Genomic DNA, 288,358 nt, shown 5'->3' on the forward strand with positions numbered 1-288,358 from the left:
ATGATGTTTCATGATGTTTCATGATGTTTCATTATATTTTATGATGTTTCATGATGTTTCATGATGTTTTATGATGTTTCATGATGTTTCATAATGTTTCATTATATTTTATGATGTTTCATGATGTTTCATAATGTTTCATTATATTTTATGATGTTTCATGATGTTTCATAATGTTTCATTATATTTTATGATGTTTCATGATGTTTCATAATGTTTCATTATATTTTATGATGTTTCATGATGTTTTTGATGTTTTATGATGTTTTATGTTTCATGATGTTTTATCATGATGTTTTTTGATGTTTCATGATGTTTTATGATGTTTCATGATGTTTTTGATGTTTTATGATGTTTCATGATGTTTCATGATGTTTCATTATATTTTATGATGTTTCATGATGTTTTTTGATGTTTCATGATGTTTTATGATGTTTCATGATGTTTTTGATGTTTTATGTTTCATGATGTTTTATCATGATGTTTCATGATGTTTTATGTTGTTTTTTGATGTTTCATGATGTTTCATTATATTTTATGATGTTTCTTGATGTTTTTTGATGTTTCATGATATTTCATGATGTTTCATGATGTTTCATGATGTTTTATGATGTTTTATGATGTTTCATGATGTTTCATGATATTTCATGATGTTTTTTGATGTTTCATGATGTTTCATGATGTTTTTTGATGTTTTATGATGTTTCATGATGTTTCATGATGTTTCATGATGTTTTATGATGTTTCATGATGTTTCATGATGTTTTATGATGTTTCATGATGTTTCATGATGTTTTTTGATGTTTTATGATGTTTCATGATGTTTCAGGATGTTTTATGATGTTTTTATGTTTTCATAATGTAAAGCACTTTGAACCGCCATGTTGCTGAAATGATTGCTGTGTGAACGTTGCCTGAGCCTTTCGTCTGCTGGTGTGAAACTGTTGTTCCACAGGTAGAAAACAGCCTCACTCTTTCCTCCTGTCACACGTCCACAAACTAAACACCCATCATGCTCAGCAACACGGCACATACAAGCTTATTACAGCTTCATCATGAATACGAGATGACATTTCAATTTAGCTTTTCCCCATTGTGATGTTGTGGCGCTTGCATACTAAATCAGCTTTTTCATTCATTTCCCATTTCTGTCTCTCTCTCTTTTCATCTCTCAGAATGAAGAAATGCAAATCAGGAAGGAGGGGGAGGCACTATTTCCAAATGTGAACGCTCTAATGTCATACAGGAAAAGGTCTGTGCAGCAGATTATCTGTCACTCATCTTTCTGCAGCTGGTTTCTCTGGACCACCAACAAATCCAGTTTTTTGAAATTGATCCACATAATTAGGAACCTCTAATGAAACCTGGGAAGTTAAAGTTTGAAAGAGTAAACTTTCTTTTTGAATTCTGCACATTTGTGTTGGCTACATGAACTGGTGGTGTGAGGAATGTATTCATGACCTGCTGGAAATCAGCGCCGGCACGGCTCCAGCACCCTCACCAATCAGCGCCTGTTCTTCCCAGTAAAATACCAATCCAGTCAGCTCAGAATGAGAAAGAAACAATCACAGGATGCATTTTTGAATAAAATGGCTACTGGATGACTCTAATGGATCTTCTGAATGAGAAATCAAGATGTCCGTCTGTTTTTTACACCTAAAAGAGCAGAGAAACTTCCCCTTTGTCTTTTTGAGGTGAGGCACGAGTCAGTGAACCAGTCACAGATAAACGCAAATACTTTCCATTTCTGTAATTTGAATGTATTTTCATTAGACAATAAAGGATTAAATTAAACAATCAGAGGCATTGTTGGCAGGAAAACATGGCCCAGCTTTTTGCCTTTATACTGATGAAAACACAGGACAAAACATGTTCAGCCAACAGATCAGATTGATTTCATCTGGACGTTTTATCAAAGCTGCTTTTCATGTCTATTTGTCTTCATCTGCATCTTGCCAAAAAAGCAAAGCAGCAACAGAGAGAAGTGACTGAAATGATGTGAGCTGCAGATTTACCAGCCTGTTAAACACTGAGTGTCAGTGATTAAAACTTTTGATATAAAGAAAACAGTCAAAGCTCAAAGTATTGCTGCAGAGATGTGGGAGAGAAGCTAACATGAGCTCAGGGTGGGAGGGAACAATACGGGATATTTACAGGAAAATACTAATACAAGAGCGCGGCGGGAGGGGAGGTAAAGTACGGTAGTGTACCGGAAAAAACGGGAGACTTGACAGGCATGCTGTTCTGAAGCAGAGGCAAAAGAGACAAAATCTGGGACTTAGCATTAAAAAGAGATACACTGGGATTTACTGAGAAATGAAGCGGTTAATTAAAATAAAAATCTGGAGGCATGTAGAAAAGTTTTCCTGCTGACTGGTTTTGTTTGAACTTCAAAGATTAACATTTAACCAAAAACAATAAAGTGACTGACGGGGTTTCAAACAGTTAACATGCTAACTAAATATCCATCCATTTTCTTGCACACTTTTTCCCTCAGTGGGTCAGGAGGTGCTGCTGCCTCTCCAGCTAACGTTTCGGGCGAGAGGCGGGGTCACCTGGACAGGTCGCCAGTCTGTCGCAGGGCAACACAGAGACACACAACCATGCACACACACACTCACACCTAGGGGCAATTTGGAGAGACCAATTAACCTGACAGTCATGTTTTTGGACTGTGGGAGGAAACCGGAGTACCTGGAGAAAACCCACCATGCACAGGGAGAACATGGAGACTCCATGCAGAAAGACCGGGAATCGAACCCAGAGCCTTCTTGCTGCAAGGCAACAGCTCTACCAACTGCGCCACTGTGCAGCCCGCTAACTAAATATGTAACTTCAAAATTAAATATTTAGTTTGAAGCTAACTGTTAGCCAGCTCATTATTTATCTCCAAGCTAAATATTTAGATAGCTCAGAGCTAAATATTTAGCTTACATGCAAATTCACTTGCCAATGAGCGGAAGTGGTCTATCAAAATAAAAGCTGGTTCTTGAGACTTTCTTTACATGCTGTTGCTGGTGAGACTGAACCCTTCAGTGCTGTGGGTCACTGGTAAATGCCTGGATTGTCCCTAAAACTGCTCATGCTGAAGTGTGTTCAAGAAAAGAATGAAAGAAAAGATGATAAGATTATAAAGAGGTTCTAAAAGGCTCCAGCTTTGATTTCTGTGTCTATTGGCAAGTAAACTAGCACCTTATTGAGCTCAGAACTAAATATTTATTTTAGTTTTACTTGTTTTGTGGCCTGACTTTAAACATGGCGTTCCTGGTGGACAAACTTTCAGTGTTGCATTAAATCAATTCTGCAAGCAGCAGTGGGTCAATATTCCTCCACAAAAGCGGCTAAGACTTTATCGCAGCACTCTAAATACAATGTATCAGGGGTTTTTTTAATCTTAGACGGTTCTGTTATTTTAAATATTTAAACCAAAGAAAATGTCCATAGAGTTTTAAGGATATAAACTGTGTCCAACATTTGATCAAGTACAGGACAGGAAACACGCTGGTCTTCACATCACAGCAGTCGGTTCTATCAGCACCAAGCTGTGTCTGAATCGTTTAGCCAAACACTCCCTCCCTCATTAAGCAACACAATTACTGGACCAGTCGCCTGTTAAGGCGGTCACTCAGCCAAACAGTCGCCTTACATTGTCAGCCAGGCAGACAGTCAGTCAATTACACAGTGAAGCGCCTCAGAGTGGGAGTTTATGTGTCAGGATGTTCGCTGCAGACACTCTGCTTCATTTAGCAAGCCAACTCCACAGACTAATATTCACATATCCTCATATTTTAAAGGTCATTTCCATCAGACTCAGAGCGATGCATTCCACATGTACACACCCAATGTGCTGCATGGAAATGCAGTTAGAAGTTCTGGTTCTGAAGCTGCTCCAGGTATTGAGGGCAACCAGGATTCCCACTTAGGCAAGAAATGACAGGAAATGACTTTTAACAGGCGTGAATCAGTTCCTCGTTATGTTGGTAGGATGAAAACCAGCAGGAGCCCGAATCCTGAGGAGAAACGATTAAAGACGAGTTAAATATGGCGCTAAATTAGGGTCTTATTAAAAGTAGCTCTCCGTCTCGCCAGCATCATTTGACTGAATGGGAGCGATGATGTTTCTGTCACAGCTGCAGATGGAACAACAACAAAACATGAACATCCAGCTAGACAGGAGCAACGCTGCAGTCAGAGGAGAATCAAACAGAAACCTGTTTTAATGTTCACCCAACTGAAACACGGTGGTGGCAGCATCATGATCTGGGGATGGGAAGCATGCTATTACATTCAAAAAGAGACGAGGAGGAAATTATTGTAACTTTCAGCCATTGTTTACGTCCAGATTTACTGTCTGACTTCTTCTGGTGCAGAATTATGATTCATATCTGATGTCAAAGATGTAAAAGTCAAATTAAATGCAACATGACCGTTCACAGAGCAGACACTTTAAAAACTAAACATTAGTTCCACACGTGGAAGTGGCACAAACTGGATTTTTTTGGGGAGAAAAAGCTGCAGGTGGGGCATTCAGCCTGACATAAAAATGTTGGATATGGGTCACACAGAGGCAAATAAAATCTGACTGTCAAAACTCTGACATCATTGTAAAGGGTGGAAAACACTTTTTTATTTTTGTTCGATGAACTAAATATGTGTAAACTAAATGCAATTTTGCACCCATGCACAAAAATACACCCATGTACAATAGCTGCTATGGCAACCAATTGTGCAAACATGGAACAAACACGCTGGGAATGAATGAATAATGAAAACACACCAAACACATGCAGCAGAAAGGATGCTACAAACAGAAAATGCTCCATCGATCACCAGATTGTCATGTCATGATTTAATGTTTAGTCCAGAAGAAAGTTGTGAGCTTTTTGCAGCTTTTTATGTTTGTTTTTTTCTCTTGATTGCAGAATTTATTTAAATTTTTTTGTGGCTGCAATATTTATTTATTTTTTCATTTGCAGCATTTTTGATTGCATTTTGTTTTCTTTGTGTTTGTGCACTGAAAAAACAAAATCTTATCTATGTTTAATCTAGTTTCTAGAAAAAATACTTTAGTACACTTGAAATGAGAAAAAACTGACTTATTAGTACATTTTTAACAAGACATAGAAATTCCTTAATATAGTTTTTAAAATGTATTAGTTCCACTGGCAGATTTTTTTTTTTTTTTTTACTGTTTCAAAACGTGGGAAATTGTTTTATTAGAGAAAAATTCATAATAGCAACACAAAAGTATTGGTCAAACTCTTAAGCACAAAAAGCAATAATGTGGACTTTTAATAAAGATGCTGCAACATATCCAGAGGTTTTGTGACTAGGTGACACAGTCCTGAGTGTAAAAAGTCACTTTTTATGCTGTTTTGCAGCAAACTGCAGCCTCTAAGCTGACATTCAAGCCGACTGTCCACAGTCACGAACAGCAAACTGAAAAGAGCAACGTGAATCAGAAAGGTGGGCCAGTAATTGTTTGACCTTTATGTTGGCAGCCTGGTCGAAATGGTGGGCAAAGACAAGCTTACCGTGACAGAGGAAAGTTAAGCCGGATGGATGCTGAGAGCAGGTCCAGTGCAGCTGCCCAGCGGCTCCTCTGTGTTTCTGGTTTTCTTGCTGTTTGCTCGGCTCAAAGTGTCAGAGGAGAATAAGAGCTTTGTTTGCTCTTCTGACTGTTTATTTCAGCTTTCTGAGGCCAGTTGGATTGTTTGACGCGTCTCAGGCAGGATGTCTAATTTAGGCTCTGTATTTTATATCTCATAGTTTCTTCTGTTACGTTTAGTTTTCAGCTACACAGAAAACTAGAGATTGTAAATTAAGTATAAATTAAATGAATCTTTATTTAAAGGTTAACTGTTGTACTAAATAAACTCTGATGTTCCCTTACTGTTGTGTTCTGTGTTTTCTATGTAGTTATTTTTCAGGTTTTCTGTGTTTAGTCCTGTTCCTGTCCTGTCTTCCCAGGTGTGTCTCGTTCCCTGATTAATAACAATAAGTAAACTTTTGAAATGTAAATATTTGAAATGTTGCACTTAAGTTGGAGAAATTAATTTAGTTAATTTGTTCAGTTGACTTTACTTAGTATTATTCTCATTGCAGTCAATTAATGTAAACCTAAGTAACACAGGTCAGTGATATTTATTTATTCTTATCTTTAGGGTGTTAAATGATTTTTCCTGATTCTGGATCAACTGTGAGAGAATCCTGATATAAAGATAAATAAATGTAGGATAAATAAAGAAAACTGATTGGTCCTTTGAGTTTAATCCTGTTAATCAAAAAATATCTGCACAGACGTATCCGTCTCTTTTCAAGTGGGGAAGCCGCACACAACCTACAGGTAACACATGTGTATATATATATATATATATATATATATATATATATATATATATATATATATATATATATATATATATATATATATATATATATATATAGCTGACTGTATAGCTCAATAGGTAAGTCAAGCTGACTGTATAGCTCAATAGGTAAGTCACCAGTCTTCCACCCGGGAGACCCGGGTTCGAGGCCAGGCTGGGGGCTGGGGCAAACGGTTACAATGGTGACATTGAGCTGTCAGTGTGGGTCCTTAGGCAAGACCCTCGGAGCTATATAGCCTACCTCATACCATGAGAGACACAAATAAGCACGACATGCCGGCTCAGACGTCGCCCGGTCAAACAAGGTCTGCGTCAGGTGCTGGGGGACCAGAGCACCCTGATGAAAAGTGGGCTACTGGAACAAGACGGAAATGGGCGAGAGGTGAAAACATGGATCTGTTGGAATGCTACTACTCAAGTAATCCTAGTCAGAGGGGCTACATGCAAAGACTGTGGGAGGAATGGTTAGCTCGACATCCCCAGTCAACACTAACTGCCAAACAACTAGTAGCTCAGTGTTCCAACATCCGCAAACGGCAACTGCTGTCACAACTGGAGATTGACGAGGTACGACACAAGTGCTACGGGAAGGAGACAGGATGCAAGGTCAGAAGGGAGTCAACTACAACTCCCCGCCCAGAGACTGGGTATGTAGCCCCAGTAATGAACGAACCATCTGAGCTGAACGAGGCAGCAACTGACCTGAGAGAGAGAATCATGGCCCGAATGAACACCAGACGACCCCGACGCCAATTACAACGGCTGAGTGACGTACCATCAGAAAGTCTCATTGAAGATGTGAATGCAGCATTGAGAACGATCCCTACCAACACCATAACAGAAACCAATGAGCTGATATACAACTCAGCATCAGTGATCCTTGAGATGCTTGGTTATAAGAGCAACCATGAGACCCAATACCCACCATGGAAAAGACGGTTAGAGGCTAAGATCAAGATAACAAGGAGGGAAGTGAGTCAACTGTCAGAGCTCCAAAGGGGTGCAATGAAAAGATCAGTACCCAAGAAGTACAGCCAGATGCCCATACCTGAAGCACTCGAAACTGCCAAACAAAGGCTCCAAGCCTTGGCCAGCCGCCTAAAGAGATACACGAGAGAGAATGAAGCCAGGAGGATTAACCGGCTCTTCACCACCCAACCAGCTAAAGTGTACTCTCAATGGCAGGGTAATAACAACAGAGCAGACCCACCCAGGCTGGAGACTGAACAATACTGGAAAGGCATATGGGAAAGGGAGGCGTCCCACAACAGCAATGCACAGTGGCTAACCTCTCTACGAGAGGACCACAGCAACCTCCCCGGTAACCATCACTGTGGCAGATGTCCAAGACAGAGTCTCGGGTATGAAAACTGGACAGCACCAGGACCTGACATGATCCATGCCTACTGGCTTAAGAAACTCACTGCCCTCCATGAGCGACTGGCAGCCCAACTGAACCAGCTGCTACAAAATGGGACTCACCCTGAATGGTTAACTGAAGGGCGCACAATCCTGATACAGAAGGAACCCTCGAAGGGTTCAGTCCCATCCAACTATCGGCCAATAACCTGTCTCTCTACAACATGGAAGCTCATGTCAGGCATCATAGCGGCTAAGATAAGCGGGCACATGGATAAATACATGAGCAAGGCACAGAAGGGCATAGGCATAAATAGCAGAGGAGCCAAACACCAACTCCTTGTAGACCACACAGTTGCCCGAGACTGCAAAACCCGACACACCAACCTGTGTACCGCTTGGATTGATTACAAGAAAGCCTATGACTCAATGCCACACACTTGGATCATTGAATGCTTAGAGATGTACAAAGAGATGTGGAAAACCACCCTTGAAGCCAACTGCAAACCACTTGCACAAGTGTCCATCAAATGTGGCATATACCAAGGAGATGCTCTGTCCCCACTGCTGTTCTGCATAGGCCTGAACCCTCTCAGCCAAATCATCAACAAGACTGGCTACGGATACCGACTCAAGAATGGGGCCACGATCAGTCACCTCCTCTACATGGATGACATCAAGCTGTACGCCAAGAGCGAGCGAGACATCGACTCACTGATCCACACCACCAGGATCTACAGCACTGACATTGGGATGTCATTCGGACTAGAGAAGTGTGGTCGGATGGTTACAAAGAGAGGGAAGGTCACCCACACAAAAGGGGTCTCACTCCCAGAAGGAACAATAGCAGACATAGAGCACAGCTACAAGTACCTGGGAATACCACAAGCAAATGGCAACCTCGATGAGGTCACAAGGAAAGGAGCCACAGCCAAATACCTCCAACGAATAAGGCAAGTCCTGAGAAGCCAGCTCAATGGCAAGAACAAGATCCGTGCAATAAACAGCTATGCCTTACCAGTAATCAGATACCCTGCCGGAATAATTAGCTGGCCAATGGAAGAGATGAAGGCCACGGATGTTAAGACTAGGAAGCTACTAACCATGCATGGAGGGTTCCACCCCAAATCCAGCACCCTGAGACTGTACACGAGCCGTAAGGAAGGAGGCAGAGGACTAGTGAGTGTGAGAGCCACTGTCCAGGATGAAACATCCAAGATCCATAAATACATCAAGGACAAAGCGTCAACAGACGATGTGCTCAGCGAATGTCTCAGGCAATGGGGAACAGAAGACAAGGTGCTGGAAGTACCATCATGGGAGGACAAGCCCCTACATGGGATGTACCACCGACAAATAACTGAAGTGGCTGATGTCAGGAAAACCTACCAATGGCTGGAGAAAGCTGGACTCAAGGACAGCACAGAGGCTCTCATCCTGGCCGCCCAGGAACAGGCCCTAAACACCAGAGCAATAGAGGCTCAGATCTACCACACCAGAGAAGACCCAAGGTGTAGGTTGTGCAAGGAGGCCCCTGAGACAGTCCAGCACATAATAGCAGGGTGCAAGATGCTGGCAGGGAAAGCGTACATGGAACGACATAACCAAGTGGCGGGCATAGTGTACAGGAACATCTGTGCAGAATATGGACTGGAAGCCCCGAGATCAAAGTGGGGAACACCCCCAAAAGTGGTGGAGAATGACCGAGCTAAGATCCTGTGGGACTTCCAGATCCAGACAGACAAGATGGTAATGGCGAACCAACCGGACATTGTGGTGGTGGATAAAGAACAGAGGAAAGCCGTTGTGGTGGATGTAGCAATACCAAGTGACTACAACATCAGGAAAAAGGAACATGAGAAATTGGAGAAGTACCAGGGCCTCAGGGAGGAACTGGAAAAGACCTGGAAGGTGAAGACCACAGTGGTGCCTGTGGTCATCGGGGCCCTCGGGGCAGTCACCCCCAAACTGGAGCAGTGGCTCAAACAGATCCCAGGAACAACATCAGACATCTCAGTCCAGAAATGTGCAGTTCTAGGCACAGCCAAGATACTGCGCAGAACCCTCAAGCTCCCAGGCCTCTGGTAGAGGACCCGAGCTCAGAGGATGAAACAGACCACCCGCGGAGGGTGAGAAGGGAATTTTTTTTTTATATATATATATATATATATATATATATATATATATATATATATATATATATATATATATATATATATATATATATATATATATATACACTTTAACATTTAAGTGAACACTGAAGTGTTCCCTTTATTTTTTTGAGCAGTATATATAAAATGTATACACATATTCGCCCCTTCCTTTCTCAAAAGGGTATTAAGCTTACAAATCACAAACAGTTGTGTTACAAAGGAGAATCACATTCTATTGACTTTCTGACAAAATATCTAGACTAAAAACAATAATTAGTTCAAAGGAAAATAACTGCATTTGTAGCAACGTTGGGGCAGAAACAACCGGAGGTTAAATATTTAATTTCCCTCAGGGTTTAATAAATAACTTATTTTATTTAAATTGAACTTAATTTGAAACAATATTCTTATTTAGCTTTTAGGTTTTTATCTGAACTGGTTGTTAAATTTGGTCTTGAATAATTTTGTTTTGAGGGAAGCTGTAAAAATCAGCTGTTTGCTGCTACGTCTACATATTTTCACCTTTTTTACAGACATCTCATCTGTTTCTTTCTTTAGAGCTAATTAATTAAGTCACTCATCTGTTGTGTCTGATGTAGATATTGTTTTTTAATCAAGAAAAAATGCATACCTGTAATCACTGTAGCTAACTGTGTTGATTCTTCATTAGTTTACCGTAACAACCGAACAGGAAGCAGATTAGCAGTTCACAACTTAATTCCAAGCTAATGCATTTTGTTCAGGGACTCTGATTACAAGGAGTCCAGAGACCAGAGACCTGCAGGTAGGTGATGGCTGGATAATCAGACTCCATTGTTCCCTCACAAACACACGCATGCAGCGGTTTGAGCTGCTGAGTGTAATCAGGCCCAGTCAGAGCAACATGGCCACTCAGCTGATTTCCTTCTGAAGTTTCTTTTTCATTTTTTATCTCCATTTCGTTCATGTACATCAGACAGACCAGAGGAGTGAGAGCGACGGACCGTAACTCTTTGTAATCATGGTGATGTGGGCACCATTAGGGGGCGCTGTTTGTAGAGCTACACATTAAAAAACTAAGAGTAATAATTTGGGGTTTTTTAGTCTGTGATCATAAATAAAGGGGATTTATTTTACAAAGTCCAGTTTTCACAATGTTATTCATTCATTTTTAAATGTCACAGTTTCAAACTAGATATTTAGTTAATCAACTCCATTGTTACTAAATATTTACTATTGATTATTATTGTTATTATTATGGATGGAGGACTAGTTCTCAAGCAAATAGCAAAATAACTGGTTAGGGAGAATTTATACAGCTGACAGTATCTTGTTAGCGCTCTAACTGTTATTCTCCAAGCTAAATATTTGCCCATGGGCAGAAGTGACCTATCAAAGTACAAGCTGTAGACTGAATATTTCAAAGCTGATGCATTACTGTTGCTGTAAAACGGCTCATCTTTGTTTTAAACTGAAATGAGGTTCAAGAAAAAAGGGAAAATCGATAAAAAGGTGAAGTGATTCAAAAGCTAGAGTTTATAAAGACGTTCTGAAGACGTTTATTCACCCCCAGTTACTGTGAAGTGAATTTGCATCTTATTTAGTTTGTTTGCTAACTAAATATCTAGTTTGAAGCTAAATATCTTTTGCCTACCTAAACATTTAGCTTGCTAAATAATGTCAAACTAAATATTTTGCCTGGAGCTAAAAATGTAACTTGCTATTTAAAAATGTTGTTTGAAATTGTGACATTTACAAATGAATGGATAACATGGTGAAAATATGACCGTCATTTTACAAACGCCTTCTGAACAAAAACAGATTCTTGTGCTGTTTTCTCCAAGCATCCTGATAAGAAGCTGAGCTGTGTGAGTGCAGAAAGCCACAAACCTGCAGATTTTGGGAATGAAACAGATTGAAAGAAAAAAAACTTTCATATTCTCTTTCTTATCGGTGAGACTATGTCATGTACTGGATGCTCATAACCTTGACTATCAGCATTCAAGACAAAACGGCTGTGGTTGCTGTGGCAACTGCTCCTGCCTCATTATGTGGCGGCTGTGGCGAGGCGATGGGCCGCTCCGACTCTAACTCTGAGCAGAGCCGCCTGACGGGGAAAAGGTTTTAAGCCACAGTCTGGCTTTTATTGCTGCACTTTTATTATTTGATTAAATAAACTGAAATCAAGAAAGAGCAAAAAAGTTTCACAGTTTTCATGCTACATTAAAAGAACTCGTTATTGTGTTTTAAACTGTATATTTTATAAGGTCACGCGTTTAAAATTAAATGGCTCCCTGACTGCATGGACTGGAAAAGCATCATGCAGTATTTAAGACCTGACATTAAATTTCTGCTTTTTTACTTGTGATTTTATTGAAAGGAGGTGTTTTAATGTGGATTATTAACCATCAAGTATGAATGATAGCGCGTGCTGCACAGCTAATGAAGGAGCCGGTTTCAGCCTGGCTGTAGCCCATCAGTGAGTTTAGTTCAGGCAAACACACAAAGAGACATGAAATCAATTCACAGCTCAACTGATCACAAATATCAGTCTCTTCCTCTCATCTTCCCTCTGAATATAAAGACAGAGTATATTTCTGAAACCCTTTAAACACTAAAATCCACCACAAAATCCCCCCAAAGTGAAAGATCACATGGTCAGAGGGATTTCTTTCAATTTAATTTAATTTTACTTCATATATTAACTTTAAAAATCCATTATACTTCTCACCGACAAGCAGGTTGGAAATAAAATCCACCAGCAGCTTCTTGCTGAGATTTGCTGCTCACAAAACAGCTTAACAAATAAAAACAGCTTAACCTTAAATAATACAAATAAAAACAGTTTGTGACCTAAACGGGAGTTAAGAATGATATTTCATTAATTATGTAAAACTACAGCAGCTTTCTGCACAAGCAAGCTTTAAAGTTAAACATATTCATAAACTACCATCAGACTCTGACATGTTTGCCTACAGACTTTAATTTCTCTGCCAGGCATGATGACCTATGACCTCATTATGCTCATGCTGATGTTCCCACTCATTCTGTGCCAGGCTTTATTTTTAAAACTCTTTAAAATATTAACATACTATGGTTCAAAACAAGGTGCTGTGTGAATGTAGTCTAAAGTCCTGTTTGTTTCAAGATCAGACTGAAATGCTGCAGAACTCATATTTTTCTTGCACCCGCACAACAAAAACATCCTTTGAAATATAAATTTTCTGCCTGAAATAGGATTTTATGAGGCACCTCATATTTACGGTTTGAAGGTGCGTCGTTTTTGTTGTGGTTCCTGAAAGTTTCCGAGTATGTGACATAATATGCAGATGAACTTTAGCTGTGTGTTTCTATATTCCCTACAGTCTTTACAGTCAACAGAGGTTTTCCCTAATCAATCTAATGAGAGATGCTCTCATTGGAAACACCCCCATCTGACTGGAACCTGCAATAATTGTCCCCTCCACAGGAGACGGAGAGGTGGCGAGAATACAAATTGTCTCTGGCAGACATGAGTGAGGGAGCGAGAAATGATTGCTGCTGCTGCTGCTGCTAAAAGAGAGGAAATTACCATCTTAAGCAGAACTGATTGGTGTCCTGCTAAATGGAAGGCTTCACTTCAGTAATCAAATCACATCAACACTTTAAATTCAGAGCCACTGAAACGGCATCACCAGGGGCAAAGTCTGCTCAGACCTTGCTGGATGGAAATAACTCGGCGCCAACAAACCTGAAAAAATTAAGGCTTCTGAGAGCTTTCCTGAAATGAGATGGTGCCGTTTTCTCTAAGGGCCATTGACTGTTAAAGCCCGAGAAGATTTCCTTGGAGATAAATTATATCTTCCAGCTAAGTGTGGTGTGCACTTTGTGTCTTCTCACCAGTTAGTAGAGTTAGACTGAAGTCTGACTGTGAGTAAAACTATTTCTATCTGCAGGAACCCTTTCTTCTCTAGATGTCCAAGTGAAGGAATTTCCACCAAAATGAACCAATTTATTCAAACAAAGTGACTGAAACAGGAAAATATGGCATCCAGCGAAGACATGCTAATACTGATAAGATGTTTTCTTGTTTAGTTAAAAATCAGCTGATGATCATTTGCACAAGCTGGAAGCAAATGATGGAAGCCTGAATATCTCAAACAGTCACACATGGGATCCAGCCTGGAGTGGAGGATGAGTCGGACCTTTAGTCCTTAGCGGCATGTTTTCTATTTGACTGCAATCGATAGAGGTCACTTATTAGCTTCTGCTAATTATTTATGTGTTTAGTGGTTTAGCGTGAGCAAAGCTAAGATTCTTGTTTAATGAATCAGTGGATAGACAACATAACTGTTTGGTTCACTATAACTACTGCCTATTTTAGTGCAAACATGTATTCTCCATTACAGCCCTGGCAGCCATTTTGAAAAAGGTACACCAGAAAAGAAGATCCAGAAAATATAAAAATATGGATGCAAAACTTTATTTTCCATGACAACTATGGTGGCCAGCTTGAAAAATCTAATTTTATGAATAAATATAATTTCTCTGGGCTCAACTGTGCATGATTTTACACCAAAAGTATTAATCTGTGATAAATATTGATAAATCAGAAACTCTGACGACCATTGTGACTTTCTTGAACTTTTCATTGGCTAGAGTTTCTTTCCTTTCAGAAATCTCCCAGCTGGGAACATCTGTGGCAGGTTCTGCTATCCGCATGTTGACGATTATTGCTGAAATATTCAGTTTTCTGCTGCACTAACAGCCTGAATGGCTGCAGCCAGTAGGATGGTTGGCCTGGATCTGTCCTTTTCTCTGCCAACCTGTTAACCGTGTCGGCTGGCCACAGAGCGCCCAGCAGGCGGAGCGATACGTGGCTGAGCAAATACTGATAGGATGTTCTGCAATGTCATGACATCCACTGCTGGGCCTGCATTCAGGATCCAGCAGGCCGGACCACAGCAGCAGCACCTCAGCACGAAGCAGGAGTGATTTTCCACTTGTGAATGGAATAAAGATTTTAATTGTCTTGTTTGTCAGGAAGCTCACTTACTGTGGAGCTTCAGGCGTTCTTCAGCGTGTGTGGAAATGTCAGCGTGCCCTGAGCCGCAGCAAAGCGGCGCTGCAGCCAACGGCTTCCTCTCTCTCCACCCGCTCTCCTGGGAAGCAGGTGACAAATGGCTTCATGGATGAAGGTGAATCCAAAAGCAATGATGCTGCTCTGAATTTCTGATGCAACTCAAGTCATCACCATGCAGGACCTGTGAGGCCCACATGAACACTGTGTGTGTGTGGAGCAGCAGCGCCCAGGGGAACAAGCCAAGCCGGAGAGTTGGTTCTCACACTGGAGGTCACCTGCATGTCACCTGGATGAATTCTGGAAGAAGATGGCTCCTAATACTGATGACATGCTGCAAGAAGGAGGGATGCTCCCTACATGCTGATGCACTTCTGCTGAATTAATACCCAACAATTATGATCCTTTCCACCTGCTTGTCAGGGATTATCTGGCCAGAGTCCTCAGAGGAGGACAGTGTGTTTGTGTCTTCGGTTGTGAGGTTTTCCCATTCCCCTGATGTCTCTGTTTCTGCCTCATTGCCTCCAAAACTGCTATTGATTTATGGCTGTACATACAAACGGAAAAGACACTTGAACTACATTCCTGTCTGAGTGGGTCTCTGCCAGTGTGTGTTATATTGCCCCTCATGTCTGGTTTGTGCTGTAGTCCACTCACAGCTATCGATTTTCTCCTCCTATTCTTTGCAAAGAAGCTCACAGAAAATATACATTTAAAACTGTGAGAAAGCAGAAAGAAAGAGAATTGGTAGCAAGAGATGCTTACTTAGTCCTGAGTCTGTTGTTTCAAAAACTGGTTTTTTGAGTCTCCAGTGTACTCCAGTTACCTATAAATTAATAAATTAATCGACAATTGTTTCAATAATTGATTAATCACGATTAGCAGCTCAGAGCAGAAATCACTGTTTTCCACAAATAAGGAAAATGCACAAAAAGACAGCAGAGATCTGGATTGGTCCTGTAGCTGGAAGTAAAGTTTAAAAGTGAAAATTTAACAATAAAGTAGCAACATACAGCATCTCCAGACTCCTGAGGAACGATAAGGTCAATAACCCTTGACTAACTGCAAAATACCTCCAAGTTTCTGGCATGGCGCAGAGTCAGCGTCAGAATTAAGACTACTGCACACAAAGCAGTGGGCTGATAGCAAACCAAAGAGGTGATTCTGTTCTAATGAACAAATCAAACCTGCAAATTAATGTAAAATTATGCAAACACTAAAAAAATAAAACCTTGCATGGCAGTGGCTGAGTCATGCTCTGGGGTGGTGCCGCGAGTTCTGGGCTGAAATGCTGCCATGCTGCCTGGTGGTCATTAAATGTGTTGATTTGTTTATTGTGGAGAAAGCATCAATTAACTCACTGATTAGCAGTCTGGGTTGAAATGTTAAATTATTCTTTGCTTCTGCCATGTTCTGAACAAGGATTTCTGTAAAAAGGAAGAACTCAGATCTTCCAGCTGTGAAGTTAATAAGCTGCTTCCAGTGGGATTTTCAGCTCTATTTCACCTGCCTGCTCCTCCTCCGGTTCAGCCTCAGCGGCTCTCACTCTTTGGCTGTTTCTTTATGACCGCAGTCAGAGTTCATTAAAAGTTTAGATAATGGCTAATTGAAAGTCACAGGGTGCCATCAGGTGTATATCAAAGCCACAGTATCCATGTTTGATGCTCTGGCATGTGCAGAAGGACGACCATGAACACCAAGAAGCAAAAACTGACAGATCAGATTTCCTTCTAACACACCTCTTTCTGACAGCTATTTAGTATTGCATATCCTCAAACTGCTTCTTTTTGCAATTCTACATTCAAACACTAAAAATATAAAATTATGTTTTATGCTAGCAGCATTTGCTTGATTTGGTACCATGAAGAGTCAGAGCTACTGAGCCATACGGACTGTAGAGAGAAAATCACAACACATGGAACTGAGCTCCAGTTGAACATAATGCTATTTATCTTGCAAAAACAATTGCTCATTAAGATTAAGAACTTTTCTTCCTAGAAAAACAGCAAATGAATTTTGTATATTTTTGTGTTTATTAAACTTCCAGTGAATTTTATTGATTAAAACCAAATTTGCCATGGAATAAGTTCATTTAACTTCACCCTGATTAACTCCATGTTGAACCCCCCTGTGTCTCTTTTTCCTTGTCAGATCCTTGTTGTATGTCATCGTCGTTCCTTTCGTGTACAGTTCCCAGCTGCTACCAGTGTCTGAGCTCCTTGCCTCTGCTCACCTGTGCTGCCTGGATTTGTGTTTATCGTCATTAAAATCCTCAATTTCCTTACCACCTGGGTCCACCACATCTAATCCTCACCAGCCCAAAAACCCACTACATGACCCAAATGAGTTTTTAATGAAAGAATTTGGAAATAAATGTAGGTACAGTCAAACGAGACGCACAAGTTTTACGAGAATGCTTTCTTGTTTTAACAGAAATCTTATTAGATTTCTATCTTGTTAAAACCAAAATATCTTCTCATTTGAATAGAAAAGATTGTAAAACAGAAACATTTCTGGAAGTTTAAGTGTTGCTTAGAATACAAAGGGTGAGAAAGGAGAATCAGAGAATCTTTTTGTTCTTTTTTAAGAAGTCATAATCTGTCAGAGGAGCGTCTGTGTATGTTTTGCTGTAACATAAAAGTTTTGTGATATAATGACATATCAAGCTCATCTCATTAGAACTAGAAGATTTCTCATTTTAAGTTTTATAAAAATCTCGTACTATGAGTTCTAAATCTCATACTGGGAACATTTTGCATGAAGAGATTAAAATAATAATGTCTCATTATAATGTCAAACATTATAATGAGTTTTACATCTTATAATATGAAACTTTCATGCTATTTCAAAATGTTGCTCCTGAATTCATTTCCTACCTCTGGCAGCTAAACACCTAATATTCCTCAAACATATTGGCTCTTTTTTTAGTGTGGTTGTCTCAGGTAGTTCATGGTCCTGCATGAATCTTCATCCATTATTTTACTTGAAGTGTATTTTTTATGCTCATCTGCTGCGTGTTGCACAAGGTAGCTGCAGGTTTTGCAACCTTGAAGTGTTGCCATGGATACAGGCCTCTATGTTGCTGTGCACTTCTCACCACGCCACTTAGCAGTTCTACACCGTGTAGCTCTGTAGCACTGATAATGTGTGTGAAGAGTGTGTGAGTCCGGCTCACATCAGTCAGCAGACGCCGGTGGCTGCAAGTTGCAGCAGCGTTGCTTTTATTCTGCAGGAGGAGATAAAGGTCCGATACTTCAGTGGTTCCCTCTGGGAGCAGGAGCATCGGCCCTCTGCTCGGAAAAGACCCGTCATGAAACTATAATTACTCTTTAAAACTGAACATTTTTAAGAACAGTGGCAGTTCCTGTCAACATAGTTTGACTAGTGCAGCTCTGAAGGCAACTTTGCAAAGCAGAGAATTGCGCTGGCAGCTCCCTGTGGCGTTTAATGTTACCAAGTCACAAATAAACAGCAATAATATGGCTTATTTAACTTGTCATAAAAATAAAACAACGAAGGTTTAGCAAGTTTTTGGTTTAAGAAAAAAAAATAACTCTTTGAAATATTCTTTCTCTTGCTATATTAGATTTTACAAAATAGAAAAAAAAATTCAACTGTAGCAAAACTAAAGCAAAAAAGGAATGCTTTGATTTAACTTCAGTGAGTGAGAAAAGGTGGATGTGTTTTACCTTTGTTGTATGAAAACTTCTGGTTTTCAGCTGTACATTTTAATATCCTTGATTGTGCAACTGTATAATGCAAACAGAAAACTCATCATTCATAAACTAAAAGGATCAGAAAAGAAAAATTACCAGAAGCAAACAAAGCAAGACATTACTTATATTCATTTCATTTGATTGAATTTACAATGATTTATGGTCTTTTGTCTGCCTGGAAGTGAGAAAGTAGTTCTGATCTGAAAAATGCTTTTAAGAGTGAAGCTACGCAGTTTAGACGATGTGACTGGGTGATAATCCACATCTAACTAAATCCATCCATCCATCCATCCATCCATCCATCCATCCATCCATCCATCCATCCATCCATCCATCCATCCATCCATCCATCCATCCATCCATCCATCCATCCATCCATCCATCCATCCATCCATCCATCCATCCATCCATCCATCCATCCATCCATCCATCCATCCTCCTATGCCCTTGTCCCTCCTGGGGTCAGGAGGGTTGCTGGTGCCTCTCCAGCTAACGCTCTGGGCGAGAGGCGGGGTACATCTAACTAAAATGAAGCATAAAATATCAATGAGGTTAAGCTCACAGTTAGCCATTAAACCGTTGTGTGTGTTTGACCCATGAGGACAGACAGGAGACCTCATTCAGCTCCTGGTTTGACAGTAGATGTCAGTGCAGGGCCTCCATTATCTTAATATTTGCCCTAAATATTTTTAGGGGACGATGGATCCAGATGGCAGAAAGGTCAGTCCAGCTTCTGGACCTTCTTTCCGACGTTCTGTTGTGATTATTATCATAAGGATCTGCTTTTATCTTCCATTGAACAGACAAACTGAGAGAGCCATGAATCGTATTTGATCAAATTTCAGATGTTTGTGGATTCTGCAGAAGTACGGTCCAGAAGCCAGTTCTTCACTCATTCATTCTGAAAAGACCCATTTAGGTTATGCTGAGCTGCAGTTATGCTGGACAAACTGACCACTTTCATTCATTTCTTCTCTTGCTGTTCTCCAATTTGTATCATTAACTTAATGCTAACTTTATGTTTTCTCTGCATAGAAACTCAACCTGGTCTGTTGTTCTGATTGGCTGTAATTCCCTCCTGGAAGAAGGAGTCAGCTGACATGATGCTGCCATCACTGAATCCTTCTGTTGGCCTTTTACTTTTCATTTACATAGAAAGTTCTCCTGGTTCAGTTCTTATGGTTCTGGTTCTGGTTCTGGTTCTGGTTCCGGTGCTGGTTCTGGTTTCTTCCTGTTAAACGGGAGGGTTTCCTCTCTACTGTCGCCCCCTGCTGGTTAACTCAATGCTCTGATTAATGTCCTGATAAACTCATTTTATTTTTGTCTCAGTTTCGAGGAGTTTGTTTCAGATTTTGTGAATTATTGAGTCCCAAGTTGTGTTAAACCATCTAATCTTACTTTCCTTTCCTTGAGGACAGATCTCAGTTCTTGTTTTATTTTGGTAAGTTGTCTTCCTTCATCCATAATCATGTTTTGGTTTTAATTTTGTTTGCCTTCCGCCGTTAGATTGGATCCGGCTTCCTCACACACCAGGATCATTTTCTGCAGTGTTAGGACCAACTTGCTTCAATTTCCAGGACAATTTGCAGCTTCTGATCATCAGAGCTTTTCTTCCTGAATCCTGAATGAATCAAAGTACCTGGAGCATCATGGAATCTCCAGTGAGCTCCAGGATTCACTCGAGTGAAATCAAAGGTTTTTATGCTAAGTGATTCTGCTTTAGGGCAAAAGGATCAAATGTCTTTATCAGAAGATGGAGAAAAGCTTTTGTCTTTTCTTGATCCTAAACCCAAATGCTGCTTCTGCTCTCCATGTTTTCCTGGATCTCCACGTTGATGAGCCCAAAGGTGCTTGACAGGACGCTGCCAGGAGGAATCAGGATCACACATGCAGACATCTCAGACTGGCTCCTTTCCATGTTAAAAGCTCTAATCTCTTGAGACGAGGAACAGTTTGTTCATATCGGAGAGGCTTTTGAAAACATAATTTTCATAATATTTACCAACAAAGGGAGGCCATTTGTGTAAGTATCGTTTCCTGGTCCTTCTCTTTTTTGCATTTCCTCTGTCCTGTTCTCCTTAAATTGAGTGACATGAAACGGATTATTTTTTTTGCTAATTATTTTTTTTCTTAGCTTGCTATAAGAAATAACCATGTTAGATAGCAAACATGGTGATTTCAGAGAATCCTACATCTTCACGATTTCCTGCAGGCCAATAAAATTTGTACTTTGTCTTGATACTGTAGTTTGTTTCTATCAAGTCTCTCACATCTGTTTCCACACAAACACAACATGAAGGCTGGTAGACCAGCCCTCCCAGCACAGGAATAAATCAGTCACAGTTTCCTTCACATCCGCCTGCCTGGCTCTCCTGCAGCTGGAGGCTCTGAAAGTGATTCTTTGAAACACTTCCAGTGTTTGGTTTGATTCTCACGCTCATTGTTCTTTAAGAATGGGAATTATTTCACTGTGCTGACATTTTTGGCTTTCAGCATAATCCTTTTCTCTTTCCTTACAAATTTAATTTAGCACAAAAAGCTGTAAACAAATTCCAGCAATTGACACAGTTTCTTCTTTCATGTTTTTATGCTAAAATTTAGGAATACTGGAAGTAAAAAGCAGCAAATAAATAAAGCTTAAAATGCAAGAAAGAACAGATAAGACCTGTTAATTTTTTGGTTTTCATAAGTTAACATGAAATATGTAAAACAAGCAGTAAACAGTTTTCAGAGCCAGTTTCCCTGCAAAATGACAGATAAACCTGAAGTAAAGCTCAGTCAGTCTAAACTTTCCAGGATAAGTCTAAAAAGGTACGTCGAAATAGTTATGAAAATATTTATCAAAATATGTTTTATAACATTAAAAAGGTGTTGAAGTTGTAGAAGCTTCTTTTTATATCAGCCGCTTGCTTATTAATGTTATTATTTTACTATTTTCATGATGTAATCTAGTATTTTAGGTCAATAAAGTGATGCAGCATCAAATCTCTTTTAGTACTATTAGCTTCTACATTTGCTGAGTTGCTTATAAGCTACTTTCACACAGCAGGCGGATGCGACCCAAATCACTTTTCTTTACATGTTTATGACCCAAATATCCGACTTTTTCACGGCAGTCTGAATGGCCTGATCGTGATCATTTTGCCGTGACATCAACAATCTTCTTCTGTGCTTCGGGGTCGTAAACCATTCACACATAGATCTGATTGCAGTCACATAATTCGACAAACTGAACAACTACGCAAAAAAAATAAATAAAAAGTCTGAATTGAGCATAAAGACCTGCTGTGTAAATGTCGTCTGGATGCCATGGAAATGATTGGATATGATTGGTTAATATTTCAGGAGTTAACTTGGACTTGATAAATATGACTTCTGAAGCACCTTTAGGTTTTTGCCTTTTCGTGGTTCAGAACAAATCACCTGATTCTCAACATGTTGCCTATGACCCACCATTAATTAGTTCACAACATTATTTCTACACTGCTGGACATTTGACTGGCCCATTTTTCTCTGTATTCATGGTGATGTGCCTTCTTTCTAGAGTTCTGCCTTTTCTTCAAGGCAGCACATTTCTTCTTTAAGTTTGCAAACTTTCTTAGCGATTAGAGGTGCAGAATTTCACAACGTCTCTTGCTGCTTATTACCCTGGATGATTGCCTGCCAGCCGTCTTTTAGCTGGATAACAATGTTGGTTCTACCAAACACACAGCATGCTCTGCTCTCCTCCTTCTCTGTCCAGTTGTAATTTGTTAGTTCTTTTGACTATGTATGTATATGTAAACCTGCAGTCTTTGTTGTTGAATAACAATGCAAAGGCAGAAATGTCCCAGTGTTTCTGACATGCTCAGTGTCATCAGCAGCTCTCCTAATGAGGTGTTTATGCTCTGTTCATAGTTCCTCCTGACACGGTTGGGCCTTTGTAGTCACATAAAGTGAGCTCCTAGCCCACGTTAGCCTGCTACCACTTGAAAGGGCCACGATGCACAACATGTCAAATTCTCACCATGTTGTTCTCCTTTGGGAGGCCCTTATTAATAATCAAACCTACAGCAAAGACATTTTTCATATGGAGAAAATATTCCAGAGAGGAAGGACGAAAGCATTTGTGCTTGGGAGAGACTGAATGGTACAGAAAACATCTCACTTTATATAAATATTAGTGTTTGTATTTTGTAGAAAACAAAATGGTAATTCAGCTCACATTTCTGACAGAACCATGATTTACTAACCTACTGGACTGTTTTGTGCTTCTTTGTATGGTGGGGCTTATAGTGCAGCTCATTACTGTAATAAATACTCTCTCAGGTGTGGATTCAAGCATTAAAAATGTTTATATTCACCCGTCAGATTGAACATGTACAATCATATGTGTGTTTAGGGGTTTACCACCTTCTATTTTTAATGTATCTGCAGGTTACAAATCGATCATGTCACCATTTCCATGTTGAGGTTATTAAAACTCCTCCTCACATCTGTGATGCTACTGTGTGTTTTTATTATGTAGACAACAGAGCTGAACCACTGTAATTAGGTTTATATGTTCAGTGAAGTCAGTAAATCATGGCCTGATTAACCTCAACTAGTAGCATGACCCATGAGAATGAGTTATGGTTTGTATTACTATGAAGCTTTGCACTGTTAGTCGTGTCAACAGTCTATTTAAAACCAGCGGCAGCAGGAGTGCTCAGATAACCAGGTTATCCCAGAGTTAAAAATGTCAGGGCATTGGATAGTTAGTTTCTGTTGCATCGCTCTGTCTTTACACTTTGTTCCTGTTTTATTCTGCTCTGACTCCCTGCGTTCCCAGTGTTTGTTTAATTATCCATCCATCCATCCATCCATCCATCCATCCATCCATCCATCCATCCATCCATCCATCCATCCATCCATCCATCCATCCATCCATCCATCCATCCATCCATCCATCCATCCATCCATCCATCCATCCATCCATCTTCTTCCGCTTATCCGGGGTCGGGTCGCGGGGGCAGCAGCCTCAGGAGGCCCAGACTTCCCTCCCCAGCCACTTCTTCCAGCTCCTCCAGGAACCCCAAGGCGTTCCCAGGCCAGTGGAGACATTGTCCCTCCAGCGTGTCCTGGGTCTCCCCCTCCTCCCGGTGGGACATGAACTCCTAACCAGGGAGGCGTCCAGGAGGCATCCTGACCAGATGCTCGAGCCTCAACTGGCTCCTCTCGACGTGGAGGAGCAGCGGCTCTACTCTGAGTCCCTCCCGGATGACCAAGCTTCTCTCTCTAAGGGAGAGCCCAGCCACCCTGCGGAGGAAACCCATTTCGGCCGCTTGTATCCGTGATCTCGTTCTTTCGGTCATGACCCAAAGCTCATGACCATAGATGAGGGTGGGAACGTAGATCGACCGGTAAATCGAGAGCTTCGCTTTTTGGCTCAGCTCTCTCTTCACCACGATGGACCGGTACAGCGCCCGCTTCACGGCAGACACTGCCCCAATCCGCCTGTCGATCTCCCACTCCCTTCTTCTCTCATTCGTGAACAAGATCCCCAGATACTTAAACTCCTCCACTTGAGGCAGGACGACCCCCCTGACCCGGAGAAGGCACTCTACCCTTTTCCGGCTCAAGACCATGGCCTCGGATTTGGAGGCACTGAGCCTCATCCCGGCCGCTTCACACTCGGCTGCGAACCGCTCCAGTGAGAGCTGCAGATCACGATCTGATGAAGCCAACAGGACCACATCATCCGCAAAAAGCAGAGATGCAATCCTAAGGCCACCAAAACGGATCAACACCTCGGCTGGTCAGAGATTCTGTCCATGAAGGTAATGAACAGAATCGGTGACAAAGGGCAGCCTTGGCGGAGTCCAACTCTCACCGGAAACGAGCCCGACTTACTGCCGGCAATGCGGACCAGACTCTGACACCGGTCACACAGGGACCTGACAGCCCGTATCAAAGGGCCCGGTACCCCATACTCCCGGAGTACCCCCCACAGGGTCCCCCGAGGGACACGCCTTCTCCAAGTCCACAAAACACATGTAGACTGGTTGGGCGAACTCCCAGAACCCTCCAGGACCTGCTGAGGGTGTAGAGCTGGTCCAGTGTTCCACGATTAGCTAAGCCATTACCATTAGCCATTACCCTATGAGTTGATTGACTGATATAAAGGGTTATACACCACTCATTTATAACCCTATATAAATTAATGGTTATAAAGGGGTAACATAGAGATAACCTCTACAAACATTTATCTTTTTCACTAAATTGTCATCCATTTGACATCTCTTTCTCATCTGCATTTGGGTCCAACTCCACCTCAACACAATCATGATAAACAGTTTTACCTGCTGATCATCTGTACCTGAACTAGGGCTGAAATGATTAATTAGATGTTATACATTTGTTTTTAAGGCTCCAAATTTATTTCTACATCTGAGCTGAACTCCCTATATTAGCTGTTGCTAACTCCTCAGTAAGAAACGTCTCTATTGGCTGTCTTAAAAGTGCCTGAATTACAACATCAGCTAGTTTGCATAATTCTCTATCTACACTTGACCCTGTTATTGAAGTGAGTAAACAAATGAATATATTTAGAGTTACAAATTAAATGTTTAAAAGTGAATGACAAAAGTGATGGGTACCAGTTTTTTTACCCACATGCAAGAACACACGCAGGAGAGCAAATAAATCAGTGAAAGGTGGTTTATTGAAACAAACAAGAATAGTAAGTGAGGGGATTGTGTTCCGGGGAGATGGGAAGATCAGGTCCTCTGACTGCCAACGAGAGAGAGAGAGGTTAGTGATGCATTCGAGGTCAGTGGGAAATACAAGAACAGTAGCGGAGCTTACTTGGAGCTGATGTCTGGCTCAACGGCTGAATGGGTGAAACAGAGTAGTCTTCTCTTGAACGGTGAAGGTAGTGTGGGGTCCAGAGGAGAGTGGTGTGGATCGGGCTGATGGGGGCGGAGCTGGAGGGCGGACAGGTAAGTTCGGACTGCGGAGGAGGAGGTGGGAGGCCGACAGGGTTCAGAAGTAACTGGGATCTCAGAACCCGGGCAACCGACAGGTAATACCTGTGGCGTCTCGAGGAGGATCACAAACGGACCAGGAGGTTTGAGCTTCCAGGATTTGGGCAACCAATAGGTACAAACTATGGCATCACAAAGAGAACTCACGGAGGAATCCAGACGCTTTCAGCATTTCCTAGCACCCTCAGGGGATCACTGGAGAAACCTGGTGAAGAGGAAGCAACGGGGATAATTACTCAGACAGAAAATCTCAACGGAGAACAACACAACAAGGATTAATCTCGGGTTGAGTCTGCAAGGGGCTCTGGTTACCATATAAGGCTAACATTCAGGCACTGAAGAGTCGGCCATCCACTTCTTATGTAGTTCCACAGCCAATTGTAGATTTCACACAGGTGTGTCCATGGGGTTGCCACCGCACTTCTCCAGGGGCCGGCCCACAGGCGGCATCTGGTGGTAGAGGAGGGAAAAAACAAAACAAACAGAAAAACCCTGGTTCCTGACACCTTTATTACCATGAACAGCCGGCTACTCGCAATTCAGAATTTGTAATTTAACCTATTTGTTGATTTTTCTGTTGAATGTAACACAAAATTATTTACGCCTATTTACAGATTGTTTTTTAAAGCAATATATGTTTTTTTAAAATGCAGTTTAGGCAGCTGAAATACTTAGATGAAATGCTACTTAACACACTATTACCGCTATTATTAGTATTTGAAAGTATCTGTAGCCTGCTAGAAAAAGACAGTTATCTTTTTGTTATTTTATTTTTAAAAAATTGTCAGCTTTGTCACTTTAACTGCTAAAAGATTATTGTATTTACTATTGGCACTTAAAGCCAATTGAGTAAATAAAATGTCAGGAGCGATCTCCTATTGGGTTCAACTACTGTCAATCAAAGTTGTTTCACACTTATACCCGGCTATTGGCTGCATTAGGAAATGCAGATTTGTGATTGGGTGAGCTGAGTAAGTTCCGCCCTCAAAGTTGCGCACGCTACAGAAGACATAGCTGAGTGATTAAATCGATGTGTTAAAGTTATAAAAATTTGTTTAATTTATGAATTTTTCTTCACATCACTAATCTGAAGACATTATATGAAGCAGATGTCGCAGACATGATGATCGGATTGTCGAAAAAGCGGAGTTTTGATTACTCTTTCGGGTGAGTTGTCAATATTGAGTTAAGGCGGCTATTTGCTGGCTAGCAGCAAGCTAAAGTTGAGTTGTAAAAATCAGAAGTACATTTTTAAACTTGTATGTGGCTTTTTACTGAAAGTAAACTGGAAATGTATTTGCTGTTTTAATCATTAATGTGAAGCTATGCCGCTGTTTGAGTTTAGTATCTAATGTTTCTTTCTTTTTTGAATAACCAATGTGGCGATGTTGCTGGAAGGCAATAATGGGGGGAAAAGAAAATGTTACAAAATTGCTAAATGTAAATGTGCTTATGTAACCCAGCTGTATTTATTTGTTTGTTCTGTTATTTGCTTTTCTGTATTGTTTTTACTTTATGGATAGTGTCCCTTTAAAAGCAAAGTACGACATCACTTTACGGCAGCCTTACGACTGCAGTTACTATGGAAACTCCCGGGCTTTGGAGTTTCAGAGCTGCTGCTGAGTAGAGACAGTGTCTGCCTATCTTCTGCATAGCCTTGACTTCTTTATACCTGATATATGATGTTTTCCTGCTAGGTGAGCATTACTGGAGATTTGTAATGTCGTATGTGTTCTAATTTTATGTACCAAGTCGTCCTAATTCCCCAAACTCCTGTTTTACCGTGGGTATTGTAAGTTAAAATGACTGTCAAGTTTGTCATGTTAAATGAAATATTTCATTTCCAACTATGTCCATATTATTTTATGGAATATTATTCCTGATAAAGAATCTTAATTGCTGTTTTAAAATGGAGCTCACTGCTCTTTGTTACTAGGGAAACTCCCGGGCTTTGGAGTTTCAGAGCTGCTGCGGAGCAGAGACATGCTAGTCTCTGCCGCCCTTCTGCATAGCGCTTGACTTCTTTATGCCTGATATGTGATGTTTTCCTGCTAGTGCATTCTTGTGGCCGATATTGGGGAAAGGAACACTGGGAAGGTGCTCCTGTGCCTGAGGAGGAAGAGAGAGAGGCTGCGGAGTTTCCGTGTCTGTGGACGTCGGCTGCCATCGTCATTATGGGACGCCATCCCAGCCAGGACAACCTCTTTCATCGATTCGTTTTGTACGCATCAGACACACACACAAATATAGAGCTCTAAATGAACTTTTTTTTTTTTCCTGGCCAGCTTCTTTTAATTTTATTTTTTTACCAAGGACCCTGAAAGGATTCTTTATGATCTGAATGTTATTTTTCTCTTTGTGGGTTTTCCAGGAAAACTGTCTGAGGAAGTGTTGAGACGAAGTTGGATGTGTTTCAGTCCAGTAACTTGTAATAAACATAACTGGTTGATAGTAAACTGCTATCTGAATCCGAGTAAATTATGTTCTTTGGTTACACTTACCTCGGAATTTAAAATTATTTTTTATTTTTACAAAACCATTTTACAGCCATAATTGGTGGTTAAAAAGTTTAATATTTAATAATAATAATAATATTCATTTTATAAATAAATGTATGAATATTGCACAGTGAGGAAATTTGCTATCCTGTTTTAATAGTGTTTTGTGGTTTTTATGATATATTTTTCAGCAGCTAAGAGTGATATCTGTTCCTTTTACTTGTTGCTAGATTGCTGTATTTTGTGTTGGGCAGGTTTTTGAGAGTCCTGGAAATGAGTTGGAAGTTTTCTGTGGCGAGCCGGACCAGCGCACATCACACATCACATCCTTTTCTGATTGTGGTGTATCAGAACATCGTATGGAGGATTCATCGATGTGGTAGGACTGACTTTCAGAGCAAACTTTATACAGCCAATCCAGGAGCGTAATTCAGTTTCCTTGGTGCTGATTGGCTGTAGCCTCAACATTGGAAATAGAGAAGACTGGATGTTTTCCTCTGAGATAGCTCTAACATGGTTTCAATTGTGTATTGATGCATATTATTATGTATATTTAGTGTTTCAACTACTAAAATAGGCAAATAAAAATGTTTGTAGAGGGTATCTCTATGTTACCCCTTTATAAACACTAATTTATATAGGGTTATAAATGAGTGGTGTATCAATCAATCAACTCATTGATTGATTGGTTAATCAATATTAATCAATTAATATTGATTAATCAATCAATATTGATTAATCTTACCTAAGCTGTAGTACGTAAATTGTAGGTTTTTTTAAGTTTATTTGTTAAAACTGCCACTATGTTGTGGCAGTTTGAGTCAGGTAGCTGCTCCTACCAGTGCTACTACTATTTGCAGAAATGCTCTGCTTCTGGTCAAAACAGTGCATTTCTTCTGCATTCGGCTATCAATCACCCTTGTGTACGTTCTGATCAATGTGCTAAAGGTGGAGAAGCAACTTACCACTACAGTAAAATTGTCTATACGCTATTATCGGTGACCATGCTGACATTTACGTGTCACAGTAAACTTTGCACAGTAAGTTCAGCCCTTTCGACTTGAACCTGTTGAGCCTGTTGTAATGGGAGACAGTGCAGGAATGGAAATGAAGACCAAACGCATTTCCGCTGCTCCTGCTTCGAAGCAGGAGCAGCGGAGAGCTCCAGGAAAGAACTGGAGCTCTTTCCTGGAGCAGGAAAGAGCTCCAGTTTCGAAATCAAGCTAAGGTAAGCATCTAGATGAAAACATTTTCTCAAATATTTTACAATGTTTTTATATGCTTACTGATGCTTCATTTTACTTGAAGCATTCTTTCAATATCTACATTTTTTATTGGATTCATATTAGCTCCTGCTGCTGATTTTAGCTCTTAATTATTTTAGGTCCCGTTATTGATGTTAGCTCTCGCTATTGATGTTGGCGTTCTCTACTGATGATAGCATCCGCTATTGATGTTAGCTTTTGCTTTTGATGTTAGCTTCAGATATTGATGTTAGCTCCCGCTGTTATTACTTGCTTCTGATATTGATGTTAGTTCCCGCTATAGGTTTTCACTCCACTATTGGTTTTATGCACTGCTATTGATTTCAGCTTCTGCTAAAATATGTTAGCTGTAGCTATTGAGTTTAGCTCTTGCTAAAGATGCTAGCTCTCGCTATTGTTGTTAATTCCCACTATTGATTTCAGCTACGTCTAATGGTTATAGCTCCTGCTAATTATATCCTCCGTCAATGATGTTATCCTCCGCTAATGATGTTAGCTGCATCTAATCATGTCATCCTCCGCTAATCATGTTATCCTCCGCTAATGATGTTATCCTTCACTATTGATGTTAGCTTCCGCTAATGATAGCCTCTGCTATTGATGTTAGCCTCCGCTAATGATGTTAGCTCTCGCTATTGATGTTGGCGTCCTCTACTGATGATACCATACGCTATTGATGTTAGCTTCTGCTTTTGATGTTAGCTTCAGATATTGATGTTAGCTCCCGCTGTTATTACTTGCTTCTGATATTGATGTTAGTTCCCGCTATAGGTTTTCACTCCACTATTGGTTTTATGCGCTGCTATTGATTTCAGCTTCTGCTAAAATATGTTAGCTGTAGCTATTGAGTTTAGCTCTTGCTAAAGATGCTAGCTCTCGCTATTGTTGTTAATTCCCACTATTGATTTCAGCTACGTCTAATGGTTATAGCTCCTGCTAATGATATCCTCCGCTAATGATGTTATCCTCCGCTAATGATGTTAGCTGCATCTAATCATGTCATCCTCCGCTAATCATGTTATCCTCCGCTAATGATGTTATCCTTCACTATTGATGTTAGCCTCCGCTAATGATAGCCTCTGCTATTGATGTTAGCCTCCGCTAATGATGTTAGCTCTCGCTATTGATGTTGGCGTCCTCTACTGATGATAGCATACGCTATTGATGTTAGCTTCTGCTTTTGATGTTAGCTTTGGCTATTGATGTTAGCTCCCGCTGTTGGTACTTGCTGCTGATATTGATGTTAGTTCCCGCTATAGGATTTTACTCCACTATTGGTTTTATCTGCTGCTATTGATTTCGGCTTCTGCTTAAGATGTTAGCTGTAGCTATTGAGTTTAGCTCTCGCTAATGATGCTAGCTCTTGCTATTGTTGTTAATTCCCACTATTGATTTCAGCTCCGTCTATTGATTTCAGCTCCGTCTAATGCAGTGGTTCTTAACCTTTTTTGAGGTACCGAACCCACCAGTTTCATATGCCCATTCACTGAACCCTTCTGTAGTGATAAATAAAATCAGATTTTTTTCCCCCCAAATTCAAGACTAGACTCTAGTTGGGTCACACCAAGATCACTAAGCCTTCTTAAAAGGTAGAGTCTCTGAGAACAGTTCCTCAAAATATAATCAGTGTTTTCGGCAAAGTTGAGCTGACTGTCCAGGAACGACCCAAGGTATTTAAAATTTGCCAAAGTTTCAACAGGTTGGCCATCAAGAGAAACTGGAACCACTTTAAGGTCTTGTTTAGATCATTTAATTAGCTCTACATTCTTAAGAGAATGAAAAATTAATAATGCATAATAAAATCTTTGCGGTATTCTGATTTAGTAATGTAATTATATTAGTTGTTACCACCCCCACGCCACTAGATGCAGTAGCAACCCCGAAAAGATGTGACTAAAGAGCAGATTTAGAAGTACACCAAAAGCAACAGAATTGAGTAAAAACGGTGAGCTTTGCTGAAGTAATTAAAGACACAAGTTGAAATCCCTGCTGAGAGTGGAACTCCTTCAATCAGTGCTCCTCCGCAGCACTGATTGGCTAAGCAATGTAACATGATCCTTTGCAGCAAGTGATGGCAGAGCGGGGCACTACATCACGACTTTACACAAGTGTGTCTTTACCTCCACGGCAGAGGCTCCGCCAAACCCCTGCGACTGACTCATCGAACCCCTGGGGTTCAATCAAACCCAGGTTAAGAACCACTGGTCTAATGATTATAGCTCCCGCTAATGATGTTATGCTCCGCTAATGATGTTAGATGCCGCTAATGATATCTTCTGTTAATAATGTTAGCCTCTGCTAATGTTGTCCTCTGCTATTGATGTTATCCTCCGCTATTGATGTTAGCCTCCGCTAATGATGTTAGCTCTCGCTATTGATGTTGGCATCCTCTACTGATGATATTGATGTTAGCTTCTGCTTTTGATGTGAGCTTTGGCTATTGATGTTATCCTCTGCTAATGTTGTTAGCCTCCGCTAATGATGTTTGCTCCAGCTATTGATGTTTCCTCCTGCTATCGATGTTAGATCATGCTAATGATGTTACTTCCTGCTAATTGTGTCAGCTCTAGCTAATGCAGTAGATCACAAGCTGATCACATTAACTTGTTTGCATATCAACACGTGTGTAATGGGGCATGAAAACGTAAAACGTTGAGGCAGTTTGTCTTAGTATAGTGGTTTTCTTGCTGCCCTCATCAGCCTCCAACACCTTAACTACTTGTGTTTTGTTTAGACTCCAGTCCACTATGACCTACCTGTCCCAGCATGCATTGTGGGTAAGAAGAATGGTGATCCCGGTAAGTGAAAATGTTATAAATGTGAAGTAGCTCCCAGTCTCAAAAAGGTTGGTGACCCCTGTTTTATGGCAATAGAAGTTTGATGGCCCTATTAAGAAACCCCATTTTTAAACGCTGCGTTTTGTTCCACCAGCACTATTTGTAAAACTACTCCAAGACAAACATGTTGAGTCATAATTATTTAAGTTGAATCTGTTTAATAATTTTATCCATTTAATTGATTAGTTTTATAATTAAGTCGATACTTTTTTCTTTTATTTTTTTATTTTGTATTGCCATTATACACGAATGTGTATAATGGCAACACATTGGCGTTCAACTAGTCATACATCTCTTTAAAAATGTAAAATGAGGAAAACCCATCCGAACAAACTGAGATTACTGCATAACATCATCCTGATGGACAAAATTTGGTGGCTTTTTAATTTAAAGGCATCAGCAATATACTGCTTAAGGATTAAAAATGAATTAGCAATAGCATTTGATTGTCAAAATTAATGTTGAAGTCCTGCAAAACATCCAGTATACTGATAAACTTTTTATTTATGCCTAAAAGCTATTCAACAGCACTGCAGTATGTTTCTATCATGTCCATTTCAGCCCTGAGTTCTTTTGATTCTTCTGATGGACCATTTAACATCCACCTACACTGTCTTTTAAAGAACTGTAAACAAAAGATGGGCTTTCATTGATGAATGCAATAATAAGACAAGATGAGGACGCAAGAGACAAAGTGTACTCCAGCAATCAAACACCACCATTCCTGCAAAAACCAGCACCCACCTACATTTACCAATGACAATCCTTCTGTTTGAATTAATGTATGTGGCACATGAGGTTGAATTATTTTGAACCATTTAATAATGAGTAAACTTAGTTCTGGTGGAGATCTGGTGACTTGAGTTCATTTGAGTTAAAGAGCTCATCGTCCTGATTAAGAAATTGGGACGCAAATACTCAGGCCAGCCCATCTTGTACCAACACCAGGCCACATTCAAAGTAATTGAAGTCCCCTTTCTTCCTCATTCTGATCCCCAGTCTAAAATTTTATCATGTCTAGAGGTCTAAAATCAACAGAATGCTGCTTTGTCATTGCCTGATTAACAGATGTATCTGATAATAACCAATTTTAAACAAATTTACAGATTTTCATTCAATAAACACACAAAAAATAATCTGTGCAGCAGCTTCTCTACAATTTTGATGTTTATCATCAATACGTTGTTTGTTGTTGCCCTTGAGCATTTTATTGATCATGTCTGCATTTTATCACTGAAATCAACTTGTTATAACATGAAGATAAAGACCCTTCAGGCATTTTGTTTCTGTGGAAACACAACATTTGAAATAAATTTCATTATTCCATGGGAAAGAATATATATTTCACTCAGTGAATAAAAAGTTCACCACTGAGTCCCATGAGGAGCTTGGTCCACATTCAGAGAGCTGTCCGAGGTGCAAATGCAGCTAAGACTTCCCAGTCACCAGCTTGTCAAAGATTTCAACAATTAAGATTTGCTTTTTGTGGTTTTAAAGTGAGCTTGGGTGAAATACACTATCAGGTGTTTCTGCACCTCAAATACCTGCCCAATAGCAGGCGAGGTTCATAGCGGCGAGGTTCATAGCTCTCGCCGTATGCATAATGTGAGGGATTTAAATTTGCTATTCGGCCATTCCCAGCAGCCAGCGTTGACAGAATTCATCAGGTCATTTTATGTCACCTGGAACAGGTTTAAACTATATGAATCCAGGGTTTCCCCCAGAAAACTTGCTAAGCCCGGTGGTCAGGTCGCCGAGGCGGTCCACTGGCGATTCACCGTGTTTTTGTATTAACAGATGTTAAGTAGACAATAAAAGTAAAAATATCACTGGGTAATTATGTTATGGGGAAAAATCTTCAATGAACTGCTATATAAACCCACAACTACCCTTAAAAACTAATAAAAAAGTACAATTAAAATAAATATCAACTATGTCCACTTCTGTTGAATCCAAATTAAGTCAGCGGCTCCATCAGACCCCCCAAAGGTTCAAATGCTAATATTTTAACATTGACAACAGATATATAAATTTAGCATTTGTTTATTGAGATTATCATTGCTGCTAAATTTGACATTATGTTTTCACCATACATTAAAATACTTTAAATTATTTAACATTTATATGTAAGATTTTAAGGAGCTGGCAAATTTACTTTGTAGAAGTTCAAAGAACAATATTCAGTCAGATTGGTTTGTTACCACAACTACAATCTGATGTTGTGAGTTTAATCATTGAGTTTCAGCTCTGTTTGTTCACAAATACAAATTAGTAAGCAGCAGTTATAATTTATTGCTTTTTAGGTTTGCCATTTAAACTACTCCCTCTGCCCTAGATTTCGCTAAATCTAACACAGAAGCTGTTAGAGGTGCTGATGTTTTAAGCAACAAAAGGGGCCCCTAAGTCATATTCTGCTCCAGGCCTCAAACACCCTTGGACCGACCCTGCATGATGTGGTAATCCGCTGCACTGCGCAGAGATGCGCAACAAATGGGAGATTTAATTCAATGCTGCTAATGTGGCTATAGTAGCTCTTTCATTTTGTGCCTGTTGAGTTTTTAACAAGGGAACACAGAAACTATTTTAGTTGGTTGAGTTTCTGGATGAGTTTTTAAAATGTCCGGTGGCCGTGTGCATTAACTCTGTCTGACTAAGTGGGCAAAACATTTGATACTGTTTGGTGCTTAGTGTAACCGGAAAAATAATACTAGTAATAATAATAAAGTAATATAAAATCAGCGTGAGCGCAATGACTGATTAGCACTGAGTTTTTAACCACTAACGCACCGGTTTTGAAATCAGTGATTTCTGTTGGCAAATGTTTGAGTGTGCCTAGGCCTGATGCACTCAACAGGCCTAGGCTGTTTGAGTGTATTGGTGCTATGCAGGTCACTCGGTGCTAGCGTGGCTAACACGAATACAGTTTAGTAAAAAGCCTTTTCAGGTAAAATAAAATCTTTAATGTATGTCAGATATGGTGCACATTGCATAATGATCTGTTCAGCTAACGTAAGACTGTAACAGACAGGCTTCAAGGTGTAGAAGTTGTATTTGTACTGCCATTATACTGTACTTGGCTAAAAGGTTTTCAAAATGGATGTGTTTATTATTGACTTTATTTTTTTCATTCACTAAACACAAAGAAAGCAAAGCAATAATACTTACACCAGCAGACACTCCTTTGTTCTTATTGATCCTATGACGGTTGAGCTGCAAATGTGGTCGTGCACAAGCTTTGATCCAAGCAAGGCATTCCGTTTCAGATTTTGGAAATCTGTGAATTTTAGTTCCACAAATACGATCAGGATACCTGACATCGCCTTTGCAGATACCCCACAGACAGTGGACAACCATTCTTTTAAGAGTCCTGACGCAAAAACTTTCTGCCGGTCTGCTAGTCCACAATGTACATTAGCATGTGTTTACTACTGTAGCTTGTGCTTGTGAGACAGTCACACACGTGGTAGCTACACTGTGACATGAAATGGGCATTAGCCAATGAAACGCGGCCCCTGTGGTAACGTCCATTAACACATGGACAGATGGCACACATTTTTGGACAACTAGGAGACATTTCATTCTATAATTAAGGTATGCCAATCCTCTCATATAAACTGAATGTTTTTAGTATCCAAACATTACATTCATGGTCTGGTGTTATTGGAGGTGGAGCAGAAGTCTCTCAGATAGGTCCAGTACTCCTTCAAATGATGAAAATATTTGAAGATGTATACATTTTGCTTTATTAAAAATCTTAATGAATTGCTCAGAAGATTTTATATTTTCTTTTATATAACAGCACAATAATACAAATACATTCATCCTCTTGAACATGGCATCATCTCAGGCCTCATTCACTGTCTGAATAATTCAGGTTTACCATAGAAAAAGGTTTTCATGCAGGTAATTAAAATTTGTGCTTCACATCCCCTCGACCTGACAGATTCAGGTTGAGGGGCTTGACTCTCAGCTCTTGAATCTCTGACAATTCATTTTCCTTCCAGGACAGCATCTCCCCAACTTCAGACATTGCTGTAATGAACAAAATGTGCCTCCAGAAGCAAAATAGTTGCTGGAACAAAGAGGGTTACAAAGGCGGGAGCATGAAAACACCCACATGAAGAACTGTGCAACACAGACTGGGAATAATGCCGCATTAGCTCTCCACGGAAAGCTTCTTTGAAAGCAATGTCAGTGTTTTTACGTAAATTATACATCAACATTTTCAGCCAGTTTGTAACTACAACAGCACTGCATGAGCTCCACACCAACTTTGTACTTAAAAAAATAGATCCAACGCTTCTGACTTTTAGATACATGTAAAAGCAGACTTGTTTAAAAACAGTTCAGAAACTTAAACACATCAGCAATCAAATTTACCAAATGTTTTTCTTGGAAACATGGTCAAAAATCATATCTTTAGAAGTAATTATTTTTTGTTTGACTATCCTTGCATATCCTACCCTTAGGTTTTTCCAACCAGCAATATGTGAAATTAGTCAAATATTCTTATCTTTATCATAAGGTAGGAGAGTAGAAATGTTGCTTTTGGGCAGCATCAATATTAATAAACTAAGATTAATTACATTTCCACTTGTGGCTCCTGCAGCTTAGCAGCACGATATGAAAGGTTGATAGGGCAACACGGACACAGTTTTTGACAATTCTTGGCAGTGCCCTACTATTTCCCATTCTGACAAAAAACTTGCTGATAGCCCTCAATCTCCATGTGCACATCAAAACTAGGTGCCAATAGCTGTCGAAAATCCCACTTTTCATGCAGTGACGGTATCCCAAACTTTGCTTTTAGCAAAGCAAAAAAGTACATTTGCAATGGAAAGATCAACCGTGAATTTAGTTTTAAGGCACGTGTCAAGCTCAAGGCCGGGGGGCTAAATCTGGCCTGAAATAGCTTTTTATGTGGCCGTTTAGATTCTAAAGGGATGCATAAATAGAACCGTCAAGGTAACGGTGTGCTTAGTCACACTCTTGAATCTCTGACAATTCATTTTCTGCTGTGAAAAAAATGGCTGCTGTGATTTGATTTGCATTATTTTATCAATCAAATCACAGCAGGTTTTATCTGCCGAATTACATCAGTCCCTCCACTTTTTGCAAATTATTGTGGAAATTTACAGTCAACAAATCCCTGCATTTTTTTTGTGCTAACGCATAATTGTGAGTTTATTGCAAAATTTTCACAAAAATGGATCCTAGGTACTTTTTATTTCCACTTGCAGGTGAATAGAAGTTTCTTACTTCTATGAGTGTTGAGTAATAAGTTGCAATTCCCATCATACATAAGTGCAAATATTTCTTAATTAGTACCACCAACACTTTGATTTTTATTGTAAGACATCCCAAATTGCAAATAATATTGAATAAACTATCCAATAGTATTTCATTTTAAGAATTTATATTTTAACAGTTCGTGTTAACCTGTTCTGAGATCTGTAATTAGTCAACTCTGGCTCACAGTAGTTAAAGCACATGGTGACAAACATACATACATAAAACAAGCATCCATCCATTTTCTGTCATCCAGGATGAGCAGTCATTAGACAAAAGAAAGGGTATCCGCTAAACATGTGACCAATACACATAACATTATTTAAACATTTTTTGTCATTTAGAGATAAAGTGGAAAATTATGTAACATTTTTTTTTACTTTTCAGAGCTGCTGGTTATGACTTCATTATCAATTTTATGTAGGTAGGAAATGGTACAAAGCTGCAAAGCCTGGCTAAATTAACAACCAGCCATGGTCCTTGGGATTCCTGGAGCTGTGAAAGCTGTTGGCTTAGTGGAGGAAAATAACTTTGACATTCATGCCCCCCTTTTAAAGCCCAGAGTAAGCTTGAATGCTCAAAACCTCAAGGTGGTATCAGTGTACTCTTTTCATTCTGTGTTTTCTGCATAGTTTCCCCATTCTTGAGAAAGTCTAATCAGAAGTTGGGGTTTATTCCATCATAGAAAAGTTATTCTCACATAAGCTTGTTGAATTCCCATCAGGCTCCATAAGCTCATGCTGTACAATATTATTATTATATACAATATTATTATTATCTGATAACAAATCTACAATGTAGAGCAGACTATGCTGCAAGCAAGTTTTCACTGGTTTCAGAAACCAATTATTTAGCTGACTTTGTGGTGCAGTGATCTGCACTGTCACTTCACTAGAAGGTTGTTAGTTTTTCACCTGGAGCGTCTCTTGTATGTGTGATTGACTATAGTCAGGCTTATCCTGACAGTTATGCAGGTCAGATTATTTTACCAAAACTTTGATTTCAACTCATAAAATGCTGCTGACTACAAACTAAGAAGTGGATGTTTTTTGACAGTTTAATTTAAGCATAGTGAAGTTATGCTGCTTTATCAAAATGGTATACAAAAATATCTATCTGTTTTGTCTTCTAAGTGTATGGAAAGCCAAGTATCTTATTGATGGCTTGAACTTGGATGTGGGGTAAAGACAAAACTAGTTCAGGTAAAAGTCAAAGTGAGCCTGGCTGGGATTTATTTGAGGAACAGGGAGGGAAAAAGGACAGGCTGGTAGAAGGTAGATTACTTCCAAAGTTGAGGGGGAGATTTGAAAAGGATTTCAGATATGAAATGAGTAAGACATGCTAACCTTTACACTGTTGAGTGCAATGAGCTGTTGGTCTGCAGATAGTTAAACCAAAGAACAAAGCACAGTTGCTTCTGATCCATCTGCTCTGATCTATGACCTACCCGCCCACCTCCTCAGTCTGTGGTGTCTCTTTAGAGACGCAGTTCTGATTGATTTCTACCTGCTGATGCTTTCTGGCAGCAAAACAGAAAACCTTCAAAAGATTATTCCCTGACACCTTAGAAAACTGAACTTAGTTTGAGTGAGAAAGTAGAGAGAGAAAAATTCTAATTTCTTTTTGTTTGAAGGCTTTTGCTCACACATATTCTGTAGTGAATAATAACAGTCAGTCATTAAATGTTGTGATTGAGAAGACAACTTAATCAAATTTGCATTTCAGTTATATTATTAGTCTCATCTATAATCAACTCATAAGGAATTGTTTTAATTATAGTCTTCATTGCATATTTCTCAGAAAGGACTCAATATATTTTATTACAAAATATGTTTATTCTCCAAATCACTTAACAATTTGATTGAAAATTGAATTAGATACTGATCTCATTTGTAATCTCACTACTATAATAAAAGTGTTAATAGAAAAACTGCACATAGACACAAAATCAATATACTTAAAGGCAAAAACCCAAGAACAGACAATATTCAGAGAAGTGTCAGCAGATTAAACATCTGTATCACATCACTGTCAAACTCTGCGTGGTGTTTCACTGTGGGGTGCCATTTGTAGTTGCAAGTTACCAGCAAAAACTATACAAACTATATTTAGTTTACAAACTAAATATCTTTTTGCAAACTAAATAATTAGTAAGGTAACTATGTAATTTAAGGCTAAATATCTAGCTTGCTATTTTGTGTGAAGTGAAATATTTAGTTTAAAAACATATTTTGTTTGAAACTAAATATTTATGTGTCACTCTCTGTGACCCCTATGTAAAAGCAAAATGAAGGATGCAGTGAGAGAGTGGCAAAGTCACTTTGACTCCGCTTATCACTCTGCCTTGCAAAGCACACTAATACAGTGTTCCCCAAACTGGTTTAGCAGTGTTTTTCAACCATTTTTGAGTCAAGGTAAACTAATTTTAATTGAAAAAATCCAGAGGCACACCACCAACTAAAAATGGAAATAAAGATACTCTGTAGCCGCCTATATATAGTCATTCTTATCAAAGTCTCTTGAATAGGAATCAAATAAACACAAAATTTATTATCACATTTTACATTTCTTATTTCAAACTGCACCCAACATATCCACTTCAAAAATACAACTGAACAGTGCCACAACACTGTAGTGTTAAATTTAAAGAAGTTGTAGAAAACGTCAAAGTGTTTTACAAACTAATCCACAAGCATCTTATAGCCGGAATACAGAAAATTATTCTTATTCTGAAAGAAGCAATAATATTTGGGAAACATTTCACTTCATATTCACTGTTAGAATATGAAGAGTCGCATTTACAAAATATCAATATCTGTATATTTTACCCACCTTGTGTGAAACCTGTGCATGTTTGGATGAAAACAGATCTGATTTCCTGGCAGAAATTGAAGAAAGACATAGCCGTTCCTCAACATCTCAGTCTCTCTCTGGTTTTAGTTTTTATTGTAACCAGGCTTGAGAAGCTCACTTCACACAGATATGTTGTGGGAAATGGACTCATGTTCTTTCCAACTACTGCTGAGCTTCTGTCTTTTCCATCACTGCTAGGTTCAATGCTCTCACCGCTACCTGTAACATTCATGCATCACTAATTCTCTTGTTTTAATGTAAAATGCTCTGCACCTACTGCCATCTAGTGGTAAGAACATTATATGATTACGCCGCTAGTCACTGCTACAGCAGATACTCGAAGATGGCATTATTTGCAGACAATTCATTTTCAAAAAATCTTTTAAAACCAATTACCGTATTTTTCGGACTATAGAGCGCACCGTACTAGCACCCTCAATTAAAAAAATAAAATAAAAACTGGAAGCTGTTCTCGGTTTTCCATTAGGACCCAGCAGAATGCCTCGTATTAATAAATCTGCTGGATGCAGCCCTCCGTCTCCAAAGCCGAACCATGGTTTCGTTCAAACCGAGCTTAAGTGCAGCGGCTCTATTTCCTTCCTGTAGTGCCAGATCGACAGCCCTCAATTTAAAAGCTGCATGATATGAGTTTGAAAACATTTCTCCGTCGTGCCTGCTACTAGCATGTGCTTGTTCTAAATGAAAATTAGCCGTTCTTTGATTTACAATTTTGACTTCAATGATTCACTTCCTGTTAGAGAAATCACTGAATATCTGAAATGAAAATCTAAAAATATTTCCACCCCTAATTGAAGAGGTCAGATGGTTCAGAAACTGTAAATATTACCTAGTCATGTAAAACATTAGTTTGACCCAAAATTATACAGAACCGGAGGAAATTAGTTCTAACCATAAAAAACTGAAACTTGAAGTTATGGAAGATTCCAACAAAGAACAACACAAGTTAGGAACTTATGCCCTGAAGCAGAGGTGAAAATGACATGAGAACCAGATGAGCTAATCAAAGACGTGGAACAACTATGGTAGAATGAAATGGAAACTGTGGAGTCCGGACTCATTCACACAGAAACATAGGATCACCACACTGACCAACCCCTGGACTCTATTGACTCCCCTCTGACTCCAAACTAATTCTCTTCAACCATTCAGATCATTTAAGCATTAGTTTTTAATACACGTGGGCCAGAAAATTACTGCAAACCATAACAGTGATCAACACTAATCATATGTATGTGTACATCATCTCTGTAGAGGCAGTATGAACTTTAATAGTCTGAGTTTTAGACTATGTGAAGTTTCCTCTAACATCATTTTCACAGCCGCTGAGGTACCATGCTCTTTCTGAGATGACACCTTCCCTCTCAGAGTTGGTCATCCTTATAATTGTTTAGACCTCTGCTCATTCACCTTGGATAAGGTGGCGAAGCTAGTGTAATGAGACTGAAGAAGAATAAATGAGAATTGAAGAATGGTTCTGTCCAATACTTGTATTAAACTTTCACCTATCTTGAGGGAAGGATTGAAGGAATTAAAAAATATATAATAATTACAGTTTAACGTGATTCAAACCAACACCTAAATATTAAATCAACATTTACAGAATAATTGTCCTGCCAGATATTTATATTTTATCAGGAACAATAACCTAAATATGAAATCAATATTTACAGAATAATTGTCCTGCCAGATATTTATATTTTATCAGGAACAATAACCTAAATATTAAATCAACATTTACAGAATAATTGTCCTGCCAGATATTTGTTATATTTTATCAGGAACAATAACTCCATCGATGTAGTTAATGTTTAGCTGTATTTACAAATTAATATGAGCAATAATATAATAATTACAGTTTAACATGATTCATACCAACACCTAAATATTAAATCAACATTTACAGAATAATTGTCCTGCCAGATATTTATTACATTTTATCAGGAGCAATAACTCCATCAATGTAGTTAATGTTCAGCTGTATTTACAAATTAATATGAGCAGCATTTCCTTATGTCTATATCAGTTCTGGGTACAGAACAACCTTTCGCTCTCAGTGAGGGATATTGATTGGTTGACACCACAGAAAGCAGTGTGAAAATAACCCAGCCAGGCAGCAGGAATGGATCCACTACTGAGCAAGAACGAGATGTAAACTTGATCATTAACCTCTGAGCTGCATTGCTCTAGTCTGAATTGTGAGGATGCATCAGCTATTCTGTGTAATAAACATATGGAAGTAGACTAAATTGTTTCTTCCTAGAGTATTTCTAATGTAATGGAAGTTACAAATTACAGTGCGCCACCAATTATTCACATGCTCTTCTATGGAACTGAAGATTATTCATGATTTTTTTTTATCGATCAAATCTGAAACATTCAAAAGATAATATAGCTGCGGAAGCTGAAATACCTAGGTACAATGCTACTTAACACACTATTGGCAAAGCAGTCAATCCAGGAGTGCCACTTATTTTCCTTACCACTGATTGACTGACTCCCAAAAGGGAGAAAATGCCTGGTTTTAGCAAGTTTTATGTCTCTTTAAGACATTAAAGTTTTGTGACATGAGATTCTTCTCCCAAATTCATTTTCAAGCTTTTGTAGGTAAATGCTTCCATATAAAGCTACAGTAATGGTGACTGAGTTCTAATATTCCTAAAGTTTTTACAAGACATCTTGGTGCAAATAAATGCAGTTATTTCATAAACCCTATCTGAATAACAAATGTATAAACAATGGCAGTTTAGATTTGCCATCTATAGGACTTAACTGTTAAAACATGTCTTTTCTAGACCACATTAGTGAGGTTACAGTTCTCCATAAAAAGGCAAATGATCCCACACTTTGGACATAAATGTTGTTTCTACTGAGGAGCTGCAGGAGTTACCTCATGCAAGCAGGACTGTAAGTTATTGTGGTGAATCAACCGTGGAGATGTTTCAGAACAACATAAACAATTTGCCCTTCTCTCCCAGAGCCAAAATGAAATCTGCTGAACGGGTCGATATTTTTTACCAAGATAAAAACCTTAAACAGCTACTTTTCCCCAAATGAGGTGCTCCCTGCTCCACCGCCTTCCTCCTTCCCCTGGAGGTACATCTTTTAGACATAATAGGTGGCCATATTTCTCCAAGGTCTTTTAGGGCAGCTCATGTGAGCTCTGCAGCTCTGAGACTGTTTCTATTTCTATCTGACTCATTGCCTATGGACCATCATGAACACTCAGATTTGTCCCTCTCTCTTCCTCCCCTTCTGCCCCATCTTCTTGCCCTTCTTTCTGGTTGCTGTGGGCTTGTTACCTGCAGAAAACCCCCCCAACTTCCCTCCCTACGGTGACAGTAGTAACAATGGCCAGTTCCACATTGCATTTTGAATTTTGATTACCACCAGTGGTGGAGAAAGTACTCAAAACATTTACTTAGGTAAAAGTACAAGTACACAGACAAAAATGTACTCAAGTAAAACTACCACATTAACATTTGTACTTAAGTAAAAGTAAAAAAGTACTTGTCATGATCCATGTTTCTGTGTGTTTATTTTTTAGTTTTTTCTGTGTGGTTCCTGATCCCTGTGAGTCCTGTCTCTGCGTCTTCCCCGTTGATTGTCCCAGGTGTGTCTCGTTCCCTTGATTACCCTGTGTGTATTTAGTCCCACCTGTTGTCTGTGTTCCTGTCGGGTCCTTGTCTAAGTTGGTGAATTGTTTTTTGCATGCCATCTTGCTGTCTGTGCTCTCCAGTAGAACTGTGAAGTCCTGGTTTGCACTTGCTCTCATCTTTGTCCGTTGTCAGTTGCTACCGGCATTTAGCCGCGTGCTAGTTTTCCTACCGTGCTGCCTGTCCTGGACAGTTTGGAGCAATATTATCATTAAAATCCATCATCATTCCTGGGTCTCAGCATCTCTCCTCGCCATCAACCACCACCCATCCTGACAGTACTAACTTTTAAAAATACTTGAGTATAATAACTAAAAGTACTTGCTGAATGCATTACCTAATCGCTAATATCATTAAATGTACCGATTGTATTTAATTTTAATACATTAGAAATGTGCCATTTTAATGAACAATGCCACAGATAAAGCATGTTTTTATTGTTTATACTCTGTAACATAGTTTATACTTGGATATGTTTTTCTATGCATCATAATTTCAGGGATGGAAACATCGGGTCTGTCCTAACATAGCATGAACTTCACTTTTTTGCCACTAGTGGCATTTATTTTTTTAAAGAAATCCAACAGAAAGGGGATGGAAAGAAGGCGGGTGGGATAGAACAGGCAACCAAGGAGCCAGTTGCAGTGTTGTAGTCAAGACCACTTACCCAAGACCAGCACCCCGCGCTACATGACACAAAACAATTAAGTTTTACCTATTAAAATTGCTTCTCAAATTGATCTGAAAGATCCACATTCCCATAAAAAAACTAGTGAAATAAATTTAATCAGTAAAGATCCATCCAGAAGATTCGGATCATTCCTGAATGTCATGTCAATGCAGACTTTGGTCACAGTGTTGTCCCATATATGCAACACCTCCACTCAATAACTCAGCGCTTGAGTGACAACTTTTTTTCATAGCAGATGAAATGTGTCTCTGTACAGTTAGCTTTGCTAGGATCACGTCCACAGAGCTTACTTTTTTTAAGCTTTCCTTCCAAGTGACGCTAAAACTTGGACGAAGTCCCCACCATCTGTGAAAGCGAAGCGCTGCTAATTTTACATGTTGCCATATCTTATGATTTATGCAGGCTATTATATTTCTGACGATTAGACGGATCTCCCGCTCAGAGGAAACCAATGCGCGTGTCTGGAGCTCCGCGTGAGGGGGGAAGGTGAGCGGATGTTTCTACACTCCCTCGTGGGGGGCCGCAGATTTATGTTTTCGCATCAACCTGATTAATGTGTAGTTGCGCCCCTGCCCATGGCACTTCAACAATATTATTTTACCTTTTATCTGGAAAAAGTGTCTGTTTATTATTGCCATCCAGTCTCTATTAATTATTGCTCAAAAGGTCTTGCCATACCAGTTTCTTCCTCTGTATTTACTTTTGTTCCTTAGTTTATTCTTGCATTTTGCTCTTCATTCATTTCCATTTAGTTTCCCTAATTGGGGGCCGGAGCGCAAAACTAGCCATTCTGCAGCATTTTGGGCCCACTTTGAAAAATCGTAACGGGCGAACCGAACCTCATGGGCTGGCGGGACCTGGGGCAAACGAAAGAGCTAGACCTGGAGTACTCCGTTCCAAAAAGACCCGATTTTTAGCGAGCGCAGCGCGGCTGCCCGAAAATCGCAAAGTCGCTCAAAAACACTGAAATTTTTCCGAATGCTGCCCTATGGGGACCTTTACGGCATGTTCCGACAATCGACACCAGGTGGCGCAGGACGTTTGGATGCATCGCTCTGCTCACAGGTGATGACTGCTCCCTCAAGGCCGGGACGCTTCCCGGTGGCGAATGCTGCCGAAATCCACGGGGACGCTGCCCGGTGTTGCCCGTCACTGACATTAGGCAGCACCGCCTCCTGCCTCCAGGTGTCTAGGTTCCCCCGCCTCTCCCCCCCTCATAAGCGCTACCACTCTTTATCTCTGTTAGCAAAGATGTCCTGTAGCCGCACTCCTACCTGGGAGGCCTGGGTTTGCGGCCCGCTTGTGCAGAGAACCCTTTATGTACAAGATCTTGGAAAGGCACTTTATCCTTTTTTTGCCTCCATAGCTTAGAAGCCAAATGTACTAGGAGCCGAGTCGACCCTCATGGTTCTGGTAGTTTGGTATTTTAGCTGCCCGCTTTCCGCCCCAGAGACCCGGGTTCACTTCCCGCTGGCTGCAGAAAGCCTTTTCTATCTTTTTGGCTGACAAAAGACATAAGAAGGCACTTGGACGTTTCCTTATGGCAGGGGACTTTGTGGAAATGGCACAAGTCTCGTTCCGCCGAATGGCAGAACCGTTCCAGCAAATGGCTGAAACCCAAGCCCAGGGTATGGGCACCCGGACCCGGGTAGAAGCTCAGATATTTGGCAGAGCCCCTGGAAGTCTCCCTATGTTTCGTGCCCCTGGTAAGGCAGCCATTAAACTAATAAACTACAGGGTCCAAGTCACCTGTAACTGTTCGGGGATTCCAGCGTTGAGCGTCGCAAGACTTGAGCCACCGCTGCTCGAGCCGCTTTTGATATTTTAATAAAAACACCTTACTTTTCAGGTGGTGGCCATCCCGCAGCAGCGAGTTCTGTTGCAGGATGGTGGCCATACCGCAGCAGAACTCGCTGCTGCTGCGGGATGGCCGCCATTTGGAAACCTCCTCCTTGACAAAAGCACTATTAGCCCCTCATGGCTCAAGTAGTCCAGTGGTTAAAGGTTCCGCACTTGCAGTGAATGGCTGCCACGTGATTGTCGGGGTTCAAATCCCAGGGCGGCGTTGGTGAAGAGCTCGCAATTAAAACCACTAAATTACAGGAGGCACTTGTAGTTTAAGACACCGCGATCCTGCAGTGACATCCCTTTCGTCCTAGAAATACCAGGCTGACGTCAGGCTGAAAAAAACCTACAAGTTATCAAAAACCTCAGAATAGATTATTCAATGCACAAACTACAAGACTAATCAAGCCACGTTCTACATTTTTAAATTTATAAAAAAAGATCTTGCTTTGAACCTGTCATTTCCCAACAGCGAGTCCTGCTGCAGAATGGCTGCCATCCTGCAGCAGCGAGTGAGGTTTTGAAATGGCTGTCATTTTCACTAAGAGAATAATAAATAACAATTTACAAAAGAGACCATAATTAGATATATATAAAGTATATAAATATATATAAAGTGCTCATAAATTTAACAATAAACTATAAAACACACTGCAAAAATCTAAACTATTTACAAACATAAATGCTACTTGATGAAATATAAAACACACTGCAAAAATCTAGAAACTTTACAAACAATTAAATTTAACAACTATAAAAAAACAATCCAATTAAAACGGGGGAGGGTGGGACTCAGTCTTTCTTACGGCTGACGTTGCGGGAGAGCAACGTCAGCGGCATGGGGCTGGTCCTCCTCCTTGGGGTGGTCGATGGGGGAAAGCCAGACCTTATTGATTGAAGATGCCACGTCACAGGAGGAGACCCAACGTTTGACGGGCCGGGTTGTTCGGCCGTGGAGGGGCCGGGTCGTTAATCTGTGGAGAGGCCGGGTCGTTCCTCCTCCTCCCGGGCCTCGGCGGTGGGCTCTCGTTCCGGTGGGGGTGCAGCTGGCCGGTTACCTCTTGCACGTCTGACAAGTGCTGCCGCTCTCCATCTCCGACAGAGACGATGGGGATGGCTCAGTTGAGTGGGAGCTGTAGAAACACTATGACCTCCATGGTGTCTGACGCGCAGGAGGACTCTGTGGGGTAGCTCCCAAGGGAACGGATGGTTCCCTCTGAGGAGTAAAACATCTGATGTGTCATGTTCTGAAAGGTGATAAGGTTTCAAACATGAGGAGATTGGAGGAAGCAGTAATCGTGCACTGTTTAGGAGAAGCTGTGAAAGCTGCAGAACGGCATGCTAGGAGGGCCTGCCATTTCACAGCTGCTGCTGCTCCTGCACCATGACTTCAACACAGGTAAGTCATACTGGTAAGTCGAGGAGAGTTGAAAACCCACCCTTGTTGTCTTTAACGGAGACTTCAGCTCCTGCTCCTCCTGCTGCTCCACCGCTTTTTGAATTAAGAAAAAGAACATTGAGTAGGGTGTGCGACATTGAAGGAGCCAAATGGCAGCTCCCTCTTCTGCTGCCGGATGGCTTCAAGGAGGCAGGTAAGTTGAGGACACGTGAAAACCCACCTTTTGGCGTCAGGAGGATTTTGCCCACCTTTTCCCGGGGTCTGTAAAGGCGTCAAATGTTCTGCGGCGAACTCTCTGCAAGACTGGTGCACCGCATAACATTTTTTGGCGGTCGAGATGTTATGGCACATGATGCCACTTATTATCCTGCGCTGGTCGGGCGGGAAGTGATCCCTCGCCTTCGGAAATAAAGGGTATTTCCTTGTTACATACCATTATTAAATGCAAAACGTTAAATGATCACTTACGTAGGTGGCAATGGAGGTGCGGATGTCGGTGACGGGGCGCCGGGCAAGGCCAAGTCGGACCATGCCAAAGTTGGACCACGTCTTCTGGATGGGCAACAGGAGCTTTTTGAACCTCCTGTTGCCCTCTGTAAAGATGACGAGATCCCTCGAGGGCTTAAGCACGGCGCAGACGGCAAGCCACTGCTCGAGCTACCCGAACTCCTCCGGGGTGAGGTACACCTTGTGTTCCTTCTTCTTTTGGGAGGGAGATAGAGAGAGAAGGGGGGTTGGGTTCCTTCCTGCCATTCCACAGCAGGACTCGCTGCGGGATGGTGGCCATCCCGCAGCAGCGAGTGATGATCCCAGATGGCAGCAGGAACTCTGCATCCTTCGAGTTACTTTGATGAGGAAGCCCTCGTCTTGCTCCTCATCCATCGAACTCCTGGCCTTGGCGACCTCATGAACAGTCATGTTCTGGAGGACGCCGGTCCTGTGTCAGTGGACACAGGAGATGTAGAGGGAGAGAAGCGCGTAGAACGTCTTCATCAGATCCCCAGAGGAGTCCTTCTACAGCTGGTCTGAAAAGAGGAGGATAAAAAAATTTAAGGAAACCTATTTAAAGGCCTGGACACAGGAACAGGCGGTGGGAGGCCAGACACTCCCGCAGCCTGCTGCTGCTGCTGAAAACAAGATAAAAAACAAATAAATTGACTCATTAAATATGCATTTTTAGGTGCTGCCATTTGCGAGCAGCCAGCCCTGCTGCAGGATGTCCACCATCCCGCAGCAGGGCTGGCTGCTGTGGGATGGTGAACATCTGGCTGCTCGACTTCCAGGAGGCAGGGAGTCTGCCATTTGCATGCTGCCGGTCTCACAGCAGGTCTGGCTGCGGGACTTCCGGGAGGTGGGGAGTCTTCCATTTGCTAGCAGTCGGTTCTGCTGCAGGATGGTGGACGTCCCACAGCAGAACCGACTGCTCACAAATGGCAGACTCCCCGCCTGCCATAAGTCCTGCTGCGAAATGGAAGCAGGAGAGAAGTCAGTCCTGCCGGAAAGGAAAACACAGGTAGGTCTAAGGTAGGTAGGTCATTGATGCAGTTCTTGCAGGTTGCCGGTGGCGAGTTGCAGGACACACCCTCCCTTGCGTCCTCCTTGGACATCGGGCTGGATGTCCAAGGAGGACACCATGGGAGGGTTTGGGTGGGTCTTGCGGAGGTCTTGGAGCAGCTGCACAGTGTATTTAAATTTGACCTTCACAATTTTAGCGAGCTCACCCGCTGCCATATCGGGATGGCACGTCTCGGACAGATGGGTGTCCAGCCGAGAACGTGCATACCCACATCCGTGGATGGGGCAGGTGAGCCCACGGACGTTGACCGTCCTCAAACCATATTTGTAGAGGATCTTTCTCTCTTCTGGATTTTTTATAAAATGTCTGGCGATCAGGTGCTTCCCCAAGTACCTAAATGTGTAGAAGCAGAGGGGGCACTCTGCTAGCGGTGCCATTTTCTTTCTCTGTATCTGGATGAAAAATGAATCTGCGGGATGGCCTCTGGTATGGCAGCACCCCATGATTCCGTATGTCCAGAGGAGGGTTTGGTTCTATTTGATTCCAGCTTTGGTTGTCAATCGCGTGGCTCCTTTAGCTTGGTGGCTCATTCAGGCTCCTTCATTGACGAGTCAGGAACAGCTAAGAGCGTCACCTCACACTAAGAGTGCACATCTTAGTGTCTCTCCTGTAGCTTTGTGGCTTTTTAGCCTCCATCTTAACAAGTCCAGGGACTCCCTGTTATGTGCTTCGGGCACATTATGATTTTTTTTGTCTATTTCTTTTACTTGTTTTCTTATAGACATTAGTTGAATTATCTTTTTTTAAATCTATTTTGGAGTTTGGATAATTCTTTTTTGCTTATTTAATTACGTTAATTTGTGGGGTTGTTGGTTCGCCTATACATAGGCTGGCTTTTGGCATGTTGAGGAGTCCCGCCATCTTCCCGCCTGAGCTCCGCCTTTTCACTTGCTTCTGCTCGCTCCGCCACCACCAGCGCAGTGCGCGCACGTCCTGTCACTGTGGGCCGCAGCTTACTTTCCAGCCTGCCATGCGGTATTTCTGTTAGCCTGTTTGCTTTTGTTGTGATTTTTGCCTGGTGGGACCGGTTGTCTTGTTTACGATCTTTCTTTTGCATTAATTCTTTTTTGATTTAGTCCGGTACTAGTAGGGGCTTTGACGGCCCTGTATAGGGTTGGCTCCCTGCTGTACTGTTTTGTTCTTTTTGATCAGCTTTGGGGTTTTGTTTTTCTTTACTTTTGGGACACGGAATCTGAGGGCCTTTAATGCTATTTTCTTCACAGAAAATCAGAAGAAGCTGACCTAAGAAAATCAAGTGAAGAGAATTTATGAATAAAATATTTTGTTAAACCCTCATGTTTTTGTCTTGTGTCCTCAAATATGTTGTGCCCTTGGTGGATGTAACATATTTATGGGGGTTTGTTTAAACAAGGTTTACCTTTTGAAACTTGTGTCCTGAGGTTTCAGATTTTTGGCGATTATGCTGGTTTTTTGTGTGCATTTTTGCGCAGCTGGCGTGCGTTGCGCTGGTTAATTAGGACATGCAGGTCTAGTTTTCTTGTAGGTTTGTGCATGAGATTCAGTGTGGCTTGATTCCACGGTGTAAACATGGAGTTTGACCTGGATGAGTTTGTTGAAAAGCCCACATTGGATGCCTTGTGTAAATGCACAAAGGATCAGTTGCTGTTAATAGCCGAGCATTTCAAGGTTACCATAGATAAACGAGTTAAAAGATCAACACTTGAAGCTGAGTTGTTAGCAGCACTGGTTCAGATAGGAATTTTTCCTGCTACAATCTTGCCAAAAAGTCCTGTTGGATCGCCATCGAAAGCTTCTTTGTCAGATGCTTGGGTTCGTTTAAAGGATCTTGAAGTTGAATTAGGACAGCTTGCTTTGAGAGAGAAGGAGCTGCATCTTGAACAATGAAGACTGTAGATAAAGAGCAAACTGCGTTTGAAAGAACTCGAGCTTGGTGCCGAGTCTTCGCAAAAGTGTCGTTTTTTTTGGTACGTACAGCTCCTGTATTCTGGTGATTTTCTTGGTTTCCATGAATCAGGAAGCAGGAGGAGGCGATGCTGCTGCTTCTACTGATGCTCGATGTCAATGTCTAAATTACTTGCTATCAGGTGCTAACAGCGCCATCGGCCAAGGTAACCCACATGGCTCGAGCAGTCTTGTCGTTTAAGGTGCCAGGTTCGCAGAGGATTGCAGCCACGTGGTCGAAGGTGCCCCGCTTGCAGTGGATTGCTGCAACATGTTTGGGTTCAAATACCGGGGCGGCGTCGGTGAATCACTCCCCATCCTCTGCTGAATAACAGCGTCCAATGTGGTCGTGTACCGCGAAAAGCAGCGTTGGTACTTCTGCTCTTCGCATGTGCCGCAAAAAGCACCTCAGATACCTCAGCTTCAGCTGGTGCTCCGTGTGCAATGCACCCAATAACTGTTCGGGGATTCCGGTGGATTGCAGCCACGTGATTGGGTTCAAATACCAGGGTGGAATTGACTAACCACTCAAACTACTCTAATCCACAGGGGTCCAGTTTGTAGTTGTCTACCACACTGAGAAGCTCCAGCTCCGCTTCAGCTGGTGCCGGATGCAAGTCGCCCATAACTGTTCGGGGATTCCGGCGTCGAGCGTCATAAGACCAATTGAGCAACCGCTGATGGAGCCACTTTTGACATTTTAAGATGACACATAAGGTGTGTCTTATGGAGCTTCCCTGCCCCGGGTTCCGTTACCGGGACCCCGCCTAACCTGTGCTCCGAACCGCACGGCTCCGGGGACCGATAACCCAACCCTGCCCCAATAACCCTAGGTCAAGTCCTTTTCCGCCAAATTGTTGGGGCGCTCCAGCTTATGGCAGGAACCCACGCCCGGATCGGGGAACCAGAACCCCGGTTGGGGCTCGGACATTCAGCGGAGCCCCAGGATGTCTCCTTATGTCTCGTGCCCCTGGTAAGGCAGCCATTTGGAATTTGAATGCCATTTGATTCCGGATGTCTGGATCTGGATGGTCCTCAATATCTACATTACTTGCTAGGAGGTCATAAGCCCTGAGAGCAAAGATAACCCACATGGCTTCAGCGGTGGAGCAGTTTAAGGTGCCCCACTTGCAATAGATGGCTGCCACGTGATTGTAGGGGTTCGAATCCCAGGGCGGCGTTGGCGAAGAGCTCGCAATGAAAGCCGCTAAACTACAGGGATCCATGTGTACAACAAAAGGACAACTGGCACCTCTGCTTCAGCAGGTGGTCATGCAGTCCACCCATGACTGGTCAGATTGCCTTGCTGTATTTCACAAGACTAATCAAGCCACTGCTTCAGCCAATTCTTTTTTCCACATTGTATAAAAGAGCTAGCGAGGCTAGCTAGCCCACTGCAGGACTGTGCTGGAAAATGGACCCGGGTTGGAGAGAGATTGCATATCATCGCAAGACGAGTCCCCGTTCCACCAATTGGCTGGACCTTTCCTGCAAATGGCTGGACCCTCCCCGGGATTTGGACACCCTCAGCCCTGCAACAAGCTGTCAAAAATACCCCTGCCTGGTTCTCTGGGACTGGTCCCCGGACCTCCACTGGACTGGCCCCGGTCCTAGAGAACCGGGGGGAGTTATGGAGCTTCTTTGCCTGGGGTTGGGGCAACAGAAACTGGGTAGAAGCTCAGACATTTGGCGGAGCCTTGGACATCTCCTTATGTCAGGGGACTTTGTGGAAATGGCACAAATCCCGTTCTGCCAAATGGCTGAACCATTTCAGCAAATGGCTGGATCCCAAGCCCAGGGTAGGGGCACCCGGACCCAGGTAGAAGCTCAGATATTTGGTGGAGCCCCTGGACATCTTATTTGCTATGAGGTCATAAGCACTATGAGCAAAGGACTCAAGTAGTTTTGTGGTCAATCTACTGTGGTGCCCCCCCCCAGCGACTGGGGTACAATTCTCACAAGCTGCTTAAGCCTTTTCTATCTTTTTGGCTGACAACAGACATAAGAAGGCACTTGGGACATAGGGAAGTTTCTAGGTGTCTGGATATCCTTTTCAATTTGGCCTTTGCTGTTCAGGAAAACGGCAAAAAGGCTTTATGTCCGGGGACTTTGTGGATACGGCATGAGTCCGTTTCGCCAAATGGCTGGACCGTTCCAGCAAATGGCTGGACCGTCCCCAGGATTTGGACATCCTCAGCCCCACAACAAGTTGTCAAAAATACCCCTGCCTGGTTCTCTGGAACCAGGACCGGTCCGTGGACCTCCACTGGACCGGCCCTGGTCCTGGAGAACCAGGAGAGGGGAGAGTTATGCAGCTTTTTTGCCTGGGGAAGGGGCACCCAGACCCAGGCAGAAGCTCAGAAATTTGGCGGAGCCCCTGGACATCTTACGGCAGGGGACTTTGTGGAAATGGCACAAGTCCTGTTCTGTAAAATGGCCGGACTGTTCCAGCAAATGGCTGAAACCCAAGCCCGGGGTACGGGCACCCGGACTCGGGAAGAGCCTCAGACTTTTGGCGGAGCCCTTGGAAGTCTCCTTATGGCAGGGGACTTTGTGGAAATGCCACAAGTCCCGTTCCGCCAAATGGCTGAACGGTCGGGCGGCTGGACCCACGCTGGCACCCCTTCTGACCCGCGGGAGCCCACCTGTGACTTCTGGTGCTTGACCTTTCCTCGAGAAAGACATGCGACTTCCAGCAGCATCCCCTTCGGCTCCGTTAGGTCTTGACTATAGCTCCTTAACCAAAGGGTTCCATATGGCAAACGCACTCCCCCTTGCTTCCCGTGAACCGGCCCAAACGCCACCCGACCTGCGCTCCCACACGTTTTTTCAGGCTGGATCACACTCGCAGACATACGGCAGTACCGACCCATCACGCCTTATGGCGACCCGGTTCTTATGGCGACCCGGTTCTCCGCTTCAAGCGGAGAACCTCAACACTATCCCCGCAACCCTAGATCATGAAAAATATCACCTCGTCTAGATTACAGCTTGGTCCTCCGGAGCCAGGGGGATCTCGCGGAGGTCCCGTACCCGGAATTGTGGCAACAGAACCTGGGCCGAAGCTCAGACATTTGGCGGAGCCCCTGGAAGTCTCCTTATGTCTCCTGCCCCTGGAAAGGCAGCCATTTGGAAGCAGCACCCCATGATTGCGGATGTCCAGACCTGGATGATCCTTGATGTCTACATTACTTGCTAGGAGGGCTCGCAGACATCCGGGAGCACCCCTGTAGGGACCCTTATGGCTGGCCTATACCTCCCCCACCGACCCAAACACCACCCACACCTGACCTGCGCTCCAACAGGTTTTTTCAGGCTGGATCACACTCGCAGACATACGGCAGCACCGATCCATCACGCCTTGTGGCCAGACTCACAACCCCAGTCACGGGTCGAGCCCCCAACTCGTCGTTCAAATCACCAAAGCTCACTGTGTGGCATAAGTGCTTCCTTGTGGCTCTGTGAAAAGTATCAATGGGAAAAAGGCAGACTGACAAACATTTTAAAACAACAGAAACAATTTCTGTATTCTGATTATTGAAATTTAAAATGCTGTGTTCTATCACCCCTATTTCATACCGAACCACTTGCAGCACCGGTGTTAACGCTATAAAATGAACGCTCTATCGTGGTATCACCCATAAAGGGATTTATTTATTTAAATGGGTTGTATTTTCAGAGGGATATAAAGTGTGGGTATCGTCATTTTAGTAATTGCATGTCTATAAGAGCAATTTTCTGTTGTCCTTCCATGGAAACGGGCAGATTTCAAACAGAAATAAAACACTTTTTAATATAAGTTGCTGCTTTACATGATCACAGAACTGCCAAAGCATATGTACAAAAATACCAGACAAACTAAATCACAGCTGCGTTATCAGCCAGTGTAATGCTGAACTGATGTGGAGCGGAGCTGCGTCAAGAAGCTACAAACACTGAATAGAAGAGCTGCCATCGATACAGTTGCAGCCAAGCATGACTTAATGTTACACAATACAGTTTTACCAAGTTGTTCAAAGTTTAAACTGGTATTGTTGTGGATTTAAGGTGTAAAGTTTACCTTCGACCAAATGCCCCCCAAAGGAATCCCAGTGCCCCATGCCGTCCTCTGAACGCCCCCGGGGGGCGGTACCACCCACGTTGAGAACCGCTACATTACTGCTTGGATTTTACAGCGCCACCGTAAGTCCTTGAACTTCACATTTTAACGGAAAAAAAGAGCAATGCAACTTGGATGTAACGAGTAACGCGACAGTTTGTAGAAATGTAGTGAAGTAGAAAGTACAGATACTTACTGTAAAATGTGGTGGAGTAAAAGTAGAAAGTATCCATTATTAAATCTACTTAAGCAAAGTACAGATACACAAAAATTGTACTTAAAGTACAGTAATGAAGTACAAGTACTTCGTTACTTCCCACCCCTGATTACCAGTACCAAATGGTTTGGCTTTGTGATCAGGTATTTACCACACCAAAACTAACTGAAAATATGTGCACCCTTTAAATGAAAGCTTTAGGTGTAAGTTAAATACTTTTTTCTTTCTCTACTGGTACTTCCATGAATATTTTATTACCCATACAAAGAACTGCAGATTTCTAAAGCATTCTGTTAGAATTACACAATCATTTCATGTCTGGAAGGCATTATGTATTAACAATGCGCTTTCTGCAGAGTGGTGTATAGAATGTTCTTGTCTTTAAAATAACCAAAATAGATACAAGAAATTAAAAAAAAATTAATCAGTAACATGACCATAAACAGTCCGCAATTGTGGACGTTCACGCAAAAATCAACAAATCTTTTTTTTTTTTTTAGCTAATTCTTAATTGTGAGATTACTAGTTTTCCCCAAAACTGGTGGAAAACATTGGATTTAAGTGATACTGATCTCACATTTCACAAAAATGTTGAGACTATTATTATTAAAATATGTTTTTGATAGGGCTTTATGTCAGACTTATGCTTGTGAATGATCTAATGTAGTAAGATTGTCTATAGTGACGGTGGATGCATGCTTTTCTCTGGTTTGCAGCAGTTACATTCACACAGCAGGGGAATGTGAGTCAAGTCCGACTTTTTTCATGGCAGCCTGAACAGCCCATTTCCAATGTTTTCACCACCACAAAATCGAGATGTTTGCCTCTTCCATATTTGGAGATAAATCATATCCCATTGTTTAAAAATCGTCTGCAATCTGAATAGTTGTTGCATTTTTAAATGACTTTTACATCATTGATGTGAGATGTGACACAAAAAGCCAGACATAGTAAATCCAAACTTAAATACCTGAAAGTTATAATTATGAAATTATGAAAGACATTCATATTTTGTGACTAGTGTGAATGAATAACATCCATTACTTGTGTAAACTGTGTTGCTGTCTGACATGTACATTCTACTTCTGCACATGTGGATTTGTGCTTAAAAACTATTCACACAGAAGTCTGGTTGTGTTAGCAGTTAATTAGTAGTATGAACAATAAAAAAACTAATTGGAATTAAGCATCCAGACTTGCTGTAACTGAAGACTGATTTCAAGCATGTATCTCTTTTAAATGCTAACCTAACTAAAATAACTGAACTGATGCTATATTATTGTTGAGGTTGCTTGCATTGGATGAAAATTCTCAAATGAAAATTTAAATAAAAGCATTTGTTTACTAAGGGAACATTAGAGCTCTGTATAAGTCGATCCATGACTGAATTCATATCCAGTCATTACCACATGAGCCAGGACTTCTGTCTACCATTGATTTGTTGAGCAAACTGAAATATTAACCTCCCATCTGTTGACAGAGCTCTTCACTTGCTGAAGTCTTTATCTTCTATAATTACTCTTCTTGGAAAATTTAGGCTGAATTATGTCCCAAACTGAAACCCTTAGCAAATGTATGTGCATAAAACATACACCAGGACCAAAGTAATATTTTGTGCTGAAAGATGGAGGAAGATTTGCATAAAGAGTTCCGGGAAATCCCATGTGAATCCCTGCAGGACTTAAAATGCTGTAAAACCGTTTGGTTTCATATGTTTCTCGTCATGAGTCTTGGACGTTTTGTTTCTTAAGCTCTGAAATTGGCAAGTGGTTAGACTGGCATCACAAAGTGAGTGGGGGAAAGCTGGTGCTTTCATACTGCAGGAAAGGCTGCAACAAACCTTCCCTGGAGAACATAAAGCTAATTTTGGACTTGTTGGATTGACATATGCAGACAAAATGTACAAGTGGGTTCATTTTGAGGGAACAGATTCCCCTTATATCTCAAAATCAGCCTACAGAGACTGAAATGAAAGAAATTCAGAAAATTTGTTTGCATAGTTTAATAGAACTATCATAAGAACTGTTTTATGAATCCAAGGGGTCAAGACTATAAAATGCTACAAATTTCCCACAGTAGATGATACCCGTCTCGTTTGCTTTTAGATTCTCGAAATTGATTTTAAATCTAATTTCAATATCTCTCAGGCACCACCCTGCCTTGCTTTAATAAAAAAATTTCACATTTTTTCCTTCTTTTTATTTCCATGCTGTCTATTTTTGTCTTTGTCTTTCTTTTTCTGTCTCCTATCTTTGTTTTTATTCTTTTTAGGTCTCTATAAATATTGTTATTCAAAGTCTCTTAAATTCAGTAAGTTTATTAAATAAGGTCTTTTATTAATGTATTTGAGTTAAATATTTCTATAGAACATTAGTGTATATATTAGGTATATAAATACCGAATACTATAACATCTATGAGGCCTTTGCTAATTTACAATGCTTAACAGTTTAAAAGACAGTAAAACAACACAGGATAAAACATTACACATAATCTTGAAATATTCCCCCAATTATAGCCATTTAATTCAGGATAAATCAGATTTTTCCACCAAGCTTCCTTGCACCATGAGACTTGGACAAAATCTAATGTACAGCTATGGGGAAGGGCACAGCAGAGTTGCTGGCTAGACAAGGACAGGGGTGACAATGAAGGGCTGCTTTAAGGAAGGCTGGTCCTAAGAAGGAAGGCTGTCGCAAATTATATTTAGACCTCAATCCCCTCAGGGGGGCTTTTGCACACTGACCAGGTGCAGAAAATGGGAAGCCTCCTGTCCTTCAAGCACCAACCTGAACTCATTCTCTTCTCTTCAGAAACAAAGGGATCATTTTTTTGTGGTTAATGTGCTCTTCTATTTCCAGATGGTTGACAGGAAAACGTAAAGGAACAGTAAGTGAAAATGCACACAGTTCATGTTTAGTGTGCAGTGATTCTTTACCTAGACTTCTGCTTGGTGAACTCGTCACAGGCTTGACATTAGGACATTGTCCTTAGAGCTTCACAAGATAACCAAGTTATTAATGCAACATTTAAAACATGCCTATTTGTGAGATTTGGCAGTGACTAATGCAAGCAGAGACAATTCTTCACGTTCTTGGCTTTACTCCCCACCTTCCCCTTGGAGAATTAGATTACTTGGAGGAATCTTTCGAAACTTCATTCATTTTGAACAATCAAAGCAGAACTGATGGACATTTTCGTGGAAGTAAATCTGTGATGCTCATTTAACAATGACTCTTGGACTATAGCTATCTATGAGGTGTCGTTTTTTAAAGTTAGACAAAAATGAACAGCAATAATTTATGTTATTTTGTCTGTCATAGGAGAAATATAGGTGTCTATTCTTCAGTCACATTTTCTTTATTATTTGTTTGGTTATAATTTTACAGTTTCAAACTAAATAGGCATTTAGCAAGCGAAACAATTCGTCAGCTAAATATTTAGTTTGACACTAAATATTTGCTTGCTAACTAAATATTTAGTTGGTAATTGTGGCATTTATAAATGATTAACTTGGTGAAAATATGACTTTGAAAAATGAACTTCCAGTTTTTTTAATCTTATAACAGCCTGTACTGTTATCACTACATGTTAAATAATCTACATTAACATACACAGAGTAATAAAAGTCAAACTCAATTCTCATGAGCCAGGAAGCTGAGCGTCTTGCTCCTTTATTATGTCTTCTTACAATTTTCTACAATGGTGTGGAAGCTCAATGAAAGGTTGAATGAAACAGAAAAATAAAATATGCATCAGCTTTAAAAACTTCTAGTGTCAGAATAGAATTAACCTTAGCTGTAGTTAAGAAACAGTCATGTTAGCAACCATTACTATGTAAACAAAAACTATCGGGACATGGCTTTACTGGAAGAAACACATTTGGAAAACAATCTCAAACTAACAAAACATAACACCAAACAACACAGATTGAACTTAAAGTCATTGTTTTCGGAGGTGCAAGAAAAGATTGACGACACAGGAGGTGAAGTTTATACATTAACAGGCAGGCTTTCTCTCTGCAAACAAGTATTCCTAACTTCAACTGCAAATAAAATACAAATAAATCAATACTATAGAACAGTGGTGTCAAACTCATTTTAAATTTTTGGCCGAATCAAAAATCTGAATGTTCTTAAAGGGCCGGTTGAGCCAGAATCTATTGATAAAACCAGTAAAACTGGTTAAATATCAATAAATAGCTGTTCCTCCAGGATTTGTGATTATTTTACTGTTTATTTTTGCAATCAAAATGACATTTTGTGGTGAATATTAAGAAATATTTGTAAAAAATTTTTTTTTTACAATATTCACGCTAATGTATGATGTCAAATGTAACTCTATCACTCGCTGCATCAGTTACGGATCCAATGTTTTTGACCAATTTTGAGAAAATTAGCAGTAAAATCAGGAAAGGATGTCGAAATTTGTTGATATTGTGTGATTTGTGCAGATTTGTGAAAAACTGGAAGGACTTACTGGTGTAATTTGGAGCCCAGAGGGCCACATAAAAAGCTACGGCGGGCCATATTTGGCCCCCGGGCCTTGAGTTTGACACCTGTGCTATAGAAGTTTTTAGACTAAATTAAGACATTTCCAACTTCCAGCCTTGGGCAGAACTCCGCCTAAATAATCCTATTTAATGCTGTTAATTTTTGACTGTGTAATTTTACAAATGGCACCCTATAGATATCTACTGCACATAAGTAGGTGTTAAACGATACCATACTTCAGGTATGGTATTGGGTAACACATAAAGGTAGTCAAAATTAGAACAACTTGAACAACTTGCTAGACTTTAACCATAGCTTTAGTAAACAGTTCCTCACCTGTGCTGGTCTTCAAGGTTCAATATTCAAGATTACTTTGTTAAATTTTGTCCAAATAGCACAAAAATGATTTAAAAAATACAAAAACTGAATAAATGCAAATACTAGAAATTACCATGTCTGCAATATACAAGAAGCAGAGCAGTACAATCAGCCAGGATATTGGATGCCCACAGTTGTGTTTTTATGGATGTGGGGATAAATTACCTAAAGGTCGTTCAGAGCTCTAATTACAGGACAATGATCCAAGCAGATCTCCAACTGAATGAAGAACTGTGGTGATCCAGTGGACCACTCGGAGAGTACAATAAAGAAGTGGGAGTAAAGATTATTCCACACAGAGAATGCATGCTGGCAGTCATGGCTGCTGAATGTGGTTCTTTAACATACAACTAAATAAGGAAACCTCCAGGAAGGCCTCCCAGGTGAAGGAAGAATGTTATGTCTGTACTTGACTTGCCGTTTTAGGAAGCAATGTTAGATTTGCACACACTGATGGTTTAAAACCCATTTTTCATGTTACTACTGGCCATGCCAGAAACCTCTTCCTTATCTACCCTACGGTATTGTGGTCAGCGTTATACAAGTTATCATCCCAACATTTTCTTGATTATCCAGAATCACACTGCCCTTTTATCAGAATTAAACTAAAGACCTTTATCCCCAAAAGGCAATTAAAGGGAGCATGTAAAGGATTCATAAAAGTACACTGTAAAATAAGTTAAAAGGAATGTTCAATATGCATTATCAAAATGGAAACTGAGGCAAATAAGTCCTCAGTTTGTGCAACTAAAGATGGGGGAGATGTATGCGTGTATGTGTATGAGGGTTGATAAATAGGGTGTGAGTTTGTATTAGAAAAGGGGGAGTGTATTATCAGTATGTGAGTATTGAGAAGGGTGGGTATTTGTTTTGGAGATGGATAGTGTGTGATTTACAGCAGCATAATAAACAGCGATCAAGGCAGAGGAACAACTTTTACAAGTTTGAAAGAGGACAAAATAATTAATGGGCTGGAAAATCTGATTTTATTTTTCACATTATTGAAAAAAAATAAAATCGAGGGCGAGTGGCCCTTCTGCACTGGACCAAAACTGAGTAGGGGGAGTTTAACATCCTTAAGGCTTTCTACATGATTGCTCCTCAAAATCTTCTCTCTGACCGAAAAAGCAGTTTTCTGACAATTTCTGCTACCTGACGATCCAAACTTAAACACATAGTCTAAACAGCAGTTCAGAGAAGTTGATTAGCACTGTTTTAATAAACACAACCATGAAATTCAAACCAGTCACACAATTTTGGAAAAGGGGGAAAAAAGTTCACTAGACAGTTGTGACAAGGGATGGACGCCATGAGGTGGAAAACAAAATTATTTGAGTTTAGTCTACGACAATGAGAACCAATATAAAACGAAGGCATTAATGTGCAAAGTAGTTGATAAAACATGTTTAAAAACATACATTTGATGATAATGAACAATGATTTTTGTTAGATTCTTAAAATCCAGAATCTGACTTTACTTTCAGATGGATGGTATAAAACTGTTCTCATTTTTGTGGAGGTTTCTTGATGTTATTAAGTGTGAAAGGATCAATGAAGCAGAAAAATGCTGCATCTGTGAAAAATGTGCCTGCCATGTCCTTGTGTCAAAGTCAGGACTGCAGCACAATGGTCGTCAGTCCTGCTGTGTGTTTACTATGGCTGTGGGTGGGACAGGTTGAACAAGCTAATGTACAACTCTAGGTGTCACCTAGATTGTAATGAAGGGTTGTATGTTTCATGTAGGAATTTGACTTTGAACATAAAATCTGTGTGAGAAATATTAATTACTTAAATTATGAATATATAACTTGTCTTAAGATGGTCTGTAGACCCATGCTGGGAGGACCCCTGGTCATAGACAGCAGCCCCACAGAACTCTTCAAAGATGGTTGGACAGATGGATAAATGGATGGGTTGATAGATGGATGTTTGGCCAAATGAGTTAATAGATGAATGGATGGAAAGATGGATGCATGCATGGACGGATGTAAAACTGAAATGGTTTCTTTTAAACATCATGGTGGCGATGTCGAGGGCTGTCCAAAACCTGCAGGTGAAGTGGAGCTATTGGCAGATAGCTTCATGGAGACAGAAAGAAACCAAGTAAATCCAAACAAGTAGTGAGTTAGAAGGGTCTATTACCTTTCTTAATCACGTACACGGATATTTATAGAATCTTTACATGTTCTGCTTTCACAAACCAAAGCAGTAGGTCTTAGCTTGTTGAACATAAACTTTCCTCAATTGAAAGGCATCTCGGCTCCAGACTGAAAACTTGCTGTTTTGTTTTCCTACACCTCACTGCAGCAGCAGCAGCCAAGAAAAACCTTCATACTGTGAAAAACCCTTCAGTCCCTGAAGGCAGTGTGCCTGAGAAAAGAGCAACATAACAGAAAGGTAATTATAAAAATGTCAATGCAGTGAGTGGTTTTGTCTGAACAATTACTGTGCATAAATTGTTTTAAGTGCACTAACTAGATTCATGCTTATCACCACAGTCTGTATTGTACTGATTGTGTGTATGTCAGCTGCGTTAGATCAGTTTCTGTAATGAATGCCATGGTGCTTCATTCTGATGTCTTAAATGCTACAATTATTTAGGAATTAGATGTTTACCAATGAAATATTTTCATGCTTTTGAGGTCAACAAAGAAGCTCTGATTATGTTCTTTTGAATGACATATATTGTACAATAACAGAAGAGAATAAAAATAGTCTGGTTCTGGTAGTAAATGTAAAAACATAGAAGCAGAAATCTGTCTTCTTTCTCCTCTCCTTTGATTTTGAAGACAAACTGAGAGCTGGGGCGACCATGGGGAAGCCAGGAGGGTGCCAGGAGAATAGTAAGGACTCTTGTTTGTTTAGAAGCATTTTCCATGTAAATTCTGTGTTACAAACCATATCCTGTAGCGCAACGAATGTCCCTGATAAAATAAGGGCAGGGTCCGAGAAACGAGTCAGACGTACTGACAAGATCATCTGGGCCCGATGGCCCGGTTTGTCTGTAGTTCCTCGAAAACCAAGGAACTACAAGCAACTAAGAAACAATTGCTTTTAATGGGAAATAGATGCCTGATGTTTAGTCATTTCAGTTTGAGGAGCGGATGAAATGGAAACGTGGTGGAAAAGAGCAGTGCAGATGTCTTTTTAGCTGTTTAATAAAAAAGGAAGAGAAAAAAGAAAAACATGGGATGGGGAAGAAAGGAGGGAGGATGGTGGAGCAGCTGAATGCTATAAAGGTCCCATTAAGCTCTCAGGCTTGATTGCCCTACAATTAAATGTCCATTTTCTTTGCCTGTATTGACAAGGTTGCCATGTTAACTTCACTGTTGGTTTACTCCGTGTTCGTGAGTGGGAGGGTGCACGGCCAGGGTGGAAAAGCCAGCCGTTATTTGTGGAGTCTGAGTGGAGCTGCTAAACATTCACTTTGTCTGACTTGCAAGTTCCAGAATCCTGGAAATCAGAATATCGATTATAATTAGTCAAGTAACAGAAAACCTGCAGTTTCATCTTTCCTAGAAAGTTGAAGATATAGGAAAAGATCTTCACCTTTTCTTAGATTAGCATCATCAACTATGATGTGTTAAGGAAGAATTTTTATATTACAATTAAATTTAGCAAAACTCTGGCTCTGATTCTTCTTTTGATCCCGGGTTCTCTCGCGTGGATATGTGTGGGGACAAAAACACAACAATGCGTGTTGATGTCACAGAATTACAGAATTTAATCCAATCAGAAGAAAGTATAAGATAGTACAGGAAACTGAAGAAACACAGATACAAACATTGTTACCTGAGACAAGAAGACAAAGAAATATCAAGGACGTCCTTGGAGAAAGAGCTGGTGCAGAAGTAAAATAAATCAGCTTTTTTCTAAATTGTTTCCCTTGTGCACAAACTTTTATACCTGTAGGTGTGTTTTCCTCTTTAATGTATTCAAATAAGGCGTATCTCTACTTGACCAATTGTAAGGCATCTCTGGCCCTTTTTGAATTTAGAAAAAGTCCCGCAATTTGTTCACAAGATCAAACACCTTTTGTTAAATAAGGTAGAAGCAGACTCTCTGAATTCATGGTGGTTTATGTCTTTCACAGATCAGTGTGAAAAGCTAGAACTTCCTACTGATTGTTTCCCAGACAGACAAAGAGCAGATCAGAGATCTTGGCAAACAATCTGCTTTAACTACAGTAAAATATACATCAATAGGTCAGAATATATTATAAATTTTAAAACTATAATTATGGTATTTCAATCAAGTCATGATAAATTCTAAAACTAACTTATTTTTAATTTATTTTTCTTAACACTATCCGGCTCTACAGCCATCTGGGCCAAGAGAAACAGATGCAGGAACCTCACAGGTAGCTGTGAAATTCTGGTTTCTCTTCTGCTCTGCCAGGAACAACCTTTAATACTGTACTTTTATTCAATGAAAGTTCTCCAAAACCCAATTTGTTCTTCTGCACTCAGCATCTCCAAGTTTAGTCCTGATATCAAACCAAAAGCAATAAATATAATATCAACAGAAATAATGAAGTACAATTCCTGTTCTAATTAGGAATTAGAAACAAATAATTAAGACATTCATTCACCATAACCTAAGTATTTTCTAATACTAAACAAACATTTTCATTTGATTCCATTATAGTCAGAAATAATACAATTTCAATACATTCATCATTGACTAAATTAATTCTAAACAGATATAGAATTTTCAGTCAAAATATATTATTAATAACTAAGAAAAATGTCTTACAAATTAAATGTTAGTGATTTAAAACATTTTATGTTATATTCAGTTTTTTTCACCATGTCAGATGTTAGTTTTGGAAGACTTCTCATCCTGGTTATGTGAGCCGTCCAAAGTTCCCTTTCTCAGAGTAATTCAAGTGATACTGTCCTCCACCTTCCTGTATATGTTAATTTATGACCTGCTGTCTTTAATGATAAGACCCCAGGGGTCTGAGCCGAAGCTCTCCTGCAGATCTCTATTCTCCTTTGTACTTTAAATGCTTAACCCAGCAATAGTTCTTTGGGTTTAAATCACTAACACAAACCTGTTCAAACTTAAGAAATTCGTTCTAAAAGGTTTAAACACTAAAAATAGTCATTTTTCCTCAACAGATGATGCTGAAACATGATAGTGTGTGGTAGTGGAGAGAACATCCTTTCAGCAATTGTGCCATCAAACACTAGCTATTTTTCTATCCAACTGTAGTGCGAACTTTTAAAATAAAAAGTGAATTACATGTGTTGCCATCTATTGGTTTGGAGCGCAATATCGTCAGATGTTGATGCTACGCAACTGGAAGTGCAGGTCAAAAGAGAGCCCTACTGCTGGTGGTTTTGGTTAAATTCACTTTAGATTGTTCACCATGTGGCTCATTGTTCCTAAGCCTTTGTATCTGAATGTTTATGTTTAGGAATCAATTATCTTTGGAAACAATTGTTTAAAATATACAATATATCTGCTTTAGATATAAAGACTGATTAAACTGATTAAACCTTACTGCAAAGACTGATCAGTTTTTACTTTTGGGATCCAAGGTGTTCCCAGGTCAGATGGCATATAGAGTACCTCCAGGGAGTTCTGGGTCTTCCTGAGGTATCCTTCCAGTGTGATGTGCCTCAAAAACCATCAAAGGAAAGCTCAAAGGAGACATTGTTATTCCTTCCCCTTGAGTACCCCCAGATGATATAGCTTCTCACCCTTTGTCTTAGGGTTACGGTCCACCCATCCTACGAAGGAAGCGGAAGTCTGCGACTTGTATCCAGGATCTTGTTCTTTTGATTCCAGTTCATGTCTCATGATTATTGGTGTTTCCTTCACTTTTGGTGACTTGCTCCATTTTCTCCACATTTTGCTTGTTTTAAGCATTTCTATTACCTGCATCAGTTCTGCCTTGGATACCAGACCCAGTGTTTGGGTCTTTAGTGCATGGCATTCTGGGTAAATACAAGCAACAAAAAATGTGTGAGTCTAACGCTAGTGGGAGAAATGACTCATCAGAAAAGAGAAATCTTACATCCCTTGATGTTTGACACAGTGCAATGTGAAGGTGAGCCGCAGCAGCTGAAAATGGAACAAATATTGCAATGTCCCTAAACAAATGGGGTCTACCAGACAATCAAATGTGAAAACACCCTTATTGAGTTTGTTGGAACAGTGATGGTTGTAGACACTTGCTGATAGGAAGGACCTCCGAAAACATTCCTTTGTGCACCTTGGATACAGGAGTCTGTTACTGAAGGGGTTTCTGCTGGAAAAGATTTTCCAGCAGAATGGCACACCATTTCACAAGACCGTTGTGTCAATGAAGTTGCTCAGAAATCAGAACAACAAACTACCAGATCAGACCTGAAGACAAGTAACCGAAGCCACCAAGCTGGGATCAACTCAAAGTACCTTTAAATGACAGGAACTTTACTCCATCAATCAGCATCTCATCAAGCTCAACCAAAAACATTTAATTCCTAAACGAGTTCATTTTAGATGCCTACATCCAATCTGTTCTACCTCTATTAATTTTCTCTGCAGCCCTGCTGACTCTACCGTTGTAATAACCCAATCCTCCCACAGGGAACATTAAAAATGGATTTGGACCTTTTTATTTCTTCCAGTTTGTTCAGCAGTTAAAGCAGTGAAACAAACTGAGCTTTATGCTGATTGTTAATTTTACTGAATCAGCAAAAACGATTTCCACCAGTAGAAAAGACATTGATGTCTTAATGTTAATTCTATTATAGGTCAGAACATAGAGAGGCTTGTTATACTTAATAACCCAAAATATGCAGCAAACATTTTGAACAGGGAAGATTTTAGTATCACATTTGTATTTTTGGTTGTATTTGTTTGTTGGCCAAAAATAACAAATAGCAGAAAATTGAGGCTTCATATACTTAAAAAGATGCTGGAGTTTTTTTCCTACCAGAAAAAAGTAGGGTTTTCCCGTCATAGTTCAGAACCACGATCAGACAGTTATCTCCTCATTTAAAACCCTGTTGACTATGTTCTGTTCTGATCGGTAAGATTTTTTTTTCTTGTTTGCTTAATGAAAACAGCACCACTGGGTGCCACATTTACATTCAAGCAGAACTCTTCAGGGAAGTCCAATCCAGTTCAGGCATCAAGATTTCTGTGGTTCAGTATGGATTCGCCATAGTTCCTTCATTTCCTTAACATCTTCTAGGTTGTATTTTAATGGCCATCAGTTCAACTCTGATGGGAATTTCTGCTTCTTTTGCCCACCCCCTACTGGGAACTTCAGGGCTTCATGCTTGATTATCTTCTTTATTTGCTTCGACTTTGCACCAATGTTTTTATTAAAGCACCATCATCATCTATATGCTAATGACTGTCTGGTTTATTTATTTTGGAAATACGTTGTCCTCTTTAGCCTTTCCTTGATTGTCCGAAATCAGGGGATCGATGGCACTAAATGTCCTTTATTAAGATAAAAAGAAAGATTACAATCATACATTTTAAAGGGATCCCTAACTAGTTGAAAATGTTTTAATATGTTTTGATTTTACTATTTACCTAAAAGTTGATATTTGTGCCAAGTAAAAATTTATTCAGAAATAATACATTTCAAAAATGTATTTTCACCTATGCAATGCATTCTGGGACAATAATGCGGGTAGGTTATTTTATAGCCTATAAAAAACAAAGTCTGGCAACTCGCGTAACATTTGCCTTCAGTTTTCATGTGGTGTTATACATGAGATTTCTGTTCGGAAAAAGAAAACAAATGTGATTTGCTGTTTACTATGTTAGCTAGAGCTAACAACCATTAGTTACAACTGACGCCATTATCTAGCAACATTTGCAGGAACTATCACAAAATCAAAACAAATTGGAAGGTAATGATTAGATGTTTAAAGTGACAATGAAGTAACTTTCATTGTAACACATCATTCCAATACATTTAAGAAAATTTATTTTATACATATTTAATATGTTTAAGCAAATCCTGTTGCTAATCATAGGTCCCAAAATTCATGACATTTTGGGACTGGAGCTCTTGGCAACAGAACTCCTTTCTTGTTGGCATTTTCAAGCAGCAGCACAAACACCAACTTTTTTGGCTGAGTCTTTTCTCTTCATCTATATTTCTGGATTGCCTTCTATTTCAATGTGAAATATTCTGAATGTTGTGTAAAAATTATTTTTGCTGGACAGCTCAAGCTTCATAATGCCTCACGTACATTATCCAGAATGCATTGCAATGTAGACAACTTGGGGACATATGTATGACAATACTTTAAATGTATTAAAACAAAAAATAGTTACTGTTGCTCTTTTTAGTTTTGAAATAAATATTTCTTAAATGTGTTGCAACAAATCATTAATCCTTTTAGACACAGCAACTCCCGCTGTATACCTTTGTTTGATCTTTCCTCTTAACCCTCTTGAAAAATCCACTTGACTCACATTTCAAATCTAGACTAAAAACTCAGCTGTTTAGAGTTGATTTTGAAACCTAATCATGAAACATTAAGAAATAATCTGATGTGCAAAATGTCATGTTGTTGACTTAATGTTCTATGACTTTGTATTTTTATGATGTAAAGCACTTTGAAGTGCCTTGTTGCTGAAAGGTGCTATGCAAATAAAATCTGATTGATTATTTTAACTCTTAAATGGAGTGAACCATGCCTCCCTCCTATGTCTACAACCACACGGTTCATTGAGTCTTAGCTGGTACAGGCGATTGAGAGCACATACAGTATTTCTATACAACTATCCTCATTTGAGTTCAGGACCTTGTTAATGCTACATATGTTAGAGGTGAGAAATAAAACATTACTGCTTTAGATATTTTATAGTTTTGGAGCTTTAGGAGGTGATCAACCTGCATCACCTCAAGAAAACCCTTGGATGTGTAACCAGGGTGACTAAAGAGACCTGAAAAGTTTGGAGGTTTTTATTGGTTGGCTTTAGTCAAAATTTTAAAACAACACCTTTGGACTTCACTGTCCAAGCTCCGAGATAATAAGCTTAGGAAGGATGTGACATTCATATTGGAAAAAGTGAGAACTGGATGAGTCCGTGTAGAAATATGCCTTAAATAGGCCCCTATTGGTCCTGTAAGGTAAGGCTGTGGGTGTTAACATTCATGAAATTTTGGTATGGGGAGGAATCCCATCCCAAAATTCCTTAATCTTGTCCCAAGGATTAAGGAATCCTTAAGAAATGTGGATACATTAGTATCCACATTTTTAGTATTGGGGGGTATCTATGCTGCTGCAATATGTTTAGCATCAAGATGGTATTTTAGACTTGAATAAAACGTTTGCTACTGTGAAAAGCAAACGTTTTAGCACAACTTAAGCACAACAATAGTCTTTTCAGTATCCCATCAGATAGATTTTATTAACCAAAACTGAATCCCCAGGGGGCAGAGAGAAATGGCTTTGTTGTCCATTGCTTTTGGTGTAGATGTCACTTGTGCGTCAGATTTACTGGCACACCAGAAACACAATACAAAGGTTCTGGTTCAGGACTTTGGTATTTAAAAAGTAAAAATGCAATTAATTACAATAAAACCTACATAATGTTTGAATTAAAACGAATGTGTTAAATTCTTCTCCCTATTGAAAACATACAAATGGGCATCATAACCATTTAGTTTAGCTCCATTAGATAGATTTTGAGCTGCAGTATTATGTAATGAGACTGAATGATTCAGCAGGCAGTTCATGCTTTGCCAAATTTAATTTAATATATTTCCAAAGTTATTTAATTACATCCTTATCAGCCCAAGTCTTTAAATTCCTGATTTAAAGAGATAAATCCCTGCTAAGTTTGTCGTTCACTCATCACAGAAACATTTCCTCCCGTTATCCTACAGCAGGACCTGAATGACCATAATCTATAAAAACCATAATCACATTAGAGGGCTGCATTGTTGTGTTGATGATGACCGTGTGTTGCAGCAGAGTGATTTACATCCTTGCTTCCCTCCACCTCTCCGTGTCCCTGCCTCTCTCTATCTTTCTCCCTCATGAATACTGAGCAGCACATCAAATATTCATAGCACATACTCTCCCTTCTCACTTGGTACCACCATGTACACACACAACCTCCAACAAGGGCAGTATGCACGGCCGTCCTCGCCCACCCTGTCTCATGCGCTTGAACGCACCCGTACACACTCAAACATACAACACTGAAGTTATTCATACACTGTGAGGGGAAAGGAGCAGCTCAAAACCAAGCAGCCATGAAAGTTTAATATAGCGAGTGTCCGACGGATTTACAGAGACGCAAGTTGAAAGAGAGGGTTGCAGACATAATACGCCTCTTTAACTCACATCATCAAAATTTCGTCTGAGATGTCAAGTAGTTAATTTTACTGAGGACCTAGGCTTTTCTTCTAAACAATTCTTAAATATTTTAGAGGAAATTAATTCCATGGGGTTGCACCTATCATCATCAGAATCTCAGAGTAAGCGTCAGCTGGCCCATTCAGAACTGTGTGGGAAATTCATATTCACCAACAAGAGAAAAGAGTAATCTAGCTCTTTATCATCAACTCCCTGAGGAACAGACCGGTGCCAAAAGTTACAGCCTGGCATTCCTCTTGCTGCTCTAAGCACACTTAACCTCTGCTCTGAAGACCCGCTGTGGCTGGTCAGCAGTCAAAATTAGAGAACAAATTCTACAAAATAAATATGAGAAAAAATGGTATCAAATAGTATGAAATAGTTTTGTGCCTGTGGTCTTATATTTTCAAAAAAATGAAGTTGGACAGGAACAATCCCATAAATCATGGTCCGATATAAAAGGTCTGTGAATAACATTGATAGCAGTTCCAATTCTCGAGATATTCAAAGCTGTTCTGAGGCATCGTTTTCTGTTTTAAAGTCTTGAAGTTTAACACAATGGTCCCCAACCCCCAGTCCGGGGGTTGGGGACCATTGGGACCGGGCCGCGCAAGAACCAATTAAATATTTCCGTTTTATGTATTATTTGAGTCTGGAGGATCTTTTATTTTGAAAATCCTTTAACCGGATTCTCTCGGTTACTTGAGCCAACATTGAGCCCACAAGCAGCAAAATGAGATCAGATGTCTTTGGAAAGTTTCTTTGCAAAGGGGAAAAGGCCCAGAGAAGAGACAGGAGAATGGATTTATCCCAGACCGGTAGGTGAGTCCCACATTACAAACCCGCTCTGCGTAACATGCGGCAACCGGTTGCTAATGAGGCAATGAAGCTTCTAACTGCTTCGCCACGTAGAGACCAAGCAGGCTGTGGATATAAGCAACACCTCGGGTGTTATTGTCTCTCATCACTCCCTGATTTCTCATTGCAGAGAAACAATTGGGCAGTGGTCGAGAGGAGATATGTAGAGCTTGTGAGTCTTAAGTCTGGTTTAGATGTCAAGATCTGTCGGCTGATTCTCCAAACCTCTGTCACCACAGAGCTGATAAAAGTATAACAGGTTCGATCGGTTTGTGTCTCCAGCCACACAGCAGGAGCAACACATCACACGAACTGATTTCACTCACAAACATCCCGATTCCAGAGGATAATCCAGTAAAACTCCCAACAAAGCACATGGGAATTTAGAATAACCAAACACTGATAACGATGTAGAAGCAATAGTGATAGTTTGTGGGCTCATTTTAAGAGATAAAAGACCTAACAAAAAGGAGGTGGATAAAAGGCGACGGGAGCAGCAGCTCTATTTGCTGCACTATGATTTGGAGGTGACTGTTTTTTCATAGTTAACATTTTTAACTGAATAAACATATAATAATGACCTTTACATATACTAATAAACATTTCCACATATCTCCTATATATCAGCTGTTTGGGATTCCCCTCTGTTCTTTCGTCACCACGCTTTCTGATTGACTACCTGTCACATTCAACAGATTGTGTTCTCGTTCCCAGACAGGGAAAACCCCACAGGCTGCGATAAAAGGGCCAAGACAACCCAAATTGGGCATATTCAGGATTTAGCGGGAACACCAGATAAGGCAGAAGCCTTATCTGACGGTTCTCTCTTCCCCTCCAACCCCCGGGCCATAGCAAAATTTCCAAGTCCTGACCGGTCCGCCGTAATAAAAAGGTTGGGAACCACTGGTTTAACAGACTAAAGTGGCAGCCTGTTGTAGACTTTGACCCTGAGACACGTACAAGCCTATTGATAGACTGGTGACCATAGTAACAGAACAGTGGCTGTCCCAAGAAGGGAGGCCGTTTAAGGTCATAATGGCAATTAATATAACTATTGCTGCTATTGTACAGTTCAACATTCTGCTTGGAGCCTTCTTAATGACTAATGGAAGTGAAATAAAAATAGGAACCATTTTGTGCCTTGTCCTTTTGTTCCTGTTCCAACGCCTGTACAACAGTGATTATTTTTAAGGGGATGTGTTACAGACTTCTGGATACAGACTGTTGTAAAGACCTACAAATGGAGTACGTTGTCATATTATGTTGAATAGGCAGAGGTGTTGAGCAGGTTTTTGGTGATTTCATGACAAATAATGAACAAAAAACTTTGAAAAACCACATAGAACATAGCATGAAAAAACAGAAATCCATGGATAAAAACAGCAGAGATTTAAGAGAAATAATGTGGGAATAGCTGGAGGAACCAGCAAAGGGTGAGAGCAGCAAAAGTGTTAAAGTACTGGGAGAGTGAATGTGGAACAATGGACCTTGGCTGGTTGACTAATTGATTGCAGGTGTGGGGAAAGTGCAGAAGGTAGACAGAGGAGAGAGAGAAAGTGGGACGGGGGGGAGAGTACACGGGGGACTAGAAAATAAATATAACATTGAAGAGTAATTAGATCTAGGAAACAATTAAGCGAGAGTAATAAGGAATAAACAAGAAATAAACTAGAATCACTAAGAAGGACTCAACTAAAATAGATAGAAATGAGACATGTAATCAAAGAAAGACTAAGGAACAAAGGATAGTAAAGCCCAAAACAATCCAGGTCTTAACACATCTCCTTGTTAGCCAACTTGCTACTTTTAGTCACCTCACAGAATTAGCTTTTAAGATAACATTAGATTTAGCTGGTTTTATGTTTTTGCCTGCTGAATTGAGGATATTACTGTAGATCACTGTGCTAAAGTGTGGGCTAAAGTTATCCCTCATGCTAACCTTAGCACATTATCAACAATTAGCATTTTAGCAGATTTTTATATGAAAGCTAAACCTAACAGACTGAATGGAATGAACTAACCTTGATCAACATGCTGGTGATGCTGTTGATAATGCTATTCAGCTGATTAGCTGATTTTAGCTAACATCAGCTAATGTTGACCTAAAAGCTAATGTAAAAGAGCTGACTAGAGACATGTTAGTCATAACATGCTAGCTACAGCCCATATGCTATTGTTACCATTTTAGCCATTAACATTTGACATGAGTACGTTACTCCAGGTCAATACTATCTTTAACAGACTGAAAACATATGGAGGCTCTGGAACAGCTAAATAATGCAAAATAAAACCTCCCAACATTGCCAAAAAATTAAAGTATAAAACTTAACATTCAAAGGCAAATACAGGATCCATTACAATAAACAATCCTGAGTTACTTAATGAAAACGTTCTGATAGCATGGGTGCTAGCTGATTACTGCTAGTTCTGATTGGCTGTTTCTGACTGAGCAGAATAATTATGCAGAACAGGGAAGAGATTGATTATTTTTTCAGAGATTATCTGTCTCATGTTAGGACAGCAAAAGTTTTAATACGTATGTAAAATGTATTTTTTTAGGTTAGATGCTGCAGCTTTAAGCAGAGGTTCGGTGTGAGAGTCACTACCAGGTGGAGCAGAAGCGGCGCTACGTCCACCTGGTACGTGGACGTAGCGCCACGTACCTGTAGCTGCTCCGCGCTACAGGTGGAGCAGCGGTCAACAGCGAGAGCAGAAACAGCTTCTTACATCGCAGCTCAAAGACTTAAATAAATTTGCGGGTTATTTGTTTAGCTTTCTGACCGTCATGCTAATCCGGGTGAATGTTTGTAGCTGTGCGCTGCTTTACCTGCTATCTGATCGTCTTTTTTTTTTTTTTGCTGCAGTGAGCCTTGATGGAACCAAACTCCGTCAAGTATAACATTGTTTTTATGCCATATTAGATTCGTCGTGTTGATGCATTTTGACCTGCTTCACCCCACATGCTTCAATTTTCCGCCGCAACACCCAAACTTCCCCATTCACTCAATGCGTTATAATTCCACACGACATCGCTTAGGATTTATTGCTGCATGTTTGCGCAGAGTAAAGGAAAAAGGAGACAGACTGCGAAATGAGATGCAGTTGATCGATTTGTGTGATTGGCAACAAGAGACCGTGATCGGCGATCACCGATCATACACTTTTTTACGGAAATCGGCCGATGATCGGTGGCCGATCGATCGGCACACCTATAATATATATATTAGTGACGTGCGGTCAGGGGAGGCAGGTGAGGCAGAGCCTCACCTGTTATCATAGAAAATAATATATCCATCCATCCATTTTCTTTACACCCTTGTCCCTCAGTGGGGTCGGGAGGGGTGCTGGTGCCCATCTCCAGCTAGAAAATAATATATAATAGTAAAATCATTCATATTTTCCCCTTGTGGTTTGTACTATAACGTACCTATTTTTTACTTTGCTTAACCAATTCTAATTAATTTTTTCTTCAAAATCGCTGGATTTTCGCATTTTCCCATTCAAATGCTCAGAAGCGAAGCCGGTGAGGCAGCAGCGAGCTCATCCTCACCTGGGATTGCGCAACACAGGCAAAAAGGGAATATTTGGCAAATATTTTCTCAAACAGCCATAACCCACATGTTTTATTTAACACCATTGACTGTGCTTAATATTCCACAGAATGCCTGTTTGGAAGCTTCTCATGACATGTGTGATAATTTTCTGTGTTTCTTTATTGAAAAGGTTGGTAGTACCAGGGCTCTTATCACAGCTCCTGACTCTGACCCCTCTGTTTTGGTCCCTTGCTCTGCTGCTTTCACTCAGTTTGAGCCTGTGACAGTCTCACTTTTAGAGGACGTGGTTGGCCATATTAAGCCATCAGGTTCCCGTTGTGATCCTGTCCCTCCACAAATTTTTTAATATATTTTATCTAGCATAGGGCAGCCTGTTCTTGCAATTATAAATAGCAGTATGTCCTCAGGTGTGGTCCCTGCTAGTTTTAGACATGCAGTAGTGCAGCCATTGCTTAAAAAACCTGGCCTTGATCCTACTGTTCTTGGTCTTGATCCTACTGTTCTGGCTAATTATTGGTCTATTTTGAAGCTGCCTTTTCTTTCTAAGGTTTTAGAAAAAAAATTGTACTGCCAGCTGACAGTTTTTAGATGACAATGGCATTCTGGAGGTTTTTCAGTCAGGTTTTAAAACTCTTCATAGCATAGAATCTGCTTTAATAAGAGTTTTTAATGACATCCTTCTTGCATGTGATTCTGGTAACCATGTTCTGATTTTACTTGACTTAACTGCTGCCTTTGATACAGCAGACCATGACATTTTAATATCGCGATTACACCATGTTGTAGGTAATGGTGGTACTGTTCTTAAATGGTTCAGGTCTTACCTGGAGGACAGAGGGGCCAAAGGGGTCGGGTGCATTGTGCTATGGGCGGTAGCCGAGGGAGGGGATCCTGGCGGTCTGTTCCTCGGCTGCAGAAGCTGGCTCTTGGGAAATGGAACGTCACCTCTCTGGTGGGGAAGGAACCGGAGCTAGTGTGCGAGGCTGAGAGGTTCCGGCTAGAAATAGTCGGCCTCGCCTCGACACATGGCTCTGGTTCTGGAACCAGTCTCCTTGAGAGGGGCTGGACGTACTTCCACTCAGGAGTTGCCCACGGTGGGAGGCGCCGGGCTGGAGTGGGCATACTTGTTGCCCCCCATTTGGGCACCTGTACGTTGGGGTTCACCCCGGTGAACGAGAGGTTAGCCTCCCTCCGCCTACGGGTGGGGGGACGGGTTCTGACTGTTGTTTGTGCTTACGGGCCAAACGGCAGTTCAGATTACCCACCCTTCTTGGAGTCCTTAGAGGGGGTACTGGAGAGTGCCTCTCCTGCGGACTCCCTTGTTCTACTGGGGGACTTCAGCGCTTACGTGGGCAAGGACAGTGAGACCTGGAGGGGTGTGGTTGGGAGGAACAGCCCCCCCCGATCTGAACTTGAGCGGTGTTCTGTTGTTGGACTTCTGTGCTCATCACGGATTGTCCATCACGAACACCATGTTCAGGCATAAGGGTGTCCATATGTGCACTTGGCACCAGGACGCCCTAGGCCGCAGTTTGATGATTGACTTTGTCATTGTCTCATTGGATTTGCAGCCGTATATGTCTTGGACACTCAGGTGAAGAGAGGTGCGGAGCTGTCCACTGACCACTACCTGGTGGCGAGTTGGCTCTGGTGGTGGGGGAGGAAGCCAGTCAGACCTGGCAGGCCCAAATGTGTAGTGAGGGTCTGCTGGGAACGTCTGGCGGAGTCCCCTGTGAGACAGAGCTTCAACTCTCATCTCCGGCAGATTGGGGTGGTGGTCCCCCTGTTTAAAAAGGGGGACCGGAGGGTGTGCTCCAATTACAGGTGAGTCACACTCTTAAGCCTCCCTTGTAAGGTCTATTCAGGGGTCCTGGAGAGGAGGGTCCGTTAGATAGTCGAACCTCGGATTCAGGAAGAGCAGTATGGTTTTCGTCCTGGTCGTGGAACACTGGACCAGCTCTACACCCTCAGCAGGGTTCTGGACAGTGGTGGGAAGTAACGAAGTACAAGTACTTCGTTACTGTACTTAAGTACAATTTTTGTGTATCTGTACTTTACTTAAGTAGATTTAATAATGGATACTTTCTACTTTTACTCCACTACATTTTACAGTAAATATCTGTACTTTCTACTTCACTACATTTCTACAAAACTGTCGCGTTACTCGTTACATTCAAGTCCCGTTGAGTTTTTTGTCCGTTAAAATGTGAAGTTCAGAAACTTAAGGTGGTGCCGCAAAATCCAAGCAATAACGACTTGTGTCTGTTGTCACCCATCGGCTCCCCCTTTACTTGCATGCGGAGCTCCAGACATGCGCAGTGGTTTCCTCTGAGATGCCTGATCGTCAGTTATATAATAACGCTGCATAAATCATAGATATGGCGACATGTAAAATCAACAGCACTTCGCTTTCACAGACGGTGGGACTTCGTCCAACTTTTAGCGTCACTTGGAAGGAAAGCTTAAAGAAAGGTAAGATCTGTGGAGGTGATGCTAGCAAAGCTAGTTGTACTGAGACACATGTTGCATCTGCGATGAAAAAAAGTTGTCACTCGTGCACTGAATTATTGTGTGGAGGTGTTGACTGAGGTGTCGCAAATATGGGACAACGCTGTGACCAAAGTGCAATATAGTAATATGACATTAAGGAACGATCCGATTCTCCTGGACGGATCATTACTAAGATTGATGGGACTGAAGCCTCACTGAGAGCCGTTCTTTGTTATTGTGTATACTGCAGTATATATATATATATGTGTGTGTTATATATATATATGTGTGTGTGTGTGTACATACACACTTTTATTTATTCGCGGAATAAGTAAAAGTTGAATGTATGAATGCAGAGCATGCTCATTGATTGATTTCGTCTCCTGTCATGGTGGCAAACGTTGCAGCAGGAGGGAGGATGAGAACAGTCACGGTGCTCCTTCTGCTTGGTTACTTCTTGCTTGTTGCGCCATTGGACAGTGTTCATAGTTGAACGTTGTTTACCGTTAATTGCTATGTTTCATGGTTTAATGGTACAGGCATTTGAGGTTTCTGATATGAGCAATATGGGCAACCGCCCAGGGCCTTAATTTTATAGGGATGCCAGGAGACCTCTGCGGATTGTAGCTCAGCGATGAAAGCAAAACGGAATGAAATGAGTTTTAATTGTAACTGGTCAGCTCTAAGTATTTAATATCTAGGTGTTCTTATGGGAATGTGGATCTTTCAGATCAATCTGAGAACCAATTTTGATTGGTAAGCTTAATTTTATTGTGTCATTTAGCGCAGGGCGCTGGTCTTGGTCTCGGGTTAGGTGGTCTTGACTACAACTCTGCTACATGGCTCCTTGGTTGCATGTCCTCCACCCCTCCCGCACCTTCTTTACATCCCCTTTCAGTTGGATTTCTTTCTAAATAAATGCCACTAATAAAGTTCATGCTATGTTAGGACAGGAGACGAGATGTTTCCATCCCTGAAATTATGATTCATAGAATCGCATATCTAAGTCTAAACTGTTACAGAGAATAAACACAATAAGAACATGTTTAATCTGTGGCATTGTTTATTACAACGGCATATTTCTGATGTATTAAAATTAAATACGATCGGCACACTAATCGCTAACCTATTAGCGATTAGGTTATGTATATTCAGCAAGTACTTTTACTTTTAATACTTAAGTATTTTTAAAAGCCAGTACTTTTTTACTTTTACTTAAGTAAAATGTTAATGTGGTACTTTGACTTTTACTTGAGTACATTTTTGACTGTGTATTTGTACTTTTACTTAAGTAAATTTTTTGAGTACTTTCTCCACCACTGGTTCTGGAGGGTGCATGGGAGTTTGCCCAACCAGTCTACATGTGTTTTGTGGACTAGGAGAAGGCGTTTGACCGTGTCCCTCGGGAGGCCTTTTGGGGGTTACTCTGGGAGTATGGGGTACCGGGCCCTTTGATACGGGCTGTCAGTTTGAGGGGATCCGTTTTGGTGGCCTTAGGATCACATCTCTGCTTTTTGTGGATGATGTGGTCCTGTTGGCTTCATCGGAACGTGATCTGCAGCTCTCACTGGAGCTGTTCGCAGCTGAGTGTGAAGCGGCCGGGATGAGGCTGAGTGCCTCCAAATCCGAGGCCATGGTCTTGAGCCGGAAAAGGGTAGAGTGCCTTCTTCAGGTCAGGGGGGTCGTCCTGCCTCAAGTGGAGGAGTTTAAGTATCTGGGGATCTTGTTCACGAATCAGGGAAGAAGGGAGCGGGAGATCGACAGGCGGATTGGGGCAGCGTCTGCCGTGAAGCGGGCGTTTTACCAGTCCGTCGTGGTGAAGAGAGAGCTGAGCCAAAAAGCGAAGCTCTCGATATACCGGTCGATCTACATTCCCACCCTCATCTATGGTCATGAGCTTTGGGTCATGACCGAAAGAACGAGATCACGGGTACAAGCGGCCGAAATGGGTTTCCTCCGCAGGGTGGCTGGGCTCTCCCTAAGAGATGGGGTGACAAGCTCGGTCATCCGGGAGGGACTCAAAGTAGAGCCGCTGCTCCTCCATGTCGAGAGGAAACAGTTGAGGTAGCTCGGGCATCTGGTAAGGATGCCTCCTGGACGCCTCCCAGGTGAGGTGTTCCGGGCACGTCCCACCGGGAGGAGGCCTCGGGGAAGACCCAGGACACGCTTGAGGGACTATGTCTCTCGGCTGTCCTGGGAATGCCTTGGAATTCCTCCGGAGGAGCTGGAAGAAGTTGCTGGGGAGAGGGAAGTCTGGGCCTCCCTTCTGAAGTTGCTGTTCCCATGACCCAACCCCGGATAAGCGGAAGAAAATGGATGGATGGATGGTCCAGCTCTGATTTACGTATCTTGCTAAATTGCGGGTTTGAATATTGCAATACTTTCCTGTCACAAAATAGACCTGCAGAAAGAAATTACTAATAAAATCTTACATATGCATAGTTGTATGCTCTAGCTTTGATTGTATATTTCACAATTTCGTAATTTATCATTGTTTATTCAACTTTGAAAGCTGAGAGGCTTTGTTAATGTTCTGTCCTAAAATACGGTTGGATGTGCCCTTTTTTGTTTTTTTTGAGCAACTGCCCTTTCAGTGGTCTCTGCACGGCCCTGCCTTATGGTGTCCCGCAGGGCTCAATTCTGGGCCCACTGCTTTTCTCTCTATTTACTGCCTCTGGGTTCTATCCTCAGGAAACATGGGATTTCATTTCATTGTTACGCTGATGAGTTTCAGATTTATTTGCCCCTGAAGCAGAAGGATGTCCATTCCATCAACCATCTCCTGGCATGTCTAGGTGATATAAAAGCTTTTTAAATTTTAATGAAAAGAAAACAGGTCATGGTGTATGGACCCAATGGCTCCTGTGAATCCTCATCTGTTGACCTGGACCCTTGGAGGTATATTTTAAACCTGTTATTACAGATCTTGGTTTTAAGGTGGACCGTGATTTCAAATTGGACAGCAAAATCAGTGCCGTGGTTAAGTCCACTTTTCATCATTTATGGCGAATGGTGTCAGTGAAGTCTCTTATTTCCAGGCAGCATTTTGATACAGTGGTCCATTCTTTTATTTAGACTTGAATGGATTACTGCAACTCACTTTATTTGGGAGTCAGTCAGTCGCTGCTCTCACGTGTGCAGCTAGTTCAGAATACTGCTGCACAACTTTTGACTGGAACTCGAAAGAGGGAACATGTGACCCCTGTCCTGGCCTCACTTCACTGGCTGCCTGTATATTTTAGGATTCATTTTAAAATTCTTGTGTTCGTTTTTAAATCACTGCATAATCTTGCCCTGGCTTACCTCTCTGAACTTCTTCAGGAAGCTCAGAGGGGACAGGGCTTTCTCTGTCATGGGTCATAAGTTATGGAACGACTTGCCTTTGCAGGTTAGAGAGGCCCCCTCACTGTCCACTTTTAAAGCTTGTCTTAAAACCCATCTATTTTACTTGGCTTTCAACTCCAGCAGGATCTAGTTTTAAATTGTGTTTATTTGTAAACTGTTAAGAGTTTTTATTTATTTATTTTTTATATTTATGTTGTGTTTTAATGTACAGCACTTTGTATCAGCTATGGTTGTTTTAAAGTGCTTTATAAATAAAGTTGGTATGGTAACCCCTCACTAACTGCACTGGCTGCCGTTCTATGGGAGCATGTTCTGTACGCTAGCAATAAAATGGCTAAAAAACATTTAATATATGGACTGATTTTCCATAATTTAGCTTATGTATATAATGTACATTTTTTTGTCACCAACTGTGTGTATTGTGTTTTGTGTGCGGAGGAGCGATCAGACATGGCAGAGAACAGACTTGAGATGAGGCAGGCAGTTCTCTTGTCTCATGGCTGGGGGCGCTCATGATCCCAGATACTGTGACTCCACAACATGTTATTCTGATAAGACACCATGAGCTAACCATTGAGCTAGCCATACAGTAAATAAGTAAAGTACAGCAATATCTGTTTTCTCCTCTCTTCCGATGTCAACATGAAATACTACATTTCTACACTTAAAGTTTTCTGAAGTGGATTTTCAATTGAAGCAGGAGATAATAACTAAAGGAAGACCAACACCGGAGCAGAAGGTTTTGCTTTGAGACAGTTTCATGATTCTTAAACGGAATAGAAAAGACATGCCGAGGATAGACTTGGCTTTGGATGAATGGATATTTTTGTGCAGAATTAAGGGTGCATGGATTTCATGGATAAGTAAAGGTAAGACAGCAATAAGATGTTTTTATTTAGTTTTTTAATGAAATGTGCATTTTGTGGGCTGCAGTCTAAATAATTCAGTTAAGTAGAAGCGGTAGCTAATCTACCACAGCAATTATTTATTAATAAAACATTAAGTCTAAAACGTACTACAACAGACTAAATGTTCTGTTCTGTGTTCAAAATTATTGAATGTTTTTTTGATGTTAAATCCTAAAACATAAAGTGGCATTGTTGTCAGTTGCTATGGCAATGAGCTTGGCGGATACAGAGCGAGAAAGTGCTTTCTCGCTCTTTCCTTTTGCTTTGGATCATAGCACAAGATTAATACCTACATTTCTAAGTTTCACTGAGTTAACACGGCTATACATGTAAAAGATTAGTCTTTTTGTCCCCCAGCGTTGTATGTGGGACAACGCGAAATTTCCATACGTCCAATAACATGCATGGTGTCTATATAAGTCGTAAGTCAGAACCTCACTGCACGTCACTGATATATATATATATATCACATCTTGTAAAAAATTTTTTACTTTAAATTCAGATACTTGACTGTCTTTTTTCTTAATTTTTTTTTACTTCATGTGTCTTAATGTTGAATCTTGTGAATGACGGTGATATGTCCAGAAGTTATATCATCTCTCCTCCACCTCTAAGGGAAAAGCTCCAGACTTTTTTTTGACCTTTTTTGTGCTTGCTTTCTCTGAGTGTATGTTGCAAAATACATCTTGTCTAGTAGAAAATCTGGAGATTTATTTATTCAAGAGAAATCTTGGTCCTGATGCAGTAATACAGGCTATAAAATTGCAAGACATGAGGAAGAAATATGATGCAAAACAGAAATATTAAAACTGCTTTTAAACCGTTTAGCTGTGGTATTTTAGGTTTGCTAAACTAGCAGTATATTTCATAACATGTTTCACTTCTGCTGCTTATTGTATACTTTAAGATTAAGGAAATGCATCATTTAGGAGTCAGGCTCAGTATTGGCACCTAAAATCACTCTTGGCAAGGTCTCAAATATTGCTGGAGTTTTTGTCTGTTGGAGATGGGTGAGCACTTTCTTTAGGAATTAAGAGCATCACATTAAAATAAGGTTACAGCGAGCCCTTGATTCAAGTGGGAGAACATAAAGACTTCAAACACAGGATCAAAGTGAGAGAGTTGTGATTTTGAAGAGAGCAGAAAAGTGGGACAGAAGGGGGGAAACTCATTCAAGGAGAGTCCAGAGACGAAGGGAGAAAAATGATTCCAACAAAGGATTCAGTTCAGACTTATCAGTAATTAGTATACTGCTTTTGAAGTTTAAAGAGGGTCCTCACATTCAGTCAGTAGATGGGCAAAAAGGTACTTTTTATTCTTTGTTGGATGTGTTAGAAGAGCAACTTATTCCAATGTTAGTACCTATCTAACAAGGTTTATCTCAAAGTTTTCAGACTGATTTTAAAGGGATTCTCAACTAGTTTAACATGTTGGCGTAAACATTGCACTTTTTCTATTAACCTACAAGTTGTTTGTAATGCATAAAAACTCCTAATTACTTCAAAAATGGTCTTTATTATATTCTTCACCTATGCAGGTTGCCATTTTATCACCTTTGCAATGCATGATTATATTAGATTATATTGGACAGAAATCTGTAAACAAAACGTAATGTTATGCATATAACTACTGTTCCCTGATGGAGAGGAACGAGGTACAACACAGAGTGTGGGATATCACGCCCCCGTGTGGCCTAACTGAAGACACCTTTAAGCACACCTTTAGGCAAATGACGTGTGATGACGGGTGGCAGGCCCCGCCTGCATATAAATACACCCCCATTACAGTCATTATTCAGTTTGATGGCCTCTCTTGCCCGAGCCAAGCTGAACAGCGGGGCAGAAAAAGGTGTTGTACCTCGTTCCTCTTCTTCAGGGAACAGTAGTTATATGCATAACTTTACATTCCCTTTCAGTCGATTCACTCGGTACAGCACATAGAGTATGGGAGCAGCCATCAAACCTGAGACAAATGCACTGAGTTAGTTTGAAACCTCCAATCCAGCGGAAAGAACAGAGTGAGGGGCTGTCATATCCAGATGATAAAACCAAACAAAAGAGTGTGGTGAAGACCAGCTGGCTGCAGCACAGATGTCACTCACAGGGACCCCTTTGAAAAGGGCTAGGATGCCGCTACACCCCTGGTTGAATGTGCTCTCACACCATGAGGTAAAGGGAGGCCCTTGCTGTTGTAAGCAAAAGAAATAGCCTCCATGACTCAATGAGAGTCTCTGTCTGGACAGAGCCTTGCCTCTAGCTGGATTGGCAAAACACACAAAAAGTTGATCACACAGTCGCACATTCTGAGTGCGATTGATGTAAAGACGCAGTGCACGTACTGGGCACAGCAAAAGCAGCCTTCCTTGATCTTCAGAAGCAAAAGGGGGGGGGGATAAAAACTAGAAAGCTCTATGGTCATTGTGCTGTAATTCGAAGGAATTACCTTAGAGAGATATGCAGCATTTGGTCTTAAGGTGACCTTTAAACCATCAGCTGAAAACTGAACACAAGAGGGGTTCACTGAAAGTGCATGCAGGTCCCCAACCCGTGTTGTAGTTGCCAAAGCAAGAAGCAGAGCTGTCTTGTATGATAGAAATTTCAAATCAACCAACTCAAGGGGCTCAAATGGAGTGCTACAACGTGCATCCAAGATCACAGTGAGTTTATCTATGGTCTCAGTCTACGGACCCCTTTTAAGAAATGCACAGCCAGGGGATGAGCACCTGGTGTCCCTCCATCAAGGCCAAAATGACAAGCAGAGATGGAAGCCAAGTAAACTTTAATTGCGGAGATAGACAGACCTTTATCCACCAGCTCCTGTAGGAATGTCTAAACATCCACAATGGAGCACTGTAAGGGGGAAATGTTTTTGCTGTGACACCACTGTTCAAAAACACGCCATTCAAAGGCATACAGTATAAACTCCTAGTGGAAGCTGCTCTGAAACTCTGAATGGTTGCAACCACATCTAAAGGAAGGCCTTCAGCTAACAAGCTGGACCTCTCAGCAGGTAGGCATGTAGCATCCACAATTCTGAGTGTGGATGAAATACTTTCTTCCGTGCCTAGGAGAGGAGATCCCGGTGGGCGGGGAGTTTCCAACACTTTGCTACCAACAAGCTGATTATTTTTTGCATACCATGACTTTTCTGGGCAGCGAGGGACCACCAGAATCAAAGATAGGCCCCATCTGCGTACTCTGTCCAGTACTGGCAGAATAATTTCCACTGGGGAAAATGAATACAGAAGCACATTAGGCCATGGGTGAGCCAGGGCGTCCATTCCCAGTGGAGCACTGTGATCCATTATGGATAAAGAATAGGGGACAGTGGGTGTTTCCCCTTTGATGGCAAAAAGATCCATCCACTGAAGCTTTGCCGGACTGTTGCCAAATCTGCACAACCACGGATGGATGCAGTCTCTACTGCCTCACCAGTGGGCCTTCCCTGGACAGCAGATCCGCCCCCAAATTCAGGTGCCCAGGAACATGAGTTGCTTTGACAGATGGAAAACGAATGCTGCACCACTGCAATAGTTTGTGAGACAATTTCAGCAAGGGAAGTGAATGAATGAATATAGAAAAAGACAGGACAAAAATAGAGCAAACAGGGCATGCTTGGGCAGGGAGGGAGCAGAGGAAAAAAGCGTCCGCCTTCATCAAGAGCAAGAGAGAGAAAAAATAAATCAAAAACAAATGTTTGGGCTCACAGCGTTCAATAGTTGTCTCAGCGCCAACATTTTGAATTTGTACTTTTGAAGGTGCTTTATTGACACTCTTAAATTCAGGATGGGATGTAGACCACCTCCCTTCTTCGGGACAACAAAATAGCGGCTGTACCAACCTCTGTTTGCTTCTGAAGTGGAAACCACACGCACTGCTCCTTTTGCCAACAACGTGTTTGTTTCGTCTCTCAGAACTTTTGCTGCTTCAGTCCCTACAGTTGTGTTTATAACTGATTTTAACCGGCTCAGTCTTATCCAGAACTGCAACCGGTAACCCGTAGCAATGGTCCTTTCCGTCCTGGGGAAAGTGCGCATGTGCGCCTAAGATAAAAGCGTGCGGCCAGACAGTTGACTTGACACACCGTTGGCGAGGAGGTGCTGCCCTCTGCTGGAACAGAGAGGAGCAGTTCTGTTTGACTGTTGTGCATGCTATGGCAGACAGTGTTTTGAGTTTGATTTTTTGTTAAAGGAATTGCACTCTATTGAAACATGTGGAACAATTACACAAACATTCCGAACATTTTCTCTCGTTTCTTGAGAAAGATTTAACCCACTTAAATCGGGAGCTGAAGGTGCAAATAGTGTGTGCATTGGGGTGTTGTGCTTGGGAGACTGTGTTGGGAGAATGCAGCGCCTCTTGGGGTTGGAACCCTGAACAGAACTAACAAGATGCCTTTTGCACATAAACAAATGAGTGGCAATCAGATCTCCCTGCTTCTGATGCCTTTCTTCTGTCATGCTGCCTCATGTTGTTAGGATACCTGAGGCTTTTTCTTTCGAGACGTCAAATCTCGTTGAAAACCCAAAGGAGGGTCTTTGCTCCAAGCTGACTGGTGGGGAGTATGCTTTGTTGATGGCTGTGAAGTTGCAGTGTTGAGAGATGCGCATTTTGCTGCTCTCGGAGAGCATGGGGTCTTGTTGTGACACGGTAGGCTCTCCCAGCACTTTCTTGACCCGCCGTTCAAGCGTGGAGCGCCGAAGCTGGCTACAAAAAGCACAAGCATCCGGTTCCGACAACGCTCTTCTGATGTGGACAATTCCAAGGCAGATGGGGCATGCTTCGTGCTTTCTTTTGACAGGCGCGAACGGAAGACTTCTGCTTCGCCATTTTTTGCTTCGTGGTCATCTCGAACTACGAAACCAAAGAAAATAAAAATAGACAAATGAGAAAATATAACTAGCACTCAGCGGGCAGACACGCTAACCAGCAGGCAGCAGTAGCTAACACCAACAGGAGCAGTTAAGCTATTTTTGGAAAAACAAGCTTTTTTCAACAAGCAGCAGTTAGGAGCTAGAAAACAGCTAGAAAGCACAGATTGGAAATTAGGTGTTCTCAGTGCATAAGGACTGAATAATGACTGTGATGGGGGTGTATTTATATGCAGGCGGGGCCTGCCACCTGTCATTACACGTCATTTGCCTAAAGGCGTGATTAAAGATGTCTTCAGTTAGGCCACGCGGGGGCGTGATATCCCATAATTTGTGTTGTACCGAATGAATTGACTGAAAGTGAACACAAGAAGTCAGACAGTCTGAACATCTGAATTGAAGTAAACTGCCTCAGTTTTATTGTACCGTTGTACATGAGATATGTGCTGAAGCAAGCTAACGTGATTAACTTGTGCTCTACTGTTAGCTATTTTACATATAGGTAATGCCAAATCTAAACAAACTGGAAGATAGTGAGTAGACATTTAAAGTGAAAAATGATCTTTCAATCATTGTAATAAACCATTGCGATATATTTGATAAAATGTGTTTATGCCGATGCAGATCATAGAAAGCTTGAGTTAGAAACTGGAGCTCTTTGCAGCATATAACCTCCTTTCAACTTGGTATTTCCAAGTAGCAGCAGCAGCACAGGCGCCAACTTTTCCGCTGACTCTCTTCCTCATCATGATTTCTGCTCGTCTTTTCTGCATTGCCTTCCATTTCAACAAGCTCTGAAATAAATGTTCCTCAAATAAAAACATTTTCACAGCTAATTGTAAACATGGCACTGCTCACCTGGTGGAGTTGTGTACTTTTCATCTCGCAATACATGGGAAGGAGGAAGTCACAATCTCATATTTATAGATGATGTGTTCAGTTACAGCAGTGGTCCCCAACCTTTTTATCACCATGGACTGGTCAAGGCTTGGCCATTTTTCTGCGGCCGGGACTGGGGGGGTGCAGTAAAATTTCCCTCCCACTCCAATTGTCGCAGATTATTGCAAACGACAATCTTCTTCTAAGATTTTTGCTTGTGATTATTGTAACTGATTCTCCTGGACTGTGAGGTGTGTCATGACTGATCTGGTCCAATTGGTAAAACGTTGGGACTGCTCCGATCTAACAACATTGTCTTGGCCCGATTATTGCAACCTGTGGGATTTTCCCTGACTGGGAGTGAGAACACAGCCTATTTCATAGCAAATCAGAAAGCATGGTGACATAAGAACAAAGGGGATTCTCAAACAGCTGACATAGCACAACTGAGATTCCAGTCTATTGCTTAATTCAGCAAATAGAGCGGCTGCTCACACCATCATTTAGCCAATGCCTTTTCTTTTTGTTATGTCTTTAATCGCTTAAAATTAGTCCACAGACTATCACTATTGTTTCTACATTGTCATCCGTGTTTGTTCATTCTAAATTCATGTATGGTATGTTGGGGATTTCTCGGGGATTTTCTTCTTTAACCGGGATATTCGTTAGTGGAATCGGTTCGTGTGTGATGTGTTGCTTTTGCCGTGTGACTGGACACATGAACCGATCGAACCTGTTGTACTTTAATCAGATCTGTTGTCACAGAGGTTTGGAAAATTGGCTGACAATTCTTAAATCGTGCTGTTTTAACCAAACCTAAGACTCACAAGCTCTACTCCTCTTGTCTCGACCACTGCCCTAACGTGCTCTGACTGGTCGCTATGTTAACGTTTACACATCCATTCAAAATAAGAAACATGCGCCACAAAAATTAACTTTTTATTTTCATGACAATTTTAACTCTCGACCAGTGGGAGCCCTGAGCTTATTTGTCTGCAACGAGACGGTCCCACCTGGGAGACAATGACACCCGAAGTGTTGCTTATATGCACAGCGTGCTTGGTCTCTACGTGGCAACGCAGTTTGAAGACTTCATTGCCTCATTAGCAAGCCGGTTGCCACATATTATGCAGAGCGGGCTTGGAATGTGGGACTCACCTAGCGGTCCGGGATAAAACCATTCTTCTGTCTCGTCTCTGGACCTTTTCCTCTTTGCAAATAAACTTTCCAAATACATCTGTTTACTCATTACTCATTTTGCTGCTTGTGAGCTCAGTGTTAGCGTGCAAGACGTAACCGAGAGAATCCAGTTAAATTATTTTCAAAATAAAATATTCTTCAGACTCAGATAATGCATTAAACGGAATTATTTAATTATTTCTTGTGCTGCCCAGTACCGGTCCGCGGCCCGGAGATTGGGATGACTCAGTTAGAGGACAAATCCAGATGCATTGTATTTAAGCACATTTTTTTAAAAACAGTAAGTTACACCAAAGTGCTGAGCAGTAAAAAAAAAATGAGTTTGGCATATCTAAAGAAGACATTAAATACAAAACGTAACATTTCTGGTTTTTGAACCACTGCAAGACAACAGTTCCAACGACTACATCTCCAGGCAGCACCAAAACAAGCCAAAGATAAGATTTGGTCTATCGATAAAACGCTTAAGAACCTCAGAAGAGTGCAAGGAAAACATTTGATATTAAAAATAAAATGAAAGTAAAATAAACCTTCATTCATATAGATGTTTTTCTTTTCATTACAAAAAAACCCACAGCAGCCAACAATTTATTAAACAACAGAAGAGATCTGTTTGAATTCGATTAATAAAAAGACCAGAGTCCACCAATCTTAAGTCTAAAGGAGAATTCCAGTGTTTTCGAACCACTGATCACTCTGTATTTTCAGCTTAGAAACCATCTGCAGACCCTTATCACAGACCCATAGGGACCTGCCTGGGACCCATGGCTGCAGACGTCTTCTGTGAACCTGGTGCCTGTCCTATAAGAGCTATGAAAAACCTTAGCAATGATTCAAATTTAGACAATTTAAACCATACTGAAAGAACCTTCATGATGCCATTTTTACAGTTGGTCCTTCATTAATGCAGTGCTGGTTTACAAACCACTTGTAAAGAGTCAAAAATAGGAAGATTATTATAATAACAAGTAGGGCTGCATCTAACAATGATTTTAATAATCAATTACTTTCATGATTAGTCAGAAAAACATTTAAGCCTTTTTTAATATTAGAAATAGTATTAAAGGGGTGCTGTGGTGGCGTAGGGGCAAAGCACAACCCACATTTTGAGGCCTTGGTCCTCGTGCTTGTGGTCACAGGTTCGATTCCCAGCCTGGTGACATTTGCCGCATGTCTTCCCCCTCTCTCATTACCCTCCTTCCTGTCAAACTACCCTCAAATAAAGGCCACTAGAACCAGCTAAAAAATACTTCTAACATCATGTGAAAAACTCAGCTCTTTCTGTTTTACTTCGCATCAGTGCAGTCTAGGGCAGGTCTGTTTAATGTTTGGATTAATAATTGAAAGCAAAAAGTGCTTAATAGGAGGTTTTTTGACAAGATAGTTAGTTTTGTACAGTTTTAGCCTAAAACCATTCTTGGGTTTTGTCCAGGTACTCCTCCTTCCTCCCAAAGTCCAAAAACATCACTAATGGATGGATGGACAGCCAGTGAAAATTTTATATTTAAAATAAGCATATTACATCAAATCAATAAAAGCAATTTAATGAAGAAATTCAGCCTTAATAAATCAAGTTTAATACATAATTTCCAAAGATGCTCATACTGATATTCAAATTCTTTGAATGTTGCTACAGATGTATATATATATATATATATATATACTCCAGTATTTTTCAAAGACAATTATTTCAAGTTTCCCAATAAGTTGTTAGTTATCTATTACTGCCATCTTGTGGCAGCATCTAGATTTTCAGTATTTCAGAAATATTCAGCAAGAACAGTTATTAGCTCCTCGCTGTTTAGTGCTATATATCAGAGTTAAAGTGGGATGTTGTAATAAAGGCCAATAACCTGCTAAAATGTACATTTATTATGTTTTCTAATTTTTCCTTTGCTATAACTAGAAAAGTGCTGAGTAAAACAAATATTTATATTTAGCCCAATGCCTCCTTTCACCAGCTGCATAACATTCTCATCTGGATAGATCATGTAGACATAAATATGTCTTTTAATCAACCTGTTGGCTCAGTCTATTTACAAGCAACTTGCTATCACTTTTTTTTGTCTCTTCTCGGTAGTCAGCCGATCTATCCCTTCTTTTTTCTGAGAAATTATGTGCTGACTTTTCACGACAGTCTCATGAAGAGGGTTGGTCATACTATAAATAACAATTTGAATGTGTGCTTTAGTAGCTTTGATTAAAGTAATGACAGATTTTTCTAATACATGATTTCAGGTGACAACTTGAAAGTAAGGCAGAAATGTTGCCTGGCTGAAGACGTCAAACCTCAAAAGCAGAATCCCAGGAAGATCGAGGTAAAAAGTGTTTGTATGTCAGTAATTAGGATTATTAGTTGCAAAGAGAGAAAGTTCTTCATGGTTTATTTCAATTTGATCTAGGATCCAAGGGAAAGGTAATTAAAGAACAAGAAGATCTCAGGGGTTGATGGAGTGGAGTTGAGGGGATCCTCTCTGTCCTTGGTGAACTCCACAGAGAAGCTCAATCATGACTTAGAGACGAATCAAGAGGTTTCATGATGCAAACCTGAAAAAAATACCATTAAGTGTATGCTTATCTACACAACATAATCAAAAACCAATAAGCCCTAAACCTATTTTTAAAAGTCTTGATTGAAAATGAATTAACAATATCTCAATAAATTAAATGTTTAAGTGAAACAATTCCTGTATCACAAGGGATCCTGCAAAAAAAAAAATCCAGAAGTGTAAACACAAGTTACTGAGTAAGAGTAAACTGAAATAGTACTTAGAAAATGCATGTTAAAATTTGAATATTCTTCTGAAAGTACATGTTACACATCTCAGCTGGAAGTGGACAATTGTAACAAATGATTTTTTTTCCTTCTGATGTCTCTCCGCTTCTCCTTTGTTCTGTGTAAAGATAAACAACGTCAGTGGAAAAAAAAGAACGGCCGCCGTCTTCTTCCCCAAACTCTATTACAAATTCTTGAAATCATGAACATTTCTTTGTGCAATCATGTTCTTGTGTCCTTCTGTTGTTCTCAAACAACCACATAGCATTCACCTCAGTGAATAGCATCAGCTCCCACCAACTGTGACAGCATCAAAAGGCCAAATCAAATCAATTCACCAATAAATTTAAAGCTCACAGATTTATATAAAAAAACACACCCATTTCTCAAATGCAGCTAAATTTTAAGGGCACTAATTTCTTTGAGTTGTAATAATTATGAAATAATTATGTTCTTGGTTAAATAATTTAACATGGATGTATTAAGATGAGCAAACATACTTAAGGTTGTAATGGGCTTTGAATAATTCTATCGCTGACTGTACAGTGGAATTGATTACACAGTAGGGGGGAATTGTAACGTCTATAATAAATATTTTCTTTGAACAGAGAACACAATACAACGCATGTCAGGATACCATTGTTGGATGGGGGAGTGGAATGGAGCTTATTGATACATGTAGCCATCTTTAAAATGACTGTTATATGTCCGTTATAGCTCAAATTTAGCTAACTGCAATCCCAGCCGAAATCACTTTTTTATGTTTAAGCATGTCTAAGTGTAACCTGCACAAAATAATCAACCCGTATTTTATTTTGGCGGGTCAAACTGACAGCACACTTTAAGATCCGGGTCACAGGTGACTCGGATCTCAATTGCTGTTGCTGCTGTCGCTGTGGTTAGCTGTTCGTCTTGGCGTCTTCTAAGCATATGGAAGAATAAGACTGGATCGAGCCTTATTAACACGGCCGAAGGACTAAATTGGGTGTTTTCTGTCGACCGCTCGACGGTGAGTCGTTGATTTACGTACTTTGTTAGTTTTTCAGAAATAGAAATGCAGTGGCGACACGCCCACTCAATTTATGTATTAGTGATTAAAAAATGGTCTTATTAATTAAAAGGTAATTTCCTTTTTGTTAATTTTGTGGCCGAATAGATCATATAACCTTAAAATGTTAAATAGGTCTTTTGATTTTTGTAGATTCGTCCTTTTAGGATAGTTTTAGTTACTTTTCATTAATTTTTGTAGACGGCCTATAGAACTCTGGGGTTGCTTAATTTCTTGGGAGTTGCGAAACAAACTAAAAGAGAAAAAACAATTGTTTATTGAAAATGATATGAAAGTCAATTAAGTTTAATTGACTCTGTCAATTAAACTTGGATACAATTTGAAAGTGCACTTTAATTTGATCTGTACCCTTGACTTGTAACTTTAATTTGATCTGTACCCTTGACTTGTAACTTTAATTTGATCTGTACCCTTGACTTGTAACTTTAATTTGATCTGTACCCTTGACTTGTAATTTTAATTTGGATCTGTAAACTTGATCGCGATCTTTAACTTGAAATTCATTTGAAAGATTTCTGAGAAATACTTGATGGAATATAGCTTTTTTATTGTAATTATTGAATGTTTGGTTAATTTGGATAACAGTTTAACCCTGTTTAACCGTGAAAGTTAATTTGTTTTCTTTTTATTTATGACCTTATTTAGGTCAGGTTTTTTTTCCACCCCCTGTGTCAACCCAGGATGGCGAGCTACCCGGATCACCGCAGCTTTGCGGTAGGACTTAAATGAACCAAACTACTTCATGCATTCTGGATCTAATGCCCTGGATCATGGACTAAAAACAGTTGGATTATTGATTGATGGACCATTAATCACCTTGGATTCACGAAAGGACTTAAAATAGAAAAAAACGCTTGGGTGTCATCAGGGTTTATTGTTTTGTTGTTTTCCTTGTGTTTCTTCTTTGTTGTGTCTTTCGGTTATATTCATAGAAAATCACTGTTATTATAAATATTATTATTATTGAATATCTTCCTAAATATATGCAAGAATATACACTTGAATACAATAACTTGAACGTACTTTTTGTCTGATGGTGTTTTATTCACACACACGGGCTCCATAGCCGAACCTATCTGAGTGCCTGTTATTAGAATTGGCCGTAGTCAGGCGCCTAGCCTTAATTAGCGTTACATATGCATGTGATTGTGAAATCAGATCTGAATTAATTTGCCACTTTACATTCTAGAGGGGGACAGTTTTCACCAGCATCACATCACTAACCTGTAAAGATGAACAGCGTCAGTGAAAAAAAAGAACGACCACCATCAACTTCTTCCCCAAACTGTCTGTAGAGCAAGGGGGGCGGGGCTCCTCACTTTAGGCTTCCTGGTGAAACGCTGTCCAAATTTTGGTTCCCTTTTTTCTTTTGATTTAAAAGGGTATTTTGGTCAATTTATCCCTCCCCCCCCCAAAAAAAAAACAAAACAAAACAAAACAAAAAAAAACCACATATGTAATAAATTGCAATACTAATAATTTATGTGGTGTCTTATATTCTTACACAGATTTTCTTGACTATCAACAGGTGATGATTAAGTTCTCCCACCTTATGGTGTATCACGTACCCAGCTGAAATCAATTTAATCTACTACTAAAAATAATACAAAAAAATGTAGCATAGAAGTATTAGTTTAAAAACCATCAAATAAACTGACTTACAAAAATACAGTTAACCAAATACACCCGGCCCTTAAAAGCAACACTGACTTTCCTACCTGGTCATCTCTGCTGGTCTCTCCATCCTTATGTTCTGATCCTCTCTAGCAGCTGGAGGAAGCACTCTGTTCAGTAATACATACAAGCCTGTCCTGCTTCAGCTGCACTCTGCTGGTCATACTAGAATGGGGAATTAGGAGAACACCAATTTAATTTCACAACATAACACAGCAAAAGGCATATTGCATCTAATTCAAAATAAAACTAAATGAAAGACACATACACACTAATTAACACACAGAAAAGAAGACAGACATTATGTGAATATCCTCATTCAGATCTACCAGCTTGGATTTTCATTTTGCATCTGAAAGAAATTATATATAAGAGTTATATTGCCTCCCCTCATCACTTCACTGATTATGTGCTTGGTAAATAAAATGTAGTCACTTGACAACTGTTCAATACATATTTCCTCCAGATACATTTGGTATTTTCCACGCTTAATGCAACTCGATAAAGGTGCACTGGTTAACGAATTCAACATAAAGACAGGTGAATATTAGACAAGCCTAGTTTATGCACTTTACCATTATGCTAACATTAGGTAGCATGATATGCTGACGGAGACCGCAGCAGCTTGTGATTGTCGTCATAAGTTGTGCAAGATTTCTTTTTTGAAAAAAGGCTGGACAGTTTAGTAGCTGTTAACAGTGTAATTTTGTGAAGATGACTTACCATTCACATTTTGTTCTGTCACCAAAGCGAAGCAGAAAGCCCTGCGGTTTGGGACAGAGTTCTGAGATAGCAGGGAGTCAGAGGCACCCGCTTTAGTCAGCGCTAACCAATAGGAATGTGTCTTACATTATGAAACAAATTTAATGTCAAAGAATCGCAAGCAAAACTCGTTGACTTTGACCAAAACAAAGGGAGTGTCAAACAAAACTGAGAATCTTAAGTTTATGCAAATACATTTTTCACTTCAAACAAAAATGAGTGATTTTAATTACAAAAATAGCTTTTTAAACATTGTTTTGGTTTAAAAAATTTTTGCAAATCCAATATTTTTGATCGCAATTTTATTTATTTATTTATTTTTTGACATATCTTTTTATTGAATAATTGTGAAACAAGTTTAACTCCATATTATATTATGGAGTTATGGAATAACCTCTGCAGAGGTGAAGCAGAGTGTATTCACCTCTGCTTCTTAGCCTCCATGGAACAACATTTTTCTTACTCCTTAGTGCAAACAAGTAGTTCGCCGTCAGCCAGTACGGGACCATACATGAGATCAAGGGGGAAAACTGTAACTCGTATTCTTTACATACCTTACAGTTGCAGGTCTGTTTCCTCCTATATGACCTCACTTCCTCTTCCTCCTCTCCAGAGAGACTGCTGCATAACTTTTTCCAAAAAATTCTAATTATACTAAAAATACATGAGGCAGAACATTATTTCAGTGCTGTCGTTTCTTTATTCATTTTTTGCCATTTATGTCCGTCAACCATTTGCTTTGTGTTCTTAAGTGAGTTTATTCTTAAATATTGCCACTGTTCTAATCTCCATAGCCTTAGCGGCTAATTTTAACCTGCTGCTCAGTCTTAAAGTTTCAGCCCTCATTCCCAGCCCAAGCTAAAAGCATAGATAAAACTTCAATCATTTTCGTAATTTATTTTTACAGAGTTGGTGGCAATGATGCACAAAGTGTAACAGAAGTGGGTTGTTCTGTTATCTAATTATAAATCCGTCTGTAGATTTTTCTGTCTCTTCTACCCTAGTTGGTAGTGGTAGGACCCTGTCTTTACCTTTGGTTTCTCAGTGCTAGCATCACTCACACTGGTACTGCCAACATGGTTTCGAGTTTTCTGCTTCCAGCATAAGTAGCTGATGACGATTAAACACAGCACACAAACAAAAGCTAAAATGAAGGAAAATAGAGCCTGAATCCAGTTTACCCCACCCAGTGAAATCTTAACGTTGTACTGGATCACCGCCTTCCTGTGCTCTCTGCCTTTAACTACTTCCACTGTCTCACAGGTGTAAAGGCCTACATCAGCAGAGGAAGGTGTTAAAACGAGTCCCTGGCTGAGCAGAATGTGTCGGGGACCGGGCTCAAGGATGTGACCAGAGAAGCTCCAGCTGATGGGGAGATTGGTATCAGGGGAGCAGGGGAGGAACTGTGCGATGTCAACTGTGAGGTGGATGTCAGTAATCTGCTTTGACACTGTAGGAGAAGCCAAAACAGCCATAAAAATTATCCTACTACTCTCCTCGCTAAGGCAAATGTGTGTAAAGAGCTTTATGTGGGGAATACTTGCAATTAAAGCTTGGGCAAATTCCAACATTACCATCAACGAGGTTCTGGATCCTGCCACAAATAAATGAAATTCTCTGATTATAAACGTAGCACACAGTGAACATGTCTTAGTTAGTGTGACATACATGGAGGACTTTGAAGCACCAGCAACAGCAGCACACAGGCCTCTGAGATGGTCCCAGCCGCAGTATGGATCTCTGGCTAAAAGGCAGTCATCACAAGATGTGTAGCGGCTGCAGTCCCTCAAACTGAGCTGAGCAACAGCAGTTCTAGTTGCGCTGTACAGCTGACCCTGCAGATCATCAGAGTTCAAAGGTTATCTCCAGGTCCAGTTAGTCTACAGACATGTAGCTGTAACCTACGCTTCTAGAGGAGAGCTGGAGGAAGCGAATGGGCTGAGGATCCTGAAACAGCTGCAACTCCTCAATGATTCGCCCTCCATCATTATCAGACCACACCACCTTCTGCAGCCAACCAGAGTCTAGAGGATCAAACCAGAGGTTAACTCTGGTTTCTACAAGGTAACATTTGCAAAATGAAACAGCCGACAAACTAACAGCAATGTTTTGGTTCATTTAGCCAGTCAGTAAAAGAAAATAGAGGTTCATTTTTAAAATAATTTTTACCCCCTGATTCATTCATTTGTAAATATCACAGTTAAAAACTAACACAGCTTCTGTCATATTGAATGTGGCATCTCTGCCAGTAAGCTAATACAATGGACCGAATTTCAGAAAGTGCCGTTTTACAAAGTATTTTAAGTTAATACCCGTCATTGACACATTTTCTCACAGACATTAATATATACTGCTCAAAAAAAATAAAGGGAACACTTAAACAACACAATATAACGCCAAGTAAATCAAACTTCTGTGAAATCAAACTGTCCACTTAGGAAGCAACACTGATTGACCCGACGAGGGTCCTTGTTGTCAATCAGTGTTGCTTCCTAAGTGGACAGTTTGATTTCACAAAAGTTTGATTTACTTGAAGTTATATTGTGTTGTTTAAGTGTTCCCTTTATTTTTTTGAGCAGTGTATTTAGTAATCAAAGAAATGACTAAAGACAGAGTTTCAAACTTTTGATGTGATTATTTAATTGTTTTGGGGCATTTCTGAATAAAGAGCACAATGTTTTTATTTGATAGAAATTATTTTGATCACTTTTATAATGACATTGATGAACAGACACTTTTACAGTGTTTTATTAAACAGATTTACATAATTCCATAATTTAATGTACATTGAACGTTTCAAGACAAGAAAATTTATTTTCTTGTATTTATTTTTTATACATTATTGAGAAATGACTTCTTTTGATTTATAAATCAGTCGTCAAACATTAAACTACATATTTTTCTTACTTTTTCCAGAGAAAAAAATATTACAGTATACATCAACTCTGCTATTGACAGCAAAGAATGAAAATAATTCAGAGTAAATTATTTTTATTTCATTACATAAGCTGTATTAATAAATTAATACTTAAGATTGAGATATTTAAAACAAAAAGTGAAATAATAAAATATTTATTTAATATACTGGGAACACTGGTCCTCTCCTCGGGCTGCCACCTTATCATGGTGGAGGGGTTTGAGTGTCCCAATGATCCTAGGAGCTATGCTGTCTGGAGCTTTATGCCCCTGGTAGGGTCACGCAAAGAAGACAGGACCTAGGTGAGGAACCAGACAAAGCGCAGATCCAAGATGCACAACAATCTTGGATCTAGTGTTCCCTCGCAGGACGCGGGTCACCGGGACCCCACTCTAGAGCCAGGCCTGGAGGTGGGGCACGATGGTGAGCGCCTGGTGGCCGGGCTTTTACCCATGGAGCCCGGCCGGGCACAGCCCGAAGAGGAGACGTGGGTCCCCCTTCCAATGGGTTCACCACCTGTCGGAGGGGCCAAAGGGGTCGGGTGCAGTGTGTAACGGGCCGCAGCCAAAGGGAGGGGACCCTGGTGGTCTGATCCTCGGCTGCAGAAGCTGGCTCTTGGGACGTGGAACGTCACCTCTCTGGTGGGGATGGAACCGGAGCTAGTGTGCGAGACTGAGAGGTTCCGGTTAGAAATAGTTGGCCTCATCTCGACACATGGCTCTCGTTCTGGAACTGTCTCCTTGAGAGGGGCTGGACGTAATTAAACTCTGGAGTTGCCCACGTTGGGAGGCGCCGGGCTGGAGTGGGTATACTTGTTGCCCCCCATCTCGGCGCCTGTGCGTTCGGGATTACCCCGGTGAATGACAGGGTAGCCTCCCTCCGCCTACGGGTGAGTGGACGGGTTCTGACTGTTGTCTGTGCTTACGGGCCAAACAGCAGTTCAGATTACCCACTGTTCTTGGAGTCCTTAGAGGGGGTACTAGAGAGTGCCCCTCCTGTGGACTCCCTTGTTCTACTGGGCAACTTCAACGCTCACGTGGGCAATGACAGTGAGACCTGGAGGGGCGTGGTTGGGAGGAATGGCACCCCCAATCTGAACTCGAGTGGTGTTTTGTTGTTGAACTTCTGTGCTCGTCATGGATTGTCCATCACGAACACCATGTTCAGGCATAAGGGCGTCCGTATGTGACCTTGGCATCAGGACACCCTAGGCCGCAGTTCGATGATCGATTTTGTCATCGTTTCATCGGATCTGCCGCCATATGTCTTGGACACTCGGGTGAAGAGAGGTGCGGAGCTGTCCACTGACCACTACCTGGTGACGAGTTGGCTCCGGTGGTGGGGGAGGAAGCCGGTCAGACCTGGCAGGCCCAAACGTGTAGTGAGGGTCTGCTGGGAACGTCTGGCGGAGTCCCCTGTGAGAAGGAGCTTTAACTCCCATCTCTGGCAGAACTTCGAACATGTTCCGGGGGGAGGTTGGGGACATTGGTCTGAGTGGACCATGTTTTGTGCCTCCATTGCCGAGGTGGCTTTTCGGAGCTACGGCCTCAAGGTTGTTGGTGCCTGTTGCGGCGGCAACCGTTGAACTTCTTGGACACTTTCGGTGAGGGATGCTGTCTAGCTGAAGAAGGAATCCTATGGGGCCTTTTTGACCTGTTGGACTCCAGAAGCAGCTGATGGGTACCGGCGGGCGAAGCGGCATGCGGCTCGGGTGGTCGCTGAGGCAAAAACTCGGGCGTGGGAGGAGTTTGGAGAGGCCATGGAGAAAGACCTCCGTATGGCTTCGAGGCGATTCTGGTCCACCATCCGGCGTCTCAGGAGGGGGAAGCAGTGCAGCACCAGCACTGTTTATAGTGGGGATGGTGTGCTGCTGACTTCAACTTGGGACGTTGTGGGCCGGTGGACGGAATACTTCGAAGACCTCCTCAATCCCACCAACATGCCTTCTGTTGAGGAAGCTGAGCCTGGGGAATCTGGGTGGGGCTCTCCAGTCTCTGGGGACGAGGTCGCCGAGGTGGTCAAAAAGCTCCTTGGTGACAGGGCCCCGGGGGTGGATGAGATCCGCCCAGAGTTCCTTAAGGCTCTGGATGTTGTAGCGTTGTGTTGGCTCACGCGACTCTGCAATATCACATGGATATCGGGGGCAGTTCCCCTGGATTGGCAGATTGGCGTGTTGGTGGCCCTGTTTAAAAAGGGGGGCCGGAGGGTGTGCTCCAATTATAGGGGAGTCACGCTCTTCAGCCTCCCTTGTAAGGTCTATTCAGGGGTCCTGGAGAGGAGGGTCCGTCGGATAGTCAAACCTAGGATTCAGGAAGAGCAGTGTGGTTTTTTCGTCCTGGTCGTGGAACACTGACCAGGACGACTGGTCAGTGTTCCACTGGGGCCCACCTGTTCTGCTTCAAGTGGAGGAGTTTAAGTATCTGGGGATCTTGTTCACGTATGAGGGAAGAAGAGAGCGGGAGATCGACAGGCGGATTGGGGCAGCATCTGTCGTGAAGCAGGCGCTGTACCGGTCCGTCGTGCTACAGAGAGAGCTGAATCAAAAAGCGAAGCTCTCGATTTACCGGGTGATCTATGTTCCCACCCTCATCTATGGTCATGAGCTTTGGGTCATGACCGAAAGAATAAGATCCCGGATACAACTGGCCGAAATGGGATTCCTCCGCAGGGTGGCTGGGCTCTCCCTTAGAGAGAGAAGCTCGGTCATCCGGGAGGGACTCAGAGTAGAGCCGCGGCTCCTCCACGTCGAGAGGAGCCAGTTGAGGTGGCTCGGGCATCTGGTCAGGATGCCTCCTGGACGCCTCCCTGGTGAGGTGTTCCGGGCACGTCCCACCGGGAGGAGGCCTCGGGGAAGACCCAGGACACGCTGGAAGGACTATGTCTCTCGGCTGGCCTGGGAACGCCTTGGGATTCCCCCAAAGGAGCTGGAAGAATTGGCCGGGGAGAGGGAAGTCTGGGCCTCCCTTCTGAAGCTGCTGCCCCCGCGACCCGACCCCGGATAACCGGCAGAAAACCGACCGACCGTCAAAAGGCATGCATAGTTTGTCTGAAAAATAAGAAATCCCGTGGTTGTAATAGAACCAAATTATTTAGTTTGCTAACTGAATACAGTATTTAGCTTGGTAACTAAATACTTAGGATTAAACTAAATATTTTAATTCGAGATCAATATCTAATTGGTAGGCGAAATATTCAGCCTGCTAATTAAGCTTGGGCCAGTTCCCAGGCCAGCTGAGGAACATCGTCCCTCCAGCGTGTCCTGGGTCTTCCCCTCCTCTAATATGCTTATATGTTGGCATATTAGCGTCTTGATACCTAAAATAAATTGATATTTCCATAGTGAATGCTCGATTATTTGCAGCAAATGGCGCATCTGCAGCCATGAAAACTACTTAGAATATCATTATGTGAAAATCCCAGCTCTTCTGGGCTCAACATCAATTCCATTTAGGGATGATCTGGGCATTAAATATATTATTTAACTGATTAATATTTGAATATCAAAAGGTGCTTTATAGGTTTTTATTTATTTATTTTTACAGAAATTGAACCAGATGAGGCTAAAACTGCCAACAGAGGAGTTGTGTCTTGAACAGATTGCAGACAAGGTTTTTTTTTATTTAAACACAAAATAAGTTTATTTTAGTAGTTTCTTCTTAATTAGTACTCGTTATTTTAACAAATTGGCTTTTAGAGTCTGCAGACTCCAGTTGGCAATAAATACATTAATAAATCAAGTGATTATTTTAATAATCGATTAATTCAATGAATAGTTTCAGCAATAGTTACAAGCATGGATAACCACACATTAATCATTTTAGTCATTTATTTTTGTATTGAGTTGCATGCAATGCTGCACAAAGTTAAACAGAAGTGGGTTGTTCTATTATCACACTATAAATCTCATGCTTTGGCATCCGTCCCTCCCACTTTGGTTGCTAGGTCTTCTCCAGTGCCACTCTTATCGATGCCAATCTTAATAGTGCCAGCAACTTTTTGAGTTTTCTGCTTCCAGCATACATAGATGATGAGCAATCTATGTATTGCTAATCAGACTATTGGTTTGATGATTCCAGTTTACCCCAATAGTCTGATAACCACACAGACAGAAGCTAAAATGTAGGTAACTATAGTCTGATTCCAGTTTAGCCCAATAGTCTGATAACCGCTTACCACAAAACTCTGATTCCAGTTCGCCCCATTAGCCTGAATCCAGTTTACCCCACCCTCTGAAATCTTAACATGATACTGGATCACCGCCTTCCTGTGCTCTCTGCCTTTAACTACTTCCACTGTCTCACAGGTGTAAAGGCCTTTATCAGCAGAGGAAGGTGTTAAAACGAGTCCCTGGCTGAGCAGAATGTGTCGGGGACCGGGCTTAAGGATGTGACCAGAGAAGCTCCAGCTGATGGGGAGATTGGTATCAGGGGAGCAGGGGAGGAACTGTGCGACGTCAACTGTGAGGTAGATGTCAGTAATCTGCTTTGACACTGTAGGAGAAGCCAAAACAGCCATAAAAATTATCCTACTACTCTCCTCGCTAAGGCAAATGTGTGTAAAGAGCTTTATGTGGGGAATACTTGCAATTAAAGCTTGGGCAAATTCCAACATTACCATCAGTGAGGTTCTGGATCCTGCCACAAATAAATGAAATTCTCTGATTATAAACGTAGCACACAGTGAACATGTCCTAGTTAGTGTGACATACATGGAGGACTTTGAAGCACCAGCAACAGCAGCACACAGGCCTCTGAGACGGTCCCAGCCGCAGTATGGATCTCTGGCTACAAGGCAGTCATCACAGGATTTGTAGCGGCTGCAGTCCCTCACACTGAGCTGAGCAACAGCAGTTCTAGTTGCGCTGTACAGCTGACCCTGCAGATCATCAGAGTTCCAAGGTTATCTCCAGGTCCATTTAGTCTACAGAAATGTAGCTGTAACCTACGCTTCTAGAGAGCTGGAGGAAGTGAATGGGCTGAGGATCCTGAAACAGCTGCAATTCTTCAATGATTCGCCCTCCATCATTATCAGACCACACCACCTTCTGCAGCCAACCAGAGTCTAGAGGACCAAACCAGAGTTTAACTCTGGGTGCCATTTGGAAAGTTACAGTGAAGAATTAACATCAATATTTTGGGTTATTTAGCCTGTCAGAGAAACTCTGTAACCACCACGTTATTCATTCTTATATTTAGTGTGCACACTAAATATTTATATAGCAACCTAAGTATTTATTTGCATCCTAAATATTTAGTTTGAAAATTATTTAGTTAAATTTTTGGGACTGTTTTATTTTGGTTATTTTGAAAGAATATGGGTTTTATTAGGACGCTTTGTGTCTTAGTTTTCTCTTATTTCATGATGCTGGCGATGGTGGCAGGAGTTTGTCCCATAATTTGCAGGTTGCTGGCTTGATCCCCGCCCTGTCTGTCTCTGATGTTTTGTCTTTGAGCAAGAGACTTCAGCCGCCTTGTATGCTGGTGTTGGTATGAGGGTTGTTGTATTTCTGTCATCTTGAACTGCTCAGACACTTTTATTAAATAATCTTTGTTCAGGGGTCTGCTCACACAGGTTTCTCGCAGTTATGTCACAAAATCTCTCTTCTTCTGACATGCTATTCTTTACATTTATGCATTGACATAAACTCATGATTGCCACCTCGTGGGCATAAGCATAATGCATTCAACCATCACATCCCTATTCTTTAAAGTAAGATTGTTATAAAAAGAACGACATACATAGTATGAGGCAGATAGAGCATTACATCAGTATAATAAAGTTTCCTTCCCCTTCACCTATAATAATTAACATATATTTAATACATGAATTACAAAATGTAGACATTTTAACTTTTTTCTGTTTTGTTTTACATCTACAGGTTTAGTCTATGAGGTTTTTTCACTGCTCTGGTAGATCTTAACACAGGTGGATTGTCCCTAATACTGTTCATGTCATAGAGTGTTTCAGTTGCAGGAATAATCTGAGAGCCCTTAGAATATTCACTCGACTCAACAGGCTCTAATGGAGTTTTCAACAAACTGTGACTATTTCATCTCAGAACTTGTCTATCTTCAGTTTTCACTTCAAATGAACATGGAGCTACTTGCAGAATAGTTGCTTTAGTATTCAAACCCTCATCATCCTGAATCCTTACTGGGTCCTTGTATGACAGTGGGGGTAGAATCTTAGCCGATCCGTCATAATATGACTTTTGCTTTACTTTCTGCTTTCGTAACTTGTACTCCAACTTTGATGATTTCTTTTCACCTGTCATAACTTGGCAGAGTTGTACAAATCTTTCAATTCTTCAAGAGTTCACCAGGTGAAAATCCACATTGCAATGGTGATATGTAGCTTAATAAAGCTAAATATCTGCAGCTTTCTTCAGAAGTTACTTAAGAATATGAACTTTTTTCTCCGCTTTTCCATTTGACCATGCGTAATGTGGACTTGATGTTACATGCTTAAAATTATATTTTTCTGTAAACTTCTGTCATTCTCTGGTACTAAAACATAGTCCATTGTGACTCACCATAATATGTGGAATGTCATGCCTTCAATCAATGATCACTAAATACTCTTTACCTTTAAAATGAAACAAATCCATTCTGACTTTCAGTCATGGTGATGTTGGAATATCAGCTATCATCATAGGTTCTTTGCTCCGTTTCTAAATTTCTGACATGTTTCACATTTGCTTATTAGCATCTCAATATCCTTATCCAGGCCAGAAAACTGATTCCCTTGCTCCCCTTGTAAGTTTTTGAATGCCTAAATGACCCTCATGAATCCACTACAGAATGTCCTGTGCACTTGTGGAATCACAGTTCTGTTGTGTTTCGGTAACAGTCCATCAACAACAGGTAGGTCAGCTTTAAAATTTAAAAACTGTGAACATGAGCCTATTGGCCATCCATCCTTCATCCATATTCTGTATGAGCAACTGTAACTCTGTGTCTTTAGCTGTTGCCTTAACTATTTGCTTTAACTTTCCATCTGACATAGTTGAACTCACACTATTGTCTGTAGGAGCTCTGGACAGAGCATCAGCAGAATCAGATGCTTCCCTGGAGTGTGGATCAGTGTAAATTCATACCTCTGTATCTTCATTATAAACCTCTGAATCCTCTGTGACATCTCATTCAAACATTTTTTGATGATGCAATCAATGGTCGGTGATCTGTTTCAACTACAATAGATGACAGACCATAGGCACAGTTATGAAACCATTCTAATAAATAACCCAGCCCCAAGCATTCTTTTTCTATTTGAGCATATTTGCATTCAGCTTTTGTCGTGGTTCTGGACAAAAGAGCCATGACTTCTGGCTTCCATTCCATTGTTCATTCTCAGCCTGAAGAATAACTGCTCCAAGTCCATCTTTTGAGGCATCTGTAGACAGTTTTATTTTTTTAGTTTTGTCGTACAAGGTAAGGTAGTAGTCAAATATTTTTTCAGTTTCTTCCACACTTGTTCATGAACTTCTGTCCTCTTGAACTGGCTATCGTACAAGTCTCTGCAAATGTTTGTCATCTTTGTACTCAAATTGGGAATTATTTTTCCTATAAAATTGATCATTCCCACGATGTGCAGGACACGTGTTTTGTCAACAGGCTGTACCATCTTCAAGTTGGCTTTTATTTTATCTTCATCTGATTGAACACCTTGGGCACATATTTTGTCTCCAAGAAACATAATTTCTTTAATACCAAACTCACATTTATTTTTATTGAGCTTCAGTTCATTTTTCCATATGCGCTCCATGACACATCTCAATCTGTCATTGTGTTCTTGAGCTGTTGATCCCCCGATAATGATGTCGTCAATAGCTCTTTTTGCACTGCAGGGTCCGGCCTTGCCCAGCTCGGCTCCGTTCAACCCGGTCCTATTGGTGCCATAGCCCTGGTTGTTTTGCATTGAGCAAGATACGTCATGTAAATCGACTTGTTGCCAAACCTATCGACGCAAACTCTCCAGCGACTGCAGAACAGTTTTCTTTTTGGGTCTCTCCTCCTGCTTTTTCTGTGTGCACTCATGAGTGTGGAAGCTGAGGCAAACAGTTACCTCAAAAATCTCATCTGAATGTTGTTTCTAAGCTGGACTCGCGGCGAGCTGAACTACCGCTGCGGCAGGTGGGATTTCCCGGCTGGAGGAACACCAGATGTGGAAATCCCATCATTGACAGCCTGGCCGACTTCTGATCGGTTCAATTGTAGAAATGTTACATTTACCATTAAAATTTTTGGCTAAAGAGGCGATTGTAATCCCAGTACAGGGTAAGAATAGATTATGACGGGAATTTATTGATGCAGCATATTGAAATGACAGCCATCGAGAAAGTTGAGCGCTCCTCTGACCCAGGGATCTGGTCTTTGTCCCGCCCCCACAGCCAATGAACCAATCAACATCTAACTCCAAACTGGCCCGGTCTGGCTGGCCCGAATGGAACCGCAGCTCTCGGGGTTCCAGGGAACCGGGTGGTGCATTGGCACTTCCAGCCCGGTACCACCGGCTCATGAAAGAGACACGAAGTCTGAAGATTTGCAGTGTGCCAGTGCGTTATATTCATGGTGAAAGACAACAATGATTATACATACTTACAAATTCAACAAGGAAAACAGACATCTAAAAGGCCATATAACAAAAACATGCGCAATACTAGGAAAGAAAAAATAAATAACGAAACCAAAGTAAATTAATCCCACCGTTAACTAAACCCACACCCTTCAGTCCTTTGACCCCAAGCTGGGGTAAACAAATCCCAAGACAAGCTGACTTTGGGTAAGGTGCTTACCCAAAGGTACACCTTACCCAAAGGTGTACAAGATGGGAAATCAGGTACAAGATGGGAAATCAGGAGTCAGTATGAGACAGAAAGTGTTCTGAGGCTACAAGGAGCCTCCTACCATCCTGGCAGGAGAGTGGAAATCTTCACACACATAAGTGTAATCCTTTCTTATGGCTCTAGGCCTGGACATTTAGCTCGTCATCTTCTGGCCTGTATAAATAAACAGGACCAATAAACATTGAAATCCAATTCAGTCATTCTAATGTGTACACAAATCCATATTCAATAAATATCAAGTTCATTATCAATCCAATCAATATGCAATTTAGGAAAATTAATACTTCATTATTCAACCCAGTGTGGGTTCTTTCAGTCCCACACAGTCAAGCATATTGCTAATCGCTACATCAAAACAACACTCACCAGATCTGCCGTTTGTTCTACATGTAACTGACATCTCTCCTGGCTGGTCTGCAGTGGTGGAGAAAGTACTCAAAAAATGTACTTAAGTAAAAGTACAAATACACAGACAAAATGTACTCAAGTAAAAGTAAAAAAGTACTGGCTTTTAAAAATACTTAAGTATTAAAAGTAAAAGTACTTGCTGAATGGATTACCTAATTGCTAATATCATTAAGTGAACCAATCGTATTTGATTTTAATACATTAGAAATGTGCCATTTTAATGAACAATGCCACAGATGAAGCATGTTTTTATTATGTTTACTCTCTGTAACATGGTTTAGACTTAGATATGTGATTCTATGCATCATAATTTTAGGGATGGAAACATCTTGTCTCCTGTCCTAACGTAACATGAATTTCACTTTTTTTCTACTAGTGGCTTTTATTTTGAAAGAAATCCAACAGAAAGGGGATGGAAAGAAGGTGGGTGGGAGAGGACAGGCAACCAAGGAGCCACGTAGCAGAGTTGTAGTCAAGACCACCTGCCCAAGACCAAGTCAAGACCAACACTCCGCGCTACGTGACACAATAAAATTACGTTTTACCTATCAAAATTGCTTCTCAAATTGATCTGAAAGATCCACATTCCCATAAAAAACTAGATATTAAATACTTAGAGCTGAAATAAATGTAATCAGTAAAGATCAGTCCACAAGAATCGGATTGTTCCTGAATGTTCCAGCGTTGTCCCATATTTGCAACACCTCAGTCAACACCTCCACACAACAATTCAGTGCATCAGTGACAACTTTTTTTCATCGTAGATGCAACATGTGTCTCTGTACAGCTAGCTTTGCTAGCATCACGTTCACAGATCTTACGTTTTTAAGCTTTCTTTCCAAGTGATGCTAAAAGTTGGACGAAGTCCCCACCGTCTGTGAAAGCAAAGCGCTGCTGATTTTTCATGTCGCCATATATTATGATTTATGCAGCGCTATTATATTACTGATGATTAGACATACATCTCCTCCCGCTCAGAGGAAACCACTGCGCATGTCTGGAGCTTCGCGTGTGAGTAAAGGTGGAACCGATGGGTGACAACAGACACTAAGTCACGTTATTGCTCAGATTTTACGGCGCCACCTTAAATCCCTGAACTTCACATTTTAACAAAAAAAAAAGCGCAACATGACTTGGATGTAACGAGTAACGCGACCGTTTGTATAAATGTAGTGAAGTACAAAGTACAGATACTTACTGTAAAATGTAGTGGAGTAAAAGTAGAAAGTATCCATTATTAAATCTACTTAAGTAAAGTACAGATACACGAAAATTGTACTTAAGTACAGTGACGAAGTACTTGTACTTCATTACTTCCCACCTCTGCTGGTCTGGTGGTAGTCAGCTGCTATGGTATCATTGTAGTTAGACAATTTTTGTACAAAATAAAATAAGGCGAAGAATATAAAGAACGATGCTCGACAAACCTGTAGCTCTGCTCCCCTCAACGCATCCTAGTGTTCAAACTTCCTGCTCCAATTAATATAGCCAGCCGATAGGCTGCAGTACTACATGTGACCTTGGAAACTGAGCAGTGATTGGCTGCTTCATAGTCTTGTGAGAGCGACATTAACAGGATTATCATGTGATTTGATAAAGAGATGGAGAAACCGGAGAAAATTAGTAGGTGAAAGCTAGAAATTTACACCGGGTTACACACGCCAATTTTCATTGACTTTTCCCGTCAACTTCAAGCTCTCCAGCGGTTTCAGCTTCATGATCAGCCTTTAAGTTGACTCCTGACACCATGTTATATTTGTGTTCGAGAATAACCAATCATCTTGTACTGCTCAGACACTTTTATTAAAGTATCTGTGTTCATGGGTCTGCTCACACAGGTTTCTCACAGGTATGTCACAAAAATTATTTTCTTCTGTCCTATTTACATTTATGCATTGACATAATCTCATGATTGCCACCCACTGCTTATGTCCCAGTGGACATAAGCATAATACATTCAATCATCACAAGGGTCTGATGGCATAGGTGCATACCAGGCAGTTGCAGCTACTAGTCAGTAGCTTGCCACCATCAGCTTGTGAATCTGTGCGTGAATGGAGCTGAATGTAGTGTGAAACACTATGGGATCCTTTGGACGTGATGAAATGCTGTACAAGTACAAGCCAAATTTTTAGTTTGCAAAATAAATATTTTGGAATTAAATATTTAGTTGAATAAAATGTTTAAGTTGCAAGCTAAATATTTAGTTTGAAGACTAAATATTTATCTAGCAACTTTAATGTTTAGTTTGTCATCTAAATATTTAGTTCACAAGCTAAATGCGTTTTATGACTTGATTTGTTAAGCAGTAGGAAAAGACAGGGAGACACTTAATTACAAAATAATAAAGTTCTTGTTTGAACAAAAATAAAAGTAAAATAAACCACATACACACACACACATAATCAAAATTAACTGAAGGAAAGTGTGTTGTAGCCCCAGCTTCACTGCTTCACTTGGCCAAATATAGCTTTGTGCATTCAATTTCCAACCTAGTTTGCCCTTCATTCAATTGAATTTTTATTCTGAACTTGCCACGCTCAAGTTGCAACATCAACTCTCTTTGTTGCTCAGATCTCACATTGGGCTTTAAGTGATAGGATTAAGTGCACTTGGTACAAAAGTTGATCATTGCAAAACTTTTTTGAACAAATTTGCAAGTGAAATAGCCTTCAAGTTCTCTTTCTAACAGCGACTGTCAATCTCTAAATTGCAGTCCTTACCTCTTTTTTTTCACATTTTTTTGTGCAATTATATAAGAATGGAAAAAACTTAGGATACCTGAGAACAATTAAAAGTAATGGACAGATCCCTCCATTTAAAGGGCGGATATTGTAGTGTTTTTCAGTGTTTTTCAACCTTTTTTGAGCCAAGGTACATTGTTTTAATTGAAAAAATCACGAGGCACACCACCAACCAAAAATGTAAACAAAGAGATTCTGTAGCCGCCTATATTACATATTTAGTCATTCTTGAATAGGAATCAAATAAAGACAAAGTATTTTGTATCACATTTTACATTTCTTATTTCAAATTGCACTTAACATATCCACTTCAAAAATACAACTGAACAGCCACAACACTGTGGTGTTAAATTTAAAGAAGTTGTAGAAAACTTCAAAGTGTTTTACAAACTAATCCACAAGCATTCTTAAAGCCGGAATACGGAAAATAATTCTTATTCTGAAAGAAGCAATAATATTTGGGAAACATTTCACTTCATATTCACTGTTACAATATGAAGAGTTGCATGTACAAAATGTCAATATCTGTATATTTTACCCACCTAGTGTAAAACCTGTACATGTTTGGATGAAAACAGCTGATTTCCTGGCAGAAATTGAAGAAAGACAAAGCTCTTCCTCAACAACTCTGTTTCTCTGTTTTTTAGTTTTTATAGTAGCCAGACTTGAGAAGCTCACTTCACACAGATATGTTGTGGGAAATGGACCCATGTTCTTTCCAACTACTGCTGAGCTTCACTGTCTTTTCCATCACTGTCTTGCTAGATACGATGCTCTCACCGCTACCTGTAACATTCATGCATCACTAATTATCTTCTTGTAATGTAAAATGCTGTGTACCTACTGCCATCTATTGGTAAGAAAATTACATGATTACTCCGCTAGTCACTACTAGAGCAATGACACTCGAAGATGATATTATTTGCAGATAATTCATTTTCAAAAAATCTTTTAAAACCATTTACCATATTTTTCGGACTATAGAGTGCACCATACTAGCACCTTCAATCCATCCATTTTCTTTACACCCTTGTCCCTTAGTGGGGTCAGGAGGTGCTGGTGCCTATCTCCAACTGACGTTCCCGGCAAGAGGCGGGGTACACCCTGGACAGGTTGCCAGTCTGTCACAGGGCAGCACCTTCAATAAAAAAAAACAAAGAAAACTGGAAGCTGTTCTCAGTTTTCCATAAGGACCCAGCAGAGGGCTGCGTCCTAATAAATCTGCTGCACATATTAAGGTCGCAGCACTCCGTCTCCAAAGCCGAACCATGGTTTCGTTCACACCGAGCTTAAGTGCAGCGGCTCTGTTTCCCTCCTGTAGTACCAGATCGACAGCCCTCAACTTAGAAGCTGCATGATATGAGTTTGATAACATTTCTCTGTCGTGCCTGCTGCTAGCATGTGGTTGTTCTAAATGAAAATTTGCCCGTTCTTCTTTGATTTACAATATTGACTTCTAATGATTCACTTCCTGCTAGAGAGCCCCTGGTGGTTGAAGAAAAATCCACAGAAAAGCTACACCGGTCTACAATCCACATGGTTCGAAGCTTAGGAAAGAAGTAGCAGCTTATAGTCCGGAAAATATGGTACCGTAGGTGAAATTGAATAATTTCCATGACAACTGACAATCACTCACAATCACTCACACTAGTGTGCCGCGGAACAGTCGTTGAAAAACACTGTTGTGAATAAGAGAATATTTAGGTTGTGAATTAAATATTTAATTTGGAACTGTTGCAGTTAAAAATTAATGAATAACATAATGAAAAGATTGCATTAAAAAATTAACCACTTTTTTCTCAATGACTGACTAAATTAACCAATATAATGTAATGAATGAAACACCAAAGAGTTCTGTTATTTTCACAGTGAAACTGATTATAACAGTTTTGCATTTACCAGTACAGCCATTCTCCAGTCTGATCCTGCCAACAACACCAAGATATATGAAGTCATCATATATGATCCAGTTACTTACTGTTGCTAATAAGCATGATGTTATGCTGCTGTCCATCCAGAGAGGTTACTTTGTCAACAATGATTCTGGAGAACTGGGCTGCAGACCGGACCAGCAGGGGCCTCCCAGTGATCGGGCTCACCGCTCTCTCCATCAGAGGGTGGTTCATCGCAAACCGAAGGGCTTTTTCTGAGATGTCTAAAGAGGTCTTCACACCTTTGGCTCGCATTTCATCATTAATACACTGACAATACAGATCAGAGATTATGTGAGGTGGATCATTTTCATTACTACTATTTCATATCAGTTTAGGTTTGGTGCTTACTGAACGAGGGTAGGCGAAGCTCTCTTTTCCCTTGTCCTTCACCCAACCTCCAGGAATTATCTCATCCAGAAGCTTCCCCCTGAAAACTTGCTGGATGTCTGACACCTTGTAGGCACAGACAGCGGACTGACTGCAGGAACTAGATGGCTCCCTGTGAATTGAGGTCTTGTTAATTCCAGTTCAGAAACAATTTTTTAGTGATATGGGGGAATGTCACGTACTGGAACAGTTTCTCAAATAAAATGCGAAATGTACATTTTTAAACTTTTGATGGGAAAGTGATAGTGAAGGATGATTTCCTGAGCTTCATTGTTACAAAAATAAGAACTTTGTCTCAGGATGAAATTGTTTTATTAGCCTCAAACAATTTCTCCTCTGAGTGGATTGAGGAGTCAAAGCACCAATTGTTTGAATTATACCCAACCTCGATTGGTTGCATCAAACACAAAAGTCCTCAAGGATGTTAACAGGATTGCCTCAGGGTGCTTAACGAGTGTGGTGAAAACGTTCCAAGATTTATTTCGCACTATCTGGATGTACTTCCACCAGTTGGTTTTGGGAACATGGATGCCTCTACCCTACTCAGTAGAATGGAGCATGTGAGCCTGGAGGTGTCTCGCTTAAGGAAGATCTTGGAAACTCAATCCACTGTGATTGAGAACCTGGAAGCAGTAGCGACAATTTTGGATCGCTGAATGACTGCAGTTGAGAAGTGTGACTCGCCTGGTCAAGCGCACTGGACCAGGGTAGTACGAGCGCATTATGAGGAAGCATCACAGGAGCTAAGGACTTCTGCTCACCAGTGGGAAGTCCAGCTGTTGGAGGACCTGCCGAAATCCTCCCCTTGACCAAAGTGGTAAAGAAAGGGATAGGAAAGCCTTGGAAAGATCAAAACAAAGCTGTAAAGCCCAGGAGCCAGAAGATGACAATAACTGGCACCAGCACGGATAACATCCCAGTGGTCAAAACTAGGGTGGTGAGTGTTTTTGTGTCATGATTTGCACCTAATCTTGACACTGACACCATACGCTCTTATCTGGCAGATAAACTGGGGAAGCCGGTGACATGTCGCAAAATCGATTCCACTCAGAAAAGGTTTTGCTCGTTTTATGTCACTGTTGAATGTGAAGACGTGATGGACATGTATGACCCACAGTTGCGGCCAGCTGGCGTTTTTGTTTGTCGTTTTACGAGGCCCGTAGGTCCAGAGAATCCAAAGATGGGTGTACTAGTGAGCCTCAGCAGCATTTGGTGCCTACTGTGTCTGACGCTTGGCCGGAGAGCTGTTGAACTCTCGAGTCAATATTATTAAATGAGTATTAATATCGTTTCTTACAATGTGCGAGGATTACCTGTTGGGACTAATGAATCGGATAATTTGCGCCGTTTAACTGTAAATACTCTCTTGGTGAACTGTGATGTGTGTTCAAGAGACTTTTCTACTGAAGCAAGACTTGGAAGGACTTAATTTCCTGCATAAAGATTTCTATGATGTGGGCAAATCTACCATTGATTTGAGTGATGGAATAGTTTATGGTAAAATACCTGGTGGTGTTGCTATCTTATGGCTTAAAAAGTATGATCACCTGGTTAAGGTGGTCAGATTAAACGTTGACTGGGCCATTGGAATTGAGTTTAGTGATGGTGATCAGAAGGTCATCATTCTTAAAATACACACACCTTATGAATGTCACATCAATGAAGATGAATATCTTCATAGGTTATCTTATATAATGTCTGTCATCCAGGAAAATGCTTCCACTTGTTTTTTAATTGTGGACCACATGAATGCAGATATTTCTGAGAAAAGTTCAATATTTGCAAATCACTTGATGCAGTTCTGCCTTGATAATGGTCTGGTTCTATCTAGTAAGGTGTTTCTACCTGATGACAGCTTCACATATGTTAGTGAAACATGGGGTACAACCCCATGGCCAGATCACTGCATTAGTACAGCTGATACTCACCAGTCCATAGAATCAATGAGAATTAATTATGAGCTCTCTACTTCTGATCATATCCCTCTTTCTATATCTGTAAATATTGGTAATCTACCTGCTGTTCAGTCTGCTTACAATAGTCTCAGTGTTGGAAAACTAGACTGATCTAATTTGACTGAGAAGGATCTGGATGTATATTTAGCTCACTCTGACACTTTGCTGAGTAATATTGAGTTGCCATAGGATGCTGTAGCATGTTGTGATATTACCTGTAAAGACCCGCTACATGTTGTAGAGTTGTGCAACTTATATGAAATTATTGTGAAGTCTCTTCATGTCTCCAGTAGGGCATTGTGTAAGACTAAGCTGCACAAAGCAAATCCAAGATGGAATGAGCAGGAGCTTCATGCTAAGGCCAGGTGGACCTTTAAGGCAGGGGTTGACAGAAGATGGTCTTCTGTTTGGGTATAAGATATGGGCAAATCCGAATTTTAAATATGCCCTGTGTTTTATTAAAAGAAATGAGAATACAATTAGATCTAATTTGTCTGCAAGAAAAATGCAAAACAACTGCACACATGATTTCTGAAAGGAAATAAAGAATATGAATAATTAGAAAACAGGCCTGGGAACTAATATGGATGGCGTAAATGGACAAGAGGAAATTACTCAGATGTGGCAGAAGCATTATTATGAACTATTTAACTGTGTTAAAAGCTCCCCGCTTAAGGCGAACAGTATTACTCACAATGAAGACGTGAAGTTTTATTTCAACAAATTTATAATGCAGTCATGATCCTAAATAACAATAAGGCCTGTGGTGTGGATGAGATGTCTGCAGAGCACTTCAAATGTTAAAGCAGAAAACTCTGTTTTCTCTGTGTTTTACTGGGTTTTTAGTCCATTGCATTTTACCTGTTATATTTACCTGCTAATAAATGATAAAGCTGGCAAAATAAATAACAGGGATAATTATCGGCCCATAGCTTTAGCCAATGTACTATCCAAGGTTCTGGAGAGGATTATATTATGTAAGATAGAACATTTTCTCCTTACTTAGGATAGCCAGTTTGGTGTTAAATCACACCATGGCACAGATATGTGTGTCTTTGCTTTGAAAGAAATTTTAGATTTGTATAACAAACTGTAATAACTGTACAATTTTTGTTTTATTGATGCCTCTAAGGCTTTTGATCGGGTTAATCATGAAAAGTTATTTTATAAGCTACACAATAGAGGGATTCCCAGATCTATTGTTACAATTTTGTCCTTTTGGTTCACGCATCAGTTAATATACACAAGATGGGGTAATTGTGTGTCAGCTCCTTTTAAAATAACGAATGTGGATAGACAGGGAAGGATTTTGTCTCCACTTCTTTTTAATGTATATATGGATGATTTATCAAAGTGGCTACAGCACTGTGGGACAGAGTGTGTTGTTGGTGGGGCCATAATTAACCAGCTGATGTATGCTGATGATTTAGTGCTGGTTTTCAACAATTATTGGGGACCTGTTCACAATATGGTCAGGAGCATGACATTATGTACAATGCATCGAAAAGTAACATTATGATTATAAGAACCAAGAAGAATCAGAAGTTGGTACTTCCTGACTTCTACTTATCTGGTGTTGTTCTTGACAGCAGTACACACCTTAACCAGTTAAGTGTGTACTGCTGTCAAATATTTGGGACATTATATGACTGATGATCTGATTGATGATATGGACATTTACAGATGCACAAGCCAACATGCTGGATGTGTTCTCTCAGTGAAAGTAGCTCTTTTTAAAGCATACTGCACTCCTCTGTATGCTGTTCACTTATGGAGACAGTAGAAACAAAGCAGTTTACAGAAACTCAAAGTGGCATACAATGACGGAAAGAGGATGCTACTTAGGATGCCGAGATGGACCAGTGCTAGTCAGTTATTTGTTGGTGTCTCCACTTTTCATGCTGTCGTGCAAAACCTTCTGTACAGGTTTATGTGGAGTTTACGTGTTTCTACAAACATCATCCAGATACTAACAGATATTTCACAGAGCTCAGTTAGGTTTAAGTCCAGAATATGGAATCACTGGCCGTCTAGCCTTTCTGTAAATCAGTGACTTGTATATGTGATTATTATCTTTTTATGTGATTGTTTCTTTTTAAATTTTCTTAAATTATCTTTGTATGGACCCATTTGTATCTTTCATAAAGCTGATGAATATTAACCCTGGAGCACTGTGGAAGCTGTGAGATCAGAATAAAGGGTGTCAGAGCTTGCCCAGTTTATACAGAAACCTACCTTTAACTTCTGAAAGTGATCTTTAGAGATCTCCCCTCATCCTATCTGTTGCAGGCATGATATGGATTAGCTATTCCCAAGTGGAAAACATTTAAATAAGTTGTTAATCTTCCCTGGAGTGACTTTTCCAGAAAGCGAATCTAAAGGTCTGAGCCTAGAATACCCAAAGAAATTAGGGTAAAGCTGGATTTCAATCTCGGGTCTTAGTAGGGGAGGGTTATAGTTCATGACAGGATAATTAGAAAAAGACCTATTAAGTATGGAGAGACAAGAGAAAGTCTCTTCTCTCTAGATTAGGAAAGTTGTATCTGAATGAAAGTCAAGACTTTGGGGACAATGTCCTGTGGACAGATGAGACCAGAGTAGAGATGTGTGGAGAACCATACTTCTGGAAATTACATGTCAGCACAAAGGCCCGAAACAATTGCCAAACTTGGTGATGGAAGGTGAATAATTTGGGTTCAGTTTTCACAGATTTTTCTGTGGAACAAAACTCCAACACATGTGTGGAAAATGTTCACATTGGTATGTTTTATGGTGAAAAATATCTAAAATGTGTGAAAGAAAATGTAGCTCAGGAAGCTGAAATACGGAGGTAGAATGTTACATGACTCTTTACTGACTGGCTTTTGGAAACCATACAATTCGGGGTCTGCAGTATAACACTTGATTTTAATTTCAGAAAAGGTAATAATTGGGAGGAGAGGCGCTTAATTTTTATTTATTTTTTGATACATTTTTAAGCCGGAGTGCAAGCGTCTCTGTTCTCTGCACGTTACCTCGTGCTTCTGCTGCTTTATTAAATTTTCCTCAGCGCGGATTCCGCGCGCCTCCTGTCACTCGAACTGGACACAGGCTGACCTGTATTGCATCAACCCAGTGTGTGTAGTTATTTTTCTTTGGAGAACTCTACATCAAGATAAGAGTTTAAAACGAACCGCATTAGCTTTGGTTGCGCAGCTCTAGCTCAACCGCAGGAATAACTTGCAGTTGCGTGTCTGTTTGCAGCCATTTGCGCATTGAGAATTATTTATCTTTGTGGACAGAATTATGTTCAGCATTTCCATCTCAACTCACTGCCCATCGTGTTAAACCATTAAATCAAATTCAGCAACATTGATTATCTCAATAAATAAATGTTACAGTATCTGTGTTAAGATATCAGCATTTATGGCCCCTGAAGCCCTGAGGGCCCGATGAAGCCGCTGGCTTAGTTTGGATTAAACAGAAGTGCAAATTATTGATGTTCATTTTAATTGCATTTTTTAATTAGTTTTTAAGACTAGTTATGGGTTTTGATATCGTTTCACTGGTGATGTTTTTCCGTAACATATAATTACCCAGTAATATTTTTACACTTCATGTCTACTTAACATCTTTTAATACAAAAACATGGTGGACCCCCTTATTATCCCAACCACCGGACTTAGCAAGTTGTCTGGTGGAAACCCTCATCATAATAGGGTTGCTGCTGCCAAAGGAGATTCCTCTGCACCTGTGCACATTGAGGGGTTATTCTTAGTTTTTCCACACAACTTCATGATTTAAATAATGACTGTTTTTCTGAACATGTTTTATAAGAAACTAATAGAAACAATATAATTTTTATCACTGAGTATGTACACTCTTTGTACTTTCAAATATGTTTTTTAGTTTTAGTAATGGCAGCAGAAGAAATGATGGAAGCCGTTTGGTCCTTGTTGACCATGCCACCAGGAAGCAGTTGTTTCTATGTAACCAAGAGTCCAGACTCTCTCTAGTAGCATTGCTCCCAGGTACTTCAGCTTCATAGGTTTAATTTTCTTTAAAATATTTCAGATGCGCTCTACAGAAAAATCCTTGATTAGGCAAATTTTCTGCAAATGCCTCAGAATCGACGGCAGTCTTTTACTCTATCTTTGTGGCAACTGAACAATCGGAATAAATTTATTTTTATCGCTGTACAAAGCTACATATGACGAGGTTAAAAAATTCTGAACTCCGCACCTTGGAACATAACTTACGGGCTAGAGGTGAATGTTGCGTAGAAGAGGTTCTCTGTCGCATTATTTTCATCTTTGAGGAGAAAGACGTCCTGCACCAGAGAAAGTGAACCTGTGTCTCCAAACGGGCAGTCCAGACGGGCTTTCAGGAAAGAAGTCCATTTTTTGTCCAAAACTGAGGAGCCTCCCAAGTCACTCTGAATCAACACAAACGTCACACATTAAAGCTGCAGTATGTAATTTTTATAAAAATATTTTTACAGATCTGTATCTTGAATGAGCTGCTGCACCCTTTCTTTTAAGGATGGAGCTTAAAAAAAACAATCTCCACCTTCTGCCAATGCTCCCATTGCTAACTCGAAACAGCTACTCAGAGCCAGGAAGAGGGTCTTAGCGCTTTCAGTCACCCCTCTGTGTGGTGCTGCAAACCCCACCCTCTCTCCTTGCTCTCTGCTGTGCTGCAGCTAGCAGTGCTAGGTGTGTACTGCTTGCCCATGAGCTAGTTAGCATGGGGATAGATGATGAGCATGTGAATGAGGATGATTGGCAACGCTAAGACCTTCCTCCAGGCTCCAATTGGTTGTTTTGCATCTGGATGGCTCAGGAGAGGTTCATTTCTTCAGATAACAATAGTAGCACAGAAAAGAGGTGGAGGAGATCCATCTTTTCACAGCTTATCCTTCTCATACATACTGTCATGACATGGTGACAATTTTAAGAAATATGTTTAAAAAAACTTACTTTACACACTCGTGCAATTCTCGACAAACGCAGGTTGCTGCGTCGTTCCTCCACAGCAGTCTCAGTGAAGAACACGAACAAATTGTCATCGTCTTTGTTCTCTGAACTTTTGCTGATTTCAGCAACGTATATGGAAATCATGATGGGGTCTGAGTTCATAACATTTAAAATTATGGGGTTATGTTTTACAGGATAGAATTTGAAGTAAAGGAACCTTTAACAGGGTCGAGCAGTTACCTTACCATTGAACCAAGATATTTTTTCTTCAGTAGAGAGATAATTTTGTCCGGTTTTCAGGAAAATCTTTCTTTTTCCCATGAAGTCTACAGAACCAGCCGAATATAATGTGTTTTCTGTTGTGAGAAGAGGAAAAAGTTTTACATTTTCTGAAACCGATCATTACAAAAACATTCCTTCAGCATGGGTCGGATCTACTGAAACAATGAACTGCAGCTGTTTAGTACCAGAGTAAAAACTGATAACAGTGACACGATAATCTGCCTTTGTCTTGAACTGGAAGTGGTGAGGAAGTCCTCTGTTTGTCAAAGTCAGGTTGAGAGGAAAAGAATTAAACTCAAATAGACTTTTTAGCAGCTGATTAAAAAGTTTAAAACCTAAAACGTCAGGGGGCATTCAGAGGACAGCAGTGGGTGCTGGCAGAAAAATTTACGATTTCTTTGGGAGGCATTTGCTTGAAAGTAAACTTTACATCTCTTATGCACAACATCTGTGGAGACTTTGAGCTACTTGCTAAAACTGAAAATGACTGAAAAATGTACTCCCATTTATTGATGTTTTTACCAAATTATCTCTTACTTTCTGTTTAACTTTACAAACAATATCCCATAGTTTATCACAAGGATGATAAACGTGTGGTGATTTAATTAACAGCCTTACAATTTTAAGTTTAAAAGTTGCTTTGAGTATCTGATCAACTCCATTTGTTTTGTCTCTTGCTCCTGTTTCCTCTGTTTTTGATCTGGTTACAATCCTGCAGCTCATAGTCCAAATAGTACTAACTTTCTAAAGCATCGAGAAGAGAGCGAGATCTCAGAGAAATAGGAGGAGTGCAAGTTCACTGGTTGATGTTTTATGCAGGTCAGAACAAATGTACGACTATGAAGATGTAGAACAACTAAACATTTCATATGATGAAGTTTATTGATGCACACCTGCTGTTTGATCAAGAACTTCCAGGTAAGGAAACATTAAGATCCTGAGCTAAACACTGAGAGACATGAGAGAAAGTGTTGCACCAACCATCCATCATTGTGGCAAAGTGTTCATGGGGACTAAAGGGAGCTCTCCCCCTGCCTTCCTGAGTTCTGGTTTCCATGGTGACATTTCCTCCTTCGAACAACTGAAGAAACATTAAATAATTTAGAATTATTTAGAAATGATGCTACTTATTTTTCCATGCATCTGCTTTAATTCTGACGATTGAATCAGAAAACCAGTGCAACACTTTAATATCTCTATACCGTTAATGCCATTATTTTATTACAATAAACAAAATTCTGCCAACACAATAAAAGCCCAGCGCATCGTCCCAGCTAATGGTTCTGGTGTCGCAACTCCAGCCTTAAGTCTTGCGTACATGTAAACAAGCACTGTATATTTTTGTAATTAATTAAGAGCAATGTGTGTCCTGTGTTACTTACACCACAAAGGGTGTAAGTAAGTATGATTTCAAAAATAATTGTTTCTGGTTTCCCAAGACACTAAATATGTGTGGATCCACTGTCTAAATGACAAAACATTTTTGCTTTTGTGTCGATGGGGCCTTAGTTATGAGTGGAACGTACCAGGTGTGTGCAGAGAGGTTTGAATGCACGGGTTCCACACGTGAAGATTCTGCCATCATTCAGAGTATGCAGTGTTGTGATGTAGTTTTCACATTCCTGTTAGAAGAACAGCTATTTCTCCAAACAGAACATTTTAAGTTCATTCACATATTTCCTCGTGTTAATGTGCTGCAATGTACCTCTATTCTCTTGCCTTTAACTATACACTCAGATTTTTCTCCAGACGTCACCATCCATTCAGTCTGAAACAAAACACACCACGAGGTTAATTTGTTTGCTCTATTAAGTTGTGAAGTCTAATTTTTTTAAGTCATGTTTGAAATATATACATTTTTAAAACAACTGAAGTACATAATTACTTAATTGTGCTATAAAATGTTACTATGTGGCTGGAAAGCACATAAACCTGCCCCCTTAAAAGTGTTGCCATTACAGTGCATTTAGCTTATTGGTAGCAGTGAATGAGCAACTCCAAAATCCCTGAAGCTGGTATCGAGATATCAATTTTGACCCTATAAAGCCTATGAAAAACCTATATAAATATCAGGAAATAGTCAGCATTTCATCCTCTATTAGGAATTTAAATGTTTTTTTCTATAACTATGAAGAATGATGGAGATATTCACAGTTAATTGATGTGGTAGCTGTCACTAAGGTGTTTGTTATTGTATCACTTGCATAATTTTTAAGTGTTTGCATGATTTTTTTCTGTTGTAACAGGATTAATAACGCATTACTTTACCAACAGCACCCTACAATATCCCTAAGTATTGTGTGTACTGTCCAGGTTCACCACCCAGTTCCACCCAAGCCCAGTTCCTACCTCGCTGGTCTTCTTGGTGATGTCATCCAAACTGAGCGTGATGACCTTTCCTCTGGCTCCGATGAAGAGCAGACCGATGTCTTCTCTCACCAGCATGGAACTCAAACCGCTCAAGTCAGGCTCCTTAAACAGCTTCAGGTTAACATCTGATGGAAAGAATCCAACCGGCATCCTCAGGTTACTTTTGAAATCAGCATTTTCATGATATTTAGCTCAGTGTGATTGATGTTACTCTATGCCATCCTTAATGTTTTTGATATTGACACAAACGTGGACTGCATGCTTACAAAACCATAACATTAAAGACTGGCAACAGTCTTCTATGTTACATAAGAACTACTGATTAAGCAGGGCAACACCCCTTAGGGTGCGTTCACACTGCAGCCTGATGTGACATTGACACTCGTGGACTCTGTTTATTAATTAGGAAACTTCTGGGTTTAGAAACTACCTTAGTCGACAGGGTGTGAATACTTCTGCAGTGGTCTGGACATTTCAGTGCTGCTGCAGAGACGCCTCACCTGAGAAGAAAACGCTCCGGCGGGGATTCAGGCTTTGGGCTGATCCTTCACTCACAATGATCAGAACATAAAGGAGTGCTACCTGGCTCTTCATCATGACCTCAGACAGGAAGTAAAGAAAAAGCACATTTCTATAACAGTTGTTATGGAAACAGCAGTTTATTTCCTGTCTTATAATTCGACATCACAGATTCTGTCAGATGTAGCTTCACAGAAACATAGTCATAAGTTTGGAGTTTCTATTAAATCAGGTCAAGTTTATTTGTGTAGGACATTTCATCAACAAGGGAGTTCAAAGACCTTTCCATCATAAAAAACATCAATTAAAACAAACATTACATTTTGTCAAATGCCATTAAGCTCATCAAGCAAATGCACATTAAATAAGTTGGTCAATGTTCCAATTATTACGATTCAAAAGCAGCTCTAACCATTTGGGCTTTTAGCATTGATTTAAAGGAAGTCAGTGTTTCAGCTGTTTTGCAGTTTTCTTTAAGTTTGATCCAGATTTATGGTGCATAGAAGCTGAATGCTGCTTTATCATGTTTGGTTCTGGTTCTGGATGCAGAGCAGAACCAGCAGGTTGATGCAGCAGCAGCAGATCTTTAATCTGTTCAGTGATTTATAAACTAGTTTGAAGTCTCTACTCTCAGTGAAGGACTGTAGAACTGGGTGGTGTAGAACTGGGTGGTGTAGATCTGGGTGGTGCAGAACTAGGTGGTGTAGAGCTAAGTGGTGTAGAACCAGGTGGTGTAGAATCGGGTGGTGTAGAACTGGTTGGTGTAGATCTGGGTGGTGTATAACTAGGTGGTGTAGAACTAGGTGGTATAGAACCAGGTGGTGTAGAACTGGGTTTTCTAGAACCAGGTGGCGTCTCCACCCTCCTGGTTCTACTCAGGTCTCCAGCTGCAGCTTCTGGTTTGTCAGTCTGACCTGCTGCAGGAATCAAAGCCACTAAATCCTGGATGAGTCTCTCTGGTCGGAGACTTTCGTCCTCTGGGCCTGAAACGTTCTGCAGCTGCTAGAAGGTCCACTGTGGAACCGGCTTCATGTGGCTTTGAGGTCAGAGGTCAGCCTGATCTCTAGTTTCTATGTATTTTAGTTCTAACCTTAATAACTTTAGATCGCTCCTCTTTAAGTCCAAAGATAATAACTTCAGTTTTGTCTCTGTTCAGAAAGTTTTGACACATCCTCACATTTATCTGTTCTCAGCATCTGTTCAGTGATTGGGGTCAAAGGTCACCTGGTGACATCATAATGTAGAGCTATGTATCATCTGTGTAGGAGCACATAGATATTGAATCAGAGGGGTCCTAGGATTGAACCTTGGGGTACCCCACATGTGACCTCCGACCTCTTCAATGAGAAGTTTCATTATTACAATAGTGTTATTATTAGAGTTAATTAAAAATTAACTAATAATTTGGGTTATTTGTCCTATTGAAAGAAAAAAATGCGGGTTCAATTTTCAAAGTCATATTTTCACCTTGTTACTTATTCATTAATAAATATCAGAGTTTCCCACTGTAGCATCTGTAAGTGCTCTTCAACTTAGATCAATACACTTTACCATAAACATATAATTCATGTTCTGCATGCTTTTATCATCACATTCACGTTTTATACCACAAGGGGAGCAAAGACATCACAATCATCTCTACAGAAGATTGAAATATGGGAATCTGATGCTGCGTTCACACTGCAGCCAGAAGTAATTCCAATATTTTATCGAATCAGATTTTTTTGGCATGATCGTTCATACTTCCAAATATATGCGACCTGTATGTGATCTCCAGTGTGAACTGCAATCTACCTGAAAGTGTCCCGCAGTAGAGAGCATTTGAAAACATCAAATATGTATCGGGTATACAAGCAACTTGTGCTGTTCAGACTGCGAAGTAAAGATCAGATACAGATCATTAGGCAAAAAAATGGAATTGGGTCACTTTAAGCTGCAGTGTAAACACAGCCTAATAAATCATTCACAAAACGTTTCTCATAGAACACTTTTTGGCTGCAGCTTGAAATGACCCAATTCCGATTTTTTGTCAAATCGGATTGTTTTTGTCATGGCTGTTCACACCTCTAAACATATGCGACCTGTATGTGTTCCGCAGTCTGAATGGGTAACAACCTGGAAGTGTCCCGCATGCGGAGCAGAGGGCGCTATAGTGTCAGCGTTCTCAGTGTTCTGCCAACCGCTATGAAAAGTGCTCAGTGTTTGTGGAAGTAAATATGGAGGCTAACGGTGGAGCTTAGCTTACACATCTGCAGCATATCAACAACTTGATCCTCATTATAGTCTGCCATGTTTGTTGTTATTCTTCCCACTTGTGTATCAGGGTGCATTATAGTGTCGTTTGTTGAGTATCACTGGCGTTCAGGTAGGATGAATGCGACATCAACGTTAGGTCGCGTCTGAATCGGATATGTGTCGGATATCTAAGTGGCCCGAGTCGCATTTGAAAATAATCTGACCTGTGCTGTTCAGACTGTCATGAAAAGATCGGATACACGTTGCATTACGTCAAAAAAATCGAAATTGGGTCACTTCAGGCTGCAGTGTAAATGCAGCCTTAGATTTCTGTTTGGATTTAAGCTGTTTGTTTGTAAATAAAGTATTACATCGCTGAAAACATAAATATGTTTACGAAGTGCATTATCAAAAATGGTCGATTTAGACATTACATTTTTTTAAATAAAACAAGATGTGATTGCTTACCTGTGATGTATGGTCATGTATAGGCAATTTACTTCTGATAACATTTTTGAAAACAGGAACTGCAACAAAGTTCTGGTTCTGAACCAAAAGTTCTGTATCAACTGTATCAACCACTAAATATTGGAATGTTTTTTTTTAAATAAACATGTTTTGGTTTCCCTTAGTTTTCATAAGTAAATTGCCTCTACATAACCACCAATAACAGGTAAGCAATCAAATTTTGAAAGTCTTAATCAACTGTATTTGATAATGCACTTTTTAATGTTTTTTAAATAATGTACATTTGTAAAGATAAACATATTTGTTTATAAAAAATCGTTCTGACTTGAGAAACTTTTTGAGAATCAAATATTAGTTTCCCACATTTCAATTTCTTGCAGAGATGATTTTGGTGTCTTTGCTCCCCCTTGTGGTATAAAATATGTATGTCACGGTAAAAGCATGACTTGTGTTTCAGGATGCATTATAGTGGCGTCTTTTATGGTAAAGTGCTTTAAGCTGAGCTGTAAATCACTTATAGATGCTAATTGAAAGACCTGAATGAAAAAAAAATAATTTAAATGAGACTCATTTCATAATGTATGAATCCATAATGTTTCTGAGACGTTTCAGGACCTCAACTGAAGCTAGACTATCTGATAGCTAGATCATCTTAATACAACAAAAAATAAACTGCTGTTTCTATAACAACTGTCTAAGAAATCATGTTTTTTTTTTCATTTCCTGTCTTAGGTCATGATGAAGAGTCAGGTAGTGCTCTTTTATGTTCTGGTCATTATGAGTGAAGGATCAGCCCAAAGCTTGAAACTCCACTGGAGGGTTTTCCTCTCAGGTGAGGCGTCTCTGCAGCAGCAGTTAATACAACCTAGAGAGATTCACACACAAGAAAAAACTGCAATTAAAAAGTTGTATTGACATGAAACGATTAAAGTCCTGTGGTGATCAGACACCGGCAAAAGACATTGTGCTGTGAATTGGGATGAGCTTGGACAAGCATTTTGCAATGAGAGGTCTTCTTCCCTTTCCCTGGTGGTGGAGGTCTTAGAACGGATGGAAGCCTGAAGGAGGGAGGAGCATAGAGGTGAAGAAGGGGCAGAGGTGGGTAGAGCACAGCTGGAAAGCAGATGGCACCATCATCTGTTTATATTATCTTATAAACAAAAGATTGATTGAAGATTGGCTATGACGAGGCATGGTCCGATACTGCAGTGTGAAATAATGCACATTATTTCATAATGTACGTTATTTCACTCTAAGTGGTGTTGCCCTGCTTAATCAGTAGTTCTTATATGTAACATAGAAGACTGTTGCCAGTCTTTAATGTTATGGTTTTGTAAGCATGCAGTCCACGTTTGTGTCAATGTCAAAAACATTAAGGATGGCATACAGTCACATCAATCACACTGAGCTAAATATCATGAAAATGCTGATTTCAAAATTAACCTGAGGATGCCGGTTGGGTTCTTTCCATCAGATGTTAACCTGAAGCTGTTTAAGGAGCCTGACTTTAACAGTTTGAGCTCCATGCTGGTCAGAGAAGACATCGGTCTGCTCTTCATCGGAGCCAGAGGAAAGGTCATCACGCTCAGTTTGGATGACATCACCAAGAAGACCAGCGAGGTAGGAACTGTGCTTGGGTGGTGAAACTTTAATGAAAGTACACAAAATGAAATGTAAAGAGATACTATGTGGTGACGTTTTGACAGTTACATGGTAACAAACTTGATTCAATAATGTGGGTAATTTAACCTGTCATAGGAGGAAAAAATGAGGATTAATTTTCCAGTCATGTTATTCATTCATCATTAAATATCACAGTTTCCAAATATGTAATTAGCAAGTTAAATAGTTTGTAACTTACATATTTAGTTAGCTGTGAGTAAATATGTAGCTTTTAACCAAAATATTTAGTTTGGTAACTAAATACTTAATTAAAGCTAAATTATTTGTTAGAAAGCTAACTAAGTAGTACCTAAACTAGTACCTACTAGTGTGTTAGGATGCAGACTAGTTCCAAACATGATTAGCTCTACGCCAGCTAAATATTTAGTTTACAAACTACATATTTAAATATACACAAATAAGTATAGCTACATAGCCAAATATTTATCTCCGGGCTTAATATTTAGTTTGATACCTATGGTGGTGAACCTGGACAGTACACACAATACTTAGGGATATTGTAGGGTGTTGTTAAAAATTAACTATTAATTTGGGTTATTTGTCCTATTGTAAGAAAATGGGGGTTCATTTTTCAGTCATATTTTCACCTTGATATTTATTATTCATTAATAAATATAGTTTCCCACTAAACATTTAGTGTTGTGGTAAAACTTTAAACTTGACCTTTGAGGTGTGAATATTGCGGTTTTGACTTAGAAAAAAGGAACTTTGTTTTTATGGAAAGAAGTGTAATCAGACTTCTGCAGAGGCGTGTTTTCACTTTGAATATGTTGCTGACGTAAAAAAAGCAAGTGAAACTGTCATGCTGGAGAAGATATAAGAAACTTGTTTTCACTCTGTAAGCTTGTCTTCAGTCTGAGAGCCTTCAAATCGCTGTTTAGCCTTTTGAATAAATACAATGACAATATGCATTTTGTTGTTTCTGATTTTTTTAGTGTCTTGTCTTTGAATAGGATAACGTTCAAGACATTAGCAAGATAAATATTTAGTTTACCAACTTGATATTTAGCTGCTATTTACATATTTAGCTCAAAACTGGACAGTAAAATTTAGTGACCAAGCTGAATATTTAACTCCAAACTATTTTTAGCTCAGAGAAAGCTAAATGTGAAATGTACACAATTAGTTAGCTCAGAGATAAATATAATTATTGTGAAAATATTTATTTTGAAGCTAAAACTTTAGGTTGAAGACAAATATTTAACTTGTTAGCTAAATATTTAGAGCAGTGGTGCCCTCGAGGCCAGGCATCCTGCATACTTTAGTTCTGTCCGTGGTGGTAACAACCTTTTCAACATGTCAGTGGTGTTCTTGGGCCTTGAACCATTATTTAATCCAGGTGTGTTAAACTGAACTTTAGATTGAAGCTATATAGTTATTAGGATAAATATTTAGCTCCAAACTAAATATTTTCAAACTAAATATATTTAGATAAATATTTAGTTTGAAGCTATGACTTTGTAAAATGAAGCTATTTATTTTCTCTTATGACGAACTTACTAACCCATATTATTGCCGTTACAAACGTAACGTTACAAATGGCACCCAATTGGATATTTGACTTTTCATATTAAAAAGACATTTTACTGTGTAGGAAGAATTTAGTTTATTGCAATAAAATGTATGTAAAACCATGGATCACTAAGGTATTAGAGTTTTGCGTTGTTTTCTCATTTTACCCTCAGAATTAAAAGGGATGCATGGAAGAAAAAGTAATATTCATCTATCCATTTTCTGTACACCTTGCTAGTTTTGTTTCAGTGGAATGACCAAACGAATTTGGATAATTGTGAAACGAGATGTATCGGAGACACTACCAACCCTGAACAGGAAGTATCTAGTTTAGACACGGAAAGTTTGAAATTTATAATCTATCCAACCTAAGACATTCTGTATCTGAATTGGCTTTCCCTGTGTTGCCTTGGAAGGGCTGCATATTTCCAATCTTCTTGAAGATATGTAAGCATAGCACTCCTTCCCAGCTCACCTCCTCCTGTTATCCATGCAGCTGTGGAGCTGACCGTTCCCAAGGACATTCCTAGAAAACATCTTATCAGTCTTCTGCCGAGAGGCTGAGCAACCTGGTTTCATGGCCCTGTGACGTCACCGCCTTCACTCGTGTCTTTGATTTGTCTGAATGTTGTCCTAATGTGTCCTTTCCTTTTTTATTTTTTTAGAAACTGTGGAGTGCTCACTTTTAACCCAGAAAAGGCACTCTTTAGCTCATTCTTTAGGAACTGTAGAGTACTCACTATTTAGACCAATATTTAATAGGGAGATTATTTAGATTATTATGCAGAGAGACTCCCATTATTGCAACGCAGAAAAGGAATTGGAACGAACAGGAACATTTAGTTTTTATTATTACTCAGTAACCGTGGAGTACTCATTACTTTTACAAATTTAGAGCGTACTTAGAAAGTCCAGAGAAAACTTACTCTTATTTAGCAACCCAGAACAGGGATTCGAACTTGGAACCCAGAATAACTACCTTAGCAGCTACATTTTAGACTCCTGTTCTTCCAAACCAGAACAGGGATTAGACCAGAGGATACTTACTGATACTGATCTACCAACCCTGAACAGGAGGAATCTAGTTTATTTACTTTAGATCAACATCATTAGCTTTTTCTTCTTTTGCTCTTTCCTTTGGTTTGTTTGTTTGTTTGCATTTCCTTTTAATTCTTGTAAAGCACTTTGTGTTACCTTGTTGCTGAAAATGTGCTATACAATTAAAATTACCTTTACCTTTTATAAATACCTTTTATTTCTCTGTTATCTTTGAAAGCACTTTATCCGTTGACTCACTTAGCAAAAACCTTTATTTATGAACTCTTCCGCCTCATTTCTATGCTGCAACTTTGTAGATGAGGTGGTGGATAACTTCCATTCTAAAATTTAAGATGGCATTGATTTTATTGCTCCCATTACAGTGAAGGTTTTGCCTGGTAGGAACAAGTCTCTGTGGAGAAATGCCCAAATCAGACAATGTGAAAGAAATCTTTGTCGTAGGGCTGAACGGAAATGGTGTTAAAATTTTACTTCATATTTATTTTGAAATCTACAAAGAAAGAGTGCAAAATTATCACTCAAACACTAAAACATGTTGGGGAAATGTTCTTTGTGGAAATCAGAAGCACAAATGTTAGCAGTGCTCGAGCTTTATGTACAACAGGCTCACAAACCCTCCTGGGACTGAACCACCTGAACTCCACTCTTACGCTGCCGCAGTGAATTTACCAACTTCTCTGCACAAAAATTCAAAGACTTAGAGGATTAATCTGCACATCCAAACTAATGCTATGCCCAAACATGATAAATGCAGGGAAAATGCACACAGACAGTCATACATCTTAATTCATTAATCTACAGTACTGCTTTTGTTTTTCTAAAATGTACTGTTTCTATGTATCTGCATATGTTGTACAGTGATGCATAATAAATAAAAAGAATAAGGTAAAGTACTTCGTATGACAATGTCCAATAATAGCTCTTTATCTCCATAAAGTACTGCAGGATAAGCATATGCAAAACACATTTTTTAGAAAACCTTCCGATTACCAGAAGTGTAGCTCTGTCTGGTCCATTTTTGGTCAAAACAAGGTAATTTTTCAGTTGGTGAAGTTAATTGTAGTGACCAGGGTCACCAAAAATATCCATCCATCCATTTTCTTGCACCCTTTTTCCCTCAGTGGGGTCGGGAGGGGTGCTGGTGCCCATCTCCAGCCAACGTTTCGGGCGAGAGGCGGGGTCACCCTGGACAGGTCGCCAGTCTGTCGCAGGGCAACACAGAGACACACAGGACACACAACCATGCACACACACACTCACACCTAGGGGCAATTTGGAGAGGCCAATTAACCTGACAGTCATGTTTTTGGACTGTGGGAGGAAACCGGAGTACCCGGAGAGAACCCATGCATGCACAGGGAGAACATGCAAACTCCATGCAGAGAGACCCCAGGCCGGGAATCGAACCCAGAACCTTCTTGCTGCAAGGCAACAGCTCTACCAACTGCGCCACTGTGCAGCCCCACCAAAAATATCATTCAAGAAAAGAAAAGAGTACACTGTAGTACTACCACTCCAAATATGATTATGAAAAAAATGACTCTTCATAGGATCAAAACAATTAAGGATAACCCTGACCTTCCTCTTCATGCCTTGGGAAGGCAGAGCATCTTCTGTCAGAGGCTTCTTCAGGTTCAGTGCAGTACAAATCGCTGCAGGAGCTCTTTCCTGCCAAGATCATCACAATCTTCAATAACTCTTTGAAGAATCCAAATTAATGAGTTACAACATTTAATTTTGATTTGGGATTAATAAAGTATTTTTTAATTGAGTTGAATTGAATTAATAGTACTTTAGGAGATGCACTCTTAATATGTTCAGTTAATGAAGAACTTTCTGTTAAGGAAGTTATTCACCTTTAAACACTGGAATTTTTTAAAAAATAAACATGTTTTGGTTTCTCAGTTATAAGAAGTAAATTGCCTCTACATAACCACCCATAAAAGGTAAGCAATCACATATTGTTTTATTTTAGAAAAATAAACTATTTAAATGTATTTGAAAATGCATTTATTAAACACATATGTTTAAAACTTTTATTGTCAAGTTTTTCAGGTTTGGTTTGCTGTGGTGCAATTCCCCACTTGAAAGGGATAGTTTCTACTGTGAAGTCTGAACTGGATTTCACTCAACGAGCCTTTAATTTAGTTGACTCATCTTTATTTTTTGTATGATGGTCCATATAGCACATGGCACATAGCACATAGTCCATAGCCCATAGGTGAAAAACCTCAAAAGAAACAGAAACACATCCATTACATTCTGAATGGATGAATTAACAAGATAAATACATTGTGAATAATCAGATGTCTACCCCTTTAAACCAATTATTTCAAAAGAATAATAAATAGCAAATATTTTATAGTAAAATTCAACGGCAAGAAATAAATTAGCATTTATCAACATTTTGTTAAATATTTTCACAAACATTCTGACCAACATTTCTTTCGTTTTTCTTTCTACTTCAACCAATAAACACCAAGTGTATTTTTTATTTTTAACTTACTAGCTTCACTTCAATAAGATTAAACAATTTGATGCAACAATCAATCAGAGTTCATTTGCTGCTCCAATGAAATTCAGCAAAGAGCAGCAGCATTGTGAGGCTTACCGGATGTCTTTCACAGTTTGTAGAAACTTTTACACAGTTCTGAATTTGCATGCTACCAGCACTGTTTGCTTCTCATGCTCTCAAACAGGAGTGACAGGTCAGTCACACCAAAAGTAGCTGCACTCTGATTGCTAGGAGATTGAAGATTGAGTCCACCTTGTTCTCCTCACTAACAGGCAGAGAGGAGCTGCAGAAAGGTTCAACAAAGGGGAGTGGCAGAGGGGAGTGGTTACCTAGCAGTTCACCGGAACATTTATTTTTTTTATTTCTAAACATAAACAGCTTAACTAAGCAAAAAACAAAAAATGTTCTGATATGAGAAACATTTTGTGAATAATTCATTAATTTCCCAAATTTCAATCAACTGCTGAGATGATTGTGGTGTCTTTGCTCCTCCTGATGATGAATGATAAAAGCATGCAAAGCATGACGTGCATGCGTTACAGTGAAGTGCATTAAATTAAGCTGTATATCACTTGCAGATGCTAAGGATTGATATTTCATAATTTATGAACCCATAATGTTTCTGTGAAGCTTTAGCTGAGATCTTATAACTATCTGAAGTTGTGACATCTAATTATTAACCAGGAAATAAACTGCTGTTTCCATAACAACTGTCATAGAAATGTGTTTTTTCTTTACTTCCTGTCTGAGGTCATGATGAAGAGCCAGGTAGCACTCCTTTATGTCCTGATCATTATGAGCGAAGGATCAGCCCAAAGCCTGAATCCCCGCCGGAGCGTTTTCTTCTCAGGTGAGGTGTCTCTGCAGCAGCACTGAAATGTCCAGACCACTGCAAAAGTATTCACACCCTGTCGACCTTTCCATATTTTGTCATGTTGCAAACACAAACTCTTGTGTTTCATTGTGACTGAGTGACAAACTAGCACAAAGAAGTGCATTAAAAATATGAAAATAATACGAGTGTAGCATGAAGATGCTGTCTATGAGCAATTCAAGCCAATCCTACCTTGCTATAAGTTAATGTTAGCTAAGTTCTTAAACTTCATTACTGTAACGTTAGCCCTTAATATTAAACAGATTTTAAAGGCAGGCAAATTGTTTTTTCCCTCCAATTTTAATCTAGCTAATTAAAAGCTAATATGTTAGTCAAAGGTATCCTTTATCTGCATTATTTAGCAACTTGGCTGATGTGACAGTGCTTGTGTTCTTTGCTTTGGCAACTTTAGCCACATGAAGACCCATGTTAGCCTGAGGACACGTGGTGGGGGGGGGCAAAGTTGGCTAATGTAGACATGCTACCAGTGTGGAGGATGACAATGAGGACCAGCCACCAGAGAAAGAAGATCCGGTTTGACCAAAGAGAAAGAAGCAGCTGAAATATTCCCCAAGAAAATTAGGTAAGTCATTTTTGTCTTACTATTTTCTCCAGGTGAAGTGGGGTGTGAGGAGACAGATAAGCGGGGAAGGGGGAGCAGGAATCAACATCCAGCAGTTGAGTTAATAAGTTATGTTTTAGACAACTAAAAACTGGTGTTTAATCTATTTTTTTATTAATAAACTTCTTAAGCCATGAGCCAGAGTATCTAGGTGGAAATAATTTTAAATGCTCAATAAGTATTTCTGTTTTAGTTTTTCCAACAGTATTTCAGAGTTACAATATACTGACCAGAAGTTAAACCCTCTAATTGAAGAACAAATAATCCTTAGTTTTATTCTAATGTACAAATGGTTTGTTCTACAGCTATGATGGTAGTTATAAGTAGTCCAGTGTTTTCCACTTCACTTGAGGTAAGACTTAACATTAATGACTATGTTAATATAGCACTTTACACTGTAATGACACTTAATGACATCTTTATAACTGTTGCTAACTGTTTCACTTTACCTGAGGTAAGAGATGATATTAATAACACTGTAATAACACATAATGGCACTGCTAATATAGCATTTGACACTGTAATGATACTTAATGACATCTTTATAACTGTTGCTAACTGTTTCACTTGATGTAAGAGGAATTATTAATGACTCTGTTATTAAATCAATTGACAGTGTAATAAAGCTTAATGAAATCTTTATTGTTGGTCCTACTTGTTCTGCTTTATTTCAGGTAGGGGGAAATATTAATTACTGTTTTGTTAAACCTTCTGACAGTGTAACAACACTTAATAGTATTATTATGACTACTATTATGACATATTAATGACATATGATGATTTTTGGTTAATGTCAAGTTGTCACAACAAAGATATTTTGAATAATGTCAAATTTGTATTAAAAGTGTCATGATTTACCGAATGACACTTTATGACAAAGTGTCATAAAGTGTCAGTCATAAATATTCATGCAGACCTACTCATGTTCATGACAGGTGTTATGTCATGTTTTTGACGGTGTCATGATAGTCTTATTCACAACCCGTCAAATAAAGTGTTGCCAAAAATTCCTTTGCTATGAATGATGAAGCGTTCATTAAAACTGTTTTGTCAATTTATTTTCAGTATTAAGATACTAATTTACCCATAAAAAAAGATTTCAAAATAGGCTTACGTGGTTAAATAATCTGCGGAGTGTGAATATTTTTGAATCTGATTTATCAATTCAACTTGGAAAGCCACATAGATAAAGTCAGACAGTGGTTAACTATGACAATAAAGCATGTCAAAAGTTGTTGATCATTGACAATATTCACATTTATAATGTGTTATACAATTGAGATAATTACTCATATTGCGAGTCAAAGAGTGGACGGGCTTTGATTCAGAGAAAACCACCTTCATTTGAGACATGGACGATTTTCTTCCGGAGTTCCTCCTGTTTCTCATTTCAACTAAAGAAACTGCAAACCCTGTGTGGTCTGGGAGTGGAGGACTGTATTGTTTTAGGATATATATTTTTAATCCTTGTGCATGCGATGACTGAGGGATTGTAATTGACAAGGCCCCAATTTTTTTTCTATTTCTATAAAAATAATATAATAATTGTAACATAATAATTGTAAGAATGGAAAACGGAGTAAAAATGATAGGATTTCCGCTCCACTGGGAAATACAACAGTACAGTGTTGTGTTACCACTCCTAAAAGTACATCAGGAGAGCTACTTCTAATATACCTTAATACATTCAGCTAATACAGTACTGTCAGTTAAAGAAGTTATATTCACCTTTAAACATTGGAATGTTTTTTAAAAGTAAACATGTTTTGGTTTCTGTAGTTTTCAGATGTAAATTGCCTTTACATTGCATTTCATTTCCACCTGTTAGAGGTAAGCAAACAAATATTGTTGTATTTTAGAAAATTAAATGTTTTAATCGACCGCTTTCCATAATGCACTTCTTAAAGCTATTTAAATTTGCAATCAACTGCTGAAATGATTGTGGTATCTTTGCTCCCCCGGTGATAAATGGTAAAAGCATGACGTGCATGCGTTACAGTGAAGTGCATTAAATTAAGCTGTATATCACTTGCAGATGCTAAGGATTGATATTTCATAATTTATGAACCCATAATGTTTCTGTGAAGCTTTAGCTGAGATCTTATAACTATCTGAAGTTGTGACATCTAATTATTAACCAGGAAATAAACTGCTGTTTCCATAACAACTGTCATAGAAATGTGTTTTTTCTTAACTTCCTGTCTGAGGTCATGATGAAGAGCCAGGTAGCACTCCTTTATGTCCTGATCATTATGAGCGAAGGATCAGCCCAAAGCCTGAATCCCCGCCGGAGCGTTTTCTTCTCAGGTGAGGCGTCTCTGCAGCAGCACTGAAATGTCCAGACCACTGCAGAAGTATTCACACCCTGTCGACCTTTCCATATTTTGTCATGTGTTTCATTGTGACTCAGAGTGACAAACTAGTACAAAGAAGTGCATTAAAAATATGAAAATAATACGAGTGTAGCATGAAGATGCTGTCTAACCCCTCTTACTCTGATATCTCTAAATAAAATGCAGAGAACTAAACTAAATTCGGAGGTTTATGAAAATGCTCTGATTTCAAAAGTAACCTGAGGATGCCGGTTGGATTCTTTCCCTCAGATGTTAAACTGAAGGTGTTTAAGGAGCCTGACTTGAACGGTTTGAGTTCCATGCTGGTGAGAGAAGACATCGGTCTGCTCTTCATCGGAGCCAGAGGAAAAGTCATCACGCTCAGTTTGGATGACATCACCAAGAAGACCAGCGAGGTAGGAACTGGGCTTGGGTGGTGAAACTTCAATGAAAGTACACAAAATGAAATGTAAAGAGATACTATGTGGTGACGTTTTGACAGTTACATGGTAACAAACTTGATTCAATAATGTGGGTAATTTAACCTGTCATAGGAGGAAAAAATGAGGATTAATTTTCCAGTCATGTTATTCATTCATCATTAAATATCACGGTTTCCAAATATGTAATTAGCAAGTTAAATCGTTTGTAACTTACATATTTAGTTAGCTGTGAGTAAATATGTAGCTTTTAACCAAAATATTTAGTTTGGTAACTAAATACTTAATTAAAGCTAAATTATTTGTTAGAAAGCTAACTAAGTAGTACCTAAACTAGTACCTACTAGTGTGTTAGGATGCAGACTAGTTCCAAACATGATTAACTCTACGCCAGCTAAATATTTAGTTTACAAACTACATATTTAAATATACACAAATAAGTATAGCTACATAGCCAAATATTTATCTCCGGGCTTAATATTTAGTTTGATACCTATGAAAATTTAGTTTTATGCTAGATATTTTGCTTCACATCTATATATGCAGTTTGATAATGAACTATTTATAAAATAATGATGTGGTGAAAACACGACTTTGCAAAATTAACCTGCTCATGACAAAATAATGAACCCATATTATTGTCATTTATGTAACACTTTATTTGATGGAGTGTGCATAAGACTTTACCTGACACTGTCACAAACATGACTGCACCTGTCATAAAGTTCCAAAGTTGACACTTTCAATGGACTTTTATTGCACCATTAACGCAAATTTGCATTAAAAGTGTCATTATTTAACGAATAACACTTCATGACAACAGTGATAGACATTCATAAAGACTCCTTTATAATCATGACAGGTGTTATGTCACGTTTATGACAGTGTCATGTCAGTATTATGCACAGCCCGTCAAAGTGTTAGCCAGTTTATTGTTGACTGTGTAACTTTACTAATGGCGCCCCCATAAGATGCATTTTTTTACTTTCATATTAAAAAGACACAAAGGAACTTCACAAACATTTCCTGAAAGCCACATGGAGTTTTTGATTGATATCTTTTAGACTAACTGGACGGCAAGATCTGAAGACAAATTAAAGTGCCTGGAGAAAGGCAATAGCACCAAGGTACACTACTGGACATTAAAATAAAGAAATGATCAGTTTTTCCCCTCATTTTAACAGTCTGTTTATTTAAATAACTGTTCTTCTAACAGGAATGTGACAACTACATCACAATGATGCACACTCTGGATGATGGCAGAATTCTGGTTTGTGGAACCAAAGCACTCGAACCTACCTGCACACACCTGGTACGTTCCTCCCATACCTAAGGCTGGGTTGCTGTCTTGTAGTACCAGAACCATCGGCCGGGCATTTGCTGTGTAGGAGGAATTTAGTTTATTGCAATAAAACAGGAAAGGATGTAAAAACATGGATCATGTGTATGGGTGTAGGTCTTAAGAGTTTTGCATTGTTTTCTCATTTTACCCTCATAATTAAAACAGATGCATGGAAGAATAAGTAATATCCATCCATCCATCCATTTTCTTACACCCTTGCCCCTAGTGGGGTTAGGAGGGGTGCTGGTGCTTCTCCAGCGAACGTTTCAGGCGAGAGGCGGGGTTCACCCTGGACAGGTCGCCAGTCCATCACAGGGAATAAGTAACATAATTTCTAAATTATTATAAATTCTTCAATGTTTCTTCAGATGGTCGACAAAGGACATATCACCATGGAGAACACAACTCACAGTGGCATAGGGATAATTCCCTCTAACCCCAGAAAAAAATTCTCCTCCTTTATGGAAGAAGGTTGGTGCAACACTTTTTATTCCAGGCCTAATGATGTTTCGCTCAGTATCTCGGTGCTTCCTGGTCTGGATTCATCATTTGTTAAGTTCTTGACCAAACAGCAGGTGAGCATTGAGAAACTTCATCCTATGAAATGTTTAGTTGTTTTCCTACGTCTCCATGGTTATACATTTACTCATATCTACATACAACATCAACCAGCTGTGCTGCTGCTTCTTCTCAGATATCTCATTTTCTTCTTGATGCTTCAAAGCCTTCAGAGTATAAAAAAAGTTAGTTTTTGGTTTGCTGGATTGTAACCAGTTAAAAAACAGGAAACAGGAGCAAGAGACAAAACAAATTGAGTTTATTATATACTCAATGCAACTTCTAAACTCAGGCTGTTTATTAGTTCACCACAAGTTTATGACCCTAATTATGGATACCGTTTGTAAAGTTAATCAATAATTAACAGCAATAACTTCTTTTCACATTTTATTTTACTTTTTATTTCATGCACTCAAATGTACATAGCAAAGTTCATGTAATAGCTAGAAGAAATCATGAATATGAGGGTGGAAATGTCAGGGCCATATTCTTAGATTTGAAGACACCGTTAACCATGAACGTTTGCTGGAAAAACTGTCTAATTCTAATTTCTCAAATGCTGCTGTCTCATGCCACTCAAATAGAATACATATATATTGGAGAATAAAACTTCACATACCTTAATTGTTCTGCTGCAGTGCCACAAAGCTCCATTTTGGGGCCCATCCTATTCGGTCTTTACATTAATTACCTACCAGAATTTTGTTTACATGTAATAGTACAGTTAGTTATATTCAAACGATACAGTGTTATCTGTTCATGCCAGAAAATCCATCCATCCACCCATTCTGCAATTATTTTTATTTTCATATAAAATACTGCTATACAACCTGGTCATATGCAGCTGCAAGTATAGTAAAACCCATCATGTCTCTTCAAGAGGACAATAAAAACCTTTGACAAGAAATTGTTCCACTTTCATTATTGTAAAATTACTAACAAGCATAATGTTTTAAGCCTTGATTCTTGTCAGATATATCATGAAGTCTGTATTATTGTTAGAGTTTTGAATGGGCTTGCCCACCACCATCAGTTGATTTCATTCAGAAACGACATAATAAAACAAAAACCAGAGGAAAAACCAAAGGAAACTGCAACCTACTGAGGCACAGAACACAGTTTTGACAGAAGGAGGCTTCTGTTAGAGACATGTATTCATGGAGTGGACCATCAGCCTTTATCAAAGACAGTGAAAATGACAACTTTTAAAAAGAATCGCAAGCATTGGTTGAACGCAAACTAGTTCGTATTCATTCATAATGTCTTGCGCTGTGGCTGTCTTCTATCCAGTGCATTGCATGGTAAGGTGTTTTGTTTTTTGTGCTTGCTTGTCTTAGAACAAAATACATACTAATTCCTGCATATCTACACTGTCATGAATTGTGGTAATATTGATTAATGTGTGCATCCAGTTTAAGACAATATTTTTTCTCCAGTACTGAACAGCTGTACACAAGGCTAATGGTTTGACTGGATCCCACCTCTGCTGAAGAATCATTTTTCAGTGATTAGTGTAAAAATTGTTAAACATTTTCCTCTGCTATCATTAGGAAAGACGTTATATACCGCAAAAGAAAATGTTTTCCAAAGACATGGGAGCAGAGAGATGAAGAATGCAATGGGACACAATTTTTTCCATGGTGAGGTGGTCACTTGACCCAGTTAAAATATATATTCTTGTCAAACCTCACTTCATTTTTTATTTTGTCTGAACTTAGATCCCGCCATGATTTCCATACACATGGTTGAAATAAGCAAAACTTCAGAGGACAAAGAGGACGACCACTTGTTCTTGTTCTTCACCGAGAAAAGTGCTGAATTGAACGAAGTTAAAACGTCGAGAGTTGCACGAGTGTGTAAAGTACGTCTGAATGCTAAACCTTTTTTTCTCTCTCGCTCTCCTTAACCATTCTCATCCTCCTTGCACTGTTTTTGCTGCTTTTTTGGAGCCTTTCTTTGCACATCCTCCAAATCTACAAATTGTGGTTCGTTGGTCTCTCAATGATCAAGTTTTCTCAACGAGAAGACTAGGCACAGAAGAACCCACTTCTCCTGCAAGGACACACCCAGAGTGTACATTCTAGATTTATTTGGATTCATGATAACAGGACTTCTGCTCTTTGGCGTTGGCGGATACCTGGCATATCGACAAATTTGTGCTTTATTGGGTCGACTAGCGAACTCTCAGGTTGACATGCTGAGTCAGTCTGAGTGTTTGCTACCTGTGAGACTGAGATGCAAGTTGCATGCGATTCTTTCGTAGGCAAACTTTGGATGCTAAAACTCAATAGCCGAATGGAATCGATCTTGGAGAATTTGCTAGTTTTTGACCAATTGGAAACAACAAATTAGACTCGAGGGTAGATGGAAAATTTAAGTCTGCCAGATCTAAAGAAAATTTCTTTATTCTGAATCTGGCTCCCTTGTCTTGGTCTTGGCTTGCTGGCTATCTCAAATCTCCTGTAAATTAATTTGAATTGCCTTGTTGCAGAAAATGTACTATATAAATGAAATTACCTTACCTAAACTCCCTTTAAGCACCGCATGAATCAGTATTAAAGTCTGACATTTGTGCCAATTCAGAGCGACGAGGGAGGAAAAGGTGTCTTGTTGAAAGAGTGGACTTCTTTCCTGAAAGCCCGTCTGGACTGCCCGTTTGAAGACATAGGCTCTTACTCTCTGATGCAGGACGTCTTTTTTCTACGAGATAAAAATAATATAATGGACAGCATCTTCTACGCAACATTCACCATAAACCCGTAAGTCATGTCTCCTCATGTTTCAATGTGCAAAGAATTCAGATTTTGTTAACCTCTTCATTTGCAACTTTATTGCAACTTTACTGTTAATAAAATAAATTGAGTCTTACTGTTCAACTGCCATGATGTTAAGGTAGAAACACTTGCCATTTCTGTGGTAACTCGAAAATATTTGGAAAAATTTGCCTGTTCAAGGATTATTTAATAAAGAACATTTGTGTTCACATTGAGCTGCATGAGCAGAGCAAATGTGGTAAATTTAAACTTGACTCTTACCTTAATAAATTCCCCAAAGAAACATGGATCCTCATCCTCACACAGAGTTGATGTAAATGTCCATAAAGGTGAGCCTGTGTCCATTTTGAGTGAAAGCAGGCGTGTGCGATCCATGCCAAGGTAAACTTCAGAGATTGAGCAGTGACAATGTGTGAGGCGGTAAACACGCAGAGCTGCCAGTGGTGTGATGGTCTGTGCTCCCTGTCCAATTTGTCAACTAATAAACCTATAAAAAAAACAATACCAGAACAACACAGGAATAATTCTGCCCTGCTCGTAAAATGCTCACTGCAGCAGAGATGCTTGCTGTCTCTTATTTAAAGAAATAAAAATAAGATTTTTTAAAATAAAAGCAGAAACAAACGATGCTTAGCCTGGCAGTGGGGTGTAGGGGTAAGTAAAGCTTTAGCAGCCGTGGGGGTCAGTGCTGATATGTGTCATTTTCAGATGATTCTCTAAATTTTTCAGGAAGCCGTTCAGTTCCTGCAGTCAGTTCGCTGTCTGCGCCTACAAGCTGTCAGACATCCAGGAAGTTTTTAGGGGGGACTTTAAGACCACTGATAATACTGGCAATTGGGTCATTTACAAAGGAGACCGGCCTACCCTCTATCCTCGTTCAGTAAGCACCAAGACCACAACAATATAAGATGGTAGTAAAGAAATGATCCACCTCATGTGATCTCTGATCTGTATTATCAGTGTATTAATGATGGAATGCGAGCCGTGGGTGTGAAGGTCTCGAAGAACCTACATGACTCAGTCCATAATTTTATGATGAGTCACTCTCTGATGGAGGGAGAGGTGACCCCGATCACTGGGAGGCCCCTGCTGGTCCAGTCTGCAGCCCAGTTCTCCAGAATCGTTGTTGACAAAGTAACCTCTCTGGATGGACAGCAGCACATCATCATGCTTATTGGCAACAGTAAGTAACTGAATCATACATGATGACTTAACACATCTTGGCGTTGTTGACAGGATCAGACTAGAGAATGGCTGTATTGACCAATGAACAAGCAAAAACTACATGCAGTTTCACTGTGAATGTAAAAGAAAGTTCTGGAGTGCAGTTTATAACATTACACAGTAAAAACTACTTAGCAGCAGACTCGCTCTGAACACCAAGAAAACCAAAGATACCATCATTGACTTCAGGAAGCAAAGCACCGACCCAGCCCCTCTTTACATCAATATCAAGAGTGTGGAAAGTGTCCACACCATCAGGCTTCCTGATGTCCTCACCTCCTCTGACATCTGGACTGAAAACATTACAGCAGTCATTAAGAAGACCCAGCAGTGGCTACGCTTCCTGAGGGTCCTGAGGAAGCTACTGTTGACTTCCTATTGCTCGTCCATCGAGAGCCAGCTGACATACTGCATCACACTATGATATGCAAGCTGCACTGTTGCAGACAGGCTGAGGTGGTAGAGGGTTGTAAAGGAAGCTCAAGGAATTATTTGCTGCCCTTTTCCCTCTGATGGATATTTGCATCTCCTGCTGTAGAGCTATGCCTCTACCGAGGCAATTAAAACTCAAAATTAAATTTTGAGTTTTAATTTTAAAACTTGTTTGGTCCTCTAGACTCTGGTTGGCTGCAGAAGGTGGTGTGGTCTGATGATGATGGAGGGCGAATCATTGAGGAGTTGCAGCTGTTTCAGGATCCTCAGCCCATTCACTTCCTCCAGCTCTCCTCTAGAAGCGTAGGTTACAGCTACATGTCTGTAGACTAAATGGACCTGGAGCTAACCTTTGAACTCTGATGATCTGCAGGGTCAGCTGTACAGCGCAACTAGAACTGCTGTTGCTCAGCTCAGTTTGAGGGACTGCAGCCGCTACAAATCCTGTGATGACTGCCTTATAGCCAGAGATCCATACTGCGGCTGGGACCGTCTCAGAGGCCTGTGTGCTGCTGTTGCTGGTGCTTCAAAGTCCTCCATGTATGTCGCACTAACTAAGACATGTTCACTGTGTGCTACGTTTATAATCAGAGAATTTCATTTATTTGTGGCAGGTTCCAGTACCTCATTGATGGTGATGTTGGAATTTGCTCAAGCTTTAATTGCAAGTATTCCCCACATAAAGCTCTTTACACACATTTGCCTTAGCGAGGAGAGTAGTAAGAGAATTTTTATGGCTGTTTTTTCTTCTCCTACAGTGTCAAAGCCGATTACTGACATCCACCTCACAGTTGACGTCGCACAGTTCCTCCCCTGCTCCCCTGATACCAATCTCCCCATCAGCTGGAGCTTCTCTGGTCACATCCTTGAGCCCGGTCCCCGACACATTCTGCTCAGCCAGGGACTCGTTTTAACCCCTTCCTCCGCTGATGTAGGCCTTTACACCTGTGAGACAATGGAAGTAGTTAAAGGCAGAGAGCACAGGAAGGCGGTGATCCAGTACAATGTTAAGATTTCAGAGTGTGGGGTAAACTTGATTCACGCTCTATTTACCTTCATGTTAGCTTTTCTTTGTGTGCTGTGTTTAATGCTCATCAGCTACTTATGCTGGAAGCAGAAAACTCGAAACCATGTTGGCAGTACCAGTGTGAGTGATGCTAGCACTGAGCAATCAGACGGAAAGACGGGGTCTTGCAGCTGTGGGAGTGATCCTGGTACTAAGAAAACCATACCAAGTTGGGTGAAAGAGAGAGAAAAATATACTTTTTAATACAGATTTCTGTTCGATAACAGAACAACCCACTGCGGTTACACTTTGTTCATCACTGCAACCAACTCTGTAAAAATAAATGAAGAAAATGATTAAAGTGTGGTTATCTATGCTTGTAACTAAGGTTAAAATGGTTAATTGGATAAATCGATTATTGATATCATTACTTAATTTAGTAATTGATTAATTGTTTACAAGTGTATACAAGTTCTAAAAGTCAATTTGTCAAAAGAACGACACAGCACTAATTAAGAAGAAACTACAACATTTTGCGCTTTAGATAAAACAAACATGTTTGTCTGCAATTCGTTCTACACAAAACTTCTCTTGTGGCAGATTTAGCTTCACCTGTTAAAATTCTGTTTTTAAAAAAATTGGTAACACTTTATTTGACGTGGTGTGAATAAGAATGACATGACACTGTCACAAGGCTGCACAGTGGCGCAGTTGGTAGAGCTGTTGCCTTGCAGCAAGAAGGTTCTGGGTTCGATTCCCGGCCTGGGGTCTTTCTGCATGGAGTTTGCATGTTCTCCCTGTGCGTTGCGTGGGTTTTCTCCGGGTACTCCGGTTTCCTCCCACAGTCCAAAAACATGACTGTCAGGTTAATTGGCCTCTCCAAATTGCCCCTAGGTGTGAGTGTGTGTGTGCATGGTTGTGTGTCCTGTGTGTCTCTGTGTTGCCCTGTGACAGACTGGCGACCTGTCCAGGGTGTACCCCGCCTCTCGCCCGAAACGTTAGCTGGAGATGGGCACCAGCACCCCTCCCGACCCCACTGAGGGAAAAAGGGTGCAAGAAAATGGATGGATGGATGGATGGATGGATGGACACTGTCACAAACATAACACGTCATAAACATGAGAAAGTCTTCATGAATATTTATGACTCGTTATAAAGTGTGTCGAGAAAAGTTGAGCTCATCCCACTTCCCCATGCTGGAGATTTTAGTTTAATATTAACAATGAATAAAGTTACCTTTAAAATTAATTACACAGGTGACATCAAGACCCAACAGTAGAGTCAGACGGTAATAAAATTAATCTGGTTGTGTGTATTGTTATTGTGTCCTGCAAACTTTGCTTAGATTCTTATTTTTTATATTTAATCATAAAAAATCATAGTCAGGCAGAAAGAGAGTCATGGAAGAGGAAGAGCAGGTTTCCTGAAGAAAGAGAAAGAAAGTTTCCAGCCTGCATGTGTATAAAAATAGTTCAGACCATTCCTTATTTCAAACCATTAAAGGTTTAAAGAATAAAATCTAAACGTTTTGAGAGATTGGATAAAACCCAGAGTAAAATACTTACATTAATAATAATAACGTATAATTAAGCCAATAATTAATATTGGTTTAACCAGTGGTTGATGTTGGTTTGATTATAAGAATACTTACACTTACTCTTACACTTGTGGAAGTACTTAGAGGTGAAACAAGAAACTGTAACATGATATCAGGTAATAAGAATAATGGATTATTATTGGTTTCTTTTCAGAAATGTGTAATAACTCACATTATGATTATAATAAGAGTAACTAATAAGTTATGGTTATTATAACATAAATGAATGTTAAATCAGAGAAACTAAAAGGTTATAAATGTGATTTTGACATTGAACTGAAAAGGTGTAAAATGTTGTAACTGTAATTAAAGGTCACTGATGTTGTGTTGGAGGTAGATGGGAGGTGAAAGGTGAAAGGTCAGGGGAAAAGAGGAACTGAGGGGACAGCAGAGGTGACTAAGGCCTTATTGCTAAACTTCAACTTGCCTAAGAAAAGGTTGGGCAGGAAACAGAGGTAGGAGGAACTGTTGAACAACTTGGGGACATTAGAACAGACATTAGGTCATGAGGTCTCCAAGGTGATGGATATGAGATCATCTGTCCAAGCAGTCAGCCAATAAAACAGGCACAGCAACAAAGCTAGCCAATGCAAACGCACCAAAAGGTGGATAAACCCTTTATAAGGTGGGTGCAACAGAGGAATCTTTGGTTGGATCCTTCAGGCAGCTTCGAGCCAAGACGGAGATGGACAAAGAACTCTGCAGCTGAAGAAGAGCCGGGGCCACATAACCGAAGACTGTTCTGCACATGGGGACCAACCCGTTAGCAACATGTGGCTTCAAATCGCACTTCTCTCATCAGCTGGGTTCCCCAAAGACAAAGGCAAAGACGAAGATAAAGACAAAGATAAATAGGAAGAACTGGTGTGTTCCTTCCGTGTGTCGAGGAATCTGGTATGAGTGTGAGATCTGTCCGGGTATACGCAGAAAACTGGAATAAAGGCCTGGGGAATAACAGTATACCCTGATTAATGATTAAAAGATGATTATAAATGTTAAGTGATTATAAGGTGATGATACTCATGCCAATGAGGCCTGGGGAATAACAGTATACCCTGATTAATGATTAAAAGATGATTATAAATGTTAAGTGATTATAAGGTGATGATACTCATGCCAATGAAGCAATGTCTGTGATGTATGATTAAAAACATGTACTCTGTACTTTTAATCAAATGAATGTTATAATAATGTATGCTCTGTATGCTTAAATCAGTTAATTCTACTACATTGTGAAGGACTGAAGGTTACATTGTGGAGAAATTCTCCTCACTGAGTGAGAGGCGAGAGGTGGGGGCGAGAATGGAGCCAGATGGCCGGTGGGTAAAAGGCCTTGAGAAAGTCAGGCCGCCCGGTCTTGCAGATAAGGCAGATAGGCGGGTTCCACGTCAGGCAGCCCGGCCTTGCAGGATGTCAGGATGATGTAAGGAAAGTAGGCGGGTTCCATAGAAACACAGTGCATAAATACTGATGATCGAAAGGAAAAGATCGTACTTCGTCTCCGGCGCAGAAGTGGAGCCAGCAAAGGCAAGCAAACTAAAGGCCAGCAGAGGACTACACTCGGGACCGAGGAACAAGCTCAAAGACTTCACGCCGATAACACGGGACAAGCTCCACCGGCCACCAACTCCGGTTCCAGATTCGACCGATTCCTCTGCTTCTACCCACCGCTCTCTAAAATCATCGCAGCCGAGTTGGAAAAGGGACGGAGGTCTTTTAAAGATAAAGAGTCTGCACGTTTAATGGAAAGCGTGAGTCTTTTCTCCGCTTCTCTTCATTAAAGAGGACTTTGCTCCGGCTGGACAAAGACTCTGACCAAGGACACCGAAAGATTACAGCTGCCGAGATCAAGAATCATCGGGTATGAGTTGACCTGCTTCCCCAAAGCCTCGCTCAGTGAATTTAGTGAAACAGGTTAGGAATGAGAACAAGGAAAGGAGGTGATTAATCCTAGTTGATTTCATTATATTTTTGCTTCTTTTATAACTCTTGGAAATTAATTTGTTGTTATATGCCCCTGCTAAAGCTTGCTTAATAAAATTATAATTCTAAAATTCTAATGAGAATTGTGGACAGTGAGTTTAATTGTGTCAGTCTTAATTATTGTTGGTTCTCCTAGATATAGTAAAGTTAACATACATGATGCTAGAGACAGGGTGGCTTTGTGTTTTCCTCTGGTGAGTGTTAAAATAATGACCTTGGGACTTAAATCTAAGTCACTAAATTTAATCTAGCCGTTAACAAGTGCCGTTATTTTAGGAGAGGAGCTACCGTTAACAGGAGTGGTTGTAGGGGTTATGTCGCTGTGAGGGCTACTCAGCGGATTGCTCCTCAACTGTAAAAGGTCATAACTTCTGGATCGTAGGTAGTCAGAGCTAGACGAGTCCTTTCCGACCCCAGTTTAAACAGATAATTCTCCACAAACTATCGCTAGGGTAAGACCCGAGTTTCTGGGGGTTTTCCGGACCTGTTAGACAGAGAACTGGGCAGTAGTGAGTCCAAAGAAGTTGTGAGGAGTGGGCGGGACTTACTATTGGGTAGTAACAGACATGGCGTCCCTGGGTGGGCCCCACCCTAATGAGTAGGAGGGCCTTACTTAACCAAGTCAGTAAAAACGGACGAGAGGGTCTGAATAGCTCACTTGGGAGACCAGCTCTTAGGGAATAGAGTTGGGAGCGACTGATGAGGCTTATCAGTCGCGACCCTTGCAGTAACTGTACAGCGTGCAGGCGAGGGAAAAGCTTCAGCTGAGGATGAACGATCGCATCCAGAAGGGAAGCCAGTAGCCAACCTAGCCTAGACCCATCCCTGCTCTAAGGTACCCTGAGAGGCTTTGGGGGATAGGCGACTCGGAGACAAAGACAACCATGGATGCTGCAACTGAAGCAGCAGGGCTCACACCAACGTCGAACATGGAGCTGGATACCAGCCCCGACAGAACCGAGAGGGAAGAACGACTTCGCCTCTCCCAAAGTGAGTTACGGCAACTTCCAGTGAGGCTGATACTGCTGGGCGACGGGTACAACACCTGGACGACACCAAATCAGCAGATGCTCTGCGAGGCCCATCTTGCTGGAAACCCAAATGGATCACGAATCCTGATGGAAGTGACATTGGAGAATCAACAGATCTACTTATGCCCCAAGCTCAAACACAACCACCGGCTGATGATCGCCCGGTGCCCGGTGAAAATCGCCAAGAGGACGGAAGTTCAAGAATGGCTGGAGTGGTTCGCCGGCCTCCTGGAAGAGTGGCCTGACGGCCAACTACGGATGATGGATAGCCCGTCTGAGAGGTACGACGGCATAGTAAAGCTGGTGGCATTGGCTGCCGGTGTGGATGGGATCCTGGTGAACCATTTGGCCCGACAAACGTCCCGCCACCCCGAGTACACGGACGTCCTGCAGAAGATCGGACTATACAAGAAAAAGAGAGAAGAGTACCAAGCACGGGGCCGTGTGGACTCGGAGGTGGCTGAACCCCCGTCACGGCAGGATAGCCGAAACCCGTCCCCTCAGCCGGGACACCCCCTAGTAGATCTGACAGGGGACGGTGATGGAGAGATCCAGGGTGAACTCCCTGGGCCGTCGGGTAAGGGAGAGCCGAGCGGAACACCGGTTTGGGAGCACGAGGTAGAGCAGTGGGATAAAATGATAAAGGAATGGTCCCTCTGGAGTGAACCAAAAAACAAGCCCCTGCCGCAGGCCCACAGCACGGAGAGAAAGGCACCAGCCTCACCGCCGCCACCATCAGGAGACAGCTCGGACGACGAGGAGAACGACGCGGACAAGGGCAAAAGAGGGACTTATAGCCCCAAGAAAAAGACTCAGAAATCAAACACCCGGAAAAGGTCCCGAGAACTGCCCCCGCTGCCAAAAAAAGCACTCAACATCAGAATGCAGACTGGGCTCAAGGTGTATCAACTCGTCGGAGAACCTTGGGAAATCGAAGGTGATGGGCTGATCGTATTCACGGATAAAAAATACAAAGTCCACAACCGAAAGTTCAGGTCGGAACTTAAACTCCAGGTTGGGGACGATTACCAGAAGGATCTGCACCGACTGAGAGCTGCGGACAGTAGGATGACGGATAGGGAGGTAGTCACATTAAATGGCTACAACCTGACCTATGGGGAGATTATCCTGGTCCCTATTGACGCTTATAAGAAAGGAGATAACCTCGAAGATTACCGGAAGAAGATGTGGCACGGCTTGGAGCGGGGACTTATAACCGCCCATAACCGACGCATGAGAAGGGTTGTGGTGAGCGTGCAAGGACTAAGGTCACCGGATCTGCGGGGAGACACTGCCCAGTCGGTCGCGGAGAGAGGGGTAATGTCCATAGTCACAACCACTGGCCACTTCTTCACTATGAGTGAGGTGGTGGTAGTAGTTGACCCCTACCTACACCAACTTCAGACCGAGCAAGGCGTGCGGAAGGCTGCAGAGACGGAGAGGCAGTACCGCGCCGAACGCCAACCTCCAGAAACCAACGACCATCCCCAGGGGATCCCGAGCAGCGACCCCCCGGATGATACTCCGGTTGGACCAGCTAAAGTCATCAAGACGGCGAAAGTAAGATTGAGAGCATATCCAGACGAACCGGCGGACAGGGCAGCAGAATACATCCGGAAGCTCTCGATTGAACCGGAAGATGAAGGACAACAAAGCCATGATGTGGACCGGCCAAAGAGGGGACCGCAGGTGGACGCTGAAGATGGATTTACAAAACCGGCAAAGATCCAGCCGCTGAATGCCCCTGGACTACACCCTTCGACAGTCGCAGTTCAGCGACATCAGCGACCCAGAAGAAGAGCAAGAGCAGCAGGAGGGCGAGGACCGTGCGGAAGAGGGGGAAGAAAGCGAGCATGAGAGCGCTTTTTCCGACCCAAAACTCCCCCTGGTTAACTACAAACCACTCCGAACGGGCCAGCATCGAGGAAAGAAGAATGAAGTAGAGGTGTATGACATCGAAAGAACCTCCGAAAGACTGGCGAGAGACGTAACCTGGGGCCCGGTTCAAGCCAAAGATGGGAGACGGGCGTATGTACCGGAGGTCGGCCAAACCGACTATCAGGTACCACCGGAATGGTCCGGCCGCCTGGAAGACCGAGTTACCCTTGGGGTCGAGGCGACCGTGGGAGAGTGGGCCAATATTCTGATGGCGCCCTCCCGTCCCACGCTGGCGGCGTACAATTCCCTGACTTCCAACTTCAGGATGAACTACATTGGAATCATGCACGACGTAATGCTGAGGCGTCTAAAGAAGGCCGCCTTTAAGCATTCCCGAGAGACTCAGCAAAGGCTGGATGAGGTGTCCGCCGACGAGGAAGAGCCACCAGAAGCCTCAGCAGGGCCATCGCTACGGAGCCCTGTGGCCCCTGGGAGGGAGCCGGCTCCACCAGTTGTCTCTGGTGCCGGCCAAGACGCTTATGCTGAGCTCAAGAACCTCAGACTGGTGATCAGAAGAAAGAATGGGAACGAAAGCAATGAGGAATATTTGAAGGATGTCTGGCCAACAGTATTGTCTACCACCACCCATGAGGGAGCTAAGAAGCTATGGCTGACTAGTGTGACTGCGGACCCGATGGTTGGATCAGAATCCGCCCAGAGTAACTACGAGCGGTTGGTGCTGGAAGACGCGGATGACGAAGAATCTCAAGTGAAAAGAGCCAGGGGGCGGCTCGACAAAGGGAGTCGGTTGGAACCCCTCTGGCACACCCTCAAGCACACCATCCCCCCGGCAAAGTATGTGAAAGTGCTGCGTGACGTGACGAGAGGCCGGAGGGGAGAAATAGTGTTTGTAAAGATGCCAATTAGAGGCACCACAGTCGCCCAGATGGATGTGGCCGTGAAAGGATTCGACCTGGAGCAGCAGTACTACGAGGAGAAGAGGAAAAAGGAGGCGAGTCAGACGGTGAAACCGACCAACAAAACCACCGCAAAGCCTCCCTCCAACTTCCAAGGAAGACCACCACCCAACTTCCAAGGAGGACCGTCACCCAGCTACCAGGGCAGGCCACCGCCCAACTTCCAGAACAGGACGTTTCAGCCAAGACCACAAGGACCGCAAGGGAGACCAAGCGGCCAGCCAGCACCCCCGCGCCAGCCGAGAGGAGGCCCCTACCTCTCGGATGAGGAATACAGAAAATTAAGCCCTGAGCAGAAAACGGCTCTCCGCGTTGCCCGTGAGAATGGGACCGGAGGGCCGCCACAGTAATGACGTCCAGGTCGCGGGTCACGCTAGAGAATGCCTACTGGGAGGGAGACGAGATCTACGCGAGAGTGGAAGGAGTACCCTACCTAGTGGACACCGGAGCAGAGGTGTCGATGACCCGCAAAGACCTAAAAACAACAGGACACCTAAAAGTTCAATTTGCCAACGGAAAAATAGAGAAAATGCCGTATGGAACCTGGAAAGGAGTGGTATGGATCAAAGGTCCATACAACCTCCTCACCGTCAGAGACTTGGAAGAAATAAGTAAGAAAAAGTGCAATTATCGTGCTCTCGAACGACGGTTGACAAGTCTAAAAGCCAGACTGGTGAAAGTCGGCCCGACACAGACGGGACCAGAAGCGCAAGGCTGGTACAAGCCAGTGGATATACCAGCAGTGACGGAGCAGAAAATCGAAGAAAGTGACTTCTCCCCGGCTGGAAGAGAGAAGTTGCTTAAAATCATCGCCTCGGCGGAGGTGGCCAGATTCAAGAACGACTGCGGAGATTTGGGCCAAAGGTTTGTGCACCAGATTGAAGGTGGGGTGCACCCCCCTGTTCGACAATACCCCCTGAATCCAGGAGCAGTCGAAGAAATGGACAAAATAGTGAAGGAGCTGAGTTCCCTGGGAATCATCAGAGAGGAACTCAACCCTATCACAAACAGCCCCATTCAGGCGGTGAAGAAACCCGAATCGGCAGGAGGGGGTTGGAGGCCAGTAATCAACTTTAAGGCTCTGAATCGGAGAACGGTGGCGAATAGAGCCAGCCTGATCAACCCACAAGGCACCCTGAAGACACTACGGGTCAAAAAATTCAAGTCCTGCATCGATCTGGCTAATGGATTTTTCTCTCTCCGCCTCGCGAGACAGTCCCAGGGTAAGACAGCATTTACCCACAAAGGCAAGAGCTATGTTTGGCAGAGATTACCCCAAGGCTATAAAAATTCACCGAACGTTTTTCAGTCAGCCGTGATGGAAGTACTGGGAGACGTGGGGGCAACTGTGTACATAGATGATGTTTTTATTGCCGATGACACCGAAGAAGAACACTTGGTGAGGTTACGGACTGTGATCGAGAACCTCACCAAGGCAGGCCTAAAACTGAACCTCAAGAAGTGCCAGTTTGGACAATTCCAAGTGAATTACTTGGGGTTCCAAGTCACGTCCGATTTGGGACTCTCAGACGGGTACAGGGACAAATTGATGGACATTCAGCCCCCTCAGTCAGAGAATGATCTGCAGAAGATATTGGGACTATGCAACTATGTCAGGGACCACGTACCCAACTACCAGAAGTATGCCAGACCATTGTATAACTGCCTGAGGAAAAAGGTGGAGGATGAAGACGCAGGGCAGAAACAATGGGTTTGGACAGCAGCAAACCAACAAGATCTGGAGGAATTAAGAAAAGCAATCCAAGCCGCCGTGAGACTGGAACCGAGGAGTTTGTCAGAACGAATGGTGGCAGAAATCAGCTGTGAAAACGACGATGCTATGATCAAAGTGAGTAACGAGAACGGAGGCCTGGTTACTCTGTGGAGTTACACCCTGACATCTGTCGAGAAAAAGTACCCGCAGGAAGAGAAAGAACTGGCGGTGCTAGCTCGATACTGGAGTGTGCTAAAAGATCTGGCACAAGGGCAACCGATCAAAGTCATCACACAGAGCCAGGTCCACAAGTACTTACGCAAAGGCACCGTCGAAAGTACTAAAGCAACAAACACACGATGGGGAAGATGGGAAGACATCTTGCTGGACCCAGAGCTTGAAATCGGGCCAGCACAGCCCCCAAACAAGAGACGACCGCAAGAGGCGCCTGAGACATCGGAGCAGCCAGAGTGGACACTCTACACCGATGGATCAAAGAAAGGGTCGGACCACGTGGCCTACTGGGGGTTCATCCTGAAACAAGACGGTACAGAGAGGTACAGACAGAAAGGGAAAGCCCCCGGCAGCGCCCAAGTCGGAGAAGTCACAGCAGTGTTGGAAGGATTACTGGAGTTGGCCAAAAGAAAAATCAAGAGCGCCAGGTTAGTGACGGACAGTTACTACTGTGCTCAGGCCCTGAGAGAGGACCTAGCCATTTGGGAAGAAAATGGTTTTGAAACAGCTAAGGGCAAGCCGGTGGCCCATAGAGACTTATGGAAGAAGATTGCTGAGCTAAAGATGCAACTGGAGCTCCAAGTAGAGCACCAACGAGCCCACACGCATGAGGGAGCTCATTGGCGTGGAAATGATGAGGTGGACTGTTATGTCCAACAGAGAAAAATTGTCTTTGTCGGAGCCGAGAAGTGGGACACTACTCCCAGAGGACGGGAGGTCCCAGAAGAATACGTGGATGAGGTCGTGCGGAGCGTGCATGAAGCCCTTGGACATGCAGGCGTACGGCCTACCCGTAAGGAGCTGGATGAGCATGAGCTTTGGATCCCAGTGAAACAAGTCCAACGCGTGCTACGGGGCTGTGAAGTATGTGGACAATACAACGCAGGCCGCCGAGGGCAGCGGTTGGAAGGATTGACCATCAAAAGCACGATCCCCTGGGGCTCAGTCTGCATGGATGTAGCAGGCCCCCTAGGGATAACAGGAAGAAAAGGTGAGAAGTACCTTTTAGTGCTGGTGGACTCAATGTCGGGATTTGTAACTGTAAAAGCAGCCAGGAAGGCTAATGGCAACAGTGTTGTCGGCATGCTGGAACAAGTGTGCAGCGTCCTGGGAATCCCAAAGGAGCTACGTACGGACAATGGGACTCATTTCCGTAACGCGCAGGTTGACCAATGGTGCCAAAAGTTTGGCGTGATAAGAGTCTATTCACCCCGGTACACCCCTCAAGCCAACGGGGTGGTGGAACGGACCATTGGATTAGTCAAAAGCTGGATAGCTAAGAATGCAAACGACAGCAGCTGGAGCACCGTGGCTGTGGAAATAGGGCGGGCCCTGAATGACAGGAGCAGAGTCGACAGGCCCGCCCCATCCATGGAACTCAACCAACGACCATTCACCACGAAGGAAACGGGGCGGGACTCCAGTGATAAAAAGGAGAAGCTGACGCCCAAAGTGCCATTCAGAGTGGGACAGCGGGTGTGGATCAAAGCAAGAGAACAACCTGTGAACGCAGCAGTAAAACCTAAGTTTGAAACAACAGACACCGTCAAGCAAGTACTGGACCGGAATACAGTACTGCTGGAGAAACGGGGGATCCAAGGAGTTGAGCAGCTCAAGCCAGTTCCTGACTAGAGAGAAATAGAAGCCGGTGAAATGGCCAGTGCATCATGTATCGTTCCACCCTATCTCGGACTGGCCACCGTGAGAGGGGTGGTTGTAATTAGGAGAACAGCTTCAGGGATCTGGGCAGGACGAGCCCTGAAGAAATTGGATTGGGCCAAAAATGGAGTCCTGTCAAATGAACCTGAAATGCTGAAGTGGAGTAGCACCAAAGACCGTTGCCCAGTATGTCTAACAGTCCTCCAGCTCCCCCTCACCTGGGAAGGACCAGGCCGCGAAAAACCCTGGCGGCAGGAGTCGACGGCAGACGGGCTGCGAAGCCTCCCCGTCTCCCCGGTTTCGGTTATAAGCATTACGTTCTGCGGAAATTGCCGAATAGGATACCTGCCACGAACCCGGGTGATAAATCAATGGGGATGGCGAGAGGAAGAACCAAAAAGATGCCTCTGCCAGTGGGACGGAGAAAAACTGATCTACTGTGCGACCTGCGAGGAACAAATCCGCAGGGACGAGGTGACAGCAGCGGGACAGGCTGATGGCTGGCAGGTGAGAAGATACTACAGTTCCCTAAGATTCTTCCAACCTTGCGTGGGGGCCCAACCTACTTATGGGAGCCCCATACCCTCAGTATATTGGGGCCCGGGACCTTCAGCTCCCCCTAACACCCCAGAGGGACCCTCGGTCAGGGAGGACTGGATCTGGAGAAAGGCGGAGGGGCCGCATGACTTTCTTTGGGAGTCTGTCCACGCTGCATGGCCCTATGATCCTGCACGAGCAAGCCTGTCCTTCCCCCCAGTGAATACCTCGTATTCCCCGGTCATTTTCCGAGTGCTGCGGCCTCAGGTAGGCCCCAATTCTGTAGAGGAATTAAGATGGCTCCCGGATGACACCTTAGCACAAGCGGTGAATGGAGGCTGGACGGGCCCCTGGGAACTGACTACCTGGGCACATCTGATTTTGGAAACCATCAATGACTGCACCATCCCGATAGTGGATTTGCCGGACGTGCCAAGAGAGGGTGAGATACGCACGTCGGATCTGTACTATTGCACCACTGAGCTGGATGGGTGGGGCAGCAACGCAGCAAGACCCAAGGAGAAGTCGACCCTGTTCCGTGTAACAGCAGAATACAACTTTCGGGACGGAGTCCTGCAGGTCCCAGGAGGCGTGGCCCATAGAGTGAAGACGCCCTCTGATCCTGACACTACCCGTTCGGTTCAACTGTCAGTGCAGATGCTCACCATTCCATATAAAGGAGTCTATTCGGTGGGAGCAACAATCACCGTGGTCTCGGACGACCAAGTCTACCCCACTGTGTCCTGTACTGAGCCAGAGAAGCCAAGAAGAAGACTCGGAGGCGGCGCTTGGCGGTCGCTCTCCTCCACTTTTGCACGAAGGAAGAAAAATTAAAAACTGATGGATACACCGGCAGAAGGGGGTCAGGTCGTCAAGTCTACAAATCAGCGGAAAGATAAATATCAAAATGGGAAGAAGTATTTTATAAGCAAATTATTTAAAGTGGGAACAGAAGTCTGGTCCGGACTCTCGGACAAAGGACCCTTTTTGAAGCTCCCAAATGGTTCCATCTTGTTGGATACACCTCGAGAGGACTTTACCGAGTCCTACCCGCTTTCAGAGGCTTATTTCCTTAACCACCTCGTCTATATTCGACCCACAAATCTACAAGAGGTGAAGGTAGTACGGGGGAGTGAGGAGGCAACGCCACGGCCGTGGCATGACTCATATTTCTTCCTCCCTGCGGAGTTTCCGATTTGGAAAGGAAAAATGTCTCCAGAGGCTATCAATCACACAGGGAGTACGCCGACCTACCAGCAACGACTCCCGTGGATCTTTAACACAGTAAACCTGCCATTAGGGGGAAAAGAAATACAGGTGCGATGGGGACCCCATTATCTGGAACCACTGCAAGGCCTGTACTGCGAGATATCAGTGAATGGCGTGATCATCTGGACTACGTCACCAGGTATGGCCAGAACTGTGGTGAAAATGGAAGCAAACCCAGAAGATTTCATTTTCAATAATACCAGACTCCCACTAAAATTGGAACTAGACCGAGTTTATCCCAACCCGCCACACCTGAAGATTTATACTCCACCACCGTGGGGATACCGCACACGACTGACATTACGTGGGCAGTCGTTGTGTACGTACGTTACAATGCCAGTGCCGCTAGGCTACAAGCATGAGGCCTGGCAGGATCAGGCACTAAGAGAAGGTACGATCCAAGGCCCATTTCCTCGGCCAGATAGTTGGAGAGTATTTCTGTGGAGGTGGGTGTGGAGGGGGTTGGAACCTAAGTTGCCCTACCCCTCTCCAATATATAACTCGCTACTACAAGGACGAGCCACCAGACGTGCAGCTACAACCGCAGGACGTCAGCGACGCCCCAGAGCCTTAGCAAAGATTGGCACCGCACATGGTACGGCAGATCCCAGACTACCACTGACCTACGCTTTGAAGAACCCAAAATGGACGACACCCGCTTAAGGCGGGTGAAGACGAGCCAGTTCGCTGGGTGACCTTACAGATTCGGATAACACCACAGACGACGAACCGGACACCCCTGAACGACCCTTGCTACGGAAAACGACTACGAGAAAGAAAATACCACTTTGTATTAAAGCTTTGCTTACGCTTTTGGCTCTACTAGTTACTGCTACTATTCTCATCGCCATCCTGTACTTCATAGGAGTTGGGCCATGGCACCTTACGCATACAAAGGTTACCTATGGTCGCTCCAAGTACTTCACTTTCAACTGTTGGAATACCAGTACCACCTCTATTTTTGTGCCATGGGACAACGAGTCTTCTGTTCAGAACCAAAGTCAATTATTCAAGAAGGAAAACGGAAAGAAGTATGTGGAAAGCAGAGCTTATAATCTAAATGACTCCATGATTGATAACCTCCTAAATCGTACCTGGGAGGTTTACAGCTACAGTTTCCTCAAAGAAGGAGTAATTTGCTGGGTAAGGATCATGCATCAGAAAGAGCGACAGACGGCCCGATGCAACTGGATCCATCCAGACCACGGCATGCCAGAATGGCATTGCAACAGAGCCTGCCGACCCCTAGCGCTGGCACCGTCCCAAGGATACTGGGACACCGAGGTGATTTATTCAGCCCCACATAGGTCCTCAGGCTGCAGGACTTGGCTCCCACGTAGGGAGTTCTGGGGAGATTATCATCTGAATTGTGAAGAAGACGAAATTGACACCGAGACCCTGTATCAAAACCGCACTGCTAGTAACAGCACTAGGATACGACCGACGGGGCAACCAGAACGGCACGTCTGGGAAAACATCACAGCCTTCCTGATTAAACAAGGATCCAGACGGTTCATGTTTCAGAGTGACCAGCAAGAATGTTATAAGACTAAATTTGGTATCCTAAATGCATGCCTATGGAACAAATATGTTAGTTGCACCGGACAAAATCACATAGTTTTGGCTCTGAAGGAGGATTGGTCGTTCTCGTGGACCCGAGTCAGAACCATGCAAACAGAAATAGAACCTTGGTTGAATGACTCATTTCCCTGGACTGGTATAGCAAAGGATCAGGTATTCTTTATAGGGGATTTCCCGGAGGGGGCAGTTCGCTCCCCTGCCGGGCTGAAAGGACCACACTTTGCTGACATGCGCACACAACCGCTTCCAACTCCAGATGACCTCCTAAATGCCCCTAAGGACCAGTTTGCACAAATTGATGAGTGTGTAGCCCGACGCATTTTTGATAGCCTTAACGACACGGAATGGGTGAAGACGATGTCCTCCCCGCGATGTGACCTTTGGCAAACCAGCAACACCTTCCACGCTGCATGGAAATATCACTGCCCGAGTCCTGACACCTTCAAAACAGCGAAACTCGTCCTCCGTGCCTGGTACGAGGACTACCATCGTGCCTGGGATTGGGAGTGGTGGGGTCTCCAACAGGAAGAACTGCAGGCTTGGGTTCTGCCTTGCCTCAATGCGTCCCACAATTATTGGATTAAATACCAATACATCGCCACTGTCTACTCTAAAGATCGGATGATTTGGCCAGGTATTTTTTGGAGACCCGACAACTACGTCCTCCCAAGGCCCTGGCGCATGACTTGCAATGAAAACAAGACCCAATGTACCATTGGGCTGGCAAGAAAACCATGTCAGGCAATCCCAGGTTGGGAAGATTACTGCAAGGAACATTATGCGGATGAATATGACACCCATGCATCTGATGTGGTTTGGCGAAAGATTGCAGGGACATGGCGAAGAGCGATCGTAAGGGCAAAAACCTGCACTGATGCGATTTTGGGATACCAGCTACAAAAGCGCAAGAAGATTGTAGGTCTCCCTGTCCCTGCCATCCCCGACACTCTCATAGCCATCGCAGAAGGCCATGCATTCCGGAAAAGTCTTTGCGACGGAGAAGTGGACCCTGGGTTTGACTGGGTAGGCCCTAACCTTCTCTATTCTAACCTCACCTGCAACAGTTCCAAGGAAGTGTGGCAGAAATGTGGAACGGGTGAGCAACAGCATGCATGCTACTGGTACGAAACTTTGGGCTCTACCCTGACTACTACCGTTATGGATGTAGTTGAGGAAGTTGGAAATGTGGTTGGTGGAGGCCTCAGTATTATCGAACATTGGTTGCTAAATGCTTTAAGCATGTTATGGCCATATTTGTTGGGCTTCCTGGGCGGAGCCATTGCCCTAATCCTGGGGGTGGTTGTAGTGAAGGAGTGGCTAAAAATGATTTGCCATCGCGAGAGGAAGGACTACCGGCCCCTCCCCCCAGAGGAGGAGCCTGTTTCAGCATAAGAGGAGGCTGCCGGGAGCCAGCGAGCCATTCGCGGATCTTCACTGCTACAATCAAGACTGGACCTAAACCAAGGGACAAGAAGGGACGACATGGAATTCAATTCTTCAACCAACTTCTCTCTTCCCTCTACACTTTTCGCACCCATCCAAGTGAGTACCACTGAGCAACTCGGGTTCATCCTGGCCTGGGTTGTCTACTGCCACACTGGGTCCTGGTCCACCGGACAGCTCCTGAGGGTGCTTGTCTCGGTTCAAGGGCTCATAAAGATCATCCTACGCCCAATCTTTTTGGGGCGCTGGGATCTCGCCCCTTCCCTCTTCGCCTGTTACCTCATGGGTAGGACCCGCATCAACTGGCGACGAGGCGCGGTGGCATGCCTTTGGCTTTCCATCGACACCGCGGCCTTCCTGATGGAATTGATCCTCGGGGGAACTCATGCCACCCGAGCGGCACCACTCAAGATCCTGGCCGCTATCGTCGAGGGCATTCTGGCCGTATCCATCCTCATTTACCTAGCCTACCAAGCCCTATCCATCAAAGGCAAGGGTAGGCTCCGCTGGCTTCGTAAGTGGGCTGCCCTAACCCTCTGGGCAACAGGATGGGGAGTTTTTGTGCTTTTGTATTGGTTAGGGAAGTCGTCCCCGCTGCCCATTGCCGTATGGCTCATGACCCACGGGGCCATATTTCACGATCCAACCCCGATGTCTACTCCCGGGTCCCCGGAATATGAAGATCCTCCCCCTATCATTAATTCCCCTTGGCTCGCGGCTCAACGAGGCACATCAGTGTAGAACCAGCCTTGATCCCTGCTCCTGCTTATGCGCATTTAGCTTCTTTTTATCCATTTATGTATGTTGATCGATCGATACCTACTAATCATGAAAGTTACCTGAGTTGCTGTTTCTCCTAGGCTCCAACTTGCTGTGTGGGATGCGGAGCGTCCGTAGAATCCTTGGGATTCATGTGGGTAGCATCGTCTACCCGATGGTGTAACGCTTGCGTGCACCTTGATAACGTTACAGCGATCCTCTGCCTCAATGAGCAACGGGACCTGCCGTACGTCTCGGCCTCTGCATCTCGATCCCTGGAACGAGTACATAAAGTCGTGTGGACCTCTGCGTTGAACCAAGACGACGACACTCTCCGAACATCGTACTTGGGAAACGACCGGATATTACCCATAGTCCAGAAGCTATGGGAGAATCAGATCACTCGTCAATGCCTACCCACTCTACACCTTCTGGATGGCCGAGTGTTGGCGGTGGGAGACCCCCGTCCACCTGTTTGTCCGGCGTCTCCTGATATGTACATCGACGTCGGGTGCCAGACCAGCATTGCAACTCACGTACAGAGTACCCAAACTGAGCCCCTCAGTTCATCTCAGCAGGCATGCCAGACCGACGATATACCTGTCCCATCACCCCAAGACCAAAGTAGCAACGTCAGCTCCTCTGTCGCCTGCATCTGCCAGGCACAGTCTCCTTCGTTTGCTATTGACTTCGAGAACCTGCTAAAGGAACTCGAGGAGAGTTGCAGTTTTCCAGCGGCCCCGCCACAGGATTTGGCGGCCGAAGTTCTTTCTCCAACCTTACCACCTCAGTTGGAGCGTCACGACCCCGTTGGGCCGTCTGGGTCCACAGTGGACGTGGGGATAGACACCGACATCTGGTCTTCTCCACCTTCCCACCTGACGGAATACGAGATCGTGGACACGTGGACACCTTCATCTTCTCCTGTGACCTGCTACGAGAGAGACATTTTAACTCTCCATGGTGGTGATGAACTGGACTTTTGGTAGTCGGAATTTATGTTTTCTGCGAAGCCCCGTCCGATCTCACGGAGGGGGTGTCGAGGAATCTGGTATGGGTGTGAGATCTGTCCAGGTATACGCAGAAAAATGGAATAAAGGCCGGGGGAATAACAGTATACCCTGATTAATGATTAAAAGATGATTATAAAGGTTAAGTGATTATAAGGTGATGATACTCATGCCAATGAGGCCTGGGGAATAACAGTATACCCTGATTAATGATTAAAAGATGATTATAAATGTTAAGTGATTATAAGGTGATGATACTCATGCCAATGAAGCAATGTCTGTGATGTATGATTAAAAACATGTACTCTGTACTTTTAATCAAATGAATGTTATAATAATGTATGCTCTGTATGCTTAAATCAGTTAATTCTACTACATTGTGAAGGACTGAAGGTTACATTGTGGAGAAATTCTCCTCACTGAGTGAGAGGCGAGAGGTGGGGGCGAGAATGGTGCCAGATGGCCGGTGGGTAAAAGGCCTTGAGAAAGTCAGGCCGCCCGGTCTTGCAGATAAGGCAGATAGGCGGGTTCCACGTCAGGCAGCCCGGCCTTGCAGGATGTCAGGATGATGTAAGGAAAGTAGGCGGGTTCCATAGAAACACAGTGCATAAATACTGATGGTCGAAAGGAAAAGATCGTACTTCGTCTCCGGCGCAGAAGAGGAGCCAGCAAAGGGAAGCAAACTAAAGGCCAGCAGAGGACTACACTCGGGACCGAGGAAAAAGCTCAAAGACTTCACGCCGATAACAAGGGACAAGTTCCACCGGCCACCAACTCCGGTTCCAGATTCGACCGATTCCTCTGCTTCTACCCACCGCTCTCTAAAATCATCGCAGCCGACTTGGAAAAGGGACGGAGGTCTTTTAAAGATAAAGAGTCTGCACGTTTAATGGAAAGCGTGAGTCTTCTCTCCGCTTCTCTTCATTAAAGAGGACTTTGCTCCGGCTGGACAAAGACTCTGACCAAGGACACCGAAAGATTACAGCTGCCGAGATCAAGAATCATCGGGTATGAGTTGACCTGCTTCCCCCAAAGCCTCGCTCAGTGAATTTAGTGAAACAGGTTAGGAATGAGAACAAGGAAAGGAGGTGATTAATCCTAGTTGATTTCATTATATTTTTGCTTCTTTTATAACTCTTGGAAATTAATTTGTTGTTATATGCCCCTGCTAAAGCTTGCTTAATAAAATTATAATTCTAAAATTCTAATGAGAATTGTGGACAGTGAGTTTAATTGTGTCAGTCTTAATTATTGTTGGTTCTCCTAGATATAGTAAAGTTAACATACATGATGCTAGAGACAGGGTGGCTTTGTGTTTTCCTCTGGTGAGTGTTAAAATAATGACCTTGGGACTTAAATCTAAGTCACTAAATTTAATCTAGCCGTTAACAAGTGCCGTTATTTTAGGAGAGGAGCTACCGTTAACAGGAGTGGTTGTAGGGGTTATGTCGCTGTGAGGGCTACTCAGCGGATTGCTCCTCAACTGTAAAAGGTCATAACTTCTGGATCGTAGGTAGTCAGAGCTAGACGAGTCCTTTCCGACCCCAGTTTAAACAGATAATTCTCCACAAACTATCGCTAGGGTAAGACCCGAGTTTCTGGGGGTTTTCCGGACCTGTTAGACAGAGAACTGGGCAGTAGTAAGTCCAAAGAAGTTGTGAGGAGTGGGCGGGACTTACTATTGGGTAGTAACAGACACGTGGGACCAGGAAGATCGTGAGACGAGGAGAAGGGAGCTACAGAGCTGCAAGACAAGAAGCTGAGGACCGCTACGCGCATGAGAAAGTCACCCTGAGGCCCGAGACCTGCCGCTCTAAGTCAGTACTCTTCCTGTACTGGGAACCTCCTGCTGCTGCAACACCTTCTTCATCATCAGGCCAGTTCTGGGGTTCAAAATGCCAAACTCTGTCTGTCTCTCTCAAAGTTTCCCTTTTTTAGTTCTCAGTGTCAGCATTAGGGAAAGATAGGCTAGATTATTGATTTTACTTATTTGATTATTTCTGCTACTGAATTAAGCTGTACTGACCCTTGCAAAATTGCCTTACTAATAAAATAATTAGCATTAAGAAAATCTAAAAGATGTTGTGGACATTCAATTAATGAGTCACCTTAAAGTTCTTTGATAGTTGTAAGATAACTATAAAGTTTGATTCTGGGAGGGAAAAGTGGAAAATGTTTTATAGGTTGCTTTTAGCCAAAACAACACCCTTGGGACTCGCACGAGCTTTTACTGAGGACAGTTGACCACGTCCAAACAGTGAAGCTAGTAGCCAAAGCGCCTTGAACCCATCCCTGCTCTAAGGTACCAAGAGAGGCTTTGGGAACAAGCAACTCGAGGACAAAGACAAACATGGAAGTTGAGGACGACGCGCCGTCGTACGTCCAGAAGATGCAAGTAATCCCACAAGGAAGTGGTGAAATGCATCTGGAGCTCAAGGTCGAGCATCAGAGCGCACACGCATGAGGGAAGTCATTGGCGTGGGAACGATGAGGTGGACAGCTATGTCCAGCAAAGGAAGGTTGTCTTTGTCTTAATCGAGAAGTTGGACAGTACTCCCAAGGGAAGGGAGGTCCCAGAAGAGCACGTGTATGGGGTCGTGCGAGGCGTGCATGAGGCCTTAGAACATGCAGGAACTGGTGGAGCAAAACCTTTGGATCCCAGTAAGACTGGTCCAACGCGTGCTGAGGGGCTGCGAGGTGTGTGGTCAATACAACGCAGGCTGCCGAGGGCAGCGGATGGAGGGGTTGACCATCAAGAGCACCGTCCCCTGGGGCTTAGTCTGCATGAATGTGGCAGGCCCCATAGGGGGGAGGGGGGGGTTGCGCAACAACAAGTGTCTTTCGGTAAATCATGACATTTTTAATACAAAGTTGACATTATTCTAAATGTCTTCGTTATAACAGCTTGATATTAACCAAGAAATTGTGATCTGTCATAATTTTATTTTGAAAGTATTACCGATTAAATTATGTCGCTTTATCTGGTAATATTATATTGCTCTGCCATTTTGTTGAGATCAATTAGTCTTAAATTTCTAATTGATCTAATTGATCGGAAGTTTTACAGCAAGATGTCTACAAAGAACTTATGAACTTTGCATTTGAAACATTATTTAAGGCTGTTTTAATTAGTGCAATACACCATCTACACCAGTGAGAGGCAGCAGTGCACAAACAGGCGTGCAGTGTGTTGGTGAAGAAGAAATCTTCCATATTGTGGGGCCAACCTAACACAAGTTATAATAGCCAGACCTCCTCTTAAACTTCATTACTGTAACGTTAGCCCTTAATATTAAACAGATTTTAAAGGCAGGCAAATTGTTTTTTCCCTCCAATTTTAATCTAGCTAATTAAAAGCTAATATGTTAGTCAAAGGTATCCTTTATCTGCATTATTTAGCAACTTGGCTGATGTGACAGTGCTTGTCTATGTTTGTTTCTTTCTGTAAGAAACAAACAAAGCGACTGGCCTCGCTCCACGTGTTATTTATAAAAGCTTTCTTACCGTGAGTTCGGTTTTGTTGGACCGCCGCGGTGTCATCTGTTGTTTCCCGCCGGATCATTGCTTAATATCAAAACGATACTGAAAAGGTAACTCCGTGAAAAATGACTTTTTCCACCATTTCACACAACGCGCGGGTTTTTCCGTTCATGTTGGGTGTAGCAGTTAGCACCCGTTAGCAACGGTGCAAATCTTCCTCTGGAGTTTAATGGCGGCTGCTTGACCGACTATGAAAGCGCATTACTGCCACCAACTGGACTGGAGTGTTAAATGAAAGTTGACAGAAAAAAATACATTCTAAAAGTTATTTTTTCAAAAGTTACGTGACAGTATATTTTATTTTTATTAGAATTAATTGCAAACATTTTTTTTATATGTATAGATGTTTATTTACTCAATTCTACTTTGAGCTGTCTCCTTTTTAGTTTATACAGAATATGATTCATAATCCGTGAGTTATATTTAGTGCTTAACTAACAAAACTTTTTTTTAAAAAGAATACAAATGTTTATACTCTATCAGAAATTAAAAAGGATTAGCTACAAAATGAATAAGAGTCAAAAGGCGGTGCTCAACAGTTGATTTGCATTTGCATGGCACTCAGCAACTTTATTTAAATACGAAAACCTCTGCTAGGCACAAGGGGGGGGGGGTGATAGGGGAACACGGACACACAGCGTTTTTGACCATTTTTGGCAGTGTTCGACTCCGACAAAAACCTCTTGCCGAAAGCCCTCAATCTCCATGCGCACGGCAGAACAAGGTGTCAATAGCTGTCGAAAATCCCATTTTTTGTCCTGTGTACAGTTCTGTCAGTTAAAGAAGTTATATTCACCTTTAAACATTGGAATGTTTTTTAAAAGTAAACATGTTTTGGTTTCTGTAGTTTTCAGATGTAAACTGCCTTTACATTGCATTTCATTTCCACCTGTTAGAGGTAAGCAAACAAATATTGTTGTATTTTAGAAAATTAAATGTTTTAATCGACCGCTTTCTATAATGCACTTCTTAAAGCTATTTAAATTTGCTATCAACTGCTGAAATGATTGTGGTGTCTTTGCTCCCCCGGTGATAAATGGTAAAAGCATGACGTGCATGCGTTACAGTGAAGTGCATTAAATTAAGCTGTATATCACTTGCAGATGCTAAGGATTGATATTTCATAATTTATGAACCCATAATGTTTCTGTGAAGCTTTAGCTGAGATCTTATAACTATCTGAAGTTGTGACATCTAATTATTAACCAAGAAATAAACTGCTGTTTCCATAACAACTGTCATAGAAATTTGTTTTTTTTTTAATTTCCTGTCTGAGGTCATGATGAAGAGCCAGGTAGCACTCCTTTATGTCCTGATCATTATGAGCGAAGGATCAGCCCAAAGCCTGAATCCCCGCCGGAATCCCCGCCGGAGCGTTTTCTTCTCAGGTGAGGCGTCTCTGTAGCAGCACTGAAATGTCCAGACCACTGCAGAAGTATTCACACCCTGTCGACCTTTCCATATTTTGTCATGTGTTTCATTGTGACTCAGAGTGACAAACTAGTACAAAGAAGTGCATTAAAAATATGAAAATAATACGAGTGTAGCATGAAGATACTGTCTACCCCTCTTACTCTGATATCTCTAAATAAAATGCAGAGAACTAAACTAAATTCGGAGGTTTATGAAAATGCTCTGATTTCAAAAGTAACCTGAGGATGCCGGTTGGATTCTTTCCATCAGATGTTAACCTGAAGCTGTTTAAGGAGCCTGACTTTAGCGGTTTGAGCTCCATGCTGGTCAGAGAAGACATCGGTCTGCTCTTCATCGGAGCCAGAGGAAAAGTCATCACGCTCAGTTTGAATGACATCACCAAGAAGACCAGCGAGGTAGGAACTGGGCTTGGGTGGTGAAACTTCAATGAAAGTACACAAAATGAAATGTAAAGAGATACTATGTGGTGACGTTTTGACAGTTACATGGTAACAAACTTGATTCAATAATGTGGGTAATTTAACCTGTCATAGGAGGAAAAAATGAGGATTAATTTTCCAGTCATGTTATTCATTCATCATTAAATATCACGGTTTCCAAATATGTAATTAGCAAGTTAAATAGTTTGTAACTTACATATTTAGTTATGTAAGTTACAATCAACTGCAGAGATGATTGTGGTGTCTTAGCTGTGGAGTAAATATGTAGCTTTTAACCAAAGTATTTAGTTTGCTAACTAAATACTTAATTAAAGCTAAATTATTTGTTAGAAAGCTAACTAAGTAGTACCTAAACTAGTACCTACTTGTTTGTTAGGAAGCAGACTAGTTCCAAACATGATTAGCTCTACGCCACACAGGACAAAAAATGGGATTTTCGACAGCTATTGACACCTTGTTCCCCTATCACCCCCCCCCCCCCCCCTTGTGCCTAGCAGAGGTTTTCGTATTTAAATAAAGTTGCTGAGTGCCATGCAAATGCAAATCAACTGTTGAGCACCGCCTTTTGACTCTTATTCATTTTGTAGCTAATCCTTTTTAATTTCTGATAGAGTATAAACATTTGTATTCTTTTTTTAAAAGTTTTGTTAGTTAAGCACTAAATATAACTCACGGATTATGAATCATATTCTGTATAAACTAAAAAGGAGACAGCTCAAAGTAGAATTGAGTAAATAAACATCTATACATATAAAAAAAAATGTTTGCAATTAATTCTAATAAAAATAAAATATACTGTCACGTAACTTTTGAAAAAATAACTTTTAGAATGTATTTTTTTCTGTCAACTTTCATTTAACACTCCAGTCCAGTTGGTGGCAGTAATGCGTTTTCATAGTCGGTCAAGCAGCCGCCATTAAACTCCAGAGGAAGATTTGCACCGTTACTAACGGGTGCTAACTGCTACACCCAACATGAACGGAAAAACCCGCGCGTTGTGTGAAATGGTGGAAAAAGTCATATTTCACGGAGTTACCTTTTCAGTATCGTTTTGATATTAAGCAATTATCCGGCGGGAAACAACAGATGACACCGCGGCGGTCCAACAAAACCGAACTCACGGTAAGAAAGCTTTTATAAATAACACGTGGAGCGAGGCCAGTCGCTTTGTTTGTTTCTTACAGAAAGAAACAAACATAGATGTTATTTTATGTGTGGTTTCTTTATTTGTATATGTGTTTTTTATATATATGTGTGGTTTCTTGTAGATGTTTTATTTTATATACGTGTGGTTTCTTTATTTGTAGATGTGTGTTATATGCATCTCTGTACATAATTATTTTTCAACAAAAATTAAAAATATAAACTTATGCCTTGTGCTTGGTGTATTTTTATTTCTGGGTTATTTTTTATAATTTATTAGGGAGGGGTTTAACCAGGCCTGTAATTATAAAGGTCTAGTGTGTCCAATAGGGAGATATCTACCAACCAATCACATTAAGTAATGAATTGTGATGTCATTGTTTTTTCATCCAATAACTGACAATTCACGTGGGTCTCCTGTTGCGATTCACATGTTAAGTCGAGTCGTTAAGCTGTTAACACCCCCTCCCGCACCTCCCCTCCCCCCTTGTAGGATTCCGCATTCGACTGCGGCCGACGAAACTGCACTGCCCCGCCAACTGTCGATTGCTGTCGATATCTGTCGCTGACTAGCTGCATTTGCGTCAGAATACAGGGTCAAAAATCCCACTTTTCGTCCAGAGCCAGCTAAATATTTAGTTTACAAACTACATATTTAAATATACACAAATAAGTATAGCTACATAGCCAAATATTTATCTCCGGGCTTAATATTTAGTTTGATACCTATGAAAATTTAGTTTTATGCTAGATATTTTGCTTCACATCTATATATGCAGTTTGATAATGAACTATTTATAAAATAATGATGTGGTGAAAACACGACTTTGCAAAATTAACCTGCTCATGACAAAATAATGAACCCATATTATTGTCATTTATGTAACACTTTATTTGATGGAGTGTGCATAAGACTTTACCTGACACTGTCACAAACATGACTGCACCTGTCATAAAGTTCCAAAGTTGACACTTTCAATGGACTTTTATTGCACCATTAACGCAAATTTGCATTTAAAGTGTCATTATTTAACGAATAACACTTCATGACAAGTGATAGACATTCTTTCACTTTTTGTTTTAAATATCTCAATCTGAAGTATTAATGTATTAATGTAGCTTATGTAATGAAATAAAAATAATTTACTCTGTTAGAATTATTTTCACTCTTTGCTGTCAATAGCAGAGTTGACGTACTGTAATAAATATTTTTTCTATGGAAAAAGTAAGAAAAATATGTAGTTTAATGTTTGACAACGACTGATTTATAAATCAAAAGTCATTTCTCAATAATGTATAAAAAATAAATACAAGAAAATACATTTTCTTGTCTTGAAACATTAAATGTACATTAAATTGTGGAATTATGTAAATATGTTCTTTAATAAAACACTAAAAGTGTGTCTGTTCATCAATCTCAATAAAAAAATGATCAGAATCATTTCTATCAAATAAAAACATTGTTCTCTTTATTCAGAAATGCCACAAAACAATTAAATAATCACATCAAAAGTTAGAAACTCTGTCTTTAGTCATTTCTTTGATTACCAAGTATATTAATGTGTGTGAGGAAAATGTGTCAATGGCAGGTATTAACTTAAAATACTTTGTAAAACGGCACTTTCTGAAGTTCGGTCCATTTACTTGTATTAGCTTACTGGCAGAGATGCCACATTCAATATGGCGGACGCTGTGACGTATCGCAGCAACGGGCCGACCCTCTCCATGAGGCGTCTACATGTTCTTGTCTATGTTCCCCACAATATGGAAGATTTCTTCTTCACCGACACACTGCATGTCTGTTCGTGCACTGCTGCCTCTCACTGGTGGAGATGGTGTATTACACCACTTTAAACAGCCTTAATGTTTCAAATGCAAAGTTCATAAGTTTTTTGTAGACATCTTGCTGTAAAACTTTAGATCAATTAGAAATTTAAGACTAATTGATCTGAAAAAAATTGCAGAGTGATATTACCAGATATAGCTACATAATTTTTAACATTTAATTTGTAATACTTTTAAAACAAAATTATGACTGATCACAATTTCTTGGTTAATGTCAAGTTGTCATAAGGAAGACATTTTGAATAATGTCAACTTTATATTAAAAATGTCATGATTTTCCAAATGACACTTTATGAAAAGAGTCATAAATATTCATGAAGACTTACTCATGTTCATGACAGGTGTTATGTTTGTGACAGTGTCATGTCATTATTATTCACACCCCGTCAATTAAAGTGCTACCGGTATTCCTCTTTTTATATTCATACTTCATAAAGGAATTTAACAAACATATTCCCATAAACATGTTGACTTCCTGGTTTGTTTTCTGTCAGATTAACTGGACGGCGACCTCTGAAAAAAAATCAGAGTGTGTGAAGCAAGGCGAGAGCATCGAGGTACACTGCAGCACATTAAAATAAGAAAATGTCGTATGTTCTCCCTCATCTTAAAATAGTCTGTAATAGCTGTTCTTCTAACAGGATTGTGACAACTACATCACAATGATGCACACTCTGGATGATGGCAGAATTCTGGTTTGTGGAACCAAAGCATTTGATCCGACCTGCACACACCTGGTACGTTCCTCCCATACCTAAGGCTGGGTTGATGTTCTGTAGTACCAGAACCATCGGCCGGGCATTTGCTGTGTAGGAGGAATTTAGTTTATTGCAATAAAACAGGAAAGGATGTAAAAACATGCAGTTGCATGGATAAATAAGTAGTATCATTTCTAAATCATTATAAATTGATATTTTTACAGATTGTCAACGAAGGACGTATCACCATGGAGGACACAACTCAGACTGGCAAAGGGACAATTCCCTTTAACCCCAAAGAAAAATTTGCCTCCATGATGAATGGTTGGTGCAACACTTTTTATTCGCTCAGTATCTCAGTGCTTCCTGGTCTGGATTCATCATTTGTTAAGTTCTTGTGTAAATTGGTCTGGATTCCTTATGTTATGTGTCCTGTGTGGACCGTAACCGTTCTTGACCAAACGGCAGGTGTGCATCGAGAAATGTCATTCTATGAAATGTTTAGTTGTGCTCCTACGTCTCCATGGTCGTACGTTTACTTAGACCTACATAAAACATCAACCAGTGAACCTGCATTGTTTCTACTTCCCAGATCGCATTCTCGTCTTGATGCTTCAAAGCCTTAAGAGCACAAAAAAGTTAACACTGTTTGGATCTATCGGCTTCTGAAAGCCAGGAAGCTACTTTTAAACTCAGCTAGGCTGTTTATTAGTTCACCACAAATTTATCTTTTGGGAAATTATGGGTTGCAGTGTCTAAAGTTACACACAAATATTAACAATAGTTTCATTTAATTTTTCATTTTACTATATTTTCATTTCACTTTTCTATTTTCCAAACAATTTTTCATAAACACCTGAGTTTTAATTCCAATTCCTTTATCAAATTTGGTAGCCCATTTTTTGCATATAATTTGGCCTGGAATGGGGCTTTCTCCTTCTTCCCCTGAAAATATGATTTAATTATCAATTTAGATTCAATTTGGAATCTGTTATTGTTTGTAAGATAATTTGCTCAAAATATAGAATATTTTGAGGTGTTTCACAAGTCTTTCAAATTTACTATCTAGAATTTAAGATGGACTGAGAGGTTATAGATTTAAAGTTCCATCGGTTATGTTTTATCTCTATAACATGTCCCTGTGTTCTTATTAAAAGAAAACACAAATCAAACACAACACAGAAACTTAGAATTTAAAAAACAATTTGGGAAAATCAACTCATCCTTCTAAAATGTTCATATTCCCCATCAACACCACAAAGAAGTTTATTTTTTGAATATTAGTTGTAAGATTGTGCTTATCAAAACTACGAAAAATTTCAGGCTTGTTCCCAAATATCTCATGTCGAGCCATCCATCCATCCATCCATCCATCCATCCATCCATCCATCCATCCATCCATCCATCCATCCATCCATCCATCCATCCATTTTCTTTACACCCTTGTCCCTTAGTTGGTCAGGAGGTGCTGGTGCCTCTCCAGCTAACGTTTCGGGCGAGAGGTGGGGTCACCCTGGACAGGTCGCCAGTTTGTCGCAGGGCAACACAGAGACACACAGGACACCCAACCACACACACACATAGGGAGAATTTAGAGACACCAGTTAACCTGACAGTCATGTTTTTGGATTGTGGGAGGAAGCTGGAGTACCCAGAGAGAACCCACCATGCACATGGAGAACATGCAGACTCCATGCAGAAAGACCGCAGGCTAGAAATCGAACCAGAATCTTCTTGCTGCAAAGCAACAGTGCTACCACTGTGCAGCCTCAATTTCAAGTGTGTCCAATTAAAACAAGCCACAATCATCCTCAAAAATATTTTCACAAATATTGTGCAGTGACTCTTTTCCTTATAAATGTTGATTTTATCAGATAAAATGTTTTACCTGGAAGCCAAATGTTGCATTATAATAGACGGTTAAAAATCAGAATGTGGATTGCTTGCTAGAAAATCAATTTTATCTTTAAATACAGTTGATTAGAGAGAACAGCTTAAATAGTCTTCAACATTCCTCTGAGGTGAAGGTATTGTGTTAATGTGATGTCATTGCTTCCTAAGCCTGTATACCGCCAATGTGTAGCAGAACCTAAATTTATGTGTGAATTCAACCCATGATGAAAGATCAAGTCTGCAATTTCTCAGTTTTCATTCATGTTAAATCCCCTTTTACGTAACTTCAAAATATTTGTAACCAGTTAAGACTTAATATCATAAGAATTTATATAATGTTATTGTGCTCCAAATAGAGCTGTCTATTGTTCATCCCCATTGTAACACTTAACCTCAAGCGTAAGAAAGATTATACCAAAATTTAGCTTCCAATTTTCATTATACTTAACAAATTTGAAGCCGTTATCAATTAAGCGAAATTTCTAGAGTTTCAAGACATCAGATGTCACCCTGTTTTCAATATTACCTGAAAAGTATTAAGTAAAAATCCTCCTATTGTACAAGCAGATGATAAGTAAATGTTGATGTTAAAGTATAATTCATGTGATCATTCTTTTTTAAATCAAATCTCTTTGTTTTAAATACTTCAATTTATTTTTATGACAACCTTAAATTGTAGAGTGGCCAATTTGTAATCTTCCTGCTGGAGCCTCTTATAAAGTGCTCATTTTGTCAGGTCTGTCCAGTCTGAAAAACATCACCGTAGTCAGTGTTGAATCCGTAAAGTTCATACCTTTAGCCGCGTTGTCATGGGTTTCTGTCATAGGTCTGCGATTGTCATCCATCTCTACACAAAATGAGTTTTCTGTGCCAGGAGATCCTCCTATAAGAAATGAATTTATTTATTAGTATTTTTCACCTTTCTTGCTGTAGCTGTTGGAAAAGCACATTTCATTACTCAGTTATTTTACATCCATCTTCAAATAACTTTGCTGTGGGAATATAGTTTTAGATAGACAAACATTTTCTTATTTAATTTTTTTTCCTTTTTCACCATTTTATCACAGTAATTATTATTCTGAAGATGCCGACTTGGAAGGGGTCCCATGCTGTGTGAGGAAAGCTATGAATTGAACTGATTGTAAATGTCACATGATTATATGAAATATAATACACATGATGTCTTCCATTTATCCAGTTTGAGAACTGAAGTCAGAAATGAGTGAGAGCGCGGTAGCCCCTACTATGTCTCCCAATTGTGTTCTGCTGAGAAAGAGAAGAAACATTTGTAAATATGTTCTTTTTTCCAAAATGAAACACACAAATTTCAAAGTAATTTATACTTCTAAACTACACCAAAATCCAAATATCTTGAAAAACTGGTTTGCAACAGTGATTATTGAAAGAACTCCTTAAGAAATCTTAAAATGCAATCGAAATGGTTATTTCACAGTGACCTCCCCCTGCCTTGTTCTCTACTGTGCCCCTATGCTGAGAGCAGGATTACTGTTTAAGGCAAGTAATCATAAAAAGTTTTATTGGGCCACAGAGCAAAGATGCCGAGTTTGAAGCAAACATCCTTGATCTGTAACCACAGATTCTATCCTGGAACAAAGTTATAAAATTAACTACCATTTTTTAATCTCCTCTTTGATCCCCATTCTGGTTCCTGTCTTCTAACCAGCTTTGTCCTGTGGCCTGCTGTTATCACTTTCCTAAGCAAATCCATCTTAAAGGACATCAAACTACTCTGGGAGGGGGGAACCCACAGCTCCTTTGCTCTATAATAACAAAGAACATCATGTTTTACCTGTGACCAACAAAACAAATCCAGCAGTATAACATCCAACAAAAAGCATTTTTGAATGGTTGTTTATAATATTCTCATTCACATCCATCAACACAACCACAAAACAAACAAACCAACAAAAATATGTATAATAGAGCTCAATCACAGCTGAAGCAACACAAATACTCAGACACACAACTCAATGGTCCCCTGTTATATAGGTACTTGAGTGCACAACTCCGCAGGGCTGTCACTTTCTGTACCAAGACACACACTTACACAAGCTGGCCTGACACTTCCCTCACCAACATACACAAAGTGCAAAATTAATGCAGTGAGCTCATCACACTCCAAAAACACTCAAATATGCAATAAGGTCAGCATCCTCCAAGAACAACATACACAAAAAATTAAAACAGTATGTCCCTTATACTGGTTTTTCTTTATTTTTCCATCACTTAGGTGCCCCAAAAACTCTAAAATGGACAGACTTTTCAGGGGATCCTAACCCAGTGTATCATTTCCTTTAGCTTTCAGGGTGTTTCCTAACATCATTTCCTCTAGCTTTAGCTTTGCAACTAGCTAAAAGAGATAGAGAAAAACACAATTATTTATTCTCAACAACAGGGAGCCTGTCGATTAGTTTGCACACTGCTTAGTGTTGTCACCGTACCCTAAAATACGGAATCATTCTGTATTTGGCTGTTAAATATAGCGACCCGTATTGAACCGATAAGGGATGCGATTTGTTCCGTATTCTATAAATGTCAGATAGACATGCCTATCGCACACATAACAACACTAAGTGTAGCAATAATGACCAAAACAAAACACAGAAAATATTAAGGTCAGCTAAATTGTCATGGCGGAAGCTAAAGAACCTCCAGAACATTACGGACCAAGACTGTTGTCACGGTTACCTAGAGACGGACACTACGTAGCTGCGGTGGGCAGCTGTCAATCCATGTCTTTTTACAACATCCTCGACCCGACTCTTCACCGTACTTAGAAGTAAAACCTTTCATAAAGATACAGACGTGCGAGGGAAAACGCAAATCCTAGGCTTAATAATGTTAGTGAGGATGAACACAGGCAATTAAAAAAATGTCCATTGTGCTGCTGTATGAATCAGAAGAATTTATTGTCATTGTCAGAAAGACAGCAAAACTGCAGTTTCAGTCAGCCAGAACAGTCTTCTTTAGACATAACAACCAGGGGAGGATAGCTGGCCAGCCAAGGCCAGCCCTGGGTCCAGATTCCGATAGCAGAAATGTGTTTAGGTCAGGCTGACATTCGTTTACTGCCTGCCTTGAAAGTCTCACTGGAGCTTCTCAGTGGCAAATCCAAACAGCCAAATTTAGGGTCTCCCACCTGATCAGAGCGAACAACGTTCTCCAAGGTCACACAGTATCCATTCTGAATCCGAGATCCGCTGCCCGGCCACGGTCCTGTTCCAGGATCGCACCCAGTCTGCGGCTCAGCTCCCGTATATTCTCAGTCTGAGTGTTAATCGCTCTGCAGATCCCATCAACTGTACCCAGCAGCCTTGAAGTGGCCAAAACGGCTGCCGGTATCTTCCGAAATTTCCCATAAGCCAGGTATCCGCCAACTCCAATAAGCAGAAAACCTGCTATCATAAATCCAATCATGTACACATCTTCAACATCCTCGACTGACATCATCATCAGACACATGGTCTTCCACTTCCATGTAGAATCCATCATGTATCTAGTGAAGGATGTCCCATCAGGACACGAGGGTCCCCTTTGCCTGGTTTCCCAGTGGAGAAAAAATTGTATCAGTTGCGTTGAGAGACCAGATCCATAATTTGCAACTTCAGAAGCTAATCAAAAGAAAGACTCTGAAATCACAGGACACAGACGCTGAGCAGGGAAGGTAGTGGGGACAGAGAGACAGAGAAAGTGCATCCTCCTCCTTCAAAGGACAGAGCAGAAATGTAATGGATCAGGAGAGGAACACTGCAGACCCGTTAGAACCTAAAAAACTTGAAATCAGTGGCTCTTCATCCTTCAATCATCTCCTGATGATGATTGAGGCTGATATGGTGCAGAACATTTTGCTATGAGTAAGTTTCTTATTGTGCTTTTACTGGTTTTATTATTTTCTTATTTAATGTATAATATTCCATCCATCCATCAATTTTCTTGACACCCATGTCCCTCAGTGGGGTCGGGAGGGTTGCTGGTGATCATCTCCAGTTAACGTTCCGGGCGAGAGGCGGGGTACACTCTGGCCAGGTCGCCAGTTTGTCGCAGGGCACCACAGAGACACACAAGACAAACAACCATGCACAAACACACTCACACCTAGGGGCAATTTTGACAGACCTCCATGTAGAAAGACGGGGGCCGGGAATCGAACCCAGAACCTTCTTGCTGCAAGGCAACAGCTCTACCAACTGCGCCCATGTATAATAATATTAGCCAAAGCAAATGGTCATTTAAAGAACAAGACATTCAGATAGATACTAAATACACTAAATATATAAATCTTTCCTACTTTAAAAGGTTTGTTAGGACGTTCTGTAGGTTTTATTTTGAAATGTTGATATATTTTATGAATTTATTGTTCAGTGGTCATTTAATGTATTATTAATGTACCAGACCCAGACCTGCAGCCCAGGGGCGGATCTAGATGGGGCCAACGGGGAACCAAAGAGGTTGTACTAAATAAATGTCTCATGTAAATACTCAGAGGTAGCTCACTTTTTCTTTAACCTTCAGAATTTTACTTTACCAACGAATTAAAAATTATAGTGCAGCACTTTTAGCTACTTTCCATCTGCCAGGGGTCATCAACATGGATCTCTGGAGACACAAGTTTCTCTTTGGCTCACTTATTATATAAAATGATGAAATATTGCTGTTTTTTTGTTTGTTTGTTTGTTTTATCCTTTTTCAAGTGTTGCCATGGAAAAATATTGACTATCCTGCCCCTGTGGTAAATTTGGTCTAGAACCAGCCTCCAAACCTAACTCATTATTTCTATTTAGTAATATTCTTTACAGTACCAGAATGTTGACATAAATTTGAAACTTTTGGCTGTCTTATTGGAGAATTGAAAGGTGGCTATACTCTTAAATATATAAGTAAAAGAAATAACACACGGAGACGTAGTTCTTGTTACTAGGCCATAGACGAGCCGGAGATTTATTACACTACCACGGATTCCTCATTACAGTTTCATCAGTTCAATACTCAAAAATCTTCCAAAGTCTCAACACAAAAAATCTCCCTGTATTCTTAACATCACCCTTTTTTATACACTCTTCACTGGTGTGAGTTTTAAAGTTTCAACCAATGGCGCTGCTACTCTTGGTTTGCATAAAGATTCTGGCGCACCTTATACTGAGTGTGTATTGGACGACCTTTAAAATATTTGGGACCTCACAAACTCAACATCTGCTCCTTCTCAGAATTGCCAAGTCGGCCAATTTATCTCAAATTGTTGATCTTATCTTGTTCAAACAGCATTCCTTCCAAGTCATTTTTGAGTTCCATTTGCGCTTTGCACGCACATGGAAGGAAGGGAATCAGGTCAGTTTGACCAAAAGAGGTGCCAAAATCCTTTTGCAAAAACAACTCCTTAAATAGTATTTCCGCTCTTACATATTCCGCCCTATTCCGCTTTCAAGTGGAATCCTAATTAACCTTAGCAGTTGTTTTTGTTAATTGCAATACTAAGTTCACATAGCTTCCTGAGAACATAACTGTATATAAAACTGTAAAAATATATATAAAAGTCACTTAAAAGTGGAATAAAATGAATTGTGGGGGTAAACATTGTTTTCATGAGTAACTGTAGCTAATATAATAATTCTTATACATTGATTAAACACAATTGGTCATTGCTTCCATGATTGTTCTTCCATTTGTATAAGATCAAAAACCCTGTTGGCCTTTTGTTGATTTATGTTATTTCCAGGGAAAAAACTACCTTATACTACCCGCTCGTCATGAGCGATCGCCAGCGTTACGAAGAACATAAGGTAGCCGTTGTTGTTGTAACTGTTCTTTTTATTGCCGAGTGCTTTACGCGGACATGCCGGTTAAACTGTAAATAACGTTTTAAAAAAAAAAGACAAACAAATGTCAATACTTAATGTTGCAATATTCAAAGGACACAAACTTAAACATAGCTTTACAGCATTAATATATAACTCACCACATTGGGCACCACTCATGAACATTGGTAAGATTGGTAAGATGTAAATTTATGGCAGGTTCGGCTTGTTAGTGTGGTTGCTAGGCAACCTAAGTACACAACTGGTCCGCCGTTCGTTTCCTTCTTCTACACATTAATCCATGTACCAATACAAAGCAACTATAGAGCCCTCTAGTGGAACGGGAGGAGTGAATCCAACATCCCGGCCCCGATGAACTCTACAGATGTTCATCTCAGGAAAAATTGGTGAACGTAACAACTTTAGATAACTATTTAATTCTAACCTTGTCATGAAAAACAAAAAACCTTTTCAAATGAAATCTCTACCTTTTCTGACAATTGAACTTAAAGTGGTGACTGCCAGTTTACAGTAATCGTGATAAGATTGAGTGAAAGTCATCTGTAACGTATAGAAAAACCCACACAAGCTGAAAAATAAGTAAATCTACTCATCCATATTTCCTTCTAGCAAACACAGTTTGTGTATAGGACGGGTGTATGTGCCTCTATGAGTCTTTACTTGCACTAATCGCACCAGACCATCAGCTCCGATGTTGACATCAGTGACCAAACCAAGAGGCCACTGACTGCGAGGCGTGCATTCATGCACGATCAGTACAAGATCTCCGACCTGATAGTTTCTGGAACGGTGATTCCACTTCTGCCTCTGCTGCAGGTTGGGTAGGTACTCCTTCACCCACCGAGTCCAGAAAATGTCGGCTAAATACTGGACTTGGCGCCAACGTCGACGGTACAGATCCTGTTTTACAAAGTGACCAGGAGGCAGAGTGCACTCTGATCTCAGCAGTAGCAAGTCAATTGGAGACAAAGGTTGACCATCCCTAGGGTCATTTGACAACTTTGTTAGTGGTCTCCCATTGATGATGTTTTCAATGATACAGAAAAGTGTCATTAATCCTTCATCATCCAAAGTCTGTTGTCCTGCAACGCTCATGAGAATTGAGCGCACAGATTGAATCTGTCTCTCCCATACACCCCCCATATGTGAGGCGGCAGGAGGATTAAATTTCCACTGCGTTTCTCGCTGGAATAGATGATCCTCAATCCTCTGCTGGTTCCATCCTTCCAGAGCCTTCCGTAATTCGTGACGGGCACCAACAAAGTTCGTCCCGTTGTCTGAGCGTATCAGTTGAGGCGTCCCACGACGAGCCATAAATTGTTAGCATTTATGAATGATTCTGTGAACAAGCTGTGCGCCACCTCCAAGTGGATGGCCCTGGTAGTTAGGCAAGTGAATAGACAGCCATATCTCTTCACCTCACTCCGTCCTCTTTTGATGGTAATGGGCCCAAAATAATCAATTCCGACGTGAGTGAAACGCGGCTTACATGGAGTCACACGATCAATGGGCAAGTCAGCCATGCACTGAGTAATGAGTGGAGCCTTTTGCTAGGTAGACACTGTGCTAGGACTTGCTTCACTGCTATGCGGCTTCTGACAATCCAAAAGAATTGTCTAATCTCAGCAAGTACCCTTTCAACTCCAGAATGACCTGTGAGTTTGTGAAAATGCCATATGATAAGTTTGCTAATCTGGTGGTTTTGAGGCAAAATTGCTGGGTGTTTGGCAGCATTGGTGAGCCTTCCTCCAACGTGAAATAATCCATCACTGAGTCGTACTGGAGTTAACTTCCAGATGCCTTCTCCTTTCATTGGACAAGCAAAGTGAGTGCGTTGAACGTAGTCAATGATAGCAATCTCTGCCAGTTTCATTTCGGTTAGTGTTATTGGAGCATATAGTCTGAGTTCAGACTTCTTCAGAAGGATATTCTTAGCTCGTAGAATCAACACAATAGCTCGTTTGAGTTTGTGCCAGGAGGAATACCTCTGAATGAAACAGTTGATTGCTGATTGAATGGTGAGCTTAGAAGACATTGCATATGTCTGACTTGACTTCTTTACCTCTGCTTCAGGAGGTAAGCTTCCTAGTTCAGGCTGGCAAGGCCATAACTCTTCTTCCTGCCACAGGAAGGCAGGGCCTTTGAGTCATCGCTCACTGTTTGTGAGTTCTTCAGCAGACAGTCCTCCTGAAACATCATCCGCAGGGTTTAGTTCTGTGCAGACACGTTTCCATTGTGAGGCTTGTGAGACTTCTCGGATCTGTGAAACTCTATTGGCAACAAAGGTTTGGTACCTTTTCTCTTCATTTCTGATGTAATGCAGAACAATAGTGCTGTCTGTCCAGAAGACAGAATCCAGGAGGGGTAGCTCGAAGCTTTGACGGATCTTCTGATCAAGCTGTACCGCTACTACAGCTGCTGCCAGTTCTAGTCTTGGAATAGTGCTTGGAACAATATTACAGTACATGTTATTGTTGCTTACAACCCTAAGGTAGCTAACAGCACCATAACCCTTTTCAGAAGCATCACTGAAGTGATGAAGTTGCATGGTGACTGAATCTGCAGTAAAATCTTCAGGTCTGAGACATCGAGGCACCTGTAGTCTGCAGAGTTTTGGTAGGTCATTTAACCATCGGCCCCATTGCTCAGCAATGTCACTTGGGATGGTTTCATCCCAACCTAGCTTCAAGCGACATAGTGCCTGAAACAGGGCCTTTCCCCTTAAAATAAATAGGCCGACTAACCCCAGGGGGTCATAAACTGAGCTTATTGTACTTAGCATGCCTCTTTCCTCTTTTAGTGTTGGGTTTGTTCTTGTTCTTGACCTTGATGATGAAGGTGATACAGTCATTTGTTATGTCCCAGAACAACCCCAGAGCTCTTTCCAAAGATGGATCTCCATCCAGGTCCAACAATGGTACTTGATTAGCATGTTCCTCCTCTGGGATAGACGGTAGAACCTCAGTTGAATTGCTTGTCCATTTAGTCAAGCGATTTTGTCAAGTGAAACCCTCCTTGCATGAGTAGGTCAATCAGCTGTGCTGCTAGACCGATGGCTTGTTGGGGTGTGTCTGAGGATTTCAGGCAATCATCCACGTAGAAGTTTCTTTCTACACTGGAGATAGTATCTGCATCATATATATGTGCATGATCTGATGCACACCTCCTCAATGCAAAGCTTGCTGCGCTTGGAGACCACACTCCGCCAAAGAAGTGGGATGTCATCCGGTAAGTAACTACCTCATTATTAGGATCGTGGTCCTTCCACCACAGGAACCGTAGCATATCTCTGTGTTCTGGAGTTACATATATTTGATTGAACATGCCCTCGATGTCCGCCATTATGGCAACAGGACCTTGTCGGAAGCGGATCAGCACATTCATTAATTTGTTTGTTAGATCTGGGCCCTGGTGGATGACGTCATTGAGAGATATTCCATCATATTTTGCTGCACAGTCAAAGACGACTCGCACCTTTCCAGGCTTGCGAGGATGAGTTACTGGATGATGTGGAAGATACCAAACTTTGTCATCATTGTGGTTGAGCGACAAGGCTGGAACTTCTTCTGCATATCCTTTATCAATGATTGACTTCATCGCCTTAACATACTTGTCCAGATCTGGGTCCTTTGTTAATCTACGTTCCAGTAGTTGTAGTCTCCGTGTTGCTAAGTTGATATTGTTAGGCAGTGTCACTACTTCATTCTTAAAAGGTATGCCTAAGGTACAGTGTGAGCCTTCTTTGGTAACGGAGTTTTCCCACAGCTCAATCACTTTGTGGTCATTGATTGACAGATTGTTCTCTTGAGCAGGGTCGTCAAGTTTCCAAAATAATTCCACCAGATGCGCGTGCAAATCTCGGCACTGTGCCCAATCATGAAACAGTTTTGGCACAGGTTTTTTTCTTGAACAAACACCAGGCGCTCTGGCATGTTAGTGATCAAAAGCCTGGGCACTGGTTTAAGAAATGGTGCTCTGAGCATTTAAGACATTTTAAATAAGCTGGCTGCTTGGTACGTGTGGTCTTATTCTCATGGACTGCAGCCGCTTTGACAGTGGTGGGGTAGTTTTGACAATGTTTCTTTGAGACTTTGGTAGGTGATGTAAAAATGTTTGGTTTCTCATGTTTCTTGCAGCCAATTAACCCACCAAAGACTGGATCAGATCTATTTTCAGCTTCTATCTCCACAAAGCTGACAACGTCCTTGAGATTTGGTAGACGTCCTTCCTTTGTGATGTCGTAGTTTTTATTTAGCCACTTGGCCTTGAGATCTGAAGGTAGCTTGCTGATTATCTCAAATAATGTGCGGTGGCCACTGAGCTCTTCCTCACATTTCATGGCAGCAAGTGTGTCCTTATTCTTCTTGGTTGACCTATAAGATTCAAATATACTCCTTCATTCAACCCATAATCCCCCAGGCTTCTATGAAGCCTTGTTTTATTATTGTGCATTCCTACTAAGTCTTTAGCTCCTTCATACACTAGGGTTACTGGGACTTTCATTCGAACAAGGGCGCAAAGGCTTACCCATTTTAAGGGCAATGTGTTGATTAAAACGTCATCACCACACATCCAGTAACTGTCCGCTACCAGATATGTTTGATCACCGAGAAAAAAAATTGTGTGGGAATAGTCCTAGTTAAATTTACACAATTTTGTTCTTTATAGTCCGGATTTTGATACCATACAGGTGTTGCAACAAATATCGGCGTTACTTTAGCATGTTTGAACCAAGATAAAACCCAAGTAACATTACATTGAACTGTGGTATTACCTACATGTTTTCCTCCATTATTTTCAAATCCGCCATTTGCAAAACATTCATGTTCAGCATCATAATATACCTCATAATTTACCGGAGGACTAGACTGTGTAGTGGTAATATTAAATTCTGCACAGATTCAAACTTATAACCTGCCCAAAATCTCCAAAACCTGAGACCGCTGTGCCGGGTTTCCCGACCTGTCGAAGACCAAGATCCAGTTCTTGTCAGGATTGGCCTGGTAAACGCCAGGTCGCTTGTGAAAAAACTTTTATTCTTCAGATTTTCTGTGTGTGACTGAGACGTGGCTGAGTTTTGGTGAGTCCTGTGCTCTATCTGAGCTTTTACCAGCGGATTGTGCTTATTTTAATTCACCACGGGCTTCGGGGACAGGGGGACGCATTTAATTTCAGCATTTAATCAGCTGATTAACAGCCTGTTTGACTTTAATTATTTTTTCTCCTGGTCATATTTTGAAGCTCTATCTAAATCTAGCTTTTATCCAGCAGGAGACATCTTCACCGCATCCAGTTTTTTTCTCCAGTAGTAAACAGCTGCAAAACTAGATTCATGGTTCCAGTTGTTCCACACATGCTGAAGGAATATTTTTGTAATGATTGATTTCAAACATTGTAAATCCTTTTCCTCTGTTCTCAACAGGAGACAAGTTATATACTGCTGGTACTATAGACTGGCTGGGAAATACAATCTTATTCCAAAGACATGGGAAGAATTACTTGAGGAATGAATTTGATGAGTCTTGGCTCAAAAGTAAGGTGACCACTTGACCCAGTTAGTGTCTTTTACATTGAAATCACCCTGCAAAACCTAATCCCATGTTTGAAATGATCTAAACTCAGACCCCATGATGATTTCCATGCACATGGTTGAAATGAACAAAGTTTCAGAGAATAACGAGGACGACAACATGTTCTTGTTCCTCTCTGAGGAAGCTATCGAAGAACGACACAAGCTGCGACTGTCAAGAGTTGCACGAGTGTGTAAAGTACGTCTCTAAATGTTAAACTTCCCCTAAAACACCACATGAGTCAGTATTAAAGTCTGACATTTGTCCCGATTCAGAGCGACTTGGGAGGTCAGAATACGTTGCAGAAAAGTTGGACTTCTTTCCTGAAAGCCCGTTTGGACTGCCCGTTTGGAGACATACATTCACAGTCTTTGGTCCAGGACGTCTTTCTTCTACGAGATGAAAACAACTTGAAGGACATTGTCTTCTATGCAACATTCACCTCAAACTTGTAAGTCATGTCTATAGGTTTCAATGTTCATAGAATTCAGACATTAGCCTCCTAATCTCCAGCTTTATGATTGTACTGTGTTTAAAATAAACAAACATCTGTTATTCAGCTGCCATAATGTTACTGTACAGAGATTCCTGCATTTAGGTTTCCTTTTCATATGTTAAGTTTTGAGCATTTTCAGAAGATATTTTAAATGTTGCTGTTATGCATCCTAATAAAGTTCTAGTTTCATTGATAAAAAAATTACTTTGTTTTTACCAGGTTTTTATTAAACATACGTTCAGAAACACACTGTCTACTTATTTGATAAATAAGTTGTGTGAAAGAACTAAGTAAAACCCTTGATCCATTTTCTAAGCTTGTGTATACCACACCTGCAAGTGAGAAGCACAATGGAGAAAATGAATGCAGATCTCTGGCAGGAGGTCAGGGTAGTTTCTGTATAAACTGAGTAGCCTAGACCCCACTATTTCTGATGTGGCAGTCTCCCTAGTGTCCAGGGTTAATGTGGTTCCTGAGCTTTTAGTAACAGGACCTCATTTGCAGGGAGCCGTCCAGTTCCTTCAGTCAGTCCGCTGTCTGCGCCTACAAGCTGTCAGACATCCAGCAAGTTTTTAGGGGGAACTTTCTGACCTTTAGTAAATCTGGCTGCTGGGTGAAGTACACAGGAACAGTGCCTAAACCCTACCCTGGTTCGGTAAGCACCAAACAAAAGTAAAATAAAAGCAATGAAAATTATCCACCTCATGTGATCTCTGATCTGTATTATCAGTGTATTAATGATGAAATGCGAGCCAAAGGTGCGAAGACCTCTCGTGAACTCAACCAAACAACCGTGGACTTTGTGAAGATCCACCGCCTGATGGAGGGAGCGGTGACCCCGATCACTAAGAGGCCCCTGCTGGTCCGGTCTGCAGCCCAGTTCTCCAGAATCGTTGTTGACAAAGTAACCTCTCTGGATGGACAGCAGCACATCATCATGCTTATTGGCAACAGTAAGTAACTGAATCATACATGATGACTTAACACATCTTGGCGTTGTTGGCAGGATCAGACTAGAGAATGGCTGTATTGACCAATGAACAGGCAAAAACTACATGCAGTTTCACTGTGAATGTAAGAGAACGTTCTGGAGTGCAGTTTCTAACATTACACAGTAAAAACTACTTAGCAGCAGACTCGCTCTGAACACCAAGAAAACCAAAGATACCATCATTGACTTCAGGAAGCAAAGCACCGACCCAGCCCCTCTTTACATCAATATCAAGAGTGTGGAAAGTGTCCACACCATCAGGCTTCCTGATGTCCTCACCTCCTCTGACATCTGGACTGAAAACATTACAGCAGTCATTAAGAAGACCCAGCAGTGGCTACGCTTCCTGAGGGTCCTGAGGAAGCTACTGTTGACTTCCTATTGCTCATCCATCGAGAGCCAGCTGACATACTGCATCACACTATGATATGCAAGCTGCACTGTTGCAGACAGGCTGAGGTGGTAGAGGGTTGTAAAGGAAGCTCAAGGAATTATTTGCTGCCCTTTTCCCTCTGATGGATATTTGCATCTCCTGCTGTAGAGCTATGCCTCTACTGAGGCAATTAAAACTCAAAATTAAATTTTGAGTTTTAATTTTAAAACTTGTTTGGTCCTCTAGACTCTGGTTGGCTGCAGAAGGTGGTGTGGCCTGATGATGATGGAGGGCGAATCATTGAAGAGTTGCAGCTGTTTCAGGATCCTCAGCCCATTCACTTCCTCCAGCTCTCCTCTAGAAGCGTAGGTTACAGCTACATGTCTGTAGACTAAATGGAGCTGGAGCTAACCTTTGAACTCTGATGATCTGCAGGGTCAGCTGTACAGCGCAACTAGAACTGCTGTTGCTCAGCTCAGTTTGAGGGACTGCAGCCGCTACAAATCCTGTGATGACTGCCTTATAGCCAGAGATCCATACTGCGGCTGGGACCGTCTCAGAGGCCTGTGTGCTGCTGTTGCTGGTGCTTCAAAGTCCTCCATGTATGTCGCACTAACTAAGACATGTTCACTGTGTGCTACGTTTATAATCAGAGAATTTCATTTATTTGTGTCAGGATCCAGAACCTCATTGATGGTAATGTTGGAATTTGCTCAAGGTTTAAATGCAAGTATTCGCCACATAAAGTTTTTTAAACACATTTGCCTTTGCGAGGAGAGTAGTAGGAGAAATTTTATGGCTGTTTTTTCTTCTCCTACAGTGTCAAAGCAGACTATCTACCTCACAGTTGACGTCGCACAGTTCCTCCCCTGCTCCCCTGATACCAATCTCCCCATCAGCTGGAGCTTCTCTGGTCACATCCTTAAGCCCGGTCCCCGACACATTCTGCTCAGCCAGGGACTCGTTTTAACACCTTCCTCTGCTGATAAAGGCCTTTACACCTGTGAGACAGTGGAAGTAGTTAAAGGCAGAGAGCACAGGAAGGCGGTGATCCAGTATCATGTTAAGATTTCAGAGTGTGGGGTAAACTTGAATCAGGGTTTTGTGGTAAGCGGTTATCAGACTATTGGGGTAAACTGGAATCAGACTATAGTTACCTACATTTTAGCTTCTGTCTGTGTGGTTATCAGACTATTGGGGTAAACTGGAATCATCAAACCAATAGTCTGATGAGCAATACATAGATTGCTCATCATCTATGTGTGCTGGAAGCAGAAAACTCAAAAAGTTGCTGGCACTATTAAGATTGGCATCGATAAGAGTGGCACTGGAGAAGACCTAGCAATCAAAGTGGGAGGGACGGATGCCAAAGCATGAGATTTATAGTGTGATAATAGAACAACCCACTTCTGTTTAACTTTGTGCAGCATTGCATGCAACTCAATACAAAAATAAATGACTAAAATGATTAATGTGTGGTTATCCATGCTTGTAACTATTGCTGAAACTATTCATTGAATTAATCGATTATTAAAATAATCACTTGATTTATTAATGTATTTATTGCCAACTGGAGTCTGCAGACTCTAAAAGCCAATTTGTTAAAATAACGAGTACTAATTAAGAAGAAACTACTAAAATAAACTTATTTTGTGTTTAAATAAAAAAAAACCTTGTCTGCAATCTGTTCAAGACACAACTCCTCTGTTGGCAGTTTTAGCCTCATCTGGTTCAATTTCTGTAAAAATAAATAAATAAAAACCTATAAAGCACCTTTTGATATTCAAATATTAATCAGTTAAATATCATATGTAATGCCCTGATCAGCACTAAATGGAATTTATGTTGAGCCCAGAAGAGCCGGGATTCATTTTCACATAATTATCTTCTAAGTGTCATGATGGGTTTGAGGTTTTTGACCCACATGCAGGAACACTCAGAGGCGAACGGGTCTAGTCAAAGGGTTTATTTACAGCTTAGTGGAGATAGAGAGCGAGCGGGGAGAGGCAGGCGGATGCGGGTAGGCGAGGCAACCTCCAGGTTGTAGGTGGACCAGGTAGTTTCGCAGGGCCGAAGGGCGGACAGGTAGGTCTATCCCTCCAGACCGAGAGGGAACGGTGCAGGGGCGGCAGGAGAGGACTCCTCCGAACTCGAGTATCTCGGAAGGTTCCAAAGAAAACTGGCAACGACCTGGAGAGGATCCACAAAGACAGATGAGGTCACAAAGAGGCTATGAATCAAATAACAGGCTGTTAGGCAACTCAATGAGGGCTCTGTGTACCAATGCTGGCAAACACTCTGGCGAGGAGGAGCTGGCCGCCTGCTGCTCATATACTTCTCGCGGTGATGTTAATCTCTTGCAGGTGCGTCAATTGGGACCCGTTGGCCCACACCCTGAAAAGACGTAGCCACAAGGAGCCCTCTGGTGGATAAACCTGGAAAAAGAAAACAACTACCCCAGCCTGGTCCCCAACAGTACTCCCCCCTCAATGACCGCCACCCGGCGGTCCAGAGGAAGTAGACGGTTGGGAGGAGCGAAAACTGGAAATGAGGGACGGATCCAAAATAAAGGAACCGGGTACCCACATGCGGTCCTCCGGCCCATAACCCTCCCAGTCCACCAGGTATTGCCAACCCCGCCCACGCCGGCGGGAGTCCACAATCCGGCGGACCGTGTAGGCAGGGTGGCCTTCAATGTCAAGGGGGGGAGGGGGCTCAGCAGGGGGGCACAGGGGACTGGAATGGACCGGTTTGATCTGTGAAACGTGAAAGGTCGGATGGATACGGAGTGAAGGTGGTAGGCGCAGACGGACGGCAGACGGACCGATGAGCCGCTCCACCTCATAGGGCCCAATGAAACGGGGAGACAATTTCTTTGACATGGACTTCAAAGGAATATCTTTGGCGGAGAGCCAGACCCTCTGGCCAGGAAGGAACGTGGGGGCGGCACGCCTCCTACGATTGGCCCAACGACGATTCTGCTCCGTCGTGTGGTTGAGGGCGGAGACGGTCCTGTTCCAGATGGTCCTACACCGGCGAATGTGATGCTGGACAGAGGTCACCGAGATCCCCTTCTCCTCAGCAGCAAAGATAGGGGGTTGATAACCAAGTGACACCTCAAACGGGGAAAAACCTGTAGCAGACGAGCAGTGAGAGTTATGTGCATATTCGACCCAAGGTAAGTAAAGGCTCCAGTCGGTAGGACTTGAAGACGTGAGGCATCTGAGGGTGGCCTCCAACTCTTGATTCAGACGCTCCACTTGGCCATTAGACTGGGGGTGATAACCTGACGTGAGTGAAACCTTGGCACCCAGAGCTGAACAAAAATGTTTCCACACTTGGGAGGAAAACTGTGGACCTCGATCCGAGAGGATCTCTTGTGGGATACCATGCAACCTAAAAACATGTTTCACGAGTAACAGAGCGGTCTGAAGGGCTGAGGGAAGCTTCCTTAAAGGAACCAGATGGCAGGCCTTGGAAAAACGATCAATGATAGTTAAAATGGCGGACATACCTTTTGACACGGGTAATCCGGTGACGAAGTCAATGGCAACGTGAGACCAAGGTCGCTTGGGGGTGGGCAGAGGTTGCAGCAGGCCGGAGGGAGGTTGGTGGGACGGCTTGTTTCTGGCACAGATGGAACAGGCCAACACATATTCCCTAACATCCCTTTGTATGGATGGCCACCAGAAATGACGGTTGATCAGCGCCACCGTTCTGCTGACCCCTGGATGGCCTGAAAACTTGGAGGTATGCATCCAGGATATCAGGCGGGCTCTGACGGAAGAGGGAACATAAATCTTGTTGCAAGGACCAGTGCCAGGATCAGGTTCCGATTGTTGGGCCTGCTTAACCAGGTCTTCTATTTCCCAGGTAACCATGGCAACGGTGCAGCTAGGTGGCAAAATAGGACCGGGTGACTTCTCGGACTCCTCTGGGGAATATAATCTGGAGAGCGCATCGGGTTTCACATTTCTGGATCCTGGGCGGTAAGAAATAGACAGGTTAAATCGGGAAAAGAACAATGACCATCGGGATTGGCGGGGATTCAGTCTCTTAGCTGATTTGAGGTATGATAAGTTCTTGTGATCAGTCCAAACTAAAACCGGATGTTCTGCACCTTCTAACCAATGCCTCCACTCTTCCAATGCCAGCTTAATGGCCAGCAGCTCCCTGTCACCCACATCATAATTTCTCTCGGCCGGAGAAAGTCTCCGAGAAAAGAAGGCACAAGGGTGGGTCTTGTAATCCTTATCGGAGAACTGGGAGAGAACTGCTCCCACTCCCGTCTCGGAGGCATCTACCTCTAGGATGAACTGCTTAGTGGGATCAGGTTGTATGAGGATGGGTGCATTAGCAAACAGGGTCTTGAGCTGAGTGAAGGCAGCCTCAGCCTCAGGGGACCAAATGTATGGAACCTTGGTGGAGGTCAGAGTGTTCTGTCATGATGGGTTTGAGGTTTTTGACCCACATGCAGGAACACTCAGAGGCGAACGGGTCTAGTCAAAGGGTTTATTTACAGCTTAGTGGAGATAGAGAGCGAGCGGGGAGAGGCAGGCGGATGCGGGTAGGCGAGGCAACCTCCAGGTTGTAGGTGGACCAGGTAGTTTCGCAGGGCCGAAGGGCGGACAGGTAGGTCTATCCCTCCAGACCGAGAGGGAACGGTGCAGGGGCGGCAGGAGAGGACTCCTCCGAACTCGAGTATCTCGGAAGGTTCCAAAGAAAACTGGCAACGACCTGGAGAGGATCCACAAAGACAGATGAGGTCACAAAGAGGCTATGAATCAAATAACAGGCTGTTAGGCAACTCAATGAGGGCTCTGTGTACCAATGCTGGCAAACACTCTGGCGAGGAGGAGCTGGCCGCCTGCTGCTCATATACTTCTCGCGGTGATGTTAATCTCTTGCAGGTGCGTCAATTGGGACCCGTTGGCCCACACCCTGAAAAGATGTAGCCACAAGGAGCCCTCTGGTGGATAAACCTGGAAAAAGAAAACAACTACCCCAGCCTGGTCCCCAACACTAAGTAGTTTTCATGGCTGCAGATGCGCCATTTGCTGCAAAAGATCGAGCATTCACTATGGAAATATCAATTTATTTTATGTATTAAGATGCTAATATGCTAATAATCCCATAAAGAAGCAAACACTTTTTTTATAATTATATGATGATTATATGTGCATTATATGTGCATGTGTGTATGTACATATAAATTAACTGATTTAATCTTGTAATAATCACCATATTTATGTTCATGTTGTGTATTTCTGACATTGTTTGCACTGTTTTGGAGCTGGCTTTATCACAGTATGAAATGGTAATTCCACTGCCACCTTGTCTGAACACCCAATTTGGAACCATTGCATATGGAAGGCCATGAAGGATCCACCGGGCTCATCCTTCAAATCTGGGGAAAAGGACCCATGTGGTGGCTGCATTTGGAGGAGTCTTTGAATTCAGACCATGCTATGTGTTGTCATGCTATGATGCAATCGGCTAACAAACCTGGCTTTCAAAGGATGCAGCCCCTGCTTTTAAAAATAAACATGTTTTGGTTCCTTTGAGTTATCAGAAGTAAGTTGCCTCTACATAACCACCCAAACAGGTAAGCAATCAAAACTTTTATTATTTTACGAAATGAATGTTAAAGAATGCCCTTCTTAGACATGCATGCCTTTTAAATAATATAATGCAGAGCTTCACTTACATGTTTTATTGTGAAGTGCATTACCTAAGTTGCAAGTCATTTACCAATGCAAAAGATGATGATAATCAAAAGACCTGAGGAAAATAAGATAATTTAAACGAAACTCATTTCATGATTTATAAATCCATGATGTTTCCGAGACATTTCAGCTGAGACCTTCTAGCTATCAGAAGCTGTGATGTTCAACTATAAAACAGGACACGCTGCTGTTTCCATAACTGGTTTAGAAAACATTTTTGTTGTTCTTTACTTCCTGTCTGAGGTTATGATGAAGAGTCAGGTAGTGCTCCTTTATGTCCTGGTCATTATGAGTGAAGGATCAGCCCAAGACCTGAAACCCCGCCAGAGTGTTTTCTTCTCAGGTGAGCGTTTCACCTGGACTCTTTTTTTGGGAGGGGGATTGTCTCAAATAACCAAGGAAACAGAGTTAAAATCAACAGTCCAGTTTATTAAAGCAAAATAAGTATTGACAAGGTATAAAAACAACAGAGAAAAAGTTTAGCGTTTCAGCGCTGGACCACTGCCAGCATCCTGAAGGAAGCAAACTGAGAGTGGCCCAAACAGGATTAAACTCCTTTTAGGCGTCTAACTAAGTTATGCCCTAAAGAGGACGTTCCCCTGAGAAGTCAGTTCCCACATGATATGTGCAGGTGTGTGCATGTCTATGCATAGATAAAACAACTTTCAGATAAAATAATTTAACGCATCATATCAACAAAAGCGATCTGATTAAAATAATAAACATTTAAACATGAAAACACAATCCTGACATGAGGCATCCCTGCAACAACAATTAAATGTCCAGACCCTTTCAGAAATATTCACACCAATAAACCTTTCCCGTTTTGTCATATTGTAAACACAAACTCAGGCATCTTGAAAAGGGTGGAAATAATACTAGTGTAGTATGAAGATGTTTTCTATCCTCTTATCTCTAAATAAAATGCAGAGAACTAAACTAAACTAAGAAGTTTCCTAATTAATAAACGGAGTCCACGAGTGTCAATGTCAAAACATTAAGAATGGCATACAGTAACATCACACTGAGCTAAATATCATGAAAATGCTCTGATTTCAAAAGTAACCTGAGGATGCCGGTTGGATTCTTCCCCTCAGATGTTAACCTGAAGCTGTTTAAGGAGCCTGACTTTAACGGTTTGAGCTCCATGCTGGTCAGAGAAGACATCGGTCTGCTCTTCATCGGAGCCAGAGGAAAGGTCATCACGCTCAGTTTGGATGACATCACCAAGAAGACCAGCGAGGTAGGAACTGGGCTTGGGTGGTGAAACTTTAATGAAAGTACACAAAATGCAAAAGGAGACTGGTGCACCATTTTTGGAGTTACACAGTCAATAATTAACAGTAAGAATTTGGGTTAATACGACTGTCATGGTGGTCGTGGAACAGTGGACCATCTCTACAGCCTCAGCAGGGTCTTGGAGGGTTCTGGGTGTTTGCCCAACCGGTCTACATGTGTTTTGTGGACTTGGAGAAGGCATTGGGGTACCAGGCCATTGATACGGGCTGTCAGGTCCCTGTATGACCGGTGTCAGAGTCTGGTCCACATTGCCAGCAGTAAGTCGGGCTCGTTTCCGGTGAGAGTTGGACTCCGCCAAGGCTGCCCTTTGTCACCGATTTTGTTCATTACCTTCATGGACAGAATCTCTGACCAGCCGAGGTGTTGAGGTGATCCGTTTTGGTGGCCTTAGGATCGCATCTCTGCTTTTTGCAGATGATGTGGTCCTGTTGGCTTCATCAGATTGTGATCTGCAGCTCTCGCTGGAGCAGCAGTTTTCCTGCCCCAAGTGGAGGAATTTAAGTATCTCTGGGTTCATGAATGAGGGAAGAAAGGAGTGGGAGATTGACAGGCGGATTGGTGCAGCGTGTGCAGTGAAGCGGGCGCTGTACCAGTCTGTCGTGGTAAAGAGAGAGCTGAGTCAAAGAGCGACGCTCTCAATTTACCAGTTGATCTTCATTCCCACCCTCATCTATGGTCATGAGTTTCGGGTCATGACCGAAAGTACGAGATCACGGATACGAGCGGCCAAAATGGGTTTCCTCCGCAGGGTGGCTGGGCTCTCCCTTAGAGATAGGATGAGAAGGTCGGTCATCCAGGAGGGACTCAGAGTAGAGCCGCTGCTCCTCCACGTCAAGAGGAGCCAGTTGAGGCTCAGGCATCTGGTCATGATGCCTCCTAGTCGCCTCCCTGGTGAGGAGTTCATGTCCCACCAAGATGAGGGGAGACCCAGGACACGATGGAGGGACGATGTTCCTCAGCTGGCCTGGGAACTGGCCCAAGCTTAATTAGCAGGCTAAATATTTTGCTTACCAATTAAACATTGAACTCCAATTAAAATATTTTGTTTAATCCTAAGTATTTAGTTTCCAAGCTAAATATTCAGTTAGCAAGCTAAATAATTTGGTTCATATACATATTTATTTATATTAAGTATTTAGATGCAAACTAAATAATTAGCTTATAAACTAAATATTTTGCTGCTAAATATTTTAACACTGAGACATCTATAAATTAATGAATTACCTTCTGAAAATACGACTGAAAAATTTACCCCAACTTATTAGGCCTGAGCAGCAAAGCACTGCCAAGCGCTTTGCTGCTCAGGCGCTGATAAATAGAAATAGAACAACTTGATGGTAAATCCTTCTTTCATCACTGTCTGCTGGCAGCAGCATTTGGGCGTGGCTGAATGGCAAATTCTAATCCCTCGCTGAACTGCTTGCATACGGTTGTCTCTAAATCATACATGACTCATCCTATTTGCACTAAACTTGTTAAGATTGACTGATGGGCCGAGTTAAAACAGGAGGAGTCACAGGATAGTAATTAGAAAAATAGGGTTTTTTATTTTAACCCAAAGATTATAAAATGACAAAAAGATGAACTGACCTCATAAAAGAGGTCAAAGAAACAAAACTGAACTCAGGCAAAAATGTAAACAAACTGGCTGCACAAACAAACATAACTGACCTAACAAAGAAATGACACACAAGGGTTTATATACTGGCTGATCAGACCAATTAAGACACAATAGGGGTAACTAAACAGAATACAATTACAAACACAAAAACAAATAACAGTACAGCTAAGTTTGGCTAAACTAAAGACTCTCAAAATGAAAATCAAAAATATTAAAGTTTAAATACTAATATTTACTTAAATACAAAACTTATCTAAACAAAGAAACTACAAATTTCCCCTGCCAGCAGGAACTAGTGGTGTAGTCCAATCAGCATTTAAGCCTGCTGAGCCCTGGCCCCCATCTTTTGTCTGGCCACTCCAAGGCAGGTAAGTACCGGCAAAACACAAACAAAAGGTCAGTCTCAAGCAAACAAATTAAACTTAAGTTGATATAAATACACATGCTAACTAAATGTGCACGCCAACATAAAGAACAAATGTATCCAAATCAACTAATAAATGTTTTACTGAAACTAAAGTGTTGTGTTTGAATGAAAAACAAATTGTGCATAAAAGAGTTACCAACTTCAGAGTGAGGCCATGGATTTGGCCATCACATTGACCTTTGTTAACTTCTAAAGAATCCAATAGCTTGAAATTGTAATTTGACTGAAGTTCAAATTACAATTTGATCTTTAAAGAAGTTCTACAACTTCTTTAAATTTAAGACCACATTGTTGTGGCTCTGTTCAGGTGTATTTTTGAAGTGGACATGTTAAGTGCAATTTGAAATGAGAAATGTAAAATTTGATAAAAATAAAATTTTGTGTTTATTTGATTCCTATTCAAGACTCTTTGATAAGAATCACTAGGCAGCTACAGAGTATCTTTGTTTACATTTTTGGTTGGTGGTGTGCCTCGTGATTTTTTCAATTAAAACAATGTACCTTGGCTAATGGACAGGTGTGGGAACTGTGCGAGAGCATCAAAGTGCTAATCTGGTGGTGTTGCTGGGGCTCCTGTGGTTGCCGTAAGACTGGAACGGTGCTGAGCTGCGAGGGCCTCTACTTGCAGCTTTAATTTTTTTAAATTGTTTTTTGCCTGTCAAATTTTACTGTGTATATTTATAAAATGCGCCCCTTAAGAGAGATATTCCAGTAACACTTTATTTGACGGGGTGTGAATAAATCTGACTTGACACTGTCAAGTCAGATTTATTCTGACATAAGACCTGTCTTTCGGTAAATCAAGACACTTTTAATACAAATTTTACATTAATCAAAATCTCTTTATGACAACTCGACATTAACCGAAAATCATCATATGTCATAAATCTGTCATAATAGTAGTCATAATAATGCCATTAAGTGTTATTACACTTAATGGCAGAACAAGTAGGACCAACAATAAAGATTTCATTAAGCTTTCTTACACTGTCAAATGATTTAATAACAGAGTCATTAATGATTCCTCTTACATCAAGTGGAACAAGTAGCACCAGTTATGAAAGTGTTAAGTGTTATTACAGTGTCATTAATATAATATTTTACTTCAGGTAAAGTGAAACAAGCAGCAGCAGTTATAAAGATGTCATTAGGTTTCATTACAGTGTGAAGTGCTACATTAACATTGTCATTAAATGCCATTCCAAAAATGTCCCTTGCTGCTCACTGTCAGAATGGCAGACTGGGAGACAAATGTCTAGTTAACATGACTGGTTGTTATGAAGTGCAGTACAATTATTTCTTAATACAAGTAGCAAAATGACCGGAGCTGAGCAAAATTATTCTGATCAAATATTTGTTATTCAGATTGCATCATTTAATGTATAGTTTTAGGCACACGAGTGTATCTTTCCTCCACACTGGTAGCATGTCTTCATTAGCCAACTTTGTGCACCCCACCATGTTTCTTTAGCCTAACATGGGTTTTCATGTGGCTAAAGTTGCCAAAGCAAAGAACACAAGCACTGTCACATCAGCCAAGTTGCTAAATAATGCAGATAAAGGCTAACTTTGACTAACATATTAACTTTTAATTTGTTAGATTAAAATTGGAAGGAAAAAACCAATTTGCTTCTATTTAAAATATGTTTAATATTAATGTCCAAGGTTACAGTAATGGAGTTTAATAACTTTAGCTAACATTAACTTACAGCAAGGTAGGAATGGCTTGAATTGCTCATAGCTAACATTACAAAGAAAGAGAACATAGTCAATGTTATTTTCTCAAAGAAAAAGTAAAGTTAATAAAACAGTCATCAAAAGTTAGAAACTCTGTCTTTAGTCATTTCTTTGATTACCAAGTATATTAATGTGTGTGAGAAATTGTGCCAATGACAGGTATTAACTTAAAATACTTTGTAAAACGGCACTTTCTGAAGTTCGGTCCATTTACTTGTATTAGCTTACTGGCAGAGATGCCACATTCAATATGGCGGACGCTGTGACGTATCGCAGCAACGGGCCGACCCTCTCCATGAGGCGTCTACATGTTCTTGTCTATGTTCCCCACAATATGGAAGATTTCTTCTTCACCAACACACTGCATGTCTGTTCGTGCACTGCTGCCTCTCACTGGTGGAGATGGTGTATTGCACCGCTTTAAACAGCCTTAATGTTTCAAATGCAAAGTTCATAAGTTTTTTGTAGACATCTTGCTGTAAAACTTTAGATCAATTAGAAATTTAAGACTAATTGATCTGAAAAAAATTGCAGAGTGATATTACCAGATATAGCTACATAATTTTTAACATTTAATTTGTAATACTTTTAAAACAAAATTATGACTGATCACAATTTCTTGGTTAATGTCAAGTTGTCATAAGGAAGACATTTTGAATAATGTCAACTTTGTATTAAAAATGTCATGATTTACTGAATGACACTTTATAAAAAGAGTCATAAATATTCATGAAGACTTACTCATGTTCATGACAGGTGTTATGTTTGTGACAGTGTCATGTCATTATTATTCACACCCCGTCAATTAAAGTGTTACCGGTATTCCTCTTTTTATATTCATACTTCATAAAGGAATGTAACAAACATATTCCCATAAACATGTTGACTTCCTGGTTTGTTTTCTGTCAGATTAACTGGACGGCGACCTCTGAAAAAAAATCCCTGTGTGTGAATAAAGGCAGGAGCATCGAGGTACACTGCAGCACATTAAAATAAGAAAATGTCGTATGTTCTCCCTCATCTTAAAATAGTCTGTAATAGCTGTACTTCTAACAGGAATGTGACAACTACATCACAATGATGCACACTCTGGATGATGGCAGAATTCTGGTTTGTGGAACCAAAGCATTTGATCCGACCTGCACACACCTGGTACGTTCCTCCCATACTTAAGGCTGGGTTGATGTCCTGTAGTACCAGAACCATCAGCCGGGCATTTGCTGTGTAGGAGTAATTTAGTTTATTGCAATAAAACAGGAAAGGATGTAAAAACATGCAGTTGCATGGATAAATAAGTAGTATCATTTCTAAATCATTATAAATTGATATTTTTACAGATTGTCAACGAAGGACATATCACCATGGAGGACACAACTCAGACTGGCAGAGGGAAAATTCCCTTTAACCCCAAAGAAAAATTTGCCTCCATGATGAATGGTTGGTGCAACACTTTTTACACGCATTTGCTGTGTAGGAGGAATTAGAAGTATAATTTCTAAATTATTATAACTATTGAATATTTTTTCAGATCTTTGAAGAAGGAACTGTGACTATGGAAGACAGTTTCCAGAATGGCAGGGGGAAAGCTCCTTTTGACCCCAACCAAAACTTTGCCTCCATGATGAATGGTTGGTACAGTGATTTTTATCCCTATGCTTAAATATGGTAGCAGAATGGTGGGAATCAGAGAGGAAATCTCTGCCAACTAGGTTGCTCAAAGAGTTTGGTTTATTTGACAGTTTGGTGTGAAAATGAATTGCATCAGCTGATGGTCATAAAAAATGTGGCAGTTTTGGTCTGCAGTCCAACTGAGTTTACCAGGCTATCAGGTGGGAAAAAAGCCTTACTGTGTCCAACTTCTCCAGTGATGGAGATTCCTTGTTCGCCAAGACAGGAAGTCTTTTTGTCTTCAGGAGGTCATGACAGCATAATGCTGGATTTATGCGAAGGTTTTCGCTTTCAGGGTTTTAGACTTTTAATCATCTGATAAACAGCCTGTTAGAGTTTAATTCCTTTTGACTCTTGCTCACATTTTGAAGCTGTATCTAAACATGGGTCATACTACACAGAACAAGATTTGTGATTTCAGTGGATCCCACTCATACTGAAGGAATAGTTTTGTAATGATTTGCTTCAGAAATTGTGAAACCTTTCCTCTGTTCTCAACAGGAGACAATTTATATACTGCTGGTTCTATAGACTTCCTGGGATCAATAATGTCTTTCCAAAGACATGGGACGAATTACTTGACGACTGAACCATTTTGGTTTTGGCTCAATGGTGAGGTGGCTGCTTGACACAGTTAAAGGTTCTTTAACTTTGAAATCTTCGTGTCAAATCTAACAACAAATTTTAAATGATTCAATATCAGGACCCAACGTGATTTCCATAAATTTAGCTGAAATCAGCAAACATTCAAACAACAACGAGGACGACAGCGTGTTCTTGTTCCTCACAGAGCTCGAAACCAATGATCAACGCAGCCAGTTGCGACTGTCAAGAGTTGCACGAGTGTGTAAAGTACGTCTCTAAATGTTAAACTTCCCCTAAAACACCACATGAGTCAGTATTAAAGTCTGACATTTGTCCCGATTCAGAGCGACTTGGGAGGTGTGACAACTTTGCAGAGAAAGTGGACTTCTTTCCTGAAAGCCCGTTTGGACTGCCCGTTTGGAGACCTACGTTCACGGTCTTCGGTCCAGGACGTCTTTCTTCTACGAGATGAAAACAATTTGAAGGACATTGTCTTCTACGCAACATTCACCGCAAACTTGTAAGTCATGTCTTTTCAGGTTTCAATGTTCATATAATTCAGACTTTAGCCTCTTAATCTCCAACTTTATGATTGTACTGTGTTTAAAATAAACATCCATCCATCCATTTTCTTCCCCTTATCCGGGGTTGGGTCGCGGGGGCAGCAGCTTCAGAAGGGAGGCCCAGACTTCCCTCTCCCCAGCCACTTCTTCCAGCTCCTCCGGGGGAATCCCAAGGCGTTCCCAGGCCAGCTGAGAGACGTAATTCCTCCAGCGTGTCCTGGGTCTTCCCCGAGGCCTCCTACCGGTGGGACGTGCCGGGAACACCTCACCAGGGAGGCGTCCAGGAGGCATCCTTACCAGATGCCCGAGCCTCAACTCGCTCCTCTCGACGTGGAGGAGCAGCGGCTCTACTCTGAGTCCCTCCCGGATGACCGAACTTCTCACCCTATCTCTAAGGGAGAGCCCAGCCACCCTGCGGAGGAAACCCATTTCGGCCGCTTGTACCCGTGATCTCGTTCTTTCGGTCATGACCCAAAGCTCATGACCATAGATGAGGGTGGGAACGTAGATCGACCGGTAAATCGAGAGCTTCGCTTTTTGGCTCAGCTCTCTCTTCACCACGACGGACCGGTACAGCGCCCGCTTCACAGTAGACGCTGCCCCAATCCGCCTGTCGATCTCCCGTTCCCTTCTTCCCTCATTCGTGAACAAGATCCCCAGATACTTAAACTCCTCCACTTGAGGCAGGACGACCCCCCTGACCCGGAGAAGGCACTCTACCCTTTTCCGGCTCAAGACCATGGCCTCGGATTTGGAGGCACTGAGCCTCATCCCGGCCGCTTCACACTCGGCTGCGAACCGCTCCAGTGAGAGCTGCAGATCACGTTCCGATGAAGCCAACAGGACCACATCATCCGCAAAAAGCAGAGATTTGATCCTAAGGCCACCAAAACGGATCCCCTCAACACCTCGGCTGCGCCTAGAAATTCTGTCCATGAAGGTAATGAACAGAATCGGTGACAAAGGGCAGCCTTGGCGGAGTCCAACTCTCACCGGAAACGAGCCCGACTTACTGCCGGCAATGCGGACCAGACTCTGACAGCGGCCATACAGGGACCTGACAGCCCGTATCAAAGGGCCCGGTACCCCATACTCCCGGAGTACCCCCCACAGGGCCCCCCGAGGGACACGGTCGAACGCCTTCTCCAAGCCCACAAAACACATGTAGACTGGTTGGGCAAACTCCCATGCACCCTCCAGGACCCCGCTGAGGGTGTAGAGCTGGTCCAGTGTTCCACGACCAGGACGAAAACCACACTGCTCTTCCTGAATCCGAGGTTCGACTATCCGACGGACCCACCTCTCCAGGACCCCTGAATAGACCTTACCAGGGAGGCTTAAGAGTGTGATCCCCCTGTAATTGGAGCACACCCTCCGGTCCCCCTTTTTAAACAGGGGGACCACCACCCCAGTCTGCCAGTCCAGGGGAACTGCCCCCGATGTCCATGCGATATTGCAGAGTCGCGTTAGCCAACACAACCCCGCAACATCTTAAGGAACTCCGGGCGGATCTCATCCACCCCCGGGGCCCTGCCACCGAGGAGCTTTTTGACCACCTTGGCGACCTCGTCCCCAGAGATTGGAGAGCCCAGCCCAGAGTCCCCAGGCTCAGCTTCCTCAACAGAAGGCATGTTGGTGGGATAGAGGAGGTCTTCGAAGTACTCCGCCCACCGGCCCACAACGTCCCGAGTTGAGGTCAGCAGCGCACCATCCCCACTATAAACAGTGTTGGTGCTGCACTGCTTCCCCCTCCTGAGACGCCGGATGGTGGACCAGAATCGCCTCGAAGCCGTATGGACAGATGTTTGTTTAAAATAAACAAACATCTGTTATTCAGCTGCCATATTGTTACTGTACAGAGATTCCTGCATTTAGGTTTCCTTTTCATATGTTAAGTTTTGAGCATTTTCAGAAGATATTTTAAATGTTGCCGTTATGCATCCTAATAAAGTTCTAGTATCATTGATAAAAAAAATTACTTTGTTTTTACCAGGTTTTTATTAAACATACGTTCAGAAACACACTGTCTACTTATTTGATAAATGAGTTGTGTGAAAGGACTAAGTAAAACCCTTGATCCATTTTCTAAGCTTGTGTATACCACACCTGCAAGTGAGAAGCACAATGGAGAAAATGAACGCAGATCTCTGGCAGGAGGTCAGGGTAGTTTCTGTATAAACTGAGTAGCCTAGACCCCACTATTTCTGATGTGGCAGTCTCCCTAGTGTCCAGGGTTAATGTGGTTCCTGAGCTTTTAGTAACAGGACCTCATTTGCAGGGAGCCGTCCAGTTCCTTCAGTCAGTCCGCTGTCTGCGCCTACAAGCTGTCAGACATCCAGCAAGTTTTTAGGGGGATCTTTCTGACCTTGAGTGACTCTGGCTGCTGGGTGAGGTACACAGGAACAGTGCCTACCCCCTACCCTGGTTCGGTAAGCACCAAACAAAAGTAAAATAAAAGCAATGAAAATTATCCACCTCATGTGATCTCTGATCTGTATTATCAGTGTATTAATGATGAAATGCGAGCCAAAGGTGAGAAGAACTCTTGTGAACTCCTAAAAACAACCCTGGACTTTGTGAGGGAGCACCACCTGATGGAGGGAGCGGTGACCCTGATCACTGGGAGGCCCCTGCTGGTCCAGTCTACAGCCCAGTTCTCCAGAATCGTTGTTGACAAAGTAACCTCTCTGGATGGACAGCAGCACATCATCATGCTTATTGGCAACAGTAAGTAACTGAATCATACATGATGACTTAACACATCTTGGCGTTGTTGGCAGGATCAGACTAGAGAATGGCTGTATTGACCAATGAACAAGCAAAAACTACATGCAGTTTCACTGTGAATGTAAGAGAACGTTCTGGAGTGCAGTTTATAACATTACACAGTAAAAACTACTTAGCAGCAGACTCGCTCTGAACACCAAGAAAACCAAAGATACCATCATTGACTTCAGGAAGCAAAGCACCGACCCAGCCCCTCTTTACATCAATATCAAGAGTGCGGAAAGTGTCCACACCATCAGGCTTCCTGATGTCCTCACCTCCTCTGACATCTGGACTGAAAACATTACAGCAGTCATTAAGAAGACCCAGCAGTGGCTACGCTTCCTGAGGGTCCTGAGGAAGCTACTGTTGACTTCCTATTGCTCGTCCATCGAGAGCCAGCTGACATACTGCATCACACTATGATATGCAAGCTGCACTGTTGCAGACAGGCTGAGGTGGTAGAGGGTTGTAAAGGAAGCTCAAGGAATTATTTGCTGCCCTTTTCCCTCTGATGGATATTTGCATCTCCTGCTGTAGAGCTATGCCTCTACCGAGGCAATTAAAACTCAAAATTAAATTTTGAGTTTTAATTTTAAAACTTGTTTGGTCCTCTAGACTCTGGTTGGCTGCAGAAGGTGGTGTGGTCTGATGATGATGGAGGGCGAATCATTGAAGAGTTGCAGCTGTTTCAGGATCCTCAGCCCATTCGCTTCCTCCAGCTCTCCTCTAGAAGCGTAGGTTACAGCTACATGTCTGTAGACTAAATGGACCTGGAGCTAACCTTTGAACTCTGATGATCTGCAGGGTCAGCTGTACAGCGCAACTAGAACTGCTGTTGCTCAGCTCAGTTTGAGGGACTGCAGCCGCTACAAATCCTGTGATGACTGCCTTATAGCCAGAGATCCATACTGCGGCTGGGACCGTCTCAGAGGCCTGTGTGCTGCTGTTGCTGGTGCTTCAAAGTCCTCCATGTATGTCGCACTAACTAAGACATGTTCACTGTGTGCTACGTTTATAATCAGAGAATTTCATTTATTTGTGTCAGGATCCAGTACCTCATTGATGGTGATGTTGGAATTTGCCCAAGCTTTAATTGCAAGTATTCCCCACATAAAGCTCTTTACACACATTTGCCTTAGCGAGGAGAGTAGTAAGAGAATTTTTATGGCTGTTTTTTCTTCTCATACAGTGTCAAAGCCGATTACTGACATCCACCTCACAGTTGACGTTGCACAGTTCCTCCCCTGCTCCCCTGATACCAATCTCCCCATCAGCTGGAGCTTCTCTGGTCACATCCTTAAGCCCGGTCCCCGACACATTCTGCTCAGCCAGGGACTCGTTTTAACCCCTTCCTCCGCTGATGTAGGCCTTTACACCTGTGAGACAGTGGAAGTAGTTAAAGGCAGAGAGCACAGGAAGGCGGTGATCCAGTACAATGTTAAGATTTCAGAGTGTGGGGTAAACTTGATTCACGCTCTATTTACCTTCATGTTAGCTTTTCTTTGTGTGCTGTGTTTAATGCTCATCAGCTACTTATGCTGGAAGCAGAAAACTCGAAACCATGTTGGCAGTACCAGTGTGAGTGATGCTAGCACTGAGCAATCAGACGGAAAGACGGGGTCTTGCAGCTGTGGGAGTGATCCTGGTACTAAGAAAACCATACCAAGTTGGGTGAAAGAGAGAGAAAAATATACTTTTTAATACAGATTTCTGTTCGATAACAGAACAACCCACTGCGGTTACACTTTGTTCATCACTGCCACCAACTCTGTAAAAATAAATGAAGAAAATGATTAAAGTGTGGTTATCTATGCTTGTAACTAAGGTTAAAATGGTTAATTGGATAAATCGATTATTGATATCATTACTTAATTTAGTAATTGATTAATTGTTTACAAGTGTATACAAGTTCTAAAAGTCAATTTGTCAAAAGACCGACACAGCACTAATTAAGAAGAAACTACAACATTTTGCGCTTTAGATAAAAAAAACATGTTTGTCTGCAATTCGTTCTACACAAAACTTCTCTTGTGGCAGATTTAGCTTCACCTGTTAAAATTCTGTTTTTAAAAAAATTGGTAACACTTTATTTGACGTGGTGTGAATAAGAATGACATGACACTGTCACAAACATAACACATGTCATAAACATGAGAAAGTCTTCATGAATATTTATGACTCGTTATAAAGTGTGTCGAGAAAAGTTGAGCTCATCCCACTTCCCCATGCTGGAGATTTTAGTTTAATATTAACAATGAATAAAGTTACCTTTAAAATTAATTACACAGGTGACATCAAGACCCAACAGTAGAGTCAGACGGTAATAAAATTAATCTGGTTGTGTGTGTTGTTATTGTGTCCTGCAAACTTTGCTTAGATTCTTATTTTTTATATTTAATCATAAAAAATCAGTCAGGCAGAAAGAGAGTCATGGAAGAGGAAGAGCAGGTTTCCTGAAGAAAGAGAAAGAAAGTTTCCAGCCTGCATGTGTATAAAAATAGTTCAGACCATTCCTTATTTCAAACCATTAAAGGTTTAAAGAATAAAATCTAAACGTTTTGAGAGATTGGATAAAACCCAGAGTAAAATACTTACATTAATAATAATAACTTATAATTAAGCCAATGATTAATATTGGTTTAACCAGTGGTTGATATTGGTTTGATTATAAGAATACTTACACTTACTCTTACACTTGTGGAAGTACTTAGAGGTGAAACAAGTAACTGTAACATGGTATCAGGTAATAAGAATAATGGATTATTATTGGTTTCTTTTCAGAAATGTCTGTAATAACTCACATTATGATTATAATAAGAGTAACTAATAAGTTATGGTTATTATAATATTATAAATTAATGTTAAATCAGAGAAACTAAAAGGTTATAAATGTGATTTTGACATTGAACTTGAAAAGGTGTAAAATGTTGTAACTGTAATTAAAGGTCACTGATGTTGTGTTGGAGGTAGATGGGAGGTGAAAGGTCAGGGGAAAAGAGGAAATGAGGGGATAGCAGAGGTGACCAAGGTCTTATTGCTGAACTTCAACTGTCCTAAGAAAAGGCTGGGCAGGAAACAGACGTAAGAGGACTGTTGAGCAACTCGAGGACATTAGAACAGAGATCAGGTCATAAGGTCTCCAAGGTGATGGATATGAGATCATCTGTCCAAGCAGTCAGCCAATGAGAGGCACAGCAACAAAGCTAGCCAATGTAAACGCACCAAAAGGGTTTATCCACCAATGTGGTGGTTTATCCACCACATTAAGCCACATTGTGGCCACATTGTGGCTTAATGTGGCTTATTACATTAAGCCACAATGTAATAATGAACCAAATCCTGCTCTTGTTGCCAGAAAAAGGAAACAATTTGCTCAGCGACAGCAGAATGTCTATCAGAAGAAGTTAAACTAGGCATGGTTCCTGTTGTGGGACAAACCGGAACCAGTCCCAGCCAAACCAGTCCCTTTATTAAAGAAAAGACTGTTAAATGTGCAAAACTGCACGCTCAAGCTAAAAAACTACCCACTCAGTTACCCAAAGGTTTGATTGGATCAAAGTGTGCTGCTGTTGTTGACATTTCTGGTCATGTGTGTAACTGCCTTTTAGACACTGGTTCACAGGTGACAACTATCCCGGTTTCTTTCTATAATGATAATCTAAGCAACCAACCTGTAATGCCCCTGGATAATTTGTTACAGGTTGAAGGTGCTGCTGGACAGTCTGTTCCGTATCTGGGGTACGTGGAGCTGGTCATCACATTCCCTGAAGACTTCATAGGAGTAAAAGCAGAGGTACCAACTCTCGCTCTTTTAGTCCCAGATACTAGTCCTGATAGGCCATCTAATGTACTTATTGGCATGAACACACTGGAAACACTGTATGAACAATATCTTAGCAGTGACCATGTACATTTTCAACCCATGGCCCTAGGATATCGAGCGGTCCTGAAACTGCTACAGTTAAGGCACCAGCAAAATCAATCAGGAAATGCAGGGACTGTGTCGAGGAATCTGGTATGGGTATGTGAGATCTGTCCAGGTATACGCAGAAAAATGGAATAAAGGCCTGAGAAATAACAGTATACCAAATAATGATTAAATGACGATTATAAGTGATAAGTGATTATAAAGTGACAATACACAGGCCAATGAAGAAGTGTCTGTAATGTATGGTCAAAACATGTATTCTGTACTTCTGATTAAGGAAATGTTATAATAATGTATACTCTGTACTTCTAATCAGTTGATGTTCTGTACTTATAATCAAGTGAATGATAATGGTTTACATTATGAAAGGCAGAAGGTTGTACTTTTGAGTTAACTACAAATAACATGATTATATAAAGTCAACATGTATTATTAGAAATCATAGATACTAAGGTAAGGAAAAAGAGTACTTCTCACTGAGCAAAAGGCTAGGGACTGAAGGGTGAGTCATCATATGAGGAAGGAGAGGCTAGGGTGCGGTAGGACGGGAAACAGATGGTCAAGGGAAAAAAGGGAACTGCCCCGATGAAAAAGGGAACTGCCCTGATGGAAAAGGGAACTGCCAGATAAAACAGGGAGGCAGAAATGAGTCATTGGAAACTTGAGAAAGAGCCCGGTATTTTCTACAGGCAGCCCTGCCTTGCAGGACAGCGGGTAATGACATTACGATGGGCAGGTTCCGAGAAAACACAGCACATAAATACTGTTGCACGGGACAGAACGGGGGTTCTTCGTCTGCAGCGCAGAAAGGGAGTCATCAGAGGAAGCTGCCTGAAAGATCAGCGGAGGATTACACCGAGGGACCAAGGGAAACTTACTCCACGACTTCACGCTGCCTAGAAGGGACGAGCTCCACCCGCCACCAACCCTGGTTCCAGATCCGACCGAATCCTCTGCCTCTACCCAACGTTCTCAACCCCGGTGCGGCTGACTTGGAGAAGAGACGGAGGTCCTTTAAAGACAAGGAGTCTGCATGTTCAATGGAAAGCGTGAGCCTTCTCTCCGCTTCTCTTCAGTAAAGAGGACTTTGCTCCGGCTGGACAAAGACTCTGACCAAGGACCTCAAAAGATTACAGCTGCCGAGACCAATGACCATCGGGTATGAGTTAACCAGCTTCTCCCAAAGCCTCGCTCAGTGAATTTAGTGAAACAGGTTAGGAATGAGAACAAGGAAAGGAGGTGATTAATCCTAGTTGATTTCATTATATTTTTGCTTCTTTTATAACTCTTGGAAATTAATTTGTTGTTATATGCCCCTGCTAAAGCTTGCTTAATAAACTTGTAATTCTAAAATTCTAATGAGGATTGTGAACAGTGAGTTTAATTGTGTCAGTCTTAATTATTGTTGGTTCTCCTAAATATAGTAAAACAACATACATGATGCTAGAGACAGGGTGGCTTTGTGTTTTCCTCTGGTGAGTGTTAAAATAATGACCTTGGGACTTAACTCTAAGTCACTAAATTTATTCTAGCCGTTAACAAGTGCCGTTATTTTAGGAAAGGAGCTACCGTTAACAGGAGTGGTTGTAGGGGTTATGTCGCTGTGAGGGCTACTCAGCGGATTGCCCCTCAACTGTAAAAGGTCATAACTTCTGGATCGAAGGTAGTCAGAGCTAGACGTGTCCTTTTCGACCCCAGTTTAAACAGATAATTCTCCACAAACTATCGCTAGGGTAAGACCCGAGTTTCTGGGGGTTTTCCGGACCTGTTAGACAGAGAACTGGGCAGTAGTGAGTCCAAAGAGTTGTGAGGAGTGGGCGGGACTTACTATTGGGTAGTAACAGACAACTGTCAGGCTGTTAAGCACCACTCCAGTCCTCAGTTCACCTGGACAAACCATTGTCTTGGAGGGTTCTGTTAAAAACACCCCTCCACCTGCAGATAAGTGGGCCATTGTTGAACACCCTAGCTCACCTTTACCAGGGGGTTTATGTGTTCAGAGTTGTCTGATTACACTGCCACAACATCCACCATATAAAGTCCCAGTGATCATGAAGAATGAATCGGAGCAAGAGGTGTCCATATCACCATTAACCATTATTGCAGACATTGGGTCAGCACCTACTGTTTTGTCACAACAAATCACATCTCAAACCTTACAACAAACCACTTTGGAGTTTAACTTTGGAGACTCTCCCATTCCACCTGAGTGGAAGGAACATATTATCAACAAAATGAACAGCATGCCTGAGGTATTCTCTCATCATGATATGGATTTTGGCTGTACAGATGCAGTTAAACATGCCATTAAACTTGGTGATGAAACGCCTTTTAAGCACAGAGCAAGGCCAATCCATCCCCAAGATCTGGAGGCAGTCCGTGAAAATCTTAAAGACCTGCTCGAAGCTGGCATCATAAGAGAGTCTAAATCACCATTTTCCTCTCCAATAGTTGTTCGGAAACGTAATGGTTCCGTCCGGCTATGCATAGATTACAGGAAACTGAATCTTCAAACTATAAAAGATGCATATGCCCTTCCTAATTTGGAAGAATCTTTTTGTGCTTTGACAGGGTCCAAATGGTTTACTGTGTTGGATTTAAAATCTGGCTATTATCAAATAGAGATGGCGGAAGAAGATAAGGCTAAAACAGCTTTTGTAACTCCCCTTGGATTTTGGGAGTGGAATAGGATGCCGCAAGGAATTACAAATGCTCCTAGCACATTTCAGTGGCTAATGGAGAGGTGCATGGGAGATCTGCATCTTAAAGAAGTCCTTGTCTTCCTTGATGACATCATCCTCTTTTCTGCCACTCTGGAAGAACATGAGGAACGACTGCTGCGTGTGCTCTCCCGGCTGAAGCAGTTTGGATTAAAGCTCTCTCCAGAGAAATGTAACTTCTTTCAGTCTTCTGTGCGTTATTTGGGACACATTGTTTCTGAAAAAGGAGTTGAAACTGATCCAGAAGAGATTGATTCTTTAAAATCCTGGCCAGTCCCCCGCAACCTTAAAGAGTTGCGATCTTTTCTGGGTTTTGCTGGATATTACAGAAGATTTATTAAAGACTATGCTGCTATTGTCAAACCACTTAATGAGTTAACCCGTGGTTATCCTCCTGCCTGCAGTCCTGCAAAGCTGAAGAATCCAGAAGGAAAGTACTCGGATCCAAAGCAATCCTTTGGAGATAAATGGACTAGCCATCAGCAGATTGCCTTTGAAACAGTCATTTCCAAATTGACTACAGCAACTGTTCTTGGGTTTGCAAATCCACAACTGACATACATTTTACATACTGATGCCAGTACAAATGGGTTGGGAGCAGTATTGTACCAACAGCGGGAGGGCAAGCTGCGCGTTATTGCTTATGCTAGTCGAGGCCTGTCTGTTAGTGAGTCAAAATATCCTGCTCCCAAACTGGAGTTTTTGGCCCTGAAGTGGAGTGTTACTGAGAAGTTCCATGATTATCTCTACGGGGCTAACTTTACAGTTGTCACAGATAGCAACCCTCTCACCTATGTTCTTTCTTCAGCTAAGCTGGATGCTACAGGTCACCGGTGGTTAGCAGCACTGTCTACTTACTCATTCAAACTACAGTACCGTGCTGGAAAACAGAACTTTGATGCTGATGCACTGTCCCGACGTTCACATGAAGATACTTCAAGTGATCAACACTGCAGAGAGAGGGAGCTCATCCAGCATCTGACTAGTCAGTTGGATAATGGTGGAAAAACGCATGACATTTCCCCTGAAATTGTGGATGCCATCTGTCGTATAATAGTTGAATAATCCGAACACAGAACCAAACTGAACTAAGTCGATCTGTCGCAATGGTTGAGTCTCTATCTGTCTCTGTTAACTCCATCCCTGATGGGTTCATCAGCAATGAAGAGTTGCATGGCTTGCCTCTAATCCCCTCTCTATCTCAGGTCGATCTCCAAGAAGAGCAACATGCTGACCCTGCTATTCGTGAGGTCATTCATCAGCTGGAGACTGGTGAGAAGGTCCTTCCATCGGTTCGAGAGGAGCTACCTGACCTTCCTTTGCTCCTGGGAGAGTGGAACAGGTTAGAGTTGGTGGATGGAATCTTATATCGGAGAAGACATGATGGAGATAAACTTATCTACCAGCTAATCCTACCGCCCAAGTTACGACCAACTGTTTTAAAGAGCTTGCACCATGATATGGGGCATATGGGCATCAAAAGAACAATTGATCTGGTGCGCCAACGCTTCTTTTGGCCCAAAATGACACTAGAGGTGGAGACTTTTGTCAAAACCTGTGGTCGTTGCATAAGGCGTAAAGCTCAAATAGAAAGAGCAGCTCCATTAATAAATATTCAAACAAGCCGACCACTTGAACTGCTATGTATGGACTTTTTAACCATTGAACCTGACAGCAGTAATACTAAGGACATTCTTGTTCTCACTGATCATTTTACCAAATTTGCAGTTGCCATTCCTACCCCCAACCAGAAGGCAAAGACGGTTGCAAAGTACCTCTGGAATGAATTTATGGTTTATTATGGAATTCCAGAGCGTATACATTCAGACCAGGGTACAGATTTCGAGTCCAAGCTCATTAAAGAGCTCTGTGAAGTTGTAGGCATGAAGAAAAGCCGAACTACCCCGTACCATCCACGAGGGAATCCAGTTGAGCGCTTCAACCGCACTCTGCTCAATATGCTTGGAACCCTGGAAATGAAACAAAAGTCAAAATGGCGAGAATATGTCAAACCTTTAGTACATGCATATAACTGTACAAGAAATGAGGTAACTGGGTTCACACCTTATGAACTCATGTTTGGTCGTTGTCCTCGTCTTCCTGTGGATTTGGCTTTTGGTTTATCCGTCAGAGAACAATCATCCATCTCTCATTCAGAGTATGTTAAGAATCTGCAATCCAACCTGAAAGAAAGCTACAAACTAGCTTCTGAGAATGCCCTCAAGTCAGCTGCAAAGAACAAGATCCGTTTTGAAAATTACACCATGCAGTTTGGAGATAGGAGATCGAGTACTGGTTCGCAACATCCGTCTGAGGGGTAAGCACAAGCTGGCAGATAGATGGCAACAAGGGGTGTACAAAGTTGTTGACAGAGCTGAAAATGTACCAGTTTACACTGTACAACCTGAACACAAAGAGGGACCAACTCGTACTTTACATAGAGACCTGTTGCTTCCTTGTGGTTTCCTGCCAGTTTGCACCACAGAAGACACTTCCATCTCCATGCCTGCCTCACAACGAAAGACTCACAGCCAGGATGGTTGCCATCCAGATGTTCCTGATGCGATGGAGGAGGATGAGGATGCTGAGCCATATGTGCCAGAAGTTTCCATACCATTCCCAACCAGATTCAGTGTGAAGGTGAGAAAATTCAAGTCATCACCGGAATCCATTACTTTGCAGCCCATTTCACCTTTGGCTCAAAGTGATGCTGAAGCACCAGAGCATTCTGTGCCTCTAATTCAGAGCACAGACCTTGAGACTGCTAGTCCATCTGAAAATTAAGAATCCTGTTTAACAACTGATTCATCACTGTCTCACTATGAAGACAAGCTACCTATGGAACAGATTGAGACAGAGGAACTTTCTGAACCACATGTAGCTGAGCCTGTGAAAGTACACATGGAGGGAGAAGTACCTGACGAACACTTACCTGAAGTTCCAGAACCTGATGCTGAGGATCATCTGGTCGTTCAATCTGAGTCATCCACAGGTCCTGCAAATGTCAGCTCACCTTATAACTCAGTTGAGGCTGAAATATGGCCCAGGCGATCAGATCGACAGCGTCAACCTCCTAGTTGTCTAACATATCCTGTGTTGGGTAAGCCACTCATTTCGGTAGTTCAGACTCTATTGCATAGTTTGGCAAATGTGTACACAGAGGTTCTCAGTCAAGTTTCTAATGTAAATATTCAGAAAAATTAAGTAACCATGCAACGGGACGTGCAGGAATTAAAGAGGGGAGGATGTAACCAGGATCATTTTTCTGTTGGATTTGGTTTTTTATTTTTCTATTTTGATTAGATCTAATTTTATTTATTTTTATTTAAAGATTTAATTAAAATCCCCCGTTCCTTAATTTATTCAACACCAAGCAGGCGAGAACATTATTGGTCTCGCGATGTTTCAATGTCATGTGACAGCTGCACGTCAGCATCCTAAATTGACAGCTACGGCTTATATTGGTGCTGAATCGCACCTTAGGTAGGAGACGCTGTCGGACTCTGACGTGCAGACATATGGTCATTCATCTGTACGCTGAAACGATCTCTGTCTGTCAATGAGGAACTGGCCAGGTGTGTTCCAGATCCCACCCCCGCTCGGAGTAAACTGGAGGATCTAGGACACATTAAGAATTGTCTGGTTTATGTACACTGACCGGACAGGCGAGCTAACCATAGCGGAACCAGAAATCCACCCAAAATCTGAGGAACCGTCTCCAAACTGGTTGGAAATTCAACCAACCATTCACAGCTGGAACTAAATGACTATTTTGTTTTTTCCCTTTCATCACCGAAAGAGACTTCCTTGTTTTAAGGAACTGGACTTCACAGTTGTGAAACAATTTGTATATATTGTAAATATAAATACACTTCACTGATTTTGCACCATCTACTTGTCTCTGTGTTTTACAATTTGCCGCCACCTCCAGCAGACGAACCTAGTTAGTTTTTTAAGAAATAATTTGGATTATTTCAAATCCTAATAAATCCTAGAATGTAACACAGGTTACACAAAGGTATCCTTTATCTGCATTATTTAGCAACTTGGCTGATGTGACAGTGCTTGTGTTCTTTGCTTTGGCAACTTTAGCCACATGAAGACCCATGTTAGCCTGAGGACACGTGGTGGGGGGGGGGGGGGGGCAAAGTTGGCTAATGAAGACATGCTACCAGTGTGGAGGATGACAATGAGGACCAGCCACCAGAGAAAGAAGATCCGGTAAGAGAAAGAAAATTAGGTAAGTCATTTTTGTCTTACTATTTTCTCCAGGTGAAGTGGGGTGTGAGGAGACAGATAAGCGGGGAAGGGGGAGCAGGAATCAACATCCAGCAGTTGAGTTAATAAGTTATGTTTTAGACAACTAAAAACTGGGGTTTAATCTATTTTTTATTAATAAACTTCTTAAGCCATGAGCCAGAGTATCTAGGTGGAAATAATTTTAAATGCTCAATAAGTAATTCTGTTTTAGTTTTTCCAACAGTATTTCAGAGTTACAATATACTGACCAGAAGTTAAACCCTTTGATTGAAGAACAAATAATCCTTAGTTTTATTCTAATGTACAAATGGTTTGTTCTACAGCTATGATGGTAGTTATAAGTAGTCCAGTGTTTTCCACTTCACTTGAGGTAAGACTTAACATTAATGACTATGTTAATATAGCACTTTACACTGTAATGACACTTAATGACATCTTTATAACTGTTGCTAACTGTTTCACTTTACCTGAGGTAAGAGATGATATTAATAACACTGTAATAACACATAATGGCACTGCTAATATAGCATTTGACACTGTAATGATACTTAATGACATCTTTATAACTGTTGCTAATTGTTTCACTTTACCTGAGGTAAGAGATGATATTAATAACACTAATAACACATAATGGCACTGCTAATATAGCACTTTACACTGTAATGACACTTAATGACATCTTTATAACTGTTGCTAATTGTTTCACCTTACCTGAGGTAAGAGATGATATTAATAACACTGTAATAACACATAATGGCACTGCTAATATAGCATTTGACACTGTAATGATACTTAATTACATCTTCATAACTGGTACTACTTGTTCCACTTGATGTAAGAGGAATCATTAATGACTCTGTTATTAAATCAATTGACAGTGTAATAATGCTTAATGAAATCTTTATTGTTGGTCCTACTTGTTCTGCTTTATTTCAGGTAGGGGGAAATATTAATTTCCATTTTTGTTAAACCTTCTGACAGTGTAACAACACTTAATAGTATTATTATGACTACTATTATGACATATTAATGACATATGATGATTTTTGGTTAATGTCAAGTTGTCACAACAAAGATATTTTGAATAATGTCAAATTTGTATTAAAAGTGTCATGATTTACCGAATGACACTTTATGACAAAGTGTCATAAAGTGTCAGTCATAAATATTCATGCAGACCTACTCATGTTCATGACAGGTGTTATGTCATGTTTTTGACGGTGTCATGATAGTCTTATTCACAACCCGTCAAATAAAGTGTTGCCAAAAATTCCTTTGCTATTGTGGCAACACTAGGGTAGGAGTCTGGTACTCTGCTCTTCACAGCAGGGTAACCAGAAGTTGTCAACAACGCCACCTTGGGAATTGCACCCAAGGAAATATACTGCCAGTAGGCTCGAGGTTCGTGACCACAGAGAACAAGACTTTTCCAAAAAAATGGGATTACATTTATTATTTCATGTTAAAAAGTAGACAATCACAACATAAGGAACACAATAGGAAGGGGGTGTACAGTACTGAGGCCTACCAGCAGGGGGAGGACGGTCCAAATGGGAACTGGTTCCTAAAATAAATGTATAAATCCAAAATAAATCACCCCAAACACTTGTGAACAGGCATTCAATCGTGAAGAAACCCCAACACCGGCCACTCGCACAACACAGTTCCAGTCTCCCAGGAGGCCCCTCCCACTACCGTCAGCTCTCAGCCTGGAGACAAGGGGGTGGGGTCAAACAAGCAAATACAAAAAAAACACAATTACTACAATTTACACTTGGCCAAAGACTAAAATGAGGTTACCTCCAACCTAACCAATTAAAATAATCAATGTTTTAATAGAATAGTTTAAAACAATCCATGGCTGCTTCCTGCAGTGAAGCTGGAGGGTACACAAAACAATAGAATGTTCCAAAGTAACAAATTCAAACCAAAGAAAACCCAAAACTAAAGAAACCAAACAAATTAACAAAGCAGTTGCGACAATAAAACAGCCAACCAATGAAGCAAGATAAAGTAACCAAAAAAATGAAAGAAAATACTGAAACAAAACAGCAGGGTCTCCAGTGAGCTGCAGCAGTGACAGAGCTGGAATTAAATCAAAAGGTTAGTAGGTGATTTTCAGACAATGGAAGGCAGAGGAAACCATTGTCACCTACCAGAGCTGGATGACTTTACCCCAAACCAGAGGATCCTTTCCAGCCCACAGCAGGAGGATCAGCTTTCCAATATGTGCTATATATAAATAATTGTTATTTTTGGTGTTATGGAGCTGTATGGGTGCAATAAAACAATACATACCCGTTTTATGTGAAAACTGCACTGGGGAGGGTGAATCACAGCCACACCCCAGTACCAAGCAGGAGCTTCCAGTGGTTTTCTAGATGTAAACAATTTAAGTCAAATATTGAATTTGTAGGTCTTATGCTGAAGGAGAAACATTACTTACTGATGTAGAGCTTTAAAACATGCACGCTACCCAAGTGACCTTCCCAATGACGCGACCAAATGCCAGCATAAGCAACAAGGTGAGAGAGTCTGCCTTTATACTCTCCACCCCTCATGAGGTGATTAGGGGCCAGGTGTTTTGAATATTGGGGCAGGCTTCTTCCTGCTACATTCCACCCCCCCCAAAAGAATCGTCGCCCCGACGATTAAGCCAAAAGCCAGCTAACACCAAGGTCTAAAAACAGCCGTTACCACATTTAACACTGGATCAGGTGGGTTCCCAACTTGCTGTTCAGGACCCCTTACTGGTCTAGGGAGATGATGCACATTTGAGTGCTGACCTGCAGTTGACCTCTGGGTTCGCCGCACACTTCCCCTATCAGTAGCTGGCTGGGAGGACGATGGCAGCGCCATCTCCAAGGGGCCCTGCATCCTAGAAGGACCAGGCAGTTCTTGATCTTGTTGAACTGTAGCCAATGGATGAGGAGTTTGTTGGGTCACTGCAGCATCCTGTACTGGGGGAGATAACTCTGCAAGCACAACCAAGAAATCATCTTCCCCTGACAGATCTTCCTCTGATGGCAAACGATCAGGTAAGGGCGAGCTAAGGACGGACCCAACTGGAGACCCAGTCCAAACCACTGGTTTCAACATGGTACGGTGAACATTTTTAACCTTTGACTCATCATCCACTGGTGCAATAGTGTACACAGAGCCCCTTTCCTTAGGTGCCTTGAGAACCTTATGCACTACAGAACCCCATATGTCGTGGATCTTGTGGCGCCCCCTTACGCCGAGCTGTCGCAGTAATACAAACTGCCCCTCTTTCAATGGAGCATCTTTCACACACCGATCATTCTTCTCTCTTCTACGCTTGGCAGCCTCCTTCAAACGTTCCCTAGCACCCTCAAAAGCAACCTGTAACCGGCTTTGGTGCTCCTGGATCCATTCATGGACACTGCCACCTACAGGATCCTGAACCCTCCCCAACAGAAAGTCAACTGGTAATCTCGGCTCCTGGCCGAACATCAAGAAAAATGGGGACTCTCCTGTGGCCTGATGAGGTGTGGTATTGTAAGAATATAGAAGTTGTGGTAAACAAGAACACCAGTCCCGTTTACGGGACACCGGTAGGGTGCGCAACAAATTGTGTAGCGTCCGATTAAATCGTTCACACTGCCCATTACCGGCAGGATGGTATGGTGTGGTGCGGGACTTCTCAATACCATAGAGGCCACACAACTGTCGGATCAAGGTGCTCTCAAAGTTTCGTCCCTGATCTGAGTGAATACGAGCTGGGACGCCAAACTTTGAGAACCACTCCGTCACCAAAACCTGTGCCACCGTGGATGCATGTTGGTCACGTGTGGGGACTGCTAATGTATACTTGCTGAAAACATCCGTCAAAACAAGAACATTCTCCAAACCATTACGAGAAGGCTCCAACACCGTGTAGTCCATGGCCAGGATCTCATTTGGCCGTGAAGCCAACAAATGCCCCATGAAACTATATACAGCTGGCTGAACATCCTTTGCAACTTGACATCTCTCACAGTTACGGCACCACAGTGCCACCTTACCAGACATGCCTGGCCAATAACAGCGGAGCCGGAGCAACTCCAACGTTCTCTCGACACCCTGATGTCCATGTCTCTGGTGGACCTCTGTTAGAACCTCCTCATGTAAAGCAGCAGGCAGCAATACCTGCAGTGTTCCCTCTGTGGTTCTAGGGAGGAAAACCTGGCGGTACAGAACTCCATCACGTTCCACCAGCCGATCCCATTGCCTCAGTAGAACTAAAGCAGGCTGCGACAAATTCTTGCGTTCCTGATGAGTTGGACGCCTTTTCTGCCTCCAGAAGTTCAAGATTTCCTGCAATACAGGGTCATTCTGCTGGAGAGCACAAAGATCAGGACGCGTATACTGAGGGAAAGCTGTAATGGTGGCCTGAGTTACCTCAGAGTCCTTTTTCCCCAAAGCTTGCTGCAAAGGCTTAGGAAGTAAAGTACCTGGAAGCATAGCTTCCAGATCTTGTACCCCAGGAGAGTGCAGGCGAGACAATGCATCTGCATTCTTATTACTTTTACCTGAACGGTATTTTATGTCAAAGTCAAAAGACGCTAGCTGCGCTGCCCAGCGCTGCTCTGTAGCACCAAGCTTAGCAGAGGAGAGGTGGCTAAGTGGGTTATTGTCCGTGTAGACAATACACTTATGACCCAACAAATACTCACGAAACTTTTCGGTCATGGCCCATTTGAGTGCCAAAAACTCTAGTTTCATAGAGCTATAATTGGCCATATTCCGTTCCGGAGGTCTCAGTCCTCTGCTAGCATAAGCTATTGGTCTCACTTTACCTTCTTTCTCCTGTGAAAGCACAGCCCCTAGCCCACCATGGCTCGCATCAACTTCCAGTATAAATGGGATAGAGAAGTCAGCATAAGCTAGGACAGGTGCAGTGGTAAGCTTTTTCTTCAGCGCCTCAAAACTGTTTTGACAAACCTCAGTCCAATGATCCAGGACCCCTTGGTCCCGTTTCTTCTTGAGCTTGGTACTTCCACTTTCAGCTACTAGTTTATGAAGTGGTGCAGCCAACTTGGCAAATCCCTCCACAAACCGACGATAGTAACTGGCGAAACCCAAAAACGAACGCAGCTCTGAGATGGTACTTGGGGGTTGCCAATTGGCCACCACTTCTACCTTACTTGGATCTGTGGAGACACCCTTATCAGAAATGACATGACCCAGGTAATGGACCTCTTGTTGGAAAAAGGCACACTTTGACAACTTTACCTTAAGATTCTCTTTCTGCAGCCTCCCCAGCACCACCTTCAGCCTATCCAAGTGCTCATCTATGGTAGCAGAGAACACCACAATGTCATCCAAGTAAAGCAGCAGAGACTGGCACTGCTGATCGCCAAAGATTCTTTGCATCAGTCGCTGAAAAGTGCTAGGAGCATTACACAGGCCAAATGGCATGCGGTTCCACTCAAACAACCCAAAAGGGGTGCAAAAAGCAGTTTTACCTCGATCTTGTTCAGCCACTGGGACCTGGTTATAGCCGCTGGCTAAATCCAGGGTGGAAAACCAACATGCGCCTGTCAGTGCATCTAAAGATTCTTCAATCCGAGGAAGAGGGAAGGCATCTTTCCTTGTTTTACTATTAAGTTGCCTATAGTCAACACACATTCTAAGGTTCCCATCTTTTTTTCTTACCAAGACTATTGGGGATGCATATGGGCTGCAACTTTCTCTGATTACCTGAGTGTTCAGAAGTTGGTTAATATGTTCCTTCACCACATCATAATCAGATGGAGGAATCCGTCTGAAGCGCTGGCGAACAGGGGCATCATCCATGAGAGGAATCTCATGAGCAATCAGGTTAGTGCAACCTAAATCTCCATCATGGGCTGAGAAAACTGATGTATACTGTTTAAGAAGAGACCTCACCTTCTCCTGGTTATCTGCTGACAAACTTGACACGTCCACATCCCTCAGCAGATCCAATGCCACCTCGGAAACGGACTGGGAGGCCATGGTTACAGCACAGGGCGACACCTCTGTTACACCAGCTGGCAAGCTTGCCATAGTGACTTCAACCAGGGTACCAACCCTGGTTCGGGGATAAAGAAGCACATCGGCACAACCCACATTGATGACCAGAATGTCAGCAATGCCATTCTCCACCCTAACCAGAGCAGGTGAGGCAAGCAATCCGGCTGGTAAGCCAGACTCCAAAGGCTCAAACAATGCACTCGTGCCTGCATATTTTTGAGAGCAGGTTGCTGCAACCAGTTTCATCATGCCACCAGGGATCCGACAAGCCCTTTTACCACCCACTCTGGCAATTCCAGGAGCTCCACCTGAGGCCTTCACACTAGTCAGGTGGCACTGATGCAAGGCCTGCCGAACAGGCTCAGAGGCCTGAGATAACACTGGCAGGTCAAATAAAGCCAAACCATGTTGTCCAAAAAGTTTTCTGTAGCATTTGCTGATAACATTCATTCCCAAGACACCAGGAAGGTGAGATGAACCACCCACTGGGGTGTTTTTAACCACCAACACACCACAGTGCATCATAGTTTTATCAAAAAGTTCAACCTCAAGTTCTAGGTAGCCAATATATGGTATAGCTAATCCATTAGCAGCCCTAAGCTGTAGCCAGTTACATGTTTGAAGCTTATCTATACCCCATGGTTCAAAATGTTGGTGAAAGAAGCTTTCAGTGATCGTAGACACCATGGAACCAGTATCCAACAAACAAGGAACCAATACTCCTCCCATTTTCACTTCCAACTGGGGACAAGATGACATAAGCTTGGAAGCCTCCGAGCCAGAAAGTCCACCGCCAAAACTGTGGCTCTGCAATTCGGCGGGCATTAGTTTTCCGACTGTGGGCCACGATGGGATTGCCTGGCAGACAGTTGGGTTTGTGGAGTGGACTGGGGAGGGGCAACACGAACACCATCACATTCTCTAGCAAAGTGACCCGGCTGCTGGCAACGTCTGCAAATGGCAGGGCCCTGGTATAAAGTGGAACGGGTCTGCCGATGACCTTGCAGTGATGAGATACTTTGGGTGAGTTTGTTTAGCTGCTCTTGCTGTAGCTTCATCATCTCCCTTATTTCAGTCAACTCTGATGTTAAATGCGAGTTAGTCATCTGCTGGGGGCACTGCACCCCATATTGCAATCCAAGAACTGATGGAACAGAGTGACTGCGGCCCCTAACACCTCCAGACATCCCCTCACGCTCCCACCTGATTGCTTCAGCCCGGACATCTAACAATGTGGCTGTCGGTTTTACACGCACAAACTGCTTTAACTCACGACGTAGTGAGCCATCGATGACATGCTCAACAAATTGGTCACGCAGTAACACTTCAGCATTAGGAATGTCACCTGGGGCTTGCTGCTTAACAGCGGCCATTAAACTCATTAATGCAAGAGAAAACTCTTGTAATGTTTCTCCTTCTTGCTGCCGCCGAGAAAAGAAAGCCTCCTGCAGGGCAACATACGAGTCTGAACACCCATACAGCTCCTCAAGCACAGCAATTATTTTGGCTGGATCCTCTCTTTCTGCCCTGGGACGGAATTTAATTTCCTCATGTGGCTCTCCTTCTAGGTGGTCAAATAAGAAAAAGGCCTGATCCAACTCTGATAGGTGACGGGCTCTCATACAAGCCTGCACTTCCTCTAACCACTCCACCAAACCGATACCTTTTCTTCCTCTGAAAAAGGGACATTTTCTATCCCGGGGAACAAGCACCAACCTCTCCATCGGTTGGACACCAGCATTAGAAGACGACGCAGATGGAGTGGGAGGCTCAGCACTTGAACCAGGTGCAACAGAAGCTTGTCCACATCTCAGCCTCTCATTCTCTGCCCTTAGCTGCAAGATTACCTCCTTTAACTCCTGCAACTCTTCTTCCATAGCTACAATTTTACACAAGAGATGAACAGGAGTTCTGGACCCACGTATGGGAAACACTGCTGCTTTGTTTCAAACAATAAATACAAACCGAAGAAGGAGAAGAGAAAAAAAAAAACACAAGTGGAATGTCTGTTCTCAAAGGAATCCTGCCAACAACGCCAGATTGTGGCAACACTAGGGTAGGAGTCTGGTACTCTGCTCTTCACAGCAGGGTAACCAGAAGTTGTCAACAACGCCACCTTGGGAATTGCACCCAAGGAAATATACTGCCAGTAGGCTCGAGGTTCGTGACCACAGAGAACAAGACTTTTCCAAAAAAATGGGATTACATTTATTATTTCATGTTAAAAAGTAGACAATCACAACATAAGGAACACAATAGGAAGGGGGTGTACAGTACTGAGGCCTACCAGCAGGGGGAGGACGGTCCAAATGGGAACTGGTTCCTAAAATAAATGTATAAATCCAAAATAAATCACCCCAAACACTTGTGAACAGGCATTCAATCGTGAAGAAACCCCAACACCGGCCACTCGCACAACACAGTTCCAGTCTCCCAGGAGGCCCCTCCCACTACCGTCAGCTCTCAGCCTGGAGACAAGGGGGTGGGGTCAAACAAGCAAATACAAAAAAAACACAATTACTACAATTTACACTTGGCCAAAGACTAAAATGAGGTTACCTCCAACCTAACCAATTAAAATAATCAATGTTTTAATAGAATAGTTTAAAACAATCCATGGCTGCTTCCTGCAGTGAAGCTGGAGGGTACACAAAACAATAGAATGTTCCAAAGTAACAAATTCAAACCAAAGAAAACCCAAAACTAAAGAAACCAAACAAATTAACAAAGCAGTTGCGACAATAAAACAGCCAACCAATGAAGCAAGATAAAGTAACCAAAAAAAAAATGAAAGAAAATACTGAAACAAAACAGCAGGGTCTCCAGTGAGCTGCAGCAGTGACAGAGCTGGAATTAAATCAAAAGGTTAGTAGGTGATTTTCAGACAATGGAAGGCAGAGGAAACCATTGTCACCTACCAGAGCCGGATGACTTTACCCCAAACCAGAGGATCCTTTCCAGCCCACAGCAGGAGGATCAGCTTTCCAATATGTGCTATATATAAATAATTGTTATTTTTGGTGTTATGGAGCTGTATGGGTGCAATAAAACAATACATACCCGTTTTATGTGAAAACTGCACTGGGGAGGGTGAATCACAGCCACACCCCAGTACCAAGCAGGAGCTTCCAGTGGTTTTCTAGATGTAAACAATTTAAGTCAAATATTGAATTTGTAGGTCTTATGCTGAAGGAGAAACATTACTTACTGATGTAGAGCTTTAAAACATGCACGCTACCCAAGTGACCTTCCCAATGACGCGACCAAATGCCAGCATAAGCAACAAGGTGAGAGAGTCTGCCTTTATACTCTCCACCCCTCATGAGGTGATTAGGGGCCAGGTGTTTTGAATATTGGGGCAGGCTTCTTCCTGCTACACTATGAATGATGAAGCGTTCATTAAAACTGTTTTGTCAATTTATTTTCAGTATTAAGATACTAATTTACCCATAAAAAAAGATTTCAAAATAGGCTTACGTGGTTAAATAATCTGCGGAGTGTGAATATTTTTGAATCTGATTTATCAATTCAACTTGGAAAGCCACATAGATAAAGTCAGACAGTGGTTAACTATGACAATAAAGCATGTCAAAAGTTGTTGATCATTGACAATATTCACATTTATAATGTGTTATACAATTGAGATAATTACTCATATTGCGAGTCAAAGAGTGGACGGGCTTTGATTCAGAGAAAACCACCTTCATTTGAGACATGGACGATTTTCTTCCGGAGTTCCTCCTGTTTCTCATTTCAACTAAAGAAACTGCAAACCCTGTGTGGTCTGGGAGTGGAGGACTGTATTGTTTTAGGATATATATTTTTAATCCTTGTGCATGCGATGACTGAGGGATTGTAATTGACAAGGCCCCAATTGTTTTTCTATTTCTGTAAAAAAAAAATATGTACATATATTTTTTGTGGGGGGGGCCCCTATTGGTCACGGGCCTTTGGAATTGTCCTAACTTTCCCCCCTATAAGGCGCCCCTGTGGACATTAAACCCATATACCAAATAAAAGTTGTAATAAGTTTCGGGGGTAAGCTGCAGTATGAGTTCCAGCAGAGAAACATAATAATTGTAAGAATGGGAAACGGAGTAAAAATGATAGGATTTCCGCTCCACTGGGAAATACAACAGTACAGTGTTGTGTTACCACTCCTAAAAGTACATCAGGAGAGCTACTTCTAATATACCTTAATACATTCAGCTAATACCACAGGATGAAAAGTGGGATTTTTGACCCTGTATTCTGACGCAAACGCAGCTAGTCAGCGACAGATATCGTCAGCAATCGACAGTTTACATTTTCACTCACGGGAGTCGATATCTGTTGATTGCTGAATTCTTGGAGGGGGGAGTGGATGTGCGGTGGAGCGGGCGGGCGAGAGGTGTTAACGACTCTACTTAGCATACGAATAGCCTAGCATATGCAAAGGCGCTTCAGCAGACCCACATGGATTCTGTCATTGGATGAAAAACAATGACATCAGAGTTCATCATTGACATGTGATTGGTTGGTTGATGTGTGCCCATTGGATAGCACTTATGTCTTTATAAATAATCCCCGCCCCAATCATTAAAATTTTTATTGCTGTATTTTAAAAAATATATTAAAAATGCTGTATTAAAATATATTCATTTGATATTGCTTATATGCAACATGTTCATATATGAGGAAGATAAAAAAGACAGAGGTTTGTTTTTTCTTTATATCATTTTATTTTTTACTGTTTGCACACAAAATAAGGCATAAATGCTTGTCCCTTTCTGGACTATTTGGCAGTTTTTTTTTGTCCAAACATGAACATTATGCAGCGTTCAGGACAGGCCCAACGTCTCTCCTGTAGCATAGACCTGACGTCTCTTCCTGTAATGTAGTCCTGATGTCACTGAGCTCCTGGTTGGAGGAACTTGGGGTCCATCCTGACTCCGCCTCATAGCTGCCATCCTCCCAGAATGCCACCTCCTCTGCTGCCAGTACTCTCTGCCTTCCTCCATCAGCTGTTAACACAGACAATCATTATGAGCTACAGGCATCTTTTAGTCATTATGAAACTACAGTGAAATTGTTTGGCAACTTCCAGCTTAGTATGCACACATAAGACATTAAAACAAACAAATAAAAAAAAACATTAATATATTCTAACAAAAAATAAAAACTTTAATGAAAAAGAGAAAACACTTGGAAACAATTGGAAGAAAAAAGAATTAAAAGCAGTTGGTAATAAATAGTAAAACATAGTTCAACAAACTCTGAGGCAGATAATTTGCTTTGATGGATTTTAATAAATCACATTACTTTAATCATTCAAGGAATTGTGACATCTCTAGATTAGTAATAAATCTTACCTGCTTCTTTCTTGAGCTACATCTGGATGACTGGCAGTAGGTCCTGGATGCAGCTGGAAAACATTTTTGTGCATCGTCAATACATAGCATAATTACATTATGTACATAAACAATATTGAAGCATAAAATATCATCAACATTCTAAAATAGTAGATACTCACACAGTGGCATCTCTGTCCTCATCACGGACATCAGAACGTTCCTGAAGAGTCTGATTGACGCAAATGTGACTCATTCTGTGGAAATAAATGTTAAATTAAAAAAACATTGTAGTGTGGCGGATACAATGTATATATTTCACACCAGAATGTATGCTTTTATTTTGAAGGAGAGAAGGTGAGGTGTGAAGTGACCAACGGTTGTGGTTCATTCGATTTTTGGTTTTATGTTGGAAGACATTGAGAATTAAACAAGACTCAAATCTTTTTCGTCTTTTTCTGCTGACTTCCACAGTAGCAAATATATCGCTTTCTCAAAAATACGTAAGTAAATTAGTTAAAATTATTCTCAACCAACCATTATACAGTCGGGAATCAACGCAGTGATTAATTATACATTCCGGCTTCATGACTTCGTCCTCAGATCCGTCCTCCATCCGCCATTTTGTAGATCTTTACTGTTTTCCACACTCTGCCTTGCTGTACTGCGTTACAACAAAATAAATAAAATAACGGGAAGATCAGTTTTCCTTACAAATATGTGAGTGTTCACTATTCACTAAATGTGAAATCATAACTTACTGAATCTCTCTTGGTCCTGGTGGACTCAGAGCTCCTCGGCACCGTGGTCTGAGGTCTGGCTGGTTCTGCTTGGCCATTTTTCAGGTCTGAAAAAATCAAAGAAGATGCGAGTATTTTTAAGAGTTCAGAACATCACATGTAATAGAGATTACAATACAAAATCTCACCCTACGCTTGTTTCGGCATTAAGAAAACGACAGACCGCTTTCTGTAAGAAACAAACAAAGCAACTGGCCTCGCTCCATGTGTTATTTATAAAAGCTTTCTTACCGTGAGTTCGGCCTTGTTGGACCGCCGCGGTGTCATCTGTTGTTTTCCGCCGGATCATTGCTTAATATCAAAACGATACTGAAAAGGTAACTCCGTGAAATATGACTTTTTCCACCATTTCACACAACGCGCGGGTTTTTCCGTTCATGTTGGGTGTAGCAGTTAGCACCCGTTAGCAACGGTGCAAATCTTCCTCTGGAGTTTAATGGCGGCTGCTTGACCGACTATGAAAGCGCATTACTGCCACCAACTGGACTGGATGAATGAAAGTTGACAGAAAAAAATACATTCTAAAAGTTATTTTTTCCAAAAGTTACTGTAATGTATACAGCGATGTTTATACATTTGTGTTACAGACTGTCAGTGAACGCACCAGAAAGACTGACGCAACAGTTACGTGACAGTATATTTTATTTTTATTAGAATTAATTGCAAACATTTTTTTATATGTATAGATGTTTATTTACTCAATTCTACTTTGAGCTGTCTCCTTTTTAGTTTATACAGAATATGATTCATAATCCGTGAGTTATATTTAGTGCTTAACTAACAAAACTTTTTTAAAAAAGAATACAAATGTTTATACTCTATCAGAAATTAAAAAGGATTAGCTACAAAATGAATAAGAGTCAAAAGGCGGTGCTCAACAGTTGATTTGCATTTGCATGGCTCTCAGCAACTTTATTTAAATACGAAAACCTCTGCTAGGCACAAGGGGGGGGGGTGATAGGGGAACACGGACACACAGCGTTTTTGACCATTTTTGGCAGTGTTCGACTCCGACAAAAACCTCTTGCCGAAAGCCCTCAATCTCCATGCGCACGGCAGAACAAGGTGTCAATAGCTGTCGAAAATCCCATTTTTTGTCCTGTGTACAGTTCTGTCAGTTAAAGAAGTTATATTCACCTTTAAACATTGGAATGTTTTTTAAAAGTAAACATGTTTTGGTTTCTGTAGTTTTCAGATGTAAACTGCCTTTACATTGCATTTCATTTCCACCTGTTAGAGGTAAGCAAACAAATATTGTTGTATTTTAGAAAATTAAATGTTTTAATCGACCGCTTTCTATAATGCACTTCTTAAAGCTATTTAAATTTGCAATCAACTGCAGAAATGATTGTGGTGTCTTTGCTCCCCCGGTGATAAATGGTAAAAGCATGACGTGCATGCGTTACAGTGAAGTGCATTAAATTAAGCTGTATATCACTTGCAGATGCTAAGGATTGATATTTCATAATTTATGAACCCATAATGTTTCTGTGAAGCTTTAGCTGAGATCTTATAACTATCTGAAGTTGTGACATCTAATTATTAACCAGGAAATAAACTGCTGTTTCCATAACAACTGTCATAGAAATTTGTTTTTTTTTTTATTTCCTGTCTGAGGTCATGATGAAGAGCCAGGTAGCACTCCTTTATGTCCTGATCATTATGAGCGAAGGATCAGCCAAAAGCCTGAATCCCCGCCGGAATCCCCGCCGGAGCGTTTTCTTCTCAGGTGAGGCGTCTCTGCAGCAGCACTGAAATGTCCAGACCACTGCAAAAGTATTCACACCCTGTCGACCTTTCCATATTTTGTCATGTGTTTCATTGTGACTCAGAGTGACAAACTAGTACAAAGAAGTGCATTAAAAATATGAAAATAATACGAGTGTAGCATGAAGATACTGTCTACCCCTCTTACTCTGATATCTCTAAATAAAATGCAGAGAACTAAACTAAATTCGGAGGTTTATGAAAATGCTCTGATTTCAAAAGTAACCTGAGGATGCCGGTTGGATTCTTTCCATCAGATGTTAAACTGAAGCTGTTTAAGGAGCCTGACTTTAGCGGTTTGAGCTCCATGCTGGTCAGAGAAGACATCGGTCTGCTCTTCATCGGAGCCAGAGGAAAAGTCATCACGCTCAGTTTGAATGACATCACCAAGAAGACCAGCGAGGTAGGAACTGGGCTTGGGTGGTGAAACTTCAATGAAAGTACACAAAATGAAATGTAAAGAGATACTATGTGGTGATGTTTTGACAGTTACATGGTAACAAACGATTCAATAATGTGGGTAATTTAACCTGTCATAGGAGGAAAAAATGAGGATTAATTTTCCAGTCATGTTATTCATTCATCATTAAATATCACGGTTTCCAAATATGTAATTAGCAAGTTAAATAGTTTGTAACTTACATATTTAGTTATGTAAGTTACAATCAACTGCAGAGATGATTGTGGTGTCTTAGCTGTGGAGTAAATATGTAGCTTTTAACCAAAGTATTTAGTTTGCTAACTAAATACTTAATTAAAGCTAAATTATTTGTTAGAAAGCTAACTAAGTAGTACCTAAACTAGTACCTACTTGTGTGTTAGGAAGCAGACTAGTTCCAAACATGATTAGCTCTACGCCACACAGGACAAAAAATGGGATTTTCGACAGCTATTGACACCTTGTTCTGCCGTGCGCATGGAGATTGAGGGCTTTCGGCAAGAGGTTTTTGTCGGAGTCAAACACTGTCAAAAATGGTCAAAAACGCTGTGTCCGTGTTCCCCTATCCCCCCCCCCCCTTGTGCCTAGCAGAGGTTTTCGTATTTAAATAAAATTGCTGAGTGCCATGCAAATGCAAATCAACTGTTGAGCACCGCCTTTTGACTCTTATTCATTTTGTAGCTAATCCTTTTTAATTTCTGATAGAGTATAAACATTTGTATTCTTTTTTTAAAAGTTTTGTTAGTTAAGCACTAAATATAACTCACGGATTATGAATCATATTCTGTATAAACTAAAAAGGAGACAGCTCAAAGTAGAATTGAGTAAATAAACATCTATACATATAAAAAAAATGTTTGCAATTAATTCTAATAAAAATAAAATATACTGTCACGTAACTTTTGAAAAAATAACTTTTAGAATGTATTTTTTTCTGTCAACTTTCATTTAACACTCCAGTCCAGTTGGTGGCAGTAATGCGCTTTCATAGTCGGTCAAGCAGCCGCCATTAAACTCCAGAGGAAGATTTGCACCGTTACTAACGGGTGCTAACTGCTACACCCAACATGAACGGAAAAACCCGCGCGTTGTGTGAAATGGTGGAAAAAGTCATATTTCACGGAGTTACCTTTTCAGTATCGTTTTGATATTAAGCAATTATCCGGCGGGAAACAACAGATGACACCGCGGCGGTCCAACAAAACCGAACTCACGGTAAGAAAGCTTTTATAAATAACACGTGGAGCGAGGCCAGTCGCTTTGTTTGTTTCTTACAGAAAGAAACAAACATAGATGTTATTTTATGTGTGGTTTCTTTATTTGTATATGTGTTTTTTATATATATGTGTGGTTTCTTGTAGATGTTTTATTTTATATACGTGTGGTTTCTTTATTTGTAGATGTGTGTTATATGCATCTCTGTACATAATTATTTTTCAACAAAAATTAAAAATATAAACTTATGCCTTGTGCTTGGTGTATTTTTATTTCTGGGTTATTTTTTATAATTTATTAGGGAGGGGTTTAACCAGGCCTGTAATTATAAAGGTCTAGTGTGTCCAATAGGGAGATATCTACCAACCAATCACATTAAGTAATGAATTGTGATGTCATTGTTTTTTCATCCAATAACTGACAATTCACGTGGGTCTCCTGTTGCGATTCACATGTTAAGTCGAGTCGTTAAGCTGTTAACACCCCCTCCCGCACCTCCCCTCACCCCTTGTAGGATTCCGCATTCGACAGCGGCCGACGAAACTGCACTGCCCCGCCAACTGTCGATTGCTGTCGATATCTGTCGCTGACTAGCTGCATTTGCGTCAGAATACAGGGTCAAAAATCCCACTTTTCGTCCAGAGCCAGCTAAATATTTAGTTTACAAACTACATATTTAAATATACACAAATAAGTATAGCTACATAGCCAAATATTTATCTCCGGGCTTAATATTTAGTTTGATACCTATGAAAATTTAGTTTTATGCTAGTTGTTTTGCTTCACATCTATATATGCAGTTTGATAATGAACTATTTATAAAATAATGATGTGGTGAAAACACGACTTTGCAAAATTAACCTGCTCATGACAAAATAATGAACCCATATTATTGTCATTTATGTAACACTTTATTTGATGGAGTGTGCATAAGACTTTACCTGACACTGTCACAAACATGACTGCACCTGTCATAAAGTTCCAAAGTTGACACTTTCAATGGACTTTTATTGCACCATTAACGCAAATTTGCATTTAAAGTGTCATTATTTAACGAATAACACTTCATGACAAGTGATAGACATTCTTTCACTTTTTGTTTTAAATATCTCAATCTGAAGTATTAATGTATTAATGTAGCTTATGTAATGAAATAAAAATAATTTACTCTGTTAGAATTATTTTCACTCTTTGCTGTCAATAGCAGAGTTGACGTACTGTAATAAATATTTTTTCTATGGAAAAAGTAAGAAAAATATGTAGTTTAATGTTTGACAACGACTGATTTATAAATCAAAAGTCATTTCTCAATAATGTATAAAAAATAAATACAAGAAAATACATTTTCTTGTCTTGAAACATTAAATGTACATTAAATTATGGAATTATGTAAATATGTTCTTTAATAAAACACTAAAAGTGTGTCTGTTCATTAATCTCAATAAAAAAATGATCAGAATAATTTCTATCAAATAAAAACATTGTGCTCTTTATTCAGAAATAGCCCAAAACAATTAAATAATCACATCAAAAGTTAGAAACTCTGTCTTTAGTCATTTCTTTGATTACCAAGTATATTAATGTGTGTGAGGAAAATGTGTCAATGGCAGGTATTAACTTAAAATACTTTGTAAAACGGCACTTTCTGAAGTTCGGTCCATTTACTTGTATTAGCTTACTGGCAGAGATGCCACATTCAATATGGCCGACGCTGTGACGTATCGCAGCAACGGGCCGACCCTCTCCATGAGGCGTCTACATGTTCTTGTCTATGTTCCCCACAATATGGAAGATTTCTTCTTCACCAACACACTGCATGTCTGTTCGTGCACTGCTGCCTCTGACTGGTGGAGATGGTGTATTACACCACTTTAAACAGCCTTAATGTTTCAAATGCAAAGTTCATAAGTTTTTTGTAGACATCTTGCTGTAAAACTTTAGATCAATTAGAAATTTAAGACTAATTGATCTGAAAAAAATTGCAGAGTGATATTACCAGATATAGCTACATAATTTTTAACATTTAATTTGTAATACTTTTAAAACAAAATTATGACTGATCACAATTTCTTGGTTAATGTCAAGTTGTCATAAGGAAGACATTTTGAATATTGTCAACTTTGTATTAAAAATGTCATGATTTACTGAATGACACTTTATGAAAAGAGTCATAAATATTCATGAAGACTTACTCATGTTCATGACAGGTGTTATGTTTGTGACAGTGTCATGTCATTATTATTCACACCCCGTCAATTAAAGTGCTACCGGTATTCCTCTTTTTATATTCATACTTCATAAAGGAATTTAATAAACATATTCCCATAAACATGTTGACTTCCTGGTTTGTTTTCTGTCAGATTAACTGGACGGCGACCTCTGAAAAAAAATCCCAGTGTGTGAAGAAAGGCGAGAGCATCGAGGTACACTAAAGCACATTAAAATAAGAAAATGTCGTATGTTCTCCCTCATCTTAAAATAGTCTGTAATAGCTGTTCTTCTAACAGGATTGTGACAACTACATCACAATGATGCACACTCTGGATGATGGCAGAATTCTGGTTTGTGGAACCAAAGCATTTGATCCGACCTGCACACACCTGGTACGTTCCTCCCATACCTAAGGCTGGGTTGATGTTCTGTAGTACCAGAACCATCAGCCGGGCATTTGCTGTGTAGGAGGAATTTAGTTTATTGCAATAAAACAGGAAAGGATGTAAAAACATGCAGTTGCATGGATAAATAAGTAGTATCATTTCTAAATCATTATAAATTGATATTTTTACAGATTGTCAACGAAGGACGTATCACCATGGAGGACACAACTCAGACTGGCAGAGGGACAATTCCATTTAACCCCAAAGAAAAATTTGCCTCCATGATGAATGGTTGGTGCAACACTTTTTATTCGCTCAGTATCTCAGTGCTTCCTGGTCTGGATTCATCATTTGTTAAGTTCTTGTGTAAATTGGTCTGGATTCCTTATGTTATGTGTCCTGTGTGGACCGTAACCGTTCTTGACCAAACGGCAGGTGTGCATCGAGAAATGTCATTCTATGAAATGTTTAGTTGTGCTCCTACGTCTCCATGGTCGTACGTTTACTTAGACCTACATAAAACATCAACCAGTGAACCTGCATTGTTTCTACTTCCCAGATCGCATTCTCGTCTTGATGCTTCAAAGCCTTAAGAGCACAAAAAAGTTAACACTGTTTGGATCTATCGGCTTCTGAAAGCCAGGAAGCTACTTTTAAACTCAGCTAGGCTGTTTATTAGTTCACCACAAATTTATCTTTTGGGAAATTATGGGTTGCAGTGTCTAAAGTTACACACAAATATTAACAATAGTTTCATTTAATTTTTCATTTTACTATATTTTCATTTCACTTTTCTATTTTCCAAACAATTTTTCATAAACACCTGAGTTTTAATTCCAATTCCTTTATCAAATTTGGTAGCCCATTTTTTGCATATAATTTGGCCTGGAATGGGGCTTTCTCCTTCTTCCCCTGAAAATATGATTTAATTATCAATTTAGATTCAATTTGGAATCTGTTATTGTTTGTAAGATAATTTGCTCAAAATATAGAATATTTTGAGGTGTTTCACAAGTCTTTCAAATTTACTATCTAGAATTTAAGATGGACTGAGAGGTTATAGATTTAAAGTTCCATCGGTTATGTTTTATCTCTATAACATGTCCCTGTGTTCTTATTAAAAGAAAACACAAATCAAACACAACACAGAAACTTAGAATTTAAAAAACAATTTGGGAAAATCAACTCATCCTTCTAAAATGTTCATATTCCCCATCAACACCACAAAGAAGTTTATTTTTTGAATATTAGTTGTAAGATTGCTGCAAAGCAACAGTGCTACCACTGCACCACTGTGCAGCCTCAATTTCAAGTGTGTCCAATTAAAACAAGCCACAATCATCCTCAAAAATATTTTCACAAATATTGTGCAGTGACTCTTTTCCTTATAAATGTTGATTTTATCAGATAAAATGTTTTACCTGGAAGCCAAAAGTTGCATTATAATAGACGGTTAAAAATCAGAATGTGGATTGCTTGCTAGAAAATCAATTTTATCTTTAAATACAGTTGATTAGAGAGAACAGCTTAAATAGTCTTCAAAATTCCTCTGAGGTGAAGGTATTGTGTTAATGTGATGTCATTGCTTCCTAAGCCTGTATACCGCCAATGTGTAGCAGAACCTAAATTTATGTGTGAATTCAACCCATGATGAAAGATCAAGTCTGCAATTTCTCAGTTTTCATTCATGTTAAATCCCCTTTTACGTAACTTCAAAATATTTGTAACCAGTTAAGACTTAATATCATAAGAATTTATATAATGTTATTGTGCTCCAAATAGAGCTGTCTATTGTTCATCCCCATTGTAACACTTAACCTCAAGCGTAAGAAAGATTATACCAAAATTTAGCTTCCAATTTTCATTATACTTAACAAATTTGAAGCCGTTATCAATTAAGCGAAATTTCTAGAGTTTCAAGACATCAGATGTCACCCTGTTTTCAATATTACCTGAAAAGTATTAAGTAAAAATCCTCCTATTGTACAAGCAGATGATAAGTAAATGTTGATGTTAAAGTATAATTCATGTGATCATTCTTTTTTAAATCAAATCTCTTTGTTTTAAATACTTCAATTTATTTTTATGACAACCTTAAATTGTAGAGTGGCCAATTTGTAATCTTCCTGCTGGAGCCTCTTATAAAGTGCTCATTTTGTCAGGTCTGTCCAGTCTGAAAAACATCACCGTAGTCAGTGTTGAATCCGTAAAGTTCATACCTTTAGCCGCGTTGTCATGGGTTTCTGTCATAGGTCTGCAATTGTCATCCATCTCTACACAAAATGAATTTTCTGTGCCAGGAGATCCTCCTATAAGAAATGAATTTATTTATTAGTATTTTTCACCTTTCTTGCTGTAGCTGTTGGAAAAGCACATTTCATTACTCAGTTATTTTACATCCATCTTCAAATAACTTTGCTGTGGGAATATAGTTTTAGATAGACAAACATTTTCTTATTTAATTTTTTTTCCTTTTTCACCATTTTATCACAGTAATTATTATTCTGAAGATGCCGACTTGGAAGGGGTCCCATGCTGTGTGAGGAAAGCTATGAATTGAACTGATTGTAAATGTCACATGATTATATGAAATATAATACACATGATGTCTTCCATTTATCCAGTTTGAGAACTGAAGTCAGAAATGAGTGAGAGCGCGGTAGCCCCTACTATGTCTCCCAATTGTGTTCTGCTGAGAAAGAGAAGAAACATTTGTAAATATGTTCTTTTTTCCAAAATGAAACACACAAATTTCAAAGTAATTTATACTTCTAAACTACACCAAAATCCAAATATCTTGAAAAACTGGTTTGCAACAGTGATTATTGAAAGAACTCCTTAAGAAATCTTAAAATGCAATCGAAATGGTTATTTCACAGTGACCTCCCCCTGCCTTGTTCTCTACTGTGCCCCTATGCTGAGAGCAGGATTACTGTTTAAGGCAAGTAATCATAAAAAGTTTTATTGGGCCACAGAGCAAAGATGCCGAGTTTGAAGCAAACATCCTTGATCTGTAACCACAGATTCTATCCTGGAACAAAGTTATAAAATTAACTACCATTTTTTAATCTCCTCTTTGATCCCCATTCTGGTTCCTGTCTTCTAACCAGCTTTGTCCTGTGGCCTGCTGTTATCACTTTCCTAAGCAAATCCATCTTAAAGGACATCAAACTACTCTGGGAGGGGGAACCCACAGCTCCTTTGCTCTATAATAACAAAGAACATCATGTTTTACCTGTGACCAACAAAACAAATCCAGCAGTATAACATCCAACAAAAAGCATTTTTGAATGGTTGTTTATAATATTCTCATTCACATCCATCAACACAACCACAAAACAAACAAACCAACAAAAGTATGTATAATAGAGCTCAATCACAGCTGAAGCAACACAAATACTCAGACACACAACTCAATGGTCCCCTGTTATATAGGTACTTGAGTGCACAACTCCGCAGGGCTGTCACTTTCTGTACCAAGACACACACTTACACAAGCTGGCCTGACACTTCCCTCACCAACATACACAAAGTGCAAAATTAATGCAGTGAGCTCATCACACTCCAAAAACACTCAAATATGCAATAAGGTCAGCATCCTCCAAGAACAACATACACAAAAAATTAAAACAGTATGTCCCTTATACTGGTTTTTCTTTATTTTTCCATCACTTAGGTGCCCCAAAAACTCTAAAATGGACAGACTTTTCAGGGGATCCTAACCCAGTGTATCATTTCCTTTAGCTTTGAGGGTGTTTCCTAACATATCATTTCCTCTAGCTTTAGCTTTGCAACTAGCTAAAAGAGATAGAGAAAAACACAATTATTTATTCTCAACAACAGGGAGCCTGTCGATTAGTTTGCACACCTCTTAGTGTTGTCACCGTACCCTAAAATATGGAATCATTCTGTATTTGGCTGTTAAATATAGCGACCCGTATTGAACCGATAAGGGATGCGATTTGTTCCGTATTCTATAAATGTCCGATAGACATGCCTATCGCACACATAACAACACTAAGTGTAGCAATAATGACCAAAACAAAACACAGAAAATATTAAGGTCAGCTAAATTGTCATGGCGGAAGCTAAAGGACCTCCAGAACATTACGGACCAAGACTGTTGTCACGGTTACCTAGAGACGGACACTACGTAGCTGCGGTGGGCTGCTGTCAATCCACGTCTTTTTACAACATCCTCGACCCGACTCTTCACCGTACTTAGAAGTAAAACCTTTCATAAAGATACAGACGTGCGAGGGAAAACGCAAATCCTAGGCTTAATAATGTTAGTGAGGATGAACACAGGCAATTAAAAAAATGTCCATTGTGCTGCTGTATGAATCAGAAGAATTTATTGTCATTGTCAGAAAGACAGCGAAACTGCAGTTTCAGTCAGCCAGAACAGTCTTCTTTAGACATAACAACCAGGGGAGGATAGCTGGCCAGCCAAGGCCAGCCCTGGGTCCAGATTCCGATAGCAGAAATTTGTTTAGGTCAGGCTGACATTCGTTTACTGCCTGCCTTGAAAGTCTCACTGGAGCTTCTCAGTGGCAAATCCAAACAGCCAAATTTAGGGTCTCCACCTGATCAGAGCGATCAACGTTCTCCAAGGTCACACAGTATCCATTCTGAATCCGAGATCCGCTGCCCGGCCACGGTCCTGTTCCAGGATCGCACCTAGTCTGCGGCTCAGCTCCCGTATATTCTCAGTCTGAGTGTTAATCGCTCTGCAGATCCCATCAACTGTACCCAGCAGCCTTGAAGTGGCCAAAACGGCTGCCGGTATCTTCCAAAAATTCCCACAAGCCAGGTATCCGCCAACTCCAATAAGCAGAACACCTGCTATCATAAATCCAATCTTGTACACATCTTCAACATCCTCGACTGACAGCATCGTCAGACACACGGTCTTCCACTTCCATGTAGAATCCATCATGTATCTAGTGAAGGATGTCCCATCAGGACACGAGGGTCCCCTTTGCCTGGTTTTCCAGTGGAGAAAAAATTGTATCAGTTGCGTTGAGAGACCAGATCCATAATTTGCAACTTCAGAAGCTAATCAAAAGAAAGACTCTGAAATCACAGGACACAGACGCTGAGCAGGGAAGGTAGTGGGGACAGAGAGACAGAGAAAGTGCATCCTCCTCCTTCAAAGGACAGAGCAGAAATGTAATGGATCAGGAGAGGAACACTGCAGACCCGTTAGAACCTAAAAAACTTTAAATCAGTGGCTCTTCATCCTTCAATCATCTCCTGAGGCTGATATGGTGCAGAACATTTTGCTATGAGTAAGTTTTTTATTGTGCTTTTACTGGTTTTATTATTTGCTTATTTAATGTATAATAATATCAGCCAAAATTATGCAAATGGTCATTTAAAGAACAAGACATACAGATAGATTAACACTAAATATATAAATCTTTCCTACTTTAAAAGGTTTGTTAGGGCATTCTGTAGCTTTTATTTTGAAATGTTGATATATTTTTTGAATTTATTGTTCAGTGGTCGTTTAATGTATTATTAATGTACCAGACCCAGACCTGCAGCCCAGGGGCGGATCTAGATGGGACCAACGGGGAACCAAAGAGGTTGTACTAAATAAATGTCTCATGTAAATACTCAGAGGTAGCTCACTTTTTTTTAACCTTCAGAATTTTACTTTAACAACGAATTAAAAATTATAGTGCAGCACTTTTAGCTGCTTTCCATCTGCCAGGGGTCATCAACATGGATCTCTGGAGACACAAGTTTCTCTTTGGCTCACTTATTATATCAAATGATGAAATATTGGTGTGTTTTTGTTTGTTTGTTTTATCCTTTTTCAAGTGTTGCCATGGAAAAATATTGACTATCCTGCCCCTGTGGTAAATTTGGTCTAGAACCAGCCTCCAAACCTAACTCATTATTTCTATTTAGTAATATTCTTTACAGTACCAGAATGTTGACATAAATTTGAAACTTTTGGCTGTCTTATTGGAGAATTGAAAGGTGGCTATACTCTTAAATATATAAGTAAAAGAAATAACACACGGAGACGTAGTTCTTGTTACTAGGCCATAGACGAGCCGGAGATTTATTACACTACCACGGATTCCTCATTACAGTTTCATCAGTTCAATACTCAAAAATCTTCCAAAGTCTCAACACAAAAAATCTCCCTGTATTCTTAACATCACCCTTTTTTATACACTCTTCACTGGTGTGAGTTTTAAAGTTTCAACCAATGGCGCTGCTACTCTTGGTTTGCATAAAGATTCTGGCGCACCTTATACTGAGTGTGTATTGGACGACCTTTAAAATATTTGGGACCTCACAAACTCAACATCTGCTCCTTCTCAGAATTGCCAAGTCGGCCAATTTATCTCAAATTGTTGATCTTATCTTGTTCAAACAGCATTCCTTCCAAGTCATTTTTGAGTTCCATTTGCGCTTTGCACGCACATGGAAGGAAGGGAATCAGGTCAGTTTGACCAAAAGAGGTGCCAAAATCCTTTTGCAAAAACAACTCCTTAAATAGTATTTCCGCTCTTACATATTCCGCCCTATTCCGCTTTCAAGTGGAATCCTAATTAACCTTAGCAGTTGTTTTTGTTAATTGCAATACTAAGTTCACATAGCTTCCTGAGAACATAACTGTATATAAAACTGTAGAAATATATATAAAAGTCACTTAAAAGTGGAATAAAATGAATTGTGGGGGTAAACATTGTTTTCATGAGTAACTGTAGCTAATATAATAATTCTTATACATTGATTAAACACAATTGGTCATTGCTTCCATGATTGTTCTTCCATTTGTATAAGATCAAAAACCCTGTTGGCCTTTTGTTGATTTATGTTATTTCCAGGGAAAAAACTACCTTATACTACCCGCTCGTCATGGGCGATCGCCAGCGTTACGAAGAACATAAGGTAGCCGTTGTTGTTGTAACTGTTCTTTTTATTGCCGAGTGCTTTACGCGGACATGCCGGTTAAACTGTAAATAACGTTTTTAAAAAAAGGACAAACAAATGTCAATACTTAATGTTGCAATATTCAAAGGACACAAACTTAAACATAGCTTTACAGCATTAATATATAACTCACCACATTGGGCACCACTCATGAACATTGGTAAGATTGGTAAGATGTACATTTATGGCAGGTTCGGCTTGTTAGTGTGGTTGCTAGGCAACCTAAGTACACAACTGGTCCGCCGTTCGTTTCCTTCTTCTACACATTAATCCATGTACCAATACAAAGCAACTATAGAGCCCTCTAGTGGAACGGGAGGAGTGAATCCAACATCCCGGCCCCGATGAACTCTACAGATGTTCATCTCAGGAAAAATTGGTGAACGTAACAACTTTAGATAACTATTTAATTCTAACCTTGTCATGAAAAACAAAAAACCTTTTCAAATGAAATCTCTACCTTTTCTGACAATTGAACTTAAAGTGGTGACTGCCAGTTTACAGTAATCGTGATAAGATTGAGTGAAAGTCATCTGTAACGTATAGAAAAACCCATACAAGCTGAAAAATAAGTAAATCTACTCATCCATATTTCCTTCTAGCAAACACAGTTTGTGTATAGGACGGGTGTATGTGCCTCTATGAGTCTTTACTTGCACTGATCGCACCAGACCATCAGCTCCGATGTTGACATCAGTGACCAAACCAAGAGGCCACTGACTGCGAGGCGTGCATTCATGCACGATCAGTACAAGATCTCCGACCTGATAGTTTCTGGAACGGTGATTCCACTTCTGCCTCTGCTGCAGGTTGGGTAGGTACTCCTTCACCCACCGAGTCCAGAAAATGTCGGCTAAATACTGGACTTGGCGCCAACGTCGACGGTACAGATCCTGTTTTACAAAGTGACCAGGAGGCAGAGTGCACTCTGATCTCAGCAGTAGCAAGTCAATTGGAGACAAAGGTTGACCATCCCTAGGGTCATTTGACAACTTTGTTAGTGGTCTCCCATTGATGATGTTTTCAATGATACAGAAAAGTGTCATTAATCCTTCATCATCCAAAGTCTGTTGTCCTGCAACGCTCATGAGAATTGAGCGCACAGATTGAATCTGTCTCTCCCATACACCCCCCATATGTGAGGCGGCAGGAGGATTAAATTTCCACTGCGTTTCTCGCTGGAGTAGATGATCCTCAAGCCTCTGCTGGTTCCATCCTTCCAGAGCCTTCCGTAATTCGTGACAGGCACCAACAAAGTTTGTCCCGTTGTCTGAGCGTATCAGTTGAGGCGTCCCACGACGAGCCATAAATTGTTAGCATTTATGAATGATTCTGTGAACAAGCTGTGCGCCACCTCCAAGTGGATGGCCCTGGTAGTTAGGCAAGTGAATAGACAGCCATATCTCTTCACCTCACTCCGTCCTCTTTTGATGGTAATGGGCCCAAAATAATCAATTCCGACGTGAGTGAAACGCGGCTTACATGGAGTCACACGATCAATGGGCAAGTCAGCCATGCACTGAGTACTGAGTGGAGCCTTTTGCTAGGTAGACACTGTGCTAGGACTTGCTTCACTGCTATGCGGCTTCTGACAATCCAAAAGAATTGTCTAATCTCAGCAAGTACCCTTTCAACTCCAGAATGACCTGTGAGTTTGTGAAAATGCCATATGATAAGTTTGCTAATCTGGTGGTTTTGAGGCAAAATTGCTGGGTGTTTGGCAGCATTGGTGAGCCTTCCTCCAACGCGAAATAATCCATCACTGAGTCGTACTGGAGTTAACTTCCAGATGCCTTCTCCTTTCATTGGACAAGCAAAGTGAGTGCGTTGAACGTAGTCAATGATAGCAATCTCTGCCAGTTTCATTTCGGTTAGTGTTATTGGAGCATATAGTCTGAGTTCAGACTTCTTCAGAAGGATATTCTTAGCTCGTAGAATCAACACAATAGCTCGTTTGAGTTTGTGCCAGGAGGAATACCTCTGAATGAAACAGTTGATTGCTGATTGAATGGTGAGCTTAGAAGACATTGCATATGTCTGACTTGACTTCTTTACCTCTGCTTCAGGAGGTAAGCTTCCTAGTTCAGGCTGGCAAGGCCATAACTCTTCTTCCTGCCACAGGAAGGCAGGGCCTTTGAGTCATCGCTCACTGTTTGTGAGTTCTTCAGCAGACAGTCCTCCTGAAACATCATCCGCAGGGTTTAGTTCTGTGCAGACATGTTTCCATTGTGAGGCTTGTGAGACTTCTCGGATCTGTGAAACTCTATTGGCAACAAAGGTTTGGTACCTTTTCTCTTCATTTCTGATGTAATGCAGAACAATAGTGCTGTCTGTCCAGAAGACAGAATCCAGGAGGGGTAGCTCGAAGCTTTGACGGATCTTCTGATCAAGCTGTACCGCTACTACAGCTGCTGCCAGTTCTAGTCTTGGAATAGTGCTTGGTTTGACAGGAGCTAGCCTATTCCTAGAGAGAACAATATTACAGTACATGTTATTGTTGCTTACAACCCTAAGGTAGCTAACAGCACCATAACCCTTTTCAGAAGCATCACTGAAGTGATGAAGTTGCATGGTGACTGAATCTGCAGTAAAATCTTCAGGTCTGAGACATCGAGGCACCTGTAGTCTGCAGAGTTTTGGTAGGTCATTTAACCATCGGCCCCATTGCTCAGCAATGTCACTTGGGATGGTTTCATCCCAACCTAGCTTCAAGCGACATAGTGCCTGAAACAGGGCCTTTCCCCTTAAAATAAATGGGCCGACTAACCCCAGGGGGTCATAAACTGAGCTTATTGTACTTAGCATGCCTCTTTCCTCTTTTAGTGTTGGGTTTGTTCTTGTTCTTGACCTTGATGATGAAGGTGATACAGTCATTTGTTATGTCCCAGAACAACCCCAGAGCTCTTTCCAAAGATGGATCTCCATCCAGGTCCAACAATGGTACTTGATTAGCATGTTCCTCCTCTGGGATAGACGGTAGAACCTCAGTTGAATTGCTTGTCCATTTAGTCAAGCGAAACCCTCCTTGCATGAGTAGGTCAATCAGCTGTGCTGCTAGACCGATGGCTTGTTGGGGTGTGTCTGAGGATTTCAGGCAATCATCCACGTAGAAGTTTCTTTCTACACTGGAGATAGTATCTGCATCATATATATGTGCATGATCTGATGCACACCTCCTCAATGCAAAGCTTGCTGCGCTTGGAGACCACACTCCGCCAAAGAAGTGGGATGTCATCCGGTAAGTAACTACCTCATTATTAGGATTGTGGTCCTTCCACCACAGGAACCGTAGCATATCTCTGTGTTCTGGAGTTACATATATTTGATTGAACATGCCCTCGATGTCCGCCATTATGGCAACAGGACCTTGTCGGAAGCGGATCAGCACATTCATTAATTTGTTTGTTAGATCTGGGCCCTGGTGGATGACGTCATTGAGAGATATTCCATCATATTTTGCTGCACAGTCAAAGACGACTCGCACCTTTCCAGGCTTGCGAGGATGAGTTACTGGATGATGTGGAAGATACCAAACTTTGTCATCATTGTGGTTGAGCGACAAGGCTGGAACTTCTTCTGCATATCCTTTATCAATGATTGACTTCATCGCCTTAACATACTTGTCCAGATCTGGGTCCTTTGTTAATCTACGTTCCAGTAGTTGTAGTCTCCGTGTTGCTAAGTTGATATTGTTAGGCAGTGTCACTACTTCATTCTTAAAAGGTATGCCTAAGGTACAGTGTGAGCCTTCTTTGGTAACGGAGTTTTCCCACAGCTCAATCACTTTGTGGTCATTGATTGACAGATTGTTCTCTTGAGCAGGGTCGTCAAGTTTCCAAAATAATTCCACCAGATGCGCATGCAAATCTCGGCACTGTGCCCAATCATGAAACAGTTTTGGCACAGGTTTTTTTCTTGAACAAACACCAGGCGCTCTGGCATGTTAGTGATCAAAAGCCTGGGCACTGGTTTAAGAAATGGTGCTCTGAGCATTTAAGACATTTTAAATAAGCTGGCTGCTTGGTACGTGTGGTCTTATTCTCATGGACTGCAGCCGCTTTGACAGTGGTGGGGTAGTTTTGACAATGTTTCTTTGAGACTTTGGTAGGTGATGTAAAAATGTTTGGTTTCTCATGTTTCTTGCAGCCAATTAACCCACCAAAGACTGGATCAGATCTATTTTCAGCTTCTATCTCCACAAAGCTGACAACGTCCTTGAGATTTGGTAGACGTCCTTCCTTTGTGATGTCGTAGTTTTTATTTAGCCACTTGGCCTTGAGATCTGAAGGTAGCTTGCTGATTATCTCAAATAATGTGCGGTGGCCACTGAGCTCTTCCTCACATTTCATGGCAGCAAGTGTGTCCTTATTCTTCTTGGTTGACCTATAAGATTCAAATATACTCCTTCATTCAACCCATAATCCCCCAGGCTTCTATGAAGCCTTGTTTTATTATTGTGCATTCCTACTAAGTCTTTAGCTCCTTCATACACTAGGGTTACTGGGACTTTCATTCAAACAAGGGCGCAAAGGCTTACCCATTTTAAGGGCAATGTGTTGATTAAAACGTCATCACCACACATCCAGTAACTGTCCGCTACCAGATATGTTTGATCACCGAGGAAAAAAATTGTGTGGGAATAGTCCTAGTTAAATTTACACAATTTTGTTCTTTATAGTCCGGATTTTGATACCATACAGGTGTTGCAACAAATATCGGCGTTACTTTAGCATGTTTGAACCAAGATAAAACCCAAGTAACATTACATTGAACTGTGGTATTACCTACATGTTTTCTTCCATTATTTTCAAATCCGCCATTTGCAAAACATTCATATTCAGCATCATAATATACCTCATAATTTACCGGAGGACTAGACTGTGTAGTGGTAATATTAAATTCTGCACAGATTCAAACTTATAACCTGCCCAAAATCTCCAAAACCTGAGACCGCTGTGCCGGGTTTCCCGACCTGTCGAAGCCCAAGATCCAGTTCTTGTCAGGATTGGCCTGGTAAACGCCAGGTCGCTTGTGAAAAAACTTTTATTCTTCAGATTTTCTGTGTGTGACTGAGACGTGGCTGAGTTTTGGTGAGTCCTGTGCTCTATCTGAGCTTTTACCAGCGGATTGTGCTTATTTTAATTCACCACGGGCTTCGGGGACAGGGGGACGCATTTAATTTCAGCATTTAATCAGCTGATTAACAGCCTGTTTGACTTTAATTATTTTTTCTCCTGGTCACATTTTGAAGCTCTATCTAAATCTAGCTTTTATCCAGCAGGAGACATCTTCACCGCATCCAGTTTTTTTCTCCAGTAGTAAACAGCTGCAAAACTAGATTCATGGTTCCAGTTGTTCCACACATGCTAAAGGAATATTTTTGTAATGATTGATTTCAAACATTGTAAATCCTTTTCCTCTGTTCTCAACAGGAGACAACTTATATACTGCTGGTACTACAGACTGGCAGGGAAATACAATCTTATTCCAAAGACATGGGGAGAATTACATGACGAGTGAATTACATGAGTTTTGGCTCAAACGTAAGGTGACCACTTGACCCAGTTAGTGTCTTTTACATTGAAATCACCCTGCAAAACCTAATCCCATGTTTGAAATGATCTAAACTCAGACCCCATGATGATTTCCATGCACATGGTTGAAATGAACAAAGTTTCAGAGAATAACGAGGACGACAACGTGTTCTTGTTCCTCTCTGAGAAAGCTATCGAAGAACGACACGAGCTGCGACTGTCAAGAGTTGCACGAGTGTGTAAAGTACGTCTCTAAATGTTAAACTTCCCCTAAAACACCACATGAGTCAGTATTAAAGTCTGACATTTGTACCGATTCAGAGCGACGAGGGAGGTGAGAAAAACTTGCAGAAAAAGTGGACTTCTTTCCTGAAAGCCCGTTTGGACTGCCCGTTTGGAGACATACATTCACAGTCTTTGGTCCAGGACGTCTTTCTTCTACGAGATGAAAACAACTTGAAGGACATTGTCTTCTACGCAACATTCACCTCAAACTTGTAAGTCATGTCTATAGGTTTCAATGTTCATAGAATTCAGACATTAGCCTCCTGATCTCCAGCTTTATGGTTGTACTGTGTTTAAAATAAACAAACGTCTGTTATTCAGCTGCCATATTGTTACTGTACAGAGATTCCTGCATTTAGGTTTCCTTTTCATATGTTAAGTTTTGAGCATTTTCAGAAGATATTTTAAATGTTGCCGTTATGCATCCTAATAAAGTTCTAGTTTCATTGATAAAAAATTACTTTCTTTTTACCAGGTTTTTATTAAACATATGTTCAGAAACACACTGTCTACTTATTTGATAAATAAGTTGTGTGAAAGAACGAAGTAAAACCCTTCATCCATTTTCTAAGCTTGTGTATACCACACCTGCAAGTGAGAAGCACAATGGAGAAAATGAACGCAGATCTCTGGCAGGAGGTCAGGGTAGTTTCTGTATAAACTGAGTAGCCTAGACCCCACTATTTCTGATGTGGCAGTCTGCCTAGTGTCCAGGGTTAATGTGGTTCCTGAGCTTTTAGTAACAGGACCTCATTTGCAGGAAGCCGTCCAGTTCCTTCAGTCAGTCCGCTGTCTGCGCCTACAAGCTGTCAGACATCCAGCAAGTGTTTAGGGGGAACTTTCTGACCTTGAGTGACTCTGGCTGCTGGGTGAGGTACACAAAAACAGTGCCTAAACCCTACCCTGGTTCGGTAAGCACCAAACAAAAGTAAAATAAAAGCAATGAAAATTATCCACCTCATGTGATCTCTGATCTGTATTATCAGTGTATTAATGATGAAATGCGAGCCAAAGGTGCGAAGACCTCTCGTGAACTCAACCAAACAACCGTGGACTTTGTGAAGATCCACCACCTGATGGAGGGAGCGGTGACCCCGATCACTGAGAGGCCCCTGCTGGTCCGGTCTGCAGCCCAGTTCTCCAGAATCGTTGTTGACAAAGTAACCTCTCTGGATGGACAGCAGCACATCATCATGCTTATTGGCAACAGTAAGTAACTGAATCGTACATGATGACTTAACACATCTTGGCGTTGTTGGCAGGATCAGACTAGAGAATGGCTGTATTGACCAATGAACAGGCAAAAACTACATGCAGTTTCACTGTGAATGTAAGAGAAAGTTCTGGAGTGCAGTTTATAACATTACACAGTAAAAACTACTTAGCAGCAGACTCGCTCTGAACACCAAGAAAACCAAAGATACCATCATTGACTTCAGGAAGCAAAGCACCGACCCAGCCCCTCTTTACATCAATATCAAGAGTGTGGAAAGTGTCCACACCATCAGGCTTCCTGATGTCCTCACCTCCTCTGACATCTGGACTGAAAACATTACAGCAGTCATTAAGAAGACCCAGCAGTGGCTACGCTTCCTGAGGGTCCTGAGGAAGCTACTGTTGACTTCCTATTGCTCATCCATCGAGAGCCAGCTGACATACTGCATCACACTATGATATGCAAGCTGCACTGTTGCAGACAGGCTGAGGTGGTAGAGGGTTGTAAAGGAAGCTCAAGGAATTATTTGCTGCCCTTTTCCCTCTGATGGATATTTGCATCTCCTGCTGTAGAGCTATGCCTCTACTGAGGCAATTAAAACTCAAAATTAAATTTTGAGTTTTAATTTTAAAACTTGTTTGGTCCTCTAGACTCTGGTTGGCTGCAGAAGGTGGTGTGGTCTGTTGATGATGGAGGGCGAATCATTGAAGAGTTGCAGCTGTTTCAGGATCCTCAGCCCATTCACTTCCTCCAGCTCTCCTCTAGAAGCGTAGGTTACAGCTACATGTCTGTAGACTAAATGGACCTGGAGCTAACCTTTGAACTCTGATGATCTGCAGGGTCAGCTGTACAGCGCAACTAGAACTGCTGTTGCTCAGCTCAGTTTGAGGGACTGCAGCCGCTACAAATCCTGTGATGACTGCCTTATAGCCAGAGATCCATACTGCGGCTGGGACCGTCTCAGAGGCCTGTGTGCTGCTGTTGCTGGTGCTTCAAAGTCCTCCATGTATGTCGCACTAACTAAGACATGTTCACTGTGTGCTACGTTTATAATCAGAGAATTTCATTTATTTGTGTCAGGATCCAGAACCTCATTGATGGTAATGTTGGAATTTGCTCAAGGTTTAAATGCAAGTATTCGCCACATAAAGTTTTTTAAACACATTTGCCTTTGCAAGGAGAGTAGTAGGAGAAATTTTATGGCTGTTTTTCTTCACCTACAGTGTCAAAGCAGATTACTGACATCTACCTCACAGTTGACGTCGCACAGTTCCTCCCCTGCTCCCCTGATACCAATCTCCCCATCAGCTGGAGCTTCTCTGGTCACATCCTTGAGCCCGGTCCCCGACACATTCTTCTCAGCCAGGGACTCGTTTTAACACCTTCCTCTGCTGATAAAGGCCTTTACACCTGTGAGACAGTGGAAGTAGTTAAAGGCAGAGAGCACAGGAAGGCGGTTATCCAGTATCATGTTAAGATTTCAGAGGGTGGGATAGTTACCTACATTTTAGCTTCTGTTTGTGTGGTGTGTGTATTGCTCATCATTGGTTTATGCTGGAAGCTGAAAACTTAAAAAGTTGCTGGCAGTATTAAGACGGGCACTGGAGAAGCCCTAGCAACCAGAGTGGAAGGGACGGATGCCAAACCATGTGTGTGTGTGTGATAATAGAACAACCCACTTCTGTTTAACTTTGTGCAGCATTGCATGCAACTCAATACAAAAATAAATGACTAAAATGATTAATGTGTTGTTATCCATGCTTGTAACTATTGCTGAAACTATTCATTGAATTAATCGATTATTAAAATAATCACTTGATTTATAAATGTATTTATTGTTAACTGGAGTATGCAGACTCTAATAGCCAATTTGTTAAAATAACAACAATATAAGCATTATTTAAGAAGAAATTCCAAAAATAAATTTATTTTGTGTTTAAATAAAAAAAAAAACTTTTGTCTGTAATCTGTTCGAGACACATCTCCTCTGGTGGTGGTTTTAGCTTCATCTGGTCCAATTTCTGTAAAAAATAAATAAATAAAAACCTATAAAGCACCTTTTAATATTCAAATATTAATCAGTTAAATATCATATGTAATGCCCTGATCAGCACTAAATGGAATTGATGTTGAGCCCAGAAGAGCCGGGATTCATTTTCACATAATTATCTTCTAAGTAGTTTTCATGGCTGCAGATGCACCATTTGCTGCAATTGATCGAGCATTCACTATGGAAATATCAATTTATTTTATGTATTAAGATGCTAATATGCTAATAATCCCATAAAGAAGCAAACACTTTTTTTATAATTATATGATGATTATATGTGTATTATATGTGCATGTGTGTATGTACATATAAATTAACTGATTTAATCTTGTAATAATCACCATATTTATGTTCATGTTGTGTATTTCTGACATTGTTTGCACTGTTTTGGAGCTGGCTTTATCACAGTATGAAATGCTAATTCCACTGCCACCTTGTCTGAACACCCAATTTGGAACCATTGCATATGGAAGGCCATGAAGGATCCACCGGGCTCATCCTTCAAATCTGGGAAAAGGACCCATGTGGTGGCTGCATTTGGAGGAGTCTTTGAATTCAGACCATGCTATGTGTTGTCATGCTATGATGCAATCGGCTAACAAACCTGACTTTCAAAGGATGCAGCCCCTGCTTTTAAAAATAAACACGTTTTGGTTCCTTTGAGTTATCAGAAGTAAGTTGCCTCTACATAACCACCCAAACAGGTAAGCAATCAAAACTTTTATTATTTTACAAAATGAATGTTCAAGAATGCCCTTCTTAGACATGCATGCCTTTTAAATAATATAATGCAGAGCTTCACTTACATGTTTTATTGTGAAGTGCATTACCTAAGTTGCAAGTCATTTACCAATGCAAAAGATGATGATAATCAAAAGACCTGAGGAAAATAAGATAATTTAAACGAAACTCATTTCATGATTTATAAATCCATGATGTTTCCGAGACATTTCAGCTGAGACCTTCTAGCTATCAGAAGCTGTGATGTTCAACTATAAAACAGGACACGCTGCTGTTTCCATAACTGGTTTAGAAAACATTTTTGTTGTTCTTTACTTCCTGTCTGAGGTTATGATGAAGAGTCAGGTAGTGCTCCTTTATGTCCTGGTCATTATGAGTGAAGGATCAGCCCAAGACCTGAAACCCCGCCAGAGCGTTTTCTTCTCAGGTGAGCGTTTCACCTGGACTCTTTTTTTGGGAGGGGGATTGTCTCAAATAACCAAGGAAACAGAGTTAAAATCAACAGTCCAGTTTATTAAAGCAAAATAAGTATTGACAAGGTATAAAAACAAGAGAGTAATAGTTTAGCGTTTCAGCGCTGGACCACTACCATGCATCCTGAAGGAAGCAAACTGAGAGTGGCCCAAACAACAGGATTAAACTCCTTTTAGGCGTCTAAGTTATGCCCTAAAGAGGACGTTCCCCTGAGAAGTCAGTTCCCACATGATATGTGCAGGTGTGTGCATGTCTATGCATAAATAAAACAACTTTCAGATAAAATAATTTAACGCATCATATCAACAAAAGCGATCTGATTAAAATAATAAACATTTAAACATGAAAACACAATCCTGACATGAGGCATCCCTGCAACAACAATTAAATGTCCAGACCCTTTCAGAAATATTCACACCAATAAACCTTTCCCGTTTTGTCATATTGTAAACACAAACTCAGGCATCTTGAAAAGGGTGGAAATAATACTAGTGTAGTATGAAGATGTTTTCTATCCTCTCTTATCTCTAAATAAAATGCAGAGAACTAAACTAAACTAAGAAGTTTCCTAATTAATAAACAGAGTCCACGAGTGTCAATGTCAAAACATTAAGAATGGCATACAGTAACATCACACTGAGCTAAATATCATGAAAATGCTCTGATTTCAAAAGTAACCTGAGGATGCTGGTTGGATTCTTTCCCTCAGATGTTAACCTGAAGCTGTTTAAGGAGCCTGACTTTAACGGTTTGAGCTCCATGCTGGTCAGAGAAGACATCGGTCTGCTCTTCATCGGAGCCAGAGGAAAGGTCATCACGCTCAGTTTGGATGACATCACCAAGAAGACCAGCGAGGTAGGAACTGGGCTTGGGTGGTGAAACTTTAATGAAAGTACACAAAATGCAAAAGGAGACTGGTGCGCCGTTTTTGGAGTTACACAGTCAATAATTAACAGTAAGAATTTGGGTTAATACGACTGTCATGGTGGTCGTGGAACAGTGGACCATCTCTACAGCCTCAGCAGGGTCTTGGAGGGTTCTGGGTGTTTGCCCAACCGGTCTACATGTGTTTTGTGGACTTGGAGAAGGCATTAGTGTACCAGGCCATTGATACAGGCTGTCAGGTCCCTGTATGACCGGTGTCAGAGTCTGGTCCACATTGCCAGCAGTAAGTCGGGCTCGTTTCCGGTGAGAGTTGGACTCCGCCAAGGCTGCCCTTTGTCACCGATTTTGTTCATTACCTTCATGGACAGAATCTCTGACCAGCCGAGGTGTTGAGGTGATCCGTTTTGGTGGCCTTAGGATCGCATCTCTGCTTTTTGCAGATGATGTGGTCCTGTTGGCTTCATCAGATTGTGATCTGCAGCTCTCGCTGGAGCAGCAGTTTTCCTGCCCCAAGTGGAGGAATTTAAGTATCTCTGGGTTCATGAATGAGGGAAGAAAGGAGTGGGAGATTGACAGGCGGATTGGTGCAGCGTGTGCAGTGAAGCGGGCGCTGTACCAGTCTGTCGTGGTAAAGAGAGAGCTGAGTCAACGAGCGACGCTCTCAATTTACCAGTTGATCTTCATTCCCACCCTCATCTATGGTCATGAGTTTCGGGTCATGACCGAAAGTACGAGATCACGGATACGAGCGGCCAAAATGGGTTTACTCCGCAGGGTGGCTGGGCTCTCCCTTAGAGATAGGATGAGAAGGTCGGTCATCCAGGAGGGACTCAGAGTAGAGCCGCTGCTCCTCCACGTCGAGAGGAGCCAGTTGAGGCTCAGGCATCTGGCATCTAGTCACCTCCCTGGTGAGGAGTTCATGTCCCACCAAGATGAGGGGAGACCCAGGACACGATGGAGGGACGATGTTCCTCAGCTGGCCTGGGAACTGGCCCAAGCTTAATTAGCAGGCTAAATATTTTGCTTACCAATTAAACATTGAACTCCAATTAAAATATTTTGTTTAATCCTAAGTATTTAGTTTCCAAGCTAAATATTCAGTTAGCAAGCTAAATAATTTGGTTCATATACATATTTATTTATATTAAGTATTTAGATGCAAACTAAATAATTAGCTTATAAACTAAATATTTTGCTGCTAAATATTTTAACACTGAGACATCTATAAATTAATGAATTACCTTCTGAAAATACGACTGAAAAATTTACCCCAACTTATTAGGCCTGAGCAGCAAAGCACTGCCAAGCGCTTTGCTGCTCAGGCGCTGATAAATAGAAATAGAACAACTTGATGGTAAATCCTTCTTTCATCACTGTCTGCTGGCAGCAGCATTTGGGCGTGGCTGAATGGCAAATTCTAATCCCTCGCTGAACTGCTTGCATACGGTTGTCTCTAAATCATACATGACTCATCCTATTTGCACTAAACTTGTTAAGATTGACTGATGGGCCGAGTTAAAACAGGAGGAGTCACAGGATAGTAATTAGAAAAATAGGGTTTTTTATTTTAACCCAAAGATTATAAAATGACAAAAAGATGAACTGACCTCATAAAAGAGGTCAAAGAAACAAAACTGAACTCAGGCAAAAATGTAAACAAACTGGCTGCACAAACAAACATAACTGACCTAACAAAGAAATGACACACAAGGGTTTATATACTGGCTGATCAGACCAATTAAGACACAATAGGGGTAACTAAACAGAATACAATTACAAACACAAAAACAAATAACAGTACAGCTAAGTTTGGCTAAACTAAAGAATCTCAAAATGAAAATCAAAAATATTAAAGTTTAAATACTAATATTTACTTAAATACAAAACTTATCTAAACAAAGAAACTACAAATTTCCCCTGCCAGCAGGAACTAGTGGTGTAGTCCAATCAGCATTTAAGCCTGCTGAGCCCTGGCCCCCATCTTTTGTCTGGCCACTCCAAGGCAGGTAAGTACCGGCAAAACACAAACAAAAGGTCAGTCTCAAGCAAACAAATTAAACTTAAGTTGATATAAATACACATGCTAACTAAATGTGCACGCCAACATAAAGAACAAATGTATCCAAATCAACTAATAAATGTTTTACTGAAACTAAAGTGTTGTGTTTGAATGAAAAACAAATTGTGCATAAAAGAGTTACCAACTTCAGAGTGAGGCCATGGATTTGGCCATCACATTGACCTTTGTTAACTTCTAAAGAATCCAATAGCTTGAAATTGTAATTTGACTGAAGTTCAAATTACAATTTGATCTTTAAAGAAGTTCTACAACTTCTTTAAATTTAAGACCACATTGTTGTGGCTCTGTTCAGGTGTATTTTTGAAGTGGACATGTTAAGTGCAATTTGAAATGAGAAATGTAAAATTTGATAAAAATAAAATTTTGTGTTTATTTGATTCCTATTCAAGACTCTTTGATAAGAATCACTAGGCAGCTACAGAGTATCTTTGTTTACATTTTTGGTTGGTGGTGTGCCTCGTGATTTTTTCAATTAAAACAATGTACCTTGGCTAATGGACAGGTGTGGGAACTGTGCGAGAGCATCAAAGTGCTAATCTGGTGGTGTTGCTGGAGCTCCTGTGGTTGCCGTAAGACTGGAACGGTGCTGAGCTGCGAGGGCCTCTACTTGCAGCTTTAATTTTTTTAAATTGTTTTTTGCCTGTCAAATTTTACTGTGTATATTTATAAAATGCGCCCCTTAAGAGAGATATTCCAGTAACACTTTATTTGACGGGGTGTGAATAAATCTGACTTGACACCGTAATAAACATGACATAAGACCTGTCTTTCGGTAAATCAAGACACTTTTAATACAAATTTTACATTAATCAAAATCTCTTTATGACAACTCGACATTAACCGAAAATCATCATATGTCATAAATCTGTCATAATAGTAGTCATAATAATGCCATTAAGTGTTACTACACTTAATGGCAGAACAAGTAGGACCAACAATAAAGATTTCATTAAGCTTTCTTACACTGTCAAATGATTTAATAACAGAGTCATTAATGATTCCTCTTACATCAAGTGGAACAAGTAGCACCAGTTATGAAAGTGTTAAGTGTTATTACAGTGTCATTAATATAATATTTTACTTCAGGTAAAGTGAAACAAGTAGCAGCAGTTATAAAGATGTCATTAGGTTTCATTACAGTGTGAAGTGCTACATTAACATTGTCATTAAATGCCATTCCAAAAATGTCCCTTGCTGCTCACTGTCAGAATGGCAGACTGGGAGACAAATGTCTAGTTAACATGACTGGTTGTTATGAAGTGCAGTACAATTATTTCTTAATACAAGTAGCAAAATGACCGGAGCTGAGCAAAATTATTCTGATCAAATATTTGTTTGGCAGAAGTTCATACAGCCATTTGTTATTCAGATTGCATCATTTAATGTATAGTTTTAGGCACACGAGTGTATCTTTCCTCCACACTGGTAGCATGTCTTCATTAGCCAACTTTGTGCACCCCACCATGTTTCTTTAGCCTAACATGGGTTTTCATGTGGCTAAAGTTGCCAAAGCAAAGAACACAAGCACTGTCACATCAGCCATGTTGCTAAATAATGCAGATAAAGGCTAACTTTGACTAACATATTAACTTTTAATTTGTTAGATTAAAATTGGAGGGAAAAAACCAATTTGCTTCTATTTAAAATATGTTTAATATTAATGTCCAAGGTTACAGTAATGGAGTTTAATAACTTTAGCTAACATTAACTTACAGCAAGGTAGGAATGGCTTGAATTGCTCATAGCTAACATTACAAAGAAAGAGAACATAGTCAATGTTATTTTCTCAAAGAAAAAGTAAAGTTAATAAGACACATACTTCATATGTATTAGCTGTCAAACTTCAGCTTCTTTTTAAACAGGAGGTCTGGCCGCTATAACCATAGACATGAATACGTAGACGCCTCACTGAGCGCTGAGTCCTACGTTATGTCACCGCCATCTTCTATGTGGCAGCAGAGCGATCAGAGCTCCTTAAGTCCTTTGCTGTGTGTTTCAACCGTTTTACGAAACAAACTGGATTCATTCTCATTACCTTTCACAGTTAAGGATGAAAGATCAGTTACTTGACTTTGCAGCCATAAATTCGCTTCTAAACAACTGAGAAATATTTCCTGTGTAGCTAAATTGTCCCGAAGTAACCACTGATTGTTAGCGTAGCAGCTAACGTTTTCATACTGTTTTCTAATGAGAAAGAATGATGAAAAACCGCTGTTAGAGGAGAAGTTAATTAAATACCAGGGGATTGAGTGAAGAAAGATCAGTCAGGATCAGAGCTGGAGCTGCTGGTCTTCAGTCTGTTTCCAGCTCAGCTTCACCATGTCGGTATTTAGCTATAAAGATGCTACGAGTCAGAGCCCAACATGCTGAAAATGTCTTTTTCTGAATGTGAAGGAATCATATATGTATTTTCTATTACACTTTTGGATAATTTCTCTTTTATTCTTGGCTTTAGCCTGTGAACCAGTACATCTCAGAAGTCATTGGAGTTCTCCCAGTGTGACCAGCAGACTGAAGCCTGTGGCCAATGTTCCCAGTATAATAAATAAATGTTTCATTCTTTCACTTTTTGTTTTAAATATCTCAATCTGAAGTATTAATGTATTAATACAGCTTATGTAATGAAATAAAAATAATTTACTCTGTTAGAATTATTTTCACTCTTTGCTGTCAATAGCAGAGTTGACGTACTGTAATAAATATTTTTTCTATAGAAAAAGTAAGAAAAATATGTAGTTTAATGTTTGACAACGACTGATTTATAAATCAAAAGTCATTTCTCAATAATGTATAAAAAATAAATACAAGAAAATGCATTTTCTTGTCTTGAAACATTAAATGTACATTAAATTATGGAATTATGTAAATATGTTCTTTAATAAAACACTGTAAAAGTGTGTCTGTTCATTAATCTCAATAAAAAATGATCAGAATAATTTCTATCAAATAAAAACATTGTTCTCTTTATTCAGAAATGCCACAAAACAATTAAATAATCACATCAAAAGTTAGAAACTCTGTCTTTAGTCATTTCTTTGATTACCAAGTATATTAATGTGTGTGAGAAATTGTGCCAATGGCGGGTATTAACTTAAAATACTTTGTAAAACGGCACTTTCTGAAGTTCGGTCCATTTACTTGTATTAGCTTACTGGCAGAGATGCCACATTCAATATGGCGGACGCTGTGACGTATCGCAGCAACGGGCCGACCCTCTCCATGAGGAATCTCCGTATTCTTGTCTATGTTCCCCACAATATGGAAGATTTCTTCTTCACCAACACACTGCATGTCTGTTCGTGCACTGCTGCCTCTCACTGGTGGAGATGGTGTATTACACCACTTTAAACAGCCTTAATGTTTCAAATGCAAAGTTCATAAGTTTTTTGTAGACATCTTGCTGTAAAACTTTAGATCAATTAGAAATTTAAGACTAATTGATCTGAAAAAAATTGCAGTGATATTACCAGATATAGCTACATAATTTTTAACATTTAATTTGTAATACTTTTAAAACAAAATTATGACAGATCACAATTTCTTGGTTAATGTCAAGTTGTCATAAGGAAGACATTTTGAATAATGTCAACTTTGTATTAAAAATGTCATGATTTACTGAATGACACTTTATGAAAAGAGTCATAAATATTCATGAAGACTTACTCATGTTCATGACAGGTGTTATGTTTGTGACAGTGTCATGTCATTATTATTCACACCCCGTCAATTAAAGTGCTACCGGTATTCCTCTTTTTATATTCATACTTCATAAAGGAATTTAACAAACATATTCCCATAAACATGTTGACTTCCTGGTTTGTTTTCTATCAGATTAACTGGACGGCGACCTCTGAAGAAAAATCCCTGTGTGTGAATAAAAGCAGGAGCATCGAGGTACACTAAAGCACATTAAAATAAGAAAATGTCGTATGTTCTCCCTCATCTTAAAATAGTCTGTAATAGCTGTACTTCTAACAGGAATGTGACAACTACATCACAATGATGCACACTCTGGATGACGGCAGAATTCTGGTTTGTGGAACCAAAGCATTTGATCCGACCTGCACACACCTGGTACGTTCCTCCCATACCTAAGGCTGGGTTGATGTCCTGTAGTACCAGAACCATCAGCCGGGCATTTGCTGTGTAGGAGGAATTTAGTTTATTGCAATAAAACAGGAAAGGATGTAAAAACATGCAGTTGCATGGATAAATAAGTAGTATCATTTCTAAATCATTATAAATTGATATTTTTACAGATTGTCAACGAAGGACGTATCACCATGGAGGACACAACTCAGACTGGCAGAGGGAAAATTCCCTTTAACCCCAAAGAAAAATTTGCCTCCATGATGAATGGTTGGTGCAACACTTTTTATTCGCTCAGTATCTCAGTGCTTCCTGGTCTGGATTCATCATTTGTTAAGTTCTTGTGTAAATTGGTCTGGATTCCTTATGTTATGTGTCCTGTGTGGACCGTAACCGTTCTTGACCAAACGGCAGGTGTGCATCGAGAAATGTCATTCTATGAAATGTTTAGTTGTGCTCCTACGTCTCCATGGTCGTACGTTTACTTAGACCTACATAAAACATCAACCAGTGAACCTGCATTGTTTCTACTTCCCAGATCGCATTCTCGTCTTGATGCTTCAAAGCCTTAAGAGCACAAAAAAGTTAACACTGTTTGGATCTATCGGCTTCTGAAAGCCAGGAAGCTACTTTTAAACTCAGCTAGGCTGTTTATTAGTTCACCACAAATTTATCTTTTGGGAAATTATGGGTTGCAGTGTCTAAAGTTACACACAAATATTAACAATAGTTTCATTTAATTTTTCATTTTACTATATTTTCATTTCACTTTTCTATTTTCCAAACAATTTTTCATAAACACCTGAGTTTTAATTCCAATTCCTTTATCAAATTTGGTAGCCCATTTTTTGCATATAATTTGGCCTGGAATGGGGCTTTCTCCTTCTTCCCCTGAAAATATGATTTAATTATCAATTTAGATTCAATTTGGAATCTGTTATTGTTTGTAAGATAATTTGCTCAAAATATAGAATATTTTGAGGTGTTTCACAAGTCTTTCAAATGTACTATCTAGAATTTAAGATGGACTGAGAGGTTATAGATTTAAAGTTCCATCGGTTATGTTTTATCTCTATAACATGTCCCTGTGTTCTTATTAAAAGAAAACACAAATCAAACACAACACAGAAACTTAGAATTTAAAAAACAATTTGGGAAAATCAACTCATCCTTCTAAAATGTTCATATTCCCCATCAACACCACAAAGAAGTTTATTTTTTGAATATTAGTTGTAAGATTGTGCTTATCAAAACTACGAAAAATGTCAGGCTTGTTCCCAAATATCTCATCTCATGTCGAGCCATCCATCCATCCATCCATCCATCCATCCATCCATCCATCCATCCATCCATTTTCTTTACACCCTTGTCCCTTAGTTGGTCAGGAGGTGCTGGTGCCTCTCCAGCTAACGTTTCGGGCGAGAGGTGGGGTCACCCTGGACAGGTCGCCAGTTTGTCGCAGGGCAACGCGGAGACACACAGGACACCCAACCACACACACACATAGGGAGAATTTAGAGACACCAGTTAACCTGACAGTCATGTTTTTGGATTGTGGGAGGAAGCTGGAGTACCCAGAGAGAACCCACCATGCACATGGAGAACATGCAGACTCCATGCAGAAAGACCGCAGGCTAGGAATCGAACCAGAACCTTCTTGCTGCAAAGCAACAGTGCTACCACTGCACCACTGTGCAGCCTCAATTTCAAGTGTGTCCAATTAAAACAAGCCACAATCATCCTCAAAAATATTTTCACAAATATTGTGCAGTGACTCTTTTCCTTATAAATGTTGATTTTATCAGATAAAATGTTTTACCTGGAAGCCAAAAGTTGCATTATAATAGACGGTTAAAAATCAGAATGTGGATTGCTTGCTAGAAAATCAATTTTATCTTTAAATATAGTTGATTAGAGAGAACAGCTTAAATAGTCTTCAAAATTCCTCTGAGGTGAAGGTATTGTGTTAATGTGATGTCATTGCTTCCTAAGCCTGTATACCGCCAATGTGTAGCAGAACCTAAATTTATGTGTGAATTCAACTTAATCAAGAATGTTATGCACAGATATGCTGGGATCCAATTGTTTCCCCATCTGTTTTTGTTTGCAATAAACATCAATTTATATCAGATCCACCATACTAATTATACAATTTTAACATGTCCAATTAGGTCCTATTATATAAATCATGCCTGTGCTCTCTAAAGGAGCAAGTAAGTCAGCTAGTAAGTTAGCTTATTAGTAAAAAAAACAAAAACAAACAAACAATCGGCTTAAGAGGCCAGAGGGGTCTCTGAATCTCTCTACGTTTGTTTTAAAAAAACAAATGCTATCTGCTTTAATCCAAGGCCAAACTCTGATTGCTCTTGTTCCATTGTATTAATCACCCACACTATTGGGAATCTCAGTTTATTATGTCAATTTACATTTGAATCAGAAGTTGTGTCTGAGACAAAGATGTTTTGTGACAAATATAATGAACCTTAAATGATCTGCAGCTGTTTCATAATTTCCTATTTAAATCATATACCCAATCTTATAACCTTCTTTTAAACAATTTAAAGTGGCCAATTTCAATGAAAAAAAAACCTTTTTTATATCTGAGGATAAAATAAGAGAAAAATTTAGAATAGGCCATGATGAAAGATCAAGTCTGCAATTTCTCAGTTTTCATTCATGTTAAATCCCCTTTTACGTAAGTCCAAAATATTTGTAACCAGTTAAGACTTAATATCATAAGAATTTATAAAATGTTATTGTGCTCCAAATAGAGCTGTCTAATGTTCATCCCCATTGTAACACTTAACCTCAAGCGTAAGAAAGATTATACCAAAATTTAGCTTCCAATTTTCATTATACTTAACAAATTTGAAGCCGTTATCAATTAAGCGAAATTTCTAGAGTTTCAAGACATCAGATGTCACCCTGTTTTCAATATTACCTGAAAAGTATTAAGTAAAAATCCTCCTATTGTACAAGCAGATGATTCTGCTTATAAGTAAATGTTGATGTTAAAGTATAATTCATCCATCCATCCATTTTCTTTCACCCTTGTCCCTCAGTGGGGTCGGGAGGGTTGCTGGTGCCTCTCCAGCTAACGTTCCGGGCGAGAGGCGGGGTCACCCTGGACAGGTCGCCAGTCTGTCGCAGGGCAACACTGAGAACACAGGACACACTACCATGCACACACACACTCACACCTAGGGGCAATTTAGAGAGACCAATTAATCTGACATGTTTTTGGACTATGGAAGGAAGCCGGAGTACCTGGAGAAAACCTACGCATGCACAGGGAGAACATGCAAACTCCATGCAGAAAGTCCGGGGCCGGGAATCGAACCCAGAACCTTCTTGCTGCAAGGCAACAGCTCTACCAACTGCACAACTGTGCAGCCCAGTATAATTCATGTGATCTTTTTTTTTTTTTTAATCTCTGTGCAGTATTTGTTTTAAATACTTCAATTTATTTTTATGACAACCTTAAATTGTAGAGTGGCCAATTTGTAATCTTCCTGCTGGAGTCTCTTATAAAGTGCTCGTTTTGTCAGGTCTGTCCAGTCTGAAAAACATCACCGTAGTCAGTGTTGAATCCGTAAAGTTCATACCTTTAGCCGCGTTGTCATGGGTTTCTGTCATAGGTCTGCGATTGTCATCCATCTCTACACAAAATGAATTTTCTGTGCCAGGAGATCCTCCTATAAGAAATGAATTTATTTATTAGTATTTTTCACCTTTCTTGCTGTAGCTGTTGGAAAAGCACATTTCATTACTCAGGTATTTTACATCCATCTTCAAATAACTTTGCTGTGGGAATATAGTTTTAGATAGACAAACATTTTCTTATTTAATTTTTTTTCCTTTTTCACCATTTTATCACAGTAATTATTATTCTGAAGATGCCGACTTGGAAGGGGTCCCATGCTGTGTGAGGAAAGCTATGAATTGAACTGATTGTAAATGTCACATGATTATATGAAATATAATACACATGATGTCTTCCATTTATCCAGTTTGAGAACTGAAGTCAGAAATGAGTGAGAGCGCGGTAGCCCCTACTATGTCTCCCAATTGTGTTCTGCTGAGAAAGAGAAGAAACATTTGTAAATATGTTCTTTTTTCCAAAATGAAACACACAAATTTCAAAGTAATTTATCCTTCTAAACTACACCAAAATCCAAATATCTTGAAAAACTGGTTTGCAACAGTGATTATTGAAAGAACTCCTTAAGAAATCTTAAAATGCAATCGAAATGGTTATTTCACAGTGACCTCCCCCTGCCTTGTTCTCTACTGTGCCCCTATGCTGAGAGCAGGATTACTGTTTAAGGCAAGTAATCATAAAAAGTTTTATTGGGCCACAGAGCAAAGATGCCGAGTTTGAAGCAAACATCCTTGATCTGTAACCACAGATTCTATCCTGGAACAAAGTTATAAAATTAACTACCATTTTTTAATCTCCTCTTTGATCCCCATTCTGGTTCCTGTCTTCTAACCAGCTTTGTCCTGTGGCCTGCTGTTATCACTTCCCTAAGCAAATCCATCTTAAAGGACATCAAACTACTCTGGGAGGGGGGAACCCACAGCTCCTTTGCTCTATAATAACAAAGAACATCATGTTTTACCTGTGACCAACAAAACAAATCCAGCAGTATAACATCCAACAAAAAGCATTTTTGAATGGTTGTTTATAATATTCTCATTCATATCCATCAACACAACCACAAAACAAACAAACCAACAAAAATATGTATAATAGAGCTCAATCACAGCTGAAGCAACACAAATACTCAGACACACAACTCAATGGTCCCCTGTTATATAGGTACTTGAGTGCACAACTCCGCAGGGCTGTCACTTTCTGTACCAAGACACACACTTACACAAGCTGGCCTGACACTTCCCTCACCAACATACACAAAGTGCAAAATTAATGCAGTGAGCTCATCACACTCCAAAAACACTCAAATATGCAATAAGGTCAGCATCCTCCAAGAACAACATACACAAAAAATTAAAACAGTATGTCCCTTATACTGGTTTTTCTTTATTTTTCCATCACTTAGGTGCCCCAAAAACTCTAAAATGGACAGACTTTTCAGGGGATCCTAACCCAGTGTATCATTTCCTTTAGCTTTGAGGGTGTTTCCTAACATATCATTTCCTCTAGCTTTAGCTTTGCAACTAGCTAAAAGAGATAGAGAAAAACACAATTATTTATTCTCAACAACAGGGAGCCTGTCGATTAGTTTGCACACTGCTTAGTGTTGTCACCGTACCCTAAAATATGGAATCATTCTGTATTTGGCTGTTAAATATAGCGACCCGTATTGAACCGATAAGGGATGCGATTTGTTCCGTATTCTATAAATGTCCGATAGACATGCCTATCGCACACATAACAACACTAACTGTAGCAATAATGACCAAAACAAAACACAGAAAATATTAAGGTCAGCTAAATTGTCATGGCGGAAGCTAAAGGACCTCCAGAACATTACGGACCAAGACTGTTGTCACGGTTACCTAGAGACGGACACTACGTAGCTGCGGTGGGCTGCTGTCAATCCACGTCTTTTTACAACATCCTCTACCCGACTCTTCACCGTACTTAGAAGTAAAACCTTTCATAAAGATACAGACGTGTGAGGGAAAACGCAAATCCTAGGCTTAATAATGTTAGTGAGGATGAACACAGGCAATTAAAAAAATGTCCATTGTGCTGCTGTATGAATCAGAAGAATTTATTGTCATTGTCAGAAAGACAGCGAAACTGCAGTTTCAGTCAGCCAGAACAGTCTTCTTTAGACATAACAACCAGGGGAGGATAGCTGGCCAGCCAAGGCCAGCCCTGGGTCCAGATTCCGATAGCAGAAATTTGTTTAGGTCAGGCTGACATTCGTTTACTGCCTGCCTTGAAAGTCTCACTGGAGCTTCTCAGTGGCAAATCCAAACAGCCAAATTTAGGGTCTCCACCTGATCAGAGCGAACAACGTTCTCCAAGGTCACACAGTATCCATTCTGAATCCGAGATCCGCTGCCCGGCCACGGTCCTGTTCCAGGATCGCACCTAGTCTGCGGCTCAGCTCCCGTATATTCTCAGTCTGAGTGTTAATCGCTCTGCAGATCCCATCAACTGTACCCAGCAGCCTTGAAGTGGCCAAAACGGCTGCCGGTATCTTCCAAAAATTCCCACAAGCCAGGTATCCGCCAACTCCAATAAGCAGAACACCTGCTATCATAAATCCAATCTTGTACACATCTTCAACATCCTCGACTGACAGCATCGTCAGACACACGGTCTTCCACTTCCATGTAGAATCCATCATGTATCTAGTGAAGGATGTCCCATCAGGACACGAGGGTCCCCTTTGCCTGGTTTTCCAGTGGAGAAAAAATTGTATCAGTTGCGTTGAGAGACCAGATCCATAATTTGCAACTTCAGAAGCTAATCAAAAGAAAGACTCTGAAATCACAGGACACAGACGCTGAGCAGGGAAGGTAGTGGGGACAGAGAGACAGAGAAAGTGCATCCTCCTCCTTCAAAGGACAGAGTAGAAATGTAATGGATCAGGAGAGGAACACTGCAGACCCGTTAGAACCTAAAAAACTTTAAATCAGTGGCTCTTCATCCTTCAATCATCTCCTGAGGCTGATATGGTGCAGAACATTTTGCTATGAGTAAGTTTTTTATTGTGCTTTTACTGGTTTTATTATTTGCTTATTTAATGTATAATAATATCAGCCAAAATTATGCAAATGGTCATTTAAAGAACAAGACATACAGATAGATTAACACTAAATATATAAATCTTTCCTACTTTAAAAGGTTTGTTAGGGCATTCTGTAGCTTTTATTTTGAAATGTTGATATATTTTTTGAATTTATTGTTCAGTGGTCGTTTAATGTATTATTAATGTACCAGACCCAGACCTGCAGCCCAGGGGCGGATCTAGATGGGACCAACGGGGAACCAAAGAGGTTGTACTAAATAAATGTCTCATGTAAATACTCAGAGGTAGCTCACTTTTTCTTTAACCTTCAGAATTTTACTTTAACAACGAATTAAAAATTATAGTGCAGCACTTTTAGCTACTTTCCATCTGCCAGGGGTCATCAACATGGATCTCTGGAGACACAAGTTTCTCTTTGGCTCACTTATTATATCAAATGATGAAATATTGGTGTGTTTTTGTTTGTTTGTTTTATCCTTTTTCAAGTGTTGCCATGGAAAAATATTGACTATCCTGCCCCTGTGGTAAATTTGGTCTAGAACCAGCCTCCAAACCTAACTCATTATTTCTATTTAGTAATATTCTTTACAGTACCAGAATGTTGACATAAATTTGAAACTTTTGGCTGTCTTATTGGAGAATTGAAAGGTGGCTATACTCTTAAATATATAAGTAAAAGAAATAACACACGGAGACGTAGTTCTTGTTACTAGGCCATAGACGAGCCGGAGATTTATTACACTACCACGGATTCCTCATTACAGTTTCATCAGTTCAATACTCAAAAATCTTCCAAAGTCTCAGCACAAAAAATCTCCCCGTATTCTTAACATCACCCTTTTTTATACACTCTTCACTGGTGTGAGTTTTAAAGTTTCAACCAATGGCGCTGCTACTCTTGGTTTGCATAAAGATTCTGGCGCACCTTATACTGAGTGTGTATTGGACGACCTTTAAAATATTTGGGACCTCACAAACTCAACATCTGCTCCTTCTCAGAATTGCCAAGTCGGCCAATTTATCTCAAATTGTTGATCTTATCTTGTTCAAACAGCATTCCTTCCAAGTCATTTTTGAGTTCCATTTGCACTTTGCACGCACATGGAAGGAAGGGAATCAGGTCAGTTTGACCAAAAGAGGTGCCAAAATCCTTTTGCAAAAACAACTCCTTAAATAGTATTTCCGCTCTTACATAATCCGCCCTATTCCGCTTTCAAGTGGAATCCTAATTAACCTTAGCAGTTGTTTTTGTTAATTGCAATACTAAGTTCACATAGCTTCCTGAGAACATAACTGTATATAAAACTGTAGAAATATATATAAAAGTCACTTAAAAGTGGAATAAAATGAATTGTGGGGGTAAACATTGTTTTCATGAGTAACTGTAGCTAATATAATAATTCTTATACATTGATTAAACACAATTGGTCATTGCTTCCATGATTGTTCTTCCATTTGTATAAGATCGGAAACCCTGTTGGTCTTTTGTTGATTTATGTTATTTCCAGGGAAAAAACTACCTTATACTACCCGCTCGTCATGGGCGACCGCCACTATTCCATAATCTGGCACAAATGTAATACAATCATGGATCCACAGTGACCCAAATTATAGATATTCATGGTAATGGCTAATACTTCAACATTGATACATAATCTTGATGATAATTATGAAGAAATGTCTGTAACGCACACATAATCAGAGTGATTGTGTGATTGAAATACTAATCATAATAATCAACGTATTGATCGTTTAATTCTTGTGCTCATCCACACACTCTTACGCTCACATTGTCATTCATACTCACATTCTCGCTCATACTGTCTCATACATTCATGCTCATTCACACGTGTTCCTAGTGTGTTAACTGTGTGGGCCACCTGTGTTGTATTGTATATAAATTGTATATAAGTTATGTAACAAGTATATGTAATGGTGTATGCAACAGTGTCTTCCCCATGAGTCTGTTTTATTCCAACCCAGTTTTGTTTAATTTCCTTTGAACTCTTTAGATCTTTAACTTCCCGTAAGCACTTTTAGTTCAGGCATCTGTTGTCCTTGAGCTCAGCAGTCCTTTGAATTGGTCATGGGTTCACTGGTCTGGGCGGCCTTGTGCTTAGTCCGTCTGATGTTTACCGTTCTTGGTCATCCATCTGTATACAGTCCCCAAGATCCATTTCCTCATAATAGGGATCACACAACACACAAGCAGAAAAATAACAATTAGTATTACTACCAGAGTTATTCCTATTTTGGCTGCTAAGGCTCCCCATTCACCTAAAATTTCCTCCAGACTTTTCCATGACCAGGTGTTCTTTCCTGCATTATCTTTGAATTCCGATTTCAGTTTCCTCAACTTAGTCATTACCGCTCTAAATGTACCTTTTGGCAAGGTATACATAGGTATATACATACAGCATTAATTGGCAAACATGTGGCAAACTCCTCCCATATTGGCCAAGATCCAGTCTAATGCTTGTCTGTTTTGTTTTGCCATTCTACTTGTTTCATGGAGTTGTTCTCCTAGGGCTATAAATCCTTCACCTGTAAAGTTGATAATTCTCTGTTGGTTGTAATAAACATAGTTAATCCATTCAACATTTTTGTTAATTGTGATCCAAGGTAAGATAGATTCAAAACCTGCGCGGAGTTCATGTTGCGCTTTGAATTCATCTGGAATTCCTCTTGGTTGACCTATAAGATTCAAATATACTCCTTCATTCAACCCATAATCCCCCAGGCTTCTACGAAGCCTTGTTTTATTATTGTGCATTCCTACTAAGTCTTTAACTCCTTCATACACTAGGGTTACTCGGACTTTCATTCGAACAAGGGCGCAAAGGCTTACCCATTTTAAGGGCAATGTGTTGATTAAAACGTCATCACCACACATCCAGTAACTGTCCGCTACCAGATATGTTTGATCACCGAGGAAAAAATAGTGTGGGAATAGTCCTAGTTAAATTTACACAATTTTGTTCTTTATAGTCCAGATTTTGATACCATACAGGTGTTGCAACAAATATCGGCGTTACTTTAGCATGTTTGAACCAAGATAAAACCCAAGTAACATTACATTGAACTGTGGTATTACCTACATGTTTTCCTCCATTATTTTCAAATCCGCCATTTGCAAAACATTCATATTCAGCATCATAATATACCTCATAATTTACCGGAGGACTAGACTGTGTAGTGGTAATATTAAATTCTGCACAGATTCAAACTTATAACCTGCCCAAAATCTCCAAAACCTGAGACCGCTGTGCCGGGTTTCCCGACCTGTCGAAGCCCAAGATCCAGTTCTTGTCAGGATTGGCCTGGTAAACGCCAGGTCGCTTGTGAAAAAACTTTTATTCTTCAGATTTTCTGTGTGTGACTGAGACGTGGCTGAGTTTTGGTGAGTCCTGTGCTCTATCTGAGCTTTTACCAGCGGATTGTGCTTATTTTAATTCACCACGGGCTTCGGGGACAGGGGGACGCACAGCGACTGTTTACAAACAGGACTACAAATGTAACCAGCTTTGAGTTTGTCATTTGAGATGAGACACGTAAACCCAGTTTTCTGTGCTGTCGTTTACCGCCCCCCCAAATATAATAAGGATTTTATAAGCGACTTCTCTGACTTTTTAACTGGGATTATAACTAACTATGAACATGTTCTTATTGTTGGAGACTTCAATATACACGGGTGCTGTCCTGATAAGCCACTGGTAAAGGACTTTTTAAACCTTCTGGACTCTTTTAACCTGGTACCGGCCGTATCTGGTCCTACACATGAGCACGGACACACACTGGACCTGGTTATTTCCTGCGGTCTGCCTGTGACTAACCTGGAAATCTGTGACTGTGTTCTCGGATCACCTGCCTGTTTTATTCACTGTTAGTGTGACAGTGAATAAATTGTCAAACTAACAGTTACTGCAGTTAAAACTCTCGCTGCTGTTCGGCCTGTCGGATTATTAACCCTTCCACTGCCACTCAGTTCTCTACGGCTTTTCTTCAGCTCTGTGGATCATCTGACTTCCTCCACTCTGATACAGAAGAGCTCTGGTCCTGGTTCTGTTCTTCCTGTCAAACCATCCTGGACTCGGTTGTTCCATTAAAAACCAGGCAGCCAAGGATTAAACCTGAGCCTTGGTTTAATGACAGAACTCGTGCTGTAAGGAAGGAATGTCGCCGTGTTGAACGAAGGTGGAAAAAGGATAAACTGCAGGTTACTTTTCAGATTTTAAAAGACTGTTGGCGTCTCTACCAGATCACAGTTAAAGAAGCTAAAAGGGAATATTTGGCAAATATCATTTCCTCAAACAGCCAAAACCCACGTGTTTTATTTAACACTTTTGACTCTGTGCTTAATATTTCACAGAATGCCTGTTTGGAAGCTTCTCCTGACATTAGTGATCATTTTCTGCGTTTCTTTATTGAAAAGGTTGGTAGAACCAGGGCTCTTATCACAGCTCCTGACTCTGACCCCTGTGTTTCGGTACCTTGCTCTGCTGCTTTCATCAGTTTGAGCCTGTAACTGTCTCACTTTTAGAGGACGTGGTCGGCCTCATTAAGCCATCGGGTTCCCCCCGTGATCCTGTCCCTCCACGATTTTTTAAAGATATTTTATCTAGCATAGGGCAGCCTGTTCTTGCAATTATAAATAGCAGTCTGTCCTCAGGTGTGGTCCCTGCTAGTTTTAAACATGCAGTAGTGCAGCCATTACTTAAAAAAACCTGGCCTTGATCCTACTGCTCTGGCAAATTATCGGCCTATTTCTAAGCTGCCTTTTCTTTCTAAGGTTTTAGAAAAAATTGTGTACTGTCAGCTGACACAGTTTTTAGTTGACAATGGCATTCTGGAGGTTTTCCAATCAAGTTTTAAAACTCATAGCACAGAGTTTTTAATAATAATAATAAGAGTTTTTAATTACATCCTTCTTGTATGTGATTCTGGTAACCATATTGTTCTGATTTTACTTGGCCTAACTGCTGCCTTTGATACAGTAGACCACGACATTTTAATATCGCGATTACACCACGTTGTTATTGATGGCACTGTTCTTAAATGGTTTAGGTCTTACCTGGAGGAGAGAACAATTTCAGTGAAAATTATTGACTCTGAATCATCTGCTTCTTCAATGCCTTATGGCTCTCTTTCTCTTTCTCACTGTTTATTTGATGTCACATGCTGTTTTTATTTTAATTATGTAAAGCACTTTGAAATGCCTTGCTGCTGAAATGTGCTATACAAATAAAATTTGATTGATTGATTGATTGATTGATTGATTGATTGATTATGGTGTCCCTCAGGGCTCAATTTTGGGCCCTCTGCTTTTCTCTCTGTATTTACTGTCTCTGGGTTCTATCCTTAGGAAACATGGGATTTCATTTTATTGTTACGCTGATGATTGTCAGATTTATTTGCCCATGAAGCAGAAGGATGTCCATTCTATCAAACATCTCCTGGCATGCCTAGGTGATATTAAAGCTTGGTTGGCCTTGAACTTTTTACATTTTAATGAAAAGAAAACAGAGGTGATGGTGTTTGGACCCAGTGGCTCCTGTGAGTTCTCCTCTGTTGACTTGGGACCTTTGGAGGTACATTTTAAACATGTTATTATGGATCTTGGTTTTAAGGTGGACAGTGATTTTAAATTGGACAGCCAAATCAGAGCCGTGGTTAAGTCCAGCTTTTATCAATTAAGGCGATTGGCGTCAGTGAAATCTTTTCTTTCCAGGCAGCATTTTGAAACAGTGATCCAGGCTTTTATTTAGACTTGAATGGATTACTGTAACTCCCTTTATCTGGGAGTCAGTCAGTCGCTGCTCTCACGTCTGCAGCTGCTTCAGAATGCTGCTGCACGACTTTTGACAGGAACTCGAAAGCGGGAACATGTGATCCCTGTCCTGGCCTCACTTCACTGGCTGCCTGTATATTTTAGGATTCATTTTAAAATTCTTATGTTTGTTTTTAAATCACTACATAATCTTGCCCTGGCTTACCTCTCTGAGCTTCTTCACCCCTACATAACTTATCGGTCACTCAGGTCAGCAGATCAGCTGCTCTTGGAGGTACCGAGATCCAGAAGGAAGCTCAGAGGGGACAGGGCTTTCTCTGTCATGGGTCATAAGTTATGGAACGACTTGCCTTTGCAGGTCAGAGAGGCCCCTTCACTGTCCACTTTTAAAGCTCGTCTGAAAACCCATCTATTTTACTTGGCTTTCAACACCAGCGGGATCTAGTTTTAAATTGTATGTATGGAGGAATTCAAAGGTGCTAAACTCATGAATTAAGAGACGATACACAAAACTCCATTCTCTCCGGCTCACCGACAACCAGGAAGACATTTAATGCACATCTGCGGAATCACATATTACATTTTCATCATCTCATTTCATCGTCTCAGAATCCAAAATGTCTTGTCTTTTGCTTCTGGCTTCGAGCATTTATACCGCTTTCAGTCTGCTATTGTGTATTGGAAACCGTCTGGCCAATGGCATTCTGAATCTCGCTTCTGGCTCTGTTTTACATTGAGTGTGTGTTGGAAGTTCCGAGAATTCTGGGTTTGACCTCGTGGAAGTTAAATCTGCTCCTTCAGAGGACCATTAGTCAGATTGCTAGTTCTTATCTGTCCAAACAGAGACTCTGGCTGAGTCCCTTGGCTGCCAGGAATTTCTCGTACAACACCTTATTTGGTGTTGAACCAGCACAACATAATACATTCCTTTTCAGTAAAACATATCTTAATGTGAATTAACATAACTTTTAACTATTAACACATTCCATAACTATAACATTAACATAACTATATTCCTCAACATTCCCCCCTAAAATAAGTACACTTATTTTCTAGTTAATTTGTATGGCATTGCTCTCCCATGGTCATAGGTTCCATTGGTATAGGATCGAAAAACCCTCTATGACAATCCTTTCATCCGAGGGAAAAAATTATCCTATGGCCCTCTAGGCAACCACCCTCAGGCACCAGTGAAATCAATGACCATGGTACCCACAATGATTTCTGCTCAAACATCATCATAGGACAATCGGCTTGGTTTGAACCGAGTAGTAGCAAGTTTGACTTCTCAGCAGCGATGTGGTGCAGCGTTGTGTAGTACAGTTCCTGTCCACGGTCGCAGATGCAAATTGTTGTTCCAGGTTGATGTTTCCTTGATTTTATTACTCTGCCTTCTCACTGTCCCGGTTCAGGGCTCCAACACATTCCCATGTCCATGAGTCTCTGAGTCCAACACACAGAGGGTCCCTGAACCGCCAGTCACTCTGGTTGCCCTGAGAAGACAGGAAAACTGAGCAGTATCTTATAGTACAACATGTTCCAATTAAAGGTCTTCATTGCTTGTATGGAGAAATCCTTGATGCTCCTTATTGGATTCTAAAGTCCTATTAATAACTCACATGTGACCTGCGCATGATGACCTTCCATATACATTTCATTTAACATATTGTCCATGTCATATTATTACCACCTCAACATTCCTCACCCACCATCACTCAGCGAAAGATCCTGTGACAATACAATAAGGGAATTTGATAAAAAGAAAACAGTTCACACAATATCCAATGTGGTTGATCCGAATCATGACACTACAGAATCAATTATCCATCTAGATGCAAAATAATGACATCACTTTTGCAACCTAACGGTGTCAGTTCCCCCAGTTATCACAGTCCGCTTGTTCACAGTCCGCATGGTTGTCCAGGAACCACGACTCCATCGAGACGCAAAATAACAAAAAGAAACACATCAATAAAATAACTTTCAAGACAAAGTCACAGTTACAATCACAACCTTAAGGAACATTTCATGAAGGATGTAACAATTATGAATTATCAATTCTCAAATCAAAGGATATTGTTGCTTCAACTCACTTAGCCAGTACCCAGATTCAGCCATTCTCCTGGGCAATCTGCTCTACCTGATTGCAGTTCCTGAAACATAGTTCTGATGGGAACATACATCAAATGGGATTGAATTATGTTTGGGATTATTTAAATTTATTGATCAGGGTTTTCATGCAAGAGAAAGAACAAGGAAAGAAGCAAGGGTAAACAGCGATAGAATTAGAAACCCCCTTCTCCGGAAGACCTCCATCTTCACTCAAAGGATATAGAAACATTTAATTTGTTTGTATGTATGTAGAAGCATAGTTTGGTCAGATATGCTGGATACCTTTAGTTCAATCCAGCGCTGTGAAGCTTAACTATTCACATTATCACATGAGTCATCTCTACCACACAGTGCTTATGTAATGGCTAGGTATAAATTGTGAAAATACCCCCCTATGACCATAACTACCCAACTATGGAAAAGGAAATTATCAATTGAAGTGTCCAAATCAATATCCATCAACTATTTAGTTTATTTTTAGTGCCACAACTGTCAATTATTGATAGTTCTCAATTTAGTTTTACAAATGTGATGAAACTTTTCCTTGTACATCTTATAACATAACTGTCATAAAATCTCTTCTCATGATTCCACCTTCAATTTAACATTATGCTATTCATCTAGAATATCATAATTGTCCATTTATTTATTAAAGGCCATATAAGGAATTTGTCTTAAAAGTTGTACTTCAGCCTGTCAGCAGTTTGTTTCCTATTAGATTGCATACATTTCTTATGTCAAGCCCATTGATTTAATTTTAACTGGTTCGTGATTTGGAATTAAATAAGAGTGTTGCAGTTTTATTCGACATTTAACTCTTTTACATAGTCTCTAACTTTCAGTTGTCATGGGTAGATTTTATGCCATAGGTAAAAGAAGCCTCAACTGAAGTTTACTTCTTAAATGTTAACCAAGTCTTTCAGCAAGCTTGTTGAATTTCGTTCCTCTGTGAAATGTTTTGCCTCCCCAGCTTAGAACATTTTAACCCTTCTTAAACTCTCTGGATTTGCTTTTGTGCTGAAAAGGTGCTTGTGAATTAAAATTACATTACCTTGAGTACTTTAGTTTCATTCCACTAGAGTAATCTTACCTAATTGCCAACCCATTTATTAAAAATTCTTCTATCTGAAGAAGAACTGTCATACTTAGACGTAAGTCATAATATTAAATGTACACGGTGTGTCAGAAGTGACTCCAATGTTTGTTCGGTCCAATAGCATAGGTTCAATAGAAAGCTGTTATATTGAGTTTTAATGACCAAACATCAGGAGAGATCTGTTCTAGGTCCCTGCGGTTCTGATGACCTAAATCAAGAATTAACATTATCCATATTTCACTTTGTGTTTCATCATACCGTCTCTCCAGATTTCACTCCTCCTGTTCTGGAGATATTTAGGTGTCTTCCATCCAAAGAAGGCGGCTAGAATAGGACAGATTTACAGCTTCTGAAAGACAGATCTAAAAGCAGAAACAACTAGAAAAATAGCTGTTCCTAGCGAAACAGCCGTGAGAATGCATATTTGCAGAATGACTGCAGCAGAAAAGCTTAAGAAGTAGAAGATATCAGAAGAAATAGAAAATAGTTGGATCAGTTGAACAGTGAAACAAATCAAAAAGGAAAAATTTAGCAGAAGCGGAAGTCAGTACAAAACGAGAAATAGTTGAAACCGTTGGAAGAGTGAAACATAGCAACATAGGAAAAAGAATAAAATAGAAGAAGTAGAAGACATAGAGAAGAGTAGACAAGCTAAAAGATAGTAAAAACAGAAATAAGGCATGCAGAAAAGCAGACTAGTTAAAAAATAATGAAGCTATGATAGATAGATGTGTGTGCAATTAGTCAGTGATGTGCGTTTAGGTGCATAGCTGGTGAGGCTATGAACCTTTTGTGCTTAAAGTTTCACACTTTCCACAAAGTGTGAAACCGTTAAAGTACAACTGAAAACCACGTCTGTCTCGTTCTCTGTATCAGCGCAGCTACTGTATGGCTAGCTCGCTGTTACCGTCTCTTACTCTGCAGTTGTGGAGTCACAATGAGCGCCCACAGCCATAAGGCACGAGAACTGCCTGCCTCACCTCGAATCTGTTCTCTGCGTTTCTGATCACTCCTCAGCACACGAATCACATTACACACACAGTTGGTGACAATAAAAACACAGTATATTAAATACATAGAACAGGCATCCTGTTTGATAACAGGGAGCTAGCATGTTAGCGAGTTGCTAACATGTAAACAAATGGCAGTTCCGATTTGCGGCAGAGGTTGTGCCCATAAATTATACAAAGCTTCATTTACACCATATCAATGAACTCGAGCAAGGGAAAACTATGAACTGGAGGCTGGGCAGAAACGTCGGGGCTGCGGGGGCAGGAGCCAGAATGATGTCAGTCCGGGGAGCTGAGGGAGAGAGAGACCGACTCGATGGTGCTCGTCGGGGAAACCCGGATCCAGCTGACGGGCTTGGTTGGTCCTGGACTCGATCCGGCTCTCAGACTTGATGGAACCTGGGGTGAGGAGATGGAGGCGTTAGAACACGCAGGATTAACAATATAAGGCTTTCTTACTGATCTCTGTTACCGCGAAGGTCAACACTCTGGCGAGGAAGTGTTGTTAGGCGGCTCCTCTTAAGCTCCTGGTGATGATCGGATGACCTGCAGGTGCGTGGTGACACACCCGCGGGGTGGGGCGTCAGAAGGGAGCTGGGGACACCCCCTCTGGTGGTAGCTGGCGGTGGCGCAGGGACGGAGGACAACAACACTATCTATCTATCTATCTATCTATCTATCTATCTATCTATATCTATCTATCTATCTATCTATCTATCTATCTATCTATCTATCTATCTATCTATCTATCTATCTATCTATCTATCTATCTATCTATCTATCTATCTATCTATCTATCTATCTATCTATCTATCTATCTATATCTATCTCTCTCTATCTATCTATATCTATCTATCTATCTATCTATCTATATCTATCTCTCTCTATCTATCTATATCTATCTATCTATATCTATCTATCTATCTATCTATCTATCTATCTATCTATCTATCTATCTATATCTATCTATCTATCTATATCTATCTATCTATCTATCTATCTATCTATCTATCTATCTATCTATCTATCTATCTATCTATCTATCTATCTATCTATATATCTATCTATATCTATCTCTATCTATCTATCTATATCTATCTATCTATCTCTATCTATCTATCTATCTATATCTATCTATCTATCTATCTATCTATCTATCTATCTATCTATCTATCTATCTATCTATCTATCTATCTATCTATCTATCTATCTATCTATCTATCTCTATCTATCTCTAGGACTTTTAGAAGTGCCTCTGCTGCACCACACCTGAATACAATAATTAGGTCATTAGCAAGGCTCTGGAGAACTGAGGAGGTAATTAGAGTGTTTGCTGAATTCCACCATTCATTTCTATGGGGAAAATATTTGCACAAAAGTGCAATTATTTCAAAAAGTGCAATAGTGAAGTTTACCAAAAGTCATAGCACCATTCTCCTGAAGGAGCTGAACGTTTTGATATATAAATTAGTACAATTAGTGAAACGTAGTGAGAGTAGTTAAGCGACAAAAAACGTACGGAAGACAGAATAATAAAGATAAAGAAAAACAGAAACACTATAAGTGAGAATGCATGGAATGCATTCTCACTGATTAGTGCTTTTGATTAGACAAGGCATGCAATCAAACCCTGGTCCTGTCTTTACTTTGCTATACTAAGACTGAACCTGTTGTCCTGGTCGGAATATGAAACATTTTTTCTCCCATAATGTAATGCTGACAAAATGTTTGTAATTTACAAATATAGCAAAATCAGATTGATGCCAGATACAACTTATTCATAGTGACAGAAACAAATTTATGACCAATCAAACAGAAACCCATGATATTTTAACCTTAGAGTAAAATTTCAAGTTCTCTACATGAGTTCAAATAAAAATACAGAGAGAAAAATGAACTGAAGTGTACATTCTGTCTGTTGATGAAAGGGTACAAATGAAACACCTACTGCAGAGTTCAAATAAAATTATGAATTTCCAAAACAATTTCTGATTTATGTGTCTCTTAGCATTGTTTTGAGTATGATGTTTATGTAGTATTGCCATATTGAAGACTGAATCTAGTTGGGTTTCTACCAATTGTTTTGTCTCTAACATCAACTGTTTAATGCAAAGACCCTATTGAGACACAGTTCCTAGAATTAAATATATTTTGGTCTAACCTTTAACCTGCTGACCCCCTTTGAAAGTAATCCTGGCTCTAAGATAGGAACTTCATCCTTGTCAGGCCACTTGAGCTTTTAATTATCTGACTCCTGTACTATCCAGTTATTTCTCCATTCTTCTTCCTTTCACTCCTAAAGGAACAATATCTGTCTCCTGTCTAGTACAGTACAGTGATATAAATTATTTTGTCATGGGAGAACTCATGACCTTCAATTTTGACGGAATATGTTAGTTTAGTTTAGAACAATTTAGACAAGGTGTTAACCAGCAACCTTTGAACTAGAATTGAGCAAAAAATTATTAGAATGAAAAGAGCATTTACACCCACTTTTAAGTCCAGTTTAATTGATTCAATTTCTTCTCAATAATTATTTTTGATTTATTTTATCAGTTGAATGCTCAAGGTGATAATCTATGGAATTAACTTCCAGATTGCCAAATTAAGGTTAAGAAAGGTTCAGAGGGTATTAATGAAGACTTATTTAATTAATTGGTCATCTTATGATCTTCCTGATGGACAGTCTGTTGGCCTTGGTTGCATGATGGTTCCTGTGCTGCTGCTCCTTCGTCCAAGGCTGTTGTCAACCAGTGGAGACCGTTTCCTGTGCTCAGCCATTGTTGCTGCTGGCCAGAGCATCACTCCTTGAGCAGGCGCTGTGCCAGTGCTCCATGGTCCACGCAGGTTTCTACTGTGGAGATGAGTTTTGCTTCTCCATGTTGACATGCTGTGAGGAGCCAACGTCACCAGTCAGCAGCTTCAGAGGCACTTCTCCTAGTGCCAAAGTTGTCAAAGTTGCCATATGCAACTCTATCATGGCCAACAGATCCATCTCTTAGTGAGTAATATTGTAACTATTTGAGTTGTTGTATTCCACCTGTGATCAATTAATTGTTTTATGAAATTTCATTCACTGCCACACTTAATTTTGATCAATTATAATTGTTGCTTTGTCCATGTCTTTATGTTCCAAACTGCAGAGGTCTCCCATAACAAAACAATTCACCACCATATTAACTATAATTTAAAAAGCAGTAAGTAGTTTATTACAAAAAGTTTTATTTTTTCTATCCAGAATACGTTTTCCCATAACCTACTATTAGCTATTATTGCACTGATTCACTGTGTTTCCTGTGTATATTAATGAGTAATGGTAATCATGAGCAGCAAATTCCTAATAGTGTATGCTGTTCCATTAATACATTTCTATGTAATCAACAGTCATTTGCCAGTCAGTTGTTTTAAATTGTTGATTGTATTCTTATAATTAAGAATCTATATTCCGATTCACTCAAACTGAATGGGTAGGTGAGGGCCCTGTTTTTCTTTGGATCGCCCGTGTTGCAGCTGGAGCAAAGCCCCCCTTCTTGCTTTCTCGGCTTTTCTCTCCCTGCCTGAGCTGCGTCCTGTGTGCAGCTGCTGGCCTGTTGCCTCGTGTGACGTAGAGGCGCAGAGACTGAAACACAATTCATAAGACACATTACACTTTCACATGACAATTAACTCAACATAAACACTTTCGACTCATCCAAAATGCGAAAATATAAATGTACACATTTTGGTCTCATGATCATAAATCATAAAAATAAAATCATTCTCTTTGCTCAATATACATTTTTTACATTCCGTACGCTTTATGCCCATTTTTCCCCAAAACCATGATAATGATTATTGAAGTAGGACACAATTTAGATCCACACATTTGACTCTGTCGACCCAGTACTCATACAGATTTGAATGATCAATTGCAGAATCTTAAAGGTGTCCTGCCAACCTGCTCTACAGTCCGGACTTTTGAGTACTGCGAAATCAGGCCTGTGTGCATGACTAAAGGAATAGAAACATATTTAAAATTGTAGTTTCATGTGGATCCGTGAAATTGAAATTGTACCTCAGCAATATAACCAACTATACAGGTTTGTACAGATATTTGTAAGTGTATTTGTATTTGTAAGTGTGTACTTATGACAACAAATCAACACTTAGACAGACGACATGGAAACAATATCATAAATTATCTCGCTCACACTCATCCCACTGCTTCGCACATATAATCATGGTTGTGGCAGGGTGTGTGTGTGTGTGTGTATGCGTGTGCGAGTGTGTGTGAGTGTGTCGTAGAGGGTGGTGGCATGTGTGTAAGGTTATGGCACACGCTCCAGCAAGAGAGCGAGCAAAAATTTCAATCGTCGGCTGCTCTCAGGCTCCCTTTATTTTTTTCCTGAGGTGGAAACGGAGCGAGGGCAGTGCATTTCTGTCTTAGTTTGTATATGCATTGCCTGTCCTAACTATGCTTTGCTTAAGTTAACCCTTCATGGAGATAGTTGAGTCTCACAACCCGCTGTTCATGCAGCCAAGCCAAAGCATGCACATGTCTACCATATTCATGCATCACACACTAACTGCAGGCGATCACATACTCAAACCTGTTCTGCTGATATATGTCCAGCGAAGCTCTTAGTGCTTAGACTCAAAACATGCAAACTTTAACTGCCCGTCATATGCAGCCACATTTCATCAAACACTCATCCAGACATACGTATTTTCACACATATATTCAATATACACCCATCACACACATATCCACATCATTCACATAGGCCTAATCTCACACACATCCACATAATTTAGTCTCATGGAAGTTTAGTTCATTCCCTAATTTGTGTGTGTACATTATTGAAACATTTTTTTTTCTTTTTGAACAATTGATTAAATAATTACTTCAAGTTTTGTTTATTTGAGCTAACTCAGAGATCTCAGATTTCACTGCAGCTTAGGCCATTTATTCATTTATTTATTCATTTATTTATTATTTTTATTTCTCCCTTCCTTCCATTCTTCCCCGAGGAACTAGTTAATATGAGCTCAATTTGTTAGCATGCTCGTTTATGAAAGGTATATAAAATGTAGTTTGCTTGTGATCCAGCCACTGTCCAATTTTTGTGTGCACACATTTAATTAGATTAGAACTTAAGATAGCTGATTTAACTCCTCACCAAAATCTCAAACAAAAATTAAAGAACAATCACTGCAGTTTAACTCACAAAATAATCTGTAAAAAACTCTATTTTATTCACTTGAACTTCTTTCAGGCCAGACTATTGTGGAGGATTTTACAGTAAATCACTCCACAGAGAAAAATACGTTCCTCCACTACGGAAGTCGCACCTTCCGGCCTCTTATTATTTCTATAGCGCTTTCCCAATCTCTCTTCGCAGATTCAGCTGGCTTAATATTAAACTCACGGCCTCTTGCCGTACTTTTGAACTTATGACTTCTTGCCATACTATTAACTCACGGCCTCCTGCCGTATCTAACAAATTGTGATATATTATTAATTAGTCAGCTCGCGAAAGTGCCTGCTCAGAAGAGCTGCACCAGGCTTGCTGATATGTGGTAACTTATAACGTGGAATAAAATTCCTAAATGTTACCATCGCCAAACGGGCGGTGCCAGACTGACTAAGGTGCTTATTTTTTAGGGTGTCTGTCTTTCCAAAATGTACTATATACCTATGAGTCTAACGTTTTGTGACAACCCCACCTTGCGCAAGGTTCTGTTTGTCAATGAGCAGGAAAGAACTTCATTTCTTTTTCTTAGCTCTTCAAACCGGCAGCAGACAGGAAACCGTTCTAAAATTTAATAAGAGATAAGAGATAAATTTTCACCTCTTTTGTGTCTGGGCCCGCGGTTCTCTGTTCTGCAGCCAGTCCGAAGAGTCACCTTCCATCCTCCTTAACTTGAATCAGTTCAATCGGCACGTCAGGGTCACCACTTTATGGAGGAATTCAAAGGTGCTAAACTCATGAATTAAAGACGATACACCAAACTCCATTCTCTCCGGCTCACTGACAACCAGGAAGACATTTAATGCACATCTGCGGAATCACATATTACATTTTCATCATCTCATTTTCATCGTCTCAGAATCCAAAATGTCTTGTCTTTTGCTTCTGGCTTCGAGCATTTATACCGCTTTCAGTCTGCTGTTGTGTATTGGAAACCGTCTGGCCAATGGCATTCTGAATCCTGCTTCTGGCTCTGTTTTACATTGAGTGTGTGTTGGAAGTTCCGAGAATTCTGGGCCGACCTCGTGGAAGTTAAATCTGCTCCCTCAGAGGACCATTAGTCAGATTGTTAGTTCTTATCTGTCCAAACAGAGACTCTGGCTGAGTCCCTTGGCTGCCAGGAATGTCTCGTACAACACCTTATTTGGTGTTGAACCAGCACAACATAATACATTCCTTTTCAGTAAAACATATCTTAATGTGAATTAACATAACTTTTAACTATTAACATAATTATATTCCTCAACATATGTTTTTGTTTTTAAACTAAGTTTTTAATTTTTTATTTATATATTTTTTTATTGTTATGTTTTACTGTACAGCACTTTGTATCAGCTGTGGTTGTTTTAAAGTGCTTTATAAATAAAGTTGGATTGGATTGGATTGGATTGCCCATTTATCTAAATAATGGTGGAAATTACGTGAACCATATAATAATCTGCAGTACATACCACGCATTGGTAGTTTAAAGAATTAAACTACATCAGTTTCCGGAACAAATGTACCTTTCTTGCATATTTGCTGTTGTCTTAGTGCACATTCTGTAGAGGTGTATTTCTCTGGAGTAACAATTGGTGCTGCTCCAGGAGCAGCAGTACAAACACCATGTCGGGGTCACCACTTTTATTGGAGAATTGAAAGGTGGCTATACTTTTAAATATATAAGTAAAAGAAATAACGCACAGAGACGTAGTTCTTGCTGCCAGGCCATAGACAAGCTAGAGACTTATTACACTACCACGGATTTCTCATTACAGTTTCATCAGTTCAATACTCAAAAATCTTCCAAAGTCTCAATAGAAAAAATCTCCTCGTATTCTTAACATGACCCTTTTTTATACACTCTCATCTTCACTGGTGTGAGTTGTAAAGTTTCAACCACTGGCATTGCTACTCTTGGTTTGCATAAAGATTCTGGCGCACCTTATACTGAGTGTGTATTGGACGACCTTTAAAATATTTGGGACCTCACAGCCTCAACATCTGCTCTTTCTCAGAATTGCAACTCCTTAAATAGTATTTCTGCTCTTACAGTCTGAGAACACATTTTTGAATATTAAATCAGGTGTTATGATCAGTTACTCAGTACTTGAGCAGTTTACCAAATACTTTTTACACTTTTTAAACGTGTTTAAGGTATCCTACTCTGATTAGTGTACAATTTTGGGATACTCTAACCAACTATTCATGAATGATTGCTCTATGGATGACTTTTTGAAATCAAAAAACACCGCCATAAAATAATGTCCATCACTGCACGTCTCACCCCATGAGAGTCCACCGCGCCGTGGGGAGCGTCCCTTATATTCATTTCTGAAAGGTGGCAACCCAACCCTGCCTCTTAAGAAAGGAATTAGACCAGAGGATACTTACTTATACTTATCTACCAACCCTGAATAGGACTATCTAGTTTATTTACTTTGGATCAACATTATGACCTTTTTCTTCTTTTGCTCTTTCTTTTGGTTTATTTTGTTTGTATTTCCTTTTAAATCCTGTAAAGCCTTGTTGCTGAAAATGTGCTATATAAATAAACTTACCTTTACCTAGTGACCAGAGGTATGTTTATCAGTTAAGCATGAAGAAAGACAATAAACTCTTTCTTCTCGTGCCTCTCCTGACACCTCACCATTTCTCCCTGGGGGCACGTGCCTCATTATTTGAGAAGTACTAATCTAATGAGCATTTTCTCTAGATGAGTTTCTCTGATTGTAAGTTTGTTCTAATTCCTGTTAAACCAGACACATAGACAGACAGGGCATGGTCCTTTTTTTCCCAAAAAAGGACCATGATTTGGTTGGTTTGACACAGTGCAGTGTGAAAGAGAACCACAGCAGCTGAAAATTTAGCAAATTTTAATTTTGGCCTCCAATCAATCCGAGTCCACTGGGCTATGAGGTTGGAAAACAGCCTTCCTGTGTTCAACTTCTTTGATGATGGAGATTTCTTGCTTGCCATTTTCTGTCTTCAGGAGGTCATTATAGCATGAATGCAAATCCAGTGGGGTTTTTTTTCGGTTTTCAACATTTAATCAGCTTATTAACAGCCTGTTTGACTTTAATTATTTTTTCTCCTGGTCATATTTTGAAGCTCTATCTAAATCTAGCTTTTATCCAGCAGGAGACATCTTCACCGCATTCAGTTTTTTTCTCCAGTAGTAAACAGCTGCAAAACTAGATTCATGGTTCCAGTTGTTCCACACATGCTGAAGGAATATTTTTGTAATGATTGATTTCAAACATTGTAAATCCTTTTCCTCTGTTCTCAACAGGAGACAAGTTATATACTGCTGGTACTACAGACTTCCGGGGAACTGTAATGTTATTCCAAAGACATGGGAAGAATTACTTGAGGAATGAATTTGATGAGTCTTGGCTCAAAAGTAAGGTGACCACTTGACCCAGTTAGTGTCTTTTACATTGAAATCACCCTGCAAAACCTAATCCCATGTTTGAAATGATCTAAACTCAGACCCCATGATGATTTCCATGCACATGGTTGAAATGAACAAAGTTTCAGAGAATAACGAGGACGACAACATGTTCTTGTTCCTCTCTGAGGAAGCTATCGAAGAACGACACAAGCTGCGACTGTCAAGAGTTGCACGAGTGTGTAAAGTACGTCTCTAAATGTTAAACTTCCCCTAAAACACCACATGAGTCAGTATTAAAGTCTGACATTTGTCCCGATTCAGAGCGACTTGGGAGGTCAGAATACGTTGCAGAAAAGTTGGACTTCTTTCCTGAAAGCCCGTTTGGACTGCCCGTTTGGAGACATACATTCACAGTCTTTGGTCCAGGACGTCTTTCTTCTACGAGATGAAAACAACTTGAAGGACATTGTCTTCTATGCAACATTCACCTCAAACTTGTAAGTCATGTCTATAGGTTTCAATGTTCATAGAATTCAGACATTAGCCTCCTAATCTCCAGCTTTATGATTGTACTGTGTTTAAAATAAACAAACATCTGTTATTCAGCTGCCATAATGTTACTGTACAGAGATTCCTGCATTTAGGTTTCCTTTTCATATGTTAAGTTTTGAGCATTTTCAGAAGATATTTTAAATGTTGCTGTTATGCATCCTAATAAAGTTCTAGTTTCATTGATAAAAAAATTACTTTGTTTTTACCAGGTTTTTATTAAACATACGTTCAGAAACACACTGTCTACTTATTTGATAAATGAGTTGTGTGAAAGAACTAAGTAAAACCCTTCATCCATTTTCTAAGCTTGTGTATACCACACCTGCAAGTGAGAAGCACAATGGAGAAAATGAACGCAGATCTCTGGCAGGAGGTCAGGGTAGTTTCTGTATAAACTGAGTAGCCTAGACCCCACTATTTCTGATGTGGCAGTCTCCCTAGTGTCCAGGGTTAATGTGGTTCCTGAGCTTTTAGTAACAGGACCTCATTTGCAGGGAGCCGTCCAGTTCCTTCAGTCAGTCCGCTGTCTGCGCCTACAAGCTGTCAGACATCCAGAAAGTTTTTAGGGGGAACTTTCTGACCTTGAGTGACTCTGGCTGCTGGGTGAAGTACACAGGAACAGTGCCTAAACCCTACCCTGGTTCGGTAAGCACCAAACAAAAGTAAAATAAAAGCAATGAAAATTATCCACCTCATGTGATCTCTGATCTGTATTATCAGTGTATTAATGATGAAATGCGAGCCAAAGGTGCGAAGACCTCTCGTGAACTCAACCAAACAACCGTGGACTTTGTGAAGATCCACCGCCTGATGGAGGGAGCGGTGACCCCGATCACTGAGAGGCCCCTGCTGGTCCGGTCTGCAGCCCAGTTCTCCAGAATCGTTGTTGACAAAGTAACCTCTCTGGATGGACAGCAGCACATCATCATGCTTATTGGCAACAGTAAGTAACTGAATCATACATGATGACTTAACACATCTTGGCGTTGTTGGCAGGATCAGACTAGAGAATGGCTGTATTGACCAATGAACAGGCAAAAACTACATGCAGTTTCACTGTGAATGTAAGAGAACGTTCTGGAGTGCAGTTTATAACATTACACAGTAAAAACTACTTAGCAGCAGACTCGCTCTGAACACCAAGAAAACCAAAGATACCATCATTGACTTCAGGAAGCAAAGCACCGACCCAGCCCCTCTTTACATCAATATCAAGAGTGCGGAAAGTGTCCACACCATCAGGCTTCCTGATGTCCTCACCTCCTCTGACATCTGGACTGAAAACATTACAGCAGTCATTAAGAAGACCCAGCAGTGGCTACGCTTCCTGAGGGTCCTGAGGAAGCTACTGTTGACTTCCTATTGCTCATCCATCGAGAGCCAGCTGACATACTGCATCACACTATGATATGCAAGCTGCACTGTTGCAGACAGGCTGAGGTGGTAGAGGGTAGTAAAGGGAGCTCAAGGAATTATTTGCTGCCCTTTTCCCTCTGATGGATATTTGCATCTCCTGCTGTAGAGCTATGCCTCTACCGAGGCAATTAAAACTCAAAATTAAATTTTGAGTTTTAATTTTAAAACTTGTTTGGTCCTCTAGACTCTGGTTGGCTGCAGAAGGTGGTGTGGTCTGATGATGATGGAGGGCGAATCATTGAGGAGTTGCAGCTGTTTCAGGATCCTCAGCCCATTCACTTCCTCCAGCTCTCCTCTAGAAGCGTAGGTTACAGCTACATGTCTGTAGACTAAATGGACCTGGAGCTAACCTTTGAACTCTGATGATCTGCAGGGTCAGCTGTACAGCGCAACTAGAACTGCTGTTGCTCAGCTCAGTTTGAGGGACTGCAGCCGCTACAAATCCTGTGATGACTGCCTTATAGCCAGAGATCCATACTGCGGCTGGGACCATCTCAGAGGCCTGTGTGCTGCTGTTGCTGGTGCTTCAAACTCCTCCATGTATGTTGCACTAACTAAGACATGTTCACTGTGTGCTACGTTTATAATCAGAGAATTTCATTTATTTGTGTCAGGTTCCAGAACATCATAGATGGTGATGTTGGAATTTGCCCAAGTTTTAAATGCAAGTATTCGCCACATAAAGCTCTTTACACACATTTGCCTTAGCGAGGATAGTAGTAGGAGAATTTTTATGGCTGTTTTTTCTTCACCTACAGTGTCAAAGCCGATTACTGACATCTACCTCACAGTTGACGTCGCACAGTTCCTCCCCTGCTCCCCTGATACCAATCTCCCCATCAGCTGGAGCTTCTCTGGTCACATCCTTGAGCCCGGTCCCCGACACATTCTGCTCAGCCAGGGACTCGTTTTAACACCTTCCTCTGCTGATGTAGGCCTTTACACCTGTGAGACAGTGGAAGTAGTTAAAGGCAGAGAGCACAGGAAGGCGGTGATCCAGTATCATGTTAAGATTTCAGAGGGTGGGGTAAACTGGAATCAGGCTAATGGGGCGAACTGGAATCAGACTATTGGGGTGAACTGGAATCAGGCTATTGGGGTAAACTGGATTCAGGCTATACTTACCTATATTTTAGCTTCTGTCTGTGTGGTGTGTGTATTGCTCATCATCTATGTATGCTGGAAGCAGAAAACTCAAAATGGTGCTGGCAGTATTAAGACGGGCACTGGAGAAGCCCTAGCAACCAGAGTGGAAGGGACGGATACCAAACCATGTGTGTGTGTGTGATAATAGAACAACCCACTTCTGTTTAACTTTGTGCAGCATTGCATGCAACTCAATACAAAAATAAATGACTAAAATGATTAATGTGTTGTTATCCATGCTTGTAACTATTGCTGAAACTAGTCATTGAATTAATTGATTATTAAAATAATCATCACTTGATTTATAAATGTATTTATTGTTAACTGGAGTATGCAGACTCTAATAGCCAATTTGTTAAAATAACAACAATATAAGCATTATTTAAGAAGAAATTCCAAAAATAAATTTATTTTGTGTTTAAATAAAAAAAAACTTTTGTCTGTAATCTGTTCGAGACACATCTCCTCTGGTGGTGGTTTTAGCTTCATCTGGTTCAATTTCTGTAAAAAAAAATAAATAAAAACCTATAAAGCACCTTTTAATATTCAAATATTAATCAGTTAAATATTATATGTAATGCCCTGATCAGCACTAAATGGAATTGATGTTGAGCCCAGAAGAGCCGGGATTCATTTTCACATAATTATCTTCTAAGTAGTTTTCATGGCTGCAGATGCACCATTTGCTGCAAATGATCGAGCATTCACTATGGAAATATCAATTTATTTTATGTATTAAGATGCTAATATGCTAATAATCCCATAAAGAAGCAAACACTTTTATTTATAATTATATGATGATTATATGTGTATTATATGTGCATGTGTGTATGTACATATAAATTAACTGATTTAATCTTGTAATAATCACCATATTTATGTTCATGTTGTGTATTTCTGACATTGTTTGCACTGTTTTGGAGCTGGCTTTATCACAGTATGAAATGGTAATTCCACTGCCACCTTGTCTGAACACCCAATTTGGAACCATTGCATATGGAAGGCCATGAAGGATCCACCGGGCTCATCCTTCAAATCTGGGGAAAAGGACCCATGTGGTGGCTGCATTTGGAGGAGTCTTTGAATTCAGACCATGCTATGTGTTGTCATGCTATGATGCAATCGGCTAACAAACCTGACTTTCAAAGGATGCAGCCCCTGCTTTTAAAAATAAACATGTTTTGGTTCCTTTGAGTTATCAGAAGTAAGTTGCCTCTACATAACCACCCAAACAGGTAAGCAATCAAAACTTTTATTATTTTACAAAATGAATGTTCAAGAATGCCCTTCTTAGACATGCATGCCTTTTAAATAATATAATGCAGAGCTTCACTTACATGTTTTATTGTGAAGTGCATTACCTAAGTTGTAAGTCATTTACCAATGCAAAAGATGATGATAATCAAAAGACCAGAGGAAAATAAGATAATTTAAATGAAACTCATTTCATGATTTATAAATCCATAATGTTTCCGAGACATTTCAGCTGAGACCTTCTAGCTATCAGAAGCTGTGATGTTCAACTATAAAACAGGACACGCTGCTGTTTCCATAACTGGTTTAGAAAACATTTTTGTTGTTCTTTACTTCCTGTCTGAGGTTATGATGAAGAGTCAGGTAGTGCTCCTTTATGTCCTGGTCATTATGAGTGAAGGATCAGCCCAAGACCTGAAACCCCGCCAGAGTGTTTTCTTCTCAGGTGAGCGTTTCACCTGGACTCTTTTTTTGGGAGGGGGATTGTCTCAAATAACCAAGGAAACAGAGTTAAAATCAACAGTCCAGTTTATTAAAGCAAAATAAGTATTGACAAGGTATAAAAACAACAGAGAAAAAGTTTAGCGTTTCAGCGCTGGACCACTGCATGCATCCTGAAGGAAGCAAACTGAGAGTGGCCCAAACAACAGGATTAAACTCCTTTTAGGCGTCTAAGTTATGCCCTAAAGAGGACGTTCCCCTGAGAAGTCAGTTCCCACATGATATGTGCAGGTGTGTGCATGTCTATGCATAAATAAAACAACTTTCAGATAAAATAATTTAACGCATCGTATCAATAAAAGCGATCTGATTAAAATAATAAACATTTAAACATGAAAACATAATCCTTACATGAGGCATCCCTGCAACAACAATTAAATGTCCAGACCCTTGCAGAAATATTCACACCAATAAACTTTTTCACATTTTGTGTGATGATCTGTAATTACCCTTCCTGTGTATTTAGTTCCACCTGTTGTCTGTGTTCCTTGTCGGGTTCTCGTCATACGTTCGTCTGTCTGCTCCCTGTGCTGCCTGTGACTTTGAGTTTGTTTCCTGTATTCATCATTAATTCATCTTTTTATTATGTCAACCTGGGCTCATCTGCATCTTCCTCACCGGCAACTATATCACATCATGACATTTTGTCATATTGTAAACACAAACTCAGGCATCTTGAAAAGGGTGGAAATAATACTAGTGTAGCATGAAGATGTTTTCTACCACCTCATATGTCTAAATAAAATGCAGAGAACTAAACTAAACTCAGAAGGTTCCTAATTAATAAACAGAGTCCACGAGTGTCAATGTCAAAACATTAAGAATGGCATACAGTAACATCACACTGAGCTAAATATCATGAAAATGCTCTGATTTCAAAAGTAACCTGAGGATGCTGGTTGGATTCTTTCCCTCAGATGTTAACCTGAAGCTGTTTAAGGAGCCTGACTTTAACGGTTTGAGCTCCATGTTGGTGAGAGAAGACATCGGTCTGCTCTTCATCGGAGCCAGAGGAAAGGTCATCACGCTCAGTTTGGATGACATCACCAAGAAGACCAGCGAGGTAGGAACTGGGCTTGGGTGGTGAAACTTTAATGAAAGTACACAAAATGCAAAAGGAGACTGGTGCGCCGTTTTTGGAGTTACACAGTCAATAATTAGTAAGAATTTGGGTTACTTAGCTTGTCATGGTGGTCGTGGAACTGTGGACCAGCTCTACAGCCTCAGCAGGGTCCTGTAGGGTTCTGGGTGTTTGCCCAACCGGTCTACATGTGTTTTGTGGACTTGGAGAAGGCATTAGTGTACCAGGCCATTGATACAGGCTGTCAGGTCCCTGTATGACCGGTGTCAGAGTCTGGTCCGCATTGCCAGCAGTAAGTTGGGCTCGTTTCCGGTGAGAGTTGGACTCTGCCAGGGCTGCTCTTTGTCACCGATTCTGTTAATTCCTTTCATGGACAGAATCTCTAGACTAGACGAGGTGTTGAGGTGATCCGTTTTGGTGGCCTTAGGACCACATCTCTGCTTTTTGCACATGATGTGGTCCTGTTGGCTTCATCAGACCGTGATCTGCAGCTCTCGCTGGAGCGGGTTGTGGCCGAGTGTGAAGCGGCAGGGATGAGGCTCAGTGCCTCCAAATCCGAGGCCATGGTCTTGATAAGGGTAGAATGCATTCTCTGTGTCGGGGGGGTGTCCTGCCCCAAGTGGAGGAATTTAAGTATCTCTGGGTTCATGAATGAGGGAAGAAAGAAGCGGGAGATTGACAGGCGGATTGGTGCAGCATCTGCAGTGAAGCGGACACTGTACCGGTTTGTCATGGTGAAGAGAGAGCTGAGTCAAAAAGCGAAGCTCTCGATTTACCAATCGATCTTCATTCCCACCCTCATCTATGGTCATGAGCTTTGGGTAATGACCGAAAGAACGAGATCATGGAAACAAGCGGCCGAAATGGGTTTACTCCGCATTTCGGGAGAAGCTTAGAGAGAGAAGCTTGGTCATCCGGGAGGGACTCAAGAGTAGAGCCTCTGCTCCTCCACGTCGAGAGGAGCCAGTTGAGGCTTGGGCATCTGGTCAGGACGCCTCCTAGACGTCTCCCTGGTGAGGAGTTCATGGCCCACCAGGAGGAGGAAGGCCCAGGACATGCTGGAGGGATGATGTTCCTCAGCTGGCCTAGGAACTGGCCCAAGTGGTTTGGAAAAGGGAAGTCTGGCTCTCCCCTCTTAGGCTACTACGCCTGTGGCCAGACCCCGAATAAGCGGAAGGAGATGGATGGATGGATGGATGGATGGATGGATGGATGGATGGATGGATGGATGGATGGATGGATGGATGGATGGATGGATGGATGGATGGATGGATGGATGGATGGATGGATGGCCTGTCTTAGCAGGAAAAAATGGGGGTTAATTTTTCAAAGTAATTCTTTCATCAGGTCGTTTATTTCATTTATGAATGTCAGTTTCCAATAAAATACTGAATTAGGCTGATCTAATTGGTAGTCTGACACCTACCAATTAGATATTGAGTTCCAATTAAAATATTTAGTTTAATCCTAAGAATTTAGTTACCAAGCTAAATTTTCAGTTAGCAAACGAAATAATTTAGTACATATTTATTTATGTTGTTAAGTATTTAGATGCAAACTAAATAATTAGCTTAT

At 40.9% G+C, this 288,358-nt stretch overlaps 7 protein-coding genes and 4 long non-coding RNA genes across 27 annotated transcripts in view; 7 read left to right on the top strand and 4 right to left on the bottom strand.

The window, feature by feature from the left end:
* The first annotated feature begins 26,320 nt into the window (after positions 1-26,320).
* On the top strand, positions 26,321-93,997 carry LOC103459967 (uncharacterized). Of its 4 annotated transcripts, none has more exons than XR_014085908.1 (6): positions 26,321-26,829; positions 27,718-27,883; positions 28,415-32,223; positions 91,369-91,448; positions 91,533-92,915; positions 93,621-93,997. It is a non-coding gene; the product is annotated as an uncharacterized LOC103459967 (long non-coding RNA). The 4 variants fall into 4 exon arrangements; XR_014085907.1 differs by lacking the exon at positions 26,321-26,829 and having other exon boundaries at positions 26,844-27,883; positions 28,415-28,539; positions 32,160-32,223; XR_014085906.1 differs by lacking the exon at positions 26,321-26,829 and having other exon boundaries at positions 26,843-27,883.
* LOC103459969 (uncharacterized) lies at positions 91,498-94,396 on the bottom strand. The gene is made up of 2 exons (XR_532836.2): positions 94,110-94,396; positions 91,498-92,680 (listed from the first exon to the last, which is right to left on the bottom strand). It is a non-coding gene; the product is annotated as an uncharacterized LOC103459969 (long non-coding RNA).
* Positions 94,397-96,293: 1,897 nt separating this feature from the next.
* On the bottom strand, positions 96,294-125,539 carry LOC103459977 (semaphorin-4E-like). 3 transcript variants are annotated; one of them, XM_081603486.1, is made up of 16 exons: positions 125,431-125,539; positions 124,522-124,599; positions 122,709-122,808; positions 122,188-122,333; positions 121,544-121,606; positions 121,365-121,460; positions 120,820-120,919; positions 119,802-119,912; positions 119,560-119,708; positions 118,840-119,015; positions 112,608-112,758; positions 112,304-112,526; positions 103,274-103,389; positions 97,080-97,246; positions 96,956-97,005; positions 96,294-96,861 (listed from the first exon to the last, which is right to left on the bottom strand). In XM_081603486.1, exons 2-16 carry the CDS (start codon positions 124,546-124,548, stop codon positions 96,407-96,409), a joined length of 2,130 nt encoding a protein of 709 aa, XP_081459612.1. In that variant the 5' UTR covers positions 124,549-124,599; positions 125,431-125,539; the 3' UTR covers positions 96,294-96,406. The 3 variants fall into 3 exon arrangements, with proteins under 3 accessions (XP_081459612.1, XP_081459610.1, XP_081459611.1); XM_081603484.1 differs by lacking the exons at positions 96,294-96,861; positions 96,956-97,005; positions 97,080-97,246 and adding exons at positions 102,141-102,818; positions 102,913-102,962; positions 103,037-103,203 and having other exon boundaries at positions 125,431-125,538; XM_081603485.1 differs by lacking the exons at positions 96,294-96,861; positions 96,956-97,005; positions 97,080-97,246; positions 124,522-124,599 and adding exons at positions 102,141-102,818; positions 102,913-102,962; positions 103,037-103,203 and having other exon boundaries at positions 125,431-125,538.
* A 623-nt stretch (positions 125,540-126,162) lies between these two features.
* LOC145550060 (semaphorin-4E-like) lies at positions 126,163-187,201 on the top strand. 4 transcript variants are annotated; one of them, XM_081603489.1, is made up of 15 exons: positions 126,163-126,262; positions 126,469-126,528; positions 126,905-127,050; positions 170,373-170,435; positions 170,520-170,615; positions 170,801-170,900; positions 183,726-183,836; positions 183,926-184,071; positions 184,149-184,324; positions 184,874-185,024; positions 185,100-185,322; positions 185,980-186,098; positions 186,169-186,335; positions 186,410-186,459; positions 186,554-187,201. In XM_081603489.1, the coding sequence occupies exons 3-15, from the start codon at positions 126,955-126,957 to the stop codon at positions 186,934-186,936; spliced, it is 1,881 nt and encodes a 626-aa protein (XP_081459615.1). In that variant the 5' UTR covers positions 126,163-126,262; positions 126,469-126,528; positions 126,905-126,954; the 3' UTR covers positions 186,937-187,201. The 4 variants fall into 4 exon arrangements, with proteins under 4 accessions (XP_081459615.1, XP_081459613.1, XP_081459614.1 ...); XM_081603487.1 differs by lacking the exons at positions 126,163-126,262; positions 126,469-126,528; positions 126,905-127,050 and adding exons at positions 165,813-165,914; positions 166,293-166,404; positions 166,700-166,845; XM_081603488.1 differs by lacking the exons at positions 126,163-126,262; positions 126,469-126,528; positions 126,905-127,050 and adding exons at positions 165,897-165,913; positions 166,286-166,404; positions 166,700-166,845.
* Positions 132,582-144,160, top strand: LOC103459978 (semaphorin-4E-like). The gene is made up of 16 exons (XM_081603499.1): positions 132,582-133,049; positions 133,486-133,656; positions 135,903-136,002; positions 136,299-136,444; positions 137,533-137,595; positions 137,685-137,780; positions 138,179-138,281; positions 139,919-140,008; positions 140,087-140,229; positions 140,952-141,127; positions 141,872-142,022; positions 142,103-142,325; positions 142,983-143,101; positions 143,172-143,338; positions 143,413-143,462; positions 143,557-144,160. The coding sequence occupies exons 3-16, from the start codon at positions 135,906-135,908 to the stop codon at positions 144,066-144,068; spliced, it is 2,136 nt and encodes a 711-aa protein (XP_081459625.1). The 5' UTR covers positions 132,582-133,049; positions 133,486-133,656; positions 135,903-135,905; the 3' UTR covers positions 144,069-144,160.
* Positions 187,202-191,346: 4,145 nt separating the features above from the next.
* On the top strand, positions 191,347-205,822 carry LOC145550057 (semaphorin-4E-like). Of its 3 annotated transcripts, none has more exons than XM_081603465.1 (14): positions 191,347-191,802; positions 192,557-192,702; positions 197,453-197,515; positions 197,600-197,695; positions 198,072-198,171; positions 198,713-198,823; positions 198,915-199,063; positions 199,141-199,316; positions 201,638-201,788; positions 201,864-202,086; positions 202,744-202,862; positions 202,933-203,099; positions 203,174-203,223; positions 203,318-205,822. In XM_081603465.1, the coding sequence occupies exons 1-14, from the start codon at positions 191,619-191,621 to the stop codon at positions 203,827-203,829; spliced, it is 2,247 nt and encodes a 748-aa protein (XP_081459591.1). In that variant the 5' UTR covers positions 191,347-191,618; the 3' UTR covers positions 203,830-205,822. The 3 variants fall into 3 exon arrangements, with proteins under 3 accessions (XP_081459591.1, XP_081459592.1, XP_081459594.1); XM_081603466.1 differs by having other exon boundaries at positions 199,002-199,063; XM_081603468.1 differs by lacking the exon at positions 198,713-198,823 and having other exon boundaries at positions 199,002-199,063.
* Positions 205,823-223,730: 17,908 nt separating this feature from the next.
* On the bottom strand, positions 223,731-225,778 carry LOC145550064 (uncharacterized). Of its 2 annotated transcripts, XR_014085911.1 has the most exons (6): positions 225,395-225,778; positions 225,125-225,210; positions 224,901-225,027; positions 224,546-224,620; positions 224,385-224,437; positions 223,731-224,036 (listed from the first exon to the last, which is right to left on the bottom strand). It is a non-coding gene; the product is annotated as an uncharacterized LOC145550064 (long non-coding RNA). The 2 variants fall into 2 exon arrangements; XR_014085910.1 differs by lacking the exon at positions 225,395-225,778 and having other exon boundaries at positions 225,125-225,386.
* Positions 225,779-226,299: 521 nt separating this feature from the next.
* On the top strand, positions 226,300-246,913 carry LOC145550061 (semaphorin-4E-like). The gene is made up of 15 exons (XM_081603491.1): positions 226,300-226,402; positions 226,781-226,892; positions 227,188-227,333; positions 230,945-231,007; positions 231,092-231,187; positions 231,373-231,472; positions 243,571-243,681; positions 243,771-243,916; positions 243,994-244,169; positions 244,718-244,868; positions 244,944-245,166; positions 245,824-245,942; positions 246,013-246,179; positions 246,254-246,303; positions 246,397-246,913. Exons 2-15 carry the CDS (start codon positions 226,784-226,786, stop codon positions 246,744-246,746), a joined length of 2,007 nt encoding a protein of 668 aa, XP_081459617.1. The 5' UTR covers positions 226,300-226,402; positions 226,781-226,783; the 3' UTR covers positions 246,747-246,913.
* A 761-nt stretch (positions 246,914-247,674) lies between these two features.
* On the top strand, positions 247,675-284,166 carry LOC145550058 (semaphorin-4E-like). Of its 3 annotated transcripts, none has more exons than XM_081603478.1 (15): positions 247,675-247,926; positions 248,285-248,391; positions 249,148-249,293; positions 255,235-255,297; positions 255,382-255,477; positions 255,663-255,762; positions 280,732-280,842; positions 280,932-281,077; positions 281,155-281,330; positions 281,880-282,030; positions 282,106-282,328; positions 282,986-283,104; positions 283,175-283,341; positions 283,416-283,465; positions 283,560-284,166. In XM_081603478.1, exons 2-15 carry the CDS (start codon positions 248,295-248,297, stop codon positions 284,087-284,089), a joined length of 2,175 nt encoding a protein of 724 aa, XP_081459604.1. In that variant the 5' UTR covers positions 247,675-247,926; positions 248,285-248,294; the 3' UTR covers positions 284,090-284,166. The 3 variants fall into 3 exon arrangements, with proteins under 3 accessions (XP_081459604.1, XP_081459603.1, XP_081459605.1); XM_081603477.1 differs by having other exon boundaries at positions 247,677-247,927; positions 248,292-248,391; XM_081603479.1 differs by lacking the exon at positions 248,285-248,391 and having other exon boundaries at positions 247,677-247,927.
* Positions 268,548-273,085, bottom strand: LOC145550063 (uncharacterized). Its single transcript, XR_014085905.1, has 2 exons — positions 272,702-273,085; positions 268,548-272,628 (listed from the first exon to the last, which is right to left on the bottom strand). It is a non-coding gene; the product is annotated as an uncharacterized LOC145550063 (long non-coding RNA).
* A 579-nt stretch (positions 284,167-284,745) lies between the features above and the next one.
* LOC145550059 (semaphorin-4E-like) overlaps positions 284,746-288,358 on the top strand; it is a 16,116-nt gene continuing 12,503 nt past the window's right edge. For 2 of the 4 annotated variants that reach the window (XM_081603482.1, XM_081603483.1), the window contains exons 1-2: positions 285,396-285,646; positions 286,620-286,765. In XM_081603482.1, the coding sequence (XP_081459608.1) occupies positions 285,463-285,646; positions 286,620-286,765 (330 nt within the window). In that variant the 5' untranslated portion in view covers positions 285,396-285,462. Of the gene's footprint in view, positions 285,183-285,395; positions 285,647-286,619; positions 286,766-288,358 lie in introns of those variants that run through there. The other 2 variants (XM_081603481.1, XM_081603480.1) reach the window with 2 other exon arrangements.

This window comes from Poecilia reticulata, chromosome 22, assembly GCF_904066995.2.
Source record: "Poecilia reticulata chromosome 22, P_reticulata-male-v2, whole genome shotgun sequence".
In the NCBI taxonomy this organism is placed as follows: domain Eukaryota; kingdom Metazoa; phylum Chordata; class Actinopteri; order Cyprinodontiformes; family Poeciliidae; genus Poecilia; species Poecilia reticulata.

What these genes read in the sequence shown, in the direction of transcription:
- LOC103459977 (XM_081603486.1), bottom strand. Translation starts at nt 124,548, where the DNA reads ATGCTCTCTACTGCGGGACACTTTCAG. An exon ending in AACCTCTCTGCACACACCTG is followed by an intron (nt 120,920 to 121,364) that starts GTACGTTCCACT and finishes ATGTTTCTTCAG; the next exon opens with TTGTTCGAAGGAGGAAATGT. An exon ending in GCAACATTCACCTCTAGCCC is followed by an intron (nt 112,759 to 118,839) that starts GTAAGTTATGTT and finishes CTCAATTCACAG; the next exon opens with GGAGCCATCTAGTTCCTGCA.
- LOC103459978 (XM_081603499.1), top strand. Translation starts at nt 135,906, where the DNA reads ATGATGAAGAGCCAGGTAGCACTCCTTTATGTCCTGATCATTATGAGC. An exon ending in GAGTTGCACGAGTGTGTAAA is followed by an intron (nt 140,230 to 140,951) that starts GTACGTCTGAAT and finishes GTGCCAATTCAG; the next exon opens with AGCGACGAGGGAGGAAAAGG. An exon ending in GCAACATTCACCATAAACCC is followed by an intron (nt 141,128 to 141,871) that starts GTAAGTCATGTC and finishes TAAATTTTTCAG; the next exon opens with GAAGCCGTTCAGTTCCTGCA.
- LOC145550060 (XM_081603487.1), top strand. Translation starts at nt 166,296, where the DNA reads ATGATGAAGAGCCAGGTAGCACTCCTTTATGTCCTGATCATTATGAGC. An exon ending in TCACCAAGAAGACCAGCGAG is followed by an intron (nt 166,846 to 170,372) that starts GTAGGAACTGGG and finishes GTTTTCTGTCAG; the next exon opens with ATTAACTGGACGGCGACCTC. An exon ending in ATCCGACCTGCACACACCTG is followed by an intron (nt 170,616 to 170,800) that starts GTACGTTCCTCC and finishes ATATTTTTACAG; the next exon opens with ATTGTCAACGAAGGACGTAT.
- LOC145550057 (XM_081603465.1), top strand. Translation starts at nt 191,619, where the DNA reads ATGTTCAACTATAAAACAGGACACGCTGCTGTTTCCATAACTGGTTTA. An exon ending in CTTTGCCTCCATGATGAATG is followed by an intron (nt 198,172 to 198,712) that starts GTTGGTACAGTG and finishes TGTTCTCAACAG; the next exon opens with GAGACAATTTATATACTGCT. An exon ending in AATTTGCCCAAGCTTTAATT is followed by an intron (nt 203,224 to 203,317) that starts GCAAGTATTCCC and finishes CTTCTCATACAG; the next exon opens with TGTCAAAGCCGATTACTGAC.
- LOC145550061 (XM_081603491.1), top strand. Translation starts at nt 226,784, where the DNA reads ATGATGAAGAGCCAGGTAGCACTCCTTTATGTCCTGATCATTATGAGC. An exon ending in ACATGAGTTTTGGCTCAAAC is followed by an intron (nt 243,682 to 243,770) that starts GTAAGGTGACCA and finishes ATCTAAACTCAG; the next exon opens with ACCCCATGATGATTTCCATG. An exon ending in GAGTTGCACGAGTGTGTAAA is followed by an intron (nt 243,917 to 243,993) that starts GTACGTCTCTAA and finishes GTACCGATTCAG; the next exon opens with AGCGACGAGGGAGGTGAGAA.
- LOC145550058 (XM_081603478.1), top strand. Translation starts at nt 248,295, where the DNA reads ATGATGAAGAGTCAGGTAGTGCTCCTTTATGTCCTGGTCATTATGAGT. An exon ending in ATCCGACCTGCACACACCTG is followed by an intron (nt 255,478 to 255,662) that starts GTACGTTCCTCC and finishes ATATTTTTACAG; the next exon opens with ATTGTCAACGAAGGACGTAT. An exon ending in CTAAACCCTACCCTGGTTCG is followed by an intron (nt 282,031 to 282,105) that starts GTAAGCACCAAA and finishes CTGTATTATCAG; the next exon opens with TGTATTAATGATGAAATGCG.